Consider the following 288,358-nt stretch of genomic DNA (forward strand, 5'->3'; position numbering starts at 1 on the left):
TAAGCAATTATAATTTTTAAAATTTAAAAATTAAAAGTTGAGGCAGCTGTTTGTGCTCCAGGACTACACAACCTGTTAGAGAGTCCTGCATGTGTGATGAAGTTGTGTTTCTATGTCTCAGTGAACAAACAGGAATAATTAGACTTTGGTCACTTTCACTTAGTTCAATGCTACTTCAGTGTTGTGGTGAACTTGAGGCTAACAGGTGGATAACTGCTACAAGTTGAGAGCAAAACCTGAACTGCAGTATTACAACATGCTTTATTGTGTATCTATGTAATTTTTAATCCTCTTTACAAGTATTTCCACAGCTCCATAAAGAATACTCGGTTGTTTTTACTGTACACTGGCAACAGAAGTTCAGCTTCATAGTTCACTCTTGACTTCAGAAATATTTGCCAAAAACCAGAATCATCTTCCTCTTTCTGGCATTGTTTCTTGATTCAAAAGGTCAACAGAAATGTAATGTACAAAACTAATGGGTTCCATCAATTTTAACCCCTCCTCCACTCTCTGTCTGCACTGCCCTTTACAGCACTTATTGTGCTGATAGGTGCTGGATCACAAGTGTGCATTTCAAAAAGTCAAATGATATCAGACCCTGGGTTAAGGGGGAATCGCTGGCAGTCTTTCTGTATCATTTCTTTGTGGTCCAGGACACTCTGGAGTTGTCTCTCCTCTTCTTTCCTGCTGTTTACTCTTCCTCCCTCCCCCTCATCTCCTCCTCGTTCTCTCGGCTCGTGTGGAGCCTGTGAGTCGTTCAGCCTGTGATCGTGGCACTGGTCCACAACTCAGCAGACAGGCAGCCAATGACATCATACTTCACCGTGGACATGTGTGTGGAGGGGGGGGCAGACATAAAGTGACACCTCTGGTCAGTGTGACACACCAGCTCACCCAAGTTCACGGCCTGAGTCTGATTTAATTGTGCTTGTGATGGTGTGTTTTACCCGTAATCCAAATATCTGTAACAACTTTATCTTTCCTCGGCTCATTCGTGAGTACAAGGCTCACTCTGTTACACAGAACAAATGAAATTACAAACTCAATTGAATGCCACATGGAAAAAGTAAAAAATATTATTATTATTATTATACTACTATTATTATAAGCAAAAGCTAGTTCTAAGAACAGTTTATACATTTAAAAAAAACAAAATCATTTTTGGCATTTTATTTCATTTATTAGCAGAGTGTGCATATTTAGAATGTTTGATATTTAGAAAAATTTCCAATTAACTGCTGTGATTTAAACAGAGTAAATCCACAGACAGCGCTGTGTGCACACACTGAACACTGTGACCGTACACAGTGTGATCATCAGAAGATATGGGAGCATTTTGTGTCTTAAAGCTGTCTGTGCTGTCATGAAATAAAGTCCTGTTGGATGTTAAAGCTCAAACAACAATGTTGGGCTCTCATAAAGTGTGTGGACTAAGAAAGGACGTGTAACTGATCAGAAGCTTTGTTCTCTCTCGTGCTGCTGCTTTTACCATTTACAGTACACCAGCAGGTAATGGATTTTGATTTAGACAAAATATGTTTTTGTGAATTTGACAGTCACATGAAGGTTTTTTGTTCATGCATTGATTTTTGTGCTTTCAGACTTTTCAGACAAATTAATATGACTTATTGTTTTCAGAGTTATTATTGTGAGGTACACTTTACTGCCAAAACCATTCACTCATCTGCCGTCACACACATGAACCTGAGTACCATCTTAATCCAGAGGGTTTAATATGATGTGGGCCCACCCTCTGCAGCTCTAACAGCTTCAACTCTTCTGGGAAGGCTTTCCGCAGGTTTAGGAGTGTTTATGGGAATTTCTGACCATTCTTCCAGAAGAACATCTGTGAGGTCAGACACTGATGTTGGAGAGAAGGCCTGGCTCACAGTCTCCGCTCTAATCCATCCCAAAGGTGTTCTATCAGGCTGAGGTCAGGACTCTGTGCAGGCCAGTCAAGTTCTTCCACACCAAACTGGCTCATCCATGTCTTTATGGAGCTGCTTTGTGCACTGGTGTGCAGTCATGTTGGAACAGGAAGGGGCCATCCCCAAACTGTTCCCACAGAGTTGGGAGCATCAAACTGTCCCATGGGGACTGAGCCCAGCTCCTGAAAAACACCCCCACACCATAACCCCCCCTCCACCAAACTTTACACTTGGCACAATGCAGTCAGACAGGTACTGTTCCCCTGGCAACCACCAAACCCAGACTCCTCCCTCAGATTGGCAGATGGAGAAGTGTGATTCATCCCTCCAGAGAACATGTCTCCACTGCTCTAGAGTCCAGTGGCGGCGTGCTTTACACCACTGCATCCGACACTTTACACCACTGCATCCGACACTTTACACCACTGCATCCGACACTTTACACCACTGCATCTGACACTTTACACCACTGCATCCGACACTTTACACCACTGCATCCGACTCTTTACACCACTGCATCCGACACTTTACACTACTGCATCTGACACTTTACACCACTGCATCAACACTGTGCATTGAGCTTGGTGATGGAAGGCTTGGATGCAGCTGCCATGGAAACCCATTCATGAAGCTCTCTACACACTGTTCTTGAGCTGGAATTCACTGAGCTGCTGAGAACGACCCATTCTTTCACTGATGTTTGTAGAAGCAGTCTGCATGCCGAGGTGCTGGTTTATACACCTGTGGAAGTGACTGGAGCACCTGAACTCAGTGATTTGATTGGGTGAATACTTCCAGCAATATAGTGTAATAGTTATTGTAGCACCTCCAATAAATTATAGTAAATGACAAATTTTGACCTATGTGAAGAACAAGTTTGATAAATGAAGCTCAAAAAAAAAGTCTTGATCATGTCTAAGCAAGTTTTTTTTTCTCCTCACAACAAATGTGTTACTGTCACAAAGTATTTGTTTGTCATATTTCAGCTCATTCCAAGGAAAAGACTAAAGAAACACAATAAGGAAAGGAAAATACAATAATTTTAGAAAATATCCCTGTAGTTTGACAAGCTTGGCTAACTTGGACTGCAGCTTCAGCTCACACTTTCCAGTGTTTTGTTTTCTTTGCATCCACCTGTATTCAATAATCATGTCCTCTGCACTTTAGAAATGAAAACAATGAGAAACACAAACCAAATTTTGGATTGTATCTTACCTACAATACTGTACCTAATACATTAACTTTGGAAAACACAAAAATAATAGTTGCAATTACTAATATGGAAGCAAAGTCAAAGGCACTTAATTCTAATCACAACAAGCTTTGTTGCATTGTATATTAAACACAATGGTCCTTTCCACTATGGAAGATTACTGAATAAAATACAGTGGCACATACACTTTGGAAACTTACCAATGAAGAAAAAAACATACCTGATTTAAATTTAGCTCATATCCCTTTCAATATCATCTTCCCATACAGCTCTTGGCCACTTCCAGCACTGATGGTATTTTTAAATCACTTTCTGGAAGTCCCATTACAACAGCTTGCACTGAGTGCGCTGCAATTTTAGGTTGTTGAGGGATGTACTGAAATTAGTCAGCATCTCATCAGTTTCCAGGACTTAAAGGAAGTGCAGTTAAACATCTTGATGCCCAACACCACGGAGCACCTTCAGAGGTCATTTGGTCCCTTTGGACAGATCAGCAGCATTATTAGCCAAGAATGGTCATAATATTTGAGCCCATCAGTGTAAAGTATTTCATGTGTCTGATCTTTATCAGTATGTAAATGGTAAAGACTGCACATGTTGCACTCTATTTATATAAAATTTTCTAGTCTTTGCGTCCACTTAAAGTCCTTTGACACTAAAAAGGACATGTTCACTAAATCCTGTAGATATTCACACAGATTTGTGTTCATTTATTTCTTTTTTGGCCATGTCACACACATGCATCAATGCTTTTGTGTTACGTATCTTGTCCAATGGCACTTCAACAAGCATCTTGGATGAGTTGGAGATTGAAGCCCAACCTTTCCAAACGATCTACCTCATGAATGAGCTACCTACAGCTTTCCAAGGGGAAGTTACCATACATCCTCACTTCCACTGTGTTGAGCTTGCTGATTCTCAAGATCTGAAACTAGACAGCAAATGTCTATACTGCACTCTTATTATAATATACATGACATTTAATTCCAAAAAGATAGCTGGCTAAAATATCTAAGACTGAAAAAAAAAGAAAACTGTGCTTGTATCCTGCTATCAGTGAGTTTGTCTCCTCCATTTCCTCCAAGGTCCTCAGTGTAGACCGACCACAGCATCCAAACCCAGGCTACCTTTAGGGCATGAAAATTGCTGTTACCAATGAGGTAAAGGCTGTTGTTCTCCACATTTCCCAATCCTGACAGCTGAATCGGTAGCATCCGCTATCCTATTACTCTCAATCACGACAGTTTCCAAACCCGCAGAGCCTGGAAAGGTGTGCTGGGGTTAACACACACAAACACACCACAGAACAGGAAGAAAAGGCAACAAAAAAAACACACACACGTAGCCCCTTTCAGAACCCTAGAACAACATTTGATCATGACCCACTGAGGGTCCCTGGGGTGTTAAAAGCAAGCACGGCCATGTAGCTGTTGGTGCCCCTTTGTTGATTCAGCTTTTGGAATTGGGCACGAAAGAAAGGGAGGTTTGTCTGAGCGAATCACCTATCGCAGGAAAAAAAATAATAAAAAAAGCCAATGTAGCGAATCAATGGGTTAGCATGACGATAGCATAATTTCTTACTGACATGTCACATAAGTCAGGCCTTTCAGCATCCCACAGAGTGGAGATAGCACATGCAGCCGTGTGTTTGGTTTGAATGCCGAATGGCAGAAAATGTCACTCCTGATGAATTCTCCGTGGTGCTGATAAGGCGAACCCCTCCTCCGGGGGAACATGCACACATGTGACACGTGCGCACACAGGCAGATAAACAGACACACGGAGATGTAGTCCTCTATAAATAAGTCTTTGGTCCTGGAGGGTCAAGTGGAGTCCAGGCCAGCAGATACCAGCTCTGTACCCAGGGATCAACCCCTCTGTCTGCTGTCTGTCTGTCAGCCACCTCAAATGCTGTTCCCAGATCAGATTACACAGCAGTTGAACTTCAGTGAGTCCGGTTTTTTTTTGGTTCAAGTACACAAATGCGACATGGTATCAGCATTTGGAGTGGAATGTTTTACTCTGTCAAACAGACATCAGTGGGGGGAGGGAGGGAAGAATGGCGGGGTTGTGAGGAGGACTGGGCGATTGGGGTGGGGTCATACCAACAAAAACAAGGCTCCGGTTGGTCCTCACTGAGAGAAAGAATGTGCTGGCTGACAGGTCGTTTCAGCCAGGCCATTTAGGAAGTGCTGGAGCAGCTCGGGAGATCCAGATAGCTAAATATTTGCACTGCTGGGTCTTTTCTGTCTATGAGTTTCTACGAGCTCTGTAATGGTTCTGTGGTGGGTCTGCATCACTGTCTCCCTGTCAGAATCGGGTGATGGAGGTGTGCAACACATGGATGCTATTTTCAGAATATGTGAATATATGCAGTACCAGTGAAAAGTATGGACACACTCACCCATTCATTTGAATGGGTGAGTGTGTCTTTTATTGTGACTCTCACTATTTTATTTTCTCAAATGCATTAGTCTCAAAATGTTTTACTGTTTAAACCCCACTCTGCATTTAATCATTAGTTATTATTAATCTGTCTCTCTTCCACAGTGTGTCTTTTGTCCTGTCTCTCTCCCCTCAGCCCCCCCTCAGCAGATGACCCCCCCTCCCTGAGCCTGGTTCTGCTGGAGGTTTCTTCCTGTTAAAGGGAGTTTTTCCTTCCCACTGTTGTGTCCAAACTTTTGACTGGTACTGTATAAATACACTGGGGACTGGAAGTCACCCCACAGCCCGAGCATACAGCAGTATAACTGAGGGGTGCTCAGCCTGCCACCTGTAAGATAACACAGAAGGTGCTATACAAATTAAGTTTGATTGATCTGATTGATGGCTGTGGTCAACACAGCTGATCATCTCTCCACCGTACGCTGTGACAAAACGGTTCGTCCTGGAATTATTTCAGCTAAAAATCAAACGTGCTGCTTCATCTTCACAAATTTTTACCTAATAGGTTTCTCCTTATGGCTCCGTCAAGCATGATGAAAGACATTTGCTCGGCATACATGGTAGTTCCTCTTGATGTGCCTTTGATCTGGCCCGTTAGTCACAGACACACGCATTAACAACAACAAAGTAGACTTTGAGTTATTAAATTTCTGATAGTGAAGTTTTGGGAATACCACATAAAGCCAGCACATAGCCCTTGGTAATAGGCAGGAGTTAGAGTTAAGCTGTAGTGATGCAGGCCCGTCTCTGTGCTGAAGCCTCACAGACAGACACACACACCCCCCACCCCCTCTGCCTATGCTGCTGTGGCCACATGCCAGCGCCTGCAGACTACAGCGGAGGCAAAGTCAATTGCTGAAATATAAACAGACACAGAAAACACAAAACAGTATGTCCCCTCTGTGTTTTCAGTTTTTTATATAATGTGGAGAAAGTTCATTTCCCTCACTCTGTTGTTGTATTTTGGGATTCCATTCAGATTGGTTGCAGCGCCAGCGTCTCTCATACATGTTGATATTTTCAACCTGGCGGCAGACGTACGCCGCTCGGACCCCGTGAGGCCCGAGGAGAGAACACAGAGTGAAGGTGACCAAGCCACAGACCAGATAAAGATGGAGAGAGAGCAGACAGGAGGGATGTGAAGGGAGGCAGGAGGGGAGGCTGCTGGCTCAGCCTCATCTTTCTGTCGCTTCTGGTTTTGGGTTTAGTTTGCTCTGACTGGAACTTCTTCTTTATAAACCACAGCTCAGAGGCAGAGGGGAAACACTGAACCTGACTCCTCGTCGGGCCAAGTCCACATCTTGCTCTCTCGTTCCCAGCCTCCTTCACCTCTTTTCCTCCCCTCTCTCTATATTTCTGTCTTCTCCAATCTCACTCTTTACTTCATGCCTTTTCCTCTTATACTCTTTATATTTCACCCAGTCTGTTTGCGTTCCACAATCATCTCTTTTTTCAGCCCTCTTTTTCTTTTTTGTTGGCCTGCTTATGTCGTGAGAAATGCCTCAGTTTTCTGATAAGGCTGATTGGGTGCTGATAAAGGACTGAATCAGTCTCAGGACTCTGTTAACTTATCCAGCTGCCATCATCTAACCTTGTATCAACCCACTGGCCTTCTAATGTTTTTATACTGGCGCTAAATGATAAATTATATATAGATAGCATGCCAGTTACGTAGAAATGCTAATGTTATGTTAATTAATAAGAGTAAGGAAGACATCACTGTGCTGGTATCAGAAGCACGAGGAACAGCAGGAGCCCCCGGGTGTAAATAATGACACACCACAGTAAACTCGGCACAAGAATGTGTATTTACACAGCTGTAATTACGACACAAAATATCCCCAAAACCTCAAACTAAAATAACAAAACACGTGCAGGAAAGAAAATGTGCCTGTTAGTCAAGTGTGTAAACGAGTGTCTGATCCTTGGGGCCCAACTTGTGTTGGTTTAGTTGTCCTTCCTCCCACACCCCGACGTGGAAATGGACATCTGGGGTCGTGCAGGTATCTGTCCCACCTCGGAATGGGAACGAAGCTCAGTCTACAGAGAAGTCTGGACAATCTCACCAAACTCGTAGGTCGGCTCGTCATCCAGTTAACTGGAACCGTGGAATCTCTGCTCTTTCTTTGGACTGGGTTCATCCATCAATCTGTTGTTTTACCAGATATAAAAAAAACCTCTAAACAGTTGTGAAACAGTCACGCTCGATTCTGACATTCAGTATGAGCAATGAGTACCAGTGTAACCCTTAGTTTTGTACAACAAGATAAATCCCTCTAATATCATATTATACTAAGTGAACTATGATCCCATCAACCTGAAGGACAATGTTCACAAGAAACAAACACCTTAGATTTTACTTGCATTCAGCAGCTCACTGTAGCTCCCCGACTGTAGTTACACTGGTTTCATACCACAGCAGCCGAGAGCTTAAAGAAAAATAAATGAACATACAGCAACTTGCTTACTGGTCAAATTAATTTTACACATATACATAATTTACCCAAAGCAGTATCCAGTAAATATAGAATTAGCTTACACAGTTTTAAAACACACACACACACACACACACACACACACACACACACACACACACACACACACACACACACACACACACACACACACACACACACACACACACTAATGCTGCAAGCATGGATCTATAGCATTTTTTTAAATTAGATGACTGAACTTTTCTTGAGCTGAGCAGGTGAATTCAGTTCAGTTCAATTCAGTTTTATTTAAATAGCAGTCACAGTCGCCTCAGTGCATTATAGTGTAAATGTCCCTACACATATATAGATGTAGCTAAGCCCTATCAGTGTTACCATCTCTGTGTCTTGAAACCAGCTGTGATGACAGATTGATGGAGCTGACTGTGAATCTGCACGCTCACAAGTTAATCCTGAATCTTTCTGACTTTTAGAATGACAGAAATTTAGAAAATGGATGTTTTTAATTCATTTGACCCAAAATGAGTGACTGAACTCATAAACTGTATGAGGCCAGAGGTCAGGACCGAGTGCCATTTTCCCATTGACTTCTATAGGACCCCCGATGGCCATCATAAAGAATGCAGGTTTAAGGCACTTTGACGCTGGCCGAGACACAACATGAAAAACATACTTTTTGTGGAGTCCCAAGCATCTGCTTGTTGAAATGGATTTGGGGTTTTTTGTTTAATGTTGTGTATGTTGGAGTCTGAGTTAAATTATAGTTGGGAGGAGCAAAGCCAAAATAACAGTCACAAAGAATTATAACCAAGATAACCTAACCAGAAGAAACCAACCAAAACACAGCTTACATCCTTATCTCACGTGATCAGGAGAAAAGCATGTCAAAATTAATAGCAGCTTAACCCTACAAACTCCTTCAGACTAACAAGTAAATCACATGGACAAGACTTCAGGTGGAAACAGGTGTGGTTAGTTGGAACGGGAGGAAATAAATGGATCCTGTTTATGTCTGATAGAGTTTTATGATTCCTCATGAGCCCGTACATTTGGTGCCCTGCCACCTATTAATAGACACAATTGACAAACAGACTTCATGTAATACAAGCTGTGAAATGTTTTCTCCACAACTGTGTGTGGGACTTAAATCTGTTTGGCTGCATGAGCACAGGACTTTGTTTCTCTCTGCACCATCTTGGCTGGTTATTGAAATGACAGTGTTTACCTGAGAGCCAACCACCACAGAGATAGTGGACTGAGAGCTGCTGTCTGAGGCAGAGCAGCATGAAGGCGCTTGCACTGACAGGACACAGCTGTTGCCACCGAGGCCGCAGAGGGTTGCTCCTTACCAAACCTCCACACACACAAAATGTACCCCCACACCCATATCCTGTGCTCTCCTGACCAGACACCCTCATCTCTTATTGTCGTGTTCTATCAATTCTGTTATCTCCCATCCTCCTCCTCTTCCAATGAGATGCCCTTCCTTAATCCTGCCCCCATCCAACCACATACATCACACATGTATCCAAATCCCCACCAGCTCTCAGGTCCATACTTTTTGTCTAATACATTTGAAGTACCAGCAAAATTCTTTCCTCAAGCTGTCAAATTTCTATGGATGAAAGTTGGAGCACCACCTCTGAGACTGTGCTGGGAGAAAGGCAAAGTATTCTGGCAATGGCACACATTGAAGTGCCATCCTGGTGGAACTGGACTACCTGTGCAACCTCTGTAGGGTCCAGGTATCATCCAGGTATGGGGTCAGTGTCACTACTGTTAACAGCAGTGACTCTGACCCTAGCCAAATGCAAGACTAGTGGAAAAACTGTCAGAAAAGATGAGGTGGGGAAAATGTGAGTGTCCTCCACCTGTGAAACCATTCCTGTTTGGGGGGGGGGGGTCTCATTGTTGCCCCTCTAGTGCACCTGTTGGTAATTTGATGAACACCAAAGCAGCTGAGACTGATGAACACCCCCTCTGATACTTACTGACCACATCGATATCACAGAGGTTTAACTGACTTGATGCAATACTATTAAAAAGTGTTTCTTACATTTTTTGAGCAGTATATATAACATACAGTCACACGGATAAGATGGAATGGAATCTTCGTCCATCTGTTAGTAGATTTTATTTTATTAAGTTTAGTTTTGTAATTCAATAATGCTGACTGTTAGGAGTTAACTATATTGTAAGTTACTGTATTTCCAATAAAATGGCATGCATTCCTGAGTGTATGTACACAAAAAGGTGGAAAAATGCTTTCTTAAATACATTTTTTTATTACACATAATTTTAGATCATAAATAACAACAAAACAATCAACTGTCTCCCATCCTGTGGATACGTTAACGGGATGGGCCAGCAGTAACTGGTCAAGCGAACTTTCAAAATAACAGAGAGGAGATTCTCTAGTAGGAAATCAATCACATCTGTACACAGATAAAATACATAAATAACACATATAGATGTTACTTGGGTGGCTCGCCTTTATGTGGGAATTGCTAATTTTCTACACAGCATTTAAAAATGTCTCACATGGGTCGACAGAATAATGCAGGAAAACAAACTGCATGAGCTTTTTAACAACTTGGCCAATTCAATGATAAAACAGGAGATGTACTGATTGTGAAATTCTAGGCTGATATCAGTGTTAAAATGAAATATTGGGCAATTTATTTATTGTGCTAATTTGTTTTGCTGTTATTTATTAATATAAAAATAAATAAATAAATGATTCATAGCTTCTTCTTTTTTTAACATTTTAAGAAGTGCAATTTCATGTGATACAAAAGTAAAAAAAAAACTGACAGCAGATACTTTTTTATTGGCTGTTATATTAATATCTGCCAACAAGGCCAAATAGTTGTCATGGTCCTGGGCCTGTGGCCCAGTGTCTAGAGTTTCCTTTTGTATAGCTCTGTTCTATTGTATTTTTCGGGTTGTGTTTCTTAGTGTTCCTTATAATTTAGTTCCTCAGTTTGTTATGGTTAGGTGTTCTGTTATTTAGTTTTTTGTATGATTTTCTGGTCTGCCCTCTGTTCCTGTGTGTTTTGTCGCTGTGTTCTGACCCTTTTCGTGTTTAGTCTCCCTTCCAGTGGTTCCTTGTGTGGTGTTTAGGTTCCCTCTGTGTTTTCTAGTCCTCGTGTTCTGTTAAGTCTGCGTGTGCATCGTGGTGAGTCACTTCCTGTTTTATTTTGACAGTCTCGTGCTCCCTGTGCTTTGTGTTTAGTTTTGCGTCCCCTGTGTCATTAGGTTCATTTGTTTCACCTGTTGTTCCCTGTTGTTTTCGCTCTCCCTGATTTCCTTGTGTGTATTTAAACCCTCAGTTTTTCCTCTGTTCTTTGTTGCGGTGTCACCAGTGTTACCCCCTGGCTGTGTGTTCACTGTCTAGTGTTTTGTCCCTCTTAGTATTTCTCCCAGGCTTCCTGTTTGATTCTGTCATGGTTGAGATTTTGGGTGTTTGTGTTTTTGAATTATCTAAGCCACCTGCAAATAAAGCAGTTTTAGTTTAATTCTGTCTCCTGCGTTTAGGTTCACCCCTTCCTGCACACAGCCCTAACTGTGACAATATTCATTACATCAGGTTATATTAGTTCAACAATAAACTGCATACCAAAAGCCTATGTAATATATTGGTGCCAAAAGCTCACAACATTCACTAACATGGCATTAGCAACAATCAAGGCAACCTTAAACCTTGCTAGCAGAAAAGAAGCAGTGAGATATGTTTAACTTTACCTTCAAAAATGCTAATTTAAAGCAGCTAAATAGAAAGTAAAATATTGAAATAATATCTAAATTAAATAATTTACTTACCACCACTGGAAATCCCCCACTCACTGCTGAAAATTAGTTTATGTAAATTTGAAATTTAATTCAATTTTATTTATGTAGCGCCAAATCACAATCAAGGTGCTTTATATTGTAGGTAAAGACCCTACAATAATTATTGAGAAAGGAGCAGTTACCTGCTGGGACCGGCTGGGGCTGAGGGAAGAGAGCCAGAGATTAATATCAATTAATGATTAAATGCAGAGTGGAGTATAAACAAAGTAAATGAGGTGAATGAAAAGAAACAGTGCATTATGTGAACCCCCCAGCAGACTAGGCCTATAGCAGCATAACTAAGGGAGGGTTCAGGATCACCTGATCCAGCCCTAACTATAAGCTTTATCATAAAGGAAAGTTTTAAGCCTAATCTTAAAAATAGAGAGGGTGTCTGTCTCCTGAATCCAAGCTGGAAGCTGGTTCCACAGAAGAGGGGCCTGAAAGCTGAAGGCTCTGCCTCCCATTCTACTCTTAAGTATCCTAGGAACCACAAGTAAGCCAGCAGTCTGAGAGAGAAGTGCTCTGTTGGGGTGATATGGTACTATGAGGTCTTTGAGATAAGATGGGGCCTGATTATTCAAGACCTTGTAGGTGAGGAGAAGGATTTTAAATTCTATTCTAGATTTAACAGGGAGCCAATGAAGAGAAGCCAATATGGGAGAAATCTGCTCTCTCTTTCTAGTCCCTGTCAGTACTCTAGCTGCAGCATTTTGGATCAGCTGAAGGCTTTTCAGGGAGCTTTTAGGACAGCCTGATAATAATGAATTACAATAGTCCAGCCTAGAAGTAATAAATGCATGAATTAGCTTTTTAGCATCACTCTGAGAAAGGATGTTTCTAATTTTAGAAATATTGCACAAATACAAGAAAACAGTCCTACATATTTGTTTAATATGTGCATTGAAGGACATATCCTGGTCAAAAATGACTCCAAGATTTCTCACAGTGTTACTGGAGGCCAAAGTAATGCCATCCAGAGTAAGTATCTGGTTAGACACCATGTTTCTAAGATTTGTGGGGCCGAGTACAAGAATTTCAGTTTTATCTGAATTTAGAAGCAGGAAATTAGAGGTCATCCAGTCCTTAATATCTTTAAGACATTCCTGCAGTTTCATTAATTGATGTGCGTCATCTGGCTTCATTGATAGATAAAGCTGAGTATCATCTGCATAACAATGAAAATTGATGCAGTGCTTTCTAATAATACTGCCTAAGGGAAGCATGTATAATGTAAATAGAATTGGTCCTAGCACAGAACCCTGTGGAACTCCATAATTAACCTTAGTGTGTGAAGAAGACTCCCCATTTACATGAACAAATTGGAGTCTATGAGATAAATATGATTCAAACCACTGCAGTGCAGTACCTTTAATACCTATAGTATGCTCTAATCTCTGTAATAAAATGTTATGGTCAACAGTAACAAAGCTGCACTGAGGTCCAACAGGACAAGTACAGAGATGAGTCCACTGTCAGAGGCTGTAAGAAGATCATTTGTAACCTTCACTAATGCTGTTTCTGCACTGTGATGGATTCTGAAACCTGACTGAAACTCTTCAAATAAACCGTTCCTCTGCAGATGATCAGTTAGCTGTTTTACAACTACTCTTTCAAGAATCTTTGAGAGAAAAGGAAGGTTGGAGATTGGCCTATAATTAGCTAAGACAGCTGGGTCAGTGATGGCTTTTTAAGCAGAGGTTTAATTACAGCCACCTTGAAGGTCTGTGGTACATAGCCAACTAATAAAGACTGATTGATCATTTTTAAGATTGAAGCTTCAATAATTGGAAAGACTTCTTTGAACAGTCTAGTAGGAATGGGATCTAACAAACATGTTGCTGGTTTGGAGGAAGTAACTATTGAAGTTAACTCTGAAAGATCAACTGGAGCCAAAGAGTCTAAACAAATACCAGCAGTGCTGAAAGCAGCTGAACATGAAGAATAATCTTTGAGATGGTTATGAATAATTTTTTCTCTAATGTCTAAAATTTTATTTGTAAAGAAATCCATGAAGTCACTACTAGTTAAAGTGAAAGGAATACTCGGCTCTACAGAGCTCTGACTCTTTGTCAGCCTGGCTACAGTGCTGAAAACAAACCTGGGGTTGTTCTTATTTTCTTCAATTAATGATGAATAGTAAGATGTCCTAGCTTTACGGAGGGCTTTTTTATAGAGCAACAAACTCTTTTTCCAGGCTAAATGAGCATCTTCTAATTTAGTGAGACGCCATTCCCTCTCCAGCTTACAGGTTATCTGCTTTAAACTGTGCGTTTGTGAATTATACCAGTGATATAAGGATGAGGAGACGGGATGGTTGAATATAAACGGATGAAGGAGATAAGTTTTCCTCTCAAGTCATGTCATATAACAGCTGCTACATGCTCTACAGGGCAGCCCACACAATGTCTGGCACATGTTCCATTCACACTGGACAGTGCATTCTAGTACACTTCCTCCTGTGACATTCTGTCAGGCAAATGGCTGCAGGACAGCTGGATTCCACAGATGGCATTTGACAGGAGATATTCCAACCACTTAAAATACGACATGACTGTTCCTATCAGCAGCGAGGGCTCCTACATACCACTGATTCATCATTTACTGGAACTGATGGAAAAGACAATGTGATGATGTTGTTAAAAACTATCCAGACACATTGTATGTAATAACTGTTTGTACTGGACGTAATTTTTATGATATTTTGTCCAGTTTGGCCATTTTTGCGGGTCACATCTGCTTTATCTACAACACAAGAAATCACCCAAAACACTAACAGTCATTTTTTTGATCTAGATGTCTGCACACTTGGCCAATAAACACATTCTCTTGCTTTACGGTCCAGGCAAAGATATTTGAGTAATTGCATCAGAGAAGCATAGTTAAAATATGCATCAGAGCAAAGAGAAAACGTAGTCTGACCATCAGCAGACACTCTGTTATATGCTTATTGTATATAATGTACAAAACGTGCACTCAGAACTGTCTAATGGGTATCTGAGTGTGATCATCTGCTGTTTTAGTTTTTTTCTTTTTTTTTTAAATCACACACACACTCAAACACACACGTGTGGTTCCAGACAGTTCAGATGAGACTTGTCACATCCGCTGACATAGGGCCCAATTAAAGGGGAGGATTAAGCCAGGGCTGGGTGACCTCCTCAGGAATCTGTCTGAGACACTGTGTGTACACTGTCAAACCCTCTGACAGAACTTCCCTTTAAGCACTTTCACCTGCTAATTAAGACAGGACCGGTTTGAGTGTGCGTGTCGGTGTCGGTGTGTGCGCACCTGCGCTCATTCGATGCACACACAAGACGAATGTACCTGCGAATGTCAGGGACAGATTTACAGCCTGTGGAGCGTCTATGTAAATATTTGACTTGAGAATTGCATGGGCTTTTGGGAGCTCGCTCCAGCACACGTCAGGCACATGGGCTAACAGCAAACAGATAGAGCGTATCATTTGTTACATTAAATTATTGCATGTTTTGGTGTGCGCATCTCTCTGGTGTGTGCAGAGGCTCTTCGGCAACAAAAACCAAGCAGTGTTTATGGTGTGAAGAGATTAAAATGGATAGTGGCGAGGCAGAAGCAGTGAGCTGTTGCTGGAAAAAGCTTTCAGTGACTGATTAGCGCTCTTTCGCTGCGGTTTTTACACAGTGTGGAGAAAAGGCCTGTAGTAATCACACACTTCTCTTTGGTATTCTTTGTATTTAGCAAACTGAAAAGTGGCAGGGTGGGAAATTAGTGGAAAAATAACTTCCAAGCCAAAGTTTAGGTGGTGATGGGCCTATAAATAGGAAAATACAAATTAGAAAAGGTCAAAGGGGGAGAGCTCCAAAAAAATCTAATTCTCTAAAGTTAACATTTTACAAGAGAGATTGACGTCCTAACAAAATAATATGGCAATAGGATAATGAGCTGTTTCAAAGATGGGAAATATAAATCCAGTGAAAGTTTTGTTGGCTGGCAGTTGTTGGAAGTGACAGGATCACTTTCTGTAGGTTCATCATTCTGTGTTCTGTTTCCATTGCTTATTTTAAACATCGATTGGTGCAGCTTTAAAAAGTAAAGAGGATAGCTCTCTCTCAGTCAGCGTAAGACAGCCGAGCATCCTGCAGATCAGACTTCAGCTCCAGTTAAAGAAAAGACCAGTTAGTAAAAACGGTCTTGCTGTTGCTACATATGCTTATAAATGATTAACAATAAAAGCCCTGTTAAGAAATGAAAGATGATCTTAAAATGTCATGGACTTCTGGACCCTTGCACACTGTCACATCAGGAGCCACATAATGAATTTCACTGTTTGCCCTCCCTTCGTTCTCAGTTGTAACCACTGAACTGGGTTTAGAGACAGCAGTGGACATCGCAGACTGTGACCCTTGCTGTGCATTCCCACACAGTTTTTCACTATGTCACATTCTTAGGCTGCTCCTGCTGTTTTTCTTTTCATGCTTTGCCTCACGTTCCATATAACTTTTCAATCTAACTCGGATAAACAGCGAGAGTGGAAACCTCGATGTGTGCAGCTGAGGTCCGGCGCTGACAGAGGTTTAGGAGGCTCTGCACCTCATAGCAGCAGCAGCAGCAGTTGGCGAAGGCTGCCCTCAGAGGAGAACAGGCAGAGCTCAGCTCCGACAAATGTATGGTATGTGGTGGGGATCCCATGTTGAGTGCAGGAGAATAATATAAACTGCCTGATTTTCAACTGACTGAGCAAACTCAGTAATCACTGATTGTACACAAAGTCCACAAAGGTTTATTTAAAATGCTGGACAGCTTCAGTTGTCATCAGGGTTGTGGTTGTCAGAAGCAAACATAAGTTAAACTAAGATTAAGTCACTTTGGCTTTTTGCAGTCTACGGTACACCAGCTTTTAAAATAGTCAAGAAAATATATTTTTATGATGACACTTTTTCTGAGAACCTTTCTCAGGCAGTGTTTATTGCATTATATATTGGTCATATTAGAAAAGAATTAAGAAATCTGTTATATCCCATTTGTCCTTTTCTTCAAAGGATGGCAAACAGTCGAACATTTAGAAGATGAAGACGAAGATTCGAGTTCATTTGTAGAAATCTCCCTTTTTTCTGTTTTGGTTTATATCGACTCCTGAGCAGCTAAATGCTCTGCTATCTTCACTAGCACGTCACTAACTGTGTGATGGGCAGGTAGTGTTAAGTTGGAAAATTAACCTAAATATAAAGCTATAAAATTAATCATTTTAGTCAAAATATGTTTAAATCATCTACAAAGAGAACTACTACCTTTTGTTACTATAAATGTCCCATTTCTCATTACAGTGATATTATTTAAAAAGATATTAGCAGTGTGGTACTTTTGCCTCCCCCTTTGGCAATAAGAATAATTGCACAATTGTGAGGCATACATGTGACATACAGTACATCTCTAATGATGAAGCCACACCATTGTTAATCCTTGTGAGTCCACAGTGTGTCTTCTGTCCTGTCTCTCCCCCCACAGCAGATGACCCCCCCTCCCTGAGCCTGGTTCTGCTGGAGGTTTCTTCCTGTTAAAGGGAGTTTTTCCTTCCTAATGTCACCAAGTGCTGCTCATAGGGGGTCGTTTTGACTGCTGGGTTTTCTCTGTAATTATTGTAGGGTCTTTATTGTTCTATGTTTATATAAAACCTGAGTTAAACTGCACCGCTCCAGATGCCCATGAGCAGGGACAAAAAGCTTGTCGTCCATTTCTGATTTTCAGCGGCATCGTGACAGTTCAGCCTATGGGAGAGTCTCAGCTGAGGGGCTTTTGTGACCCAGCATTAAGCTGATTTTTCACAGAAGTTGAAATATATGCAACTCATGCACAAAAACAATTTTGCTTCATATTTGTATGACTTTTTATGTAACTGCACTGTGCTTTGAGTTTGGGGTAAACACACTAAACTGTCATCCAACCTCTGAGGAACAAACATAAGGGACTTACTGTATCTTGAACTCTGCATAGATTTTTCACCACACTTTTTAGTTGCCGTTCACTGTTCAGTTCCTCCTTCTGGCAAATCAATCATCACTGCTGGGCATGAAATGTGTTGCTACTGCTCCGTCTGTACTTGGTTAAGCTAATTAGCACTGTGTGAACTCGTTTGGTAAGAGCTTGAATGTGACTTGGATGTATTCAGTTGAAGGCCAGGATCTCTGATATACAGTTGTGATCAAAAGTTTGCATACACTCATCATGGCCATGAAATGCAGTGAGGCGATTGTTGCTCCATTATCTTCAATTCATTTGTGTTTTATTTACCTTCGTGTTAGCTGAGTGAGGCTGTGACACCACGTGTGCAGTGGTGATGGAGGTGTGCAGAGTGAGTCTGTGTTTCATGTACAATTATAAAGAGACTCTTAAGTGACTTTATCCTTTTGTCTTATGAGTAGCTCACTGATTGCACATTAACTCAAAATGAAGTTCAGTGAGGCTTGGTACAAAAACTTTACAGTTTACTCTGAGCAAACAGGGACTTCCTCTACCACAAACTCATTTCAGCGTCCTACTGTCTGCAGTCGAGGTGAATAAGAGTTTGATCACTGTGAGGAAATAAGTGATTATGTTATCAGGAAATATAAGTTCAAAGTAAACAAGTGGCATCCATTAATATGCTACATTACCACATTGTGTGTGTGTGTGTGTGTGTGTGTGTGTGTGTGTGTGTGTGTGTGTGTGTGTGTGTGTGTGTGTGTGTGTGTGTGTGTGTGTGTGTGTGTCTGTCTTCTAGTGTAATGTGTGTTTCCAGTCTGATTGTACTACTACGTTCGTATCCCAAGTTAGTGAATATTACTTTTATGCATTCTGTTTATTACAGCAGGAATTCACTACAGAGGCAAGAAGTGAAACTTGTTGCCAGTTCTGCTCTTTTCGCTTTCTTCCTCCTGGCTGTACTGCTACTCCACTATCTGCTTCTCTATCTTGATATTTCCCTCCCCATTCAACTCCCCCTCTCTCCTCTCTAATGACAGTCAGCAAGGCTGATAGGCTGATATATTTACACTGGTGGCAAGGGAGGAAGAAATCATCAGCCAAACCCTGTCCTGCCCCTGGGCCCTGACGGGCGGGGCTTGGAGGAAACCCTGGCCGGTTAGCCACTCCCAGAGCAGGGCATATCTCACTGTGCTGTCCCTAGCCCTGCTCAGATCTCGCAGCTAGATGGGACCAAAGCCTCATCAGGCCCGCAGACTCAGACACACTCCCACATCAGCTACTGGGGGGAGAAAGAGCAGAGAAAGCAGCAGACCGAGTGGAGGGCTGCTGCTGGTGTGCACACTGGCTGAGAGACTTACAGGAAAGCCAGTGTTTGTGGGGTTTTTTTTATTTTTCTGTGCCACTTTTCTTCTAGAGCTGTTGATGAGGCAGGCTGGGTTAGCTCCCTCTCATCTCACTGTGGGGTTCAGAGGTCGGGGTCAGAGTGTTACTGCTCCTTGAGTGTGCGTGGCTGTTTTGCAACTTTTGAACACTGGAACTGTACTGTAAGCATTATGACTCTTCTGGGCTCTGAACACTCCATACTAATACGAAGCAAGTTTAGATCAGGTAAGTCCAGCGATGACTGACACACAACTTTTATTGCTTCTCCTTCACAGTTTATGAAGGTTTTCTGCGTACAGCTGTGTTTACTCTCTGAAGGTTATCTGCCGACAGCTGGCATTTAAGGACAATTCTCTGTATGTCATTCATCTGTCCTCAACGATGAGTTGTGTTGATACTTAAAATGTGCTCCTCGGTAACAGCAGCCAAATGACAGGTGTGTAATATAAAGTGCTTCTGGTATGTGATGGCACGAGGCGCAGCAGAGGGAGGTCAGCGTGTGTCACCCTGTCGCAGTGTGATGGATTTACCGGTGGGGCGTTCACTTCGATGTCCGTCCACCCCCCTGTAAAAGCTTGACATGTGAGGGTGATGTTTCAGGCAGGTTAGCGCACTTGTTCCGTGCCAGCCGCTGACCCTCTGCTGCTGCTGAGGGGAGCCAGTCAGACTCTGCCGTTCTCAGGCTCTGATAAAGACAGATTGCACGCTGAAGAGAGGTCAAAGGTTATCTAAATATGGCTATATTGGAAGCTGTGTGTGTACCTGGGCATATCAAAGTGGGAGGAAGGGTATGGACTACAGCACTGACTTAAATCCCCCTTTAATACACATCAGATGTTGGGGATTTGTATCCATCTGTCTCTTTCACATACACACGCTCCGTAATTCCCTCACGTTCTCATTCACACACACACTTTCCTTAGTTTGAAGATACTTTGTGTACGCTGGCACGTGTGTGTTTTCAGTGTGTGTAGTCTGAGCAACACTGCCACCTCCCTGAGGAAAGTGTAACTGATGGTGGCTGTGAAGCTGCTCCTACACTCTGAAAGCAGCAGCTCGCACACCGCTCTCAGCTAACACAGCGGCTCTGGTTCTTACTTCCAGTCTGCCTGTGAGCTGTAATTGCGTTCCAGAAATGGCAGGCTAAATGATGCTTTTCCTTTGATTTGTTTAGAGCACATCAGCGGGGTGGGAAATGACCCCCGGTGCTCTGGGGAACGTGAGAGGCTGGATTTACTGCGTTCAAAAGAATCATGAGGCTTTTTCACGAAGGTGGCTTAGGGCGTGTGTTGCTCTAACCCTCCTGCTGTAGCTGGTTAATGTGGCGCAGATGTAGAGATATTGTCTTCATGGTGAAATCTGCTTGATATCACAGTCGCAGGGGTTAATGCCGGGCGATACAAGTTACTGCTTGAGCTAATTTATGAGCGCATGAGTGAAATGTTGTGCGTAAGTGAAGTAAAATTTCCCGTAAATGTCTCTGTGATAACTGCTGATGACAGGGGACGTCGCAGACCATCTGCTGTCCAGGATTTACAGTTTCTTAAAGCGAAGCAGCTCAAGTTACATTTGTCACTCCTGTGCACCACACTTAAACTACAGGGAAACTAATGAAAGCCATGGGAACCTCTGCCGCATGGTTGAAGCTAAAAGGAAAGATAAAGATCTCATTTAAGTGCTCCCCACAGAGCACCGAATCCGTCTGAGTGTGTGAGGTACTGACTAGTTCTCATGCTGATTTGATTTAGAGCTCAAATGTCCACAGTCCATGCTCTTAAGCTCACTGCTCTTACATAATAATATGACAGAGATGTTGAATATGATACCAAATATGACCACATGTAATTCACGCCTGAAACCAAATGTGTAGATCATACTCACGCTGGCTGTTTTCACCTGAGCCGCTGAGAAAAACTCAATAACAAAACAGGAAACTTATTTTGATGCTTTATAATGTCGAAGCATCCAAAAAATAATAATTTCTGAGTTGGTTAATGAACATTTGACGTGGTGTTTGTCACATCAGAAACACGATCTGTGACTTAATTATATGCAGTAGCAAAAATGAGCCTTTCCTTCCACCATCTCCATCTGATCCTCAGCAAAACAACACAGATCCAAAAAACTGTTATTAACTTTGCTCAAACAAAACATGAGAAACTAGCAGCCCGCGCTAAATGGATAAACATACCAAGTAGGCAGTCATATGAGGAAATGTGGGGGGTTTCTAACAGGCACGTTCCTGAACAGAGTCCGCTGTTTAGGAACGTGGCTGTTAGAAAAGTCCTCATTGAAGAATGTACTGCTGAACTCCTCTGGGTACTTATTACAGCAGTTACTTTGAAGCATTATTAAAAATAACTTTAATTTTGGTGACTGCATGTTTAGAATCACCAGTCAAATGTTATAAAAACACTTGAAAAGTCACTGACATGACCCCAAAATAATATTTAAAAACCCTCTTTTACTTTTTTTTGGATAAACACAAAATCTTGATTCAGGACTTCAGTGTCATGTTTCTCTATTTTATGTCCTTCACTATCATAACATTTATTACCATCACTTTGACACTAGATGAGCTGCTTTTCTCCCTCGCTCTCATTTATAATAATAATGCCCTGCTTGCTATAATTTAATGAATAAAAAAGCTTTTGAGACCAGGGAAAATTATGGCAGGTTCCATATCTCTAATAATAATTCTGACGGTATAATATGAGAGACGTACCCCCGACACCCTCCACTGACAATGATTTGCACTCTGGCAACACATAAAAAAGCACTTAACTGTGTTTTTGAACACACATTCAAATCACTGATATCTGTTCACTGTAACTCACTGTCAGTGGAGCGGCTCCAGAAACTCTACCTTAGCCCCAGAGCACTAACGTCAGGGCATTTTCACCCATGCGATTTTCATTGTGTTGCTGCTGTGAGCGGCTGCATGAGGGCAGCCGGTCATTTTTGTTTCTCTCTCCCACAGCTATGAGGGATGCAGGGAGACTGTGCCTTCACTGAGCAAGGCTCACAGGTCCCAGGAATGGGTGCACCAAAGGTTCCCAGTTCCATTATTATTTTATTTAGGAATTTTTTCATTAATGATTTTTCACTCATTTTAGGGCTTTTTTATAATGCCCCTGTTTTTAATTTCAGGGGGAATAAAAGAAGAGTACATCAGTTTGCCGTGTATTGTTGTATTTTGATATATTTTGATAGGAAGTATGTTTTATTGGGTATATTATATCAGGTAAAATATACCCGACATTAGTGACAGTGTTACAAAGCTGCATGTTAGTGTTCTCGGGTTAACGGTGGAGCGCTGGCTCTCCACACAGGTTCTGGCTCATATTCACAAATCTGAGTCTCACTGTCCAAGACCATAGAAATAAAATATGTGAGCTGTGTTTTAAGGTGGATTTTCACTTTATGCAGACTAAAATAAACCTAATACTTCATTTAGGAATACCTGTTTATTACAAGTTATACAGTTACACCCATACATCTGTCGCAAACACATTCCTGATTGCACCAAGGGAAAGTTCAGGAGAATTCACACAGCAAATGCAACCAGTTGTTGGAGTGTAAAAGCAAGGTATTACCTTTTTTTCTTTTCTTCAGTGTGGTGACTGTGAATGTGTGAGGCGCAGAACAATAAATCACAGTATCACTCCATTGGCTTGTGCAATTGTCAGCACTTCACTGGTGCAAACCAAGCCAAATGACAATTTATTTACACTATAAATCTGAAAACATTGGTTTGTATGTCCTTTATTGTCATGAAAGCCCAAGTTAAAACAAGTGTCTTCAGTTTCAAAGTCAACACTGAGAGAGGCAGAGTATGGTTCAGTGATCTGTGATTACAGAGCTTGGCTCTGGACCATTTTCTATAACATATATACTCTGCAATCAGGAGAAGCAAGCCTTTGGTCTTAGCAAAGCTTTTGGGGAGAAAGAGCAGATTACATGGCAGCCGCGGAGCTTTTCCAAGCAGAATTATTGATAACCTGTCAGTAAACATAATAGAGAGCAGCTGATATTTCACCTGGCTTTTTCCAAGAAAATTAAAGGCTAAATTTGCATGTATGGCCAGATTAAGGCCATAGCTGACTGTCACGTTGCCTGTAAAGCCTGGTATCATGAAAAGGTGTATGGATAACACACTGATTTCCTACAGTCATTTTATATGTTCAGATACATGCTTTTAGGACACCTAATTGTGTTGTGCATCAGTGCGGTAAAATGAAACAAGTCTGGCTTGTCATAATAGCGTGCCGGCTGTGATGCTAGTCTTAAAGCAGAGTTTTTGAATACGTGTGCTCGGTCAGGTGTTCAGAGCTAGCAGGCCAATCAGGTGAAAAGCATATATCAACAAGATGTGATCAGTGTATTTGATTGATTGATGTGTGCCATGGACCAAATAATCAGGAGCCTACTACACACAGTGTGTCTTTTGAGCAAGAGGCGGGGTACACCCCGGACAGGTCGCCAGCCTTTGTTAAAGCTGTGACAGTTTTTTAGAGTTGGGCTACATCCTGTTAATTAGGCTTAACACATGTAATGTTTCATGTCCACTTTAGGCGTCACTGTTACGTTAGCTTGTCACATTGGCTTGCTGGCACTGCTGAATTTTAAAAGAAAAATGTTGCTCTTACAACACAGGATTGGCTACGTGGGTATTGCTGAAACTAAAGAGCGTTACCTGAGTATTTTTTTCAGTAAACGGAGCAGCAAGGAGCTGCCACTTAGTTAATTCTGTAGAGCAGAGGTGATTTAACTTAACAGTTACATTCCATTTGTCACCTGCTCCTTTCCAAAAATGAAGAGACAGCATTTGCATGCAGGAAGATGCTCATTTTTCCTTGTCAGAACTTGTATCAGTTACATGTTTTGGTAAGCTTCCAATCAGCAACTAATGCCTGCATTTGCTCTTCGGGATGTTGCGACCAGCAGGTCACGACCCTCTCTCTGTAAACTAAAGCAGATGTCAGATGAAGGGAAGGGCCTGGTGTTACATAATGGAGGTGCTCTCCCATGGGAGAGCTGTGATGTGGCGCCTGAGCTCGCAGACATGCAGTCAAACTGTTCAGAAAGTTGTTACATCAAAGCTGGAAGATTGGAAGAAATTCATAAAATGTATGATTGCAGCCAGAGCCGCGCGAATATGAACCACCTGAGTGAGATAATTAACAATAGTTGAGACAAGCAGAAAGTGATTAGGGCCATGTAGGAAAAAAGGAACATTTCATACTTGTGTGTCAGATCCGGGATCAGACCAGGAGACCTTCAGATAACACAGGGGAGGAAAAACACACCGAGACAAAGGAAGAAAAAGAAAGCAACAGTCACAGATGCAGTCGACCAACAGACACTGAGGAGGCTCTATGTTTATGACCTTAAACTCCCACCTAGACCGCTTCTCCCAACACACACACACACATACACACACACACACACACACACACACACACACACGTGCGCGCTGTGGACCACACACTGCTGAGCAGATCTGTTTAAAAGCCGGGAGCTGTTTATCATTCCCTACATCCTGCTCACAGAAATATTTGCGAACAAGCTGCGCTGTCTTGTGTGTGTTTTCTGTATGCATATGTGTACACAGGTATGTGTGCGTGTGCATCTGCTGAATCACTACAAACTGACGTCGATGGACTTTTTTTCATTCCATCAAAGTAAAACTAAAACTGTGCTAATGCAAACTTCAGTTAGGATTTTACAGTGGCCTGTATTCTCAGCCTCTTCCTGCTTTTTCTCTGTCCCTCTCCTGTCTCTCCGTCTCTTTCTCATCTTCATCCTTTTTGTTACTCATCTGCCCCCCCCCCCCCCTCCCCCCCAACTTCAGTCCTACAGTTAAGACTTCAGCAGAGGAGGACACGAGAGCAGCTGGCAGACCAAGGCATCATGCCTCGTGAGTAACACCTTCCGACATGGAGCTGCTGCACATCCAAACACACACACACACACACACACCTGCTTTCAGACAGTCAGAGGCAGTAAGTGTGAGGAACTCAAACATGCCAACTTATCACACTTGTCCCAATTAGCAGTAAGATATAGAGGTGAAAGGTCAGTTCCCTCAAGTATCTAGCTGTTAAAATAATGTAGGTTTTATCTGTCCAGGAGATAAATGAGTGTTCTGCTTCCACACAAACACAATGAAAGTAAATGGAATTTAGTTCCTGGTTCAGAATCACTGAAAACTTACACATCAGTAATGCAGTAAGTACTTATTTGATGTGCTGGCATGCAGATTATTAACAGTATTGTAGGTTCAGGAAAGAGACCCTGCAGCAGAAATGAAAACGTGGAGAAGTGGAGAAGACATTTTTATAATTTGAGTGATAAAACACATTAATCCTATTTGTGGCTTGTGGTGTGTGTGTGTGTGTGTGTGTGTGTGTGTGTGTGTGTGTGTGTGTGTGTGTGTGTGTTTTTTGTTTTTTAAAAAAAGAAAAAAAAGCTCATATTATAGCCTCCTTTTAGCTCTGTTTTGCTCTCCTGAGCTCTTAAATGTGCCACTATATCCACCCACTTCTAGATATTTTTGTCTAGCACTGGGTAAATTGTGTGTGTGTGTGTGAGTGGGGGGGGGGACTCATTTAGAGCAGTTGTGATGTGCTTTGTCCGGGGGCGTGTGGTGGATAGTTCTGTTCAGTGTGGGAAATATGAGCAGTTGCTGCATTTTTCAGATTTGCCTCAGGTCTCTTTGACTCAGTCAGTATTATTTTGAAAATCCAGGAATGCGGTTGTGAGAAGTACCAACTAGTCGACTTTCACATGCATCAGATCCTTGAGTCTAACACACTGCTGGATATTTAAAGAGAAATCTGGGGGGGGGGGGGGGGGGGGGGGGGGGGGGGTTAGATGTAGATGAAAAAAGATGTGCCGAGAGAAGGCGATCCACAGCCGGCAGTTTTTCATGAAGCATCGCGGCGTATATGCTGCTGACACACTTCTTCTTGCTGTAAAATGGTGCAACTTGAATCCAACTGTGTTATGGAATAAAAGCAAATTAAATACAGGTGGAAAGAAACAGGTAGGAAGAAAAAAAACAGGGGGTGTAGATCCAGAATGTGGAGATGAATAAATCCAGAGGTGGATGTAGGGGAGCAGGTGGTTGTGCTGCAGACAGAGCAGTGAGTGACTGCTGAGGAATGCTCTCGCGCTGGAAGAGGACGTTCGGGTTCAGCAGAAACGGCTCTGGCCAGATTCACAGGAGACTGCACCTGTTTGCAGCACGGCACCCCAAACACACACTGAGAGCGTGGGCTGCATTTATAAGACGGAGGCTTTGTACTTTTAAAGCCACATAAGTCACAGTGATGAGAACACAGAGCTGACTGCACCGAGCAGCTTCTTTACTCCTCACCGCTGCTGCCGTTGATGTTCCCTCCTTTTCCTCAGGTCATGGTAGCTGCGTGTTCACAGCTATTTGGTTCAGCTGTGACTGCCAACATGACACACAAGAGATCCATTTTAAACATTCACCAGAAAGTAGTTTGTTTAGTGTGCGACATTACATGGCAGACAGCCGCTCATGAGTTGAGATTTTTATCTGTTCCTGTTACTTTAAAGGAACTCTGGGTCATCTTGGCAAACATGGAATTAGTGAGCCATGCAAGCAAGCTGGTTTTGTTTTCCCTGATCCCTGCCTGTAGAAACAACAAGGGGACCGGGTGACCTGGGCTCCAGGCTGGGGATTTGTTGAATGATATCTCTGGCACCGTTCACCATTTCACAGAGGCTCCAGCCTCCAGATAAACCTCTGGTAAGTGTGCGGGGGAACGGAATCCAGAGGCCCGGCGAGCTCCTATCAGTTTCTAGGAGTCTGTCACAGATAAGGCAGCAACGAGAAATGCAATTGGCCAGCGGGGCTCCAAGCACTCCTTTAAAAAAGAAATTTCAATTGGCTGTTTATCTCTTGCTCGCAGGCGGTGGTGCAGATCTGGGAGAGGTTGTGAGGACTTGTATTTGTGTTTGGCAAACACCCCCACACTAGATGTCTTATCGCTCCTCAAAACATCATCTGTCCTCCTCCAAAATAAAATCCAACATTTCTGAGGGGGCACAACATCCTGCTCCTCCTGTGGCTGCCGCTCCTGCTGCTGTCGGCGTGATCCCTCAGATGCAGGTTGGCTCTGCCTGGCTGTGTTATTCCTGCTGGGGGAGATGGACACGGCACAGGGTCTGTGTATATATTACCCAGGGAACATCTGGTGTTTATTAGACTATTCAAGAATCCACCGCGGCCTCTCAGGCCTGGCTGGCGTGTGGCCTGCATGGGAGCACACACTGTCTGCCTGCTGGCCACAGGTCTGACTTGACACACACATACGATCTAATATTTCCTCATAAAGATAGCAGGCCTGTAGCTGCAGGTTTACTGTGCTCTTTGCTGCTTTAAAACGTTCACTTCCACAGCAGCAGCACTTTAATCCTCAGTGGATGGAACCACAAAAGGAATCAATCCAGCTAATGCAGCGTAGCTCCGTGTGGTGTTTACACGTGACAGTCAGCAGGTAAATGTACCGCGGCAGGTTTAAAGGGCGCCGTGTGTTTAAAAGTGAGCTTCAGACTCATGTTACATTGTAGCAGCGCGGTCACATCGGGCCAAGTTCTAAACAGATGATGGTGTCGACGCTGCCGCGACAGCAGCTGATGCTTCTCCACTCTCCCTCTGAGGGAGGGCACATGCTGCTGCCATACCCACCTCCCTCCATCTGTGTGGCCTTCACCACGTCCTTCGTCTTCACCTTCCTCACATTGTTCTCCCTCTGCCCCCCCAATCCCAGTATCTTCCTTTAAGCTTTCCATCATCTGTGTCTCTGCTGGAATTGAATACTTCTTGTTTTCATTCTCATATGAAGTTTGATGTCAGCCCTCTAACTTTCTTCCTCTCCTCCTGCTTTCATTTTTGATTTCAGAATTCTTCTTTGTTCAATATCTTTCTTTCTTATATTTTCTCCTCTTTTTCTTTTTGCCCTGCTTGCTGCTCCTGTTACTGGCATGCATTTCAAATTCACACTCATGATCATTTTAAATCAGCTTTTTTCTCATCCTATCTTTATTTTTTCATACTTTCCTCGTGCTTCCTTCTGTTTTACCGTCTTTCATTTGTTCTCCTAATATTGCTCCGTCCTTTTTTCTGTATTTTTCTCTCTCATTCATCCTGAGAAATGTCTGCCGCTTTCTTTTTTTTTGTCAGAGAGTGATAGATGTCTATTTTGAGTGAGATATTTAGCATAATATTTGTTTTATCTAAAGTTTAAAAATGCTTAATATTGACCATTAATCTTGATTTTGATGAAAGCCATTTTTCTCCTGAAGCGTTACGTTTCAGATCCGTTTTTCATCAGGCTGTAATACTCTTTCTAAGTTGTCCAGCACAAAGCTCAATATCATCCATTTCTTTTCTGGCTCTGGATCCTATGTCTTCCCTCTGAAATATCCCACTAAAATTATATTTGACCAAATAAGTGCTGTTGCTCTTTCTTGGGCGCAGATAATCAAACTGATCTGTGTGCTCTCCGCACTGCCTGATAATCAGTCCTGCGAGTGCTGCAGACAGATTGTAGGCCAAGCCAGGTTAGCTCAGGCCCTGATTATTTATCCAGGATTTAACAGAGATAGATTGTAGCAGGTCAAAAATCTCACCCACTGCAACCCTTTAATTACAGCCTCTCCATTTATTTTTCCAGTACTCAGACGGTACTAGGAGTAAGAGCAGCTGGACAGATATTACAGCTGATCCAAAGCATAAATATTGATTATTGAAGGATAAAAGAAGTGGGGGAGATAACAGTCAAACGCAGAAGTGTGTAGATTAATAATGATATGATATAAAACGAAGGGGATTTCAAATGGAAGAACGACCGAAACAGCTCGAGACAGAATAGAAGTTAAAACCATGGTTGTTATATCAGATTTTCACTTCAAAATTACTGTAGCTGTAGTAAAAAATAAATAAATAATGATCACAATATTGAAAACATTATATCAATTATCTTCCAAGGTCCTGGTGCCAACATGTCCCTCTCACTGGGGGATCCTAAAGTATTATCAGGCTAGATGAAATTTATAATCTTGGGAAAAGAGAGTCTTCATTGGACTCTGTGCATTCCTGTGAAAGAGTAAGAACACTTTAACTGCTGCATGAAGAGGGGAAGTAGCAGCCAGGTGCTGCTAATCAAATGTGCTTGATCAACTGATCATCAGCAAGTGTGAGCACCTCTATAAAAGCAGACATTTGTGCGGTTTGCTGGTCTGGAGCATTCAGGTGTGTGTGGACTTCTGGAGCAGTGTCCTTTGGACAGATGAGACCATAGTGGAGATGTTTGGCCATAATGCATACAGCTTGCAGTTACTGAGTCAACCATGAACTCCTCTGTATACCAAAGTATTCAGATGTGAGGCCGTCTATCCAACAGCTAAAGCATGGCCCCAGTTGGGTCCTGCAGCAGGACAGTGAACCGAAGCACAGCAGCAAGTCCACAGCAGAATGGCTCAGTCAGAGTCCAGACCTCAACCTGATTGAAATGCTGCGGGGCCTTAAGAGAGCTGTGCGGAAGCCTGCAAATCTCAATGAAGTGAAGCAACTCTGTAAAGAAGAGTGCACCACAATGATGTGAGAGACTGAGGAAGTCATACAGGTCATAAAGGAGGTTGTACGAGCTGTTGAATCATAGTGTGTACTTAATAAACTCCTTTTGGATGTCTGAGCTCCTCGTCCTGTCTCTGAGGCTGAGCCCGGGCATTATGCAGATCTCCTGAGCAAAGGTGAGGGCTGCAATGTCGATGGATTCGTAGAAGCTTTGCTTTTTGGCTGAGCTGTCCTCACAATCACAGTCCAGTGCAGTCTGCTGCTCTACATCACGCTACGATAGCATTAGAAAATCTGAGCAATGATGCTGCTGCTAACATTCATCTGCAACTTTGGTTATTGTGTGTTGTCTTTACAGCACACAATAACTGTATGTGTCTTCTTTCAAGTGAGGCAGTGGAAGCGCATCAGGTTAAGCTCCAGGTGGTGCTCTCTCACAGCGTCTTTTAAGACATGTAAGGTGGAGAGGAGGATTAGGATTATATAAAAATGAACAAAAAGCATCAGTCTGTGCATGCAGGTATTGGTAGTTTTGAGTTGTTGCATACTGGATTACAAGAAGTGCCAGTTGTGAGGTCCTCAAATTTTATTGGTCCCATTCACTCGTCCACATCCACATGAACACAGTTTGAGACACACAGAATAGACTTAGTGAAATCCAACATGAGTTTGTGACGTGCAAATATGAAACAAGTTACACAGAGTTAACCTATTATCTTCCTAACTTGTTCATCTTCAGACTGTCTGAAGTTCATAATTTAGACACTGTTGTGTGTAATGAAGAGAAGAGGGTCCTTTTATAAACTTGGACTGGTACTTCTGTAGTGTATTTCTACTCTAACGGAGCACTCAAAGCACTTTTTACTACAAGCCGCAGTCACACACTCACACACACTTTATATATATATATAAATAATGTATAATATAGTGCTTTCTTCTGTGTCATTCTGCTTTAAGCCTTCAGCAAACACACATTCATACTCAGACAGACGCGTCAGGGACGATCTGGTACTCAGTTTCTTGGCCGAGGACACTTCAACATGCAGACTGGAGGAGCTGACGATCAAACCGTCGACCTTATCATTGATTGGCAGCCTGCTCTACCTACTGAGCCCATCATCATTAGTTGCCAAGATGAACTGCAGAACATTATCTCACTTACTAGCTGACAGATGACATCATTAGATAATGAACAACAGCAAAAACGTGTTACATGAATCCTCTAAGAAATGAGCACAGTAACTGTGTTTAAGGGTCAGGATGCTCACTGGATACTTGTTACAGATGCTTTATGTAACAGATGGATGGACTCTACCGTAGTTCTTTATGCTTTGTATGGTCAACATATACAATCTTTTTAAATCTTTAACAATAATAATCGCTGTTGTCGAGTAAATGTGTTGGAATTAAGATAACTGTGATCGAGTAGAAATGTAACGAGCATTAAATCAAAGGTATGCTTTTAAGTATGTACTTGATTACCTTCCACTATGTCAGTGTAGTGCATTTCCCTGGTGTGTCCCGTGTTGTTGATATTGTGGTCCTGCTCTGTGTTATCCAGACCCAGCCTCAGACAGCTCCGGTCTGGAAGCCCAGATGAGGCTAAAGCGAGCCCGGCTCGCCGAGGACTTGAATAAGAAGTTGGCTCTGAGGCCAGGGCCCCTGGAGCTGGTGCAAAAGAATATCATTCCTCTAGACTCCACCAGCACGAGGACAGGTATCAGTGCCATGTGGTGTAACTCACCTCTAACACCTGCTGGACCTCAGCCTGTGTGTCTCCACGCTCGTGTGTTTGGCACTAAAGCTCAGGTTTAGAGTTTGTTTTAACTAAAAGCAGAGCCCTCCTGACTGACTGTGTGTGTGTTCATTAATGAAGCAGGACAAAGTAGTTTTTCAGAGATTGTAATCTACTCAAACAAGCACTGCACTTTAGTGACTGCACTGTTGGACCTCCATCACATCATTTAGTCGTCTAAAAGGAGATTGCTTATTGTAGGATGAATTAGATTGTTCTAATTTACAAGTCTGTACCTTCAAAGGCTCAGAACATGTGAGTGTCTGTGAAGCATCAAAACCTCTTTGTTTTTCTCTCCTGCTGGAGAGTCACGAGCAAAATCGAGTTTGTTTGCAGGGAAAAAACAATGAATGATAATTCTGTTGGTTTCAGCCTAGTGTATTACTCATTAATGTTGCTATTCTGTATCTAAGCTAACGTGCACCCTCCACCTCCACTGTAGAGCTTTTTTGTTGTTTTTTTTACTTACAATGATAATATTTACAGAACAATCAAAGAACCAGAAATTTGTTCGGCTTCTTAAAATGACCAGATTTTGTTTCATGAATCTGTTCATATGAAACAAGACACAGATGATCAGACACCAACTGTGTTACCGCCTCATTCCCTCAACTAAAACTTGGTGGGCTGGAACATAATGGTACAACTTTCTTATATCCAAATGTTTCTTTGCTCAATTAACAGCTACTAATCACTTCACTAAAACTAATACAATTAATGACTAGAATTATAAGCCATAAATGGGAGGACATTTTGGTCAGGGTAACATGTATTTGATTGGGGGCCCGTTAAGCTTTTATTTTCTGTCTCATATATACTGTTCCAGTGGTGGATGCTCATATTAAACATGACTTTTTTAGTGAATCCTACTCTCCAAAATCAGCGTTCACAAATGTCCGTTGTGGACTGGAGTGTTCGAGGCGCTCTCTTTGGCCCGGCGTGTATGTTTCAGCACTGTGTGATGCTCCGGGCCTGAGCTGCCCCGCTCTGATCTCACTGTTTGGGTCCGCTCTCTCTATATATCGCTCTTGGCAGTGCAGCCAGTGTTCTTTAGGCTCTGGTGTTTTATGTTTGCCTCCTTAAGCCTCCAGTAAACATGTTGCACAGAGGAACCAGCAGGCTGCGGTCAGCTGGTGTACACTCTGCAGGAGGAGGGGATCTCCGTTTATCGAGATGAGCAGCAGCTGTATTTGGGGTCCACCCTTTTTCTTTGGAAGTCTGCGGTGTGTTTGAGCTTGAGTCCATCCTTTGCTGTATATGTGGGTGTACCTGTGTGTATGCTTGGCCCCATCTTCTCCTCCTCCTCCTCCGTCTGTGCTCTGACCGGCTCCAGTCAGCCACCTACAAAACGATGTGACAGAACCAGGCTGTTGTGAGCCCCCCACCCCCCTCGCCTGCAGCATTAACCTCTCACCTCAAAGCTCTATATCTCCCTGCATAACACTCGCAGTGATTGTTTCAACCTCTGTCCGGTAATTCTGAAAACTGCCTGACCCGCCTGACTTCTAAACCAGCCACTTGAAAAGGGGAAGTGTACGTGGTGCGCAGATTTCCTGTAATTCTGCCAACTCAATCTCCCGGTGACAACAGATTATTTTAAAGAGTCCCGGACTGTGTGCAGCAGAGGGGAAAATGCACCAAGCCGAGCAAATTCACACACACACACTGTGTTGGTGTGTTTTTCCCTCCAGAGAGTTAAACATGAACAGGTGGGAGGAAATGGCATTTAGGACAATGCTGTTTACTAAGCTGTGTGGTAAGCTCTGCGAGTGTGTGTGTGTGTGTGTGTGTGTGTGTGTACTGCAAGGTCATGGAGCTGCACAGAACGGCCCCGGTACTGTGATTGAAACCAGGATCTGTTCCTGGTTGTCACATGTTTGGATACAAAAAGAGAATCTTATACGTCTGCACACACACACACACACACACACACACACACACACACACCAACACCAACCTCTACCACCTCCTGCCCTGGCTCTGTCCCTTCAGCTCCATTTGATAGCTGCTCTTAACGACCCCAATCAAAGCTGTGTTTCCTATCGGGCCAGCCAATCAGGAGCACGCTGACAGTAAAGTGGCTGTGTGAGTGTCTTACCCGCACAGCGTAACACCTCCAAGCTGAGTGTCGTACTAGGTGTGAGTGACAGGCAGTGTGTGAATAGCTCTGCTCACATATATTGTGCAACATTCAGTATGCATCCAGTCAGCCAAGGAACAAATCCATGCAAACACACACACACACACACACACACACACACACACTCCAACAAAAATTAAAGGAAAACTTGTGTTTTTTTCAACCAGGACCAAATGAATCCACTATGATGCCCCAGAGTTGTTCTTAAAGTGCATCATATACACACAATAAAAATGATTTAAAATAAATGTGAAATGTTAAAAACTTAGTCCTGTTGGATAATTACACACCAAACATGGTTCAAAGTGTTGTCTGAGTACTGTTTTAAAGGCTTCTCAGTTTTATACACGGTGATACTAAATTGGCCATAAATGTGGATGTTACTGAATCTCTGTGTCGCTGTATGTTGGCCCTTAGAGCCATGTCATTGTTGGAGGATGGATGGATGGAAAGTTCATTGAGTTATTTCATGAAACACTAACAAATACAGCTCATGTCATGTGACACTGTGCCATCAGTTAAAAAAAAAGCTCCCTGACATTCAGTCACCAAAACCTTGAAAACTTTGAGCTGTAAAGATGGCATTTCCATTATTTCTTTTAAGGCCTTTCCTCATTATATTTAGCTTCTTTTGAGAATACATCAGATGATCAGTATTTCTAAGATAATGCTACATGTTCTCAAGATTAGGTTGTCACGTCATTTTCTTTATATAGTAAATATAAAATTTTCCTTTAATTCTTCTGTCCTGCCCTGGGGGGCCCTGGGGGGGCAGTGCTACTTGCTGAAATGGTGGAGGCTTTTGTTGCAGTTTCTGGGTTGAAGTAAATGCTTTCTCGTTGTGCGGCGGGCTTTGGAAGACATTTGCTCTCATTTGGTGTATGAAGTGTTACCCTGTCAGCAGCACAATGAATAAAGCTTTCTATATTTAAAGATAGGGCGCACAGAAAGAATGAGCTTTCATACATTCAGTGCTTTGGTCACATAACTGAGAAAAACAAACACTCTGCTGCACGTTGATGAGGTTGAACACCGCTCTGATAGTCAAGCCTTGAACTTGTGACTTGTAACTGCCATTTTGCACATGAAGTGTTTTTTTGGTAAGTCCAGTGTACAGTCTGGTCATCAGCTGGCTGGAGGTGCCTGAATGTGTAATTGTACGATCTCAGCCTTAAACAGCTGGAGCGATTGTGTGAATGCATGCTCTGTTATGTGTCCTCATTTTCTTAGTTATGTCCTGTTTTTTATTTCTTCCTGGTATTAAAATGTGTTCATAGTGTCTTGAATTACAGGTCTCATGATGGCCATCACAGTTTTATGCTGGTTTTGCCTTTAGTTATGTTTAGACTCTTGCACTTTAATTCATCTACCTGCTTTCCCCCCCCAAAAAAAATTCCTTATAATATTGTGATACTTAAATTATCTGGAATTGTCTGGGCGTTGTAATCATGAAGGGCAATATTGTGACAGCCCTAATTTGAATCTCAGTCTTGGTCCAGGCCATGTCACTCAGTTAGGAGTTTGGTGATCGTTCGAGTTGCCGGGTGGAACGTTTCCTTCAGGTTGTGGTCACAGTGTACAGATTTCTGCTACGATCAGGTCACAGTGCAAGCCTGACAGATCCAAGATGATCCTAATGCGTTCTGTGTGCACTTACAGCCTGCATTACATTTGTTTCTAGGTGTAAATGAGGTCTAGATATTACACCACTGACACCCCCACCTATCTCTGATCTTGTTCTGCTTGCAGTAAACCATGGGACGCTTCCTAAGCAAGAGGACTCGTATGCATTTGAGGAGGACAGCAGCAGTGAGAGTCTGTCTCCAGAGCAGCATCACAGTGATGAGTCGCAGGGCTCGGCCTGCCCTTCATCTGAGGCTGTCGGCAGTACGGCCTCCTCCTCATCCTCACCTGCCCTCACCAGCCCACGACAGGTTAAAAACACACACACACACACACACACACACACACACACACACACACACACACACACACACACACACACACACACACACACACACACACCTCCTCAGTGTGCATTGTTCCATTCATTTCTTTCACTCTGACTTCGTCGCACTTTGAGCAGCTGTTGTCACCGACTTGCTTCTGCTGCCCTCCGGTGGTAGCAGCGTGAACTGCACCATCCTCCTCTGTTTTCCACCGTCTGTTGGACTGAGTTGACCTAGGCAGGTGTCACATTCCTGCATGCTGAGCCGTTTAGCTGCCTTTATGTCCTCGCTGCTTACCTTTCACTCACAGTGACCTCATTCCAGCGGTCCCTTGATTGAAATTCATGCCAAAGCACATTTGTTTACATGTGTGAGACCTGTGCCTCTTAAATGTTCCAACTGAATCATCATCTCTCTCTGCATCTTGTCAGTCTCAAAGGTTTGTTTAAAGCTTTTTGGAATACTTTTGCGGAGGAAACATCAATACATGAGCATTTTTGAGGATAATTATTCTATTTGGATTATAAACTGTCGAGCAGTCTGCCTGCCTCTTCAGTTTACCTTTATAATCATGAAGGAGAAATGAGGAGAAAACAGATAGTCAGACCAAAATGCATGAAATCTAAGGTAACAATAGCAACAAAAAAGAAAAAATGCCAGACTATAAAATAGTCAAGTAAATACAGTCGTTCACTTTTATTACATCCTGGCATGTGCTCGTTCAGTATTGTTTGGAACCAGATGTCTGTCAGTAGAATGGATGCTATAAAACAGCTCCGAGGCTAAAGCTGTCTGAGTGAAACCGAGCTCAGCAGACCAGTTTATCCAATCAAGCACGAAGGACACGATTCTGTGTATCTGACTGAGGCACAAAGTACTTTAGTGAAGTACTATACACCATCAAATCTGATACAGGTTCAGAAGTCATATGAATCCTAGTGACTCTGTGGGTCCCTTCACTTTTAATTCCCAGCTCAGGTTGGCACTGTTTGGGGTACATTTCATACCTCACAGAACATCAGACTATCTGTGAAACTGCTTCTAACCCTCTAAGGTCTGAGTCATCATCAGTGACAACCACAACCCCGAATCTTAACCGGAGCCCCATGTTTTAGAGAATGATTAAGATTTTTTTTTGTTCCCCAACTGCCAAGACTTGGGCAAACATGTAAAACTAGACTACGCAATATCTGGAGAACTTGCTGGGATTGTTGCTGGGATTGTTGCTGGGATTGTTGCTGGGATTGTGGCTGGGATTGTTGCTACTGCTGCTCTCGGTCTTGCTGAATCTGCAGAATGCCAAAAATAAGAAACAGCAGTTTGGTCCATCCAGCAGGACTATAACTGAAGATGCTAGTTTTATTACTATTGAGGGGCTGGGCAAAATGAATAACACACTCTATAGATATAATAAATCCTTTTATTTCATAACAAGGCCAGTGTGAAAACAGCATTTCCCCTCGTTCTTATTTGTTGGTAGGGTGGTGTAAGCAGAGACCCCCCTGATCAAAGCCAGGATGAGGTGCTTTCTGGATCTAACAACAGCCAGGCCACTCCTCCAATACCTGTTCCTGCTATAGTCAAGGTCAGTGTGTCCTTAAGCGTACTACCGTCTGTGCTTCAACTTTAACAAATTAAAATCAGACCATCTGAAGTCATCCTCTCTGCCCCCCCACAGTCTAAATCTTCAGACAAGAACCGTCACAAGAAGCCCAAAGATGTGAAGCCTAAAGTGAAAAAGCTCAAGTACCACCAGTACATTCCTCCAGACCAGAAGGCAGAGAAGTCCCCTCCACCCATGGACTCGGCCTACGCCCGACTCCTCCAGCAGCAGCAGCTCTTCCTGCAGCTGCAGATTCTCAGCCAGCAGAAACACACTCACGCACATTCGCAGACGCAGCAGGCACAACAGCAGCACGCACACACTCCGCAGATGCAGGCCCAGCCTCAGGCTCAGGCTCAGCAGAGGCAGCCCACCTTCAGCTATCAGCCCCACACCCCGGCTCACACCCAGAAGTAAGTCACATGTGATGAACTCTCCTTAATCAAAGGAAATTAAGTGCTGCTGTTAACAAGATAAAGGTAGTATATTAATATGAAGGCCTTTGTTCATGGTTAATATTTGATCCAGTAATGCAAAGATTTATCAGCTTATTAGAAAGTTGGACTTGTGCCACTTTATCAATAACTATAACAAATCTGTAGTGATGATGAAGTAAAGGTCCACCTTCTAGATTGTTCTAGAGCTTCTGAACGTATCACATCTGTCAGAGAAATGATACTTTACCTTCTTTATTCTGAACAATTGAACACTGTCACAAAGTCATCACATCTAGTTAGGAAGTTATAAATAAAAGATCACTTTCTTCTATTACAAGTCTATAGCAGTGGATCATTAATATTTACCACTGGGTATCTAATTTTTTGACAAATTTGCAGTGATATCTATGAAGAATAAAGCATCAAACCTTCTAATGGGTTACAAATTTGCAAATATCCCTTTATGTCATTAATAAAAGCAATATCCCACTCTCTTATTAGACATAACTAGTAGGTTATCTGTGATGCTTGTTAGTCTTTAATATAGTTTATTTAATCAATCACTGATTGATTAACAAGTTTGTTGGCCACTTGATGGCAATGAAAACAAGCAATAAACACAACATGATTTATCTGATTGATAGGTACTTTATTGATCCCACAAGGGAAAGTCATGTGCAGATTTTAGTGTGAGAGGCCGTGTCTCACACTCAGCTGTGAACCAGAGCAGTAAAGCTGAAGCCAAAACACCAAAAGAATGAGCTGAAAGGCTGTAAAATGAGAAGAAATGAGTTATGTAATAATATTCTGTCGGTTTGAGCAGAGTGGTAATATCAAAACAATATTAAAGTCCTCACATCTGCATCAGTAAATACGAGATCCAACCGTCCACAGACCCTGACATGAATGATTTGGCTCATCTATGTATATTTTAGCTGTAAGACACTGATTCTCTTCCATTGCCCGTTCCAGAGGAGTCAGTGAGCAGCTCTCAGCGTGTAGTTCCAGCGCTCCGTCCAGCACAGCCAACAGTAACTCGTCTTCTCCGGTCAAGAACACGTTCCCCAACCAAAGCAGCATCTCACCAGTCAAACCCGGGCCCCTGCCGTCTAATCTGGATGACCTAAAAGTAGGTGTTACCAGAGATTAAAATTCTGACAGTCTTTCCTAATTAACATACATATGTAATCCTAATCCTGCTCTGCCAGGTTTCAGAGCTTAGGCAGCACCTGCGTATTCGTGGCATGCCTGTCTCAGGCACCAAGACTGCCCTCATCGAGCGACTCCGGCCCTTCAAAGACTCCAACACAGGCTCCTCACCTTCAGGATCCTCTGACATCACCACTGCGACCTTTCCTGTCACACCCACGGGCTCCTTGTCCTCCTACCAGTCCCCGTCCTCCTCCAGCGCTCTGTCCCAGGGAGGCTATTACCCTTACCCCAGCACCTCCTCCACCCCGCCCATCTCGCCGGCCTCCTCTGAGCTATCCCTCAGCGGCTCGCTCCCCGACAGCTTCAGCGACGTGCCCATGTCTTCGCCAACACAGTTTACCCTGCAGCCATCCCCAGCCCAGCTTGGGGTGGAAGATGGCCTTGGAGGAGGAGGAGGAGGTGGCAGCATGGGTGGGGTAGGGCAGAGGATGGGGGAGGCTGGAGGTATGGATGGCCTGGAAGCTGAAAAAGACAAGATGCTGGTGGAAAAACAGAAGGTGATCGAGGAGCTGACGTGGAAGCTGCACCAGGAACAGAGACAGGTGGGGCACTATCTGAGTGTTTGCCTTGATTTCCACTTTTTCATGCACTCAACAGCCACTTTGTTAGGTGCACATTGCTAGTGTGGGGTTGGGCCCCCTTTTGCTTTCACGGTTGCGTTAGTTTCTCAGAGATTTTGCTCCATACTGACATGATGGCATCACACAGCTGCTGCAGGTTTGTGTTGTAACTTGACTGTTTTATCTCTGTGATCCTGCTTGTTAGGTTGAAGAGCTGAAGATGCAGCTCCACAAGAGAAAACGATGCTATGGAGCAACACAGGATGCCGCCCCTCCTCCATCTCACCCTTCCATGCACCACCAGCAGCACCAGACTCCAGCCATGATGGGGCAGCATTTCTTTGGGGTGACAATCAAGCAGGAGCCCTTGTCTTTGTCCTCCAGCTGCCCTCTGTCCTCCCCTAAACAGCCTAAGTGCCCTCCTGGAAGCTGCATAGAGGATATGGGACGCTGCAGTTCCTCCATCGTCAATATGGGGGGGCCGGGTGGGCCACAGTGTATGGATACAGGTCCTTCCTCTGGCAGCCCCACCACTATGTCCACTTTCCTCAGCCCACAGTCCTCACCACATAACTCTCCTATCAGAAAATCTTCCAGCAGCCCACAGCCTTCATCTCCTAACAACCCCTACCTGCTGTCTCCTCAGCTGGGAAGGGATGGCTGCAGCCACCCCCACACCCAGGGCAACAGCAGAGCATGCAGCATGCAGGTATGATGCTCTTATGTTTAGAAGAACCATTTTTACTATTCTATTGAGACTTTCAGCAGGTCACCTTATATCACTAAAATAATATGTAAAATTATTGATGTTTGAAATAAGAAGTGATTTAACTGTTTTTATTGATGTCATGAAGACTGTTTTTAACACAGTTCTGCAAAGTAAACGGAGCAGTTCTTATATAGTGCTTTTCTACTCTGAGTGCTCAAAGCACCCATTCACTTCCATATGTAACTAAGCTAAGTGCTTTTATTGTCTAACATTCACACTCCAACACTTGCGTCGGAGAGCGACTTAGGGTTCAGTATCCTGCCCAAGGATACTTGGCCCAGAATCGAACCGCCAGCCTTCCAATTAGTAGGTGACCTGCTCTACCTCCTGAGCTACAGCCACCAGTATGATTAGGTGTTTTGTATCAATATAATGTAAAATATCATAGCAAAAAACAGTTGTGTACGTGTTCTTTTTGTATGCTTTCCTGCATTTGTTACTGTCTCAACACCTCTGTGCACTTGTACTGAGTTATTCACAGTTTACATTAATTTGACTAACTGCATTATTTGCATTTTTTTTCTATATATAATCTGATAATTTATTTTTAATTAATTTATTTTTTAAACCATTCCTGCATTCCCCCAAATAGAATTGTTACAAACAGCACAGGTTTGTGGTGTTTTCCCAGGAAGATGCCAGTAGTTTGTTGTTTACCTCTGCTGTCTAGTTTTTTGTTTGTTTTACAGTTTATTTATTTATATATCATAAATGAAACATCTTTTTTTTTTTTTAACTCTGATATATTTAAGTCTAATTTTGGTCACAACGTTAAAAACCAAATGTTGTTAAGCAGACTTTGTTGTTTGTTTGTTTATGCCGGTGGTCTCACTGCTCAAAACATTAAAGGAACAGTTTTTAATCAGAGTTCAGCATCAGTCAGTAAACCTCTGTGATACTGATGTGATCAGTAAGTTTCAGGGGGGGGTGTTCATCAGTTTCAGCTGCTTTGGTGTTCATCAAAATACCAACAGGTGCACTAGAGGGGCAACAATGAGACCCCCCCCAAACAGGAATGGTATACAGGTGGAGGACACTCACATTTTTCCCTCCTCATCTTTTCTGACTGGTTTTCACTAGTTCTGCATTTGGCTAGGGTCAGAGTCACTGCTGGTAGCATGAGGTCATACCTGGACCCTACAGAGGCTGCACAGGTAGTCCAGCTCCTCCAGGATGGCACATCAATGCGTGCCATTGGCAGAAGGTTTGCTGTGTCTCCCAGCACAGTCTCAGAGCATGGAGGAGACTCCAGGAGACAGACAGTTACTGTAGGAGAGCTGGACAGGGCCAGAGAAGGTCTTTAACCCATCAGCAGGACCGGGATCTGCTCCTTTGTGCAGGAGGAACAGGATGAGCACTGCAGAGCTACAGAATGACCTCCAGCAGCCTCTGGTGTGAATGTCTCTGAGCAAACAATCAGAAACAGACTTCATGAGGGCGGCCTGAGGGCCCAACGTCCTCTAGTGGGCGCTGTGCTCACTACCCGGCACCGTGGAGCCTGACTGGCATTTGCCATAGAATAGCAGAACTGGCAGGTCCAGCACTGCTTTTCATAGATGAGAGCAGGTCCACCCTGAGCACATGTGACAGATGTGAAAGGGTCTGGAGAAGCCATGGAGAACATTATGCTGCCTGTAACATCGTTCAGCATGAACATTTTGTTGGTGGGTCAGTGATGGTCTGGGAGGCATATCCATGGAGGGACACACAGACCTCTACAAGCTAGGCAACAACACCCTGACTGCCATCAGGTATCAGGATGAAATCCTTGGACCTGTTAGGCCCCATGCTGGTGCAGTGGGTCCTGGGTTCTTCCTGGTGCACAACAATGCCCAGCCTCATGTGGAGAGAGTATGCAGGCAGGATGAAGGAGTTGATAGCGTTGGCTGGCCCCCATGCTCAACTGAACTAAATCCAATAGAACACCTCTGGGACATTGTGTTTTGGTCCATCCGACATCACCAGGCTGCACCTCTGACTGTCCAGGAGCTCAGTGACACCCTGCTCCAGATCTAGTAGGAGATCCCCCAGGACACCGTCTGTTATCTCATTATGAGCATGCCTTGACATTGTTGGCACGTGGGGGCCACACAACCTACTGAGAACCATTTTGAGTTGCTGCAGTAAAAATGTTATAACCTGCTGCATCATTTTTTCAGGGTGTCTTTGACCTCTGTAGGTCGATCATTTTCATTTCCATCAAACGATGAGACATCCTTTCAGTCCTCACACATTACCCAGTCCATATCAGTGTACAGATTCTGCGTGATTTTTTTCCCATTGAGATCTGATGTGTTTTCAGTTTTTCCTTTTATTTTTTGATCAATGCATTTGTTGAAATAGTTACATGTAGGTTAGCCACCAGCTAGCAGATAAACGTGTCTAACTAGCATTCGCTTCAACACTTTCTCCCCTTCTACGTCTGTGGAAACATGTTTAAAACATCCATCCATCCATCCATCCTCATCCACTTATCCTTTTCCAGATGCAGCAAAAGAGCGGTGGCCCGCCACTAAACTGTTCTTATCCTTCTGACCAAAGAGGTCTTCAGGGAGTCTATCCCAGCTCAGCTGACTGTGGCCTGAACAGCAGCAGCAGCCACGCCAAGGCCGAGAGCCAGAATATGCAACCAAAGGTGAATACTGTATAAAATGACGAGCGTTTGGCAGCATCGCGTACGTCACCTGAATCATCTCACATTCACGTTACTGTTTTCCTTCCTTCTGTTCATGTGTGACCTGTCTCTGTGTATTGTTGTCTTTTGTTGTGAACTTCATTGTGTTATAACTCCGTGTCAGTTTTCATCATACATTCCTTCACGTCAGTAACAAGGTCACAACGCCAGATCAGTTTTTAGAGTAAAGTTTTCAATGTGATGAGGGCCTGATTTGGGTAAACTCCCCTATAATATACTAATGTAACTTTTCACCTATTTCTCATATAGATGTCAGTATTGCCAAAGTGCCAGGTCTCTTCCCCTGCCTTCAGTAGCTCAGATTCAGATGCATCTGACTTAAGACAGCCCCCATGCTATGAGGATGCAGTCAAACAGGTAACCTCAAACCCATGCTGAGATTCAGCAGAGATGGCTGGCCAACACTTTGTGGCGTTGCTCTAATTCCACTTTTCCTCCGTCCTCTTTTTTCTTCCTTCTGTTTCTTTTTGTACGTGTTGTTCTGCTCGTTTTCATCCATCGCTTTGTTCTATGGATACTGTGATAATACCATTACAGTGTGGTTCCTTTAAACTGTTCTGTGTAGTTAAAATCTGATATTGTGACTGCAACTAAAGATTCATTGTAATCTGACATTATAATAATTTTCTTAATCACTTTGGTGTACAGTATACCAAACTGCCCTCTAGTTTTTCTATAAAAATGTAGTAGACCAGAAAAGCCGAATTAAAAAACTTATAACCAAGTACATCTATAAGAAAAAACGTTACCATGACCCCATTCTTAATTAGATTGCTTGAAAAGCTTAAATATTTTCTATAGAAATTTTTGGTTAATTTTTTAAGTGTTAAAATGTTATCAGCTGATTTAAAAAAAAACACTCTTTATCACTGTTACAGCAACTGACCCGAAGTCAGCAGATGGATGAGCTTTTGGATGTGCTTATAGAGAGTGGAGGTAAGGTTTCATTCTACAAATAATCTGTCGATCGCAGTCTTACCTGACCTGCTGGACCCGCTGTGACCCTCCCTCCTCTCCTCTTTCTCTTTAAGAGATGCCAGCTAACGCCAGAGAAGAGAGGGAGAGGTCCTCTGTAACCAAAGTTATGCCTCACATTACTGTCCCCCCAGGGTGTCCCGGCCTCCTCATCCCATGGTTTCACCGACACTACGAACACCTCTCCCCCAACCAGCTCCCTTACGACCACACGGCCAATCACATCACCGAGAGCCACCCAGACACTCTGCTCGGCAGTCCCATCAGCCGCAGAGGGGAGGTGGCGCTTCTTAATATGGCTGCAGAGGATGGGGGCCAGGAAGATGAAGGGAAGCGCGAGGGTGACCGGTACAGCAGCCCCCAGAGCCACCATCACCCCCATCATCCTCAGCAGGACAAACTTCTGACCAACAGAGATCTGATGGACACGCCTCTCTCGACTATCGGCAGCAAGGCGCTCGCCAACCCCGAGGTGCAGGGAATGGTCAGCATGACCTTTAGCGAGACACCGTGGGAGACAATGGAGTGGCTGGACCTGACCCCACCCAGTTCTGCCACTGCCTTCAGCATTGCTCCGCCCAGTGCGCCCAGCATTTTCAATGCAGAGTTCCTGGATGTAACAGACATTAACTTGAACTCTGCCACGGACCTCCACCTGGAGCAGTGGTAAAAACAGCACTGCCCCCAAAGTGCTGGTTAGCAGCACACCAGCCATCAAACTCAAGACACCAGCTTGCAACTAGCTGCACGGACCTCTGATATTAGCTATGACAGTACCAAAGACCTATTGAATTCTTTCCTTAACAGCTTGTGTCACATGTTGCTCTTTGCTATAATACAGGTGAATGTTACATCGAGTAAACCAGTACCCAAAGACTGAAGGCGAAGCCAGAAATTGACCTGTTGAGTTACGTACTGACCTTCCCACTTCGCTAAAATGTGGTTCTCATGTTGTTGTCATACTCCAAAACTAAAGACCTGGTGCTTCCTGGCATGATCTTCGTTCTTTTTGGATAACGATGCGCACAACTCCCAACTGCTTATAACAGTGGACACATGAAGGAGTGTTTATGTAACTTATAAACGTGATTACAGTACTTTATGCCAACATTTAATGCAGTATCAGTGTTACACCACCTAGACTTGAAGACACACTTTGACAATCATTGTATACTTTGAGTTATATATTTGTACTGGAAAAAAACAACAACCCTGAGAGGACTCACCAGGTGAATTGGATCGCTTATTAATGGCCATATTGTAAATATCACAACTGACAGAGACAAGCTGCTGTCTGCATATTTTGTCAGTCGTGTGGGAGAACATACAAACAACAAATCAAGTGCTTTAAGTAATCAGTTCAACATTTGATGTAAATATGATTTTTTTTTTTAAACTCACTGAGCACCTTTAGCTTAATAAACACTTGTCACAGTTTGCTTGAGCTTAGAATATGTGTGTAGGTTAGGTCATACATTTGAAGGAATTTTTTATACACTTTTATCCACAGAATGACACCATAGAAAGAAGTTAACGCCTTTAAAAAAAATATCTTATCAGTTTATATCAGCAGCCAAGTCGTGCCTTATTTGCAACAGATTTTTATTCTCTAATTTGAATATCAGTTTCCCCTTTTACCATTTTATATCAAATGACTGTTCCCTGGGAGCTGAACTAATACAGTTTAGAAGGTTCCAACCAAAGTAAGTTATTCTTTAGTTGTAAAAATCTGATACATTCTATTTAAAAACAAAAACCCTCTTTTTTTTTGTCATTAAAAATGTCAGCATTTCTGTTCCCGGGCCAATCACCTTATTTATTTGTGCTTTTGTATTTATGTTTGATCCTGTATTTATACTGACATTCCTTTCAGACAGAACGGGGCTCTTTATGATTTATCAGACTTTATCGACCAGACATTTCTTCATTATCAGTTCTCTTGTGATACAAAGTGAAGGAAACACTTTGAAAAGCCATGTTTTCCTAACTTGCCTTTCTTTAAAAAAAAAAGACAATTCTTAGCACTTGTGAATAGGATAATGTAATATATTCCAATTTTTACTGTGAATACTGGATATTAATGAAGAATACACTTTCACCAAAGCCAGCGTAGATTCACCTGCAGTACACAGCAGTTAGCCAAAGGTGAGGACGTCAGACTCAGAAACCTTTAAGGTTTCAGCTTTGATTAGTAATTTTCTGTATTTTTATGCATTTAAGAACAATTAAAAGTTAAGGAAATGGCTATAGTTACTTTCTTGCCAAGACTTGCATACATTTCTCATATCTGCTCACTGTAGTGGTAAAGCTAGCAGCCTGTTAGCCTGTACTGCATGAAGACAGAGCAGGTGTCAGTCATCCTGCCAGCACTTCTACTTTGCTCCCAGTTAAACCTCTTTATCCTCAGAAAGCTTCATTCAGCATCTTTTTCCAAGTTTACATTATCTCAGTGGGCTCATTTGTTAAACTTAATAATTAGTTTAATCCACATAAACTCTTTGTATTTAATGCAAGTATCAGACTTAATACAATTTTAATCAAGAAAATATAAAAAGAAAAAAATATATTTTGTAATTTTTGACCATATTTTTTTCATGTTCCATGCTTGAGTCAATGAAATCCCAGTCAAAATATTTTAACTGTTTTAAAATTGACATTTTAATTATTTTACAGAAACAAATATTTCTCATGATAATTCAATACACCAAAATAACAGAGACCACAACATGCTGTGAGACTGTTGAAGCAGAGGTGCTGGTAGGTTAAACACCGTCTACCTTACTCCAGTGTTTCTGCAGAGGTCACAATCTGACTGGCTATTCTGTGAACACATATGTAGGTTTGATCTTAGAAAAGTAGATACCTTATTTCCAGTAATATCAAATTATGCCTTCAGTGCATTAGCTGATAAATCACTTACATTTAGTTATGTTGTCTGTAAAAATGGGTCCCATGTTGTTTTGACCAAATTTTGATTTTTTCTTTTTCTTCTTCCTATTTCTTATGAAGTGTTGCACTTGTTGAATGGCTTCTCTGGTTACATGTTAGCCATTACCCTTTTTGAGTACATGTCAGGGCTAATACTTTACTTCCTGTCTTCTGTTGTCAGAATAATTACCGTATTCTTCTTAATTATTTTGGGTTCATTCTTAAATATTTCTCCCTAATCAAGAAAAAGTAATCTGACAAGATTCCATGTTGCTCGGCCATTGACTTGCTTAAATCGTGTAAAAAAAATAAATAAAAACAAAAAACAGTATTTTGCCTGCATCCCTGTATACTACAAAAAGGGCAGCAATAAACTTATCACATCAAAATTATTTTGGCAGTTACTCTTTGTTCATGTCCCAATTACAAGAAACACACAACACATGTTTTCAGTCTTTTCCATGGAAACTTTATTTGTAACCATCGATAAAGATACAATAGAATATTCATTGCCCTTAATATTATCTTATAATCTAATATGAACATTCTAGTAAATTGCAATTTATACAACATGTACCCTGGAGAGTCACCAGCATCAAGTTAGCTTCCTGGAAACACATGACAGAATAAACAGATCTAGAGACAGCTTGCAGCTAAACAGCGCCATCTGTGGGCTTTCTCAGGGGTTTGCACCATTTTGCGTCACAAATAGAAATGAGAGGAGAGCGCTGACTGACCTCTCAGTGAGAGAATCGTGGCCAGTCTACGACGTATCGCCACCTAATTGGTTGTAATGTGTTGCCCTCCCAAATAGGCCAAAAGTATTTCACTTTTTAAACAACCCACCCCAACAATGGTGGCTAGTTTCCAATATACAGAACACCTGTGAATCTCTACAGTGTCCCAGACTTAGAGGACCACCATCCATCCAGTTTGGTTAAGTAGCTAACAAGTAGTGTGATATTTGTCCTTCCATTCTGCAGGTAACTGGCCCCGCCTGGTAGACATGGCTTTCTGAGAAGGAATGATGACGGGTGCATCTCAATAGTCTCAAAATTGTGGCCTCTCGTTGACCTTCTCCTGCTACACTAGTGTGTTAAACTCCAGCATATTAGGACTGATGAAAGAAGACGAGTGAGACGCGTATTCTCAATTATGGAGATGCATCCGAGTTTATTACGTGGTTTGGCGTGGAAACATTCTATCATCAGTGCAAGCCAGAAAGATATGCTGAGTCATGGAGAAACATGCTGAGTCCATGGTGAAGGGTCAAAAAGCAGTAACTGTGAGGAGTGAGCTGCCTCCTCTCCTCACGGTTCTGTACTTTGTATGGAAGTCGATAATTTGTGATTTAGCAGCATTTACAGTTTTTATTTGTTTGTTTTTTGATAAAACTCCCATGCCTAGACTTTTAAACATGTAGTTACTGCTACTAGCACGGTGGATCTGTGATCAGTGTGGATGAGAAGTTTAACTGTACAGTGCTGACAGGCTACCAGGTGGGATTAAAGCTCATTCCCAAACTGAGACATTGTTGCACCCTGGACCCATCTTGGTGCTTGCTTTGACCATCTGTGTTTAGGAAGGAGCCTTAACTGTTGAGCAGAACCTGCCAGAATCAGCAGATTAGATGTGCTATATACAGACACATTTACATAAGCAGACATAACGTCCTAAACTAACTTTACACCAGGCTATAGGACATCTTCCACTACAGGAACTACAGAGTGGCCTCTTTGCATGTTGCAGCTGCACAAACTAATGCTGTAGGAACTGAAACAAAGATGCCTACTCTGGGAGACTTCTGGTTGGCTCTGAAAAACTGACAAGTTTGCCTTAATGCAGACTGGTTACATTTAAACTGCAGGTGAAACTGTTAAAAAATTATTATTATTATTACATATATTTTTCTTAAGTCAGATTCTGCAAAAACAAAAAAAGTAATAATAATAAAATGCAAAAAAAAAAAAAAAAAAATCAAAGGGCCAACCAGAAGACTGTAAACGCATGGGTCATCTCCCACCTGCCCCCAGGTTCCTGCAGTGGAATAAGCTAATTTAGCATTGGATTAGCTCCACTTGATGCCTCGTGTTATCATTTGGCCAACGTCACAAAGTTAAGCATCCATTTTTTTATAAGTTATTCTCTGACAATGCCTAACCAAGAGCACCACTGAGCGAATGCTAACGCTCGACTGTTTTGGATTTGTAACGGGTAAAGTCAGTGAACAAGTGTGTGAAGTCTGATGGGTCTAGCTTGAACAGTATGTATCTATAGTTCTGAATTTGAACATCAGGTCACATCATCCTTGAGTTATTGCGTTCAGGTTTTCAGAAATCTCAACCTCTGACCTTTAGCTTAAGGTCAAGGTCGCCGCAATTTGAACTCTGAGATTTTCAGTAGATACATGTATGGTGTGAATTTGAACATTCTAAGTGAGCTCGCTCGAGTTATGACCAATGCGAAAGTTTTTAATGGGACAGACGCCAATGACGCCAAGGCTATAGTTCGACTTTTTCTTCGAAACAGCTGAGCTAAAAATCTCAAAAACCCTCTTTCAATAACGTCAATGTTTTGAGGGAACTTTTCAGTGTTCTAACATCTGAATGAAAAATTATTTTATGTGAAGTATAAAAAAAACAAAAAAAAACAAAAGATTTTTAGCTCACCTCAAAAAAGATCTACCATTAGCCAAACAAATACAACTTGTTTTATACAATATGAACCAAATGTTTTTATAAGTCAAGTTTTATTATACATACACATTTAGATTTATACATCACAAAACACATCTTATTTTTGTGATGTATAAATAAAATTCATTGGTCATATTGTCGCTCTGCTTCCTACTTAGCTAAGCTGCGATGCTAACAAATGCTTCATCTTACATTTGACCTTACCAGAAACAAAGATACGTTGAAAAAAAATAAAATAATTTTTAAATAAATTTTTGTAACAGGCTTCTCGTTTTTATCTAGTGGTAACTGTGCATCTCAATCAGTACTTTAACTTCAAAATTATTTAAAAAATATTTTTACCTTACCCGTTAGCTAGAGGCTATGTTTAAACTACATAATGTACAAAAGGTTTAGAATACCAGGTATTCTCATTTTTATACACATTTACATTCAAGTGAGTTGTACAAAAAGAAGCAATTTTATATATTTTTCTGCTTTGTTAGCATATTATATTCTGCAAGTCTTTGATGTTAGTGTATGTTTTTACACAATACTTTACCTTGTTTTGCTAATATCAAAAATCTTTTACCACATATTTAGCTAGCAGGTTTTCAGTGAACACCAAAAAAATTAAATATACTGTTAGATGTGAATTTATTTATTAAATAGAAATTTTAATATTTTTTTAGACATTTGACTAGAACTACATCATTTTTTCTATTTAACTAGTATACCTTATACTGCTAATCTTTTAACTTTTTTTAGCTAGCAGGCTTCCCATTTTAGCTAACATTTACTACGATGGCAATTTGAATCAAAATATATTAACTGCAGCATGATAAAAAGGCATTTTTGCAGTATCGTAGTGTAGCTATAGCTGACACATTTGTTCAATTTGTATATTTTGGACCAAAGTTTTAGGAGTTTAATTATTCTTCTATATTTTTGTATCGTACAAAACAAATAATGTTTTATCATTTTAGCCTTCTGTTGTTCTACTGCAGTTTAACAAGACTAAAAGGGGAAATTCTCAATGAGAAAATAAGATGCTTAGCTTTGTGACTCAACACAATGATAACCAAAAAGAGACAAACTGAGGCCAGTACGTGAGAAATGTCAGCAGTCCTAATCTTCTATCAAGACAACTTCTCACAGATTGCATATCGGGGGGGGGGAAAGATAAAGCCACACTACCGAATCCATGAGCTTTCCAGAAAGAAACACTCTTGCATACTCAACCATTTACTATGAGTGAAGGTGCTCAGAACAAACTGCATGAGTTTAGAGTAGGTCTGTCTGCATACATCTGTACATGCCAACAGTTCAGAGATGAAACGCATATGCATACACACAGTCCACGAGGTACAATCCATTAGGTGGCTATTTTTTGTTCATACATCATGAGCGTCACTGTTCAACATTTTATTTGGTAAATTCTGTATTCGTGTACGAGTTCAAGTATATATATTCCATATATGTATACTCTATTCCTTTTTCCTCACATACACAGATGCATTGCATTTTACTAAGACAATATTCTCTCTTCAAGTTTTTCTGGCTGAAGATGAATGACAACGTTTCAGAATGAGGTGACGGGAAAGGTTTGCTGAGGGATATTCGTCTCGTTGCATGGAGCAATTTGGACTTAGTTCCTTTGTTCTTTGGAACATGTGAATAAAACAATGATCCTAAATAACTCTGAGGGCTAAGATGTCAAGCTTCGCATCACAAATCTTAGTGTCCAACCCACTACACGTCGGGTGACGATCCCTCACCCCACCCTGCCTCGACTAACTCTGTCAGTCAACATACATAGGAGAGATGGGAGAGGCGGGGATCTGATCCAGGATGCGACACACGTAACTGGCGACATCCACAAAACGCTCCTCATACATCAGGATGAAGGGGTGTTTCTATGGGTGAGATATACACAGATCAGCCTGTGCGAGCTGGCTAATTTAAAGGTGGCTTTAGCCTAAATGCTCAAATATTCCAGGGCTAAGGGTTAGGGTAAAATTTGATTTATCACTAAAAATGATTACAAATTAAAAAATATTATTTAAAAATGTATTTTGAAATTTACAGAAACAACAACAACAAAGGAAAATATCAATTTTAAGATAATTAGTATTGCAACTCACCAGAAGCTCCTTATACTTTGGCCTTTTTGATTCATCCTTTGTAAGGCTGGACAGAAAAATACAACAACAAATTATTCCAGTGTGTAGTATTCGAATCACAGGCACTGTAGCAAACACAGAAACGGTGCAGCAGCGTTCTTAACTGCAGTCCAGTTTCATGTGATCATGCTTACCATAGGTTAACAAAGTTGATGAACTTGGGGGAGAACTGCCTCTCCTCTGAGTTGCTGAGCTGGGGCGGCTCGCCTTTCACCACCTGTGTCAGCTGATCGAAAACACTATTCCACTTTGGGTAGGGAAATCTTCCTGTGGCCAGCTCATACTGATAACAAACAGAAAGGGACTCATGATGCTCTAACAGTGGATTTTTCCACATCACAACAGCTTAGCTTAATGAAAGGTTCGGTCTTACCAGGGTGATTCCCAAACTCCACACATCAGACCGGACATCGTAGCCTTGTCTGGAAGCACTGGGGTCTATCCTTTCAGGCTAAAAAAAAAAAACACACACAAATGGAAATATGCTGTGATACACCAATAATTCAATGATCCCCACAGGACAGTTTTTCACAATAGCAAACAAAAGCATAATACGCATCTATTTCACACTGACATGAGAAGTGAACATGTTAACATGCAAAGTTCTGCTGAGAAATGCTGGGTCGTGGCATTTCTATGGAGTCACTGATTTCTACCATCCAGCTAAGCACTGTTAAAAACCGTGCATACACTCCCTCCCCACTGCAGCGCCCTCCTCCAGCAGGACAAGGAACTGCGCTGTGCAGAAAAAAGTTTAAGGCAGGAGTGACTTGAGGAAGATGACAAACAGCTTAAGGCAGGAGTGAGCAATTCCCTTTCCCAAAGGGCCACATGAGAAACTGGGACTGTTGTGGAGGGCCACGTCAATAAGCTGAACTCAGTTCTGTTCAGTAATAATTTTAAGCAGTCCTCCCAGTCCCAGGTTCTACCTTTGGGAAAATGAATTGCCCATCTCTGGATTAATGTACTCAATCCGTCTCCAACCGCCCTTCAACAAGCCTGATTTATGAAACTCCATTCCCTACACCCCAAAGGATCAGCTGCCAAACTGCTGCTGCTAGACACCACAGGACACCCGAGGTCTAGAGTTCATGCCCCCGTGGGTCAGAAGGGTAACCTACACAATATCAAACAGGTGATTATGGCTGACTGAGGTGCACTCTACACGGTGTGACCAACTAAAATGAAGGTTCTTAAAGGAATAAATACGATAGCATCAGCCCTTTGAACACCTTTACTGACTGCATATTTCTCAGTCACTGCTGTTGATTACTTACTGCCATGTAAGGCCTGCAGCCGGCATCTCTGGTCTTGGCTATGGAGTCCACCAGCTGACCGCTGATGCCAAAATCACACAGTTTGATATTCCCCTTTCGGTCCATAAGAATGTTGGAAGGTTTGATGTCTGCAGAGAAAGTAAAGGACAGCTGAACAACAATGCAACTGCTGCAAGAATTAATAACTAACACTAACAAAATAAAAACTTACCTCTGTGAATTATTTTCAAGTTTTCTTTTAAGTGGTTCAGTGCTTTAACGGTCTGTTGAAGAGAAAATAAAACCGTTGGGTCATTTTCTGATGCCGTGCATGCTGTTACAGGCAAAACAATCATGAGAATATGAAATAGTTGCTTACTGCTAATGTTATTTTCCCTAATATTTCCTCTGGAATGACATCATCTAATGCACAATATACATATTTGTAGAATTTGTCTAATGAGGTAGACATAAGTTCCATACATATCCAACAGTCCCCCTGAAACAAAGAGCAAAAGGTTAGTGAATGATCTGGGTATATTTAGATTCCACAACATTTTAAAAAAAGCCAAAAAACACCAAAAACAGGACAGCGAGTTTATCAGACCTCTCTGAAGAGGGCGCCGTAGAACTGAACAATGTAGGGACAGTCACTGCTCCTCATCACCACGTCAAGATCCATCAGCAGCTGCTTCTGCTCCTTCTCATCCACAGTGGAGCGAATCCTCTGAGGAACACGTCACAGAACAGACATGTTTCAGCCTCACACGTTATCACTTCAAATTTTAGCAGCATTAACAAGAGCAATTATTTACCTTGGAGCAGAAAACAGCATTTCTGAGAGTGTAAGGACATGAGTCTGGCAAGTTTACAGACTATCACTCTGTGTGTGTGTGTGTGCGCGTGTGTGTGTGTGTTGGGTTCGATAAAAACAATGCATGTTAATTTTGGTTTCACTCAGGCCAGTCACATCTGCTTATCAGTGGGACATTTGGCCTGCTGAGCACTGAGGGTAACATCAGAGCTCCATTTTGACCTTTATTTTAGTGCAAACGAAGCCCTTCCATCCAAAAATGCATCAGCAAAACCAATTCCAACACGGCTCTCATTATTCAAAATTCAACCATGAATTCATCCCAAAATCAGCACAACGACATATAAGCACCTGACCCCGAGCAGTGCACAGCTGTAGTCCATCCAGGTGTGTGGCCTTCCCTAGCTTGCACAGCTAATCACTAAACATCACTCAGAGTATAGCAGTAGTTACAGTAGTGGATTAGCTCATTTGAGTTTAATCAGCAATGAAATTAGCAGGTAGGCACACCCCAGCATTTTTACATAATGCTACAAGCATCTGCCATCTTTTGCAGCTCACTGAACGCCGCTGTCTGTTGACCAGTAGAGACTGGCCTCTGGTGGCATTTTCATGCAGTACACTACAGTATATGACCTCAATACAGCATCTCCACATCAGTTTATTGGAAAACAGAGTTGCAGCGAGAGATCGGCCATGCACCGGAACTGGTTGATTTCCAGCTTTCTCGACCCAGACCGATCACTGGCCAGTCAGCCTCCCATTTGTCCAATTATAAGCCGGTCCATTACATGCATGTGCAAAGCACACACAGCAGCGTGTGCACGCTCACAGCCATATGCTCACAAAACAGTTTGTGAGCATATGGCAGCAGTGTCCATAAGAGCAGTCAAATAAAATTATGGAGACAAGTGAAAAGAGAAAAGGTCAATGTCCTGTTATCTGGTGAAAGTATAAACATACCAAAAATGATGTAATTAACTGACATCTAAAGCACCATACAGATAACCGCACAACAATTAAACTCCTCCAGATTAGTGTTAGTCTATCAGCGGCCTACCTTCACAGCCATGATCTGGCCCGTGGGCTTGTGGACCATCTTGTTGACGGAGCCGTACGCCCCGCGGCCGATCTCACCGAGGTCTCTCAGATCCTCTGCAGTGAAGTCACAGTGCTGCTCAGCGGAGATCTTCAGCTTCCCGGACGACTCAATACTGTGCGTCCGTAGGCGCTCTCTGAACAATGAGGGAGGAGGACAGCACAGAACGAGGAGGAAGATACAGAGCAGGACAGTGTAGAAAGATGAGCATATGCATTAGAGGTAAATAGTTATATAGTTATATGCAGATATTTAATCAGCAATTAAGGCTATGTGAATTGTAAAGTTTCCATGAACTGGATTTATAATCTGAGCTGTCTTGTGTGACTAAACTGGCTGGTAAAATATGGACATAGTATCTGTATTATTTTTATTATATTATCTCCTGATAATTAAAGGTACTGGTAGTGCTATGAAGCAGTGTTTTTAAGGCTTTGATTTCACCTTGTGCAAACACACAGAAACGTGCACATGTGCTGGAATACACAGGTGTGTTGATCAGGAAACACAGCAATGTGTCAACTAAAGCCAAAAGGACTACTAGCAAGCTAAAGTGGATAGCATAAAGGTGTTCAAAAATCAGCTCTATGCAAATGTTTTATACAGATGGAAATCTTTTCACTACATTTCTTTGGTCACATTAACCTGGAGCTGGTTTGGAAAATAGCTAACAAAGAAACTTCACACAGAGCTTCGGTTGAAGGCAGCCATAACTGCACAACAACGAAACACCCGTACTTAAAGAAAAAAAATCTCATTGGTGGAAAATCCATTGACTATATATAAAAGAGTGGCGCAGCTACTGGTTGAAGAAGTTCTGTGGTGAAGCTTAAAGCTGAGTACTCCAGCATCATCTTGGTGTTTTGGAACGAAACGTGACGAGCACGGGGAGAATCTGACTAATTGCTTATTGGCCAGCAATTTGTCAGTGACAAGGTAAAGTATATGCTGCATTCTCCTCCTTTGTGACTCCAACAGGAACCACAATTTACTGAATGACTTGAAACTTACACACAGCAAATGAGTCGAGGGTTGTTTGAATTCACTTTACTGTTGTTAGGTCCAGAAACTATGTCCATCTTCTACATACAGTCTGTTATCTAAAGTAAAGCAAAAGGGCAGCGGCGTTCCCGTGGCATCATGTCCCAACTCTCTCTCTACTCACATGTGAGGATTCTGGAAAGAGGGAGCAGTTGGATTGAGCGGGAGCCTGGATGCCGGTTTCACTGGAGGGTTGGCAAAATTCAGTTTCAGAGCTTTGCGTTTACCTGACAGGACAAAGAGAGAAACAGATCCAGAGTGCTACCAACACGCACACCACACTGTGGGTTCAGCCAGCTGGTGAAGACAGAGGATACACACGCTGTGATGAAATGCTTTTTGCTTTTCCTACTTCAGTATTGTCTTTTTACACTTGAGATAAGTCTCATTATGCCACAGCAACTTTATAAGATCCAAGTATAAACACCTTATTGTGCATTATTAAATTCAATTTTACAACAGCTGTGGCATGAGGTTTTGGAGTTATCTCAAGCTTCTTAAGCTTAGAGAAAGCAAAAAAAATTTGAACACAAGGAAACTGCTAACAGGTACAGGGGTTCCCAGTGTTCAGATAGGTGTACCGCACAAGCTCTTTTAGCTTTATCCTTCTGAACAAATGGCATGCAGCATGTGTGCAAGTTATCAAGCTAGTATGCTGTGCATTAAGCAGGGTGCTGACATTGGGAATCCCTGTTCAAAACACTTCCATCAATAACCTTTATCAAAATGTGCGTTTCAAATCTAAAACAGTTCCCTTAACGTGTGAAAGTGACCCAACACTCAGACAGCACTTCATTCAGATTAAAGGCCTGATTAAGACTGAATTAACTGTTAGAGCTTAATAGGCTCAGATGCATGTGAGCATATGGATGTATGGTCATTTGTAAGTTTTAGGCACTGCTGAAAGTGCTGAGTTCAAGTGTTAAGTTGTCTTTGCCATGCCCTGTCCAACCAGCTCCTGAGTGCAAACAGATCCCTTACCCCTTTAAGCCCCAGTGCAAATGAATCTTTCTTGGCAATAATTGAAGTTGTGACAATTAACAGCGGTGAACAGTGGACAGACTCCCCCACTACCAGAGCACCACACAGGCTGATTCAGTAGTATACAGTGGCATCCTCTCACCCGTTTTATCTCATTGCACACATGTATGTATAGATAATAGAAATCACAAAGCAAGACTGAAGCTCAGACCCACGAGGCAGGAATGCACCCAGTCTTGACATAAGTTAAATGAACTGAGGGAAGGAAGCTACTTTACACTACTGAGGTGTACCCACGAAGAGTAGAGGTCGTGTGCTTTGTGTGCAAGTCTAATGCTTACTTTGGGGTATTCCAGACAGGCTTATTTGAAACCCTGAAGTAAAGGAAAAAAACATTTTACTACATTTTCTTGAAGCTTGCTTGTAAAGTTTAAATGGGCCGTGTTTGACAAGTGTCATCCCGGAAAGATTCACTGCTGAAAGTGGAAAACAGGTCAGGTTACTGAGAACGTGCTTTAGATGGTAAAAGATGGGCCATATTTTGGAGGGTCTTACTCGGTGCACTGCCATGTAACTGAAAACTTATGTGGGGTTTACTGTATTACTGGCAGAATAGTTCCATTTAAGCACCATTTTACATTTAACAACACAATCAAGTAAAGTCAAGACTGGAAACCAGTAGTCTGCCAGGCTTGTTTTATGTGGAATACTACTACTTTCTACTGTTCCACTGGCAGATACTACACAGATACTAGCAGAGAGTAATAATCCTCCTTGATCAGCCCCAACCGGTCACAGCAGATGACTGCTGCCCCCCCGAGCCTGGTTCTGCTGGAGGTTTCTTCCTGTTAAAGGGAGTTTTTCCTTCCCACTGTCACCAAGTGCTGCTCACAGGGGGTTGTCTGATTGGTGGGTTTTTTCTGTATTATTGTAGGGTCTTTACCTTACAATATGAAACGCCTTGAGGTGACTTGTTGTGATTTGGTGCTATATAAATAAAATAAAATTTTATTTAACTGAATTATGTGTATATCAACTGCTGTTGGCTTTTGCAATACTTCCTGAGGTCATAGGAAGTACTATAATACTTCCTATGACCTCAAGTATTAACAGTAACTTAGCATATAAGCTAAGTTAGCTGGCTGCTAGCTTCTTGGTAGCCTCTATTTATCTAACAAACTTTATGCAAGAAAGCAAATTCTTCCATTTTTGCATATTGCCATGATTCTTCTTCAAGTTGGACAGTATGATCATCTTTTACTACAGAAGAATACATGGATGACATAACAAATGACTGTATTGTTTGTTACTGTTAGCTTACTGTTAGCCCTTATTGTTAAATTATTTATAACACTACAAACCCACAACGCAGTGTATTACACGCTCAGTCTCACTGTACCTTAAAATGGAATATGTAAAATAATATCTTCAAAATATGTATTTTTGTGAAAAAAAAAAAAAAAAAACATTAAAAAAAAAAGGAGCGGGTGCACTTTGGCTAGTAAAAGTTAGCTGGTAAAATAGCCTTAGCAAAACAAAGATTTTCTTCTTTTCCCCCACATATTGCATTTACAAAAATACATTTTCATGCTGCTAATTCTCGGTAATAAAGTGAATTGCATAGAAAAAATTTTTAAACAGGTGAACTGAATCACAATGAGGCGGGATACCAGATAAAACTAATACTAAAAGCTGTTTATAGGTTTATAGACAGACAGCAGTGACATGCTATAAACGTACATATAGCACGCTAGAGATAACTAGTATATGCCAGTGGAACATGTTCTGTTTCTGTAGGCACAGCAGAAGGACAGCAGAGCACCACAGGTTCACAGTGGCCTGATGTGCCACTTAAACAGCCACATTTTAGTACAGCTTTCCCGCAGAGGAAAACACCGTAACGGTGTCTCATCAAAAGGGGTCTGTCTACTGTGTCTACATCAGGTTGTGCTAACATGGAAACTTAATTGAAAACATGCAGAAAAAAAAGGATAAAATTTCAGGTGTATAAAAAAAATGGGAAAAAGGAAAAAACAACAACAACAACAACAACAACAACAACAACGTTGTACCAGTAACAAAAGATCAACAGAGGGAGGCCATGGAGACATTTCAATAAATTTATTTGCCAAGATTTGGCCTAAATTAATTCAATTAAAAAAACAAACCAAAAAAAAAAAAAAAAAGTCTCTACAAAAAAGAATAATAATAATAAATAAATCTTCAAAAAGCAAACTAAAACCTTATAAAATATGGTTGAATACCTGTTTCATTTTGACATCTCCAGCAGGTGTTGGTTTCTGCAAGGTTTAGATAAAACATTTGATACTGCCACAGAGCAAAAGATTACAAGTCAGATATGTTGACCACTGGATACATGGCTGTTGAGCTGATAATTACATTTTTATAGTAAAACACACAGTAAAGCTCTCCCATTATCCAGCGACTGCCATGAACACATCCACTATCAGACACAAGCCTGCCTGACCTGCTCTGCAGGCATTTTCCAGTGAAATGACATGGAACAACTCACAGAACAAACACAGCTAACTGTATATGAAGCACTTTACATACAATATGTGTAATCAGGGTTTCTGAGTAACAGTACAAATTACCTTTAATCAGCCAAGACACCTCTCAGTTGTCACTAGATGGCTCACTGCTTTTCTTAGGTTTGTATAACCAGTTTGTACTGTAGTTGAGAACTCTGACTCTGTACTTCAGGATTCATAGGGGAAGCTCACAAGATAGTCCTTGGAAATAAATGGGGTCTGATGGAGCCCCAAAATGTACATTTTTGGATGTAAATATTTGTCTTCTTGTGTATAATTATCTCCACTTTACTCCTGACAGCAGTCAACCAGCTGCTTCTTATACACATGGAAGTTTCTGTTGTGATTTAACTTTGCTTCTAACATCGAATTCTACATTTGTAAAGAGAATCAAGACAGTGGATTCTACATTTGCAAAAACTAAAATAATATATTGTCTTTTTTTTTAAATCTAGAAGCAGTGTTAATAATTATTTTATTGTTTCACTCCTATTCATTGAGGACCATCTTGCGGGTGCTCCCTCCTGCATCCCCAGCTGAACTGAAGCCAATTTCTGTACAATAAGACTCTAAGGAAGTAGAATGCCTCTCCTACATCAGCTCTGGTATCGTGTATTATTTGTCAGTAGACGTTTTTGTACCTCATAGCACATTATCGACCCGTGTGACGTCATTAAGTACAGGTTTTGGTCACGAGAACGTTTGGCTTCCCGTCCCACTATAGACGTCAATGTGAGCCCAGAGGCTTGAAATAGCTAGAAATGAACACGTTAACAAACAATATTAAGCAGTCTTTCAGTATATTTTGCAAACCTGGGTGATTTATGCCAACACGTTATGAAACCGACGACAGGGCTACCGTTAGCAACATAACCGCCATAACGCTTTGTGCGGTCTGGAGTCAGCGGCATTTAATGCTGACACTGAGTAAAATTATGAGCCCCAGCTTGAACTTTATTAACTGCGTCGTTTCTTTGTCACAAACAACCGTGTACTGAAACAGTGGCCCGACTGCGGGCAGAAATACACTTCAGTGTAGGCCTTGAAGCTACTTGTAGCAACCTTGTGCTAACAACAAAGGCGAAAAGTTTCAAAAACACTTATTTGACGCGTCTTTACAACATAACACTTTGAGGGTAAAGTCGAAATGTGCGATTGAACCTTCGGGACTGAAAACACTTGACCGTGCCACTACAGGCCAGTTGGTACACTAGCTCTGCTGGAGCTTCTGCATCAGGGTTAGCCTGGTAGCAGTGCAGTTTCGGGGAGATCCGTGAAGCTAAGCGCAGGACGACAGAGTTGGCGGAAACCTCACCGATCAGGTGTCAAAATAAAAGCGCCGTTTGTCAACAGACTACTCCTGAGATCCGGTATCAAAGCCTTTGATTACTTTAAGCTAATTAACCATGAGGCGTGAACATGTTAAAATTTTATTTAACATGTCAGCATTGAAGTGTGTGACACTAGTCTCCAACTACTAAGCCGAGTTTCAGTTTAATTATGATTAACCTTAGAGGAGCACAGAATGACCTTATTCAAAGAAAAGGCGGCGTTCTGCTACCGTCATGGCTAGTTTTGGTAGAAGTATGCACTTTGCATTCACATAAGCACAGAATCTAAAAAAGATGCCTTAAACTGGTCATGTTTCCAGACATGGGACGCGTTGCATATTTTATTTTGAAAGTTTTGACCGAAAGGACGTACTTACTGGGTTTCTGTTGACTACAGCGTTTCTGCTTTTAGGAAGCTACTAGCTACCTTTTCCTACCAACTCCAGTATCCCCAGTTTCAATAGTAAACAGTGAACTAGAGGCAGCACTCGCCTACCTTGCATGCTGCTGCTCTGTGTCTGCTGGTGGAGTTGATGCGACGTGGATCCTACGATGTTGCTGCTGTTGCTGGAGCTAGTGGAGTTGCTGTTAGGACTGGGAGTCGCCATTGTTGTGTTGAATTCCAGCAGCAGCGCTCAGGCTGCAATGCAGAGTGAAACTTCGCCCTCTCTGCCTCCAGACGGGACACTGCGCCACTTGAACGCAACAGCCGCAACGACGGCCACGTCTGTACCGCTGCTGCCTTTAAGGGCTGTCGGAAACAGCAAATCACGACCTGACAGTTCAACGTTTGACTTAGTTAATAGTAAATGCAGGCAACGTGTTGTACGTATTATACCTTCGTCTCCATATCATCGTATCGACGACAATTCTTTACTTTTATTTTATATTCTAAGCGATTTAACAAAGTACAGTGAACAAAAGACAACCTAATTTACTCTCCAGACTTCTTTTATGTTTGTAGTTATGCTGCAATAGGCCTTGGCTGCTTAGGCCAATAGGCCTTTGACCCCACTCTGCATTTAATCATGTTTTTATTAATCTCTGGCTGTCGTCCACAGTGTGTCCTGGTTCTGCTGAAGGTTTCTTCATGTCAAAAAGAGAGTTTTTCCTTCCCACTGTCGCCACTGTGTTTCTACATTGTAGCTTCAATCCATCTTCATCCATCCATCTTCTTCTGCTTATCCTGTTCAGTTGGGGGGGGGGGGGGGGGGGGGCTGACTACCCATTAACTGTGATTGCATGTGTTGCTTTCTCCTTTGGTGACGGTTGGCAACACAAATACAGAATATTAAATATTGTTTAGTTTAGTTCGATTTTCTTATTGAACTAATTATTTTTTTAGGCATTCTGCGTGACTACATTTATAAAATGAGAAATAATAATAGTCCTTATGTACCCCCTTTTAAGAAACATTAAATTAGTATCTATTTGTACATGATAACATTTTTAGAGAAATATGAGGGCAAAATACTGAATAGTTACATAAGGGGTGGGGTATCCTGGATAGGTCTGTGGCAGAGTTAACATTAAAAGAGGCAGCTGTTCATGCTCATATTCATACCTACTGCCAATTTAGAATCACAACTTAACCCAACAAGCATGTCAGAGAGAGGCCGCACAAACTCAGGCAAACTCCACACAGAAGGGTCCCTGTGGTTCCTGCTGTGACGTGGCAGCGCTAACGACTGTCCCCCATAAATAAAGTTTAATGTCAGTGGTCACAGGACATAAAAACTGCATATGTAGAACCAGAAGCCAAATCAAAAACTACTTAAAAACTTTGCTTTACAATAAAATAGTTTATTTGACCTCTCTATGGAAGTTTTGTTTTTAATTCTCCCATAGGTGGCGCCGTGGTTCCACCATCAGCCTCTTCAGACTTTTTGCAGAAAGAGATGTTAAATACTAATATAATGGTTGCCATATATGGTATTCTTATATACAGCATCAGTGCATATGAGAATACCACATATAGCAACCTATCGCATCTTCATATTTACATAGCCTTTAGAATAGAATAGAATAGAATGCCTTTATTGTCATTATACAGGATGTACAATGAGATTGGAGGGCCACTCCTGTTCAGTGCCATGTAACAAAAAATCAAACTCTCTAAATTATTATAAAAATATTATAATCTAGTATAATCAATATGATCAAGAGATATACAGAAAATAAACAATGTGTAAAATATACAAAAAATAGAATGTATAAAAATATATACATACATACATTGGTGCATCTTATGTTATTTCCCACTAACCTGAACACATCACACAATGAAAGAAACTAACATGTATCTACTGGGCATAGACACATTTTTATTTTATTTATTTACAGCATCAATTAAACACTTTCAAGTACATTTTGCTTATGATATCAGCATTCTGCAATATGCAAAAAAAGTGATAATTTTAATATTTGCATATAAATAGGCATGTGCTGTCATTTAACCAGACTGAAATACAATTGCTGTGATATTCACATTTTGTCATAAATTTAAAAAGGTAAGTTCAATACAGAAGTGCAAAACATCTGAGGTAATGTATTTGTAAACTACTCCACTGCTTTAATATGAGAATCCCTTAAATAGTTCTAATTTGTGTTTTTCTGTCTGAAACAAACTTAAAAAGCTCAGAGTGGAGAGCAGCAATAACTCATAATATTCCCCGTCTTCTTCAGAGAAACATCCTCCAAGTTTCCAGCCTGAAGTATGTCACAGCATCACATCACAGCTTCAGCTATCATTGAAGGACAAATTAAAAAAATATACTATGTGATGAATGTTCAATTACTCCTGCTGGTCATTGTGACTGTTAAATAATCTCTGTCCAAGTGAAAGTGGGGACAAAATCCACAGCTCTAGTTCTGTGACAGTAAGTTCCAAACTTCAGATTTCATTTTACTCTCACCTGTGTTCCTCTTGAAAAATCCCCCCACAGGATTTTACATTTGTCTGACTTTGATGACAATTTGGTGCCCGAGGAGAAACATTTCGTTTAGCAGATGTGGCTTAGATTGGATTTTGTCCTCTATTATTTCCACTGGACTCACAAGACTGAAACCTGATTGGTCAGTATGGACAGGAAGTAAACGCTGTTCTAACATTCGTTCTTTTTCAAGATAGGAGTGATCAATCTGTGACTCTTTAATTAGAGTCATTTTGGCTGCCTGGAAACAGAAACACTCGATCTCTGATACTCCCACAGCCTTTCAGCACCATCCTGTCCCTGTAGACAGACACTGTGGCGAATGCGTTGCTGTCCGGTGGAGTCTCAATCACCCCATCGACTGTCAGGTGATGCACTCCTGTATCTTCGTCTCGGCAGTATCCACCGTCATGGGCGTGTCCCGCCATGTAACACACCACGCTGCTGTGGGAGCGTATGACGGCCAGGAGCTCATCAAAGTTCCACGCGAGGCAAACGTTATCTGTGCAGTCCGGGTGGACGGGCACGTGACCTGGATGGGAGGAGGAGACATGCTGAAGCAGTGGGATATAAATGGGTGAATAAGACCCTGCACTACCTGAGCAGAAGCTAATGTTATAACTGTGATTCACAGCTATTTAATAAAAAGGTGGGTAAAGTTCAGCATTTCAGACCTACAGTTTTTAAAATGTGTTCCTTTAACCTGAAATGAATTTAAGTGAATTTAAGATACAAAATTGTGCAGCGTTCTGGTCGTGAATCTGTCCAGTCTAACTGTTTGGCCCACCACTTTGACTGAAAGAGCAAATTATATGATTTACATGACGTACACTCACCGGACATCTTTGTTAGGTACACCTGTTCATCTGCTTGTTAACACAATCAGCCAATCACATGGCAGCAACTCAATGCATTTAGGCATGTAGACATGGTCAAGATGACCTGTGAGGTTCAAACCGAGCGGCAGAACGTGGAAGAAAGGTGATTTTAGTGACTGACATGGCATGGTGACAGGCTGGTTGTTGTTTTTGGTTTTGTTTTTTAATGTAATGCATTATATTACTTAATTACTTTCTAGACAAGGTCACTTGTTACACTACTGGTTACATTACTTTTGCAGTACTCGGTAACATGTTCTGAAATGCACCGTTTAGGTTTGAACACAAAACCGACAAAGCTGAAAACCACCCCAGAGAGACTGAAGGTGCAGGTAGACATGGAGGCTACGATGCTACAGAGCCTCACTACTCATCACTGCTTCTGTTACTTGTTGAAGATCGAGCTCTGGTTGCTGGGCTGGGGTCGGCACACGCTCACTTTGGGTTCTTATGTCAGCATGTTGTCTGTGCAGATGCTTGCAAAGAACTGCTGTTGTGTTAGCAGTATAACGCTGTTGTTTCTGTCCTGAGTGCAGTTTACACTTTACCATTGTGATACTGTCCTTTCATGCACCACAAATAAAAGTAGTGTCCATCTCTCCACTCCTCAAAAGCTGTAGACTGCTGCCATCTTCCTCCTCCCTGCACACAAACTGAGATAAACTGACTGCAGCATCAGTGCGCGGGAGGAAAAAGGCTTGTTTGATGGTTTTTTCCTTTCTATCCACACACTGTCCAGATAATCGGAAGACCTTTGTAAAGGTTACACCCACCACTGTTGATGCTAGAGGTCTGAGAAGAATGGCCAGACTGCTTCATTGTGATATGAAGGCAATAACAACTCAAACCGCAATTTGTTACAACCAAGATGTGCAGAAGAGCATCTCTGAACGCACAACACGCCAAACGAAGCAAATCAGCTACAGCAGCAGAAGACCACACTGGGTACCGCTCCTATGTGCTATAAAGAGGAACCTGAGGCTACAGTTTGCATGGCCTCACCAACATTGGACAACAGAAGACTGGAAAAATGTTGCATCGTCTGACGAGTCGATTTCTGCTGTGACATTCAGGTGGTAAGGTCAGAGCAGCATGGATCCATGCTGCTTTGGCCCAACCTGGTGGTGCTGTGTAAAGGTGTGGGGGATATTTCCTTAACACACTTTGGGCCCCTCAGTACCAGCTGAGCACTGTTTAAACACCACAGTCTACCTGAGTATTGTTGCTGATCATGTCCATCCCTTTATGACCAGTGTACCAATCTTCTGATAGCTGCTTCCAGCAAGATAACGTGCCATATCACAAAGCTCAAATAATCTCAAACTAGTTTCTTGAACATTACAGTGAGTTTACTGAACTCAGATAGCCTCCGCAGTAATCAGATCTTAATCCAGCAGAACTTTGAAATGTGGAGGAACAGGAGATTCATGTTACAGACATGCAGCTGATGCTATCACGTCAATTTGGACTGAAATCTCTGAGGAATGTTTCCAGCACCTATGCCACGAGCAATAAAGGCATTTCTGAAGGCAAAAGGAGGTCCAACCTAGTGGACTTACTAAAGATGTACCTAATAAAGTGTCCAGTGAATGTACATACCAGTTCTACTTACTGACAATAGTGACTCTTTCTTGTTTCTCATCAGCTGACGACAGAACAGAGTCTAACCAGTCCAGCTGGTCCTTACTGAACCCACCATTGAACATCGTGAACCTGCTCGTGGGGCTGCCGAAGGCTGAAACAGAAAAAGCATAACCGACTTAGCTAGTTAGACTTAAGTCTGTGAAGCTGCTGCAGTGTAAAGCCACAAACTACATAGTTTGGTCAATAACTGGGGTAAATTCCCAGACTGTAATGGTGGGTACAACCTCCTCTCTGACAGTGTGTGATAAAGAATATCACACATCCTGTACACAACCGTCTATGGTTTTATATTTCTCTACTCCACATCTGACAAGTCTGAGAAGTCACAGAAGTAGCTGAGATCTTCTCTGTCTAATGCCGGGTGGAACCTAACGAGGCTTAATCCAGGCTGGAGCTTTACTTTGAAAGCCAACATGGGAGTGTTTTCAGGAAGTGTTGGCTTCCTGTTTTGGTTATATTGTACAAGCAGAAAATTTGTTTTGGTTATATATTTTTTTAATATTGTGCAAGCAGAAAAAGGTGGTTTTAATATGTGCAAGCAAAGTTCCTTTGATCAGCCGACTCGGCAGTGATACGCTACATCTTAATCAGCTGTTTGTGGCTAGTAAGGGCAGGAAACTGGCGCTTCAGCAGCGATCGCCTGGCGTTAAAGGATTAATGCCATAGCCATAGCCATGCAAATTTAAAATATATCAAGCAGGCAACCTGCACAGGCATATATGAATTATTCATCCATCGGTGCAATTAGAAGAACAAAACAGGGCAGGTCATATCGGGTAGTAGAAACATGATCAACTCCTCAAAGGCCCTTGGATTTTCTGAGTTCCAATCTTTTGTTTTAGAATTTGTATTTGGAGCACTCTATTATATGTTGAATATATAAAGAAACGTTTGATATAGACCTAATGTGCGTTTTTACATTAGTAATTCATTTTACACTTTTTTAAAATTAAAATCTGAGGAGCCACTTGGGAGCCGAAAGAGCCGGCTCTTCTTTGGGAGCCGAGCCTAAAGAGCCGGCTCTTCTTTGGGAGCCGAAAGAGCCGGCTCTTCTTTGGGAGCCGAGCCTAAAGAGCCGGCTCTTCTTTGGGAGCCGAGCCTAAAGAGCCGGCTCTTCTTTGGGAGCCGAAAGAGCCGGCTCTTCTTTGGGAGCCGAGCCTAAAGAGCCGGCTCTTCTTTGGGAGCCGAGCCTAAAGAGCCGGCTCTCTGAAAAGAGACGGAATTCCCATCACTGTGAAGTAACAGCTCTTCTTCTTCTTGATTTTAATGGTGGTTGGCAAACAAAGAAATGGTGCATTACCGCCAACAACTGGTGTAGCAGGGTCCATGCTCACAGGTGCTGCTAATCGGGGACAAGGCACCTGATTGTCAGCACCTGGGATACCAGAAGCTCAAAACAAGACAGTAGCAGAAGAAGCTGTTTGGCATTAGCAGAGAATATTTGGCAAGTTTTTCTTGGCGTGACCCACATTTTTCTTACAGATATGGGACCATTCAGGAGGAAATAACAGGTTTTCCGAGATTTTTTATAAGATTTATTACCAAGAAGCATTGTTACGAAAAAGATAAACACATTTCCTTACTTTTTGTGTTAGGTTTATATTGTTATGGGTTATAGGTAGAATAAAATTGTAATTATCAACAAAGCATACCTGGAGGACAGTTGAGGTCTTCGTTTTTGTTATACAGCTTTATCAGGTTCATAGCATTGATGTACTGCTCACAGGACTTCTCTCTGCCCAGCAGGCTCACATCATAGGCATCCAGGACGACGAACGTAAACCCGGGGAAGGGGCTGAAACGGTAGGCATATATGTCCGAGCCGCCCGGTGCTGCGTTCGGGCTCCTGTCTGCGTGGGCCGCGCTGTTGAGCTTTGAACGCAGCAGCGCGCTCCTGCTGAAGTTATAAAACTCGTGGTTTCCCCACACATGATGGACCTCCGCGGGGCAGGAACTGAACTCTCTCAGCACGGTGTCCAGTGCCCGCTCCGATGCGTCCCTGGGCTTGTTGAAGCCGTCGATAACATCTCCCAGCTGCAGAATAAATGCTGGCTTGACAGCTGATTCTGACCAACTTTTCCGAGCATTTCGCAGCAGCTGGAGACTGCTCCGGTAGTATCGCCTGCGCGTTAGGCTGTAATTGTAACCGTCGTCCATATCTGCGTACTGAATGTCAGCGATCACACCGAATGTAAACAGCGGCGTTTGCTGACGGCAGTCGTCCATCCTCGGTGTTGTCTCCGGATTAGCTTGCCCGCATGCCTTATATCTTATATATACCGAGGAAGACGAAGACGCTAACTCGATACAGTTTTGCTCTACACCCTCATGATGACAGCCAGCCGGAATTTCCTCGTTGCTCAGAATGACAGCGGAGCAGAGGGCAGAACCGAACCTGATCACAATAAAACAACTTCCGCTATCCTTCAAAATAATGCTGCGAGCGAAACTGACTAATCACTGCGCACCGGCAGTCAAAATGTAACAACTTTTTTTTTTTTTTTAAATCAGACATAAATTATATATTTTAGTACACAGGTGAGTCATTCTTGTTTTTTTTTTTTCTTTTTTGCTTCATTGTATATGATCTTTCTTGTGTGTGCGTATGTATGGATATGAACTGCAAAGATGCAGTTTTAGTGTTTCATGGACAATACAGAATAACATCACTTAGAGACATTTAAAGACAACAGTATTAATTCTGTGGTGAATATAGAGAACTGTTGATTCACCTGTGCTACTTTTGCAACAAACAAAGAGCTCTATATATATTAAAGAATATATTGTTTGAATTCACAGCATGTTTAAAATCTGCTCCGTTTACATTCATAAATCAAAAACTTCAAAATAAAGTAATTTGTAAAGTATTTCCAAACAGCAGATGATGATCCGCTTTGAGGGACGAGCTCTGAACATGCCAAAAAATGTAAATTTGTTGTAGGTCTGTCTTTTAACATAATGTTGCTCATCTGGAGTCTATCCTCATCCGGTCTAGTCCAGGAAACATAAGGGTCCAGGGAACAGCTGTGACTGGCCCATGCATACGGTCAGGCGCTGATTTAGGGGGGCCTGATTTACTTTTTAACTGACGAAGCACGCAATCAATCACGTTCATTTCAATGTGGGAAGCAAAAATTGTGATAAAGATTAAAATTTGATTAACTGTGCATCCCTAATAGATAACCATTATATATAAAATGTAACCCTCCACTCAATATTTTTAACAGATTTTAATAAAATTTTCAAAATTTCAAATTCAAAAATCTCATTGGTGGCTCGGCAAATATTTCTCAGGTGGGTGGGGTTCTGTTGTGAGACAGCAGTCCCATAATCCTGTCTGTGAGCTTGCACATCACTGCTGAAGTTCCCCTGAAGTCTCTCTCCCAGGAGTTCCCGATGTCAGGCCGGTGACACACTTGGGCATCCACTTGAGGGCAGCGGCAGAGGCCAGCTCATCCCACTCACCCTCAGCTCTGTCCTGCAAAGACTGGAGAGAGGATATGATAAATCCTAAAGATATAAAATGCTCTGATACAGATAGTTCCAACACACTTTGGCATGCACTTCAGTTATGCAGACACATTTCTGTTTAGATGTTTCCATAAATAGCAGCATGAATATCTGTGGAGTGAGCTGTGTGTGAAAACATCTTCAAACAAACTGCATCAAACAGCTGCTCAAGACCATCATGCACTTTAAGTCAAATGCTCACTGGAGTAAGTTAAAAGATCTGCACCTGATGACCTGAGAGGTCTGCCTGTGTTATACATGCTGAGCAAGTCAGAGATGTACTGGGGGGTAAAACCACTGTGCACTTTATGAACTAACAGAAGGATTTTAAAGGGAATTAATTAAACTGGGAGCCATGAAGTGACTTCAGTAATGGGCTACGTGTAAGGACTCTGGCTGCTGCATCCTGAGCTGGTATTTGTTTTGACACATGGACAAAATACTTCTGAAAATATGCAATAATGATCAGAGATGGCTACATCTGACATCATTTTGAAAAAAATTAGATCAAGTGTGTGACCTTTAATATGGGTAGGTCCAGTCACATGCTGCTTAAAAACATTCTAATAAACTGATGAATTGTTGCTGTTGTCAGTGTAAAAACTGAAATCACCTGGAGTAATAATACGGTCAAATTTGTTGTGATTGTGGAAAGAAATTCACCAATTTCTTCCAGGAAACCATGTCTGAGTTTAGGGGATGATACATGGTGTAGAGCAATACATAGAATTAATTACTAAACTGAAATATTTAGTAAACTTGGATACTTGTTAAATGACAGAGATTTAAAATTAAAGATGGTTTTATAACTTAAATCACAGCGATCCCACCACCCCTCCTGTTTGAACGAGTGCAGTATTCAAACCTGGGTGATGTTTCCATCAGCTCTGTGTCACCAGTATTATCAGCCCAAGTTTCAGTAAGAAGTTTTCTGCTAGGAATGATGTTAATAAGTCTCATTTTCTAATGATCGGACATTAAGAAGTGTGAGTTTTAAATTGCAGGGAGTGATGTGACAACAGCAGATTGAGACAAGGTGGTTTTAATATGTACGAGAACAGCAGGTCTTTGAGGTCTGCTTACTGGCTCACTGCTGGTCTGTTATTAATTATTGCCTTAATATGAGAAAATGGTTTGGGAAGGTTATATAGTGATACATTAGTAACTGTAACCAGTGAGGAGTTCAAGAGAACAAAACTAATTGGTTCTTTGTTTTAAAATGAAGAGCTTCCAATATGAGAATTCATGATGCTGTGAGTAATCTGTGACACCGATAAGATGTGCACAGAAGCAGTGGCAGCACGTCCTCTCCTCTTGAGGCCCCTAAATTGAGAGAACCCTCCCTGGAGCTCCGGTAGAGAAACTTTGGAGCTTTTTCATTTTCACGGTGATGCTCGGCGTCAACCGGCTGGAGGTTTTAACGTTGGCGCAGTTATGCTGTGTGTCGGTGCTCTGTGTCTGTGTCATTATACATTCATTCTCACGAAGTTCAGACTGTCCACATTACCTGCTGCCACCGACAGAAAAGCAAATTCTCAGTTTTTCTCAGTGTTTGTGTCATGATGGCACCAAAACATAAACAGTGCTGAGAGGGAGGATTTGCCCCTTCTTGATTTATGTTTTTGCATATTTGTCACACTTAAAAGTTTCAGATCACACAAATTTTAATGTTAGACAAAGACAACCTGAGTAGTTAAAAAAGGCCTTTAATCACTAGTTTATTTATTTACTTACATTTTTTGGTTTATTTACACTCTTTGTACAGCATCCTTGGGTTTCTTGTAAGGTGCTATATAAATCTAAGTTATCATTAAAAAAGGTTTGCAAACATGCCTGGCCCCACGTGAAAAAGTAAATGCCCCTAAACCTAATAATGGGTTGTGCCACCCTTGACAGCAACGACTGCAGGTAAGCATTTGTGAAAACTGGAGTCTTTCACATCTCTGGAGGAATTTTGTCCGTCTCTATTTCTGCAGAATTGTTTTTATTCAGCCACACTGGAGGGTTAGAGCATGAACGGCCTGTTTAAGGTCATGACAAAGCATCTCAGTCAGATTACTTTTTTAATAGGACCAGGTAGGTTTCAATAGATGTTTTCCCTTGATAAATGAAGTCATCATTGAATAAACTGTATTTACCTCGGGTCATCTTTGTCTAATGTAAGTGTGACAAATTACAAAAAAACATAAATCAGGAAGGGGGAAAATACTTCTTCACAGCACTGTATGTATAGTTCATTTAGCTGTATGGAGTCAATCATGTGGATGGTGGATTACCTTCTCTTCTTTCTGGTACTCTCCGTGTTGCTCGCAGCCGCTGTCAAACACGTACTTCCCCGGCCCAACCGGCTACAAAATGAAACTGAAGATAATGAGGAACAGAAATACTTCTTTGTGTAACAATGGCACCGCTCACAATGATATGGGAACTGACAATTGTTTCTATTGAGTATAACACCAATGTAACGATGGGATTTTGGAACAGCAGCAGGGCGTATACAAGCCAAGAATGGAGCTAAATGAGCAAATTATTTCTTTGGGGTTAAAAATAGAAAATTGAGTTTTAAAATGGAAAATTTGGCTAGTAATTTTATCATTACCCTTTGTTTTTTCTTTAAAATAATTGTTTATGACCTTTCTGAACTTTTGATTATTCCTATATGTCTCATTGTATTAGATTTAATTTTAGCAATGTTCCTTATTGTAAACAGGTTAAAATAATCTATCATATTAAATTAAATTGAACTTAATTTATATAGCACCAAATCACAATACATAAATCTCTTATACATAAGTCGGACAAAATTCCAATGGCCATTTGAATCCCACTTAAGCAATTTCTACTATATATATATATATATATATATATATATATATATAATCACCTACCTCACAGTTTTTATGAAGGTCAAAACTATTAATAAATAAATTTTTTTATACAGGGATGTAAACATGTTTGTTATGCTGTTTAGTTGGCATTTTAACACATTTTAAGCCTTAAGTGGCCGTTAGAGGAACTGCGGGCTTCATTTTTCACCTCGATTAAACCCTGTACTTCTCTGGCAGCAATGTAAGGCTGCACACTTAATTAAATGTTCATTTCAATCTCACTTCTGGCTTCTCACAAGTAACTGATTCTAATCAATATCAGCAATATTGAAAATGCAAAAGCAAATCAAGCTCTCTCTAAATCACTGCCTGACGCGTGCATAACAGGAATGTAGCATAACGTAAAGGTGAAAGCACCGCCTTGTTGACTTCATTCTGTGTTTGGTCTACTTTTTATTATTCATGTCTTTATTTTCAGATGATGTGGAAACTTCTGCCGACATGACAGTTTTGTCACTAAAACCAATGAATAATCATGACAATCATGATCGCAATATTGATCAAAATAACAATAATCATTGTGGCCATTGTCACTTTTCATACCACGCACATTAAAACATGTTCAATAATCTGATTAATCCCTGACCATTTATTGAAAATCTTATGAAACTTACATAGCTGTTGACAAAGTTGCCCGTGTATCTGTGGTTAGTATAGAGGTACTCTCCCGCTGACTCCATCTTGCCGTTCACCCATGTGCCCTTGTACTTTGAGCGTGTTTGGTGGTAGTGGTAAACGCCCTGTCCGTGCCTGGAAGTCAACAGCAAGGATTCCAGCAGCTTGATCACATCTTGTACCTCGTTAGAAGTGAATTTGCAGCTTGATTGTTAAAGCATACTGAATAGACTTTAAAGATGTGGCTTACATATGGTATTTCTGGGACTACATTTCAACATGTAATAAAGTCCTGCTTTCTACAATATTAATGCTGCTGAAGCAAAATACATAATCTAAACTAAATCTATAAAAGCTAATATAAATCTAATAATAACAATAATAATGCTATAAGTAAAGGTCACCTCTGGGCTTGCAAAGCTTGTTATATACCTCAAATGACGCAGCCACTCTCCATCATAGGTGTCTTTGTTGGGGTAGGTGTAGACACCGTGACCTTGTCTCAGGTCCTCAACCCACGACCCTGACAGTCAGGAGAGGCAAAGGTAAGAGTTTTGGTTTCTGAACCCAGCATCAGGACTTCAGCAGGTCCGTGGTGATCCACTGGGTTCAAAAAGGAGTGCAAAAATACATCTTGGTTGGCAGAAGTTGGCAACAAGCTCATGTAAAGCAGATTTGTTATACCTTCATATTTGGACCCATCTGGATAGTAGAAGATGCCCTGACCATGTTTCATATTTTGGTGGTAGTTCCCCACATATCTCGCCCCATTCTTGAAGCGATATGTCCCCTAATGGAGAAAGCAGTTATATTTAAATATACATTAGTCATATATGATACCATACCTGATCAGTGTGTTCTCTGTTTTGGACTGGGAGTTTCCAGCTCTAACTTCCTACCTGTCCGTGCCTTTTCCCGTTCTGATATTCTCCCTGATAAATGTCTCCGTTGGGAAGAACAGCTTTCCCGAATCCGTGTCTTTCCCCAGCTTCGTTTCTGCCCCCTTCATATTCCTGCTCGGGTCAAACAAAAGAGGAATAGTCTGGAAACTCTCCAAGGCCGTAAACACAAACTGACTAATGCTGCCGTTAGCTTCAGTTCAGCAAACACGGCTAACGCGATAATTATATTCTCTCACCCCGAGTTTGCTTTGTTCCTCAAACTCATCAGATCCGATGTCCGACATGGTTCTGCTGCTTTCTAGAAGACTGCGCTGGACTTTTAGTTTGAAAGGAAGCGTCGAAAACGCGAAGGATGCTGAACAAACTATTAGCGTCCTAGTTTACGGTTGCCGTGACAACCGCCAGACACGCGAGCTCAAGAATCAGGTGCGCGCGCCTGGAAGCGGAAAAAAAGGACTGCGCTTCAGGAAGGCTGAACTATTCCCGAAGTCTGCTTAAGGAAGTTACCGGAGTTCAGGCAGTGATGAGGAATAAAGGTGGTCACACCAAAGACGGACGTTCAAGCTCATTAGAGTGACGTAAACCTGGTTTCTGACTGATTTACTATGTTTCCATTTCTGCTCCGATTCCCCATTTTCCAGCTAAATATAAAGAAACGAGGGGGGACTCCAGACTTTTGCACAGTAATATTTTACACATCTTACTATAATGATCGTATGTTTATGTCTGCTCCCGAACTCCTCCTACACGCAAATCCTTACAAATGATATTGTGTATTACAGATTGTCTCAAACCGAACGGCGACTTTGCGTGTGGCACTTTGGGGTCACTGGAATGTGTTGTCATGCATGTCTGTAAATAAGTGTTCATCAAACAGTGACGCCTGTAATTGAGGACTTTGTCTTATATAACCTGCAAAGAAGAAGAAATCTATTTATTATTCATTTGTTTGGTGTTTATGAACAGCTGTTTTTTTGTCATCTGATTATATACAGAGATATAATGAAGATATAAAGAATAACATGATAACAAAATAATAATAATAAGCACATTTGACTGTGGCTGCTCATCAAGGAGCATCCATAGCAGGAATTTTGGCTTTGTATAATATTAAAAATGAATGTTATACTACTGCAACATAAAAGCTGCTTCACAGACAGTATGTCAGTGTGTTAATGCCTCTGCTCATTATAGCTGTCATCATTATTACAGGAGAACAAACATGAAATAGAGTGCAAGTTGTTTGCATCCCAACAATTTTAACACACCCCTTTGCAAACCTGTCTGTAATACATAAACTCACAGACATCTGCACCTGTACATTCATCATTAATAAAAGTAGTGCAATTAATGAATCTCAGTGTAACAAAATAAAAGAAACGAGCTTTCCTCTAAATCTACTTACATTAGAAAGAGGATGCTGCAATAAAACTGCAGGTGCATTTTGTTCCACCTGATGGGTATAAATCTGAGGTCTTTAAGAGAATAATAAAGAACGTGTGGGTTCTCAGCGGTGATGGTAGAAGGTGCTGTGGTTTACCTTTCACTGACAGGGAAAACAACATTCCTTATAAGCCCACTTCAGTGTTAGCTCAGCGTGTCCACCAGCATAACAGACTGAGTGACCTCTCCTTTATTTAGACAACTTGAACTTGTTTTGACATTAACTCATAAGCCCTGAGATTTTGCCATCTGTTGCATTCAGCTGTTCCTTCTGGGACTCAAGAGGAGGTGCTGTTCAAACTTTCTGAAGCAGGTATTCATGTTATAATAAAGACAAATGAAAGGCAGTTTGTGGCCGAGGTGATAATCTGCACGCCATCGTCGACCCTTTGAGGACTGTCCCTAAGAGGCAGATAATGCATGGGTTCATTGGCTGCTTGTTCGAGATTTAGCACCTTACTTGTCAATTTATATCCTTCTAATCTCCCTCTCATGACACTGACGGCGGTTTTTAAAATAAGTGACAGTTTGATGACCTCTGTTGACCCTATTATCCACTTATTTTGATGACCTGTTTCCTTGGAAGATTTGGTGCCGTCTGCCTGCATCTAGAAACATTTTGCCAAAATCATTATGAGGGACTTTTAATGAGGTCATGCTTGCTCCTTTTTTAATAATGTCTAAATAATGTTAAATAATCATATGTAATTTGTGTTTGCATCACCAAAGATGAGCACACTGATTTATAACAGATCCAGTTTGAGGCATTTTGCTGCAGTTTTTTAAGCTGCACCAAAACTGTTTCTTTACATCCTGATGCTACGTTAGGCTCTGACTCCAGCCCTGAGTCATGACACTGATATACTGGATGTCCTCTGACCTCACCCAGAAAGGAACCGAATGGGCATATTTTCCATGAGATTTTTTTTAATGGTTCTTAATCATTTTTACATTCTTTGTGTCACTGTCAAGGTTCAACAAGAACATTTCTAAATTAAGGCAACCTCTTTTTGTACCAGAGTGACTTCTTTGTTCATCTGTCCTCAAGTGTCCCTCAGAGATGATGCTTTGGGATAGGATGGTGGGAGGAAAAAGAGGTCTCCAAATCTCAACCATGAGCATTAGTCCACTGTAATCTCTAAAGCCGTCCCAGGACGATCCTGGAGGAATTTCTATTGAGGGCTTCATCAGCTTTGCCTTTATTTATAAGCCTGTCAAGGCTATCACAAGTGTCACCATGCACCCTTAATGGTACGTTTCAAAACAATAAGCCTGTTCCATCTAAATATGGTTTTATGGAGATAAAAATCCTTGCCATGACATACAAAATGAATTCAGCATCTGATTTATAAAATATGAATGCAAGTGTCTACATCAGGACGTGACATAAAACACACTTTTTAGTATTTGTTATGTCATCACATTATTTGTGAGAATTAGAAGAGACTGATAAAAACACTCATCTTCATATGAATTGGCTAATAAAAAAATATATACACATAGACACTGTATACTAGCTAGAGAAATGCATTAGAGGTGGCTGCAGCTCAGGAGGCAGAGCAGGTCATCTACTAACAGGATGGTCAGTGGTTCAATTCCTGGCTGCTCCAGTCTGCATTCCAAAGTATCCTTGGGCAAGATCCTGAACCCAAAGTTGTTCCCTGATGTGTTGATTGGAGTGTGAATGTTAGTTAGAAAGCACTTAGGTGTATAAAGTATTTTGAGGGCTCAGAGTAGAAAAGCACTAGAATCAGTCCATTTGGCTTTGATGCTGCAGCAGCCAAAGAGTAGAAAATAACAGATTCTTCCATTGCTTATATGTTTTAATGAACAGTGTCGAGCTCATGCAGGGGATAACATTTCACAAGCAAAAAGTTACCTTACAATATTTTACTCTTATTGTATTGAATTTACTCTTAATATTAATATTACTCTGAATATTAATGTCTTTTAGTTATTGTAAGTAATGCTTCACATAAAGTGATGATATAGTCAATACTACATCATCATGGTAAAAAAAGTACAGCCTCTTTAAATTCTAAGGTTTTACTTATCAGTACATAGTAAAAATCATCTTAAAATTACATAAGTATTACAGAACAAAGTCATTGCTATAAGACCATTTTCACACAATTTGAAATCCATCATTTAAACAGTGAGATGGATTATTCACAAGTGGAAAACATTCAAGACAGTTACTAATCTTTATAATAACGAACATCCCAGCAAATACACCCCAAGGTCAAACTGTGCAGCGCTCAGAGATATCACTCAGACTCTTTAGGCCTCAGTTAACATGTTACATGTTCAGGGATGATGGTTCAGACACATGTCTTGTATAGCAAAAGCATAATTCTCATAACTTTCAGGTTAAACTACAGCAGTGAGACCTTCTGTGTTTAAGAACTTTGGCTTCCAAATGCATTCCTTGAGCTTAAAATGTTCAATAGCTGCTTTTAAGTCTAGACGCATCCTTAATGTTAAGTCTGGTTATAATCGCGGAGCTCAGTGCCCAAGATAATAAACAGTGTTGGCATCTGTATCTTTAGAAAGTTTATCATCTAGCTGTATCCCTGGCAAAGGTCACCCTCCTTTGGCATTCATTCTTTTCTTGAGCTGCAGTTGCTCCACACCACGGATTTATAACAAAAGCTCAGCACCATCCCCATGACATCACATGCCAAACTAATCACTTTTCTCCACCCACGTTCACTGGGGGGATTTGACCTAAATATAGATGTTTGTTGTCTGTCCTAATGCATCTTATAAAAGCAGTAAGGGTCAGCTCTTTCCACGTTTTTCTGCTTCATTGTCGTGTGCCTGTGACAGACACTGGCTTAGCCAGCAGGAGCTCTGATTCTGATTCAGGTGTGTCTAGGAGGAGCCGTACGCAGATCTTCTGAGGTAGGAGCTGATCGGGATGTCTGATATAGTTTCTAGCATTAATAGATCACCATTCTAACAGGTACCCTGGATCTTTTCGTCCTCTCTGGGGATTAAACTGCAGAGATGAGTTCAGACGCTGACATGACTGTTTTTGGGGAGGCTGCCCCATTTCTGAGGAGACCTGAACGAGAGAGGATTGAAGTTCAGAACAGGCCCTTTGATGCCAAAACTGCAGTGTTTGTGGCGGATCCAAAGGAGCTCTTTGTCAAAGGGACGCTGCAAAGCAAAGAGGGCGGCAAAGCCACTGTTAAAACTCAGGCGGGACAGGTACATCAGCTCTAAAACTCTTTATATACTGCAGATTTACAGGGCGCACTGTCAATGTACTTCACATTACAGTAGTAATACACAGAGATGGCGCTCACTTCACTGATTTCTTAATGAAGCTCTCTCTCCTGAACATTCAGGTTGTAACAGTGAAGGATGATGAAATCTTCCCCATGAACCCGCCCAAGTTTGACAAGATCGAGGACATGGCCATGATGACGCACCTGAATGAGGCGGCTGTGCTGTATAACCTCAAAGAGCGTTACGCAGCATGGATGATCTATGTGAGTACTCCCCACACAATGTCAGATAAGCTGCTGCTCATCAGGATCATGCAGACCAAAGACAGGGGTGCAGTCAGCTGGTGCTTTACATTCTGCTTCATCTTTTTAATTTGCTATGAATATAGCTACTTTTGTTGCAGCTTAGCGGTTAAAGAACAAGTCTCTGGAAGTGTATCCCTAAATCTATCTTGAGCCTATTCTCCAGATGATACCCAATCCAGACTGCTGCTGCTCATAGAAATAGCTCAGGAAGTGTTAGAAATGACAGTAAGTATTCAAAAGTATCCAGATGTACTTCAATATGTCACAAACTGTCAACACAAAGAATTTAACCTCAAAAAGCTCAAAAACACAAAGTTAGGCCAGAAACACAAGTGAAACCACCTTTATAGCAGTTTTAGCCTAATGTTGTCCAACACTCACTGGTATTAATGCTGAAAATCCAGGTAAAGAAAAATGTATGCATTAATATAAAGTGACATGACTCAGATGAAGCAATAAAGGATGACAAATGGGTGTATGAATCAGCACATCAGATGATCTAAAAACTATCCAGTGCTCTTCACTGAAAAAAGGAAAACAATAAACTGGAATAATAAACAGAACGAAACAAAAAGAGTACTGATATAGCAAATATGATGCTGGTAGTTTCTGATTGTTTAAGCTGTGCTTAAATATTAAATACTCTACTTATACCCTCTGAGCTACTCTTAAATTTCCACCCAAAAAACATCACTTTTCAGTCAACAGCAGCTGAGCTTAACTGTGAGGCCAAAATGGTAAATGGACTAGTTCTTATATAGCGCTTTTCTACTCAGAGTCAGAGCACTCAAAGCGCTTATACAACATGTTTTTACATTCACCCATGCACTCCCATTCATACAAGCACTTCCATGTTTTACTAAGCTAAGTGCTTTTAATTAGCTAACATTCACACACATTCACACTCCGACAGGACGGTCGGAGAGCAACTTGGGGTTAAGTATCTTGCCCAAGGATACATTGGCATGTAGCCTGGAGTAGCCAGGAATCGAACCGCTGACCTTCCGATCAGTAGGTGACCTGCTCTACCTACTGAGCTACAGCCACCACTGTCAGAGTTATGAAATACAGTCTCCTTATTTCCATCACCAAGCCAGGGTGAAGTATAAATGAGAAATTAGAGCATAAATGACAGTCTTATAAGTGAGTGTAATGATACTGATGTTGTCAGACCTGTTCTAAAGGCTCTCAGCTGCAGCTCTGCCAAAGAGGATGCATCAAAGATAAGGTTATATCTATTTTAGGCATAGTAGTGCCAGCAGGCTTCTTCACTGCATGTTGTTTTTTAATAACAGATATGGCCTAGTCTTAGTCCAGAGACTTCTGTCGTGCAAAAGTTTAATATATTTTCATCTCAGTTTGTTTAACAGCAGTCCTGCTGGGGGGCCACCGCAGCTCAGCTGGTTGCGAAAGTTACTCCATATGCCAAAAGCTTGCAGGGGCCTGGTCACAGCTGACTATAGGGCTGTGCTACAGCACTGATTTCACCAAGATAAAGCTAATAAGCTCATATTGACTGTAAGGGATTTGAATGATTATTATAACCACACTGTCACACGATTATAACTATGTTTACTAGCTAATGTAAAGGTTAGAATTACACTTTATGAACCTGCTTCACCTACCTGACATTTGCTTTCTAGGCTGACCAGCTGCTAGTTTGGTTAGACCCAGGTAAGTGCTGGATGGGAGAGGCTACTCTTTTGGTCAGTTGAGGTAGTTAGCCTAAAGAAGTTTGGGGTAGCTCTCAGGGAGGGCAACTAATTCAGTTAGTGGGCAACTGAAAGCATCCCCTGGCATCACCTCTGCAAACTGTTAATCAGCCATTAAGCATGTAAATCACTGGATTACCTTACTTGGAACCAACTTACTTGGAACCAACTAACTATTAGAAGTTGCTTTGGGTTGCAGACCTACTCTGGGCTGTTCTGTGTCACTGTGAACCCCTACAAGTGGCTCCCAGTGTACAACCAGGAAGTGGTGATAGCCTACAGGGGTAAAAAGCGCCAGGAGGCTCCACCACACATCTTCTCCATCTCTGACAACGCCTATCAGTCAATGCTTACTGGTAAGCTTTAAAAGTTACATTAGTGCAATGAGTTTTATGCTCCTTTTTGGTGTAATACAGTGCACCTCTCTAATATTTATATCTTTTTTTTTTTTTAGATAGAGAAAACCAGTCCATCCTCATCACGTAAGCCACATCTCAAAGATGCAACAGCCTGTTTGTTACTTGGTGAGAGAAAGAAAGAGATTTCTCATTGTGCTCTGATGTGCTGTAGTGGAGAATCCGGTGCAGGAAAGACTGTCAACACCAAGCGAGTCATCCAGTACTTTGCAACAATTGCAGGCTCTGGGGACAGGAAAAAAGATGTTGCTGTCACTGGGAAATTACAGGTACTATATAAATACATGTCAACTATGAACCTGTCTGTATTGTTAATATTTTACATTGTTCATTGTCTTACCTCAGGGGAACCTGGAGGACCAAATCATCTCTGCTAACCCCTTGTTAGAAGCCTTTGGAAACGCCAAGACTGTCAGAAATGATAACTCATCACGTTTTGTGAGTGAAGAAATGGATTGATTTGCTTTTGTGTTTACTGATTAATTTTTTTGTTTGGTCTACACAGTCCCGTCACCAGATCTCAGTTTAAGGGGGGCTTATGAAATCCAATGGGGGGGGGACCACTATTATTAGCTTGATTAGTGATCTGGCTTGGGTGGGCGGGCCAGGGCGGGCCCAAGGGTATCAGTGGGTGGGCACGGCCCCCTAGGGCCCGCCCATAGAGATGGGTATGGGTCTACATAGGTAAAATTTTTGTTCCCCTTTCAGGGGAAGTTCATCAGGATCCACTTTGGAACCACAGGAAAACTGGCTTCTGCTGATATTGAGACTTGTGGGTATTAATAAGTTAGAATAATTTCTGGATTTGTTGCATTCTTTATTTAAGCGGATTTTGTGTGGTTTTGGTAGATTTGCTGGAAAAATCCAGGGTAACGTTTCAGCTGGCCGCAGAGAGGAGCTACCATATTTTCTACCAGATAATGTCCAACAAGAAGCCTGAGCTCATAGGTAACTCAAGGACACGGTTACAGCACAGTGTGTGTGCTGCAAAGTGCTAAATTGAAGGCTTGTTATTTTCCTTTCAGAAACTCTCCTCATCACCACCAACCCCTATGACTACCCGTTTGTCAGCCAGGGGGAGATCAGTGTGGCGAGTATTGATGACAGTGAAGAACTGATAGCCACTGATGTAAGTCAGATTAACAGTCTCTGCTTGTCCATTACTGCTACCTTTTTTCTTACATCAGATCTGTTTTGACGCGCATTCAGAGCGCTATCGACATCCTGGGCTTCACTGGAGAGGAGAAGATTGGCATCTACAAGCTGACAGGTGCTGTGATGCATTATGGGAATATGAAGTTCAAGCAGAAGCCGAGAGAGGAGCAGGCAGAGCCAGACGGCACAGAGGGTAATTGTTATTCATAATGTTATGCCTTAATGTGTTTATTTTTATCTTTTATGGTGATTGTCTTTTGTTTTTGGTGTGTGCAAATGTAGACTTTAATATTTTTAAACATTAGAATCTCGACCTTTTTTATTATCACACTCTGCCTCAAGTCTTTTCTTTTTTCTTTGCTAAGTGGCCGACAAAGCAGCTTACCTGATGGGTCTGAACTCTGCAGACCTGCTGAAAGCACTGTGCTATCCACGAGTAAAGGTTGGGAATGAATATGTGACCAAAAGCCAGACTGTTCAGCAGGTACATTTGTGTTGGAAAAGTTCGTATCAGGTGCAGGTGGAAAAATCTTGAGAACCTCACATCTGTGTCACTTCTTCAGTGATTTAATATTTTCCGTGTTTGCCTTGATACAGATATCTGTATGGAAAAGACTTGGAAAAAGTTAACTGGCAAAACTGCTTTCCTCCTCAATGTCTTTGAATCCATCACTTGTGTTGTGCCTAGCAGCACGATGTTGGAATTACCAAGAAACCGTAATCGTTAGAACCCTTGTGAGAACCCTAACCTTAGCCTCTAATCCTGTGCTTTGGGAAAACTGACTTTCTTGGAAAACTGTAACTGTAGTCAGCAAACAAAATACTTATTTGTTTTTTCTGTAAGCACGAAGTACCACAGCAATTTCCTAATGCTGTGAACCTGTTCACCCATATGGCAATAAAAAACCTTCTGATTCAAATGGCCAGTGAAATAAGCCGAACATCTACAGAGGCATATAGTTTAATCAAATCAACAGTTATCTTGCTCTGTGTATGGATGTTGTTTACTAGTATGTGAAGGCCTTATTTTCTCGTTTCTTGTTGAAATCTCACTACAACATGTCGTTGAGCATAGGTCTACAACTCTATTGGTGCTTTGGCCAAATCGGTCTATGAGAAGATGTTTCTGTGGATGGTCCTCCGCATTAATCAGATGCTGGACACTAAGCAGCCCAGGCAGTTCTTCATCGGAGTCCTGGACATTGCTGGGTTTGAAATTTTTGATGTAAGCTTTCTTTCCGCACTCTATCTATGATTATTTGTAGAAAATATTGTGCTCTACAATAAGTAAAATGCCTGTTTTGCAGTATAACAGTCTGGAACAGCTCTGTATCAATTTCACAAATGAGAAACTGCAACAGTTTTTCAACCATCACATGTTTGTGCTGGAGCAAGAGGAGTATAAGAAGGAAGGCATTGAGTGGGAGTTCATTGACTTTGGGATGGACCTGGCTGCCTGTATCGAGCTCATTGAGAAGGTTTGTTTATGCAGATATGGTATGATTTTGGGCAAAGTTCCAGAAACAAATCCCTGGGATATAGCAGGATTTTCTGACTCACTATCTTCAACAGCCAATGGGAATCTTTTCCATCCTTGAAGAGGAGTGTATGTTCCCTAAGGCTTCAGACACCACCTTCAAAAACAAGTTGTATGACCAACATCTTGGGAAATCCAGCAACTTTCAGAAGCCCAAGTCTGTCAAAGGCAAGGCTGAGGCTCATTTCTCTTTGGTGCACTATGCTGGCACTGTGGACTACAGCATTACAGGCTGGTTAGACAAAAACAAGGACCCACTGAATGAGACTGTTGTCCAGCTCTACCAGAAAGCCAGCCTGAAACTACTGGCATTCCTCTATTCCAACTATGCTTCGTCTGTGGGTAGGAGTATGGGATTCCTAACATTTTATTTTTTGTTCAAATGGCCTTCTTTAAAATATTCTAAATAGCCAAAAACTGTCATTATTTTAAAGAGAACCCAGGTGGAAGTGGTGCTGCTAAGAAGGCAGCAAAGAAGAAGGGCGCGTCGTTCCAGACTGTGTCAGCCCTCTTTCGGGTAACTACATACTTAAAATCTGATTATCATAATTCTGAAAAAAAATGTTTTGATGGAAACAATAAATCATTGCAACAGTGGTATTGACAATGATCATCTTTAACAGGAGAACCTGGGAAAGCTAATGACAAACCTGAGGAGCACCCATCCTCACTTTGTTAGGTGCCTGATTCCAAACGAAACTAAAACTCCAGGTATTCCTTTTCAGACCATTTGAATTGTACTGTATGTCTGGCAGCCTGATTACAGTTTGGCTCTGCCTGACTTTTAGGGATTATGGAACACCATCTGGTTATCCATCAGCTGAGATGTAACGGTGTGTTAGAAGGAATCAGGATCTGCAGGAAAGGCTTTCCCAGCCGGATCCTGTACGGAGATTTCAAGCAAAGGTAATAAACAAAAGTTTGTTTCTCTGAGAATGTTTTAAAAATTTTGTGTAATGAGATTTTCTTTTTGTAGGTACAAAGTGCTGAATGCTAGTGTGATCCCTGAAGGACAATTCATTGACAACAAGAAAGCCTCTGAGAAGCTCTTAGGCTCAATCGATGTGGATCACACACAGTATAAGTTTGGACATACCAAGGTAATTTAATTTAAATCTAAGTGTCAGCATATCTGAAATGAGGTGCTTGTGAGAAACTGAAGCTCACTGTTTGAAGTCATCATGGAGGCCGTGTTTGCCACAAACCGACATTTCTTAGAAGTGGACAATCCCCCTACTCTTATTTTCAAGGTTCAGTCATGGCTATCTTGCTAGCCTGGCTGCTCCCGTCACCTGTTCCACAGTTAAACTCCATCTTCTTCAGCTACAATTAGTAACAATAATTCATGTACTAGTAAAGAACGGGGTCAGGTGGCTAGCTCACTGAGGTTGCAGAACAAGGACTACCATTGCCAAGTGCAGTTCATGACAGTGGAGCTGAACTGGGCGAGGAACTCTCCAGAGAGGCAGCTGATAATTGCTCTGTTGTTTATTGTGACAAAGCATAATTAGTATTTAGACAGCGTGGCTTTCTTGATTTTCTTGAGGCCAGAAAAAGTATTGAGAGCCATTTGCAACAAATATAAACACTTTTGCTAATATGTTTGAATTTGAACTTTTTTATCCAGCCATTCTGTTATAATAGGTATAAAATTTGGTTTGGCATTGGTTTCTGAAATAAGTAAAACCTTCCCTGAAAAACTGCTTTTTCAGGAAGCAGCACAAGTTGCTACAAAATCCAGCATATTGCATTAATAGAGCTTTCATATATGTGCAGTTGCCCTTGCCAGTAATTCTTTTGGACATAGCTTTGTTGCTTCTTCCATAGGTGTTCTTCAAAGCAGGACTCTTGGGTCTGCTGGAAGAGATGAGAGATGAAAAACTTGCATCACTCATCACAATAACTCAAGCTTTGTGCCGTGGCTTTCTCAGAAGGAAGGAGTTTCAGAAAATGATGGAAAGACGGTAATCAAAACGAAGCCAGAGAAAACTCAAGATCATTGGTCAGTACATCAAATACAGTGTGTTCTTTTTGCTCCATCACTTTCCAGAGAGTCCATTTATATCGTTCAGTACAACATTCGCTCCTTCATGAATGTGAAACACTGGCCATGGATGAAGCTCTACTTTAAGATCAAGCCTCTCTTGAGGAGTGCTGAGACTGAGAAGGAGATGGCCATGATGAAAGTTGAATTTGCCAAGTGTAAGGAGGATTTAGGCAAAGCTGAGGCTAAGAGGAAGGAGCTGGAAGCCAAAATGGTTTCTCTACTTCAGGAAAAGAATGACTTGTGTCTGCAAATTCAAGCTGTGAGGAGAGAAAATATGCATTTTGCAGTACATAGGTCAGTCATAAAATAATACAAGTGCATTCTACATAAATGTAAAATGGGATTTTTGCTAAACAGGAAAGTGAGAGTTTGGCAGATGCAGAGGAGCGATGTGAGGGCCTGATAAAGAACAAGATCTTGCTGGAGACCAAAGCCAAAGAATTCAGTGAGAGACTGGAGGATGAGGAAGAGCTGAATGCCGAACTGACCGCCAAGAAGAGGAAGCTAGAGGATGAATGCTCTGAGCTGAAGAAGGACATTGATGACTTGGAGCTCACTTTGGCTAAAGTTGAGAAAGAAAAGCATGCCACTGAAAACAAGGTGTGTTGATGGCTGCTCTGACTGAAGCATTTATTAACCTCTGAGATCTAAGTAATGACAGGTGATAACCAGGGTTAATTTCATTGATGAAACATAGGGTTAGGGTGGGGTTAGGGTTATCACCAGTGTTAATTTCATTGACGAAATATTTTCGTCATAGGTTTTGTCAGCCACCCTTTTTTTCATGACGAAAACGAGACGATAACTAAATTAAAGGATAAAAACGATGACGAAATTAATTGACACTTTAGTCTTGAAGAAAGTGTCAATTAATTTCGTAAGAAAATTGACACTTTCGAAAAGGGTTTTTTTCTTGAGGATTCATCATCAATTTTAATCTTTTAAGTGGTTTTAATTTAGTTATTGTCTTGCTTTCGTCACAAAAAAAAGGGTCGTTGACAAAACCTATGACGAAAATATTTCGTCAATGAAATTAACACTGGTGATAACCCTAACCCTATGTTTTTGAAAAAGGCAAATATATAAGTAGTTTTTGATGTGTGTGTCAGTTTTCTTTGTTCCCTGATTGCAAAGACTTGGGAGAACGAGTCAGTAAAAACAAATGGCATTCTGGTTGCTTAGGGTTAGAGTTAAGTTTAGGGTTAGGGTCATCAATGATGACAACTTAGACCTCAGAGGGTTAAGACATTTCATCTTACACATTCAGGTGAAGAATTTGACAGAAGAAATGTCATGCCTTGATGACACTATTGCCAAGTTATCCAAGGAGAAGTTGGCTCTCCAAGAGGCCCACCAGCAGACACTGGATGATCTGCAGGCAGAGGAAGACAAAGTCAACTCTCTGACCAAAGCTAAGATCAAGCTGGAGCAACAAGTTGATGATGTAAGCCTATAGCCAGACATTTTCTTGAACTCACAGCATATATTATGTACTAATTTAATGATAATATGCCCATGTGCTAGCTTGAGGGCTCTCTGGAACAAGAAAAGAAGGTTCGAATGGATGTCGAGAGGGCCAAAAGGAAACTTGAAGGAGATCTGAAACTAGCACAGGAATCCATAATGGATTTGGAAAATAACAATCAGCAACTACAGGAATGCCTCAAAAAGTATGTATGGGTATATCAGCATCTAGGTATAAATAAAAGCTTCTAACACTTGCTTATATTAACTGATGTGATTTTGCACAACAGGAAAGACTTTGAGTTAAGCCAGCTTGTATCAAAAATTGAGGATGAGCAAAGCGTGGCTGTACAATGTCAGAAGAGGATCAAGGAGCTTCAGGTACCTACAGTAAAAACCTGGTGAGTCTGCTGAAAGATTTACTGAAGTCAGTGAATGATCTCGGTTTTTTGTTGCTTTATACAGGCATGCAAGGAAGAGCTAGAGGAGGAGCTTGAAGTGGAGCGTATTGCTAGGGCCAAGGTGGAAAAGCAAAGGTCTGATCTTTCCAGGGAGCTCGAGGAGATCAGCGAGAGGCTGGAGGAGGCTGGTGGAGCCACCGCCGCTCAGGTAGAATTGAACAAGAAGCGAGAGGCCGAGTTTCAGAAACTGAGACGAGACCTCGAAGAATCAACACTCCACCACGAGACTATCACTGCAGCTTTAAGAAAGAAACACGCCGACAGTGTGGCTGAGCTGGGACAGCAGATTGACAACCTGCAGAGAATCAAGCAGAAGCTGGAGAAGGAAAAGAGTGAGTACAAGATGGAGATTGATGACCTTTCGAGCAACATAGAGGTCACGGTAAAGGCAAAGGTAAGATAAGCTAAATAAAGATACATAATTAACTAAATGAAAATATTCACACTGATGAGCCAAAGCATTAGTAGTTAGTACTGCAAAAACAGCTCTGATGTACCTTGGCATGGACTCTACACACTGTGTGGTTTCCATGTGCAATCTGGAACAAATATATAAGCAGCAGATCATTTAACCCTTTGAGGTCTAAGTGGTCATAACCCTAAATCTAAACATACATTTTTGGTCAGAAGTTTACATCCACTCATCCTGGGCATGAACGTCATGGTAATTTTGGGCTTTTAATTTCTTTGAACTGTTGTTTTTCTAAGGTGGAATGATTTTCAGATCACATCTTTAGTGACTTTAAAATAACAAGAATCGGATGCACATGTTTGAATTTATTTTGGATTTTCTCCAAGCCACACAGGGTCAAAAGTATACATACAGGCTCAAATATCTACATATATTCACATAAATCTTTAATAAGTGACGCTATTAGGCCAAGGCCTATTAGTTTCTCAACTGAAATTTGCAGCTGCCCACATGGACAAGCCAAACACCTTCTGGAGAAATGTTTTATGGTCAGTCCAGACAGAAATTGAGCTGTCTGGCCACAATGATGAGGTAAATTTGGAGGAGTAAAAGTGCGGCTTTCCAACCTAAGAACACTGCACCAACTATCAAACATGGTGGTGGTAGTAGCATCATGCTCTGGGGCCTTTTTGCTACCAGTGGTACTGGTGCATTGCATAAAGTGGATGGAATAATGAAGAAGGAGGACTATCTTCATCTTCATCTTCATCCTCAAATCAACAGCTAGAAACTGAAACTTGGATAGAATTTGCTGTTTGAACCAATTCCAAAAAATCTGGAATAAATTCAAAGTTGGCTTTTAGACTCATTAAAGGTGTATCCTGTCCAATCATTCCACCATGGGAAAAAAAAACAGTTCAAAGAAATCATTAAAAGCCCAAAGTTATTGTGACATTTATGTATGTAAACATGCCCACAACTGTAAACACTCAAAATATGTAATTTTTGTTTTCATTAAATTGTTCTGTCAGGTCTTGGCACATAGAGAACCAAGAAAATAATTTTAATTGAAACATATCTAATTTTTTTTTCTCGAAAAAGTCAGTTTGCCATTCCTCCAAAACAGGGTCAGGGTAGGGTTAGGCTTATTATCTATGATAACTCAGACCTCAGAGGATGGACCAGAGTTCGTCAAAGCCCCCAACTCAGTCATCTGGACATAACTATTTAACCTTTAGCTGCTCTTTACATCTGCCCATTTTGCCCACATCCAACATATTGACTCCTAATCAGTTCACTTACTGGCTAATATATCCTAATCAATATTCTGTTTTGTCACATTGGTATATACAAAGATACAGTATTTGGTTAAATAAAATAATAAAGTTTGGCTACTGAAAGTAAAGTGGGGAGACTGCATTCAAAATAATCAGCAATTAGTGTCGTATTCTTCCCTGATGGTAATAAGAAGCAAAATATCTGAAGGGCCTGAAAAACAGTGTTCATTAATTCATTTTATCACTATTGTCAGATTAATTATGAAAAGCTGTGCCACTCCCTGGAAGACCAACTGAGCGAATACAAAACAAAACACGATGAGAACACTCATCTGATCACTGAATTAAATGCTCAAAGGGCAAGACTTCAGAATGAAAACGGTAAGCAGCTGATTAAAAGGTTTCTGGAATCAAAGTGCTCTCGCTTTTCTCACCTCATCTTCTGAAACCTCTTGAACAGGTGAGCTCTCTCGTCTCCTTGAGGAGAAAGAAGCGATACTGTCTCAGATGTCGAGGGCCAAGCTTGCCTTCACTCAGCAACTCGAGGAACTGAAGAGGCAGGTCGAGGAAGAAATAAAGGTTTGTTTCCTCAGTGCTGGTCAAGTTAGTGCTTAAAGTTAATAAGCTATAGCTTAGCTTAGCTTAAATTAGAAGGTTAGCAAGGCAAAGACGTTTATCTGGCTGCCTTAAGTTGGCTCAGTTATAATTTTTAACTCCAGATGGTTTTCTGTGAAGAACAGGTCCTTCTACAATGGCAGGGTTTTAAAGGAATAGTCAGACTATTTGGTGAACATGTTTTTTCACCAGTGGACCCATAGCATCAGACTGGAACCGCGCCTGTGTCCAGAGTTGCTCACATAATTATGTGCCAGGTCTAAATGTAGCTAGCCAGGCCTAAAGGTAACTGGTCCAGGAGCAATACAACTCAAAAAGGTGTCGTTTTCATCCTTCAGCTTCTAGTCTTTATATAATTAAACTTCCTGCTTGCTTTAGCTTTACTGCACATATATTTCCATCTAAGCCTCCAATAAGGAAACTTTCTATTAAAAAATGATGAACTTCTCAATGTTCACAATGACAGGGTTATTTGGCCCTTCAATTATTGTATACTTTCATAAATAAAAATCCAAATCCGTCTCTGTGTCAGGCCAAGAATGCTCTTTCCCATGCTCTTCAATCTGCCCGCCATGACTGTGATTTGCTGAGGGAGCAGTATGAGGAGGAACAAGAGGCCAAGGCTGAGCTCCAGAGAGCAATGTCCAAGGCCAACAGTGAGGTGGCCCAGTGGAGAACCAAGTATGAGACTGATGCCATCCAGCGCAATGATGAACTGGAAGAGGCAAAGTGAGACTTCTTCTCAAACTCATAAATATTTAGATTTTTAAAAGATATATTTGCAGTGTAAGAAAAATGATGCCTAACTTTCTCAGGAAAAAGCTCGCCCAGCGTTTGCAGGAAGCTGAGGAGGCAATCGAAGCTGTGAATGCCAAGTGTTCGTCTTTGGAGAAGACGAAACAGAGGCTGCAGGGAGAGGTGGAGGACCTCATGGCTGACATGGAAAGAGCAAATGCTCACGCAGCTGGCCTGGATAAAAAGCAGAGGAGCTTTGATAAGGTAATTAAAGCACCCTGTAACCCACTGATGCTAACAATCAAAGTAATGTAACTCAGTGCTACTGACTGTGATCTGTTGTGTTGTCTGTAGATTCTTTCTGAGTGGAAGCAGAAATACGAGGAGAGTCAGGCTGAACTGGATGGCTTACAGAAAGAGTCTCGCTCCCTCAGCACCGAACTCTTCAAAATGAAGAATTCTTACGAGGAAGCTTTGGAGCAGCTCGAAGTCCTCAAACGAGAGAATAAAAACCTGCAACGTATGTTGATCAAACTATCTTAAAGACTCTTCATCACAGACATTCATCAGGTTGTGATGACTTTTAATAATGTGACTGTGACGTTTATAAAGCATGTCTAAAAAGCTGACCATATTCACAATATCTTAAAGTGGACCTATTATACTTTTCCTTATTTTCTGTTTTATCTGTACTGTTACAACAGCGGTTACCCATATTAAACATGGCCAACGTTCCAGAGATCAGAATATCTGCAAATAATCCATCCATCCATCTTCTTAATCACTTGTCCAATTCAGGGTCATGGAGGAGCCTTTCCTTCCTGTCACAGGGTGAAAGGCAGACTATGCCCTGGACAGTTCACCAGTCCACTGCAGGGCCTCCAAGTAGTCCCTGTGAACCAAACATTTCTCAGATCAGCTGTGCTCACCTGTTGTTCAAACCTTCTGTTTGCAGGAGGCAGCTAATCAGAAAAAAGTTGGCTTAAAGAGAGGATATCCTTAAACGCAGAGGTGCTAAAATGTTTCAGAGAGACGATGAACTGAGGGGCTGCACCAAGACCCAGTATAAAATAAATAAACATTAGTTTGGACTGAAATGCAAAGTTACTCCAATAGAGTCCAAGAATAAAAATACTGAGCTGGAAATGAGCATAATAGGTCCCCTTTTAGAAAACAATGTATTCTTTTTCATGTGATCATTAAGTGTTATGTATTATTTTACATTTATAGAGGAAATTTCTGATCTGACTGAACAACTTGGAGAGAATGGCAAAGCCATTCATGAGCTGGAGAAGATTAAGAGACAAACTGAAACCGAGAAGACAGAGATTCAGACTGCTCTGGAAGAAGCTGAGGTGACCCAATGTGAAAAACAAAGATGTATATAAGATTTGTGTGAATATTCATTTTTTCCTTCAGTGTAATCTTTTAGCCTTTTTCACTCTAGGCTTCTCTGGAACACGAGGAATCCAAAATTCTGCGTATCCAGTTGGAGCTCACTCAAGTCAAAGGGGAGATCGATCGCCGGCTGGCAGAGAAGGACGAGGAGATCGAGCAGATGAAACGCAACCACCAGCGTGTTTTGGAGACGATGCAGTCAGCTCTAGATGCTGAGATACGCAGCAAGAATGATGCCATTCGAATTAGGAAGAAGATGGAGACTGACCTCAACGAGATGGAGATCCACCTCAGTCATGCCAATCGGCAGGCTGCTGAGGCGCAGAAGCAGCTGAAGAACATGCAAAGCCACCTCAAAGTAGAATATCAATTACCACCTTAAGTACAAGGTTCCTTGGTTGTTAAGCTCTTACTGTGGGAAAATTATAATTATGCTCTCTCTTTGCAGGAACAAACTATTCACCTGGATGAAGCTCTGCGGAGCCAGGAGGACCTAAAAGAGCAGATGGCCTTGGTGGAGCGCAGGAGCAGCCTGCTACAGGCAGAAGTGGAGGAGCTCCGGGCTGCTCTGGAACAGTCAGAAAGAAGCCGAAAATTAGCTGAAGGGGAATTGGCTGATGCCTGTGAGCGAGTCGGGCTGCTACACTCTCAGGTGACTCTGAGGCACCTTTGCACAGTCTGCAGCTTGGGTCCTGTCAGCTATGGCAGACTCCTGCCTCGATGTATCTGATGCTTAGGGCCTGTTCTTGTGCTGCCGCGATCAGACCCTCTGTACTGTCCTTTACGCCGACCTTTTCTAACCACTGATAGGGATTCTTAATGTCAGCCACTTCCTCTTTCTGTCGATGGTAGCAGGGGTTTGGTCTCCACTTGCTCCCGAGGCACTCTTGGAGCCGCCCGTCTTGGGGGGGGTTACTGATGTATTCATTTTTACTGTTTCCTCCTGGACTGGGGCTCACACACTCATTAATCCTTGCCCGCCCTCTTTTTGTTGCTCGTAGAGCCTCAGGGTGCTGGACTTTGGGTGGAGACCTCTGTGCAAAGTGAGGAGTTTTCATGTCTTGACACGAGTGGTTCAGTACCAGTCAAAGGTTAAATGAATGAGTAAGTGTATCCAAACTTTTGATTGGTACTGTATCAATGTCCTGTTTACTTTTTGGTGCAGTTGAGGATGTTACATTATTTTTTTATGCTTAAATTGTTTTTGCTGACTTTTAATTTGTTTGTTGGTGGTCTGGGAGCAGACACCATCACTATGGTGATGGGAGTTTGGAGGGATGACAGGAGGAGAGAAGCTGCAGAGAGGTGTGTGAGGCTGCAGCTGCTTCCTGGTCCCAACAGCTGGAGTTGCCAAGACCAAAACAGAGCTGAAAAAAAAAACAATATTGGAGTGTACTAAAGCATCTCCACTTTTTGCATCTTTCATATGGGAGAGAGATGAAGTAGGGCATGATTGCACGTGTGTCAAAGTCAAAATGAAGATGGGTGTGGTCCGCCCCACGAGTGGGTTCAGTATGCAGGATACAGTCACTTAACAGATGTGGGGTTGAGGTTGAAATCAAGGCCAGTTAGGATGATGGTTGTGGTCAAAGGCCTGACAATGAAGGATGCCTATAAAAGTAAAAAGCTACAGCATTGTGTCAAGCTGAAAATGTTGTCAGCGCACTGGACATTTGTCTTGTACAAAGAGCAATAAGTAGATTTTTGTTGGACTTATGAGTTGTTAGGATATGTTCACTTAACTGTCATTTGGCTGCAGAACACCAGTCTGCTCAACTCTAAGAGGAAGCTGGATGCAGATCTCAGCCAGCTGCAGGGTGAGGTGGAGGACGCCATCCAAGAGGCTCGTAATGCAGAGGAAAAAGCCAAAAAGGCCATCACTGATGTAAATGTTTTATCCTTAATTCTATCCAGCAATTCCAGTTTCATATTAGTAACTTGACAAATGATGAGAATATTCCTTCTGCTGGTCCAGGTTGATTGTGATCATTCATTTCCTATTTGTCAAAGACAAAGTACACTTTAAACATCAGCTTAACTTGCTGTGCAAACGTAGGCAGCAATGATGGCGGAGGAACTGAAGAAAGAACAGGACACAAGCAGCCACCTGGAGAGGATGAAGAAGAACCTGGAGACCTCTGTGAAGGATCTGCAACACCGTCTGGATGAAGCTGAGAACCTGGCTCTAAAGGGGGGCAAAAAGCAGCTTCAGAAACTAGAAGCACGGGTATCAAAGCCATTCATATACCTGAGCAGTGTTACTCAGAAGAGTGACTACAGCTTGATGTTGAATTTGTTGGGTTTTGACTTTAGGTGCGAGAACTGGAGGGTGAAGTGGAGCTTGAACAGAAAAGAGCCGCTGATGCCATAAAAGGAGTCCGTAAATACGAGAGGAGACTGAAGGAGCTCACGTACCAGACTGAGGAGGACAAGAAGACCGTTCTGAGACTGCAGGACCTCGTCGACAAACTGCAGCTCAAAGTCAAGGCCTACAAACGACAAAATGAAGAAGCAGTAAGATCTTCTCATCAAGTGAGAAATTTTGTCATCATGATTGTCTGATAGCTCAAGGTCAGACTCTTCTATAGGAGGGGCAGGCCGGTGCTCATCTTGCTAAGCTGAGGAAGGTGCAGCATGAGCTGGAGGAGGCCCAGGAGCGTGCAGACATCGCTGAATCCCAGGTTAACAAGATGAGAGCTAAAAGCAGAGAGTTTGGAAAGGTAAGGTTTGAAGCCTGAACAGTGAATCTTCCTTACAAAAAAATAAATGACACACCTTAATGCATTTGTTTTCTCCTGCAGTCATTCACATTTATATTATTAAGCAGTGTCTCAACCACCAGTTTTGCACCAAAAGTTTACTTGTCACCTACGTGTGTCCTGACATGGATGGAAACACTAGGAGTGGACAGTGGCTGAAGACAGTGATACAGGAAATTAAAAAAAAAAAAAAAGTGTGAATTGTCATTGAGTTATTTTATATTTTTACTTATATACTTCCTTTTCTCTTCTTTTTTTTTATCTTCCCCCCCGCTCGTCTCAGGCTGCAGAATCAGAGTAAAGCTTCCAGCGATGACACAACTTCTTAGCACAAATAGAAATGAACAAACCTTTGTTGCTTTGCTGTGAAACCGTAGCACAATAAAGTGATTTAAGCATAACTTTGCTTGTTTTTTCTTCTGCTTTCAACATCAGCCATCACCATCTGAGTGGAACGTTCCAGCAGCCCACACAGTAATCACCATCTTTCTGAACATCAGCAGAAACAAGTGGAAACTGTTCCTTAATGTCTGCGTGAACTATGTGTAACTCTTTGTAGTGCTAATTAGCCAGCTAGCAGCAGCACTAACAGATAATCAGTTTCATAGAAGGAGTGAGAGGTTTATATATAAACTCACATCTATGTGGGCAGTTAGCATCTAATTAGAGCAACTGTTTGCAGGGATTAGGGCGAGGCCCGCTGACATTTACTTTCTGTGTTAAAATAGCCGTCCTCTTCAGTGTCAGTCATCTGCGTCTACTTAATCCCAGCATGAGAGCACTGGATTAAGTTTATAGGACCAGCGTAATAAAAAATGCGCGTGTTGACTAACAGGCTCCAGAGGATAATTTTAAGATGGACTATCTATAAAGTCACTCCATCCTCCACAATACAGGGGCTGTGTTTATATTCCTTTTCCTTATGTTCAGGGTTTAACTTTGAGGTGAGTGCTTGATGCAACTGTCATTGAGTTTGAAGAAAACAGGTGGGTGACAATATGAGGGTCTGATAACTGTTACAGCAGTGATCCCCTAAATATGGCTCGTGGCCCACCAGTGTGTCATTAAGGCACTGCAGGTGGGCCAGAGAATTCATTTAAAATACATTAAATATGTAGTTGCATTTACAGGATTTTTAAAAATTCAATTAACTAAAATTCCTAACTCTTGTTAGTTTTTTTAAATTTATATAGATTATAGGTTTAATTCTTATAACTCCTTTCTTATAACACGTGTGTGTGTATATATATATACACACACACGTGTGTGTGTATATATATATATATATATATATATACACACACATTATACATACACACATATACATACACATATATACATACATACACACACACATATATATATATATATATATATACACACATCTATATAGATACACACACCTACATGTGTACATACATACAAATACATATTTGTGGAACTATGTGATGAGCTAGAGATGAAGCTGCCTGTGAAACTGAAGGACACGAGGTTCGGCTCGCCCCGGAGCGTGCCCAGATTTATTCTCCTCTCCGACTCTAATTTACAAAATGAACCTCGTGCTGTATTCAGGTAAGATTTGAAACTAGCGACTGAGACTATAAACTCAGTAGTGTTTACTGAGGGCACAGATCAAAGGAATGTTGGGGCGCTGTCCCATACTCACCTGGACTTAAACCATTAAAAGAATTCACATAGGCCTCGTTTTTCAGACCCAGAAGTCTTTTATATACAGCCACATCAACAGGAAATAAACCAGGTTCTAACGAGATCAATTCTACCCCAAAGGCTTTACTCAGAAAATGCCACCTTTGCTCGGTACCTCTCTTCCTAACAGCTTTGTGAGGCATCTCTCCTCTTGAATTTCCTCCTGGAGCTCCTGCTCCAGCCGAGTTAGACAGAGTTGCCTTGCAGAGACCCAGGCCTGTGCACCAGTCAGCACACAGAAGGAATATTTTACATTTCTGGAATTCTTTAGTATCTGTTAAGCACCATGCAAACGGATGATAAGCTTAGAAGAGACGGTACCAGTCCATCAACATTAAAGCCTTCCTTTGTATATGCCTTCTTATAAGTTATAGCTATTGCTTTCATTAATTGTTAATATACTGATGCAATATAGAGCAGCTATAAACTGTTAAATTGAGCTACTTGTAGGTTGAAATACCTTCCTTCAGTTAAATATTCAGGTATATTTGCATACCAGCGAGTTTTCTCATGTCCAGCCCTTTTGCTGTTTCCTGGAGCCTTTCAATAAGAGACAGGAAGATGTTTGTTGTAATTCATGTTGTCTAGATTTTTTATGTTTGTACATGTAATTCAATTCAATTCAATTTTTTTTATATAGCGCCAAATCACAACAAACTGTTGCCTCAGAGAAAACCCAGCAGTCAAAACGACCCCCTATGAGCAGCACTTGGGGAAGTGCATATACATGCTGCCTAAGGGAAGCATGTATATGCTATCTTGCCTCTGGTTGTTAATTTGTTATTTTTGAAGCAATTTAAAAAATTAATTTGAATTTCAGTGGTCACCACAGCATAAGAACTATTCACAGGAAAATGTCAACTCTGATCCCAAAAGAAGTTTATATAAATAAATTAAAAGAAGGCTTTAAAATTATTTTCTCTTGAAAATTATACTTATACCACCAGCTTTACTGCTGTGGAACTCTCCCACAAACTTCAATTTGAAATTCTCTGCATGGCGTCTTTCTCCTTTTATTTGGAATCAGCAATAGAAATTCAATTTGAAATTACTCATAAGTATGCATAAGTATTCACATATTTATATAAATGCATTTATTTATATAAAAAGTTAATTAAAACAGGTAATAGATTTCAGAGGTCACTGCATACACGGAATCTGTCAGATCTGATGAAAACTGCTTAAAAGGAAATTTAGGCCCAGAATAAGACTCAAATTTAATTCAAAAATGTAAGCTTTCATATATTCTATATTCATTACATGTAAAGTGAAATATTTTAAGCCTTTTTGTTGTTGTTGTTTTTATTTGGATGGTTTTGGCTTATAGCTCATGAAAATCAGAAATCCAGTGTCTGAAATGAATTAGAATTGGTCCTGAGAAAGATTTTAAAGCACAGAAAAATCCCACTTTTAAAAAGTGTGTTTATTTATACACTCACTATTTGGTTGGGGGCTGCTTTGCCACAAGTTACTGCACAACACATTAATCTTTTTGTTTAATTAGTTGTTAAAATATACCACACAACACTCAGGTTGGTATATAAAGTTCCAGTTCAGGGTCACAGTGGGGCTGAAGAGGCGAGAGGCAGGCTGCCACTTTGTTGTGGAGTTGGCATTTAAAGATAGACTGTGGGAGGAAGTCAGAGCACAACTCACACAGGCACAGGGAGAACATACAGACTGCACACAGAAAGGATTTGAACCCAGGACCCACTTACTGTGAGGCAACAGTACTAACCTCTGCACCGCTGTGTCACTAATGCATGAATATAAATGTGCTAAAGTCAAATAGACTTGGATCAAAGCACTGATCGTACTCACTGACCAGACTAAACATTTAGCTCTGAGTTTGGAGTCTCCTTTTTCCAAGCTGGTTTGTTACAGTCATTTTCTTTCCTCTGCCTCCTTCTCAGCAGATTCAATGAGCCGTAGCATTCAGAGCAGTCTGAAACCTTCCAGAGGCCCTGAACACCATGTGCTATTTGTGCTTACATCCTTCATCAGTTTCAAAGTTTACAGACAGTTCTTTCAGTTTATATTGAGCTGTTATCATGTGCAGTGTGGTGACTGTAGTTTCTTTCATACGCGACTGATTATTGTGTGATTAAATATGACAAATGGGCATCACTTCAAGTTTACTATTAGATTAGTACAAAACCTTTAAGAGGTTTCTACAAACATGCAAATTGTTGCCTTTAATGATCTGTTTATCATTTAATCAATCTATCCATGGTATTTGGTTATCAGGACATCAGTCCCATTCAGCTTATTACTGTCCTGCAGTCTGTTTCATGTCATTTAGTTCCTGCTGCGCTCCATAAACTCTTCTGCACTTCTGCTCAGCGACCAGCAGTCTGCAGCAGAGAGCCTCTGATTTCTGGCTGCATCATCACTCATGACTCCTCAGTGATTTGTTTCTGCTCTGCATGTGTTTATTTTAAGAGAACACTCTGCTAATTTTAATCATCAAAATCTGTTAGCTAGTCATCATGCAGCTGGAAAAGGCCCTGCATTTTAACAGGCAGGAAGTCAAACAAAAGACGCTACTGAGGAGCTTTATACGAGGCAAATTATTTATTACTGTGTTTATTTTTGTAGTTTGAACAGCAGTACATTGAAAGCCTGCTTTAACTTTAAATCTGACCCTTACAAGTCCTCAGCTTCATGGAAGGATAGTAGTAAATTGCTGCAATATATAGCGATATAGCTCTAGTAACTAAATCATAGTCAGTGCTCTCCTGGGAGCTTTTATTACACATGCTTCCAGCTCTATGCTAATGATTGTAATGACTGCTGTGGTGCCAACCAACTTCCCTCATGCAGCCGAAGGATTGCAAAACTCCTCTTACACAAATAATAAACTCACAAAAAGATAATGGACTCAGACAAATAAATAGATGAATAAACAGCCAAAGTATTTTTTAGCAATAAAAGCCATAAACCAAAACAAATAAAATAAAATAAAATAAAACCATAAAAGTGAACCAAAACATTAAAGTGGTAAGCAAACAGTGACTCATCTTCCTCATTTCAATGAAATGGAGTAAAAGCGGAGATACAGCCCTGATCAGAGTAAAGTTAGCCTTGATAAAAGTTTTCCGGTTAAGCCTTTCAAAGTAAAACGTGAAAATGATCACGTGTATTTACTGTACACATACAGTAGGTTTCTATGTGGAGCAAGCAAATATCAGAAAAAACACACGAAAACATGGCCAATTCTTTCACGTAACACAGTGAAGTCAGGGACTGTGAGCTGTGAGCACAGAAACTGAAACCCCATCTAACTGGCTTAAAGGGAGGTGGAAAGGACTGTTTCACAATGAGAACAAACCCGCTCATAAATAACATGATCAACTTTTGCGCTTGCTTGATCAAACTTCATCTTTTCAAGAAAACGGCAGCTACAGTCAAACGTTTGGTGACAACTGAAATATAAGTTTTTATAACAAATAGAAACATACAAATGCTCTTTATATATTTGGTTTAATTAAAGCTAAAGAAAAGAACAAAAACTTTGTGCTTTTATTTTGAAGGCAGACCTAACCATCTTCCGCTCTCCCCGTGTCTCGCTCTTTCTGCCTTCGTTTAAAGGCGCTTCAGAGACGGCGTGCAGGCTGGTAGGCACACTGGAGGAGCAGCGCTGAGGGGCGTCCTCGCAGCAGCAGCAGCAGGAGGACAACAACCTGTTCAGCAACTTCTCCCTAGTTTCACTGCGCTCCTCTGCACATCTAAATAACAAACTCCAGCTCCATTTTAAAAAGTTTGTTCTTTCCTCTGAGGGTGGCGGACATCATCATCATCATCATCATCGCCTCCTGAGCGAGAAGGTTTTTGTGCTGATCATGTCTGGATCGTACTGCAAAAGTTTGTACCCGTTCAGCGGGGAGCAGCACCAGCAGGGACTGAGCTTCGAGGCCGGGGACATTATTAAGGTGGTCCAGGCTCTGCCCGGAGGCTGGTGGGAGGGAGAGAAGGATGGAGCCAGGGGTTGGTTCCCCTCCAGTTATGTCCAGGTCCTGGAGGTAAGGCTGTAGAATTTCTTGTTTTGACTTTTTAGGACTGTACTGGATGCAAATTTGCTCAAGCACATTGATCTTAATGGGCTTTAATTTGGATGAAAACAAACACAAAAGTGTATTTTCTAATGCCTCTCTGACTCACACACACACACAGGAACAGCTTGGTTTGAACCACACACGCACACTTGAAGATAAAGACAGCATTGAGTGATGCTCTAGTAAATAGTTTTCCCGTGCCGTGCTTATCAGATTAATGCGAACCTTCCCAGCAGTCACCTCTCTGCCTGGCTGGCGCACTTCCTCATTCCACACGCATTCCAACGGAGCGCTCAGGTCTCCTCTCTGTGCGCCTGAATGCTCTTCATGGTCAAACCCCTCACCCAGCCTCACCCAGCCTCCCCCCTCTGCAACTTTAACGTCAGCGTGTGTGGCTCTGTGAGGAGTAGTTAGTTTTTTGACACCACCCAGTGTTGTGATAATTGGTTACAGTGAGGGTTTGGGGGTGGGCGGGCATGAAGCCCTGCATTTTTATCTTATCCAGATTGCATATGCAGAAACATGGTTAGTGACAACACTATGGTCTGAGGGGGGGGGGGGGGGGGGGGGGGGAGCATTCACAGGGGGAGGAAGACAAAAGCAGAGCTGATGGGTGGGGCAGCAGGGTGGTGCAGGTAGTTTCATCAAGCATCACAATGACCTCGGAGGTAAAATGAGCTTTAAAGGTGCAACAGCCCGGGGGGGGGGGGGCTTCTCATGATGTTCACATATTAGTGTTTTAATCCTGACCAAGTCAACCAGGCTACCTTACTGTTACACCTGCAGGGCTTAAATGTAGGGGCATGGCTGCTTTGACTGACAGCTAACGCTGATAGCAGTCTGCTGGCCATCAGCTCTGCGAGTCGGCATCACCACGTCCACTTCACGCTTTGCCTCCCGTAGGTGTGAAATGTACACGGCTGCTGAATTCGCAGTAACTTGCAGTACCACCAAGGTGCGATATTTCCAGCCGACTACTTTCTGCTACCTTTCTATTGATTTTCAGCCACTTAAATGATACAACATTATGAATATTGTTTAACAACAACAAAAGATGGCACAGTAGGTGTATGGAGGGCAAATTTACATCATTATCAGCCATCGAGCTTGTTGGCTGTAAATAAAATATCACACCCTGGTGGTACCGCAGATTACTGCAGTCAGCCTGCGTTTCCATTTCACGCGTAGGACACGCAAAGTGTGACATCCACTTGATTTCCTGGAGTGGATAGGTGACTCTATTACACGCTTTGCCATGACACCGGGTTGATCCCAGCAGTCATAGTTTTGAGAGGCAGGGTACACCTGTACAGGTCTCCAGCCTGTCACAGGGCTAACACAGAGAGACAGACAACCGTTCACACCTATGGGCAATTTAGAATCACCAATCAACCTAACACCAGTGGGTGCATGTCTTTGGACTGTGGGAGGAAACCAGAGTACCTGGAGAAAACCCACGCAGACATGAACATGCAAACTCCACACAGAAAGGCCTGGCTGAGGTGGGTTCGAACCTTCTTGCTGTGAGGCAGCAGTGCTAACCACCGTGCTACCTAACAATAATGATAATAATGTAAAATATTACAGCTTCTACAGCTGTAATATTACAGTCAAAAATGATTGATTTCAGCTTTAAGCTTTGACACTTTTAAGTGATCATTTGGAGCTCCCTCTGATCAAAATCAGAGCTCAGATTTCTGTAAGAACTTTGGATGCTGAATAAACTCCTAATGAGTCACTGAGGCGCGCGCGTGTATGTGTGTGTCATCAAGGGAAAATGTGGTCCTGGAAACACCTTCTGTAGCAAGAACGACCACAAGCGTGGTTTTGTGTACTCTGGCAGGTGTGTGTGTGTGTGTGTGTGTGTGTGTGTGTGTGTGTGTGTGTGTGTGGACTGATTTTGTCAGCATGATTGCATCACAAACTTTCCAAGATGCAGTTACAAAACTTTAGGTGTGTAGCAAAAGGGTGCATTTGTCCAAAGACCAAGTGTATTTCTTTTTATGTTGGGATGAGATTTTATCTCATTTATATTTTTTGTGACTGTGTGTTTGTGTCTCTTGTGTTTTTTGTGTCTTTGAACTCATAGTTATCAGTTTCTGGTTCTCATTGTGTCTCTTTGCTCTTTTTTATTACTATTTTATGATTCTTTTGTGTCTTTTTGCTCGCTCTGTGTCTTATTGAAGTTGTTGTTACTCTTTTTAGGATTATTTTGCATCTCTTTGTAATGATTTTTGTCTGACTTTGAACCTTTTGTCTCTCTTCGTGATAACACACCAGTCCTTTTAAGCATCGTGGAAACCAAACACTCCCAGGTTCATTTCCAGTGTAATCTCTATTTTACTGTCTTCTTATGAAAGCTGAAATCTGTTTCCGTCAGGGCTGAACTGAATTAATTATATGTTGCACATATTGGGCTAATAGATAAGAAGAAATTACTTTATAGAAACACAAGCTGACGTATACACTGCTTGTAAGTCGGCCAACAATCACCTTTGAAATGCAGTTAAAATCTCTGGTGCAGCCTTTATGGTAAGAATACTGAAGAGATGACAGAGTCTATCATTTTGTAGAAGTGGCCCGGCTCCTCAGCTGGCTGCACGGACACGTTTTCATAAATCTCTGATGCAATGCTGGGAAAGCGCTCGGCCCTCGGTTGCATTTGGAAACAACAGCTTGCTTATCTGATTTGAGGTGTGACAAAAACACAACACAAAATTTCTCCTCAGTTTCATGTGAGCACACACAACTCTGCGGTCTGCAGATCATCTTCGATATACCCGGTGTTGTGGGTACAACCGCCAGAAGTAACCACATTTCCTGTCTGTGCTCTGGAGTGGAGTCGTGTAAAGATAAGCTGTGAAGATGAGAGAAACGAGACAGTAAAGTGGGGAAAGTACTGCGGGGGTTCATCAGATAGCTCTGCTGGTTCAGTGTTGAACTGTTACGGTTTTTCCTGCTCTCTATCCACATGAGTCAGTGGAGGACAGTGGTTCTTTTAGAAACATAGACATGAAATATAGATTGTTTTAATTTTCTAAAATAAAGCAGTTAATGGTGGTGCCACAGTCCAAAAACATGCACAGGGTTGTGTTACTCGGTGATTCTAAAAATGAGTGTGAAAGGTCGTCTGCCTCTGTGTGTTACAGCAGATCGGTGACCTGTCCAGGGTGTACCCTGCCTCTCACCTTCTACCTGCTGGCATAGGCTTCAGCCCTTGTCTTTGAGATTAGTTTAAAGAAATCAGAAACTAGGTATACCTCTGTGAACATGTGCTCTGCTCTCAGGATTACAGGATTAATCTGGAATGAAGAGACTGACTTCATGTAGGCTAAATTACACACACTGAAACTGGAGGTTTCACACTCAGTGTGTCATCTGTGCTGTAGGTTGATCAGACATGTTGTGAAGGTTGTAGGATGGCACATTGAAATGACTAATGGTGAAACAAAAAAGCCACTTCTGTATTTTCCTCATTCAGTTAATTCATTCTAAGCTCTGTAAGAAAATCCCCTTTCAGGCTGCTGCTCAGGAACTCCGCTGCCTTGTTTTCATAAGTGACCATAAATGCAGGCCGATGTGCATTAATCACCTGGACCAGGACTTGTGTAGCTGGCACAGTGAACAGTGGCGCTGTGATCGGGCTCTGTTGTCATCGTTAGCATTGTTGCTTTGTTCTACAAACAGCTTCATTCTTCTGAGCACAATGAAACATTCACGTTCCCGTTCTGCTGTTTCTACCAGACCGACGCTTGTTGCTGCTTTAAAGATGGACCGTTATTCAGAAGAAACAATGTGTCCTCCTCCTTAAAGACCAAAAGTTGAACTCTTCTTAGTAAAACACATTTATGTTTGTGTTTTCAGATTTATCAATATCCAATAATTGTCTCTCATGGCCACACAACTTACATAATCTAATTTTAAAACTAATTACATCAGTTACTACAACGTGGATCTGTTTGTAGTGTGTAGTAGTACATGTCATTAGTTACTGTAACATTGTACTCCCCAAAGTTATTGCAACAATGTTGCGACACGACTGTAACAGAGTCCAAGAGACAAGCAGTCAGAAAATGGTACAGGTTATAAATAAGCTAACAGGCTTTGCTCTCCCAAAGTGTTGATAATAATTAGAGTCCAGCTGAGATTTGGTGGTTTTTCCTGGTTTTCTTGTTTTATTTTTTTCCCCACACACAAAACAAATCAGATTTCTCTAACATTTGTTAGGCATAGTTATTTATTGACTGACTGCTCACATTAGTTGTTGTTTGTGGCCTTCCAAACATGTTGCCAACATGGGCGTTCCAGAGTGGCAGGCAAACTATCGAACATGAACGCTGATGACATGGATGGAGGGGGTTTCTCCCATCTCTTCTTTACTTTTTGAATTTTCATTTATCGACTGTTATAAACACCGATACCAATAGATCAGCAAATAGTTGATGCTCTCTGATAATATCAGTACCGTTTTAATGAGTCTGAAAGTCAGTATTTGGTATGGTCACCTTTATCTTCAGCACAGCCGGAGCTCTTTTAAGTCGTGTCTTTAATCAGTGTTCAGGAACAGTTCTCCAGGCTTCCTGAAGGACAGTCAAAGCTCGTCTTTGGATGTTTCTGCCTTTTGTTCTGTTCTCTGTCAGGATGATCCCACACTGCTTCAGTAATGTAGCGGCCCGGGCTCTGGGGAGACCTTTTCATGACTGATAGTGTTCCATTGTGTGTTTTTCTTTTCATGTTTTTATTCCATTGGCATTGGGATAATTGTTGTGCTGAGACATGGAGCAGTTATCAGTCATCTGCTGTCCAGCGCAGTGGATCAACATGTAACAGTTACTTCCTGCATTCATATTTCCAGACAAGACTCCGAACCCCACCAGACTATGATAGAGCCTCCACTGTGTTTCACAGATGGCTGGAGACCCTCACTGCTGTGACACTCTCCTGACCTCCATATACATGTCGATGGCCATTTGAACCAAAAATTCAAAGTTTAGCAATTATTGTGCAGATCGCCTCATGATCATGTTTTATTTATAAAGTGTTGATGACCTCTCATATTTGTCTTGCAAAATTAACTTTTAAGAGATTGTGACTGATAAGGATGTTAAAAAAAAAAAACTCAAAACAGTGGTATGACTCATCATCACATCCTTATTTGTCTGATTATTGAATAGCTACTAAAAAAGAACTGAAAAGAGTTACAAAAATAATTAACTTATTTCTATTCGTGTGTGTGTGTGTGTGTGTGTGTGTGTGTGTGTGTGTGTGTGTGGCGGCTCAGTGACATGACCCTGTACAGTTTAGATGTGGGAGGAGCTTTCGTCAGTAAATTCATGCACTTAATTATTCAGTCAGCCTGCTAACGTGAAAGTCATTTCTCAGGCAGCGGGGTTTTGGAGCTGTCATCACTGTTTCCAGGTAAAAGTCCTGTGACGCTCTTTATAACTGGCCCTGGGTCTGTTTTCTTGTTTGTCTGTCATTCCATAAAGCAGGGGTGCTCAAACTTGTGGCGCTTCCAGCCTTGCCCCCTTCTGGTCCGCAAACGCCCTCCAATTAAGAGGGTTAAGCGAAATGTCAAAAAAGTAACTTAAAGGATCCAAATTGTATGTTATTTTACACATCAATTTGCAGACCAGAATGGGCCGGGGCCGAAAGCGGCCCGCGGGCTGCAAGTTTGGGCACCCCTACCATAGAGTAATGTTGGATATCAACTATGAAATGATGTCAGTGGGTGAAGCAGCAAAACGAGAGAATGGCAGAAATGCTCCCTGACTGCCATCTGGTTGCTGCAGTTCTCGAGGTTAACAGGAGCAGGTTTCTGCCTCACGCTGCAATCAGATCCTGACTGAATCCAAAATGTGCATAAAGATTTCAGTTGATAAGGGTTTTATCTTTTCTGGAGAGAGGTGTTTAGGTTTATTATATGGAAGCCTAAAAGTTCGAAATAATAACAATATTTAAAAAGAAAAAAGTAACTTGAAATTCGTCCACCATGAATACAAAGTACCAGTCAGTGACATCACTTCCAAGCTGACTGCATTCTAGTAGTAGTAGTAGTAGTAGTAGTAGTAGTAGTAGTAGTAGTAGTAGTAAAAATAAGAAAAAATGGGTGTTTGTTTTGCTCCCTAACAATTCATCCATCAATCCGATGCAGTGTCTTTTTGTTGCACTTAATACCTCTACAGTATCTACAGTACTAAGAAACAAGCATCTTCACATTTTTGGTGTAAAAAGGTAACGTAAACATTTCAGGTGTCGTCCTGAAGTAGCATTCTTTTGTTTTTTCTAACTTCTTCTTTTATAATGGCACTGAGATTTGCTGTTTTACTTTTTAAACTTGTTTTTTTTTATCTTTTCATTTAAAAAAAAAACATTTATATTTTCTTTTTGTTAAAGTATTTCCTTTTTTTTTTTTGTTAAATTAGAAGCTGTTTATAGTACACTGGAACAATGGTCTTCAGCTTCTTGCTCCTTTCAGGGTTGTCACAGAGGAACATCTGCCTCCATCTCACCCCATCCCCATCCTCTTCTGTCACACCAGCCCTCTACATATTCTTCTTCACTACATCCATGAATGTTGATTGTGGTCTTCCTCTTTTCCCCCTGCCTGACAGATTCATATTCAACAGCCTTTGTCCTCCCTCCTCTGCACATGTGCAGACCAGCTCAGTCTTGCCTCTGTAACTAAGCTGCTCTTCTCTGTGCTCATTTCTGATCTTGTCCATTCTGGTCACTCCCAGTGAAAATCTTAACTCCCTCACTGACTTTGAGTCCTCTTCTCTCCAGAGCACACCTCCACCTCTTCAGGCTCTCTTCTACCTGCTCTCTACTCTCACTGAAAACAAACCTCACATGCAAACAACATAGTCCACAGAGACTCCTGCCTGACCTCATCTGTCAACCTGTCCATCCCCACTGCGAACAAAAGGGGCTCAGAGCCGGTCCCTGATGTAATCCCAACCCCCCACCTTGAACCTATGTGTCACTCCTACTGCATGTCTCACCACTGTCTCACTGAGGGCAGCGAGACAGTGGTGAGACACGTCCTGAACCCCCCTCACATGCTTCTCTGCCACTCCTGACTTCCTCACACAGTCCCACAGTTCCTCTCTTGGCTCCCTGTCGTTTGCTATCTGTAGATCTCCAGAGACACAGTGCAGCTCCTTCTGACCTTCTCCATCAGCACTCTCAAAGCACACATTGCATCTGCATGGGCATGAAGTCTTACTGCTGCTTACTGATTATCACCTCTGTCCTTAACCCAGCTTTGTAGTTACTACAGCTCTGTACATCACTCTTCTTCTTGAAAATTGGTACCAGTACACTTTTATTCATTCCTCAGGCACCTTTTTACTCTCCAGGATTTTTTAAAATAAATTCCTGGAGAGTGAGATTGTGAAACTCCACTGCCTTCTCTCCTGGACATCTCCCTATCTCCACAGGGATGTCATGTGGACCAGGTGCCTTTCCACTCTTCGTCCTCTTCATAGCTGCCCTCACTTCCTCCCTACTAATCCTCTGCACCTCATGATTCACAAACTTTCCTCCATCTGTCCTCCACCCTCTTTATTCTTGAGCTCCTCAGAATGTTCTTTCCATCTTCTCAACACTCTCCTCATTTGTTAGTACATTTCCATCTCTGTCCTTAATCACTAACCTGCTACACATCCTTTCCAGCTTGATCTCTCTGCCTAGCCAGTTGATACAAGTCCTTTTCTCCTTCCTTAGTCACACACAACTCACTATGTGCCTTTTCTTTGCTTTTGCCATCTCTCTTTGTTGTACAGCTAACCTTCCAGTACTCCCGTCTACTTTCTTCATCTCCCCGACTATCCCACATTTTCTTTGCTAACCTCTTCCTTTGATTACCTGTACTTCCTCATTCCACCATTAAGTGTTCTGGTCCACGTTGTCAGTCTTGACAGAGAGGCTACGATGTAACCTGATGTAACCTCCCGAGAAACGTAACTGCACGTCGGGCCGATGCAGCTCAGAAGGATTGTGATTACCGTGTAGGGTTCAGAGGGGATTTCCTGTTACATACGTAGGCTCTGCAAAGACCCGACGCAGAAGCATAATTATTTTCTGGTCTTCTAGTTTTCTATGAATTTTTTTTTTTAAGTGTTGGTTTGGCAAAGAAAGTGACTGGAATTTTGTACCATGCTAAACTGTGATGGGCGTTTTTGCCAGTTGTTACACCAGTAGAATTCATACATTCAAATAACCTGGCAGGTTAACTGATGATGAAATCATTTATAGTTGCAGCCCTGGCTTCCATATAAACAGATAGAAACCAGGCTGTGCTGAGGGGCCTCTTGTAAAACGAGTTTAATTCATTGATTTGTTGACACTCAGTGGGTCATAGCGCTTAACAACTGGGCAGAGGGCACTCATACTCTTGTTACTGAGACTGTATATGACATTTCCATAACAAATCAGGACTCCTGGAGAAGTGTTACACTATCAGCATGGGCATTTAACATGTAACTGAAGCCTTGCAGCTGGGGGCTGCATGAGGCCATCTGGAGGGAGACTCCCCACCCCCTCAGCTCCTTCATATAGATAAAATATGCTTAGTGTAGGTTTCCGTGTAGCTTACAGTTAAGTGTGAGTTTTCTTCCACTTGAAGAGTTAAATGGAAAATGATGTAATGCTAATTTATGTATTGTTTCTCCTCCATCTGAAATACTGTGTCATTAAGTCTCCTTGTAACCAGGGGAACTACTGTAAGCAATGTGCAACAAGCTGAAAATGATGACGAACCACTTTGCCTCCCTAATGCTTCTCCCGGTAGAGAGTCAGCTGTGTTTATTGTGAAACTGGAGAGCTGAGAGCAATTTGGGGGGGCTTCTAGTAGAGGCTTTTGGACGGTGATTTAGCCTGGCATAATCCCTGTAGTGGAATGCCGGGGGTCAGACCACTGCTGTCAAGTCTCCAGCACACAGCCAGGTGTTTCCCCTGCGTGCTGGAAAAGTAACACCACCCCTCCTGTGCTAATGTCATTCTGAAATACAGTCATTTGTTGTCATGGAACATATTTTGTGAAATATCAACTGGATGACTGTGAAGCACTCACTGTGGCACCTCTAAAAAGCACCCCATCAATCACAGTCTGTTGTTTGTTTTGACACTGAAGATTAGTTGTGTGGTTTTTATGCATCTACTGAAATAATAACTCAGTGCGCTGGAACAGGCAAAGCGAGGTAGAATGCCATTAAACAGACTGGCTTTGTCTCCCCAGAATTACATCGGAGTATCTGTGGGAATTATTTCCAGCCTTCATTTCTTTGGTTCTAGTGTCCTCAAGTGCAGCTATTTTAAGTTCTAGCTTGAAAAACATTAGCTCAGTTAAAGTATAATTATAGTTACTTCTAACTTGAACCTCATTTTTCCACTTTTCACTTAACATACCAAAGAAATTCAGCTGAAATCAGTGGACATATTACTCCGAAGAGCTGTGTAAATCTGTGTGCTGGGAAAACTCTAAATGAATAAATTGTTGTTTAAATTTGACGCTCTCGCCCATGTGTATTCAGCTTTGTTGGGCTGAGTTGAGCTGAGGATAGTTCTCTGAGTATTTACCAGCACACAGGATCTGAGCCATGCCTGCTAATTAGGGAGAGCGCCCACATGGAAGCTTGGCTTGGGTGGTGTTGGCGAGTTTATATATCAAGTGTTTTTGATGGTGGGATTATAGATATGTTCTTACAAATTATATGTTCATATATATATATATATATATATATATATATATATATATATATATATATATATATATATATATATATATATATATATATATATATATATATATATATATATATATATATATATATATATTTATTTTTTCCATGTTGTGGTATTACCAGTTTAAGCAAGCTGGACAAAGCAACCAAGCACCTGACCATTTTCTGAAGAGTGTCAGGCGTCAGGCTAGGGTAGTGCTCAAAACCAAGTAAGCCTACAACAAACATCTATAGGCAAAAATACAAATACCTGTTGTTAATGGGTGTAAAATTAATTAATTTTCAGATATTTAGCCATGTACGTTTACGTAAACTACAACTTGCTATTTGCTGTGTGGTGAGATTCTATTGGTAGCAACAACTGCTAAAAAAAAGAACCCAATTATAATTCCTTTCTGACCATGACATCGCAATCGCTGCAAGAAGCAGGGGTGCTTGTCAGCTTGTTAGTTTCCAGAAGGTGTTGGAAGGAGCTGTTTTGGACGATGTTCAACAATGTAATAATGAGCACAGTATTTAAAGCATACATGTACCACTCAGGTCAGTGCGGACACCATGCAAAGGAAATGCATTTTCTCTTATTTAAAGCCACCATCTCATTATTTTTGTCTGTATCCAAAGTTCATGGTTATAGTTAAGAGTTGGAAAATGTGTTGATGGTCGGCTCTCTTTTCCATACCAACTGTCCAGTGGATTGTTGAGTTTTGACAGTTTTTAATCCACCAACTTTGTAGGAATTATGGAGTAATGACTTTAAGATGGAGGTCTTCACAGGTCCATCCATCCATCCATCTTCCGCTGTTCAGGGTTGCCTTGAAAAACCCAAACCCAATGGCTTAGGATCCATTGGATTTATGGATCCTAAGCCCCAATAGACCTGAGCATAAAAGACCTGATCCAAAACTCTGCTGACCCAGAGACCCAAACCTTCTGGTATTTTGCATATTAAACACATTGAAACAAAGACCAGAGACCTGCAGCAGCAGGCTCTAAACAACCCAATTAAACTGACTAGGATTTAGACAGGGTTAGGGTAAGGTTCTATGGATTAGGTCCGGATGGGGCAGTTTGAGGAAAAATCCAGTTCAGGTGGGAAACACCAGATCAGGAGTGAGACTGCATGTGTTTAAAATATTTTGGAGGATGACATGATGAAGCTGAACTGATTCATATGGATGCAACAAAGATGGCTGACGTTACCAAAGTGAAACTCTCAGTCTTTAGTGTCGTCCCGCAACTATCAGCTATCAGCTGTTCACAGCAAAAAAAAAAAAAAAAAAAAAGCATTAGTTCCTGTGGAGAGCTCAGTGAGTTTAGTAGTCAACAGTGGATTGACATCCCACCATATCTGATCTGGAAATAAGCACGACTGTGCAGATAAGATCTGCACACTGGGGAGCACGCTCCTTCACATGCAGTGCACAGTACAGCAGGACGTTATTTGTATGGCTTTAAGAGTCACAGGGCATGTGAAATTCACATAAACTTGGAGGGGGCAGGATATAACAGAACAGGCTTTGTTTGCTGTAGTGAAGCACAATCATACGCACACATGCATGTGCTCAATGATGAGGCATTGAACAGACAATGACGGTTTGTGGGAGCATATGCACAATATCTCTATGTGACTGAGTGCATGTTTAAACAAGCATGTGAATCCCTCCTCCTCCTCCTCGAGTGTCTGAAGTGTCTCTACATCTGGGAATGTGGCTTTGCTTCAGGCTCCCACATCTGCCCGAACCAAAACAATGTCTCCCAAATAAAGATATGGTCCACAGACCCTGTCACTCTATTTCCCTCTCCCTCTGACTGCACCTCCCCTCCTCCATTCACTCTAGCTGTATCTTGGCACTTTTTTCTCCGTAGGTCTAGTAGGTGGTGGCCCAACATGCATGTGAGAAATTTTTTCCTCCACAGAGTGATCCTGAGGTCAGTGTTGCAGTCTCCTCTGAGGCCTATTCATAATACAGGCATTAAGATAGAACAACAGTGGTATGTGAGTCTAAACTGATAAAAAACTTCAGCTGGTCTCCATTATGAAGAAAAAAAGTTTAGTTTTTAGTGGTTTCAGTGTTGGTTTATTTCATGTGTTATTTGTCAGGGGAAATTGATCATATTTGTGACTGTCTCACATTTTATAGTGAGACCTGGCTCGATCATCATCAGATCATTGGGTCCTGGGTGAGAGTGTTGATGGGGCATCTGCTTCCCGTTTCACACAGACATTAGCGTCAGCATTTTGTGTGTGAACCCAGGATGTGCAGACATGACAGTGTTGCCCTAGAAAGGGAATGTGGAGGTATTTATGAGTGCATAATAGGAAACAGACGCTTCCACTTGCTGTTACACCTTTGTTCCCATGCTTCTGTGATATGTGGCAGTAGGGGCATCGCAGCATGCAGCGCCACTGCAGGCCTCACTGCGATTTCTGCAGAAACTCCAGACTAGAGATGGCCCCACTCTCAGTCTACATCTCAGCATGAAGCAGGCTTTGTGTATATGGCTTGTGCTCACTGGTGGCTGTTTACAGCTCTGCTCCAGTATGAGTGCAGATGGAATTTGTTTGGTTTCTCTTCAAGACGTGCCTGACTGTATACAGTATGAAATTTCTGAACTCTGGTGCAAACTACAGGCTATTTTGGTTTCGAAGGTCTAATTAGAGAGAAGATCAGCACTTCTTGTAATTATCTTTAGTTATTATCTTTGGTATTAACTAAAACAGACATGGAACAACCAAACCAACAGATTACAAGCACAGAAAGAATTAATATTTAACTCTCTGTGGTTATCATAGCTGGTAACACTAACCTCGACCCTATAGAACTAACTTAGTTAAAATGCTTATTTTCTTTGTATTCTAATTGGCAAAATTTGGAAGAACAATTTAATAAAAGCAAAAATTATCTGTTTTGATTGCCTAGGGTTAGCGTTATTGATGAGGTTGAGATTGGGGACGTCACTAATGATGACTTAATTGCTTAAATGTTTAAATTAAGGTACAGCATTTATTTGTTTGTAAGTATTTGCCTTCGTGGGGCCTGCAGAGACGATTTTCAGCCGACACAAACATGCTTTCATGCAGTCCAGCAAAACCCAACAGCACTTAGCTCGATGTGGATGATGCTGTGTGGAGGTTGAATGCTGATTGGTTGAAAAGTAGGCTGGAGCAGGGAAGGGGGTGACACAGTGCTGTTCACTACAAATGGGAGAAATGTGAAAAACTTCAGTTTGTGGCTGCAGTGGACGTCTTTCATTGTTTTGAAACTCTTGGTTTCATTTCAGCTCTTTGTGGTTTGTAACTTTGTTCTTCTCTGCAGCTGGAAAGGACCAACAACAGCACAAGGAAGAGTCTCGCACAGACCGGCTGTTTGTGACAGTAAATGGCTACAACAATGGTCTATAACACTGTGGTAAGACCACCACAGAAGCCTATAGGAGCCCTTAGATCTCAGAAGGTTAACACCTTATTCTAATCATACTTAAAGATGGTTTTAAAATGTTTTATCTTAAAGGGCACCTATTCTGCTAATTTTCAGCTCCTTACTGTTATTCTTGCTCTTTACTAGAGAACTAGCTTGATTCACAGGTCTTGGTGAAGCCCCTCAGTTCACTCATCGCTGTTTTAGCTCTCTTCCCTCACCCTTTAAGCAGCTTTCTTCTGATTGGCTACCTGTCACAGACAGAAGGGTTGAACAGCAGATGGGTGGGACTTAAGTTTTCATAGTATATGTGCCTGAATTAACCATATTGAGGATATTAACTCTCACTGACATCATAAAGTGCCAAGAGCGGAAAGGGAGGGCTTAGTTCTTTATATTGCAGTTTTTTGAGTACTTGACTATGTGAGGCAGTGGCTCTCAAACCTTTTCTGTCATGCCCCGCTTCACCGGATGTAATCCTTTCACGCCCCAAGCGAAGCGAGGTCACTAGCCTCTGTGCTAACGTACCTGCTAACATTTTCTTTTTCCGCCGTGAGAATTAATCCGATGTTCACCTGTCGTGACCCTGCGCCCCACCAGTGGTGCACGCCCCACAGTTTGAGAAACTCTTTGTTAGGCCATTGTAGTCTTGAGACAAAAATGCAGAACAGACTATACACTGCACGTGTTCCGTGACTTGCTTGATGTAGATATTTGATTAACGTGAAAATACCAGGGACGACCAATGTGACAGCACCAGCAGCATTCCTGCTGCAGCACTGATGCAGAGACGAGCTACAGAACAGGAAACAGTACAGCTGACCTGCTGCTGACTGTACCTGCTGCTGTAAAACCACATGCAATACCTGCCGACATCACAGTACCTGCAAACAAAAAACAAATATGGTGATTTGTATTGTATCCTGTCCTCATCTGTGTCATATTAATCTACCACACGCATTCCTAATCAGCCAGTCTCCTCAGTGCCTCCGCAGTTTGTAAGTAGTGTCACTCGTGTTGAGTCACTCTTACATTTGCTAAAGGGTTGGAGAGAAATACAACAGCAAGCTTCGGAAAACCGGAACTCTAATCTGGATCTTCTGCGATTTAAGCTGATATCAGATGATGTTCAGTTTCAGTTTCATCCACTTTCCTTCATCTTCCACTCGTCTGTTGTCTTCTTTCTTGTTCTTTAATTTACAACTAAAAGCGCAGAATTTTCACAAAAGTCCTTTTATTTTTTTTATTGCTGAGACAGTGCTGAATCCCACTCATTCATGGAAGTGCTGGTATTGTGTCCATACTGTGTCCATATGTTAGTGGAGTAAAAGTATGTAGGAAGAGGGTGTAGGGGATTGGAATTCAGCCTATATATAGCACCAGTTGTCCACTGCCTGCCTGCTGGATCATCTTTGAAATTACAGTCATCCAGCTTCCTCTAGTTTTCTCTCATTTTCCCTCATGTGTTCCCCGTTGATCTCATTGTGTGTGATCTTTTGAACTATTTCATGGAATTTGCTTTTTGCCTGCTTCTCACCTGGTGGGCCTACCTGTGTATGAGCACTGCTTGTTTAGGAATTAAGATGTGGACATTTTTCCTGGTTTCCTGTGTCCTGTGTTTGGGTCCTGGGGATTGTTGCACTCTCAAAATTAATGTTATAAAAGGCTGAAAAAATGCAGGTGCTAAAAGCACAATTACCTCTTTTTAAAATAAGATAAAGAGAGAGGAAAATATTTGAGTAAAGATCTACTTACTGTCCTTCAGGCTGGAACCTCTGTGGCAGACAGCACTCTTGTAGCATAATTCCCCGCTGTGTCACGATTTTCTTTATTGGTGCGTTTCTGTTCTCTTCTGGGGCTCTGGAGCTCCAGCAGAGTCTGTACATTTTAGGATAAGTTTGGATGATTGTGCAGAAAAACTGCAGTTTATGTTCAGTGACATTTTTTGCAGTGTATTATCAGCTGAAATCCCTGGATTGTCTTTGCACAGGGCTGTTTCCAGTACTAAAACATTTGAGGTTGGCTGAATGAAAGAAATAAGTTTTTTAAAAAAAGGATAAATGTTCGATACAGATTCTGTGATCTTACATGAGCTCTCAGAGGTGCTGTGGAGCCATCGACCACATTCTTACTTTCTGCTTCACTACATAAAGTTTAAGGTCAAGATTAAAGACAGGAAGAGCGAGGCTTTCTGTATCTGATGGCCTGACCCCCACAGAGAGCTGGGCTGGGGGTTACTTGAAGAGAAAATATGTGGCAAGTTCTCTTTAACATATCTGCCAAGGAGCTTGAAAAATGTACAGGGCGGTGTTTCTGCAGAGCTAATATTGAGTTGGTTTAGAAGTTTTCTCCTTAACAAACTATTTATTACATTATTGTTGAAAGCATCTTATTATTAGTGTAAAACCTTTGCATGAAGGTTCCTATAGTGACTCTGGGAATACTGTGTAAAACTGTGTAAAGGCCTTTTTTATACGTAACCCCTGGTTGTGTAGTGCAGGATCATCAATTACAGCTTACATATGAAATATGAACACTGAAGATTCTCTGATTCTGCATCCCTCTGGCTGTAAACCGAACAGCTGCTCTGACAGCCCCTCCTCTTGGACATCCATATGCTTTCATAGGGTCACTAGAGGTCAGCTTCCAATCACGGCAGCGATGTAAGAGTAAAAAAATCCTCTTTTTTTCACACATCCTGTCACGAATCAGGAGGGACTGAGTCACTCAGGCATGTTTGAGGGCAGCTAAGCAGTAGTCCTGTCCACTAATCTGCTGAAACTCTGGATCACTAAAGCTGCACGTCGGTCCTCCTCCACACAGCCAGTGTGTGGGTGACCAGCATTTCTCAAACCATGTGATCTCAGTGAGTGACAGTTGCATGTGATGACTCACCTTTGGCGGACAGTCGATGTCTGTGTTGTGAGGATGCTAACCCGCTGAAAGCTTGCAGATGGATTTGTCACTCAGACTGTTGCTCAATGGTGGAAACTGCTCATCATCCAAACAGAAATAATTGTTTCCTGACGTCAGCAGAAGACACGAGGTTGTTCTGTACATTCAAGTTGCTCGAGTGAGCAAATCTCAGGGATTTCTTTAATAGCGTCTTGATGAATTGCTGCTTTTCTCACTGGTTGAAGTGTACCTCACTTTCCCTGGAAGTTCTATCACGACCAGAGTTTGAACTTCCTTTAAATGTTTTTAATATTCCCTGTGGTGCTCAGCTGAGACTGTTAAAGGGCGAAGGGCTAACTACCAAGTTTACTAGGCTGTTTTTCTCTCACTGACCTCAGTGTGAGACAGCTATTTATTTAAAGGCATTTTCCGAGGGAATTTAACAAATTATTCTCGGTTTTCCAGGCAGGAAGCCAGTGTCACTGAAATGGAGAGACCATGAGGTATTTTGTTTTCCATAATAAGAGATGCTGCCTGTGTTTGGGGATTTGTGGGAAATGTCTGTAATGGGGGGGAAGAAAATGCAGGGATCTGTTTATGATAGCAGTACAATCAGGGAAGTATCCCATGGCTTCCTTTGGAACATCATTCCTGTTAAATTTCCTCTTCTGAAGCCACGTTAAAGGATTTAAAAAGTCCAAATATCAAATAAAGGCTGTTACAGATGTTACAGTTAATTATAAAACAGCTGTGTTACATTTTAGAATGATGAAGCTAATTTCACCATTTCACACTGCACGAAAAGAGGGATTTTCGACCCCGTATACTGACGCGGGCGCCGCTAGTACACGGCAGCTTTCGACAGCTTACGGGGCAGTGCATTTGCGTTCGCCCGAGTCGGAAGTTGATCAACTTTTATTTTATTCAAATTACTTTTTTTTCAGGCCATGTAAGAACAGCACAGGCTATCGAATAAGCAAAACGTCTCTATTTTCCATTTTATTGGTTTGTAAGCTAGCTGTTTGTGGCATGCTAGCATTCGGTTACACATCCAACAGGCAGAGCGTGCTTTGGAAGACGTATTTGTGTGAAGTCGTGCTCTCTCTGCCTTGGTTTATATCAACACCTGCTGGTTATATTCTGTTGTGTTTGTGAACTAGTCATTAACGTTATTAGTTGTTAGCTAGTTGCTAACTTTGTCTTTGCCATTTGGTGCTGGACAGATGGAGTGAAGTGGGTGCTTTGGTTTATTTCTCTGAAAATAAACCCAAAACTCTGTCAGTAAAGCCACTAAACAATGCTACAGAACTGGCTAATAGTCTTTTAACTAGGAAAAATAAATATTTTAGCAACTGCATTAGTGAAAAACCTCAAACTCCTCAGAACATAGAGCAGCTTCAGTTGGGATTCAGCTGCAAATAATGCAGTTTGTCAGCAATAACTTGAACATTAAATTTAAAAATGCATCATCACTCTGTCTCTTGTTTTAAAGTCTGTCCCACGCTGTTGTAGCTAAAAGCTGTCAGACCAGATCAGATTGTGTACGATATGTAAGCATGGTCATTTTCAGTCTTTGCATCCAATCGCTGCCAGTTGTATCACTTGTGTGTTTGTCAAGATAAATAAATGGCTTTATCAGAAGTTGGCTTTATTTTATAAACTTGATTGATCCACTTCCTGCTGTAGGTTTTACAGACAGGTGCACAGTATGCAGGTATAATTGCCGGCGAGTGACCGTGCTGTTTTGATACAAGAACATGTAATCTATGTTATCTAGGACTGGGATCCTTAGAGATCCTGGACTTTTGGTTTTTCAGCATCGGTTCTTTAGCTTTACATATCCAAAGGGCTTTCCCAGATCCATATCTCTCTGAGTTCATGGAGACGTCCCCAAAAACAGGTAATGGTTATTCCTCAACTCAAAGTGATGATCTTGGAAGACCATGTGTGTGTGTTGGTTGTTTTAAACAGCATCCTTCAGAAACTCATCGTGGTGTACGCTGTACTGTGTGTCTGGAGAATATGCTTGTGTATGTTTTCTACTATGGAGCTCAGATCAGGTACGCTCCCTCTGGACGGCCAGTCTTAAGGTTATTGTGCAAGCTGCTAAAACCTTTGTGTTTAAGGTGTGTCTCAAGCTTAAGAAGAATCCCATAAACAGTATGTGAACAAAAGCATTAGGACCTTCCTTACCCCTCATTCTGTTTTCACGTTTTTTGCCCGGCTCTCTGATCGAATACTAAATAACGGTAAAAATGCCAACTAGTGTTAAAAAAAAAAGGTCATGCTTGTAGATAGTCAAAATGATAACCTGGAAAAGATGAAACCGACTTTAAAAAGTAAACATATTGGTCATATTTTGAACCTGATAGTGACATTTTATTGAAACTATATTTCACCCGTTCAATTTATTGCTAAAACTAACATTTCTCTGATCGTCAAGATTCTCCAATGTCATCTGAAATGACTCATGCATGTTCAATTAAAAGCTCATCTTTTAGACTGGAGTCTGCAGAGCCCACAGAGTGCTGAAGTGTTTATTGCGGTTGCCCGTCAGTCATCACAGGCCTGGATGAGTCCTTATATTCTCTACCAGGGGCAATTCTGGCAAGCCATGAATGTGGAGCCAAAGGCAGTCTGGGGCTTAGAAGGTTAACCATCTGGAATGGTGCATTATTTAAAGTTGCATATGCCTATGCAAGCTGGCTCTCAGATTCTTCATACTTCCCACTGCCAAGGTGTTCCCGTTCTCTCACTCTGATTTATTCGTCCTCCACAGTGTGACAGGACAGTCAGATCGGTCACAAAGGAGAGTTTTAGCTTCGGTCAAAACTTTGCAATTTGTTGATATTTGAAGAGACTGAAACTTAACACTCAGACTCAGAGATGCTCTTTTTAAAATGTTTCTTAATTGTCGTGCTAAAATCGAACCATGTCAACAACCTGAAATGTCTACATGTCCAAGAGTTTTTGCATATTATGTGTCCTTCTGAGCTCGAGCAGCCCACTCCCATCTGTCTTTGCCTGCTTCTAACAGCCATATCTAGTTAGCTCAGAGAACAACAATACTGTGTTATCATTTCGCTGATAACAAACATGTGACCTGACAGCAGAAAGACGCCAGCAAGAAAGTAGTGAGGAAATGCAGGGAAGACTCCAGGAGTCTTTTGTTAGTGTAGTCCTGGATATGTGTAATCCTGAAAGATCACATAGGCTCCAGTGATATGATATTCTTCTTCCTTTGACAAGAAGAATTACTCTGATTAAAAAAACAAACACAATCTGGTGCCAAAAGGTCAAACAGGGAGCAAACATTCCTGGATGTGCATAAAAAAAAAAACACTTTTGCACAAGGACGATTTGTCTGCTGAAAGTGGCTGAACATTTCCCAAATTCAGTGTTAAAGTTGAGTGTTTATATAAAATGCAGTGTAGGAAAAAGGGGAATAATTCCCTCTGAACTGTAAGATTACAGTACATACACACCAAGTGAGCTGAAAAATGAAACAAACACAGGAGTGAGAAAAGCTGCAGTTCAAACTGCCTCCTCAGGCTCTCTCCAGAAGTGCGTCAGTGCCAACAGACTGTTGTGTTTGGTCAGTGAAATTCTAATATTTTGTTAGTATTATTGGTACTAATTAGCAGGTATCTGAGTGTTGCACCCATGTAGCTTATGGATGCAGCTTGCTAACTGAGCTTGCTCCCTCTCAGCTAAACACGGTCACTTCTTGCTCTAAAAAGCAACACGGTAAAAGCCATGAAGTCTAAAAGGCTTCAAAAAGTGAGTCCACAAACCCGTAGGTGGCGCTATGGTGGCTACATCATCATCATATACAGTCTGTGTACAAATGCAGTAACAGTACATGATTAAATGTCCCTAAATTGAAGCCAAGAGTATTTTGTGGCAAATAAAATGTACATTATGTGATTAAAGGGTTTTTAGTTTTGCTGCCTCTCAGGTTGGTTGGCAGTATTTTTGGCAACCTCTAAATGGCAAAAGCAAATCAGCAAAAGACTGACAGAGGTGTTTTTAATCTATTCCAAATTATGTAAAATGTTTCTAAAAAAGTCTAACATTGGTAAATATATCCTTCTGATTTTGGGTTCTTAAACGTGGATTAATCCCAGCCTTAGTTTATAAATTATTATCAGTATTCTGGAGCTGGGCTTAACCCACATCTGGAAAACACGCTGTTTATATCTGAGTGTGGAATACAAAGATTATTTTATAAATTAGATATTCTTGATGTTAGTTTAATCTATTTTTCATCCATAACTGCTCATATATATTTTTGGTTTTATAAAAGTTAAAAAGTATCCTCCATATAAATGTAATTGTTTGAATTTGAACACCCTACAGAGATGGAAACAAATATGCATGTATTTGTATGCATGTCTTCTGCTGCTTTTATGAAGCTGTCTTTTCCTTTGCTGCTGTGGAAACAGTTTTCAGTTCAGGCTTCTTTGAGTGCCGTGTCTCCATCTGCTAATGTGTCTGCCCTGGATTAGTTACTGGGTTTCAGCAGACAGGCCCTTTCACCGAGAACACGATTATCATCTAGACACCCAGACCGAAGGCAGATTTACTGTGCTGCAAAGACTAAATAAGAATGCATGATGATAAGAGCCCTGAGCTGGCTGCTGTATTTCCAGTCTGCCAGCTTATATGTTTCACTGTCAAAACCTGCTGTTAAAGGTGAAAGCAAAGTAACACAAATAAACCTGACAAACTGTAGTATTAGTATTTAGTCGATACTGAATGTATACAAGACGTTACGTCAGGCCTTGCTTATGTCCTCGGCCTACTCTTGTCTGGTTTTCACAGTTCTGCTCTAAAACTGTGAAAACATATTTGCAGAAGCACATGTTGTTTGACTGAGGAACATGTGTGAAGTAAATGAAGGTTGTCTTCGCACTGCAGTCACAATCACATACTGCAGCACTAAGCTCTGCTGTAACGGTATCTGTGGTTTGACTTTTATTCCCCTTCCTTTCTTTTTCACTACATAAACCGTGCTGTACTAGAACGCTGCTGTGAAACGGCTCCCATTTTCTTTCGTGGCACGCTGTTCATCCATCGTTACTTCTGCGACCGCTTTTCATTTCTGTGAGAAATTAGCGGGCGATTTTTCAAAGACTCAGTAGGACAAGTACAAAAGTGACCACTGAGACCATCAAAGAGAAAACATAGCTGAGATGCTGTCGGAGAGTGTGTAATTACACAGTCATAAGTCTCCCGGGGTTGAGGTCCTGTGGGACCAGAGAGGTCTGGGTTTTATCCTCTGGCTCTTTCACTGAGGGCAGCAGTTACTTGTAATAACTTCCTTCTTCAGGGACAGTTTGGGCTTTAATAGCTACTGACCACCACAAAAAAATGGGTAATGAGAGTTTCCATTAAGAAATGTGTTGTCTGTCCTCATCCCAGGTGCCTCTAACGATAATGAAGTGCATTCCTGTTTCCTGGATCCCAAATATCATCCTGGACAGTCAGTTTCACTGATTACTGCTTTCCCCAGTATTTCCTGTTATCCTTTTCCTGCATAACAACACCTGAACTGACCCAGAGCCTGTTAGTGTGCTTAGATACAAAGAGCATGCTTTTTAACCACCCTGGAAATGTCTCATTTGAAGCACAAAAGCAGGAGTTTTTTAAAAAACAGGTCAAAAAAATGACCCTCCATGCCTAAATGATGATGTTACTTCTTCTCCTTAAATCTAAGGAGTGTTCAGAGATGGAGTTTACTGCGTGGTCTGTAAGTGCTCCAGCCGCTCGTCCTGCTCTTTCCATATTCCTTTAATGACATATCTATTTACCTCCAGTGATTGGATCAAGTGTCTTTGCTGTTCCTAAAACAAACCTCCTCATGCCAGACTTTCTGTTGAGAACTAGAGCTGGAATTTTATTTGGCTTTCTCGAGTCTCCAGACAGCTTCCCTGCAATGTGTTACAGTGGTCTCAGCCCATTGTTTTCCTGCTAATCAGTAGCAGATGTGTGTAGTTTGCCTGCATGCTCTCCCTCTCTCCCTCGTGTTCCTCAGCTGTGTGCTGTGTGTGCTCATGTGCTGACTCTGGAGCTCTCAGTCCAACCTCAGGGCCATGCCAGTTTCTTGTTCTTTGTGTGGCAGCGGCAGCAGTTCAGCCCGCTCCGCTATGATGTCATTGATTGCTGGTTGTGAAATGCTTGAGGAAATGAGAACCTCGTTGAACCCAGGCTGTACATTTCTTCTGCACCAGTGGTATATACTTCACTACTTTTGTTTTATTTTATCTTCTTCCCCCAAAAATGATGCCAGTTATTAGGAGAAACAGTTGGGAAGCTAATTTTTGTCTTGCTGCTGGTGAAAACTTTTTGTCATTATTGACTTTTCTTGCTTTTCTGTTTTGACAGAGGACAGCATCTCTGAGTCAGATTCCTGTCGAGGATCTCAAAGATCCCCTGCCTCCTCACTGGAAATGCTATATGTCTCCACAAGGGCGGCGATACTACGTCAACACCACAAACAACGGTAAGAGAAAATGTATCCTCCTGGTTTGGGCTGCATATTTTGAAGGCTCAATATTTGTATTTTTATCTAGTTTTGACCTGCTTCTAGAATCAGCCTGAAGTGGCTACTTTAGTTTTTGGCACTTTTTTACTGCAAGCCTCATTCACTCAGGAACTCGGGGTTCAGTATCTTGCCTAAGGATACTTTGACGTGCAGACCCGAGGAGCTAGAGATCGAACCACTGACCCTCCAATTGGTAGACAACCCACTTTAATTGCTGAGGCACAGCCATGCAGTAGTAGCCTATTTTGTTTGTTGCTCGTTGCTAACCGAGTGTTATGCTTTGTTGTGCAAGTTGCAGTTGCAAGACTGTGAATTATAGTTTTTAGGACATTTAAAAAGTTTGTTCTAGACTTTTGACAAATGTTGGATTAATTCTTTTCATTTTTTTAAAATCTTTTTTTACATCTTGCTGCCTAATTGCAGCTTGTTAGCTTGTTTCTTGCCACTGTCCCATTAACGTTACATAAGAACTGTGAAAATGCACCTGTCTAAGAATAACTTAAAATAATTAATGCTGATGCAATAAATAATGTTTGCTATTTTTCATTTTTTTGGGATTTGTGTAGTAAAGAGTCTGATAGTTATTTAAGAAACATTTTAATACTTATTTATTAATAAATAGCTTTGAAGTTTTGAAGCCTTCAGGGCAGCCCTACAAAAAAGCCCATCAACAGCTCATCGCTGTTTCATTTAGAAAATGCGTTGCTTAAACTGTACAAGGAAACAGATGTAAAAGTAATTTACTGAGTCTGACTAAATTTGAGTGTCGTGTTAGCTCTGGCAGGCTATGGAGTACAGCTAATCTCAGTGCCAGCAGACACTCCTCTGCACATCAGTTTTTTTTGGGTTTTTTAGCCTGTCATGTCTGGCAGTTTTCACAATCGGAACGATGATCCGAATGCTCTGGTGTACCAAACATTTGCTTTTACAAGAACAGCTCTATAAGTTTTCTTTAGGCTACTCTTGTTGATGTTTGTATTTTAATTTTTATTTAACTCATTTATGCCAGGCCTGACAGGCAGGAAGGAAGGGGTAAGAAAAAGGGATAAAGAGAAAGAGAGGAAAAAAAAAAAGAAAAACAAAGGGGAGAAAAAAAATAATTGAAGAAGGGTAGATATACATACATACATACACATATTAACACATCTATACACATGCATATACATATACACACATACACACAATCTTGCTGTGGTTTGCAGTAATGTGTGTACGTGCCTCTGTCATGGAATGTACTCACTGATGAGGGTAAGAAACTGCAACCACGCCCTCCGTGATCCAGAGGCAAACAGGGAAGGACCCAGGGGACCCGGGCCATCCACAGCCCACTAGGCGCTCAGAAGACCCGAGGCCACACATCCTGATGGCATCTGTGTGCACACCCCAGAGGGGGAAGGAGGGAGACCCCAGACGGGCCCCCACAGCCAAAGGGCAAGAGTCCAGAGAGCCAGAGGCAATGAGCAGCCCACCCCCCCGTAGGTCAGCACCCCCAGCACAAGCCGAGAACACGGCCCCAAGGCCCCAGGCACCCGAGAACCGCCCAACACCCAGCAGAGCCCTCCTCCACGTCAAAGAGGCCCGAGCCACCCCCAGGCCACAACCACCAATGGAGCGGGTCAAGAGCCACGCCAAGACATCCAGCCATGCACCACGGGACCCACGGGCACCCACACCCCAGGGGCGGTAGTTACGATCAGTGGGGAGCAGCGGGAAGCAGTAGGGAGCGATAGGGAGGGGTGACTCCCACCGTCCAGGACCGTGTCCCACAGGTGCCAAGGCTCAGCGAGCCACAGACCCAGGCCCTGCTGTCCACACACACACACACACACACACACACACACACACACACACACACACACACACACACAGGTTATATACTCATACACACACATATGACCGTCACACGCTCATGCACACACACACAGAACTCACATGGACACCAAGTGTGGGCGAGTGGGTACCAGCACAGAGCCAGCGGCACCCCAGGGAAGCAGCCAACCCGGCCCCAAACTACTAGCCAGTCCCTACCCCAGGCAGGGTGCATGAAACTGGGGTGTGGGAAGACCCGCCCTCCCCCTCCTTCCACTTAGCGTGTTTGGGGTGATGTGTTGGGTGTATGTGAGTGTATGTAGTGGGAAGAATGTGTATGGCTGTGTGAAAGCTACAGTGCTATTAAATTGGAGGGACAGATGTAATATGAGCACTGAGCAACAGCGCCCATCCACACCACCCCCCAAGGCCCTGAATGTCCAGGATGTAAATAAAATTGAGGAGCAGGCAGCAGTTAACAGAGATGTGGGGCCACCTCAGCAGCTCCACCCACTAAACACTGTGTGATATACCTGCCCCCCAAGGCCCTGTGTGTACTATGACGTTTTGTGAGCTGTATGATGTAATTAAAAAGGAGTGGGACATCACGCAGCACAGCGAGCAGAGCCGAAGAAGGACTCACTGCAGCACGAGCCCCCCTCCCCCAAGACCCTACGTGTGTGTGATGTGATGTTTGACTGAGTGAGAGGAGGGGAAGGGTCAGGATATATATGACCGAGAGGCAGAGGACTACCCCCGGAGGGAGAGAGCCAGCTAACTACTGGCTCACTAAACACCCCAGTTCCCTACACCAACCGCAGTACAGGGAAGGCAGGTCCAGGGCCTGAAGTGGCCACACCCCCAGGACACCACCATGCTCAAGGCCGGCACCTACCACCCACACCACAGACAAGCACGACGCTGTGCACATCAGTTTAACAACAGAGCACACTATTTAAGCTGCTTTATTTGTTGCACATCTTCAAGCCACTTTGTAACCCACCTCCTCTTCTTTTGTTGTTGTGTCAGACCAATCGCTGTCCTCTCTGTTGTCACTGATTTGCTCTGTTCTGAGTTCTGAGAGAAATATTTTTTACCAAGTGGTATTATTAGCTTTAAAAAGGTCATTTTCTTTGGACACAATAAAGCTAGCTGGCTCCCTCTGCTTTCAGGCTATATGCTATGCTAGACTAATCACCTGTAACCATACTTAACACAGTGTTGGTAGGGCAGAAGGTGCTGCATGTCACTCATATCTAGTTATATTTGTACCCACATGCATCAGAATGCATCAGGCTAAAACATTTACACTTTGCCCTTCTTCCTCAAAAAATGCGACAGCCACACACTTCCTTCCACTTCTACACTCAACATTGTCAAACTGCCAAAGATTCATTGTCACTTTTTATGCTAGGCACGATGGTCACTGCTAAAAGTATGCTGAATTAGCTGTTAGCACTTCCTGTTTGGAATTTACCCCTGAACATACTAACAACTACATTTATAATCAGAGACTTTGATGCTAGAAAAACCTTAAAGGCAAGCTGCATAGTTATAATGATCATCTTTTTATTTATTTATTCAGTGATGGAGTAGGTGAGTTATGTGTGGTCATGTTTGATGGATATTAGAAGAGAGAAAGCGTATATATTCCCGTAGATGACCCACTGACCACCAGTGTTCTCCAAGTTGATCTTTAAGACGTAGATTGTTGAATTCAGATGAATCAGCGTGTTCTTTCTTGTAGGCTCACTTGTTTATCAATTCATGAAATGGGAACATTGTTGCAGATATTACATTTTCACTCTTCACCTTTTTTGCAGATTACAAGTCACAAATGACTCTCCTGCTGTCTGTTGGAGCTTCTGTGTGAATAGTTGTTTCTAAAAGACATGCTTAAAAACATTCATTTCCCAATTTTAATTTGTCAGATGGCATTAAAAGATTTCCTGCTTTGCCTGCAGACCTCCCTTTGAATTTTCAATAAAGCATTTTTATGAAACACAAAGCTACCAGAGCTCCATTTTAGCTTTAAAATGATACCTGAGTGATTTCATGTGACTGTAATCCGGCTAAATGTTCGCTCAGTGTCTGTAGCTGTGACGGTACCAGAGGGAGACGGCATCCATCAGGGCCTGCGGATGGTGCCTTGTTTCTGTCAGCACAATCACCACTCAGTGTCTCCCTGATTAGAGACGCACACTCACACTGACACAGAGACAGCTTAATGCCCCCCCCCGCTTTATTGCACACATATAGCATAGCTTGCTTTTACTATCCCAGAGTGAAGCTGCTATAAAACTTGACTGATGATATTAACATCTTACAACTCATGTGCCTTTGACTTGATGATATAATAAAGTTTGGTTTTGTTTTTTACACGCAGTGATCAGCAATCACACAACAATCGCTTTCTTAAAGCTACAGAAACAATGGGCCTCATTCACAAACAGCAGGTACGCACAAATCTGTGTGTAAATCTTGCGTACAATCGTTTCATGCACGACTCGGTGCTTCATCAGTATTTTCGTCCCTGAATTTATTCCTGTTCTGTGGATACATTTATTCATGCTTCATGCGTATGAACAGGAGGCCTGTCTGTAGTTTAAATGTATCTAAATGAATCTTTTCTTGCAGTTTACAGTTTTGTCCTCCAGCTGCTACTGAAGATATTTACACACTTGTGTTGTTAATACATGCCTGTACAATTATTTGTCCCACTTGTGTCACCAGGAAGTTTTTTATGTGCGTTGCACTTGATAAGCCTGCAGCAAATACGCAGGGGCGATGATGCTACATGATCTAATGTGAAGAATTTGAGTGGAATTATGGAAAACCAATAGCTTTGGTTTGTCTTTGCAGAGTAAAAGGTTGAGCTTTTCACAGTCACTCTGTGGAATACATTTACACCAGTCACAGTACGGGCATTTTCCAATACAAATCTGACTGACTTGGATCCTAAAGCCCTCTGCATGCACCTTTAAATCCACATGGGTTATCTAGAGACAGAGATTGTGATTGATTGCTTATTAAATGTCCAATAACTGCTTCACCTTTGCCACCTGGTAGGCACCACAAATTCTTTCCTGCTATTGATGCCATATAACAGGGTTAACACAGAGTCATTCTAGTGGCCAGTAAAGGGGATTATCCAGGGTATGCGTATTGGCTAATGACTTGTGATTGACAAGTGTTTTGGAACCAGCCTCGAGTGGCTAGTAGAGGAACTGCAGTCTTTATCACTCCTGTGACGTCTTTGTTGTTTAGCCCTGGAGGCTGTGACTCGGTAACCTGATGTCCACAGAGAGACGATTACATCACATCAAACCTCCTGCTCTATATGCTGTGAACCTTTACCTTCGGGCGAAAACCTGCAAAATCCAGACATCACTGAACAAAAACATTCCTGATTTCCTCCTGGAGACAAAAAACAAACTATTTTTATCCTGTAAATGTTTGTTGTAACTCAGTCTGAAGACAGTTGTCTGGTGGCTCTCCTGTCCTGCCCTGCTTTCAGACAGACAGCTGCTCTCAAGACTGGAGTTTGGAACAAATGCTCACTTTTTCAGTGTGAGTTCCTACGAAAACTCATAGGCACTTGTCAGTAATAAGACCTGACTGGAAGGAACCTCAGAACAGTTAGAAAAATTATCCATACTTGGCCTTGTGCCATGAATCTGTTTCACATGTGCACCTGGCTCCTTCATATAACGGGGGGGCGCCGCCCGGCAGCCACCGAAGAGCGAAACCAGCTTCACATCATGTCCTCTGATCGCGGCTGCGGCGGTCAAGCTGTGGTGATTAGCAGGGAGCTAAACTTAGCTGAGGTCTCCACCCAGGCACGAGGCCGGGAGTTTCTCCTTCTGTTCTTTCAGGATGCAGTGAGGTGCTCAAATGCTGCTGTCTGAAGGCTGGACCCAGCCTGCTGTTGGATATCGTTATACGGCCGAGGTCTCGTTTTTGTGTGTTTGGCGTGCTGGCACAAAAGGAGTCCCACAGTATTTCCTCAGAGAAAAAATGATTAATTTTTCATAACTTTTTTTTTAACACATCAGCAGCATCTGTATCCTGGCTCATAAAGAAAGCAATATTGTTGCTATGGTGTTGTGAAACTGACCTCAGAGGGCACGGAAAAACCTGCAGGACTTATTTTCTGCGTCTTAACTGCACGATGACTAAAAGCTTAGAGAATACACACACACACACACACACACACACACAGTATTACAGGTCCTGTGGTTCTTTTCATTTCACCACCACAGCAGCTGTTTCCAAACAAACCCATTTGATAAAATTTTTTGGGTATTTATAGCATCTCTGCTGTTTTCTTTGGACTTCCCTTTGGTTACACTAAAGTTCAGCTAGATTAGATACACTCTGTGTGTGCATGTGTGTGTGTGCGCATTTGTGTTCCTGTGTCACCATAGTAACAGAGCGGAGTGCGTGGGTGAGGGCTGCATGTCCTTGTGTTGGGGATTGTTTTTTTTTTCTAGGTTTTCCTTCCTGTGTTGCTGGGTGCAGCAGAGCTGTGGTGCTGGGTGGTGTGGCTCATACCCGTCTAAGATTCTCTGCTCATCCCAGCGAACCGGTGCGCTGCTGAATAAACATACTAAGCCAAAGGCGTCACAGTTGCAGCACACATACTGTAGATCCAGTTCCAGTATTTTTCATTATTTTTATTTTTTTAATGAATAAATTCAGAGAACAAATAAAATTTCTCTGAAGTTAAATCTGCCCTGTAATAGCCCCCCCCCCTTTTTTTCTTATATATTCAGCATGTTTTACACACACTTTACTACCAACAGTATTCACTCGTCTGCCTTCACACACATGAACCTGAGTAACATCTTAATCCAGAGGGTTTAATATGATGTGGGCCCACCCTCTGCAGCTATAACAGCTTCAGCTCTTCTGGGAAGTCTTTCCACAGGTTTAGGAGTGTTTATGGGAATTTCTGACCATTCTTCCAGAAGCACATCAATGAGGTCAGACACTGATGTTGGAGAGAAGGCCTGGCTCACAGTCTCCTCTCTAATCCATCCCAAAGGTGTTCTATCAGGCTGAGGTCAGGACTCTGTGCAGGCCAGTCAAGTTCTTCCACACCAAACTGGCTCATCCATGTCTTTATGGAGCTGCTTTGTGCTCTGGTGTGCAGTCATGTTGGAACAGGAAGGGACTGCTGTTTTTTTACATTTTTATGGTGACAGGTCAGTAATGTCCAACCATCTATTTTTCTTAACCATTTCATTCAGGGTCACAGGGAAGCCTGAGCCCATCCCAGCTATCACTGAGTGATATATCAAAGACAGGTTCAACAAGTCACACTCACATTCACACCTACAGTGAATTTAGAGTCACCCGTTAGCCTAACAAGCATGTCTGTGGACTGTTGGAGGAAGCCGGTATATCTGCAAACTCCACACAAAAGGTCCCCAGCCAGCCGGCAGGTTTGAACCAGGAACCTTCTTGCTGATGAGGTGACAGTGCTAGCCACTGTTTCACCATGCCACCATATATATAACATATATCACATCCAAATGATTTATTCTCTAAATTAGACAAGAAATATCAACATGATTGTTTTTGTTTGTATTTGAGGTAAAGTTGAAGGTTTGGAAAACCCTTTAAAATGTAAATAATATAACAAAATCCTTACAGTTCATCCAATTCAGAGTCAAAGGTGGGACTCTGTCATAGAGAGAGGCTCCCTGGACCGGTCATTAGTTTATATATAACAGAATTCATAACATTTTTTTTGTGAAATTTTTAAAATGGATACCTGTGTCCATCCTTATTCATCAACATGCATTTTTGTACCATGTTTCATTGTTTTCTCTAATTTGCAAAAATTCTCTAGCAACCTTCTGACAGTGACTTCTCTTTTTTTTTCCTGCTGTGTCAGAGACATTATGGGATGGAGACGGTGCACTCAAAGAATTCAGAATTAAAAGAACGACTTCCAGGAGAAAAAAAAAAAGAAAGCTTTTAAAATCTTTATTAGGTTCAACTGTTGATTCTGTACATGCAATTTTACATGTCCCAGTAATCAGTGAAATTAAAGATAAAACAGATAATGCCCTAAATTATCCACTCAAAGAAGTGCCTGAACATGTTGCCAAGATGGTTACATAGTGGTGAGATTTGCTTCTAAAGGACTTCACTCGAGTGTGACAAAAATGACCGTGACCTTGTAGAAGTTGTTAAATTCATATAAACTAAATAGAGGGTATATGATATTTATGTTCAGCCTTTTTGATGTGTCTGCTATCTGGGGATAACGCACTGAATGAACGGGGTGCTCCGACTGATAAAAACCAGATACAGGAGGTAGCTAATGCATCAGGGACCTGTGTCATATGGTTATGAATAAAATATAGCAGCAGTGTCAAAGCTAACTAGGCCATTCTCCTTCTCCCTGTTGAGAATCAGGGCTGTCTCACATCACTCGGTGTGGCTGGCATCGTGGACAATAAGCTGATGCGGGGTTATTTTTGCTATTAGGCCTGCTGTTGACTAGTTTGATTCCTGCAGTTTTCACTCTCTTCCGTTGTCGGTCACACTATGCAAAATAAAAACATGGTGAAGTTTGTGGAATCGGGAAAGAAATGAATGCTTTTATGTTCCATAAATGAGCCCCGTGCCGATGCAGCTTGGATCATTAGGTGCTTCATCCTGTTATTGATTTCATGAATTCGCTTCATTAAGACTCATGTGAAACCTCAGAAAGAGGCAGATGGAAAAGGGAGTAAACTGTGCAGCCTCGGGTCTTTATTCTGTAATTCAGACTGTCAAAGTAATTTAGGATGATTGACACCTTTTTAGACTTCATCTCATCTGTGACAAGGCAGGCTGATGAAAATCGCTCCTGCTGCTGCTACATATGTATCACTGTTTCCGAACGAGTGAGTGTGGCAAGTGTGAAGACGGATGTGTGTGAAAAAACAAAACGCAGTAAAACAAAAAAATCTGATGATCAGAGCCTGGAAACTCAGCCTGTTCTACTCTGGGGTTAAACACATAGTAAATCTGTGGGCTTTTGCACCTTTTAAATACACGTACAGCAGCTATTTCATTGGAAAGAATATTTAAGCACAATTCAAATTGAAAATACTAACAATAACCTTACTTTGCAACTCTAGTTTAAATCTGACAAACGGGGTTTTATGAAATTGTGTTTTTAATGATGTTTTGACTGCAATTCCTCTAGCGAGACATAATAACAAGCAATTTCCCCCCAGCTAATAAGGTTATACAGTCATTTTCTGCATTAATATCCCATTTTTCTTACTGTATCGATTTGTTTATGACAGCCTAACAGAAAGGAATGGTTACATTTATGGGCAGTGAATGCAGGCTCTGCCCTGTGTTGTACATCAAACATGAAGACACAGCTTCTCTCCACGAGCCCGCTGCCAGTTATCCCCTCCATGCGTGTCATTTGAGCTGATGGGCTTGGCTCAGTTGTCTCCTCTGTTGAGCTTCGCCAAATAGGGCAGGGCCAGCCAAAAAAGACCCGAATGAATTTGAGAGCTCTTTACACATTTGCGCCTCTTCTATCTGTGATCATAGCAAATGGCTAATTGGGCTCATCGCTGCAGCTAGAATGGACATAAGGGAGTAAATCTTCTAATATGAGGGCCCGTGTTGGATATGCTTTTGCTATCTTTGTTCGTCACCAACTTTTCCAGAAGGAGAGAAATGGGGACAGATGATGGGAAAGTGTCGTGCCTGTGTGAAGCTCAGTTAAATCTCTGATATTTATCAAAAGAAATGTTTGAAACATCGTAGATGTTTTTTGTTTTTTTATGTCTGGACCTGTCGTACTCAGCTGAACCAGGATATGAGAGTAATGGTTGATAAAAGATGCTGCCTTTGTTTTTAATATAACTGAAAAGGTGTTTTTAATTCCACACAATTCATAGAAAATTGAAGAACAACGTACATATACTTTGTTGCAAGCATGTAGCAGACAGAATGATTAACTGTCATTGGAGGAGAGAACTTTAAGTGGTCCTACAAAGGCTACTGCTGGTTTGACCTTCAACTGCCACGTGACTTCAGCCTGGAGAGTATTTTAGTGCTGTCAGCATTACACAGTTCAGTTAGTCTGTGTCAGTACTGCAGTCCAAATAACATTTACTTCTGTGGACTCTCTATTATTGACGTTACAGTCTGTAAAATCTCACCACTAGATGTCAGTAGATTGCAGTCTGCCGAGTTCTGTTTTGTGCAGTGGACAAGCCTATCTACGGTAGCTGCTGCAGGACAAACAAGTCGGGCCGCTGTTCCTCTGAAGTGAGTGTAGGCTGTCAGTCCACTGTTTACCTCAGCTGGTGTCCAAGTCTGCTTACTCTGGAGGAGGCTGTAAAACTTTATGACAGGAGTCAGCGAAGCTCACATGTGTCCGCTTACAGCGATACTGAGGCGAGCTGGTTTTTCCTCTGTTATTGAGCACTGCTGTTTTTGCTGCTGTTAGCCACTGTTAGCTGAATTTTCTTTGAAGAGGATGTAACATTGTTACAACGTTAGCTGGCATAATGTTAGCTTATAACCAGCTGTTGCTGTTTAGCCGGCTCGTTGTCAGCTGTGCTGATAATCGGTAATCGTGACAGTATCCGGAATAAATAAGCATGTTGGTCTCCAGCCACATACATAAAAATGCGATTAGGCAGAATGGGGACGTCCATCTCGGCCACTCTGTTCAAGATGGTGGAAACATGGCAGCTTCCATAAACCAGCGCCTGCTATTATGTGTTTTTAATTAAATAATTTGAAGGTTTTTTTGTGCATCAGTTTTTTTGGAAGACGTAATTTCAAACATACACTGATTAGTGTGTAATTACGTCTTCCAAAAAAACTACATGGCAGTGTTAGAAAAAGTAACTCCGCCATGTAGAAACTGTCGCCACCAGAGGGCAGCGTTTCCTCAGTGGGTGTGTTAAAATGTTTTCATATATTTGCTGCTGTTTAGCTTTTCATATTTCTTTGCAGCTACCCTGACGTTTTTTAGGTTACATTTTACAGAAAAGGCAAATATAATATGGTTTATAAACATAATATTTGCCTGTAAAAAGACAAATATTATATTTATATACACTACTATATATCTATCTGCATCTGGAGGAATGTGAACAGCAGTAAGAAACACACTGGCCTGAATCTTTACAGTAAAAACACTCTCCATCCACTTTGGCTGTGTTTGAGGTCAGAGCATCACTGCTGTAAACACAGAGTCTGTCCCTCTCCTTCCCCCAGAGTCTTGGGTTCTGTACGCTTGGAGAACGTTCCTCCTGTGCAGCGCAGCAGTTTGATCCAGAAGGTTGTGATGGAGCCAGGTTTCTGTAAAGATGCAGCTACAATGCAACAGTTTCTGATTTCCTGTTGCTAAGTGATCCTGACTCTTATTTCACTCTTACTATTTTTTTTTTTTTTTATCTTCCTGCAGAAGTAGGCTGGGTAGTGGAATATAATTGGGCCATCTTGGCCTAACTAACTCTTATCCCGGCTTTCTAGTGGCTGTGGCAGGGCAGAAGGTCGGTGGTTCGAGCTCTGGTTCCTCCAGTCTGCACATCTCAGTATCTTTGGGCTAGATACTTGGCCCCACATTCCCCTTGATGTAGCCATATAGTGAATCTAAGACAGCACTTAAAGGCACAGAATAAGAGCTATATGAATGTGTGTGTGAATGGGTGAATGTGGCTTGTAGTAGACGTGTGGCATATAAGTCCATTTGAATGCTGACAAAATAATAATAATAATAAAGTTATTAGGTTTTGGTCGTTAGGTCATTAGCTGCACATGAAGAATAACCCACATTAGCCACTAAAACAGTGACAGGCTTAGTTAAATTTGACACAGCTGCAAAGATTTTGGTCAAATTGAAGTGGACACACATCATGTTAGTATTTGAGTATTTTATGGGATCCTAGAAACTACTTCCACTACTCTCGTGCTGTCAACAATGACTTTATTTACTACTTGACAAACAAAACAGGCCCCGCATTAAAATATGTACACAGTAAATCAAAATGAACAAAGTGAAACATCGAACTGCGGTTTAGATATGACTTTTTCTACTTTAACTGCTGACTATGACAAGAGCTAAATCCCATCTGTGGATCACTTCTTCTTATGGTTTCCCAAAGTTGTTTCCAGAATTGTCAGCAGAATAACAAAAGAATGTGGCAACTCGTATTACTTTCTTAATGTCATTGTTTTTCTTCCCCTTCTCCCAAACGCCATTAGAGACGACATGGGAGAGACCGTCGAGCGCACCGGGGACCCCAAAGACCTCCTTCCGACACAAGAACTCCCTGCCAGCAGGTACTGAATATCTGTTCCTCCATCTCAGTTTCTTTCACTTCAACTTCCTCCAGTTATAATGCCACAGGGCTGTGAATTCTCTTAAGATTCCACAGTGGCACAAAGCGCCCACTCAAACACACCACACACAGACACTTCCTGTAACTAACTTAATCTGTAGCCTCAACTAAAGAACTAAGGCCTTCAGTGTCCCTCTTTTGGCCCAGCTTCTAAAAGAAGACAAGCAGAAAGAACCAGTAAGGTTTGTTAGGTTGTTTCACACTCTAAGAAGTGGGGAAACACAGGAAGCTGCTTTCATTCATTTATTTCACTTCAGTTTGAAATGACGGGGGGTGGGAATTCCACTCTGAGTGTTCATCAGCTGGAGATTAACTCAATAAAACCATCAACTGATTCTTTAAAAACGTCATTTCATGTGTCTCTTAATTTTGCAGATGTTTAAGTGTTTGGTTTGCAGTAACATTAGTAACTTTTCTGGGAATTCCATAATCCATGACTCAGTTGCTGTTTCTGTAATCATCAGTTACTTAACAGACATTTAGTCATATTAAACTCTACTAGACTGCTACTTTAATACTTTAAGCTAATAATGTTAAACCCACAGACAATATAAAAGATGGACGAAGCGTTTTGAAGCCTTAACATGAGCCTTTCCATTATTGCCATCATGGTTGCAAAAAAAAAATGACATCACGAGAAGGTGAAGACTTTGAAACCGCACTCTCATTGGCTGCTGACTTGTGAAAGTTAGCCAATTAGCATGCAGTTTTATTTTCACAGATAATCAACTACTTTTTAAAATATAAACGATCAAGTTTTTCAAAGAAGGCTTAACTTTTTACTTAATGTGACCCAAAATGAGGACTGAGAACATAAACTCAGTGTGAAAATATTTAAAGGTCGAGTCAAGAGGCCATTTTTTTGTTTTTTTTAAATAGGACCAGAAGTGGGGGGTTTTTCAACTACAGCTATCGCCACCTAGTGGCCTTGAGATAAATCGCAGGGCTTCATTTTTCGACCCAGAACCTACGTCCATATTTTTTTACTGTTAGTGGTAAAACCAAATGACCAATTAAAGCTGGTTAAGCTAGTTTAATTAGAAATATTTACACTAAAATTGGAAATTTACCACTCATGTAAATTTTAAACTAAATAAATACTTCTCACGTTTTAGCTCATGTAGAGAAAAATAAGCTTTGACACATTTAAAAACAGTCACATGGATCATTAAAAATAAAGCACTGCTAATTTTTCCTTTTTCTCTCACATCACGAACAGTTTCCTTAAGCAAATGAACATTTACTGGGGATCATTTTCATGCTAATATTAGTTTATAGGCTAAACGTATTGGCTAATTAGCTGCTGTAGTTGTATCTTCCTGCAGGCTAGTTGCTAATCTTGTAGCTGTTATTCTAAAGCTGAAAACATCAGACATGTCAGTGACTTATTGTTAGACTAAGATTTTTACATGTACAATAGTTTTATTAAATGTGTGTAAGACATTTCCCATGTAACTTGGTGATGTATTTACCTATACCTATAGCTAGTGTAATATAGCCAGCTTATCATGTGTGTTTGCTCCATTAAAGGCATTTTCAAGCTACACAAACAAACTAATTAAGTTCAACTCCGGCTTGGTTTTAGCTCTTAAAGATAAGTAGCAAACTCCCTGTTGATGAGGACGAGTTTCCACCTCATCCTCAGAACCCAGGATGTCTTTCCTTCTGCCTGTCTTTATCTGTCCTGCTGTCTCTCATTTGTTTTTCCAGTGAATGGATTTCACTCAGGTGGTAGTCCCTTGCATCATGTGGAACATTCGCACAACAGTCTGGTTAGGAAGAGCAGTACAGAGCCCCAGGTAAAGCTGCCTGATTTTTATTCTTTTTAGTCCTTGACTACGTCATGCATGTGATGTGTTAATAGAAAGCATGGATGGGAAAGAAGTGGATATTTAGCTGGCAGGACTTGTTCAACAGGGACAATGTTTCTGACTGCATTAGAGGAAAAAGTGTGTTACTGTTTTCTGAGCTTTACTTATAGAGACTCATAAGTGACTACTTTACACCATTTTTCTTTCTCGTGTGAGTCCCCTGGATTTATGGCAGTGCAGCACAAAATTAGTGAAATGTCACACTGATTAAAACGAGTCTAAAATTGGTGGTGTCAAGGTTTGGGACTACTTACCTCACCGCTGTGTGCTCTAAAGCATTCCCCATCCTGTCAGGCTTTTCTCAGGCGTGACATTTAAACAATCTGTTTGGACTGCTGTTTGTTCCCCACCACACGAAGATAACTGCTTATTTTAAGAACGCAGGCAGTATGACTCAGTTTTGTCACATAGTGGATCAGTTTAAAGCACACGAGAATAAGACGCTACAGAGATTTTTCCCATAGTGCATCACTTATTATGAGTAGCCTCACAGGTGCAGCACAACTAACAAAAGTACTTTGGGGATGGCACTGGAACAAGCAACAACTTTTAGATTAGTCAGAGCGCGACCAGTCCAGGATATTTAAGGTTGATACCGATATTTGGTGATTTAAAAAATCTGATATTGTCCGATATTTTTTGTTGTGTTTGTGGTGTTCATAGACATTATAAAAGATGGACATAGCTACCGTGACATCATCCATTTGTTTCTGAAGTCCTGTTTTGAAGCCCCGAGATGAAAGTTTCTGCCATCCCTTTGTGGCAAGAAGGGGGAAAGTCTGTGAAACCGCACGCTTGTTGGCTAACATCTTGTTAGCCAATGTGCTAGTTGTGACTGACATTTCAAAACAGACTATAAACAAGATTTGCAAAATATGTCCAATTTTTTTTCTTTTTCTTTTTTTTTTTTTATTCCACATCACCCAAAATAAGTGAGTGAGCCCATAAACTCAGCAGGAAAGGGTTTCATTTTCCCACTGACTTCCATAGGCCTGGAAGTCTTTGTTCAAGCACAGCCATCAGCATCTGGTGGCTTTGGGACAGAATGCAGGTTTAAGTCACTTCTTTGTCAAAAGCTGTGTCCATGTTTTGTCTGTGCTGGTGTTCCAAACACATGTTGCCAACAGGAAAGTTGCAGAATTCCTTGTGGACAAACAATGCAATGTCGAACAGTGTTTCGATCATCTCTGCTGTACTCATTGAATTTTGATTTACTGGCAATTTTATAAACCAATCTAAGTGAAAACAGCAATCACAGACATTTTGGCTAACATCTTGTTCTATTTCAAAGTTTTTAAAGCTGCAGTTTTTGGTTATTGGTTAAAAACAGGAAGTAAAACAGTCACACATCTGCCTTTGTGTTATAGCTAACGTGTTAGCAAGCTAATCTGATTGGACACAGTTCGATGTGCCACATTCGTTTACAGTTATTCTGAGAGCAGCTCCGCAGAAGTTTGTGCTCTTTACCTGTTAAACACTCCACTGTGTTTTTAGCTTATTGTTAGCTGCAGTTTGGTGTAAGGAAAGTAGCTTAATGTTATAGTACATAATAATACAGTCATAATACAGTTTTTACAGTGGGCCAAAAGCAAAAAAAAGTATGCTGAAAGGTATTAAAACTGCAGTTTAAAGTGATAATTTCTTTGGTCAATACAGATGTTAACTTTGAATTATACATAAAGTAATTTCTTGCACTATAACTACAAAAATATTGATTTATGCACCTTTTGTTGTAAATACAGCATGCTTTCTAAAGGGAGAATGTTGCATGAGGTGCTTTTCCATAATGAGTCTGTTTGCTATAGTAGACGGCAGCTTGCATTGCCCTAATTTAAGGAGGCACACAGGGGCACGAGCGTGGCAGGTAATTAATACACTGCTCTAGTTTAAAACAGTGGAAGACTTCGACGTTTCCAATCTGCAGCTGCAGCCTTTGGTTTAACTAACAGCAGGCGGTGCGTTAAAATACCAAAGTTAACACAAACTGACTAACAGCATTTTGGCAGAACATTACTATTGGTCAGTACTTGCCTTGTTGACTGATATCAGGATATTGTGTATGTTATTGTGTTTTAGGTTTACTCGTTTAAATGAAACGGTTGCAGCTGTAACAATAGTAATTTCCCTTTGGGATCAATAAAGTATTCTGACTGACTGACTGACTGACTGATTGGCTAATGAGATTATCAGTGTCAGTGGCCGATATTTATCTCATCAGTTTGACATTGGCTGAATGGTCAAATATAGCACTAGAGCACTAAAGAAGAGCAGCAGCATAAAGTTAAAGTTGTTTTTTTTAAAGGTTATTGTGACTTGCTGTCTTTGCACTTTTAGCAAATACAAAATTGATCTGATGGGGAAACACTGAACAGCGGTAAATGTCATCTTATTGGTATCGGGCAGTATATTAGTATATCCATAAATTTTTTTAAGTGGGTTTTTTTCAAGTTGCTAAAATACATTTTGCTACCAGCTCTGCCCACAGCGTTCCACTGCTTAGCTTCCCTTCTGTTACGCCTAGTGGCATCGCTGACTGCCAGTCGCCGTAGGTAACACCCTGACTTTGGATAATTGCCTTATACAATCCCACATTAAATAATCCACACTATCCTCTTAACTCTTAAGCAATATAATAACTTCAGCTAAATAAACACCAAATTTCTGACGCAACAACTCACTCCATATTTTATCTTTTCGCTGAATTATCGATGTAATGATGTACATATATACAGCTACTGTATAATGATGATATGTGATGCCATCTTTCCACATTTCACATGATCAGACATCCTCTCTCTTCCCCGTCTCAGTATTAACGGAGCAGCTGATGGCAGTTTGAGCACATTAATCCCTCCTCCAGTATCTGCTCCCTTGATCGTAATTAACCAGGCACTCAGGGTGCAATTATCCAGGATCCACCCACCACTTTTTCACTTGCTGTCACCTCGCTTTTCTCCTTTTCTGCATCACACACTCGTGCACACAAACCGAGTCATTCAAACAACTATAAACACACACATGATACTGATGATTCAAGGTCCTGTTCCCTTTTCTGTCTTTATTTATTCTGTAGGAAATGAGCTGGTTAATTCCCTACACTTTTCATCTAGTTTTATTTATTAATTTTTTTGGTTTTTCATGCACTGCTGGTTTATCCCAGAGCACTGGAAATGACTCTGTTTGGAGCTTAAGTGTTAAAAAATCACACACGCATACATCCACAGTCACACAAAGAGAGAAAGCAAACCATGCTTTGCTTTGCTCTGCAGAACTATCCTCCCTACTCTGCACAGCAACACACACAAACACACACTGGCAGCAGCAGCAGCAGCAGCAGCACAGAGAGCGCCAGACAGACGCTAAGAGCGCTCGCCTGGAAAACAACTGTGTTTGCGTGCATGTGCGGGTGACGGTGTGTGTACGTTGAGCAGTCATGTCCGACACAGAGGATGGAGGTTTTGACGGAGCGTCCTTCTTCTCTCTGCAGTGCCCAGGATCGACGTCGCCCACGAGGAAGCAGAACAAGGAGACCACGGTCACGGTGAGTGGGACAACTAATGGGAACTCTTAACTAACCGTGAACTCACCCCAGAGCACTACGATGGTCCCAGAGGGTCAGGTTTGAACACGAGCAGGGGAGAACTGAAGTCTATTTTTTCCCTCAACTTAGGAGCTGAGAAAACCATTTCCAATGCAGATGTCTTAGTGTACTTTATTTATCCGACTCCATGATTGCTGCATCATTTCAAATACATCAGTGCATATACTAACTAAACAAACTCTAACTGGACTGCGGCTGTAAATGTGCTTCTTTTCCTCTTCAGTGTTGTGTTCTTTGTTGTTGCTGTCCACTCCTGTGAGAAGTGTTTGGTGCTTGTTTTCAGTTGCTAGTGTACAGATACACAGTGACATCATCCTGTTCAGCATCCAGATGATTTCTCCTCTGCTGTCAGGTCATTACTTCCAGTTTGGACTCATACTAGGGTAAATAGCACAAGTCCTGCTCCTGGGAGGTCATGAATTAAGCTCAGGCTTTTGGCTTCCAAAGAAACCAGAGTTATGCTATTGATAAGCAGATAGTTATAACAGGAAACGTGAGTGAGAGAAAAGGTGAGGATACCAACACTTGGTAACAAGTAGCTGCTGCTGAAGGTGAAAGTTGCTTTTCATTCTTGCACTGACCGTGTGCACTCTGCGGTGGGAAAGGGCTGTTGTTTAAATTCTTGAACGCCAAATTTAATTTACATTAGAAAAAAAATGTTTTTGCATTAGTTTGACTCAAACAAAACGAGGCGTCTCCTTTTAAAGCAGGCGCAGGAAACTGCTGTCTGATATGAAAATAGAACAGCTTTTAAATCGGTCTCTAGCAGGTTTACTAATGATCTCCTGATGCCTGAAAGACAAAAAAACGGGACTCTAATTTGGCGTTAGCCTCGAAGTGCAGGGATGAGCCCCTGGGGCCATTCAGCCAGTGAAATTTGCCCCCCCGTAGTGATGCTGGCAGCTTTACAGTTTTTTTTTTCCTGTGGCGATAATGCTGTGCAGATTCTGCTCCATTTAAACCTTGTGGAGTTTTTATCAGAAGTTTATTCTTTTATGAACATGCTACAAGTTATTATTATTTATTTGCATTGTTACCAAACCATAATATTCAGACACAATAACAGACACAGTGTGACGTCTTCAATGAATGCAAACAAACTAAGTCTTTCATTTAGAATTCGTTGGACGTCGCCGTGCCCTCATGTTTGCCAAAGGAAGTGGGGGTCAGTTTAAAGCCCTGCTAGCTGTCAGCCTCTGGGTCTCTGCAGTTAAATAGGAAGCCATTGCTTCAAACAAATTATAAGCTTCAGAAGCCAAGAGAAAGGTTGAATTAGAGGCTTTTTCTTCTAATTCCTGCCATTTCAGGCAGAATATTGGGTCTGGAAAAGACATCAGCACAGCCAGATTTGTTGAGTTCCCCTGAAAGGCATGGCTTTGGTATCAGACAAGAGCGCCACTGAAGTTTTTTTAAATAGAAACTGCGTATCATCGCTGCCGGCTGATTACCTCCCGAGGTTAATGGGAAGGAATACGCCTGCTGTTCGCCCTGAAGTGAAACCTTATGTCTACCCGTATCTCTTTATTGTGAAGAAATGTGTCTGTTTTCTTTTTTGAAATGTCGTCTCTGTCTTTTCTACTTCCTGAGAACTTGACTTGGCGGCGAACGAATCTGCAGAGCGAGTTGTAGATTTTCAAAGTAGAGTTTTTGTTCTGCTAAACCTCGAAGTGATGAATTGTCAAAGCAGCTCTGACATGTGAGAATCTTATTATGCGGTGTGAGTGCACTCCTCGAAGCGGTGAGGTTAGCGGTGGTTGTCTGCTACCTTCCCTGCCAGCGTACAAGTTTAAAGAGCGTACCGGAGCGTCGTCAGCTGCGTGCCGTCCCTATGCTTCTGAGTGCTTCGCAGCAGGTAGACTTGTAGCCAGCACACTTAGGAACGCTGCCGCTGACAGTTTACTACACCAAGATAATTAAAGGCAATCTTTGGGAATCCATTCCACTGATTGCTCTGGGCCACAGTAGAGTGAAGAGTGTTGTGCTGTAGAGCAGAACAATGTATCCTTAAAAAAGCTAAGAACCACAATGGCTGTGTTGACAGTGCTGTCCCTGAGGACGGCGAGCATTGAAACAAAATAAACGAACAATACCAGGTTGATTGGAAATTTTTTTTACATCAGCATCTTCTCATAGCTGCAGAGATGAGAGTGTTGCCAAAGCAACAGAGCACACACTACCTTGAATACTAGTGCAGAGGCCTGTGTGTGTGTGTGTGTGTGTGTGTGAGTGTGAACTGCCTGTCAACAGAAGGAGCACTAACAGGTGCGTCAGAGCAGAGTTATTGGTCGTGATCCTGTGAGCGGCCCTCACTGTGGCGTTGAGCAGCTCTCTCCCGCTCTCTCTCCTGCAGATTAACTGTGTGACGTTCCCATCACCGGCCTGCATGCCTGAGCAACAGCTACTCAAACCAAATGAGTGGAGCTACTGTGACTACTTTTGGGTAAGTTCACCTCAATATTAAGATGATATGAATTGTTTTCTGTATCTTTTTCATTTCTTAAGCGATGGCTCAAGAGCAGGAACTTAATCTTTAAGTTGCAGATTAAGACGCACAGAATTCATGGTTTGATGTCTGACTTCAGTGCGTTTTTGTCACTGGAGAAAACCTCCTGGGGTTTTTGTGCCGAGCTTGTAATCCTTAATCACAGGAGAGAGAAAAGCAGTGTTGATATCATACATGTGACAGGGCCGTGGCAGATCCTTGGCTGGTCTGTGATCACAATGAGATTGGTATCTTATCGTTGGATGTAGGACAGGGGTCTCAAACTCGTGGGCCACATCCGGCCCCACCCCCTACTTCCCTACATTTCGCCAACTCCTCTTAATTGGAGGGGAAAGCGAAATGTCAAAAAAGTAACTTAAAGGGCCAATTCGTATGTTATTTTTGACATCAAATCGCGGACCTGAAGTAGGGGGCGGGGCCGGATGCAGCCCGCGAGCCGCGAGTTTGATGTAGGATGATAATTTTTGCTTTTCTTGTTGTTTAGGCGTTGCACATCATTAGCAGTGAAACTTTTCTCTTTTTTTTTAATGATCTGGTACGCAATCATCCTTTTTCCTGGAGACAAGAAACAATCCCACATCTCTGCCCGTCTGTACAACTGTTTCTTCGTGAATCCAGTATTTTCTTAATGATCTTTAATAAAATCAATCACAGATTTGTCTGATTTTTAAATTACTGTTAAAATCCTGTTTTTTAAAATTATGCCACCAAGAGTATATTAATAAAATAAAATATAAAACTGGTGATGATCTAAGGTGTATGCCTGAGGCTCCTTTCTTGAAAACACCAGATTATCACTCTTGTTAATTTGGTGCAAATCCATGACAGCATGGAGTCAAAAATCTACTTTAATCCGACAATGAGTGGGAAAAGCTTCAGTTTATGAAATTCCTTTGGGAGCCTTGATGCCATTTTATTCATGGCATCAAGGCTCCCACTCCTCAATCTAGGAGCATGGGGTTGCTCTTAGTTTGAGCAGTGCACTCAGTCCTGTCTCACATTTACACACACACACACACACACACACACACACACACACAAACCATAATTTACCACTGCAACAGGTAAATAAAGACTTTGAATCCACTGGAGCTGAAAATGTTACACGCACCAGTGAAATGCATCCTAAAAACCATTCATTAAGTTAACACTGGCCTAATACATCTTAATTTGCACAGTTCACTGGTTATACAGTACAGCACAGAAACATTGATCCACCCCTTATTTCTTTGTTTACTTGAAAAGCAATTTATTGAAAAATGTGCAAACATATGCGTTACTACAGTATAAAAGGCAAAAGCAGAGTTTGTACAGTCTGATGGGTTTGAAAGTTCAGGATGAGCACCTTCATTCTTCAGCACGGTGGTCTTCAGGAATAAGGAATCGCTCTCCAGGCTTCTTGAAGGACTTCTCAAAGCTCTTCTTTGCATGTTCGCTGCCATTTGTTTCATTTTCAGTCGAGATGATTCCACTCTGCTTCATTAATGATGCGGTCTGGGCTCAGTGGAGCCAATCCACAGCTGAGCTTCACTGTGTGTTTTTCTGTCCAGGGATGCTTTCACTGCACTGGCAGTGTGGGATCATTGCTAGGCTGAAAAATAAAGCTGTTACCAATCACTTGCTTTCTAGATGGTATTGCTTGAAAAATCTGATGGTACTTTTCTGTGTTTATAATTCCATTGATTTTGGCAAGATTCCCAACACCACCGGCTGAACTGCAGCTCCAGACCATGACTGAACTGGTGTCAAACCGGACTTCATCTGGATCCGATCCAGATTCTGGATTTGCGGGCTACTTGAATTCAACATGGGAAACTCCATTTAATGAATATTTTTGGCTGCATCTCAGCTGAAAAAGACACATCATGGTTTCAATAAGAATCCTATCACTGTTGTCCATAGAAATGTAACATTTGATGGGGATATGATCTGGATAGAATAGAATAGAATGCCTTTATTGTCATTATACAGGATGTACAATGAGATTGGAGGACCACTCCTGTTCAGTGCCATGTAACAGAAAATCAAACTCTCTAAAATAAAAATATTATGAAAATATTATAATCTAGTATGATCAATATAATCAAGAGATATACAGATACGGATACGTGACTATATGACACAACTTCTGACTCTCAGTCCGATCACTCAGTTCCCTTGTTATCACCAACCCGACAAATCGCATATTTTTAGAGAAAATGAAAATGACCATGAAAGGAAAGTTATACCTTGGAAAAATCAGGGCATGAACAGTAGAGCCTGTTATCTCAGTGAGTCAGTGTTTGGAGAGGGACGACGTTAAATCCGCTGAAACGTCTGCCGGGGGCGGGGCTTGTTGTGCCTGTCACCACTTTTTTTTTTCTATTTTTCAGTTTCTTTTTTATTTAATTACTTATTGAATTAGGTTGAAATGAAGGAAGGAAGGATGTTTGCTTGGGATCGTTTTGTTTATTTGAGGCACAAACTGTAAAACTTTGTCTCGTTTACATTTTCAAAACTTGATCAACGGCTTGTAGTGACTATATTTTAGTAGGTAAAAAAACATTAAGTATCAAAGTTGTCAAAACAGCCTGAAACTACATAAGTTGATGATTTTGTGAAGAAAGTGCCGCCTCTCGGTGACTCTACACCCGGGGGGCGACTCGTAGCGGCAGTTCTGTATCTGTATGAATTGTGCTTTGGCAGATATTGGTAAGCAACAACAACAACAAAAAGTCAAATTCCTTCATTTACTAATGAATACATAACAGCAATTTTTAACCAGGGTTCAACCTTATAAAAAAAACAGCTGTTCAGGCCTCTGGTCACCTCCACCTGCCTGAAAAAAAAAAAAAGCTATAAGTTATATATTATCTCTGCCATAATTCTGTTATGTTTTCTAAGTTCTACCAAGTCCAAAGCAGGATACAGACACACATCTCACTGCTGTGGGCACAATCTGAGCAGCCTCCGTCTCACGTGCCCCATTCTCTGATAGAAACGGGTGATAATTAAATCACATTTAAAATTAGAAATTAGTTTTTATATAGAAACATTTTGCAGTTCTGTTAAATAATCTGTGTAAGCTTCAGAGAGTTGAATCATTAATAAACATGCTCTGTGTGTCACTTTCTGCTTTCTGGCTCAAAGTGGTGGATTTCTTTAAAAAAATATTTGAAAACAGAGGTAGAAAAGTACTCAGAGGAAATATGAAAGGGGAAAAAATACATTTTAAATGAGAAATAAGTTGTCATCAAGAAAGAAATCCACTGGGCTTGACACTGCTGCTCTTCCCAGTAAATTATCAAATGAACATCCTCGTGAGTCCATGCAAACAAAAACACCACCAGATCCTTCTCATCTTTCAAAATGATTCCATATTTATCGCTGGCCCAACAATCAGGATTGGCTTTAATAAGATCCAAGACATGGCGCAGTAGGAAAATACAGTACATGTAACTGGCTGGACCACAGCGAGGCCAGCTGGCCTCAGCTGCTCTGTTTGGACATTTCCCACCCCTGCAGTGTAATTTCTACCAGGTGCAGTTTGTGTGGTAACACACTGTAGTCACACACAGAGGTGACAATGCAGTAGAAAGGAGAGAGTGGGGAAAGTGGATGTCAGAGTCAGGGAATGGCTGTGTTTCTGTAAACGCTCTCCAAACTCAGAATACTTATGAGCCTCAGGTAGTTTCAGGTAGTTTCAGTTATAGCCTGTATATAAAGATGTACGAATTATCACCACCTCCATAGAAATGGCTGCCATTCATACACAATCATTTATAACAACAGTCTGCATAGGAGTGAAGTAGTGAAGCTCTTGAACTTCTCATCGCTCACCCACCACAATCTTGACTGTATTAGACTGTTGTAGTGCATTTTCTACATAAAACATTAGCAGTGTCTGCTAGCAAATTATCTATCAATGGTCATTTCCCCATGTTGTCCTCTTAGGCTGTTTCATTATTTAAACACAGTCATGCACTGGACTCAAAGAAGCATTTTCGTTGAATTTGGACCATTAGCAACAACAAAGTAATCTTTCTAATTGACCCACATTAAAATCTTCAAATTTCCTCCCAGAAATTACTTTTCACTTGTCTCTAAAACAGTGGTAGTCACTGAAGATGACCTCAGAGGTTGATGTCAATTGATTTCGCAGGCTACAGAAATCAAAATGTCAACCGGCGTGAATGCCAGGAGAAGTAAGAGGAAAAACGAAGAGCAAATGAAAATTTCAGGCATGATTTAAGATGAGTGGATCATCGCTGACAAGTTTTTTCCTCGCCTCCATTGTTCTGTGCTGTGAGTGTGCGTGTGTGGCTCCGCGCGCGCATGTTTTGCTCGCTGTGCAGAGAATGTCAGCTGTTATTTTTTTTTCTTTACGTCAGCTGGAGCCAGGGGCGTAGGAATAAGTTTCCTATTGGGGGGGACACATATCGGAAACCTGACAGATCCATAAATACTCTGAGAAAAGCATTTAAAAAAATGCTATTTGATCTTTTACTTTATTAGTTTTCAAATGTTTCTTGGAAAAATAGTGTTGTGTACACTTATATGATTGCATGTATAATTTACATATGTATATGTTTTATAATCGTAGGACGTGGGCAAACTGGCTTGATCACAGATAAATGTTACCAGTGCATAGATAATTGTTACCAGTGCACAGATAATTGTTACCAGTGCACAGATAAATGTTACCAGTGCATAGTTACCAATGCACAGATAAATGTTACCAGTGCACAGATAAATGTTACCAGTGCACAGATAAATGTTACCAGTGCACAGATAATTGTTACCAGCGCAGAGATAATTGTTACCAGTGCACAGATAAATGTTACCAGCGCACAGATAATTGTTACCAGTGCACAGATAATTGTTACCAGCGCACAGATAATTGTTACCAGCGCACAGATAAATGTTACCAGCGCACAGATAAATGTTACCAGCGCACAGATAAATGTTACCAGCGCACAGATAAATGTTACCAGCGCACAGATAATTGTTACCAGCGCACAGATAAATGTTACCAGTGCACAGATAATTGTTACCAGTGCACAGATAATTGTTACCAGTGCACGGATAAATGTTACCAGTGCACGGATAAATGTTACCAGTGCACTGATAAATGTTACCAGTGCACGGATAAATGTTACCAGTGCACGGATAATTGTTACCAGTGCACGGATAAATGTTACCAGTGCACGGATAATTGTTACCAGTGCACGGATAAATGTTACCAGCGCACAGATAAATGTTACCAGCGCCGAGATAAATGTTACCAGCGCACAGATAATTGTTACCAGAGCACAGATAAATGTTACCAGTGCACAGATAATTGTTACCAGTGCACAGATAAATGTTACCAGTGCATAGTTACCAATGCACAGATAATTGTTACCAGTGCACAGATAATTGTTACCAGTGCATAGTTACCAATGCACAGATAGTTGTTACCAGTGCACAGATAATTGTTACCAGTGCACAGATAATTGTTACCAGTGCACAGATAAATGTTACCAGTGCATAGTTACCAATGCACAGATAATTATCTGCTATCTATTATAGCAGAATGATTTTAATTAAAGATCCAAGTTTAAAAAATCTACCTTTTAAGTGGGATGAGTTTTTATTTGGATTTTTGTACTCAGTGGACATGGACTCAGAATGTAAATGTTTATTCAGAATTTTAAAGAATGCTTTTTCAGGTAGATTGCAGCTTGTAAAATTTAAAAAGATCTAGGCTAAATGGGGAAAAAAACATTGCAGTAAATTATCCAGAATTTGTTTGACTCTCTGCACAAATTTTATTGAAATTTGGGTTTGTTTATATGTCAAAGTATACGCCTCCTAAATTTATATCAAATGTTTATTTTGTTCTATTTATTTATTATAAATTTTATTTTTACTTGTTGGTTTTCATATAATTATATGTTGAGTTATCTTAAGAAAACTTTGGAAAAATAAAGGATGGGAAAAAAGAGGGCTCAGTCTGCCAACATGAGTTTAATGAAAAGTTTGATTTTTTTTTTTTTTTAATTGTACAATTTTAAAATTGTGTAATAGATGTTGTGCAGCAAGGCGGCATGGTGGTTAACACTACTGCCTCACAGCTAGATTGACATCTAGGTCTGGGTTCAATTCCACCTTGTCCCGGGTCTCTCTGTGTGGAGTTTGCATGTTTTCCCCGTGTCTGTGTGGGTTTCCTCCCACAGTCCAAAGCCACGCAGTTACTGGGGTTAGGTTAGTTGGTCACTCTGAATTGCCCACAGGTGTGAATGGTTGTCTGTCTCTCTGTGTTAGCCCTGCGACAGGCTGGCGACCTATACAGGGTGTACTGTGCTTCTCACCCTATGTCAGCTGTGATAGGCTGACACTCTATTATATCAATAATTTTATGGTTTAAGTCTTACTATAAGTTAACTATTTTTCATTCCTTGAAAATCAGTAGTAGTTATCACATTTTGCAGACAGAACTTTATAATTCCAAACAAAAAAGGAGTTTTTGGAATTAGAAGGTTCTATCTGCATTATACTTGTTCAAAAAAAAAAAAAAAAAAAGCCCATTTGCACATTTAATAGGATTTTGATATTACTGATTTAGAATACATATAGGGTGTGTTTCATAATCATGTATGAACAAGACTTATTCAATGTGTAATTTTTGCTATACAGAGTGCAAAAATGTTAAAGCTCAATATCTCAAAACTGGTCAGAACGTAGATAGAACCTTATATTTCTAAGGGGACAAAATGTTACCAGTGCACAGATAAATGTTACCAGTGCATAAATAAATGTTACCAGTGCATAGATAAATGTTACAAATGTATAGATAAATGTTACCAGTGCACTAGCATAAAGTTTAATTACAAATGTATGTGAGCTTGGGGGCCCCCTGGTGGTGGTAGCCGCATATGTCGCCTATGCCTCAGTCCGGCTCTGTTCATGGCAACGATCCCGACAGACTTGTTTTACCTCATTCAAGAGTTTCTGACTCCTGCCGCTGTCTCCCACCTCCCAAACAGAAGAAGGGGGGGGAGTGCATGTTGTGCCTTCAAAATAAAAGCACATGAGTTAAAGATTTCAAAATCAAGTATTTTTCTCCTCTGGTGTGTAATTTTTGGTTAGGACAAATGCACCTGTCTCCAGTATTGGAGGGGACACGTCCCCTCCATCCCCCCTGGTTCCTACGCCTATGGCTGTAGCCACCAGAACAATCACCACAGTTTGCTAGCGGGGGCTGTCATAGCATTAGCGATCATTTGGTGCCCCCCCCCCCCCCATCGAGGGGCTCCGTCAGAATATTTTTTATGCTTTAATCCCTGATTAGCGAATAAAATTAGAGCTGCAGTAGAAATGTGATTTGGAGGATGCTTGCGAATAAAAAGCATTACAGCCTTAAGCTCATGCAGCCCCCAGTTTTTCAACAAAAACACAGCAGCAGCTGTTTTACCTGTCTGCACAGCAAGCGCAAAGAGGCGGAGCTGTTACTGAGACGGTGCGCTCAGGTGGAGCGAAAGACGTCCAAAGCAGCAGCGCTTGCTCCTGTAACCACCTTAAAACCTTTACTGGGAAACAGCTGGAGGTCCTTCATCAACCACCTGCAACATGAAGAACAGAGAACTTTGTAGCTGCTCCATCCACCCTGTTTGTTTCACTGCAGTGAAACTGCAGTACGGAAGTTAAAATGTGCATATGAATTGTTAATACGAAAAATTATTTCTTATCAGATTGCTTGATTAATTGATGGAGTAATCGATAGAATACTCGATTACTAAAATAATTGATAGTTGCACCCCTACTTGTATTCAGAAAGCCATAGTCAAACATTAGTTTTCAGCACCAGTGGAGCTGTGAAAGGCTTCAAGAAAAAAACTACAGTTCCCAGCAAGATGATGTCACTTCCTGTTGTTACATAAAAATCGTGATAATTTCTGCTCACAACATGGTGACCCATATTCAAACGTAGTAAATGGTTCACAAAGACTGTGATTAGGCTTCAGAGGTGCTTTGTGGTTACATATGTAGGCCCCATCACTCCATTAACAAGTGGGAGCAGCATTAGCATTCACTTGCTAATTAGCATTTGAAAAATTTTGAGATGCCACTGGGCCGAAGACCCCTACTTACATTATTTCTTGAGACTTAACTCTAAATATGCTACCAATTGAACTAAATCATAAAAATAAATAAAAGAATTCACAATAAAGGCTTTATACTGCATCATTCATTGATGAGCAAAATAATTCAAGTGCATTGCAAATTTTAACATTTGGCCCAAACCTTGACTAGAATATTTTTAACAAGGCAAATTTCACCACACATATGTTTAATTAAAAAAAACAAAACAATGTAATAATGACAACCTTTTGCAACAGTAAAGTCTTCTGTAACATTTTATATGTATTTGCAAAAGTGCATTTGTTGAACTAGAACAGCCAACTGAGGCAGTGCATTAAATATTTCAACAAAAGAAACTGCACCAAGTGAACACTTAATAACTGTAAAATTAAAGCTTCTTCTGCATATTCAAAGTAATGCAGACTTAATGAGTTCAGTCTTAGAGTCTTTGGGGTAAAATAAACACATTTATCAGTCCAAGCAGGGTTAAAACGGCGATTTTCATTGTCAATTTTACGTTTTTGACCTGTCAGTGACATATTTTCACGGTTGTCGTACTTGGAGAGAGTATTCTGGGCTGGCGTTGCTACGATACTGGAAGCGGTGCGTTCAAGTACAAGAGGAAGGGCGGGAATTTTTAAAACTCTCACAGCAAATATGATTTAATTGCATTTTTGCAGCTAACGTTGAGTCAGTTCGGGGGGTGGGCCAGTCAAAGGGGGTCTGCGGGCCGGATGTGGCCCCCGGGCCACTAATTGAATAGCCCTGCTGTATGCTGTCCTCCTCTACATTTTTTTCTGGTTTGGTCTTAACCAATGATTAAGAAACACATGACTTGTATTTTAAGATGCTGTATGCTGCAATAAGTATATTTATCACTGAGTTGCTAATCGTTAGCATAGAGTGAACCTTGTGACATTTGAAAAAACAAACAGCTGCTGAGCACACATTGATAACATACTTGAGACTAAACCAAAAATAGTATAGCTGTAGGAAGTGAAACTAAAACAGGAAGCTGAAAGCTGTTTGAATTTTTTTTGCAGAGAATATTTTGAGTTTAGTGCTCGGCGGGTAATATCCGAGCAGTTTGGGAAACACATCCAGCAGAAAAGAACTCTGAGTTCTTTTCTCCAACAAAGGCTGCTGGACGTCAGGATGGAGAGCTCTGATAAAGCATTATAGCAATAATAATGGGAAACCAGTGGCTGGAGACCACGGTACGATCAGAATTATTCCAACTTTGTGCAGAGAATTTGTGACCGCTCACAGTCAGCTGTTGTCTTCAAACCAATTGCCTAATTGCCTAGATCAGGGGTCGGCAGCCTTTAACACTCAAAGAGCCATTTGAACCCAGTTTTCATGGAAAAGGAAACACTGAGAGCCGCAAATACTACAGCCGGCAGCGGCTACTGTGAGTGATGCATATATTGAAAAATGAAAATAAATAAAATGATTTTAATTTTAATATTTCAAGATCACAATAATGTTCCAGTTTAGAACTACAACAAAAAATAAACTGACAAAAATAAAATGCACTTCAACTGGATACTTATAATTTACTTCTGCAAGCCGCACAGAGCCGCAGCAAAAGCCTGGAAGAGCCGCATGCGGCTCCGCAGCCACGAGTTGCCGACCCCTGGCCTAAACGTTGAGCAGGTTGAATGCTCAACTTCTAGCAACCAGCTGATCACTGCAACTACTTGCAACTGGTTGCAAATGCAAAATATTTCAGTCCAATCACCAACCAGTGCTTTTACCTGGCCCCAGGAGGGTTTGTATTTTACTGTAGTGTGACGGAGCCATGAATACAAACTGAGTAGAAAACATCTAAAATCTCCTCTGAAGCTTAAGATTTGTCACAAAAAGCAAGCTCTTTACATCATGCAGTTATTATATGCATCGCTGACATAAGAATATTGCTCATTGCAGATTAGCTGAGGACGGGTGGGGGTGGGGGAGATAATGCTTCTTTTAATTTTATCTGATGTCATCTCTCTGAGGGAGCATGAAGCTTGTGGTTTATTTTTCTTGTTGAGGTGATATGTTCTCGTGTTTGTTGCTAAGCGTTTGTTTGTTCAGCGTTTCTCGTGTGTTTGCTGTGTTTATCTCGTTAGGCTGATAAGAAGGATACCCAGGGCAACGGCTGCATCACAGGATTTGAGGTTTTGCTGCAGAAACAGCTGAAGGGGAAACAGATGCAGAAAGAGATGGCCGAGTTCATACGAGAAAGGTATCTGCTGTGTTTAAAGTTTTCATGCTCAATCTTGCTCACACTTTATTCTCTGGTTACCATGAAAACCATACAACTGCCATCAAAAACAAACCATTTCTCCTTTTTTGTGTGTGTTTGCTCTTTCATGTACATCAGTGCATTACACAATACAGGAAATGTACATGGAAACAGTTAGTGTTGCGTAAACACCGTGTGGTAATCGACCTCTACTTCCCTCTCAGGATAAAGATAGAAGAGGAGTACGCCAAGAATCTCTCCAAGCTTTCCCAGATCCCGCTAGCGGGCCAGGAAGAAGGGTGAGTGGCTGTGAAGAAGAAAGACACACAACCTGCCCCCATCGCAGAGCAGCCTGTCACACATGAATCAGTATATTTAAAAAAAATAAAGGTGCATGTCAGCATTTGAAAAGCAGTCTGCCAGCCTTCACAGAGCCGCCGTGGAGTTGTGAAGGCTGTAAATGCAGTGTTTTAGGCTCCTTCCTTCACAGTATATTCTGTAATAGCAGTGCAGCACTTCATTGCACTATGGAGGCTATATTTCTTCTCAGGGAGGTCAGACGTCAGGCTCAGCTACAGAGCTGGTTTAAATTAAGTGACTGAAAACCTGCGTGAGTAACTAAAAACAGTGGTTATATTTCTTATACATGAAAAACTTTTACCTTTACTTAGAGGTAAAACTAAGGTAGAATGTGTTGAAAAAAGTCTTCTTTTTAGAAATGTTGAATATAATAAGCATAAATATCTGCCAGCTTGGGTAACGTTCTTTTGGCAGTTGTGATTTGGCTGATCTGTGCTCATGTGTTACAGGTCATCTCAGACCAGGTCAGCCTGTCACAGCAAAATCAGAGTGTGCAAAAATACACAAGTGTGTTTTACATCTATTTTGTAATTTAGTTACACAGTCAAGCTTTAATGTCTGCCATGAGTGAGTTTGCTAGGTGTAAATTAACACTAATGCCTAATTAGTCGGCCAATTAGATAGTCCAGCAGACAGCTCCTCAGTGAGCGGGCCAGTCAAGCAGCCAATCAGGCGAGACATCCAGGTGTGAGTCTGAATCTGGAGGTCCTGCCGGTGAACCTGCGAGGCAGTGTGGCCTTTCTGTAAACCACTTTGATCTCCATCCTGCAGCACATTCCTGCTATTAAAAGAGAGCACAGGAGAGGAGACACAGACACATGTGAGGAGACGAGGTGTGTTGGGAAATAAATGGAGGGGATGGTGGGAAGCTCTGCTGGGAGGAAGAGAGTTTGCAGCCTCTCCTCTTTTCTCCTGTTTGGCAACACACAGGATATCACGCTGAGGCGAGAGCAGCCCTTTGATTCACCAAGGACACACAGGAACATGCATCTGTTAACCTCTGATTCTGTGGAGGCTCAGGGATCAACTCAAGTTCAAATGCTGGTTATTTGACTAAATGTTGGTAGTAGAATCACTCGCTAATGAAAAAAACAAAGCAAAAGTATAATCAGAAGGTCACTGCTGCATCACTGGCTGCAATGCATTAGATACAATTTACCTGCCAATCAAAGCTTTGACTTTGTTTTAGCAAAGCAAAGTTAGGGAGAGCGCACTTTGGCTAACTGAAGCAATAGCTAGCTGTAGTTCTACTAGTTGGGCTTTATAAAAATAATTTAAAGTGATTAAATCAGCAGCATAGCTAATATGGGATGCCAAATGGTCTTAAAATATAAAAGGAAAAGGAGCCTAAACCCCTTCCTGACATGTGTGCGGTTTCACAGTCAGAACCACATTTGTTTCTAGCATCCGGTTTCAAAACACCAAGATGGTGACGGCAAAAACACTCAAGGTTTCAAAACAGGAATTCAGAAGCCAGTGGGTGACATCACAGTAGTTAAGGCCATCTTTTATACTTTCTATGGGTGTAGTCTTATATAATGATCATAACATGTACAGCTATGTGTGAAAACTTACCACGAAAAAAATGTGCTCGGTCGATTATTTCTTTGTTGTTTTGGGTCATAAATGTCATACTGTAGGAAAGTCTGTTTATTTAGGGTTGATTATTGCAGGGTCTTTACAGTACGAAGCAGCTTGAGGTGATTTGGTGCTATATAAATGGAATTGAATTGATTGCTTTTGGTGGTTAATATTAACTAGTGTTAGCTAGCAAACAGAGGGAGGGTTTGCTGACTCTTTCAGACCTGAGCTGCTGTATTCTGCATTCAGCAAGATTTACACAGGCTGAGAAAATATTGTACACTTTGTTTCACATTCTAAACATTTATATCACACACAGGAAGAAGGCCAGCTGTAAATGAGAGCGGGTGTAAGGAAGGTTTAGCTAAGCTCACCCTCCCTTGCACTGTTTACAAGCACATAAGATGACCCCTCTTCATACTGTGATGCTAACACAGTGGGATGGAATTGTCCCATATAGAATCCAGATTATGCCAGCCTGCTCAGTCTGCCCACACCCACAAAAGTGCAACACAATGCTTCCATTATACTGTCCCTAAGGCTGGCTCTGTTGTCAGACAGGACAATCGCTGTTTTGTTGGTTGGTTCCTACCGTCCGAGCAGCCGCAGCCCAGAACCAGCCATGTATTTATTCCTGAATTTGCTATTTGTTTGGTAGAGATGTGAGGCATGTGACTACTTGAATGGCAAGAGATTAATTTTTTCCTGAGATGCAGTATTTTATTGGCGAGTGACTGTCTGTCACTTGGGAATGCAGGACTGCAGGCACATGGCAGATATAATTTATTGAGTGTGAATAACGTTTGGAGCGGCGCAGCTTTAAGATCCAGATTCCTCTTGGTTTCAGGTTTGTATTGTGTCTGGTGTGGTTTTAAGGTGGAACCATACTCCACCTGGATGAGCTTGCAGTCTGCATGCTGAAAAGGCTGAATTAAACTCGTTTGGGTGGGAAAACCCACAGTGTGGGGAAAATGTGAAACACAAAAATATTCAATCAAAAGCTGTTTGATTTTTTTATTGGTGCCATAGCACAGTCTGGCAGTTATTTAAAGATTTAAGACTATTTTCCATTGATTACTTCCAGGATGAGATCATTCCCAAAAATTCATTGTTTTCTGGAAAGTTTTTTTGTTTTTTTTGTGACAGCTCAGAACTACAACGTTCCAGCCATCCAGTGTTCTCAAATTCATATTTCTACACACAAACAAAAAATGACACCAGATTTATAAGGTGAAAATGTAGTATTTCGATAGTTGAGTCAGTTTAGTCCGTTTTTAGGCATGCGTGCCAAACAGGTGATGGCTCCAGATTCTGAGAATTTCCTGCTTTTCTTAAACTCAAATGCCAATTAAACAGTTGTTTATTTTAAATTGAAGAAACAGAAGCAGAACTTAAACTGACCACGATACGTGTCGTGAGTGCATGAGTGAAGAAATCGTATATGCAATGTTGTCAAGTGCAAGAAGCCAAGCCGAAGAAGTGTCTCAAGGAGGAGAGCCCCCCCCATCAACTGAGAACTTCTAGAGCACTGGCACACATTGGGCCCAGGTGTTGCCAGTGTCACTGATCGGCAAACGAGCCACGCCTGCCCCCTAATGCTCGCAGGAGTCGTGCTACACAAGCAGGCCAAAAGGAAGGTGGGGCAGAGTGGGTCGTCACAGTGGCTCACTGGTGAGGGAGATGATGTGGGTAACATTAGACAGGTAGCTTTGGTATTATTGTCCACTACAGCTGATCTTATGGGTTGTTCGTAAAAGGCAAAATAAAAAGCAGAAGATTGCTAGAAAGGTTTCAGAGCGGCATGTGGAAGGAAATGTCTTCAGTACAGTGGTCAGACCTCGACCGTATACACGGTACATTTCTGTGAGTAACACTGAGCGTAAACAGACGTTTTGCTTATTTATAGGCCGATTCTGCTGGTGGGGCTGTTTTCTTTGTTCAGCCATGGTGGCTGAATCTTTAGGGCTTACAACTTTCAACCAAACCACCGTCGTGAAACATAAACACATCTGTCTGCATTTGTAAGCAATGTATGGAGTGATAAAAGGGTCACTTCGTGTAATCTCCAACCTTGCAGTTGTAAATCTCCTCTCTGACTGTTTGTGGACTTGTTTTAGCAGAACATACAAAAGAAAGAAAGAAACAAACAAATAAATATAGTGAACAGATAATTCCAGTTGTTAAGGTTTAGATTTTCAGGAGAGCAGCGACCAACAGTCAAATCTGAAGATATCAAAAAGCATGTTTTTATGCTGACACATGCGCACAGTTTGAACTGTGCACTGGCAGGGAAAACCTACAGGTTATCATAGCAAAGAAGCAGGTCGGGGTGGTGATCGTTTTTCTTGGTTTACTGTATCCATAATATGAGTTAGTGTTGCATCTTTGCAGTGCTGAGGCTGCAGGAGACAGAGATGTTGATAATGTCAAAGCTCTTGATAAATGAAGCTGCAAAATGTTTGAACTTTTCCCATAAACAAACTTTTTAAGTGTTTGTTTTCCTTCAGATCTGACGTGATTCTGTACGCGCCGTTTTTCTGTTTCACTGACCACTGAAATTAAATCGATGTGTTCGTTTAGACAGAAGCTTTAAAATAACAGTCCAAATGAGGCCCTGAAGGTGTTACCAAGATGGCTGTCGAGTGGCACGACTTGCTTCTACAAGGACTTTTATGATGACGTTCAAATTCACACCATAGATGCATCTACTAAAAATATCAGATGCGTTTGAATCTCAGCGACCTTGACCTAAAGGTAAAGGTCAGAGGTCAAGTTTTCTGAAACTCTTGTGAGCGTGATAACTTGAATGATATCACCAAGGATGTTCAAATCCACACTGTAGATGTGTATCGTTCAAGGTGGACTCATCAAACTTCACACACTTGTTCACTGACTTTATGATAACAGCACTTTGACACAAATGAGCTGGTGTGTGTGTGTGTGTGTGTTGGGTGCCTGTGTCCATCTTTTATGTACAGTGTATGCTATTACATTCATATTGTTACACTTTTGGACACAAAGTTTTCAGTATGTTTTGTAGTGGGTTTACTGTAAGCAAAACATGAACATGAATGAATACATTTAGCTTATGAATAAAGTTATAAATGTCTTTTTTTTTAGTTTAAAGCACTAACTGTATTTCTGAGTTAACTTATTAAGCATTTATTAGGCACAAAACTCCTTCTACAGAAATGTGTTCTGAACACTAACTGGACTGTAAAACAGCCTTCGTGGTATTTTCTTTCCTTCCCACTGACGGTCAGCAGCTGTGAGCTTTAAGACGATCTGTATTATCTGTGATTTGAAAGACTCAGAATGGTTTAGATGGTGCAGGGTTGGAGGTGCCAGACTTCGCTCCGACAGTGTTAGGAATGTTATGGATGTCAGTGTGAGGGAATTCCACTCGTCTTCCATTCAGAGCGATGCTTTGAAGTGGCCCACTGACCCATGAAGGTCCCGGACCTAAAGCCTTGTGTCTGCGACTGTCTCCCTCCTGATTGATTTAAAGTCCCCGTCTGCCACATGAAACAGGCTCTCTGTCATAAACCGTTCTCTGTAAATCAAAACCAATGTCTGTCCTATTAAAAAGACAAGTTGCGTGTGATTATTATGTAATGTGCATCAGCTAACGTAATTTGAATGCTCATCATCAAAACAAGTCTTCTCAGTTTTACTGCCCCCAGCTGTGTTGAAAAGCTGCGCTTGAAGCTGAGAGAATAAGTGGATCCATATCTCATGTCCCACATGTCCTAATCATCTGTTGAACTGGCTGTGGACCTCAGCTCAGCTCTGCAGATTTACCCGTTATTTGTGTGTCCGTGAACTTTTGCACTGACCACTCATGAACCTCAACTCTGTGTGTGTGTGTGTGTGTGTGTGTGTGTGTGTGTGTGTGTGTGTGACAGGATTCATCCTGCTCCCCCAACTCCATCTCACCCCCCCCCAGTTTCCTTGGCAGCTTCCCTGCCCTCCCTGTATGTCTTCCTAAAAGTATGTGTGGTCTTTTATTGTGTAAGGTATTAACCGCACACACACTCTCCCTCGTTTTTATCTGCTCTCAGCACTCTGGGGGAGGCTTGGGCCCAGCTGAAGAAGAGCCTGGCAGATGAAGCTGAAGTTCACCTAAAGTTCTCCTCAAAGGTAATTCATCACACTGTATGATCCGGTTAATGAGATCTGAAGCTAAATATTAACTCAACATACTTTCATAGTGTTCACATGAATCTGACTGCCTGGTTACTGTCCTCATACGCAGCCATAGCCGTCTGTGTCTTGAAGCACAAAAGGGCATAAGAGGCATACAGGAAGAGCTTAGCAGCAATGTGGCAACCAGAGACCGTGGAATGTCTCAGGCCAAATTACCAGTGGCAACGTGGAGTGGGCGGATAGCAATAAACAAAAAGCTAGCATCACTATATTATACTTGCAAGATATGTGTCCCGTGCAGCTGAAATTAAATTGTCCTGTGCTTGTTTTGTATACAAAATACTGAATGGTTGAACGATTCCTCCCCCTCACACCACAGTCAGTTTAGACAAAACCAGAATTAGCTTCAGCAGGCAGCATTGTTTTCCTTGGGCCAGATAATTTTCACAATAAGAGCTTCACAGCTCATTAAATGTTAGTCATGGTAAGAAGAAAGTACCCTCTGTCATTTCAGGAAATAATAACAATAATCTGATCCTTTGCAGGTGGTAAAATTTGGTAAATACAAACTGAGATGAACAGCAAAACATGACAATACACCGTGCCATTATTTATTTAACAAAAGCTGAGCTAAAGTGCAGAAGCAGGGTGTGAAAAACTAAGTCGACTCTTACTGCTTCCATAGGAGTTAAAAGGGAAAGTAGCAACCAGGTGCTGATAATCAAACACACTTAACTGATGCGAGCAGCTCTGTAAAAGCAGAAGTTTTGGCAGTTTGCTGGGCTGGAACATTCAGCTGTGTGTTAACACAATGCCAAGGAGGAAGGACATCAGAAATGATGTTAGAGAAGCAATTGTTACTGCCTCTGGGAAGGGTTATAAGGCCGTTCTACAGTTAGGAAGATTATTCACAGGTGGATGACATCCAAGACAGCTGCCCATCTGACAGTCAGGCCGTGCAACGCTCTGAGGACGTGCTAAAAAACCCAGGAGCTGCAGATCAGACTCTGCAGGCCTCAGTTAGCGTGCTAAATGCTAAACTCAGAAAGCAGCTGAGCGAGTACGGCTCGTTTCAAAGGGTTGTGAGGGGAAAGCCTCCCCTGTCTGAAAAGGACCCGGCAGCAGCTGAAATGTTGATTCTTATTTTTCTTGAAACACTTTACATTGATGGAAAAAACACACACGCACAGTGAACTGCACACACAGTGAACACGCACAGTGAACTGCACGCACAGTAAACACGCACAGTGAACTGCACACACAGGGCACGCAGCATTTTTCGAGCAGGTTCAATTCGTAGTTTTCATGCTTGATCACATGCTCATCAGGCTGCCCAAGTGGAGGCCAAAACAAAGCTGTCTTCGTCCACAGCTGCTTGCAGACTGTGTGGAGTATGGCACTGAATGAGAACACTTCTCCCAAGCTTTCTATTAAAGCACGGTGGCCAAAGCCCAGCAGTGCTTCCTTTTCCCCAGGCACCGAGGTTTTTTAGTGTGGGGCATTTAAGCCTACACTGACAGTCATAAGATGTGATCTAAACTAGTTCTTAGTGGTAACTTCAGTGACTCTTATCAACATGGATGGACCTCCCAAATAGCAGTTTTATTGACTCATCCAAATCAAAAATACATGTAACTGTTTGTGTTTTAAGCATCACCACAGTGGAGCTGTGTGTGGATCTCTGTCGCCCTGGAGTGTCGGCTGCATGTTGGAACAACGTTTCAGCCTCTGTGTCTTCAAACCAGTGACTGGAAACTATGAATAAACTCGGTGTTTACTGAGTCTTTTTATGACTTTTCAAAAAAGTTATAGTATAACCAGGAAGTAAAGATATTTTTAGTGGAGTTTTTCAAATGTCACTGTGGCCCTGTGACATGAACAAGGAGACTTACTGTAACTCAAAAGTCTTTGCAAGTGTCTCTCATTCATAGAGCCGACGCTGCTGTTTGGCCCTGCAGTATTACAGCAGCACTGAAAACCATAAATCAATGTGCAGACCCAAAAAACCCACAAAAAAAAAAAAAAAGATATTTCCACTTTTTTTTTTAGTTTTTAGCTGCATTTGTATTAGTATGCAGAGCATTACTTATTTCCAATAAGTCTCCACATCTAATAAGCACTCACACATTATACCGCTGAGTCAAAGCAACCATGCTACTGATTTTAAGTGTTACCATATCAAGCATGTGTGCGACACAGAGGCTTTAAATAATTTTATATTTTGAAGTAGAAAGTCTGTGGGACTGATCCTGGCTGATTTTTGAGCAAGACGTCTTCTGTTATAAGAAAAGTCTTCGAGGGGCAGCTAGTGCTCTTCATTCTCTGGTCGCGTTCGATGGGGGTGGACGTCGAAGCCAAGAGGGGGAGACAAAAAGACAGAGACCAGGATTGCAGCTGGAGCGATGGAGGAAATGGAGCCGGTGATGTTATCATCCAGAGATGCACAGATGTGCGGCACTCTTCCAGGTTCTTGAAGGAGAAGGAAGGATTTAAGTGGAAATGAATTTAGAATGATGGGTTTCAGTGTGATTGCAGGAAGGAGCTCCACATCTCATTCATCTCCGACAGCTGGGGCAGGACACCACGTTGCATATTAACAGTGACGGCTTAACTAATACGGCCTTGTCAGACTCTTGGATCTGGAAGTCGTGCTGTTAATTTTAAAAGCAACTTTACCTACAGGGATCAGGAAAAGGAAGCAAAGCAGTGTTGATGACTAATATTCTGGCTTTTGTTTGGCTCATTCATATCAAAGCATTTGTTATCTAAAGTAGCTCAGTGTGAGAAGATGATGACATAATATATGGAATACAACCAGAGGGAGTGGAGCTAATTAATGTTATGCATAATTAAATCTGATATACAGAGAAGTGATTAAAGGGTGACCCTTTTTGATTGATTACATTGCAGATTGATAGCATTTCTGCAATATAAACTGTATAAACCTGAATTATTAGGAGAGCCAGTAACGCTATTTCAGTGTCTCTGTATTTGCTCTTATAGAGGTGCTCACGCTTGCTCAACCTTTTTAAGCCTTTATTATAAGATTTTCTCAGTGATTTAATTTAATGACACAGAAAAGTAGGCAGATGGATGCAGAGTGGCTGATTTCGGTGGCGTGGTGTTAGCACTGCTGCCTCACAGTTAAAATACCATCTGGAAGGCCTGGGTTCGATTCCACCTTGGCCCGGGCCCCTCTCTCTCTCTGTGTGGAGTTTGCATGTTCTCCCTGTGTCTGCGTGGGTTTCCTCCCACAGTCCAAAGACATGCACTTTCTGGGGTTAGGGTAATTGGCCACTCTAAATTGCCCATAGGTGTGAATGGTAGTCTGTTTCTCTGTGTTAGGCTGGTGACCTGTTCAGGGTGTACCCTGCCTCTCGCCCTTTGACAGCTGGGAAAAGGCCACTTTTATGAATTTGAATCATAAATGTAATCACGAGTTGACTGCTCACCATAGGAAATAAAACTTCACCACAGAGTCCCATCTAACTACATGTTAGCAGACAGCCTTTCTGGAGCAACATTATATTTTAGCTTCTGAATTCACAAGTACACCTTTTATTTTATTCTTCAGGTTATGTAACAGAATGGGGAAAATGTCTAAAGTTTGCATCAGCTGACTGAGCGCAGAAATGCTAGCTCATTTTTGGGTTTGATGCTAACTAGCTGATAGTGAGAAAAAATGAGCTAAGTGGTAAAAATAACTTTTGGCTAGCTTCACCTTTTATTTAACATAGTAACTGAGAAACAAAATTCTGAACTGTAAGTGCACCGAAGCACAACAAGTGATGTCTCCATGTCTCGATTTCTGTCAGCGTATGAAAGCTGTTGTCGTTGTGGGAGGTCGTGTTTTACCAACAGATGCCTGCCTGAAATTAGCCGTTGGTTCTTTTTCTGCTGCTCAGTGTTGAATTCAGTGTTTGCTGTTTTCTGTGAGCAGCTCCAGAGTGAGGTGGAGAAGCCTTTGCTGACCTTCAGGGAGAACTTCAAGAAGGACATGAAGCGCTTCGACCACCACATCGCCGACCTGCGGAAGCAGCTGGTTGGTCGTTATGCAGCTGTGGAGAAGGTAGACAGACGCATACAAACATAGGAACAGCACAGCACCTCTCTCTAATGGCTGTAGCTCAGTAGGTAGAGCAGGTCACCTACTGATCAGAAGGTCAGCGGTTCAATTCCTGGCTACTCCAGGCTGCATGCCAGTGTATCCTTGGGCAAGATACTGAACCCCAAGTTGCTCTCTGACACAACCGTTGGAGTGTTAATGTTAGACAATTGAAGCACTTAGCTAAGTTAATCATGGAAGTGCTTGTATGAATGGGTAAATGTAAACATGCTGTATAAGCGCTCAGACTGAGTAGAAAAGCGCTGTGTAAGAACTAGTCCATTTAGCATTTAATGTATGCTGTGTTATTTCATATGGCAGCAGAAGGATTTAGGGAATCATCTCGCTGCTGATTAAAATTCCACATTTCTTCCATAAGCAGACAGCTGTCTGTGGAATGTTTCCTGCTTTTTGTATATGTACAATCAAAAGCAATCGGCTGAAGCCTGAAGGCAACTGCAGATCTGTCTCACATCATCTGTTGCTGGCTTCATGCTGAGAAAGGACACAACAGTTTCTCAGATAAGTTCATCTGCTGTACTTAAAGCAGGATGGGAAACAAGATCCTGGCATTGTTGGCTGTCAGAGAGCTTTAACACTGAATGAATCAAGCAGACAGCATTATAACTGTGATGAATTGAAGCAGACTGTAACATTATTTTAGCTGCAGACTTTCATCACGTTAATTATGGTGATGTTTGTTTCTAAAATGCTGCACGTAGTCTAAAGAAAAACTCTGCTGCCTGATTGTTTTGTGAAAGAGCGTCTCTGACTTCAGGGTTTCATCTCTGGCAGGCTCGTAAAGCTCTGGCTGACCGACAGAAAGAGCTGGAGCTAAAGACTCAGCAGCTGGAGATCAAACTCAGCAACAAGATTGAAGAGGACATCAAAAAGGCCCGCAGGAAATCCACACAAGCAGGTCAGAGCCACAGGGCAAAGGTCGGGTCTTTATAGGGTCATCCTTTCACTGAGGCATTACTTGCTGTTTTAGGTAGGAGCGAGCACTGCACTCTGTGAAACATTCACTATTGATTATACATAAAACTGAGAATTCCTGGGTTTAAAAATATGGTAGCTTATCATTATGGTAGTATGGTATCAATGACTTTGGTAGACACAGACACACTTTTATGAAATACTAATTTGTACCAGGCAAGATCATAAGTCCCTTCAAAAGGGGTCCAGGCCAGTTGGGCGCTCATTTGTGCTGCCATGTTTCCTGGATGTCTGCCACAGCATTGGTATTGTGCCTATGTCTCCCAGGTCTCCCAGTATTGCTGCTCTGTTATTGATTATAACTCAGATTGTGGGGATAATGAAATTTCCCCCCTGACCTGTTGTCTTGGCTCCCCCTTGCCGTAGCAACATCCAGTATGGCTTCAGTCAATCCTTGGTCAGGATTCGAACCCCCGACCTCCTGCTCCAAAGACCGTAATGTTACCACTATGCCATTCCAGCTGCTATGAGATATATTTTTCAGAATTTTAAATGATGTGATCCAAAACCTCTGGCTTCAGTTTTTTCTACTCGTCGCTCTCTGTACTAAATCAGTGAGAGGATATCTCGAATATGATCATCTTGGGCACACAGCTCATGATGTGAGCACAGAAGCTCCACCCACCTGGTGTTTAAATCTTCTGCTCACAATGGGCAGCCAATCAGAAGAAAGCTCTTTCAGACAGTACTGAGAACTGAGGGGCTGCACCACGGACCAGCGTAACGTCAGTAATGAGTGTTTTGAACTGTGAATCATGCAGAGCTATTATATAAAACTAGAAATGAGCATTATATGTGATAGAATGACTTTATATAATTATATAATTTGACAAAGACAATAAAGTTTTGGACATAAAATCAGCCCCACAACATATTTTATCTGAACCACATGAGCTGTAGTTTGTGGTGGTGCTGTCCTCATTGTCTGTGCATGTGAACAAATATTTAGATTTTATTCATACCAGTAAATTAAGCAGGTCAGCCACGAATTCTGAACCAGGACTTTTTGAGTATTTGAGGCAAGTAGCTGCTGGAAATGAAGGTGCACCAAAGTCGATGGCTGTTATTTTCACTGTGTAAATACATATTCTGTCAACATTTCATATCTTCTGCTGCTGTGAATATATTTCTCTTCACTCTGCATGTCGAGCATCTTTGGCACAGAAATTTGATGATTGACTTCAGTCTTATCTCATTCCTTAGTTCACAGCCACAGGTTGGAGCATAAATAGATTCAGAAACAGTGTTAATAGAATTCAGATTAAATAAGTGAATCTAATAATGGATTCCAGTCAGATAGCATGCTAATTCCAAAAGGAATAATTAGTAGACTTATGCAGTTTGGAAAGGGTTGCATTAGTCAAGCCCAAGGCATTTCCTCTTTGGCATAAGGATCCTTTCAAATGTATTAAAATGTACAGTGAAGGCACATGTGCATGTTTAAAGAGCCGGAGCGGAAAGTAGCAGCAGCAGATGTCTGGTTGATTTATAAAATCTTTGCTACCTGAGGAAAGTGACTGACAGCAAACCGATGTAAACGCTCCACCAGAGTGTGATGTCATGAGCCAACGAGGCACGACCGCACGTGTTTGGTTGGCTCGGACACAGGTTTGATTCCTTCCTCCTCTGTGTTTCTTATGCAACCAGGTTAAAAAAAAAAAAAAGCAGCAGTTGTTGACAGTGCTCGTGGTGTCTGGCAGTCAGTGATGATGACTGCAGCGTGAGGGAAGCAGAAAGGAGTCTGATGCCAAAACAAATAAAGCATGGCATCTGTCTGCTCATAACAAAGTCTCATTATCGCTCTCACCGCATTGGCTTGCACACAGCACTGGTACCAAGGATTATCTTACAGTTCAGATCAACCATCTAAACCTGTGATCACTCTTTTATGGAGCTCATTACTTTTTTTCTTTTTAAACATATTTTCACTTAGATTTTTTATTTTATTTTATTTTGGGGGATTATGTGCATGTGCTTCTCATTTTCCCCTCACCGTTTATTTATAGAAGCCAGCGTGAGCCGACCTGAGAGAAAACCCTGTTTACTGTAAATTCTGCCTCATCGGCGAGAACCGTTCTGAAGTGCTAGAACATTTAAAGATCCTTTAATGTGACTCCATTGTATACAAGTATTAAAGGAGCAGTTTAACCCAGAAATCTTAATGACCTGTATTTCTTTTCATCCATCAAGCCAAGCCAATTTATTTATAAAGCACTTTACACTTAACATGGAAAAATAAAACACAACAATAGACAAAGGTAAGAGTCAACACCCAAAATAAGAGCATCAATAAAATATAAAAATCAAATACACAATCAATTAAGAGTCAGGATAAAATTAGACTAAAAAAAATAAGAAATAAATACACAACAATACAAATGTCTCAAGCCTGGTCAAATGCCAGGTGAAAAAGGTGGGTCTTGAGAGAAGATTTAAATATGGCTAGCAAAGAGGCCTGTTTAATGAGCACAGGCAGTGAGTTCCACAACCTGGGAGCTGCCACAGCAAAGGCTCTGGCCCCCCTGAGTCTCTGCTTAGTCCTCGCTACGACCAAAAGCAGTTGGTCAGCAGATCTGAGCGAGCGGGAAGGGGAGTGTAGGTGCAGCAGCTCCACAAGGTAGGGTGGTGCAAGGCCATTTAAGGACTTAAAAACAAATAAAAGAATTTTAAAATGAACTCTAAAATAAACAGGAAGCCAGTGCAGAGAAGATAAAACCAGAGTGATGTGTTCCTTCTTACATGTTCCAGTCAATAGCCGTGCAGCAGCATTTTGTAGCAGCTGAAGACGAGACAGTGAGGACTGGTTAACGCCAAAATACAAAGAATTACAGTAATCCAGCCTGGTTGTAACAAAGGCGTGGATCACTGTATTAAAGTGATCTTTCGACAAGATACCTAGATTAATTAGATTAACATAGATCTAGATTATGTTTTGTGAGTTGTCCAGTTTTGGAGATATCAGCTGTACAAATGTCCACCAGAAAGTCTGATGATATATAATGAAACTCAAAGCACCAAAAACTTTAATGTTTAATCTGGGAACTGTTTTATTTCACTAGTTTTGCATTTGGCGAGGTTCTTCCTCTGTCTGAAACAGGCGGTTTCATCCTGGACTGAGGCTCTGACACTGACTAATTCTTGCCTTCCCTCGTTCTGTTGCTCAGAGCTTCATGGTGCTGGACTTTGGGTGAAGACCTCTGTGAATTGTGATGAGTTTTCAGGTCTTGATATCAGTGGCGCCTATGTCCTCCTGTGGTCAGCTTATTCCAGCTGGGTAGCCAATGACCACTAGGGAGTTTGTATTGATGACTTGGATTTTATTGCTGCCAGTGAGCTGACTTCTCAGCACCTGTCTTACCTTCTGGAGGTGTTTGGCTGTGGCTGACCTCCTTGCATCTTTACCATGGTTCCCATTGGCCTGTGGGATACCCAGGTACTTGTTGTCCTGTGTGTCTGCCATTTTGCCTTCTGGTAGCTCCACCCCTCAGTCCGGATCGCCTTCCCTCTCTTTTCGGCCACACTTATCCAGTCCGAATGACATCCTGATATCCTCACTGGAGATCCTGGTGAAGTGGATCAGTGTGTCAATGTCTTGCTCACTCTTGGTGTACAGCTTGATGTCATCAAGGTTGCTGATGGCCACTCCACTCCTGAATCTATTTTGGTATCTACTCTGGTATCTAAGCTGGCTTAGGGGGTTGAGGCCTATGCAGAACAGCAGTGGGGACAGTGAATCATTTGGTATATTCAGCATTCGATGGTGACTTATGCAATTCCCTTGGAGTTGGCCTCCAGTGTTGTCTTCCACAGTTCCACTGAGTTCCTGATGAACTTTATTAGTGCACTATTAGCCTTGTACAGTGTCAAGCACTCCAGTATCCATGTGTGGGTCATTGAGTTATGGGCTCCCTTGTAGTAAATCCAGGTGGTACTCAGGTTGGTCTGCCTTGTCTTGAGTCCTGGTGTACTGGTCTATCAACCATTAGCTGATGCTTTGACCCTCTGGTGTTGTTTCCAATGGTCTTCTGAGCTGCTCTCATGTATTGACTGACGTGCCTACTCAGCTTGGTTACTATGGTGCCTGAGAGGAGCTTCCATGTTGCTGGTAAACATCCGGTAGTTTGATGGTGCCGTACCCCCATGGGGATCCTTTGTGATCAGGATTGTTCTGCCCTGTGTCTGACAGTCTGAGTACCTGTTGTTAGCAGCCCTCTTATTTCTGCTGCCAGATGTTCATGGAATACCGTTCTTCAGGCAGTAGGTGTGGATCATCATGTCAGGTGCTGGTGCTATCCACCTCTTCATTCCAGAGACTTGTTGGATGTCTGCCTTGGTGATGTTGGCTGTTTTTTCTGGGGGGTTGCTCAAGTCTGCTCTTAGGTCCACCGGCCACTTGGTGTTGTGTGACACCTCTTTCTCCCAGATGTTCTTCCAGTATTGTTCAGTCTCAGCTCTGGGTGGGTTTGCCCTCGTATTATTGTTCCCTTGTAGATGAGAACATACACTGGATGGATCTTTGGAGAACAGTCCATTTATTCTCTTGGCCTCTGCTTCTCTGGTGTATCTCTTCAGCTGAGTAGCCAGAGCTGTGAGTCTTTATTTGGCAGTTTCTAGAGCCTCACATACAGACAACTTATTCATCGAGGTCCTGTCTCTCATGATGTCCTTCTGTATCTCACTTTGCCGACTAACATCCTTCCAGGCTTCCCCTTTCTCTTCAAGCATCCTTGATCTTATACCCAACTGTTTCTATAATTACTGTGGCAGTGGCACATATCAGCTCACTGGTTTCAGTGACAGTGGTAGTGGGGGTGATGCACACAGCTGTGTTCACATCTGCAAGCTTCTCCTCTGATGGGACTTTGTCAGTAAGATGGGAGCGTCGTTGCATAGAGCCTCTCTATGGAAGCTTGTTTCCACCATTAAAAATAAAAAATTTGCCATCCATAACTCGAAATTTCAAGTTGTTTTCTCGAAATTTCAACTTAGTAACTCGAAATTTTGAGAGAAGTCAAAATTTCCTGTTACAGATCTCAAATTTTCACATTAATAACTCGAAATTTCGACTTAGCGCTGCCAGTTGGGAAGCTCTGTGACGGTACATCATCTCCTTGCTAACCAGAAGCAGGAAGCTGAAGGCATCAGCTGTCCAACAGATTGACACGAAAACATTGATTCCTCACCTTTTATGCAGCTGTTTTTCATTACAAGGCATTTTGACTGCTGACGATCAAAAAGATGAAACAATTTGTTCACGTTTGCTAGACGCTGCTAGCTCACCGATACTGTGGCTACCCCATTTTGAGCGTGCATGCGTTGGCGGCATCTGCTAACAAGGAAATGACCAATTTTTCTGAGCTTCCTGATTGGCAATGCTAAGCCGAAATTTCGAGTTATTAATGTGAAAACTCAAAATTTGGGGTTATTTCTCGTAATTTCGGGTCATTCACGAAATTTTGGGGGTTTTTTTGTTCTTTTTTTATTTCGAGTTACAGATGGCACTTTTTGTGTTTTTGTTTTTCTTTTCTTCCATACCTCTCTCATTGAGTTGGCTGGCATAGTAACATCCCATCTCATTCCATGTTCTCTGTCCGTGCCCACCTCTCATCAGTGTGTCCTGGTTCCCCATCACCTGGTGCAGGTCTTGTTAAGCCCAGTGAAATCTGAGCCACTATGGCTTTAGTTATGTGTCCCTTGCTCATGTTCTGAGGTAGATTTAGGTACCTTTACTGACTGCATGCCCTGACCGACATTCAAATCCAGACCTGTTGCTCCAATATAACAGAAAATAAGGGAAATCAAATTAGGTCTTCTGAATATATATATATATATATATATATATATATAAATAAAAATGTATCTATTGAGTAGCTATCAAGTGGTCTGAGGATTGCCAAACCATGACCTTACATCATCGTGCTGACAGGGCACCTTCAGAGGTTAGGCTTAAAGGGTCAAAGCCATTTTTAATGTTCTTCAGCACATTAAGCATTCTTTGGCTTGTCATATCTGCTCCATAGCTGAATGACTGAGAACATTCAACTTTAGCTAAAACTGGAGTGATTGAACCCCCTTAATTACCTCTTTTTGTCCCTGGGCTCCACTTTAAGAAATACTGCTCTACACTAGCTATGCTGTGAGCTATTTAGCAGCCAGATTTAAAAGAAGAATAAGACATTAATATGAACATAATGTAGCAGATATATGAGCAGATGATGACTGCAGAAGACTGAAGAACAGAATGATCAGCATCATTTCCTCGCTGATCTAATCTCCTACATGATTAGTGTTTGTTTGGTTGTCAGCAGGATGCAGGCAGACACATTAATGAAATAACAGATTACCCTTCCCTTCTCTCATGGTATCATAATGAAATGTGTTATCAGTCTAGATCATCTGTACTGCTTTGGAATAATTGTATCAGCTGAATAACTGAGGACCCAACCCTGTACATGTGGATTTTGTTTGGAAGTCCTAGCTGAGGGATTATTTGGGTTGCAGCACCATCTGCTGTATAAACTGTGTACTACATTTCTGCTGATGTAATTCAGCACTCTCAGAACCAAATTAAATACTTAGTTGAGTCTCTTTGCTGTTGTAGCCAAATTAGTGCCTATATTTTCAGAATAAGAGCTGCTAATTGTCTTGTTTTTCCTCTTTGACAGGTGATGATCTGATGCGCTGTGTCGACCTTTATAATCAGTCACAGTCCAAATGGTTTGAGGAGATGGTCACCACAAGCCTGGTGAGAGCACACGAGTTTTACATGTTGCATAATTCAGCCAAAGTAACTGTAAATGATTTTGCTGTCAGTGTCTGTACGTTGATGCTTTTTGGAGTTACGCTCTGCAGAATCCAACTAAAACTTTCACCACCAAGGGGGAAATTTACCATTTTACTGTTTAACTCTATTTTTAAATGGAAGTCTTAGACTGGCCTAATCAATCTCTATATCCCTATAGAGTATTTTACCCACTACTGAGGAAACCAAAGAGGACCAGTTTTATTTACACTATACATGCTTCCCTTAGGCAGTATTATCAGAAAGTATTTTCATTGTTATGCAGATGATACACAGCTTTATGAAGCCACATGACACACTAGTTGCAGGAATGTCTTAAAGACATAAAGGCCTGGATGACCTCTAATTTCCTGCTTCTAAATTCAGATCAAACTGTTCTTGTACTCAGACCCACAAATCTTAGAAACATGGTGTCTAACCAGATACTTACTCTGGATGGCATTACTTTGGCCTCCAGAAACACTGAGAAATCTTGGAGTCATTTTTGACCAGGATATGTCCTTCAATGCACATATTAAACAAATATGTAGGACCGATTTTTTGCATTTGTGCAATATTTCTAAAATTAGGAACATCTCATTTCAACTTTATGCTGGAAAGCTAATATGCCAATTGACAGGCTTCCATTAGCATGGTTAAAGATTACACTGAGAGAAAAGGGCTTCCACAATCCAAATATTTTTAAAAACTCGGAGCCTGCACACCAGCGAAAGCTCCTGAATGATTTTTTTAATACTGTAATGTTATACAGACCCCAGGAAGGGCAGCTGTGCCTGAAGTTTCCTCATTAGTGAAGTCACTGTGGAGCCTGTTCTGGTGACTTCTTTGTGACTCAGCTGTTACAAACTGTTTTTTTCAGGAGCTGGAACGACTGGAGGTTGAGCGGGTGGAGATGATCAGACAGCATCTTTGCCAGTACACCACCCTTCGACACGAGACCGACATGTTCAACCAAAGTGTAAGTGCAACGTCTGCTCTCTTTTGCAGGCAACAGCTAGTGCACACCAAGCCCTCATTCATATGGGACTTCTCATATGAGAGATGGACTCATTTTAATAGTACCAGCCCTGCTCTGTGACCCACAGGCCTCTCAAATGATAACTGGTTTGATGCTTGGGGCCTCTGTTGGGCTTGTTCCAGCATATCCTTACAGATGCTCAGTAGGACTAAGACCTGGAGTTTGGAGGCCAGGTCAACATATTGGACTCTTCCTCAAATCATTCCTGAGCAGTTTTTGCACTGTGCTGCTGGATCATCCCAGCTTAACTGAGATGATCAATGTTATTCATCTAACCTGGTAGTAATGGTGTGGCTCAGTGTTACTGTATGGTATTTAAATAAAAAAAGAATCTGACAAACTGTTTTAATTTAAAGTTAGTGTGTAAAATCTCAAACTGGAGCCTGCTCTTATGTATTTTTGATGGATTCATTCTTTATAGTTTGAGACTGCATCAGTTCTTCAATGTGCAATAAACTCAATTTATTAAATAAACTCAAAAATCGACTGATTTAAAGGAGTGCAGTATCTCACATCTGATTGTATAGTTACCTCATCAACACCAGCAGAGGGAGCCAAAGAGCCTCTTTCTAAGTCCTATGAGTGACGTAAGAAGATGATGGTGAAGAACGGTCTCTAAAAACCTTGTTTGTTCTTCCAGACCATGGAGCCGGTGGATCAGCTCCTGCAGTGTGTGGACCCGACCAAAGACAGAGAAATGTGGGTACGGGAGAATAAAACTGGAGAAATCCGGCCAGTGGACGTAGAGATCTGATGTTGACGCTGTCTGGATGAACTCACACCCAGACACAGCAAGCCAGCGATTGGAAAATGACGTTTGTGCTGGGATCATCCCCCTCCCGCACACGCACACACTGATCTGTATGTGATTCCTAACAGACTGAGGGATGAGCAGTTCGAGCTCAGCCATTCTCTGCGTCCTGGCAGCCGCCTGCTGAGGATGAGGCCAGTGTCTGGGGGAGTTTTTGTGAGGGAGGATGTGACTGGTCATAGTTTTGTGTCACACGAGCTGTTGCTTGGCACAGGAAAATGGAAGTTTGTGTGTATACTCTTTGCTAAAGGACGCTCAGGTGAGGCGAATGATCGAGGAGCACCGATGGCGAACGTGTAAATGCTGAATAGCTTTATGTCAGGCAGAAGTGTAATGCTAATACTCCAGAACTGCAGTGATTTAACAGATGCTGCTAAGAAAACTGCATTCAGGCTCTTACTGTGTACCAGAATAAGAATGAAGTACTTTAATGTCTACAGCGTGCACATGTTGACCTTTGCTAAGCTCTGCCCTTCAGCTACTGTTACTACACCTCATTTTAATTAACAAAATGCAGCTGATTATAAGTGTGGCAGACTTCCTGTTTGAAATTTAAAGATGATATTTTTCTCTAATAGTGGGTCTTAAGTTTCACCCTAAAGCTTCTTTTCTTTGACTTCATCCACATTCTGCAGAAAATCAATCCGCCAGAATCAGCTGATTATTTTTGTACAATAACTAATAATAACCAGGCAACGTTTTACTTCATGCCAACAATTTAACTAAGTAATATGAATCCTATAAAAGATCCAAACACAATTAATGCCTGTAGATGCTAACTGATCATCACACTTGGGGAAAAGCCTGCGGTCAGCTGCAGAGCACTAAAATCCCAAATCTGGCAACACTTTTCCTACTTTTTTATTTCTAATAAGACTCTAAAATCAGCCAGTTGCACTTTATATCCAAATGATTTTTTAATAAATAGTCTGTAAATTGCTGTTCATATGAAAAGATCTCTAGAGAAGTTGCTACACACTTGTTTTGGTTATGTTCATGAAGCATAACTGTGACATATATATATGTAAATATGCTCGACCTGTGATTTGCTCTGAAAGGGGGATGGTAGTGGGAAGAATGTAAAATAAAATAGATTTATATAGAAAGAATATGATAGACATTTGTTACTGATATCAAACATAAAGTGCTTTAAATCCAATAAAACATCTGACAGAGTTTTGGGACATGAATCAGTGGATTTGGTGACCGTGCTGCAGGAGCTAAAATGTTCTCGTCCAGTGTTACTGCCTGACTGCTGACAGAAGCTTACTGAGATGGTTTTGTACATTAACAGTGACAGGTTGGCATTTTTCATTAATAAAATGGAAACATGTATCTCACGTCCCCAAATGCTGCTTTCTGGTTTGTTTGTTCGCCACAAAAACGCAGGAAAGCAAACGCAGGGATTTTATTTCCTTAAAAACACGTTTTCACATTCAACAGCAGATTTGGTCTCATTACAGGTTTAGGCACTGATAATAAAGGTACATTTCAAAATATACTGAAATTAATGACCTACAATAACCCACGTACAGTAACACTTTATGATAGTGACTGCAGTCATTTATGAGGCATAAGTTAGTCATGAAAATCTGAAATCTTTGATATTTATGTCGCTTATGTACAAAGTTACTGACCGACTCCAAATCGTCTGAACCTGTGTGATTGTACATGGATAATATTGTATCTGACCAGATTTATCTAAGAGGTTCTCAGATTTTGCTCAAAGGTAGAAAATATTGACTCCAAACAGTGTTTACAGTGCTGTCAAAAAGTTGTTTTTTTTTAGGTTTTTGCATATTTGTCACACTTTCAAATCATTAAACAAATTTTAATTAGAAAAAGGTGACCTGAGTAAATAGAAACTGCAGTTTTGAAAAGGATGAGCAGAAGAGAGTGGATGGATTTATTAAAGGAAAAAAGATACTGAAGGGCTCTGTGGCTTTGTTACATCATGATCTGACTCTGATTAAGCACTGCAGCTCAGTTTCATCAGCCACACTCAGACCTGATCACTGCCACACCTGTTGACTCAAAAAAAAAAAAAAAAAAAAATCACCTGAATAAAACCTGTCAAGGTGAAGCAGCCTAAAAGAAGAGGTCAGAGTTCATGATTCAACAATAAGAAAGAGACGAGGCAAAAATGGCCTCCATGGGAGAGCTCGTAGGAGAAAACCACAGCTGACCAACAAGAACACAAAGGCTCGTCTCACATCTGCCAACAAACATCTGGATGAGCCCCAAAACTCTGGGAAACAGAAAAAAATGTGGCGGAATTAAAATAATCCAGTTAATAATAATCCAGTCCAGTTCTCACTGCACGGTGTGACCCAACCAGTTATCAGGTTTAGGGGCAGTTACTTTTTCGGGCAAACTGGCGACAGGCCGGGATGCAAACCCGCGCCTCCTGCACCGCAACGCGGCATATGCACGTGGTCGCCGGCCTCACCACTAAGCCACCCAGGCGCCCTAATGTGTGCCATCTTTGATAACCTGAAACCTGTAATTGTGACAAATATGCAAAAAACAAATACATCAGGACGGGCTAATGCTTGTTCATGGCACTGAAGCAGGAAAGCATTATGATCTTGAGACTGTAGGTGTGGCCAGTGTGACATCACCCACTGGTTTTAGACCCTTCGATGATGTCACCATGTTTGTTTTTTGGAACCAAAAGTGACCATATTTTATTAATGCTAGCAAGCTGCATCCAACACAAAGACACATATCTGCGAATTAGCTGTACCAGGCTGTGTAAAACGGTACCACTCTAACAGACACTAACAGGACTGACTTTTACAGCCGGCCTTCTGTGGCCATTAGAGGAACTGCAGTTACTGGCATCCATCCATTTTCTTCCACTTACCCTTTTCAGGGTCGTGGGGGTGCGGGAGCCTGTCCCAGCTGTCACAGGGTGAGAGGCTGGGTACACCCTGGACAGGTCACCAGCCTGTCGCAGGGCTAACACAGAGAGACAGACAACAACTCAGGCCAATTTAGACTCACCAGTTACCCTAACCCCACTGACTGCATGTCTCTGGACTGTGGGAGGACCACAGAGAACCCACACAAACACAGAGAACCACGCCGCTGTGCTGCCCCAGCTTCTGGCAGCTGACACTTGGTCTTATTTGTATTAAACACATAGAAAATGTCATAAAATGGCAAAAATATTGTATGTTCCAGAGTGAGAACACAGCTGAGAATTTGATTTTAATTTTATGGCAGATTTTATGGATGGATAATTAACTGATGGTCTAATAAAAGATATATATGCACATTGTAATAAAGTGTTACTTAAGTGAGAATCTGGAACATTTGTGACTTTTTACATACAAATATTACAGTAAAAATGGATATAGATTGTGGGCTATAAAGCTGTGTCAGAGCTACACTGAGAGGAAGCCACAAGTATGTTGTAGAAAATTCAGCATGAATGTAGAGCATACACAAACGGGTCTGAATGACCTGAACACACTGAAGCCACCCACAGACCCTTTTGGATGTTTCAAACTTCATACTGTACTTTGCTTCACTTCTGGAGGATGATGGTGGGACTAAAGCCAGGTTCCTAATCAATCATGAGCTTCTTGAGGGAGTTGAGATAGGCCGGGATGAGGGAGCTGACCGATTCCTCGTCATCGTTGAGGATCTTCTCTCCTCTGCCCTCCGAGCCCGCTGAGCTGGGTGACCGGACCCGGCCTGGGTATGGAGTGCTATAACCCTGTGAGGGCGCACACAAGCCTTGGAGTCAGCACGAGGAACAAGTAGTTAGTAGAACAGGCTAATGTGGGGTTAGCAGCACAGAAAGTATCACACGTGGCAGCCCTCACTACTGTGTATTTAATAAGCCTGGTCATAATATGCTGTTCCAGAGGACACTTACAGACGAGTACCCCTTGCCGAAGCTGCCTCTGTTCTTGGTCCTGATCTTGGTGAGTGCTGACTCAGCGATGTCCGCCCTCTCTTCAGCATCATCCAGCTCGTGGACGGTCTTCCTGTACTTCGCCAGGTTCATGTTAGCTTGTTCCTCCTGCAGTGACAGCAGTGTGAGTTATTTTAAAAGGAGCCTGCACATATGCTGGGAAATGTGCTCAGAGTAAAGAGGGCGACATGACGTACGGCCTCCTCTACTTGTCTCTTGTAAGCCTTCATCTTGTTCTGCAGCCTCTCCACCAGCTCCTGCATCCTCTGCTGGTTCTTCTGGTCCTCCTCTGACTGGAACAGCAGCTCCTTCAGCCGTCGCTCGTGCTTCCGCAGCGTCTTCACCGTCTCAGCGTGTCGCTTTTGCTCCGAGTCCAGCTCCAGCTCCAGCTCCTTCACCTGCATGTGGACAGAAGGCTTATTATGTATCCACACAGTGTTTACTAAGTCTTTATGGTAATAACTGTTTCTGCATGACAGCATAGGTATTCTGATAGCTCTGGATGACTTAGACTGTGCAGGTTTACAAGCATTAACACAGAAAGAGTCCAGGAGGAGGAAGATGCTCCAGAAGCCAGAGGCTCGAGCTGGTGCGTCATTCATAGCTGTCGCACCACACCACCAACCAGTGGTAGGCCGTACTCTGACCTGACCTGTTTCTGCGTAGACGCTCATAGCGTGGGATACTCGTGCCCATGTGACCACGCTCACAGAGGCTCGTATCTCAGAGCATTTACTCCAGAGCTCCTCAGCTGTTTGTGTCTGTGCACCTTGCCCTCCAGCTTCTGGATAATCTTCTTTCCTCCTTTCAGAGCCATCTGCTCGGCCTCCTCCAGCCTGCTGCTCATCTCTTTGATCTGGGCTTCCAGACCTTTCTTCACTCTCTCCAGGTGCAGCGTGTGCTCCTGCTCCAGACGCAGCTCCTCCCCAACTCGTGCCAGCTGACAGAAGAGAACATCAATTTCAAACATTAGTTACTTCGCCTGCATTAATCTGCACTGCAACATGGAGTCAGCTCATGTGTTATACCTCACAGGTGGCCTTCTTAGCTTTGTCTGTGCATCCTCTCGTCTCTGCCTGCAGCTCCTCGTGCTCCTGCTGCAGAGTCTGGAAATCCATCTCCAGCTTCCTCCTCCCGCTCAGAGCCGCCTGGAACTGAACGCACATCAGGAAAGTCTGAGTGTCACTGGGTCTTGTTAGAATGAATGAAATAAAAGCAGAGGCACTGTGTGACACCTGGTTGTTGAGGTCGCTGTATTTCTCAGCGGCCTCCTGCAGCTCTATCTCCAGAGCCTTTCGGGCCCTCTCTGCGCTCTCCAGGGCTGCGTGGGTCTCCTCACCCTCGCTGACCAGCAGAGAGCAGCGTCGCTCCATGGCTGCCTGCTCCTCCCTGCTCTCCTCGTGGCTCCTCACTTCCTCCTCCAGCTGAGCCTGAAGCTCCTGTGACAGACACGTGATCTGTCAGCAGGGTTGTGAAGAAAACACTTACTGTACTTGCTGTATGTGGTGAGCAGACCTTCATCTGCTGCTGCATCTTCTTGCTGTTCTTGCTGAGCTCTGTGTTGCTCTTGGTGAGCAGGTCCACCTGTAGTTCCAGCTCATTGATGTCAGCCTCCAGTTTCTTCTTCAGCTTCAGCCCCTCTGCTCTCCCCTTCACCTCTACATCCAGACTGGCCTGCAGGGACTCGAGCGCCCTCTGGTGGCTTTTTCTATCATCAGGCGACAGGGAGAGGAGGAGAAAGAATAAATAGATGAAAAACTGTTTTAGACAAGCAGCAAAGTCCAGGATTATAAAACACACAGCTGGGTAGCTCAGGAGGTAGAGCAGGTCATTTGGTAAATGAGTGAAGAGCACATCTTTGAGAGGGTCTTGGTGTGGTTGCTTTGGTCTGCACCAGCTTAAAACAGACTAAACAGCACAATCATATGTTCCAGTGTCAGGGTGACTGTGTATTATCTGCAAGCTATAAAAAGAGACATGATGGTGGCAGATGATACTGGAGAAGAGCAGAGTAAATGGAAACATGAAGGAGGAGAGGAAGCTGAGGTACCTTGCAGCTTCAGCCTCTTCCTCCTTCTCCTGCAGTCTGCGCTCCAGGTCCGCTTTCGCCTGAGACACCTCCAGCTGCAGCCTCAGCACCTTGGTCTCCTCAGCCTGCCAAAACAGCAAGAAGAAGAAACACACCACTGACACACAATGAGCTTCAAATATGACAGCAGATCCAGACTTGACAAAAAAACACACCTCCAGTGCAGCCTCAGATTCCTCCAGTGAGGCCTGGAGCTCTTCTTTCTCCATCTCAATCTTCTTTTTTGCTTTCTGGAGCTCATGGACGCTCTTCCCTCCATCTGACAGCTGCTCTGTCAGGTCTGTTATCTCCTCTGTGGGACAGAGAAAAAGCTGCTTATGAGAACAAACTAAGCTGTATAGTAAATTCAGTGCACGCCGTCATACCCTGGTAGGCCTTGTTCTCCCTACGCAGAGCCTCCAGCTGTTCCAGAGTCTCTTCGTGAGCAGTCTTGAGTTTAAAGAGCTCGCTGGCGTGTTGCCTGCTCTCCTTCTGGCAGCCCTCCACCTCAGCCACCAGCTCCTCACACTTCTGTTTCCAGTCTCCAAGCTGCTTCTCCAGGACCTTCTGCTTCTTATCCAGAGCCTGTCCACAGCTGCTGGCCTGAGGCAGGAAACACACACTGCTAACTACAAACTATGAAGCCTGATGGTACAGCTGCAGGCATCAACTATTATAGTGAGCCAGTCTGTGTACCTTCTCCAGGTCCATGCAGAGCTCCTCCACCTCTCCCTGCAGCCTCTGTTTGGTTTTCTCCAGTGAGGAACATTTCATCTGGGTGGCCTCCACGGCCTCCTCAGCCTCCTGAAGCCTGCTTGCCAGCTTCTTCCTGTGACACACATGATTTGGACTTCTGAGACAGGTGACAGGATCTGTTTCAGGCATTACATCATCAAATGAACACATCAGCTGCCGGCATCAACACCACGCACTTGGTCTCCTCCAGCTCGTCAGCGTGCTGGATGGCGTCCGCCTCGTGTTTGGTCCTCCAGTGCGTCACCTCGCTGTTGAGTTTGGAGACGAGGCGCTGCATCTCCTGCTTGCTCTCCTGCTCCTCCTCCAGCTGCTCCCTCAGCACCTCGCACTCCTGCCGCACTGAGCTCAGAGTGCTGCTGACCCCCTGCTTACACTGGCAAACAGCAGCACAGAGACACACTGTACACCCCCGAGATTTAACACAAATCTGTGCTAACTCAGTGACACCGCAGCTGCCATTCTACTCAGTCTGGATTACTACAATAAACATAACGTGACAAACACAGAACAACTTATGATTCAGCATAAAAGTCAAACTAAGCCTGAACTCTGCAGACACGAAAATATGAATGAAGCAGAATTCAGTCAGTTTGACTTTTCATGATCATACTCAGTTTGATCTATGATTTAATGCGTAGTGCTCTTCTTAGACTGACAGGACTCAAACCGACACCAAACCCACTGAATCTGACAGAAACACACGTTTACACTGAAACAATGAGTACAGTGAGTTTATACTTTTAAGTGGTGCTCACACTTAATCCACAAAATCATTCAAGTTCATCCAATAATTTTTTCTTCTTCTTTCAGTTGCTCCCTTTAGGGGTTGAGACGGTGGATCATCCCCCTCCATCTCATCCTGTCCCTTGCAGCCTCTTCTGCCACACCTCTGCAACCCCCCCCACCCCATCCGAACCATCTCAATGATGCCTCTAACTTTGTCTCCAAGCCATTCAACCTGAGCTCTGTCTCTGATACTCGTTAATAATCTCATCTAATCCATCCTGGTCACCCCCAGCTCAGCCTCCCGTCTCTTGGTTAGTGCCGTCGTCCATCTAAACCAGGGCTCTTCAACTCCAGGCCTCGAGGGCCGGTGTCCTGCAGGTTTTAGATGTGTCCCTGATCCAGCACACCTGAATCAAATGGCTGAATTACCTCCTCAGTATGCAGTCAAGTTCTCCAGAGTCCTGCTGATGACTTCTATATTTGAGTCAGGTGTGTTGAAGCAGAGACACATCTAAAACCTGCAGGACACCGGCTCTCGAGGCCTGGAGTTGAAGAGCCCTGATCTACACTTTCTCTTTCACTCTTGCTGCTCTGCTTCTGCCACAAATCACCCCCGACACTCGTCTCCACCCTGCCTGCAGCTTCACCTCTCATGTATGCTGTCTGCTGCTTTGAATGGTTGCCCCCAGGTATTTAAACTCATCCACCTTCACTACCTGCCTCCCTCTCATTCACACACATATATTCTGTCTGGTTTCTGCTGATTTTCACTCCTCTTCTCTCCAGAGCATACCTCCACCTCTCCAGGCTTCCACCTGCTTCCTACTCTTACCAAAAATAATCAGTTGAATTACCTCACAAAGGTATCCACATTCACAGAATACTCTGAATATTTTAGTTAGTAGAACTTTTTTAAATACTAAGTTTGTGCAGTTTAATTTATTTAGCCAAATTTAAACAGAAAAAGGGGCAAAATGTGTAAATCTTTGGCTTTGCACTCAAAACACTGACCTTGACCTCCTCATCCAGCTGTTTCTTCAGCTCTTCCACTTGTGACTGGAGGAGAGTCTTGGATCGGGTCAGCTGGCTCACTCTGCTCTCCGCCTCCTCCATCTGCCGACTCACGTCGGCGTTATCAGCTGACAGAGCAGACAGGAGCACGGTTAATGACACACTGTAGCATGCAGCAAAACCGAAGCACCAAATACATAAAAAACAAGCAGTGTGATTATTTAGTTACAAGAGGCGGCGGTGCAGTTTAGGTCAGAACAGAAAGGAGAAAGACACGTTTATTCAGATTAATTCAGTGTTTGAAACAAAGTATTTCTGAACATGGGAGGAATGCAAAAAGAGCTGAGTCATGTTTTAGTGCAGCAGCGTCAAAAATAGCGTCAAAGAAAGACCACTTCACATTTCCCAGATCAAAGATGTGACCATGTTGCATTATGGGACATGTATCCAGTTGTTATTGTCCTTCACTCTTACTTGGGATTTGCACTGATTTAGGTTGATTTTGTTTCTTGCTTTGCCAAATTTTTTAAAAATAAAATAAGAGACTTACCTGACCTGGCCAAGAGGGCAGCAAAAATTACAACACGTAACAATATAACAAGTTAAGGAACAGGTACAGCTGATATTCATTACCAAAGCAGCATTAAAACAGCTACAGTGGCCAAAAGAGCTGCATGCATAGTTATTATTATCCTACTTCTACAGGAGGAGAACCTGAAAGAACTTTTCTGGTTCGATGAGTAATTGAGACAGCTGACAGATCATCAACACGTCATGTAGCAGCAGGTGAACCATCATCTCTGCTGCTTTCAGAAGGTTTCTCAGAGGTCTCAATCCTTAACTAGTTGTCATCAAAATACATGAATCTTAAACACTAACAGAACAAAGTACAGAAGCTGCAGCACATTACTGGCTGGGAGCCAGTCTTAGTGACTTAACATCCCTCAGATCATAATTTTAACGTTAATATATATATGCAGACAATTTTGCCTTCTTGTAAGACAGAAAGAAACTGATTAAGAAAGATGGGACAGGTGGGCGTTTGAATGGTAACATGGTTGAACCTGTGAGTCTGTTCTTGGCCACGCTGAGCTCAGTGAGGGTCCTCTGCAGGTCGTCTCCTCTCCTGTTGGCCTCAGACAGCTGCTCCTCCAGCTTCTTCATCTGGCTGTCAGAGGACATCTGCAGCACAGTCACATCACTGCACATCAGGCCAAACTCAAGTCACTCACATACGTCTGTGACATTACTGTCACAGTACAATTAAGGTCCATGTGTTCTCAGAGCCTGACCTTGGCTTTCTGTAGACTGTCCAGTGAAGCAGCCAGGTCATCCACCTCCATCCTCAGGTTCTGCTTCTCCTTCTCCAGCTTGGCTCTGGTCCTCTGCAGAGCTTCACACTGCTCAGTGAGCTCTGCCATGGCATCGCTGTGCCGCTTCCTCAGAGATGCAGCCAGAGCTTCAGACTGGGCAGAGGACTCCTCCAAGTCTCGTCTCAGGCGCTGCAGCTCTGCCTCTCGCTTCTTGTTCACCTCCATCTTTTTGACATACGCAGGCAGTAGGTAAAGTTCAGTAACACTTCATCTGGTATTAACTATGAGTGAAATTATGCAGTCTAGTCGTGTGCAGCTGAACAATGTTACTCAGTGTGCTCATAGTTAACCTGTGAGGCAGTGACCCCGCCTGCCTCTTCAAGGCGGTCTGTGAGATCATCCAGCTCTCTGGTGAGATCTGCTCTCTGCTTCTCCACCTGCCACAAACACAACAGTTAAAGAATGATGATTCAATATAATGCAATAGTAAACAGACTCCATCTGTTCTGCCCTGAAACAGTCCCACTGATAGGACAGGATATGTAACCACGAGGGGACCGATATGATTGACAGCCCACAAAAGGAAGAGACCTTTCCTGAGATCAGAGGTTACTGGAGTGTGGTTATGTTGGTCGCACCCAAGCTGATCCCACAAGTGTTCAGTGGGGTTGAGGTCAGGTCTGCAGGCAGGCTTCTCCATCCTCTCCGCTCCTAAATTCTGGAGGTGGTCTCTGATAAACCCCGCTCTGTGGGGGTGAGCGATGTCATCTTGGAGGATAGAGTTCAGTCCCAGACTGTGGTGATGTGGGATTGCCACTAGTTGCAGGATCTCATCTCAATTTTTGCTTTACGTGGGTTTGGTTTTGTGTTATGTATCAGCTACCGAATGTTCCCGATGTTCACCACCTAGTTACTAACTTTGTTTGCTTGTTGGTGCAATTTATAAAATACTGTTTAAGAACAGATAGATAAATAAATAGAATACATGAACAGATAGATAAAAAAATTCTGGTTCCACTAGTAGAACAAAACTTATTATATATCAGTTAATACATGCAATAAAAGTTAACCTACATCAAAAGTGACACAAAGTACATTTGTTGTATTAAAACTGAGTAAAATATTCAGAGCTGCAAAAATGTTGATATACTGAAGATAAAGTCCTCCATGAGGTCATCACACAGGCTCAAACATGCCACAGCACACATGGAGAGAGTTTATCATGCTGGCCCATTACATGCACAAACAACAACTAGTGCTCTGCACTTGTTTTATGCACGTTTTACAGGCAGCTTAAAGGCAGCTGTAGATGTTGAGACTGATCCACAAAAGCTGGAGTCTTGGACCCCCCTGATAGAAGCAATGAGCCACAGCCATCAGCACACCTCAGCCAGAAAATAGATGGCTCTCACTGGGGGCCTCCTCTTCTACCCCCTACTCCTCCAGCTTAAACAGCCCCCCCCCCCCCCCCCCCTCAGCCCAGTCCCTTGTGTCTACGTGCCGGCTCTGTGCCGAGGGTTAACCCTGAGTGCCCGGCTCACTCATCACTCTCCTCCGCACTGCTGACTGAGTCAACAGTTCCTCCTGATCAGCACCACCCGACACCACTCGCTGCCATTCACGGACTAATGGGAGGTCAGTGCTCCCAAAGTGCCCTGCTGTTGGAGATAGGAGATTTATCTTCATTTGCACAAGAGCATGAAGGAGTAGGAGTGTGTCTCTGTGCAGTCTGCATACTTCCCAATTTGTGTTTGCATAAATGATCTCTAGTGTTCATCCATGTCCTCGGCCTCCAAAGCCTGTGTCTTCTCCTGAAAATCTCTCAAAACATCCAAACACAGTTTTTTTGCTACTTGTGGCAGTACCAACCCCCACACCACTGAGCCATCCTAACAAAAGAGACCAACAGGTATTAACTGTCTGGAAGCTTATATACATACAGTGAAGGAAATAATTATTTGATCCCCTGCTGAATTTATAAATTTGCTCACTTCCAAAGAAATGAACAATTTTTATTAGACCTGCACAAGGCTGCAATGGGCTACAAGACTACCAGCAAGAAGCTTGGTGAGAAGGTGAGAACCACTGGTGAAATTATTCAGAAATATAAGTAATATAAAATGACCATCAACCACCCTCAGTCTGGAGCTCCATGTGAGATCTTGCCTCAGGGTTTGAGGATGATCATAACTTGACCTGCCGAGTTTTGAGGTAGAGAGATGCTGAGTATGACCCAAAGATCATCATCCCCACAGCCAAGCATGGAGGTGGAGACATCGTGCTCTGGGGCTGTTTTTCTGCTAAGGGTACAGGATGACGTCACCACACTGAGGAGCCAACAGACGGGGCCATGAGAACCTCCCTCCCTCAGCCAGAACACTGAAGATGGGTCGTGGATGGGTCTTCCAGCATGACAATGACCTAAAACATACCGCCAAGGCTGAAGAAGCAGCACATTAATATCAGGAAGTGGCCTGGCCAGTCTCCAGACCTCAGTCCTACAGAAAATCTGTGGAGCTGAAGCTTCAAGTTTCCAAGCAGCAGCTAAGAAACCTGAAGGATTCAGAGAGTTTCTGTAAAGAGGAATCAGCCAGAATCCATCCTGAGATACAAACCTGGTGAAAAGTCTTACCGCTGTGCTCGTCTACAAGGGTTTCTCCACCAACTACTAAGTCATGTTTTTGGGCTTCAAGCTGAGAAAGAGCAGTACAGACACGATGCTTGTTTTGAGAGAGTGGATGAAGAAGTATAGAAGGAGATGCACTGTGTGTTTGTAGATAAGGTGCCAAGAGAGGAACTGTGATACAGCATGAGGAAGTCAGGGGTGATCTATGTGAGGGTGGTGCAGGACATGTATGAGGACAGCGGGACTGTGTTGAGGTGTGCAGTAGGAGTGACAGGTGGGTTCAAGGTGGGGGTGGGATTACATCAGGGATTGGCTCTGAGGGAGACAGGTAGTGAAGGCAGAGGAGTTTAAATACCTGAGCTCAACCATCCAATGCAACGGACACAAGAAAGGTGAAGAGGAGAGCGCAGGCAGGGTGGAGGGGGTGGAAACGAGTGCCAGGGTTGGTTTTTGATAAGAATGAGAAGCAAAGTGAAAGGTAAGATTTACAAGGTGTAGGAGACCTGCTGAGAGGCTGGGCTGAAGTTAAGATTTTTATTGGGCAGAATGGATAATATTAGAGATGAGAACATTAGAGGGACAGCTCAGGATGAGTAGTTTGGAGACAAAGAGACACAAGAGTGAGATGGTTTGGACATATGCAGAGGAGGGATCGTGGATATACTGAACAAAGGATGTTGAATATGGGTGTAGAGATGGAGGATATGCAGAGGGTTGGTGTGACAGGGGAGGATGCTAGGATAGAGGGAGATGGAGACAGATGATCTGCTGTGGGAGCAGCCGAAAGAAGGAGAAGAAAAAAAAATTACTATGTTGGCTCAACCTCAGCTGTGATCTGATCAGATCTGAGCTTAGTAAGTACCTGTATCTAACAAGAATGTTTGACAGTACCTGAACTGGATAATTTGGGGTCCTGCAGCAAGCAAGAAACACAGCTGATCAGTGCGGGGTCATACTTCTGCATTTTAACTCCTGACGGCATCAAAATGATCAAGTTTTGTTTAGTAAACTCAAAACAAAGAAGATAAACGACTCCTAAGGATCTGGATAATAACAGAGCTAATTTATAGTCTCATAGTGATCTGACCCTTTATATAAAAATAATGATTAGAGGAGCTTTAAAGTTGATTTTTCTTGTTTATATTTCAAAGGAGAATCAGGGATTCCCAGTTTGAAGATGAAGTATCTGTCTTAAATACTGTAAAATAATTGAATGGTATGCTGTGTATGCTGTGTTTTTTATACTTATACAGTGTATGTATGTGTGTGTGTGTGTGTGTGTAACCACATGGCATTCAGACAGAGGAGGATCCCAGAGAAAACAGTGCTGTCTGTCAGCCTCTATCTCCTGATTCTATCTCCCCTGTGCGACCTGAGGAGCAGAGCCCAACAATAGTGAACCTGTCTGCAGCAGAGGTATGCTGCATTTGAGCTGCTCTGAAGACAGAGGAACAGATAAAGACCTTGCATGCCTCTGCTTGCCTCTGCACTGCTCTACGGCTTCAGAGGCAGAAGAAGTCCCAGCCAGCACCATTAAGAATACCACCCAGAGTGGGGAAAAACACGCCCTGGGGCCAGCTGTCACTCCGTTCAGCACATGGGGTGAAATATATGCCTTTGCATTTCTGCCTTTACCTACTGTAACTGCAGTGAGGTCTTAAGTGGGCTTTGTGGTGTTAACACACACTATAAGACCTTCCTGTCTGAAACAACAAGCACTTAAAGTGGCCACCTTAGTGGATCAGCTTCATATGAAGCAGACATTAGAAAGCTGATGTCTGGGACACTTTATTGCAGTGAAATGGAAGGTGGAAATAATGTAATGTTCCTGACTTGCTTCGAGGAGCTTACACAAGGTGCACTGATGTGTGTGTGAGGCTAGAGAAAGATCTGGGGAAATAAGAGTAAAAAGGATGTTGGGGCTCCATCTACTCCTCTGTGTTTCCCTCGATGTTAATCAGAAACACAAGGTCACTTATTATCACAGGTGCAGATAGTTTGGGGTGACCAGGGGCAAAGCACCAACACATGTACCCCACCTGCTGCCAGCACATCAGCACTGTTTTTACTTTTCTTCTTTTTTTCTCATTTACTGCTGCCTTCACTCTTTAAACTACTCTTAGCACCACAGGCCTGAACGGCAGAGCCAGCCTGCTTGGGTTCCTCTTGTCTACCCCAAGGCCTGGCAGACAGATTTAAGACGCATCTGCTCTTTATTTCATTTACACAAAGTGGAGATGCCACACAGTGCCTCACAGTTGTGTAGATGTACAGTACCTTGGCTCTCATGGTCCTCTCTGCTTCCAGCTCCTCCTCCAGCTCTTCAATGCGAGCCTAAAGAGAGATGTTGAAATGCATTAAGGTGCATAATGATAAAAAACTATCACTAAACTATAAAATATGGTTAGGATATCGCCCTCTGCTTTCACAGTGCCTGTATCATACTGACAGAGAACAATGGGGCGTCACCTCCACAGACTGTTTGCTATTTCAGGGCAGCACTTGTGTATGTGGTGAGGCCGTCTCATGCGCTCCACTTTCTTTAGGGATTTGGCACTCCGCTGGCTTTTTCCCTCAGGTAGCAATTTAGAGCAAGAATGTCCCGTAGGCACCGTCATTATCTGTATTTTGACCCCAGGCTGGGTGTGCTGTGTCCGGTCTGCGAGACCAAAAATCATCACTGCTGCCATTTCCATGACATTCGAGGAATTTGTGTTGTGTGTTTTTTCTCTCTCGCTCTTGGTGTTTTGGTGCCGGCTGGAAGTCAGTGATGCATCAAGGTCTAAATATGTGTGGTGTAATCAGTCAAAATGATTGGCAGGTCTTTGGTATATCATAATGTTCTTTCACTCCATGTGCTGCTGCCAGGACAAAGAGTAGCTGTATTTAATGCTAATTTACTTCTCGTGTAAACATGGCATCACCACTGGGAACGGCTAAAGCCAAAGAGCACAGCTGTACATTCAATACACAAGCATAAGTTACTTAATTGACCTTCAATATACAGTGATTAAAGTAGACGATTAACTGCACGTGTTTCCAAGAGTGCTCAAACATTTAAATCTACATGATCTGTGAATGTCCATGGTGCTCTCATTTGTAACGCAGCACTTGTAATCATTTTAATTTGCATAACTGTAGCTTCAAAAAACTAGACTATAGGAGTGGTGGGGTGTCCTTCAGCAACAAAACAAACAAACAACACAAACAAAAACCTTCCCAAATATAAATTCATTCTATTTAATGACAATGACCATCCATCATGATATATTGATCATGCTATTTTTTAGCGTTTTTGTTACAAATGTAGGAAAAATTACACAAACGGGTGTTTTTCGTTGTTTTTAGAACGCCCAGCTGCTTCATCACAGACGATATTTTTGACTCTGGGTTTTCTAAAGGCATCGTTATGCACAACAGTGACACTCATGCATGTTCATGCAATATTTGGCACAGTCTGGTCACTAATGAGGATCTCGATCTGCACCAACCTTCATGCATTTGCTTTGGTTAGATGTTCTGTTCCAGCTTTTCTGAGTGACGTTTGTGTACATATATATGGAGCCAGAAAGATGAAATATGCAACTTTGGGTTTAAGTAAAAAAGTTTTATCGAGTTTTATTTGCTCATTTCCAACATGTAAAGAATAAATTAATAAAAAAATATATATTTGGCTGCTATGACACATCATTTCAGCAGCAAGAAGGTCTTGAATTTTAATCCAGCAGAGTTTGCATGTTCTCCCTTTGCCTGTATGGTCCGAGTACGCCGGCTTCCTCCCACAGCTAAACTGACTGTATGTGAATATGAGCGTAAACGGCTGCCTGTCGCTCTGTGTTCGCCCTGTGACAGGATCGGCGACCTGTCCACGATATACACCGCCTGTACTGCTCACCACTTTATTACAGTTTTATAATCCATGTATTAGCTATTTCTGCAAGCCGAAACAAATGTACACACAACATACGATGATACATTAAATTATGCATTCTATTATATTACTTTGCATAACAAAACTGCAGCACTAACATTATTATGAATGTATGTGAAATGCATGTGAATTATATGATGTATAAATATTTTAATTAAATGTGACTGTACATAGCTACTGTCACATTCAGTCAATTTTAGAAGCTCCTCAATGGGCTTTATATTGTAAAGTCAAACCCTAAAATATAACAGGGAAAGCCCCAATAATCAGACAATCCTTTACGAGTAAGAACTTGGTGACAGTAGGAAGGAAGAACTTCCTTTAGACAGGAAGTAACCTCCTCAGGGAGGGGCAGTCATCTGGGAGTGAGGGGAAAGAGACGAAAAAAGGAAGGACAGGACACACACTCGTCTCATCAAATATGAATTATCCACACAAGCTAACTGCACTAAAATGCTACTTATAGATGAACGAATCATTTAGCACTGTACATTATAAAGTTTTTTTTAAGTACTTGTTCTTTTGAACTTTAAATGCTTACATAGGCTTACTTGCTCCTCATAAAGCACTGCTGCTTCTACAGAGAGCCCTCTGTGTGCACCAAAGGTTTGAGTGCTTTGAATATTATTTTACTGGATTCTGCTCATATGGTCAAAATAATCAGAATGATCAAACATCCACACATTTCTGTTCCACTGATGCCAAAATTGCTTTTTTACTACTAATAAAAATGTATATCTAGCTGCATCCTACCAACATGAGTCACGTTCTTCACCATCTACAGTTTCTCTGTTTCAGTGTCAGGAAGTGTGTCTGCCATGGTGGGCAGCCCAGGGCCACTCAAAGCAACAACACCTCCACCTCACTGATGTGGTGAAAGCCACGGCACTAAAGCTCCTCAAACAAAAAACGATCACAAACTTAATGCAAACTAAACACAACACAAACAGCAGCCGGAGAGCTCTCCTGCACTTGTGTTTTAAATGCCTCAAATAACACACAGAGATGTTAACTTATGCTCCTCATCACTGTTTTATAAGTTTAAGCAGGAAAACAGAAATAATAACTCACATGCCAGCGGAGCACCTCTGCAGAGAGAACAGCCATGGTGAGGCAGCAGCAGCCCAACTGAATGACTGAGTGTCACACACACACACACACACACACACACACACACACACACACACACACACACACACACACACCCTCACTGTTGATCCCCTCCGGCACTTTACTGTCCACACCCCCTTGTGCATGCACAGCCTCCTTTTCTCTCACTGACAGCTCCCACTCACAGATCTGTTTCTTGTTAAATTCCTCTTTTCCACAGCCTCAAACCGCCCTCAAAGTAAACACTGTGGCTCAAATACAATTGTAGAGAACACATAATGCACTAACAGCGTTAAGCAGTCTGAGCCAGCCTGCATGGGTGAATGCTATTTGGACTGCGTCTCTATGGCAGGAAGGATGCATGCGCTGATTTAAACGACTTTCACTCGATTCTAAAAGAACCAACAAAGATGTCTCCAGTCTTGGAGCAGTGTGGGGGAAATAACTGAATCAGGCCATCGTTGCTGAGAATGGTTGCAGGGTTTGATCTCCATAATTGCTTCTGCTTACGGTTTTCATTTTTTTCCGCTTCACTCTGAAACCATAATAACTGTCCATAAATTACAATCAGATGTGACCTCAGCGCTGATGTCTCCTCAGCTGTGTCAGAGGGGATGTTCAGCAGCGTGGGCAACCATATCCTGTGAGACCCCCCCCCCAGTCAAAACAATGGGAAGCCCTGCCCCGCACCAAAAATGAAGCATTTTAGACCCCCCTGTTGATGCTGGTCCACTATACTGTTCCCATAAACTAGCATAATTCAGGCCACTGCACCGGTGCAAGAATCTGCATGCTTTGTTCTTTTAAATGCCAGCAGATGGCTGCCTGCAGACTACACAAGTAATAGTTCTGATATGTGATGAAAGGTCGCGTCCAAGTATTTTTTTGTAGGTAAAGACACAGATCAATTTATTAGTATTATGCATAATGTAACACTTGTTCAGCACAGGTGCACATTTGTCAAGACATTTGACTGAGAAACACCTCATAGTATTAGTACATACCACTCATGTTTTTTCATGTTTTTAGTAAGTAAAGGTCACTGTCTACAAATAATGATATGATATGGTTTCGTATGGTACGGTACAGCACCATAAGATACAATGTCACACATTAGAAAACAACAGAACTACATGATCAGTTTACACTAAGATTCATTTTGTGTTCTCCATTAATGTCTGGAAATTATTTGTGGTCTGGACTTTGATTGGGCCATTGTAACATCTTGATTGTTTTCTTTTTCACCTATATAATACATCAACATCTGAACACACAAGACAAACCTGTGTAGCTATGAGGCAGAGGGAAATAGGAAACATGAGGAGTGTAAGCCTCTCCTCACCTGTGTGGCCCAATCTGATGCGACACCTCCAGCAAAACATCTGCTGCAGACCAAACAAAGAGCCAAAGTGATCCTTGTCTTCACAGATTGTGATAACCCTCAGATTGTGAGTTGGGTGTAAACTTTTTTTACAACCCTAAATAAAATCACTAAAGAGGGTTAGTTTGTTTTAAGAAGCCGAGGCTGCAGGGCTGCACTCTCTTCAGGCCAACTGCTTTGAATTACTGAGAGGGAGAGGCGGCTTCATCATCCCCGACAGACAAAGCTGCCTCTTTGATTCTGCTGCAGCTTGTGTGGATATATTCACGCAACCTTTACGTCAAAAGAAGACCTAAGTGGGCGATGAACAGCTGGCCTGCCCGTCCACCTGCATCTTTATCAGTAGGAGGAGTTTACATATAATAGCCTCATTGTGAGATAAGGAGGATGCCGAAGCTACAGTAAACGCGAAAACATGTGCACACGGATCGTCTTTCACTCCTCGAATTAGATACAAAGGAGCTCTTTATTTTCTCTGCTGACAGACCTCTGGAGGAAGCAGCCGGCTCCCAGAGGGACCGGCACAGCAAAGAAGCACCACCTGAACTCAGAACTCGCTCCCTCTGAACTCAGCGACAGACAAAACACATTATCTGCAACACGCACCACCGACACAGATAAAAGCTCTCAGACTGGATTTTATCTGGATGGCACAGTGAGATTCAGCAGAAAAGCATCAGTATAAACTCCACAGACAGGCACAGTTCTAACTTTATTTCTACAGTGACTGTGATTTAAATGGCACCATCTTTCGTGGTACAGCATACGCTCATCGCTGTGGTCATTTTCCACTGCGCTCACCAAAGATTACTTATTAATAACCAGGATGGCTTTTTCCCCTCAGCTTTGTTCAAACTCAGTTAGGTGGCACTCTGTGGTTTTAGTCCATATACGGTTCACAGTCACTGAAAGCTCCATGAATTTCAGATTTCTTTGTAATTAGAGCTGAGAGTAATACTCAGTGTGGAAAAAATTTTTTTTTTTTAAACCAAAAACAGACGAGCCAAGGGGTCTGTCTGCTCTATCATAACCTGCTAACTTTATCATGCTCAGCTAACTCGTTACAGTTAGCTGGGCATGGTAAAAGTTTACATCCACTCATGGGGACGAATATCTCGGTAATTTGGGGCTTTTAATGATTTCTTTGAATTGCTCTTTTTCTAGAATGGATTGATTGTACAGTTGACATTTTTAAATCACTTTAAAAAACAGGAACTGGAGGCACAAGTTTAAATTTACTTTGGATTTTCTCTGATCCACACAGGGGGGAAAAAATTAAACTTAAAAATAACTTACACTCACTTAAATCTTTCAATAAGTGGTGCTGAAGTTTCTCGACAAGGCCAAGGCCTATTAACATCTGGTTGGTGACTACACCTGGTAGTTTCTCTTTGCCAGCATAAAAAAGATTTGTTTGATGGCACTCACTGGATTGACCGATACTCAGAGCAATGGTGAAGTCCAAGGAACTCAGGGAAGATCTAAGAAGGAAAATTGTGGATTTACATAAATTAGGAAGGTCTCTTGGAGCCATTTCTAAACAACTGCACAGTCCAAGATCATCACGTCTAACAACTGTACATGAGTTCAAGTTATTTGGTTGTCACTACGTTGCCAAGGTCTCGAAGAAGACCCAAACTGTTGCTATCAGATGAGAGAAAATTGGTTAGAATTATCGGGAACAAGTCAAGTTTGACTTTATTTTGGATTTTCTTTAATCCATATGAACTGGAAAGTGCTTGAGCACCAGAGTCAGTGTCCACAGTAAAGCAAGTTTTATGTCGCCATGGGGTGAGAGGGTGCCAACCAAAAAAGAAGTCCCTGCTCCAAAATGGACACCTTCAAGCTGTGAAAGTGAGACTTTCAAACCTAAGAACACTGCAAGCATGGTGATGGTAGCATCATGTTCTGGGGCTGGTTTTCTGCCAGTGGTACTGGTACATTGCACACAGTGGATAGAATAATGAAGAAGGAGGACTCCCACCAAATTCTTCAATTTCACTAAATCAACAGGTAGATGGTTGAAACAATGATCTCAAACACATATCAGAACTGGTTTTGGAACGGATAAAGCAGGCTAACATTAAGCTTCTGGAATCCCAATCCCTTCCCAAAGCCCCAACCTCAGCCTTATTAAAAATTTGTGGACTAAAAGCCATGTCCTTTCTAGGAAACCAGCCAAGTTAAAAGAACTCTACCAATTCTGTCAAGAAAAGTGGTCAAATATCCATCCAGATTTATGCCAGAAGCTTGTTGATGGCTACCAAAAGTGTCCAGTTGAGGTAAAACCTGCTAGGGGACTTAAGCAAATATTAGTGAGGGGGTGTGTGTATATAATTGAGCCTATATCTATAATTTTAACCTTGCGTGGAGTAGAAAATTTTTTCGAACTTGGGTACCTAATTGTTTTTTTTTTTAAAGTCATTGAAGATGCATGCTGTACATTTTGCCACCCTGGAAAAAAAAAAAAAAAAAAAACAATTCAAAGAAGCAGCATAAAATTACCACGACATTCACGCCTGTGATGAGTGTAAGTAAATATCTGATGACAACTCTACAGATTCCACACAGTGATTTGTACAATTTCTGCCACCACTGTGAAGTACTGGAGGGCTGATATGTTTTCTAGGCCAACCTGGAAGTTAGAATTGTCCTTGTTCACTTGACAAAGAGGCCAAAGGGGTTTTTCCATAGGCTCTGTTGGATTAATGTAAAAAGAAATCCCTAAAAGAAAACATTTTTGATATTTACATGTTTTGTTTTGCAAAATAATCTCCACAATCTGATGACACCTTTATGATTTTTGAATTGTAAATGTGATCCACAGAAATTTAGAGATAACATAATACTTGCAGGCAAGTAGTGTCTATAGTCCGATAACTCCTTTGGGACACATATTTGCTTCAAAATTAGTAAGTAGTGTGTTTGCTTATAATTTTAATTTATGTGTGATGCAGAACAAAGATTTGTCTTTAGTCTTTGCTGAAAACATGATTTCAGGCATCTAAACCAAAAACCCATTTTAAAAAAAAAAGTTATTCTAAAAGAAGGAAACCAGTTTACTAAAATAAAATCAACATATCTACACAAAGACTAAAAGTCAAACTGAATCAAAATCAGGCATCAAAATGATCATAATGTCAAGAATTTGTCTTTCATACTTGAATCAAAAGTATAATCAGTTCGTGATACTTGCAACCTTACTTGGAAAGGTCTGAACAAGAAATATAAAAAACATTTCCACAGTTAAACTATTCCACACTGACTTGTCAAACACAATGTGTAACTAACACCAGTAATTACGACTTCCATTCAGATGTTTCCCTGACGGTGTACTGGTATGTCGGCTGGCATGTTTTACTGGAACATTTAAATCCATCGATAATCTTACTTGCTGCACCTGTGTTTCTCCTGCTGTAACAAGTCCAAATGTCTGCAGTGAGAAAGATTTACATCTGAATAAGTTTACAGTGTGATAACGCAGCAGTCTTATTACCTGTCAAAGGGTAAATGGAGTGTAACACTATCTTTATTTGAGAAATACTGTTGTGAATATTAAGCAACAAAGCATAAATCAAATGTAGGGCTTCATTTCTTGTACAGCAGCAAAACTTCCAAAACAGAATGACTGCTCTGTGGTTTTATGCCTCTGCCAACTACTCAAGTCACATATATATGTAATAAGAACAATCAAAGATTAGTATCACCAATTCAGTATCAAATGTGAAATATGTAACAATCTGTCCTTTTTCTGATTTGCGGTGTTGAATAATGGTTTTTTAAAAGTGTTTAGCAAAACTATATGCTGTTACAGGGAGTATGAATTCATGAAATGTCATCACATCTCTAGTTTATCCTATTAGTTATTAGGTTTTTGTGTGTTAGCAATTTCTTTAGTTTGAGGTCAGGCAAGGGCAAGCATAAGCAGCAAGAAAAGGCAAGGAAAGGGCAAGCATACAGCAGTGCTTGCCCAGTGACAACTAAAACTAGACATGAAATTAAACAGTACCAAAATGAAAATTATCTCTCTCCTTACATCTCAAATAATATTCTGTCACTTAGGGGATCTCATATTGCCCATTTGCTTCCATTACTGTAAATCACTACAATCTTGTGGCTGCAGTTATTGTCTCTAGAAAGTAGTTTGAATCAGAGCCACCAGAATATAGTGTTTTTGTCATTTTTATGGGTGTGTCCATGTCCTATACTTATTTGTTTGCTCATGCGAATTGTGGATACACTTGCGGTCTTGGCTGGGACACAGACAGGAAACTAGAGTGCTATAGAAATGCCCCAGGCTTCGTTTTCACCGCTCTGAGATCACCTATGATCTGTGTGATATTATAGACAAGAGCAGGTGAGTGTAAAAACAGAGGCAACATTACCATGTAAATGAGCAAATTACTTGTGATTTATCATCTTAACAGGTATGTTTTCTCTTACTGATCAGCTTGGATATCATTTGAGATGTAAAAGAGTTCGAGTGAAGTTTTAAGAAACGTTTAATAACTCCATTAGGACGTTAGCAATGAGTATATAGGCCTGTTTCAGAACTTATTAAAAGCTGTATATTAGAGATGTGTTGACATGATTGGCAGGCTTGCTACAAATTTATGATTTTATGGAATATGACGGATTATTGTAGATTAAACAGAATATATACAACCTTAAACATCTGCAGCAGTAACATTAATCCATGTAACACTGATGAGAACATTTTACCATGCATTAAGTACTTTTACTTTTGATACTTCAAATGAAATTTGTTGATAAAACATAGTAGTGAGGAGTTTTCATAGTGTTGCATTGATGTCCTCATTGTCAGCCACATGCTTCATGTATGTGATCATTTTTGCTCCCAGGTCTATTTTCAGCAAACTTTGTAACATTTTGCTTCTGTCAACTCGGCAACTGTGAAAACATTTTAATGATATTTTGAGTTCTTTTATCAAAAAGCACAATAAATGACAAAGCCTGCGATCTTCATTCATTGATGGCTGGGTGAGTCCATATTTGGAGGACCCTATTATGAATAAATTATTCAAATTTCCTCTCCAGTAGTAGAAAATATGCACAATTACATCATTTTAAAAAGTCCAATTTACCTTGGTGGAAAATGATGTTAATGTCTGCCTTCTTACTTTGTCAATCGTTGCCTCTAACCATGCACACTGTTCCATCATTTCCTAGTTAGAAATTATGAAGCCAACAAAATGTCTGAGGAAAATGTCAGAGATATCATGACCTACATGTGGCATTAAGCCATTTGAAGACACTGAATAATACAAGCAGTGGCACTGTACAGTAATCAAGCATTAAGTCATTATTGTATCGATTTATACCTGCTGTGTCATAAATATGAAGAGAGCACAAAGTCTGAAATGTATTAAAGAGGCAGGAGGCTGTTGAAGACTTAAACTGAAACCTTAGTCACATCAGGGGGGAATCTAAAGATGGTTATCAGTCTGGATGTGGGCGGTGTGTTTTAACCATCTCCTGACAGGAGCTGTGAAGTGACGGCTCCAATCACATGGCAGAACCCAGCAGCTCTGCTAAAGGCAGGAATGCTTTTCCCTGCTGTGCTGTAAGCTACAGCTGAGCTCAGTTTGTCTTTGTAAAACAACTGCATCCAAGAACTGTTATAAAGGTAGGAGGCACCTTAAAAAAATACAACAGATTTTACAGCCTAAGAATGAAACTAGAAGACCTTTTTTTGTGTTGATTAGAGATAATTCAGTTTGAAAGCCAAACGTACTCACACTGCATATGTAGCTTTACAGCTCTGTGAACATTTTCACCGCGTCTCTGAAATTAAAGGTTGCAGATGAAAGGCACATACCAGCCCTGCTGCCTGGCTGATGACTATCAAACAAAAGGGCAAGGACTCCACATGTCCCTCAAGCAGTGCTCTGCATGAGCTCAGGTTTTCAGTGAACCGTCAACTGAGCTACCAGTATTTGCAGCTAAGGAACGTGCTGTGAGAAAACAGCGTTTTTGCAAGAACGAACAGGTGCTGCGAACCGTGTGATGGACGGTAAACACCAATCCAGCTGAATGAAGAATGAGGGGAAGTTTTTGACATCAAAAGTCTCACACATTGAAGTCAGAAAGTCAGTCATCAGCAACAAATCTGAAGCACTGAGCTGAAGCATCCGGCCTGTTCTGGGAAAAATCTGACTGATGATAACAAGAAATCAGCAGAAAAGGGTGAGACCACCTGGTTTAAACACCTTAAGTGGTAAAACACACACTTGAATGCTTTTTCTTGGACATGTAAATGAAGAGTAAAAACAAATGAGCCCATTTTTGATACTGGAAACAGTTAATTATGAAATATGAAGCTAAGCTAGTTAATTTGAATCTGCGTGAAATAAGCTGCAACCAGAGAAAGAGCCCAAAAAAAAACCAAAAAAAAAAAAAAAACAGCATTTTCTCCAGTGGCCACTTGAGACTGGCTCATAAGTGAGTCAATCCCTTGAGACTCACTTTACAGCATAAAAAAAAAGCATATTTACAGCCTGGTCCAAGAAATGGTTTTGGTCTCTAGGAATAGTTACCCCTTTTATATCAACTGTATAGGATGGGGCAGGGGCGTGGGGGCTCCCCATAACTTGCCCATTTGGATTTTGTTAAGGCTTACGATTGGTGGCATGGCTACCTGGATTGGCAGGTGTGCCAACACAGGCAGCTGTAGCCTGCAGCTGTCAGCTTGGGTGTCACTCTGTGGTTGTTAACCAAGCTAGCTAGTGTTGGCCGATGCCTTAGAACTGCAATGGCTTAGAAACATACAGTCTATTCTGACTCAGAAAAATCAGCATGGCCAAACTGCCAGAAACCAGTGATGCCACGATGGTTACATCAACCTTTTATATACCATCCATGGTGTGAAGTGAAATTTGACTAAGTTCACTTCACACTAACCAGACTAACTGGAACAACATGGACAACAACAGAACTGCTGCCTATAAGCTATTCCATTATTAATTCAATTAGTTTAAGATAAACTTTATTATTTGTTGCAAATAATAAAATCTATTTTAAGCTTTGGAATGAGGAAAAGGGTCTAGAGGTTAAATAATTTATTAAGTGTTGCCTACACACAAAAAATTGTTGGATTTTTTAGAGTTTGTGTGGATACTGCTCTAACTACAGATGAAACTATACTGAATATCTATGATTTTAAACTGATTAACAAATGAGATAAATTCATTTTTGCAACATTATAAAATATGGAAAAAACAATGAAGACCTCCAACCACAGATCACCTGGGCACAGTACAGTCTGCACATGATTTCAGTCATCATGCAGACTGACTGGTTCTTATATAGTGCTTTTCTACTCTACATGAGCACTCAAAGCACTTTAAACAGCATGTCTCATTCACACACACTCATTCATTCATTCTTTCATTCAAGAACTTTCTACATACAAGTGCTTGCTAACATTCACACACGCAGTCACACTCAGGGCCCACGGACACTTTGGCATACAGAATTATCTCCAACCTTCTGATTAGTAGATGGCCTGCTTTACCTCCAGAGCCACAGCCACCCCTAAATATCATGCAGTTCATATTCAAGTAATGCGAAGTGCATACTTTGCATTAGCAGTAGCAGAGTGGCAAACTGAAGTCCAACACTACTAACTGACACCTGCTAATTAACACTTAGTGCAGCTCTCAAATGTACCTCAGTCTTTGTAGACTGCTCTGTATTAAAAAAGGCCACACTGGCTTTTCCAGCACATCAAACCGCAGAACTTACCTGTAGCTCATTTGTCTTCCTCTGCAATCCAAAGTTGAGGGCCTCCTCTTCTTCAAGTTTGGAGCTGGTATTGCTGATCTCCAGCTCCTTCCTTTCAAGAGACAGAGAATATGAAATTAAAATGAATTCAACCACTGGAATAAACAGATCTAGCCAGCTTATGAATGCAAATGCTCGAAATTTAAGCTAGAACAACAAATTAAGCTGGGCTGGAGTGATTGGGAACAGCACTCCAGCACTTTCAGGCAAAAACTGCCAAACAAGTGGCAAATCCCACTTTAACCACCACTGACTACAACCATCTTTACTGTAAGAGATACAGAGAACTGAAAAAGTCAAGACTCCATTCAGAGTTTGCTGCCAGTCAAAAATGAGTAACCAAGGAAGAAGCCTATCCGAGCCGCCATGGTTCTCTCAACGATCATTTAAAGGAGACCATCACAGAGATGTTATGTAAAGCGTGCCACGCTGCATGAAAAATGGTGCGTTAAAGGCTGGGCTGTCGCCAACAGCAAAAACAAAGGGCTTTCTGTCAGTCAGTATTGAAAAGGTTCCTCCATCTGATCACTTTCGTGAGGTGCATGTCTGAAAGAGGCCAACCATAAAACGAGTCATGTTTTACTGTGTGTCATGCCAGTGAAGCTTCACTGGACTGAAGGCTATGTTAAATTGAATGGCAGATTTAATAACTCTCACAATGAGTACTGCTTAAAAAACCCTAGTATCTTAGCAACAAGGTGAGTCAGTCACTGTTAATGTTGAAGAAGGTCACGCAGATATTAGTGCCAAAGAGAACAAGTTTTAACTTTGTTACAGAGACAATATCGTAGGCGCGTACTGTACTTTAGTTTCCTGACAGCAGGCTTTCGCCTTCAGTAGATTGTTGCTGCAGGGTAGAGTACAGTTAATGATTCCATTTGTTTTCATGTCACTGAGGGCAGATAACAACATGCTGGGATCTTAGTGAACCCCTGGGGGCACGCACACTTTAAAGGGGATGTAACAGGACTGCGGAGCAGGTACAGAGCAGTCTGACAGTCCGAGCTCCGCTGCCTCAGGATATGAGAAGCACATCAGAGTGAGAGATCTTCTGAAGATAGACGGCTGTAGATAAGACCTGTTGTCACTTGCATATGGTCTAAGGGGGGGGGGGGGTGGGGGGGGTCACCATGTGTTTCTGCCTCACATAAGATGATATAAATGTTGTGGAGACAGATTTACCATCAAACATGACAGCTGGCAAAAATACTTTCTCAAAAGATTACATTTAATATGCAACTTTTTTATGACTGTAGTTATGACCTTTCTTTGGCCACTTTTTGGCTGATTTAACATTATAGACAGAAAAAATCATCTGTGACTATGATACTGACTTTAATAGGCGGTGCTTTAAGATAAAATGCTAGCACTGCTAACACTATGGATGCCTTGTGCTGAACGGACTGTCAGCAGAAACCTGAGTGTGGATGAACAGAGGCTTTTTTAGCAGATGCAGTTCTGATTCTGGACACTGACAGTAAGCAAAAACATAATAGAACAACACTAGCATGCTAACCTTTGCTAATTAGCAATAACCAGATGTACTGCTGAGAATGATGGGGATGACCATTTGCCATAAATCAACAATTATTTGTAGCCATTTTACTTTATAAGCCAAACTTTTGACCTGCTGGTAACATCAGCAATAAAGCAAGAGGATTTATCTTCTGGGATGAGAGTCTGCACAAACATTGATGGCAGTCTGCTCAGTAATTAGCAGCGTGATGTCAACCTCAAGGTTGCACCAGAGGAAACGTCAGAAGATCATCAAATGGTAAACGGACTGGTTCTTATAGAGCGCTTTTCTACTCAACTCTGAGCACTCAAAGCACTTTGTACAGCATGCCTCACACACCCATTCACACAAGTGCTTCTTTCTATGGCTGAGTGCTTTCTATCTAACATTCACACACATTCATACTACGACAGCTGCATTGGAGAGCAACTTGGGCTTCAGTATCTTGCCCAAGCATACTTTGGCATGCAGACTGGAGCAGCCAGGGATTGAACCACCAACCTTCCGATTAGTAGGTGACCTGCTCTACCTCCTGAGCCACAGCCACCTGGATTTATTCTCTGGAAACTCTGAAAGTCTGAACAGAATTTCATGGTCCTCATTCCAGTTAGGATATTCCTGATGGGTTTAAGAGTTTGGAATAACCAACCAATCCACTGATAATGTTGCAATGTTGCTAGCATTTAGAATGTAACTGTAGTCTCAGATTTTTGCTGCCAGGCACAAACAACACTTTGGCTCAATGACTCTGCTCTTACGTTGCCCCATTTTGTTACACAGGCCTATAAAAAGACTGATTTCCCCCCCCCCCCCACTTACTATAAAAGTTTTGAATACACATACGCAGTGCACCTTTGACTGACCTTTTAATGAGGTCTTCCAGTCCACTCCTCATCTTCTCCATTTCTCCCAGACTGTCCTGAGAAGATCTGCTGTCACCCTCCAGCCTCCTCCTGCTCTTCTCCAGCTCAGCACGCTGATGGCGCTCCTGTTCCAGCTGGTACTCCAACTGAGCATGAGCAAAGTTACAGGATAAGAAATGCAGTCCTTTTGTGCAAACCATACTTTCTAATAGGGTTCAACAGAAAGTGCTTTCAAGGCTAAAACTGGCACCAATATTTTTTGACTGTAATTGCAAATATTGAAATACTTTGTGCCACTTATTAATATCTTTCACAATCATCATTTATTACATTTGACCATTTTTATGTGTGAAATTACATGTTTCAGTGTTTCTCCACTTCTGCCAAGCTGCATTGGCTAACAGGGTTACAATTAAGTTAAATAACCGTGAGTTTCCATTCCTCATTTTACTGTCGAATAGTTGGTTCATAAGCTTAATATTACTTTTAATGTGTACAACATGTGTATTTCTGTTGGATGCAAATATTAGACCAGTGTAATGCTACTGACCTTATATTTAAAATAAGTTATGATGGAGTCTCAAGTTAATCTCTAGTATAGTTAATCCCATATAATTTTAAAATAGTTTAATCAGTTGCTTATATATTATAGAACAGAGTAAAACTACAGCATTTTTGCTGCAGGTGAATCAAACTGTCAGAAAAGGAGATTCAATCAGTACTCAGAGGTGTACCTGACAAACTGGCTGGTGAGTGTATAACTTTCCATCCAGCACCAAATGACAGGAACACAAAATTAGTGACTAGCTGTTGAGAATTTAAAAGAGCTGGTTACGAAGGAAGTGGTTGGTCAGGGCTTCATCCTGCAGTAGATAATGATCCAAAAGATTCAAAGAAATTAAGTAGATGGGCCGTTTGAAATGATGGGGGAGCAGCCTAGTCTACAATTAAAGCCAGACGGGCGGATGTAGGATGAACCGGACAGAACACCGGCTGTGTGGTGTGTATGGGATGAACTATACGGTAAATTTGGAGAATGTGTACATACATCTTCAGCGTGCATCTGCAGCTTGGTTTTCTCTTTGGTCAGCAGGTTGACTTTCTCCTCTTCACTCTGCAGGTCCTCGATGGCCTGCTGTTGGGGGTGATACAAGATATCTGAGCCTGGACTGCACATGTCCCCAAACGTCTGATCTCACACTCATCTGTCTGCCATATTGGTACTTTGGAAAAATACAGTTTGTTTATTTGCTTTACCAGGAAAATGTCAGAAATCATCTCCAGTCTGATCTTATAGATGAGAGATTTTTATATCTGTCGTTCCATCAACGTGGAGCAAACGCAGCAGAGCATCAAACAGGAAGACTAAACTGAAAGAGCAGTCTTTGTGTTATAGTATTTCCCACAGGCTTCTCCTTGTATTCCAGACTAAATCCATAATCTGAGACATGTTCAACTAACAGTAGGAACGTAATGAGGCCTAATGCTAAGTTTGTCCACACAGATTAAACAATGACTGCTACTGCTGGTTGAAGCATCTGGGAGGAATTATCAATCAGGGCCTCTTATGGCTGCCATAGAGTACGATGGGGTTGTTGAGGGTTATGACTTCTTTAGATCTCTCTCTTTGTAAGTAGAGTGTCTGTGTCTGGTGCAGAGCACATTTATCATAAGTGCCATTTTTGGCAGGTCCACAGGCCATGTGGTTCCATTTTCCTAAACGTATGATTTATTCTGAGTCAAACACCAAGTGGTGTATCTCTGTATGCTTCTGAGACAGCTACATTTAAACTTACGATTTAAATGTTTTTCTGCAAAAAAGCAAACATACATATTTTAGTCAGAAAATTCGCTTGAACTGCAAAAGATAATCTGTTCATGTCAAAGTTTATGGGGCTGTTGTAACCGTAAACTGTGAATAAAGATAGAAATGATAGGAGCTCAGCGTGGCAGGAGGCTGAACAATGAAGCTAAGATTAAAGTGCCAAAAGCTGCAGTTCCTGTAATGGCCACAACACTGGCTCCAAAACTGAGTCATCCCCATAGGCTCCATAAACACAACATGCTCACAGGCTGGTACAAAAAATGTTTTTAGTCTCCATTAATTATTACCCTCTTTATAAAAGCTGCATAGGTGATGAATTTAATTCATCTGTTTGCATTTTGTTAAGGCTTAAATCTGGGGCGTGGTTTAACACAGGTAACTGCAGCGGTTTGCTATTGGCTAGGCTTCACTTCTGCTTGTTCCAGAACACTGGACGCTAGTGAACTAGTGAATTTGATCTGTCAAATACGCTGGCACGGCTTTGAAAATGTTAAAGAAACTACAGCAGGCATTGCCTAAGTCGGAGTCGCACTAATTGGATTTTCGCTCTAGTGGGGTGGCTTCTGCGTGTCCTGATTTTTCCAGTTAATTCCAGTAAAAATCATCTCCTAAATCGGATCGTAAAAGTCGGATTTTTGCCTACCTCGGATGAAAAATCTGGTCCCATTGGAATACGTTTCCAATTAAATGTGATCGCATATGTCAGATGAGTTTAGCACTAAAGCCGTCCTCAGCTCCCGTCTGCCCACTTCCAATATCTACGATCTACGCTAACTCCATGCCTCGGCTCGTTCACACACTAACACCTGGAGATCGCTTTAGTGTCTATGCAGTCACGTGATGTCTGGATTGGCTGCACTATGCAAAACAGTTCATTTCACCGGAGACAATCGTGGCAAGCAGGAGTCAAGCGTAAGCTACAAACTTGCTCTTAAGAGCAGAAATACAAGATTATAAAATTTGCAGAAGCAAACCGAGGGATGAAGCAGAAAGCCGTAGGATTCAATTTTTACGGAGCTTGACTAATAATAGAAACTAGTCAGGATATTTTGGTTCCCCTTGAGTCAAACTTTAGATTTTTTTATGTAAGTGCAGCACTGCACATCAATATTGTACACCTAACAGCATACCTGGCTGAGCTCCACCAGGTGTTCTTTCTCCTTCTGCAGCTTCTGCACCACCTCGTCCTTCTGAAAAAGCTGCTCTGACAGCCTCCTTACCTCACTGTGCGATAACTATAAAGACAGAGACAAGCCACAACTTAATAAGCATTTTTAACATCTGGGACTTCATGTATCAGACAATATGTTGTTCATTCAAAAAATTGCAAAGCCAAGCAAGATTCCTCTGCACATACTTGGACTTAGTTCTTATCTAACGCTGCTAAAGCCTCTCTCTCTGTGGTTACTGCTGTTTGCTCGGGCTTGCAGTCATGATCGCACGTGAATGCAGCAGTTTGAGTCTGCAGGCTCTGACTCTACAGCCACACTATAAAACAATTATCTGCTTTCATGACTGAAATATGTGGACACAAATATGTTTTACAATGAATTTCATAGCGGACAGGTGAGTCAAATCTTTTTACTCAGATCATGTCCAGCTAAAAGATTATTATGACATCAGAGGTGGTCGCATCATTTCTGTTTTCAAAGCTTTGTGCTATCAAACCAGTCTGGTCTTGTTCCGTTCTCTACGGCGTCACTGAGCCCCCTCACATTTCTCTCTTACAGTATCTTTACCAAAAAGCAAAGAAAACCATCCCATAAACAGCTCTTACCATCATGGACCTGATCAAAATGATATCTAACTCGACACTACTTTGCTACACTGAGAACTCGTTTCACTGTCACACACGGTGTTGTGAGTGCAGCACATTCTTGTGGCATTCCTGAACAAAGATAGCATCCTAATCCTTTAATACACCTCAGTGAAATAGATAAAGGGGTTTGGTGGGGGCTGTAATGGAGGTGTCTGCACGGAGGAGATGGTGCTTCAAGCAAAGTGTGAAAAAAATTTGTCAACTAAATTAGTACAAACAGGGCTGAGCGGGCGGACGTTTTAACTGTGACCTGGACAGAAATATGTAAGCCTGTGGCAGTCTATATAATATGATTCAGTATGATCAGTGTTGTATTTGTGTTTCCATGCTTCAGACTGCAGAAGTTTCATCAAAAACAATCTGCATCATGTTAATTTAAGACAAATTAATTCATATTTAAACACTTTTGAAAAGGTACTTTTTGGGACTGTAATCATGTCATGGTTTGTTATTCTTTATTTTTTAGTTATATCCTGTTTTATTTTGGAATCAGTGATTGTGTGTATTCCTGTCAGTTTTATTTCCTCTTTGTTCATTTTTGCTCCCTTATGATGATCTTACCTGTCTTTAGTCACCTTCCACTTACAAAATTTTTGTAAGGAATATGTTGCTTTCACTGACCAACTACCTGTGCATGACTCTTGCCTGTTATGGATTATGGGCATAACTATCTGCCTATGCTGTCCTCTTCTTCATATGATGAAGATCCAAAGTGCCCCACCTGTTTATCCTCCTCAGACACAGTCAGAGCGCTCTCCAGTTCTTCCAGGTCTCGTCTGAGGCTGCTGCACTCGGCCTCCAGCCTGTCTCTGTGAAGGGCCAGCTGCGCCGCGCAGACCTCCTCCTCCTCCAGACGGTCTGAGAGGCCTGACAGCTGCCGCTCCAGCTCACGCCGGGCCTTCTCCAGTTGGGCACAGCGGTGCTCAGATGCCTGAACACTCTCCTGCTCCTGGGGTTCAAGAGTTAGATGAGACTGAATTATTGAATGCATCTATTCATCTATTATGTGTATTATGCAGATTTTACATTGGATTTAATTTTGTGCCAGACATATTATGAATCATTTTGATTGTCCTGTTTCACTGTTTTGTTTTTTTTGCACAGTCCTTGGACCTTGTTTACCAACTTCTGAGTCTAGTTACACTATATTACTGAATGTATTCACTCAGCCATCCAAATCACTGAATTCAGGTGTTCCAGTCACTTTCGTGACCACAGGTGTATAAACCAGCACCTCGGCATGCAGACTGCTTCTACAATCATCAGTGAAAGAATGGGTCGCTCTCAGGAGCTCAGTGAGTTCCAGCATGGTACCGTGATAGGATGATACCTGTGCAACAAGTCCAGTCGGGTCATGGTGCACAGAGGTCACCAACTTTCTGCAGAGTCAGTCACTACAGACCTCCAACCTTCACGTGGCCTTCAGATCAGCTCAAGAACAGTGAGAGCTTCATGGATGGGTTTCCATGGCAGCTGCATCCAAACCTTACATCACCAAGCTCAATGAAAGGAACTCTTAATGCTTCAGCATACGAAGACATTTGGGACAATTTGATGCTCCAACTCTGTGGAACAGTTTGGGGATGGCCTCTTCCTGTTCCAACATGACTGCACACCAGTGCACAAAGCAGCTCCATAAAGACATGGATGAGCCAGTTTGGTGTGGAAGAACTTGACTGGCCTGCACAGAGTCCTGACCTCAGCCTGATAGAACACCTTTGGGATGGATTAGAGCAGAGACTGTGAGCCAGGCCTTCTCTCCAACATCAGTGTCTGACCTCACAGATGTGCTTCTGGAAGAATGGTCAGAAATTCCCATAAACACTCCTAAACCTGTGGAAAGACTTCCCAGAAGAGTTGAAGCTGTTATAGCTGCAGAGGGTGGGCCCACATCATATTAAACCCTCTGGATTAAGAATGGATGTTACTCAGGTTCATGTGTGTGAAGGCAGATGAGTGAATACCTTTGGTAATATTAGTGTGTGCGTAAATGATCTAAGTTAATTCATGCAACAACATAACAGTTTAATCAAACTCCTAAATAAATAGCGTCACTTCAGTGAGCAGATTAACGAGTTAAAAGAAGGGAAAGACGAGGTAAGAAAAATCTGACACCATTAGTAAAAGGAGACGTGTGTGATATAAAGTGATTGGATGAATAAAAGAAGGTGAAGCAAACCTCAAGATAACTGGTTCATGCAAAGGCAATCTTACCGCAGGAAATGGCACAAGATGAAATTTATCCTCTTTCAAGTCACAAGGAACCTTCTCTCTGTTAGTTTGCACTCGTCTTAATATAGTACAGCTAAGAAGCGACGCGGTGACGTGCAGCACCAACCAGATAAGCAAGTTCTGCCAAACAGCAGATCACTGAATCAGCTGCTATAACAGGAGTGAAAGGACCATATTGTGAGAGCTATGCTTTGGTTACAGTTACTTATAGGCCAGTCATCATGGGCAAGGCATTTGGAACGAGCAAGTAGCATACCCAAATATCTGGGCATCTGTGAAATGATCAGGCAACCACATTTCCATCTGCATTTATTTCCATAAAAGTACTTGGTTAGAGGAGTTTCTGTGTTTTTAAACCTCTCCACGAGTCTCTGTGCACAGCTGTTTGCACCTTTAACACTTTTACCTCATCACTACCAAACAGGTATTACCAGGTATCAATGGAATACAAGCCCATTTAACACACAAAGGGCATGTGCACAAAACTTTGCACATGCTCATACACATAAACCAGCATTTTTCTATAGAAGTGAGATATGCATTACACAGAACTGCAGAAAGCCTGTCAACCTTTTCTTTTGTAACTGATACAGGCTGCATTGTCCTGCACCATCATTCTGTCCTCCAGTTTCATAACACATGGTATTTTATACTAGAGAAAGTTGTGTAGCAAACTTCCTGTTAAGCCTCAGATTAATTATGCACTGAACCAGGTCCCCAAATTACTTGGTCCTTAAAATTAATGTTAGTGCTGGAACTTGAAAACTGGCTTATTAATACTCAGATCCACACAGGTGGAACAACCTGCAGAAGCTTGTAAGATTAATAAGCTTTCTCTTTGAATCAGTTTAAAGTCCTCCTGACAGAAACCAAGTAATATGACTGCATGTGTCTTCTTTAAATTGGCTTTATCCCTGAAGTTCATGGATCACGAGTGTGATTTCATTGTATTTATTTGGACTGTTATTAGGATGTAATTGTAAAAGAGAGCTTATGCTCAATGGCCTTCCTTATTAAAATTAGGTTAATATAAGCTATAACCAATGCAAAAGTACTGGCACTGTACAAACATCTATCTAACACTACTGTATATCGAATACTGTAACAAGATATCTATATAGATATGTCGGATTTTCTTTTCTTCAGATGTATCCCTTGGTGATCTGTTAATGTGTTATTTTGATCCGATTTTTAACTGATTAATACATTTTTAATTAATTTCACGAGTCATCAAGTTCATGATAGTTTAGTAAAGTTTAAACTCAGGCTGCTACCATCTGCAGGCAGAGCCATGTATCCATTACACCTGGGTGTAACCATTTTAACCATTTCCTATTTCTAAACTTTATTTCAGCTATTTAAAACTTGCTGCCTATAGTGAATACTATTATTTACAATTATTTATCAATGACTATTAGTAATTTAGATAAACACATTTGTCCAATATTTAGCCATAGAATTCAAATAATTACAATTCCTGGGCCTCCCAGGCACCACAGTTACAGCTGAGTATTAAAGAGTATTAATTTTCAGATATTAGCTTATCTCCTAAGTTGTGTAGGCAGTCATATGCCACAAAGCTGAATATAGCAGCCAGGGATCGGTTTCCTGTCGTCCCTCATTCTTTTCCTCTCTGTCTTTACTGTATTATTTAATAAAGGTAAAACATTTTTTAAAAATGCTACCTTCTCTTACCTCTTCCACCACTTGGTATACACTCTCAGTAGCCACAGTAACATATCTCACTGCTATTTTTTTAACCTGTTATTTATATTTCAATGCAAATTCTTCACTGTGTCACTATTGTGACACAAAGGTTTACACCATAAAATGAGTATAAAGGCAGGTAAATGGCCTTTTACCATTTGCCTGCCTTAGTTTGTGGTGCTGTCACATTGCCACAGCTTTACTGGGGCACTTGTATGGAACATAACCATAGTTACAGAGTAACACATGTGAAAACACATCTTTTGAAAGGGACTTCTGCTTTTTAACAATAACTCTCCAAGGACAATATCTACTCCATAATCAGACATACATACTGGATGATTTACCCACAGCGGCTAATCTGTGCTCCAGTGTGGTGCTATAGCCATCCCAATCCAGTTCCTCAGGTTCTGGTTCCGGTCCATTATCTGCATGATTCCCATTGGCTTCCTCAGAGTCATCAAAGAGGGAGGAGCAACACTGACTTTGTCTCCCAGACATCATCTTGGTGGTACTTCCTTTAGCAATGCAGAAACTTGCCCGACAGTCTTTCCGTGCCACTGCTAGGCGTACCTGAGTCTTCTTCCCTTCCTTTGACTGGGTGCACAGCTGTTCTGGCTGCTCCAGGTGGGTTTGAACAGGAGTGACAGTAGTAATTCCCTCGCTAGAGGTACTCTAGTCTATACTCAGGCTGCAGATCTCCTCCCTCACACACTTGCAGCTCTGCTCACCTTTCTTTTCCTTCCTTAATCTATCAGCACTGTCTTTCTCCTTTGTTTTTTTTTTTTCCTCGCTCTTTCACTCCCGCTCAACCAACCATTCATCTGGGTGTGCTGGTATAAGCTGCTGGAATCCAAACATTCCACTGTACTACAAACCCACTGAAAGTAGCTACTGTTCAGTCCACTCTGAAGGCTGTTTCACCACAAAGACCACCCCACTGTAGTCCTCCAGAAACAGGTGGCTCTCCATAGTTTCTGGGATGGCGATCCAAAGGTGTCCCACAGGGATGGTGACTGGTGTAGGATGTCAGGTCCAAAGAAAAGCCTGCAAGGTTTTGCCTCACTACCACAGAAAATCAGCCCTCAGCTGTGCCTTCAAAGCCCAAGCAGAGAATAGAAAAACAAGGGCAGTAATCCAAAGTCAGAACGCCTTTTCTCCTCTCAGTTATAATTGACATAAATGTCTTGTGTGCCCACGCCCACATGGTCCCCCACAATGCCACAGCATTCATCTTAGCAAGAACAAGGAGGCGTATTGTTCTTTAGATTCAAGTGTTCAGAGGGTTTTTTGAATGAAGTAAGTATGAGCCACAAAGACTAAACTAAGCATTTCCTTACTTGAGCTAACATTAATAAGGAAGACAACATGGGATTGTGATTTAGACAATAAAGCAGAGGGATTACATTCAATAATCTTCACACCTACTTTTTTTGGAGCCTGGAAACCCCTGGAAACCCATGATTTTTTTTTCCAGGCTGCTTCTTTGACCTCCCTTCATGACCTTAAAAGGCAATTTGTGAGAACTGGGAACAGCCTAACAAACAGTACAGACTGTAATCAATAATAATTAGAAAGCATCTGCAATATATCTGAGAACATTAACAAAACTTTTAGGCATTGTTTGCAGAGAAATGTCCTCCAGTTCAAATGAATGGGCCTACAGATGTCTGCACTGTACAGTGTCTCAGTGGATACCATCGAGATGTACTTTTTCATGTGAGCGTGTCCACGCTGTGCAGGTCTGGGGACTGATGACAGTTATTCACCTTAACAGGAACTGCAGACCGTTTGTGGTAACAACTGCGATCCTCATTCAAGTGAACATCAGAACAGATGGAAGTATGAGAGAAACCAAATGATGCACTGTACATGAATTCCTCCCCTCTGAACCACAGAGTGTGGAGCTAAAAATCACACATGACCTTTCTAACTTAGTTAGAATAACACTGAATTTAAAACTGTCCAACAGTGGACAGAGTCACGTGAGACAGGATGATCCAATGACATCGTGGAAGATACCCAACCACAAAAAAAGAACAAAGACAACAACAACAAAAAAAAAGCAAGACAAGCACAGGCTTTCTGAGAATTCATGCCGTTTTATTTTGACAGTGTGGTCGGGGTGGCAGCACAGAGAGTTCTGTTCATGTTACTCCCACTTCAGCCGGAGAAGCCTGAGACTCTGAGCTCGCCCAGCCTGCCCCTCCAGGCACCACTCATGTCCAACACCAACACACATATCTGACAAGCAGTCTACCAGAGACTGAGACCATTCAAAACCATATCAGATATTCATTATGCCAACTCTATGAAGTCACACTATGAAGAACAGCAAATTTCCTGTTTACACTACAGTCTTACTCCTTCAGCCCTTCATCCAGAGATCTAAATTACAGTTGATTGTGATTACAGAGTTATAAGGTAATGTAAGGACAAGATACTAGATGAAAGCCTAACAGGAAAGCCCCCTGGTTACATGTCTTTGGCTGTGTTGGTTTTCCCTGTGCCAAATGCAGCCATAGTTGTATATTTCTCAGGCAGTATTTCATGCTCGAAATATTGCCTCCACAAGGTCGGAAGCCTGGTATTTAATTGCCGGCTGCCATTTACCATCATCAAGGTGAGATGAGTGACAAGACCAGAGGGAACAGGAGGTTGTGGGTTCATATGGCAGATGTTTTTGCCTAAGAGATCTAACGTGGAGTCTAAGAAATGCTCACACTGCTATGAAGTGGTGCTTTGACCGAATTTGATTCAACATTTGATTACAGGAATGTCAATGTGCTCACATTAAGCAGGTTTCTTTACAATGATCGTGATCTTTTACTTGCAAATTAGCATGCAAATTAGCATGCTATATATGTTTTAGGTAGGTCATGAAGAGGGCAGAAGAAATGTCTCAAATTTATGAAAATTTGCACAATATTTCTAAAATTAGAAATATCCTTTCTCAGAGTGATGCTGAAAAGCTCATTCATGCATTTATTACTTCTAGGCTGGACTATTGTAATTCATTATTATCAGGCTGTCCTAAAAGCTCCCTGAAAAGCCTTCAGCTGATCCAAAATGCTGCAGCTAGAGTACTGACAGGGACTAGAAAGAGAGAGCAGATTTCTCCCATATTGGCTTCTCTTCATTGGCTCTCTGTTAAATCTAGAATAGAATTTAAAATTCTTCTCCTCACCTACAAGGTCTTGAATAATCAGGCCCCATCTTATCTCAAAGACCTCATAGTCCCATATCACCCCAACAGAGCACTTTGCTCTCAGACTGCTGGCTTACTTGTGGTTCCTAGGATACTTCAGAGTAGAATGGGAGGCAGAGCCTTCAGCTTTCAGGCCCCTCTTCTGTGGAACCAGCTCCCAGCTTGGATTCAGGAGACAGTCACCCTCTGAAGTTAGCTTCAAAGAGGACGGGGCTGTGGCTATTTGTAGGATTGAAATCCCATTACATAACATCTTTAAGGATTATCAGTGGGAAACAACCATCCATTTTTATGACTGTTAAACTAACTTCGGGTGAAATTGAGGCTGGAGTCCATCCCAGCTAACATAGGGTGAATGACAGGGTACAAGCTAGACAGGTTTCCAGTCCAGTGCAGGGATAACTCAGGGACAGACGACACACTCCTATCACATCCACATGTATGGTCAATTTATAATCCCTAACTAATCTGTTATTTTTTTATTTATTTTTTTGGATGGGAGGAGAAGGTGGAATACCTGGAAGAATCCCAGAAGCAACCTGGGCCTGGAATGTCCACTCGCAATAAACTGTCAGTCATGATACGCAGTTACTAATAACTTCACATGGTTGGGCTCAAAGCTAACAGACCATTATTCAGCTCACCAGGAAAGCTTTAAATAAAGCTACTTTCCCTCGTGCCACGTAGCAGCGAGCTTTTCCTTTCAGCTACCTTTTTATAAAATCAGTCTAACTTCCAGTTGAACCCATGTGAGAAATGTTTGTGTAATTGTCTAAGTCACACTGAGTAAAGGGTTTGCAAGTGTCCTGCCACCTTAATGCTCAACTCAGGCAATACTTTTGCTTAAACCAGATGGAGTATTTCTGGTCATTAGCAGGTCTGACTAGCTCCTGCTCTGTCTTCATGTAAGAAAGGGCAACTACACAAAATATCTCCACAGTGTTGTCCCAACATTGTCTGCCGTTCTTGTGTCAGGTACTTTTTGCTGTGCCATTTTTTTCCCCAAAGGGGTCACTGCACACAGATCCACAGATAGATTTGCATGTTTGGCACAGATTTGATGTCAGATGCCCTTCCTGATGCAAGCCTCCCATTTATCTGGGCTCGGGATCTAATAGCACACTACCTTGTGACTCCCTGAGGCTGGGTTTGTGTCTTCTCCCAGACTCAAAGCAGGCATCTTTTGCATGCAAGGTAAATGTGTCTGGAGCAGAGTAAAGGAGAAACTATAAAAACCTAGAAACAAAAAAAACTTGAAATATCTTCCAACTACCCAAGTAATCCATCTCTACCATTATTTCTCAGGCTAAAGTTCCAGCTCCTGTCAAAATTTATCACTCCTCACCAATTTGTTCTTCCATTCATTTGCTCCCTCCCCCTTGCCCTTGAACATCAAGTCAATCTTGTATTCCCTAGCTTCTCTTCACCCTCATCTCTCCTCTCCTTTACACTGCTCATTAATCTCTCCCTGCCAGTCTTTTGTCCCACAGTTTGCCTCGGGCCCCAGAAACTCTAAAATCTGTCCAGGCTGAAAGTTTTTCCACATGCAGAACTGGGGCATCTGGATAGCTCTGCAGGAACACACATTTATTTCCCATTAGCAGTAGTTGAGAAGTAAACAGTAGAGTTTTCTCTTTTTATATCTATTTGTACCAAAGTTAGAAGAAAGGAAACCTCTTTTTCACTCTTTATCTTGCAGTGGCAGTCCTCAAGTTCCTCATTTAGGTTTACTATCTGTGCTTTTCTGGTTTTGCACTGCATCTTTTTTGTAGCCACATTAACAGGAATAGAAAATTTACTGACTAATTTGGTTTAAAATATTTCACTTTTTGAAAGGACTGCTGTTAAATTATGTATTGGCATTCAAAATCTCTGGAATAGGAATCATATTAATATGCTAGATATTAATATTAATATCCTAGTACTTGTCCTGTGGCAACTTCTGGCTGAAAAAAATAAACCCAAGGCAGAAGTTCAAAAAAACTGCAGCACAAGTGGCCACCTGATTTTAGTCAGTCAGTCGCCATACACGCTCCACCGCCAAGAGTATTCACTCGTCTGCCTTCACACACATGAACCTGAGTAACATCTTAATCCAGAGGGTTTAATATGATGTGGGCCCACCCTTTGCAGCTATAACAGCTTCAACTCTTCTGGGAAGTCTTTCCACAGGTTTAGGAGTGTTTATGGGAATTTCTGACCATTCTTCCAGAAGCACATCTGTGAGGTCAGACACTGATGTTGGAGAGAAGGCCTGGCTCGCAGTCTCCGCTCTAATCCATCCCAAAGGTGTTCTATCAGGCTGAGGTCAGGACTCTGTGCAGGCCAGTCAAGTTCTTCCACACCAAACTGGCTCATCCATGTCTTTATGGAGCTGCTTTGTGCACTGGTGTGCAGTCATGTTGGAACAGGAAGGGGCCATCCCCAAACTGTTCCACAGAGTTGGGAGCATCAAATTGTCCCAAATGTCTTGGTATGCTGAAGCATTAAGAGTTCCTTTCACTGGAACTAAGGGGCCGAGCCCAACTCCTGAAAAACACCCCCACACCATAACCCCCCCTCCACCAAACTTTACACTTGGCACAATGCAATCAGACAGGTACCGTTCCTCTGGCAACCACCAAACCCAGACTCCTCCCTCAGATTGTCAGATGGAGAAGTGTGATTCATCCCTCCAGAGAACACGTCTCCACTGCTCTAGAGTCCAGTGGCGGCGTGCTTTACACCACTGCATCAACACTTTACACCACTGCATCGACGCTTTGCATTGAGCTTGGTGATGTAAGGCTTGGATGCAGCTGCCATGGAAACCCATTCATGAAGCTCTCTACACACTGTTCTTGAGCTGATCTGAAGGTCACTTGAAGGTTGGAGGTCTGTAGTGATTGACTCTGCAGAAAGTTGGTGACCTCTGTGCACTATGACCCTCAGCATCCACTGACCCCACTCTGTGATTTTACATGGCCTACCAGTGCATGGCTGGACTTGTTGCACAGGTATCATCCTATCACAGTACCACGCTGGAATTCACTGGGCTCCTGAGAGCGACCCATTCTTTCACTAATGTTTGTAGAAGCAGTCTGCATGCCTATGTGCTTGGTTTCATTTGGATGAGTGAGTGAATACTTTAGGCAATACTGTGTACGTCCATGTTAAAACTTTATGTATACTGTCGTTTCCCCCTTCATAACAAATGTACAGTGTTTAACCTTTTCTATAACTCATTCATCTGTATACTGGAGTTAGGGCTACTTTTACTGACAAGTGTTCTGACAAGAGGAACAGCAGCTCATCTATTGGCTTCACTCCCACTTACTAATAGTAAGTGATAGTAGAAAAATAGCACAAAAAAACCACCACAGCATAACAAAGACGCTGGCTCCCTTTTCCGTAGGGGTCAAAAAGTTGTTCCTTTTCATTTGTCACCTGTCTGTCCACAACACCAGCTGTTCAGTAAAAAGAAAAGTTAGTATAATATTAGAAACCCAAAGCAACGAAATGGAAAATGTTCATCTTTTTTGTTGAGTTGGTAGTCTGATAGAAATAAATGACTCTTTATGCATAACAGTAAGCCAACAGAATGTCAGTCTGTCAGAACAGGGCAGATTTGCATTAAGGTTTATTAACAAGGAGGAATTTATCATACCCCAAATAACAGATGTGTGTTCCTCCAGCTTCAACAAACAATGGGGGTAATGAATTCTGGGACAAAACTCCCTTGGAAAACTGGAAGTCTTCCTTGGCATTAAATAACTCTGACAAGAGGTCATATTTCTCACTGCAGTCAAATCAGGAGGTCTCCAAGATATGAATTCTGCTGGCTGATCTGTCTCTTCCCCAGATTAACTTCATTATTTATGGGTGGCTAATCTAAGGAATGAAGAAAAGGTGGGCACTGCTGGGAGAACTTTGTCTCTGCTGAACTAACTTTATCAAAAAGTATGTGGAAGAATGCCAGTTATAAAGGAAAAACTTTAAACCCAGTTTATAGACTTGCTGGTTGTATCAATAAGGGACGGAGGATCAACTGCAAGTCATCAAATAAAGTGACTATGCAGATGAAATCTTCTGAAGGTCACTGCAATTAGAAAAACGATGATCCAGACGGTAGTAAAACACAGTGACAGCAGCTGTGGTCCAGCTCCTTGAAAGTGTTTATTATGTATTCTGTCCAAGCCATGTGAAGAGTCTGCTAAGGCACTCAGCACCAATAATGACCAAATCCCATGGGCACCTCTGGAGTGTTTTCAACAGCAGTGCCGCTGTACACTCTTTCCTAAATCCTTTGGCTCAAGGACGGTTTTACTTTCTCACAACTAAGAAGTCATCCTGAAGCACCGAAATCTTCCTCCAATTCAAAGGAACACAGAAAGCTGTTATTTTAAACTTAAGCTCATAAGTTCTACATCTTCCTGAGAATGCACCCAGCATCATTAACAGCAGGATTTCTGTCCATCAAAATATTTTCAGTATGCAGAGGTCTGTGTGCAGTTCCATGTTAATATTTCAATTCTAGACTTAAGTTAAACTTTTAAATAATGTTCTATGGACAAATCTGGAGAAGTACAAGAAGTCAACAAGTTGCCTGTACTACGGCTGTACTAACTTAGCATAGCTAAAATGCAACAGACCCTAATCTTAGCCCTATTGCTAAATGGTTCACCAGTGAGCAGGTGGATTTGGAGGTTAAATTTGATGCAACACTACACAACTGACAAAACTAAAGTGACACAAACCTTTACTCCATGAAGCGTGCCCCTCTCACACAGAGGTTTCCCGGTCATTCAGGAGACTGAGACTGTAACCGGTAACGTCACTAAGTCAACCCTGAACGGCCTTTAGGGAGTGAGCCAAAATCACTGCCTCAAAGGGGACGATGGCCAAATGGACAGAGCTCATTTTATCTTTCACATGTTCATTTTGTAGAGAACTTTGTTCAGTATCTGAACCAGAATGGGAAAACCATCAAGTCCCCTAACATTTTATGACAGTTCATCACATATTTATGTCACACATTTACACTGTAGTTCATATTTTAAGCAGGTGGCGTATTAATCTAAAACAGCTGGGTACTCTAAACGTAGTGCTTTTACACCTCATCATCATCATAGGTGGTAACTTTAACTCCAACCCTGTATTTTGAAGAACGCCCAAACAGATCTTTTGTTTAAATGCAAATATTTTGATGTAAAATTGTTGAAGAGAACAATTTAATAAAAACAAAAATGACACATTCTGGTTGACCATGGTTAGAGTAAGGGTTAGGGTTAAGGGTTAGGGTCATGACCAATGAAGACCTCAGTGGGTTAAAAGCTGGATTCATACTTTTGGCAGAACCATACTGTTCTTTGTAATTTTGCCTGTGGGCCCTGAATAACATTTTCTTTGCTTTTTCAACCTAGCTGCTAAATTTTTGTGTCAGCCAGTTTGTGACGGGCTGGTTGTGTACGGGTTTGTACAACTTTTGTGTTTAAAAACTGCTGCCTGTCAAGACTAGAAAGGGAAAATCAACTGAATCTCTGCTACTGTGGGTCGCAAAAAAAAAACACTGAGCTGAAAGACTAAAAAAGCTGAGCGAAACAGCTCTTTGCAGTTGACCTCAATATTTTCAGGGCAATCAGCTCAAATGTGCTTCATTTATGGACTGACAAGAATATGGTAGTGCTATTTCTCACTATAAAGCTTGTGGTAACACTTCCTCCTAATAGGAGGAGATGTGCCACTCAAACACTCCTCCTTGGAATAAACCAGTCATGTAGTAAGTCCAGGGAGGAGGAACAGTATGGTGCCACACAGCACTGTCACAGCAGTCTTTGTACTTCCTCACTCCATAAAATAATCAGCTGGAAAATAGTCAACACAGCAGGAAAAGGAAAATCCACATTTAATGTGACTGCCATAGTGACTCCATCTCTCTCCTTTCTGCCTCTCTCTCTGCAGAGGTATCATTATCCACTTAATTTCATCCACGAGGGGTTCATATAATGACCACGTTCAAAATCCCTTATCGAGCAGAATTTGAGACTTAATCACAAATTATGCGAGTTCCAAAGTATCAAGTTAGTGAAACAAAAGAAGAATGACTTGTTTAAAGGGGAAAAGAAAGAATAAAGCTGAGTCAAAGAGGGGAAAGCAGCAGAGACTTACAGCTCGGTATTTAGTGGCCACCTCATTCTTTTCCTTGTGAAGCTGGGTGTTCTGCTCCTCTAGCTCACGGACCTTGGAAAGGAGCCGGTCACTCTGCTCTATGGCTCTCCTGAGCTCCTCTCTCTCCCTCATCCCTGCTTTTTCTGTGTGAACAAACTGCAGCAGCTGGGAGCTGACCCGCACCAGCACTCACACATGCATACAGAAGCCTTGATATTTCAGCTTGGCTGTCTGGCTCTCTGACTGAGCCTCTCTCACTTTTGCACACTTCTGTCTGGCCTACCCCACTCCCCAACTCCTCCACATCTGACACACACACAAGCCCACACTCCACAGAGTTTTGCCCTGAAAAAGACATCCATGAGCACATCACCACAAGCCCACATTTTCTCCATTTATGCCTTTCCCTTTGACCTAACTGGTCTCCCGCTGGTCTGCACTGCAACAATAAAAACTGATAACTGTGCTGCTAGAATTAAGTAAGAAATAAAGCAAGAGGCCAGCACTCTGACATTAAACTAATACTTAAAGTGACTGGTAACTCTGCTTCTCCTGCTGGTGGGGGTTTTTGGTAATAGAAGGTCATCTCAAAATTCAGGCCACAGTTTTGATTGATGTACTCAACAATTCAAGATGTCCTTAAAGTTGAAAAATAAGGATTTGAATCAGTACATGCCAAAGACCACAGCAGAGCTGGAGGAGTCAGAAAAAATGCTGAAGCCAGGAAATTATTTAGCCGCTGATAAAGACAGTGATGATAGTCTGAGTCCAGAGAGGGGCACGGTGAGGTTGGCAGGTGAATGATTTCCAGCAGGCTTTCCTGTCCACTTCCAGCACACAGCTCTCAATCTTCACTCCCAAATAACACTTTCCTCTAGTACATGACAGCAAGGCTAGGTGCTTAATTTTATGCAAATGTGTTAATGCAACTGAAAACACCTGAGTGTTTACAGTGTACTGTGGGTTTATCAGACTTTTTCCTGAAAACTGCCTGCTCCAGCAAAAAGTGAGACAGAAGAGAATGCTGACAATAACCCAAACCAATAAAGTTCAGTTATAAAACCAGTACAATCAGCTGACAGATGCTAGAGGAGACTGTAGAACTGAGGGAAATGACAGATCTGGCTAATAAAACTTGTGGGTGCATCACCACAAGCAATGACTTTCATTCTATTTTTCCTATGAATATATAGGTTTGTGCAGTCACTCAGTGCATCATGGGAACCCCCCCAGCCTAGGCCTATAGCAGCATAACTAAGGGAGGGTTCAGGGTCACCTGATCCAGCCCTAACTATAAGCTTTATCATAAAGGAAAGTTTTAAGCCTAATCTTAAAAATAGAGAGGGTGTCTGTCTCCTGAATCCAAGCTGGAAGCTGGTTCCACAGAAGAGGGGCCTGAAAGCTGAAGGCTCTGCCTCCCATTCTACTCTTAAGTATCCTAGGAACCACAAGTAAGCCAGCAGTCTGAGAGAGAAGTGCTCTGTTGGGGTGATATGGTACTATGAGGTCTTTGAGATAAGATGGTGCCTGATTATTCAAGACCTTGTATGTGAGGAGAAGGATTTTAAATTCTATTCTAGATTTAACAGGGAGCCAATGAAGAGAAGCCAATATGGGAGAAATCTGCTCTCTCTTTCTAGTCCCTGTCAGTACTCTAGCTGCAGCATTTTGGATCAGCTGAAGGCTTTTCAGGGAGCTTTTAGGACAGCCTGATAATAACGAATTACAATAGTCCAGCCTAGAAGTAATAAATGCATGAATGAGCTTTTCAGCATCAGTCTGAGAAAGGATGTTTCTAATTTTAGAAATATTGCACAAATGCAAAAAAGCGGTCCTACATATTTGTTTAATATGTGCATTGAAGGACATATCCTGGTCAAAAATGACTCCAAGATTTCTCACAGTGTTACTGGAGGCCAAAGTAATGCCATCCAGAGTAAGTATCTGGTTAGACACCATGTTTCTAAGAATTGTGGGGCCGAGAACAAGAACTTCAGTTTGATCTGAATTTAAAAGCAGGAAATTAGAGGTCATCCAGGCCTTAATGTCTTTAAGATATTCCTGCAGTTTAACTAATTGATGTGTGTCATCTGGCTTCATTGATAGGTAAAGCTGAGTATCATCTGCATAACAATGAAAATTGATGCAATGCTTTCTAATAAAAGATTTAAAAGCAATGAAATCATTTACAGCATTTTGCAGTCTGTTTGTTTTTATATCAGATTGCTGTTGACCATTTTATGCCATAGGTATTAAAGTTACTGCACTGCAGTGGTTTGAATCATATTTATCTAATAGACTCCAATTTGTTCATGTAAATGGGGAGTCTTCTTCACACACTAAGATTAATTATGGAGTTCCACAGGGTTCTGTGCTAGGACCAATTTTGTTTACATTATACATGCTTCCCTTACTTTTAAATCTTTTTGCCCATCACCAGAAGCTTTTAGCAGGAAACCTGTAGGTTTTCTCTAGTGGGCCAATCTTTGTGCCATAAAATGCAGTCAGACAGTGGAACATCTCATTGTACATCCTGTATAATGACAATAAAGGCATTCTATTCTATCTAATTATAAAATTATTTATATAGAACCAAATCCCAACAGTCACCTCAAGATGCTTTATATTGTAAGGTAAAGAGCCTGCAATAATACAGAGAAAACCCAAGAAATAGATGACCCCCCCCTATGAGCAGCACTTGGTGACAGTGGGAAGGAAAAACTCCCTTTAACAGGAAGAAACCTCCAGCAGAACCAGGCTCAGGGAGGGGGGGTCATCTGCTGAGGGGGGAGAGAGACAGGACAAAAGACACACTGTGGAAGAGAGACAGAGATTAATAATAACGTTCCTTCTGTGAAGTGAGATGAATACTTAAGTGTCTTAAACTGGCTTTTTTTTTCCTCTAATGACCAGCAGGGGTGACCCTGTGGCTGCAAAAAAAAAAAAAAAAAAAAAAAAAAAAAAAAAATCCAACTGGATAGAAATTTATGGGATTAAAGTATTAGGTATTCAGCTACCAAGATCTATGACTACAGTAAACATCAGACCCTCATTCTCATGATACTTAGCAATCACTTCTAACCAGCCGGGGAATTCTCCTTTTTCCCTCGTGACCGGTGGTTGCTAGATGGTTGACGACTGGGCTGCCTTATGTCACAGTGCCTTAATACATCATTTATAAACAGTTTATTATGTGCCTTCCACACTTATTGTGTATGTCTGGTGACATTTCCAAAATAAAGAAAAAGATGGTGAGAAAGACAGAACAGGATACTTTTTAGCTTAACAATATCCTGCACTTGGACTTGAATTTTATTTCATGCTTGAGAATATATTTATTATTTTTCTTGTTTTTTCTGTTGCAGTAACTGTGACCTTGACACGGAACCATGGAATTTGTGAACCATTACACCTCTGACCAACAATGGTATTTATATATACTGTGAACAGAAATGTTAGCTATTGCATTGCAGGAAATGTCTTCAACTTCACACTAAATGAGGTTTCCAAAGCAACAGACCGACTGTCTGCTGCATGCATTTAAACTTTGTGCCAGAGTCAATCTGTCTTCTTTTATTTTCTCTCCACACCTAACAAGAAGCGGCAAGTGGCTCTGGAAAAAAACAATGTGATTTTCCACAGTTTTATAGAAGAAGATGTTAAAGGGGGAATGCACACACACACACACACACACAAACCTGTTGCTGCTTGAGTGCTGGTATCTGAGAAAGAGCTGTCATTAGTTCAGCTCTCAGAGCTCTGACAACCATTTCACGCCTCACACCTGACAAACTGTAGAGCACGTCAGCGGGGAAAGCAGACAGGGAAATGCGTTATCATCTTTCTTAAAGTGTGTGCCGGTAATTACCATGTTGTCCAAACACGATTTAGCACATATGTGTATCACCTGACACACCTGAACTTCCTTTGCCTGTAGTCAGTTTGAACACACAATACCTTCACCTGTCAGTGCAGGATTTACCTTTGCACTCAGCATCAATCTGCACGCCGATGCCAAGAAAAGTAGAGGAAGATAAATGCGACACATCAATGCTTCACCTTTAGCATGATCACAGGGTTTAACCTCTTATGCTAAGCGCTATTGTTGATACTGCACAGATTAAATGCTCTCTTTGTCACAGTGCATTCCCTCTTTGTGTGAAGACTGGGGATTACACTTGGGCACAGTTTTCATGTTTTGACTTGAAGCTCTGAGGCGTTTCTGTGCCTCTTGTCCCGGTAAAACAAACTTCCCAAGTGTCCATCTGATTCACAGCTCTGTAAAAACGGTTTGCAATCCCTCTTTTTCCAGTTCCTGAATATACTCTGAAGGCAACTGAGATATGAAACAGGACTTGTCCTCCTCATTTCCAGCTCTACATTTTTATTCTTGGACTCAACTGGAGTGGATTTGTATCACAGTTCAAAACAATCCTTATTTAGCTTATACAGTTATTTAGCTCTCTCCCCACTCCCTTTGACTGAACTTTCTTTTGATTGGCTGCCCTTTGTAAACAGAAGATTGCAGGTGGGTGGGGCTAATGTTCTTACTGACATCATAACATCCAAAAGAAGGAAAAAAAAAAAGTCAGAAACTGAGCATTTAGAGCAGTGTGAAGCCTGATCTTTTGACTACAGGGATAACTTGTATACATATGCTGACCTCCATTTTTAAAACTATGTTTAACATTTGTAACAATATTTATACTGTATGACAGAGAATGAGGACAGTCATAATAATTTCTCTTTAATCCCAAAACCCTCTCAGTGTTTCACATACTGCAGCCTGTGCATCATTCCAGTTAATGTCCACATTACTCAAGCAGACAAGAGCCAAATTATTTCAGGAAAAAAAGAAATAAAAACATTATGTAAACTCTGTATGCCACTTCAAAGCCTTGAACAATTAAAACATAGTTTTAATCTAACACTTTTTCAGAAGCAGGTCCTAAGTGCACAGAGAAATCCTGTTATCTGAAGCATTTAGAGTCAAAGACTAACAGGTTTTCTAGTGTGTGTCAGCTTGGACAGCAGAGAGCAAATAATGACCAAAAAAAACAGCCTTTGGAAAAGCCTAGCACCCAGTTTGGGGCAAAGTTGGTTTATGTAGGTCATTTTGATGTTTTTTTAATATTAAAACCTTAGCATAGATGTGAACCTTCTCTGTTGTTTTAGTGCATCACTAATAGTCATAAAAAATAAGGAAATTATTGTTTTTATATTTGCATATTGACTATAACATTTCAAGTGCTGTTTTGTAGATGCAAAACCAAACTTTGCCAATTATTACTCTTATTTCGAGGCTCTAAAATGCAGAGTCCAAAACCAGTGGGTGACATCACTATTGCTACAGCCATCTTTGATATACAGTCGATGAGTATTCCTTGTTATTACACAAGGAACTAACGTTACTATTATCCCAATAACAACAGATTGTGAAGACAGAAATTAGGGACCCTACAGTGCTGAATTTATCCATTTAATTTGAACAAATACTGTATATAAACCTCTCACTTCATATTCATGATAACCATCATCTCTCCAAGTTAGAACAGCTGCAATTTTACTGCAACAGCCACAGCAAGTGTGTATATTCTTCCTGCATACAGGTAGGACCGTCACTGTAGACCCAGTATTTAAGGGAGCTGTCCAGCTCAGTGATTCTGAGTGAACATCTACTCTATCTGGGTTCTTCTTATCAGTTGTGGCGTGTGTCCTCCTTGCATCTGTTAACTTATTGCTGCAAAGGAGCAGTTGTGTAATGTAAAAAAAATCCTCAGCATCCAAAGTGCTCACAGATGAACGGACCGCAGAGTGAAGCCTGGCCTCTGGGTGAACTCTGGATCCAGGTTGTGGAGGGAGGCACAGCAAGCCTTTGATCAGCGAAGCACCTCACAGCTCACTTACACTCATGTGGTCGACTGACTGCAGGTCAGGTCCAATAATACCAGCTTATAAATTATATCAGTGACATGATTGTTTTTCGTGTAGTTACACTGGAGGGCTGTCGATGTTATAAGTGCAGCACAGAGTTTCTGCTAGTTTCACTGTAAGTTATTGTCCTGATTGGGTTGATTTGAAATACCTGACTTATTGGATGGCAACACAGATGGGCGAATTATAGACAACACTGACTGCAGTTACCTTTAAGTGTGTAGACCTAAACATAACATTATCTGAAGATCAGTGGGATTTCTTTCAATTTAGCTCCATTTAGGAGGAAACACACTCAAAGGTACAAAGTATCCTCTCTGAGCCTCATGACCCACATGCAGCATCATCAAAGAAGAAAACCACAGAGCTTTTTGGGCCTTTGTTGGCAGACCCAGCTGCAGCTGCTACATGTGAGCCAGTAAGAAGCTACACACTGAGGCAGGGACAAGCATTTATCAGAGCTGTATATCATCAGTGATGGGCAAGCTACATGAAAATGGTAATCATTTAATTATTCTACAATAACTATGAGCAAAAGTTCAGCATTACTTGGTATGCGATTTTCATTACTCAGCTTAGCACATCCTAATTCATATGATGCAGGTTTTTATTTAGAGTAAAAAAGAAAGATACTGTAGTTTAACATGCAGGCGGTTTAGAGGGGTTTACTGACCATCCAGCAGCAGCTAGCATAGACTCACTGAGACTCACCGACAGTATAAAACATGCACACAGCTTCCAGCTCAACAAATAAAACCACTGCAGAAATGCCTTAACCTGAAGTCCTATAGAAGTCTATGGGACAACTGCTCTCTGTATTGACCTTTGTAAACATTTTCTTGCAGAGTTTATGGGCTCAGTCACTCATTTTGGGTCATACTGAATAATAAATTGAGTCTGTTTTGTAAATCTTGGTCATATAATGGAGAACTATCTATGGAATCCTCATTGGCACTTGAAATTGACAAGTCATTAGCCAATGGATGATGGATGTTCATGGGCACAGTCAGGTGGTTATATACCAGCTGAAAAATCAGATAAATTTGTGGAAGTGTAGGGCGCCTGGGTGGCTTAGTGGTGAAGCCGGCGACCACATATATATACACTGCGTGTCGGTGCGGGTTCGAGTCCCAGCCCGTCGCCAATTTGTCCGCGTATATTTCCCCCATTTCCTGTCTCTCTACTGTCAATAAAAGCCACTGTGGCCAAAAATGCGCAAAAACAAAAAAAAAACTGCAGTTCCCTGAGTGGCTGTTTGAAGCCGTCTCTGAAAGTCACCTACTGCCATTAATTTGTGGATGAACTGGATGTCTCGACTATATTGGTGCTGTTGGTACCTTTTGGAGAACAAAATATGACTGGCTGGGAGGGATTCACTGCTCTGGGTTCTAATTATTAATTAACAATTATTATATGTTTAGGTGTGTTGTACCGCTACAGTTTATCAGCTTGCTATGCTAGCCTTAGCTGATAACTTAGCACTCTAGCCGCTTGTCTAAATATGGCCACACAAAAAAACAAAAAAAACAAACCTAAGTCCAGCGCGGCAGTAGCCAAAATGTTAAGGTGCAGATCCATAATCCCTCTAACTCTAAATAAAACCGGGTGCCTTTTGAATGTGCGTCTAGCTAATGTTAGCATCTCACATCAGCACGAGCAGCCAGTAAGAAGGGCACTGATCAACTATGGTTGCTACAGTCAAGTAGTACAGCCTATTGTTTTGTCTGGTAGTCATGAAAGAATTAATTAACATGTTTTTAGATTTTGATTAATTTATGTCTGAATACCTGTTTACGTCCTAGGTTAGAGGCGCCAGCTGAATTAGTCCTTCTGCTTTTGACAACTAAACTTAAAACATATTCATATATTTTAACAGCCACACACACACACACACACACACACACACACACCATAGGCAGTATCCAGAAATATAAAAGGTGCACAATATGACAGCTCCCCAAAAACGAGGCAAAGATTTTGCATTGCTGCAGTACAGCTCTCTAACCATGCTTGCTCTGTCACATTTAATACTTTGTATTACTGTTTTTTGACTATTAATACAAATTTATTCAATCAAATATTAATAAAGATGGTGTTATTAAAGTCTGTGAGCTTCAGGGGGAGTTTTGGCTCCAGCTCAGCAGATGGGAGTGTTACTAATCACCTTATTAAACTCTCACCAATACATCAAATGTTGCTTTAAACCTTCACAGCCAATTTTTCCTGAGTGCTTGTAGTTGCTCTTTGAGCAGTACCTGTCAGTGAGCAGGCAAATGAAGCTCCCCGTTTTAGTGTCCTCAGGCTTTCTGATGCTTGTCTGTGTTTGCATTCCATTGAAATGCATGTGTTTGAGTGAGCCTGTCACATATTTAGAGCTGTTTTAATCTCATTTGTTAACAGCTTGAACTTTAAGAATTATACTAATCCTGAAACATGGAAAATCTGAAGCTAAATTAATAAACTTTAAAAAGCACGTGTGTCACAAATGATGCTACACACTCTGATGCCCCCTGCTGAAGGAATGACCCCTCTTTAGATGTGTGGGCCTAGAGCGAGGAAGAGCCCTGCATTGTGGTGGAAAGCACAGTGCCAGGCAGAAAACAAGCCCACAGAGGGACGGATTAAATCACAGAGTCTGAGAAAAATGAAAAAGCAAAGATTAAGTGAAGAAGAGGCATATTTCTTACATGTGCCAGGGGTCTGCTGTGCAGAGCAATGGTGGGTCTGTACTGGTGGAAGTCAGTCTGGATCACACACACTCTCTTCTCCATCCTCACAGCTCACGGCCGCACATGCTGTCTTCACCAAAGCGAGCTCTGGGCAGATAGTGAAGCAAGTGTGTGTGTTCTCCTGAAACTGTGGGAGTGTGTGTGAGTGTGCGCTACGCCTGCTACCTGACCCTGAGGGAAGGAGGGAGGGAGGGAAGGAGGGAGGGAGGTGACGAGCAAACAGAAAACAAGCTTGAACACCCCCACGCCGCTCCAAACCCCAATTCCACGCATTCACACACACACTTCACTGCCTGAAGCTACGCCACCTTCTGACAACAGCACAACAAAAGGAGACAGACTCGCAGCCTTCACCACAACAATAGACCGCGTAATACCTCAAATTAAAAGCACACTCCTGTGCAGCAAAGTGGCTAATTTGCAACCAAATTATGTGAGATCATTATTTAAAATATCCAAACCCACTTCAGGCAAATATTAAACTTTAGTGGAGGAAAAAGCATTCACATTATAAAAGTTGCAACACCACCATGTAAAACGAGCCACGAGTCAAAGCTGAGACACAGTTAAAGGAACGCATGGATGATGCTTTCTGTGGGCCAGCTTGGTTAGCATCACCGTGGGCCAGTGGGCTTTTCTACAGCCTCTTAGATTATAACAGAGCAAAAAGGTAAGTAAAGGTTTCTGGTATTTACATATTTTTATTAAGGCAATCTTCACAAACTTAGCATCTTCTGTGAGTTTTGTAGTGTAAATTCAAGTGGGAGAAATAAATCTCCGATGTTAGGCTGTAAATGAACTCCACCACAGGCGACTGGACTTTCTCTCTTATCTAAGAGGCTTCTTCAGTCCTGTAACCAAAAGGTGGAGAGTCCCAGGTATTTAAACCCTGGTGTCCCCTTTGGAGGTGGTTGTTGACACACTATTGATCATGTGCGTTATCGCATGAGCCAAAGAGGCCGTTTATGTCCACTGTGAACAACCAGCACTGAACAGAGGTGGTGGCAGCCACCTACAATGCAGACTTGAGATCCCTTCCCAGGCGCTTCAGCCCCCACTCACACCTCCTTCAGGTGACCTCAGTAGGCTACATGACAATGTGGAGCAAGGTCTCAAAGCGATGTCACCTGAAAACCCCTGGTTGTAATGACCCACACCTTCTTTCACACCGTGGCTCATACTTCTGAATGGGTTCCCCTCATCGGTCCTCTGACTTACAGTAAGTTGTATATTTGTTGGAGGTGAAATGATCTACAAGAAGCAGAGTAAATACCACTCTTTATTCAACCTTTTTAATCCATGTTTCAGGTTCCCGGCTGCGTTAATGCGTAACACTCCCACCTTGTTACACTTATTTACAGTATAAACTGATATTTTTTGTAATTTTGATCATACGATTGATAAACATGTTAAAAATTCCTTCTGTATTCTTCATGTGCCAGCCTGTTCATCGCATGAATATAAGCACAAAATCTCAACATTGTTACTGCACATTAAAGTTTTAAAACAGCTATTATTAAAATTAGCAAGAATTTTGTCAATAAACTGATGTCATGTGACTTTTATTATGAGGTAAAAACAGTGAAAACTTGAATTGTTAAACAAGACTTCTTTCAGATGAAATGATAAAATCATGGAAAATGTAACATTTTTTAATCCATGAAATCGTAGGAATGACCTAACAAGGTGTTACCTCAAAATCACTCGCTAAGCTACTTAGTGTTAGCTGATAGCTTAGCATGTCCACAAATGGCCATTTCTGGCTCCGCAAACTAAAACTCCACAGTTCCTATGTCCATCCTTTTTATACAGTTTATGGTAAAAAAGAAAATCTGAGGTTGAATCATTCATGTGGAGTTAGAATATTCAGAAAAATTATTGGGTTCTTAGTAAGAAAGATTTGATTTATCGTGGAAAGTAATGCTTTCCTTTTATACATATTTACATTTAATAAAATTAAACTGCTATCACACAAACTCTATAAAAAAAAGAAATAGGAGGATACAGTTATTGTTTGCATTTCAGTGATTAAGGTATTTTGGAAAATCATATCAAATTATTCATGTGGAATTAGCAGGTCTAAAATGGTTCTTCCAATAATGAGCTGCCTTTTTAATTTAATTTTTTTGCTCGTTTGCCTGCATCATGCGTCAGTGTGTCAGTCATCAGCTGGCTGGAGGCCGGAGGAAATCATGCGCAAAATGAAATGTTTACCTGGCAAAAGAAGCAAAATGTCAGCAGAGGGTAAATTATCTCGCTTCATCTTGTAGGTATGAAAGCAACAGATCACTGAAATTTTTAATCAGGCTGGCAGTGGAAACTTTTCAGAGGCTTATTGTCTCAAGGGATCAGATGACAGTTCAGCTTCTGGCTTGAATTTTGCAGTGAAGCAGATGTCGGCATTCATGCAAAGCTCAAGAAACTGACCTAATGCTCTTTATGTCAATTTGTTTTTTACCTTAATATAGAGTAAACATGGGTCATAGTATTTTAGTTTGCATTTACATTCACACCAGTGAATTAAGTTCCTTTATCTTCAACACAAAATCTACAGTAAAATGCAACAAACAAGAGAGCAATGCTGCAGAAAACAGGTCATTCTGTGAATTCATTATCATTGCAAATGCAACGTATATTAATATGTTAAATACATAATATAAATTGTCCTCATGACTGCCCATCTCCTAGATTAAAAAAAAACAAAAAAAACACTACTTTTAAGAAGTCTTGTTTATTCAACAAGATCATGTTTCACCTCGAGCTGGCACAAAGAGGAAAAACTGTGAGGCAGAAACGCTCGTTTTTACCGTGCCTGAATGTGCACAGCTGAATATTAGTCTTACTGTATCATAGCAATTCTGGGTATTCATGCAAACATATTCAAGAAACAAAGTTAACAAACTTTAAAAACTCATTGCTTGTCCACAACTACGCCGCTAGTTAGCTTTGACACTTTAAACACTTACAAAAACTCCATCAGCTCTAACCCTATTTTTAACCAACATTTTTAAAAAATTTAAAAATGGGTGGAAAATTTGTGTCCCATTTTGAACAGGCATGTTTTTGCAATGCCAAAATGTGATAAATGTGTTTGAGGTTTAGCTAGTTGTACAGTACTGCCTCCTAGTGGCAAGGGAAGAGATTGGTGCAGTTACAAGTTGCAGCTGCACCGATCTCATTATTTCCTTAGTCTGGGTCTGAGTGAAAATGTTCAGTGTGCAGCTGAATGCTGTTCCATGAGCTTTTCTTTTCTGTCAACAGTTTGTTAAATATTGTTAAATAACACTTATTAATTAATATTCACTTTCCGCTGAATGTTTGCAAAAAACTGCTTTGGATTTTAAGAATTTCAGTCCAAACCCTCACTCTCTAAAATAAACATTATGAGTATCAATACTGGAAAAATAGTAACTATTTTAGAAAACATGACATGGACCAATTCACACATTTTGTCCCCCAAACAGCCCATAGCTTCATAGCTTCCCAGCTAATATCAATTGTGCCATTTTTTTCCTGAACTTTTAGCTGAACACCTGTTTATGTGACAGATTTACAGACTTGAGAGCAACTTCGGTGTTGTTGAGCTGATCTTTGGTAGAGATTTAAGAGATTTACTCTGGCGGGACGCCATGAGTCTCAGAGAAAGCTAAGTACTGTTTCTGAGACATGCAGCAAGGTGCTCACCCCAAAGGCCAGAGACTACGACCTGAACCCATCACTGCATCAAAAAATATGGTAAATCCGTGCTGCCATACTGAAAGAGTTGCACTCAGCATCTTTACTTACATTTGCCAAGATAATTATGGGATGTAATCTGACTCATCTGCCTTACTCTGGGCTAAACTCATAAATAAATAAAACAAACAGTTACTTGTGTTTGAACATAAAAGCAAACAAATGTGATTCAGTCATAAAATGTAGTGAAAAATACTTTTCCATGAAACAGGATAATCACTGGCTTTACCTGTTAACTGCAGTAATCCAGCTACTGTCTATCTCATGTAATTATAGTTTGATTTATTCTGCATCTTCCCACTTGCTGTAAAACAAGTTCTTATTTCAGGCTTTCTGGCAGATCTCAGATCAGCTGGAGCTTACTGGAATCCAGAAAAGAGAGGAAGTACAAAAAGCTGAATCTGATCTGGAATCAGAGTGAAGAGGTGGTACCTCTGCTCTTGATGTCTTGCTCTGGCTTGTTTGTGGCAGGTCGTCTGCCTGTGCATGACACATGTTTATGGAATTTGATTAATTAAAGGTCTGAGTCGGCAGCTGAATCCTGACATAAAGATTACAAGTCTGGCAGGAAAACAAGAAGAGGCCCCTTGTTTTAAACTGTGTGTGTTCATCCAGTGACATTTCACATATTTGTGATCTCAATTCACAAAGGCAAGAAGTTATTAAAGTCCCTGTGTTTAAATGTGTAGTAAATATGGCTCCATCCAAAGCCTCTAAAACTGAATAACAGAGATACACAACTTCCAAAGGATGTATTGTTACTAGGGATGTTCCTGGTGACTAATTTCTTAGTCGAATAAACAAGGAAAAAAATTAGACTGACTAGTCTAAAACTAAGAAACACTCCGATATCAAATTCAATTTTATGCCTGTTTAATGGACAATGTCAAAGCTGTCTAAACAAAGGCCATGAAGCCATTGATCTCGTTCTGCTATGATGAATCGCACTTTAAATGCTGCTTAACTGTGCAGCACCGAACATCGCGCATTATGAACACTGTATGTTACACTCAAAAGAAGAAGAATAAAAACTTAAAATCAACTGATATAAATATGTGAAAACGCGTTACTGCAAATGATGTTCAGGCATCACTGAATATGAGAAAACAACATCTGAAAAACGAATAAACTATGACTTAAAAGTGTGGCGCATTGTGCCGCGCATTATCAACGATGCTCGTTGCTCTACTATTTATGACACGCATCAAAACAATACAAACATCCATCCACTTCTTCCACTTATCTGGGGCGGCATCAGTGGAGCCCAGACCTCCCTCTCATCCAGCCTCCTCCTCCAGCTTACCCCTGATTCAGCTGCTATGACGTAAGTGGCCGATGTTGTTGCCAGCATTTATACCTGTGCAGGTGCATTAGTGTTCGGTCGTGTCCAGGTGTTTTACATGCAGTGTTGGCCGACAGAAACAAAATGTTGGGACTGTTTGCCCTCCTGAGTCCTACTCTTTTCTGTGGTCAGTTTTTTAAGGAGCAAACACGTCTGTCCCTCTAGTTTTTTCGCTTCTTTGTGCAAACATGGAGGAAGTAGCCGGAAACGCAGGGTAGGAAGAGTGTTACGTACGCAGGTTACGTTATGGCATTTTTCTATAATGATGTGCAGCTCCATCAGGTGGCAGATGGCTGCATAACATTTAGGACAAACATTTACCAGCACTGGGTTAATTAAAACCTTAATAATTAGGCTAACCGACTAGTAACAAAAACAACGATTAGTCATCTAGTCGAGTAATCGCGCACATACCTAATTGTTACTGTCACTTGTTTCAGTATTTTGAAGCGTACACCTACATAAAAGGTGGATACAGTCACAGGACATCTTCAGTATTAGCATTGTGGCCACCACCATGTTGTTTTCTGGAGCATTACTGTAGGGTCTTTACCTACAATATAAAGCGCCTTGAGGCGACTGTGTTGTGATTTGATGCTATATAAATAAAACTGAACTGAATGGAATAGAAGGAAGCATTTTTGAACACAGGCGGGTTTGTAGAGACTACTTTGCTTCCTGGATCTTAGTGTGAAAACCTGAGATTAGATGTTTATGTTTTTATAAATATGTTGTTCATGAGACTTGCTAGAAGAAAACTGGTCTGATGTAATTATAGCTCAGCAGATAATGCAATAGATAAGAGGAAATTATTATTCTTTTACTGTTTTTTAGTCACTTTACATCTTAGACCTGTTTCTGCTTTGCAGGCCACACAGATGAAAACTGTTAAGACATCTTGGACTGCCCTGAGTCTGCAAGTTGCTTCAGTGATTGTTGTAATCAGTGTTGTGATATTTGAAACAGATTTAAGTGCAGCCTCCACAGCAGGACAAAAATGTCTCAGACAGCTTTAAAACTCTGAGTCTCCAGATGCTCTGGCTAGTGGTGAGTTCAAGATACAGAACGCAACCAAAACAAAACATAATACAACCGTGTTGTTTACATTTGAGCAATATTGCTGAGCAGTAGGTATAGCTTTAATTTGCTCAATGATGAGTCCCAGTCTGGTCATCCCTGACCAACATGAGAGACAATGTTCAGCCAATTAGAAGCTGGCATCATAGGCTAATCAATCAGGCTGCAGCCTAGAACTGGTGTTAGTATAAATCAGGGGTCATCAACTGTATTTGTCCCAAAAAAATGTTACATGAAACCAACAAGTTTATCTCTGCACAATCTACTTTTCAGTAGTGTTATTTTTTTTTTTTTTTTACATGAATATAGAAACATGAAGAGCTCAGATGTAAAACCTTCTAAATCTGCCTGGACACTTTTCTTTTAAAAGAGTATTTTTATTTATTTATTTATTTTTTTGATCTGGATCTTATGGTAAATTTTAGTGATTTCATTTTACAGCCAATGGTGCGGTGCCTTTTTCAAAAATGTAAAATATACACTGCTCAAAAAAAAAATAAAGGGAACACTCAAATAACACATCCTAGATCTGAATGAATGAAATATTCTCATTGAATACTTCATGTACAAAGTTGAATGTGCTGACAACAAAATCACACAAAAATCATCAATGGAAATCAAATTTATTAGCCAATGGAGGCCTGGATTTGGAGTCACACACAAAATTAAAGTGTAAAAACACACTACAGGCTGATCCAACTTGGATGTAATGTCCTTAAAACAAGTCAAAATGAGGCTCAGTATTGTGTGTGGCCTCCACGTGCCTGTATGACCTCCCTACAACACCTGGGCATGCTTCTGATGAGGTGGCGGATGGTCTCCTGAGGGATCTCCTCCCAGACCTGGACTAAAGCATCCACCAACTCCTGGACAGTCTGTGGTGCAACGTGACATTGGTGGATGGAGCGGGACATGATGTCCCAGATGTGCTCAATGGGATTCAGGTCTGGGGAACCGCCGGGCCAGTCCATATCTTCAATGCCTTCATCTTGCAGGAACTGCTGACACACTCCAGCCACATGAGGTCTAGCATTGTCCTGCATTAGGAGGAACCCAGGGCCAACCGCACCTCATATGGTCTCACAAGGGGTCTGAGGATCTCATCTCGGTACCTGATGGCAGTCATGCTACCTCTGGCAAGCACATGGAGGGCTGTGCGGCCCTCCAAAGAAATGCCACCCCACACCATTACTGACCCACTGCCAAACCGGTCATGCTGAAGGATGTTGGAGGCAGCAGATCGCTCTCCACGGCGTCTCCAGACTCTGTCACATGTGCTCAGTGTGAACCTGCTTTCATCTGTGAAGAGCACAAGGCGCCAGTGGCACATTTGCCAATCCTGGTGTTCTCTGGCAAATGCCAAGCGTCCTGCACGGTGTTGGGCTGTGAGCACAACCCCCATCTGTGGACGTCGGGCCCTCATACCATCCTCATGGAGTCAGTTTCTAACCATTTGCGCAGACACATGCACATTTGTGGCCTGCTGGAGGTCATTTTGCAGGGCTCTGGCAGTGCTCCTCCTGTTCCTCCTTGCACAAAGGCGGAGGTAGCGGTCCTGCTGCTGGGTTGTTGCCCTCCTACGGCCTCCTCCACGTCTCCTGGTAGCGCCTCCAGCCTCTGGACACTACGCTGACAGACACAGCAAACCTTCTTGCCACAGCTCGCATCGATGTGCCATCCTGGATGAGCTGCACTACCTGAGCCACTTGTGTGGGTTGTAGAGTCCGTCTCATGCTACCACGAGTGTGAAAGCACCACCAACATTCAAAAGTGACCAAAACATCAGCCAGAAAGCATAGGTACTGAGAAGTGGTCTGTGGTCCCCACCTGCAGAACCACTCCTTTATTGAGTGTGTCTTGCTAATTGCCAATAATTTCCACCTGTTGTCTGTTCCATTTGCACAACAGCATGTGAAAGTGATTGTCAATCAGTGTTGCTTCCTAAGTGGACAGTTTGATTTCACAGAAGTTTGATTTACTTGGAGTTATATTGTGTTGTTTAAGTGTTCCCTTTATTTTTTTGAGCAGTGTAGTAATTTACCTTCTTTTTAATAAATAATATGTTTTGAGGCTAAGCCAGTAAAATCTTCAGTCCATCCTCTGATCTGGGTGAATGAAGGCAAAAGGCCCAAATATCAGACTATGATAAAAAGATTTCGACATAGATTCTTCACACAGTACAACCGCAATGGCACAAAATGGCAGCACATTAACATTTAACAATAGTAGATACTAGGCCGCGGGGTTCATGACAACCGAGGGACGGACACATACGAGGGCTGTGACCGCATGCGGCTACATGCCGAGCCGCCTACCCCTCCGGTCCCGCGCGAGCAGACCGTGTGAGAGACCCTCAGAGGAAAGGAGACGGAGCCCCCCCGAGTACGCTCGGCAGCCAGTAACGATCCTTCCACAGGTTCACCGACGGAAATCTCGTTACAACTTTTACTTCTGTTATTTAGACAAATTTCGGTTAATATTGTTTCTACACAAAACACGGTCAGACTCACCTTCCGCTGCGTTTACAATCTGATCACCACCAACAAAGGCCGGCTCCTCAGTGCCGCCAGAAAATGCTTGAAGTCACATGGTCCGATCTTGCATTCTGATTGGTTCTACAGACATGAAGGCATTTACGGGCACTGGGAAGTGGCGTTTGGAGGCTGTTGATAATTCAGACTAGTCAGAGACGGTATTTAACGGGTTATGACGCGACTTGATTGATTGGCGTGTAGTACCTGTGGCGGTACTATTCGGGGGTGCTGGATGGAAAGCTCTGGCGGGCTGGATGTGGCCTGCGGGCCGCCGGTTGACGTTCCCTGGTCTAAACTGTGACTCCGGCTGTGAAACAAGCTGTAAAAATCAAACATGGCATTACTGTAAAGTAAAATGATCAGCAGAGGCAGTGTACCTGAAGCGTGTTGTTGAGAAGTTTAATCTTCTTCTGTTGCCTTTTCAGGCTTTCTGCCCTCAGTGTATCTATGTATTAACTTTCTGGCCTTATTTGTTTCACCTGTTCCTTTTGTGTGACACCCCATTTCATGTTTTTGGAAACTAGGAAAAACCTGAGCACTCGGAGTGAAACCTGGCAAAACAGGGAAACATGAGAACTCCTCATACAAAGAGGCCGAGTCTGTAAAATTTGCCATAATCTGTCCTCCTGTGAGGCCCACACAGATGATTTCATTTATAGATTTTTGGACTCCAATTCAGAAGAGCGCTGGCTTCTCTGGGCCCTGCACAAATTCAGTAAATTGCATAGAACTGATTATATTTTCATTTCAAATTGTTTTAGAATCCAACTATATTGGAAACAAGGACATAAATTCATGTCTTTTTAGAAATGCCTGATACAGCAGTGCTGCATGTCAGCTTTACTTTATGAAGCTTTACTTCAAACAAACTTTTTCTCTGTGGTTTATTTACCTTGAAATATTCACGGTTCAGGACTTGAGTGGTAGTCTTCCTCACAGCAGATGCCATGGCAGACAAGCTTCTCCTCATGATCCTGCCCTTTGGCTTCTTTAGTGGTGATCTGTTCTCCAGGAAAATTGCAGGAGGGGTTGATAAGATATATATTATTCATCCCAGATTTGAGAATTCTTTTGTTACAGCAATTTTAAATCACTAAGTTAAACACAACACATATATAACAATCTCACTGAGAGGATAAACTTTGTTGAAGAAAAATGCTTAATGCTGGTGTCTTGGTTTTTTGGGGAATATGAACCAACATCTTCCTAAGAAACTCAGAGGGGAAGATGTTTTCTCCCAATGCTGACTCCTCTATCTTTTCTAGCACTCAAAAGCCCATTGAGGAGTCTGACCTATTAATCTCCTCAACATCATCAAAATCTGGTTCAGTGTGTCCAGTTGAAGACATCCTGACACCCTGGGGGCAAAGACTGGTGGGACACATCATGCAGACACACGATAGCAACCATCTTAAAGCCTGGAGGTCAGTCTGGCTGACTGCACCTCAGCTGTTTGAGCTCATCAGATGGAGTCTAGAAAGAAAAGACAGTAAAGTTTTAACAATCCTTCTTCTTCTTCTGCACACCAGCAAAAAATCCTCCCTGTTAATAGTTCGGCTGCTTGAAGCTACGATTCACCAACCAAAACCCTGAAAGCTCTCTGCATCCAAACAATACATAAAAACATGAAGAATTTCAATTATACAGTTAAAATCTGCAACTGTTGTAACAACATGATTGATTTAATAATCCAGTGCAAATTTCCCTGCTTAGAGTCAGAGCCCTTAAGGAACCTGGTGGCTGTGGAGCAGCTCATTACTGACACCAAGTGGTTCAAATGACAACAAGTTTGGACTGTCAATGATATTTATTAGCCGGTCTAAGAAAAGGCCCAGCTTAAAAAAATCATTAAATGATTTAATTAAATCATTTCAAAAACTTTCTGCACATTTATGAAACAAAAATCTCTCTTTAGGGATGATGTTTGGGACTCATGTACGTCTCAGTTATGTTATTAAGGCTGACTGAAAACAACAAGTGCAGACAACATGGTCTCAATCTGTAGTCTGTTTTTCAGACTTGTGTGTGCAAAGTGCTGGAAAAGAGATGCTGTAAATCTAGTGACTACAATCACAACATTGTGTGTACAGTATATGGATGTGCATGTTTGGCTGTGATAAAACAGTGAAAACAGACGGAGAAAATCATTCATGCCTGCAGCCAATTTAGAATCACCGCAGTGGTTAGTGCTGCTGCCTCACAGCAAGAAGGTCTGGGTTCGATTCCACCGGGCCTTTCTGTGTGGAGTTTGCGTGTTCACCCCATGTCCGTGTGGGTTCTCTCCGAGTACTCCAGTTTCCTCCCACAGTCCAACAACATGCAGTTATGGGGTTAGGTTAATTGGTGTTTCTAAATTGGCCATAGGTGTGAATATGACTGGTTGTCTGGACTGTGTTAGCCCTGTGACAGGCTGGCGACCTGTACAGGGTGTACCCTGCCTCTGGCCCTATGACGGCTGCGGATAAGCAGAAGAGGATGGATGGATGAATACTCCATAGATTCTCTGTGGGGTGGCTGTGGCTCAGGAGTTAGAGGTCGGACACCAATCAGAAAATGGATGTGGGATCGATTCCCCGGCTACTCCGGCCTGATACCAAAGTATCCCAGGGCCAGATAGTCAGCCCTGCCCCCGATACATCTACTGCAGTGTGAAAAAAGTGCTTGTGTGAATGTGTTTCTGTTAGGCTGGACACTGAATTATTATTAATATCTACACCATCATAATGACAGCAAGAAACATTGCATCAAAGCACAGGTAAAACTCAGATTAAATTTTATTAATCCCTTTAGGAAGATTCGGTCAGAGAAATTAAAGTTCCAGTGGCACCTTTTACAAATTAAAAGGGACACAAACACAGCAGCAGTCACAAATAAACAAACATGTGAATAAATAAATAATAAAACAGACAGCAAGACAGAAAGGTGGATATAAAATGTCTAACAATATAAGTGAGCATATCAGAGAATGCTGATATGCAGCCACCACATGAAGGCTTACAGACACACATACTCACTCATTCACTAGCACACTTGAACACACACACACACACGCAAAAAAAGCACATACACATGAATGCACACCAGATCTACCTAATCCAGGAGATACAACACTGTCACAACTCTTTTTGCCTCCTGCTAATGTAAGAAGGTCTTCCAAGTAAACCGCGTAAAGGATATTTCATTTTATGCCAAATTTTAGATTGTATGTATACCTTATTTATTTTTGCATTCAAGAAAATGTTTTGTTCAAAAATCTGGTTTTATTATGGCACATAAACACAATAAAAGGGTTTAGCTCTTTTGGCAGATATTGCAGTTAAATTATTAAAATATTGCAATTTCTAAAATGGAAACCAGTGAACAGTTCGTTTTAAAAGACCTGCTTTTCTCTTTTGAATATTTACTGTTGCTCATTAATAAGACAAAAGTATTTCTTATCTGATTACTCGATGAAATAATCTATAGAATACTGCGCTTTGAGTGCACAGTTAGAGAAGAAGAGCACGATACAAGTACCAGACCATTTAGTGGCAGTGATCTTACGCAGGTCAAAGAGGTCTTAAAAATAACATAATGTCCATACAGAAATGCATTTAGGTCAGTTTATTCTCCATTACGAAGCAAACTTACAGCCATAAACGCAAAAAAGTAAACCCAAATTTACCAAAAAGAAAAATAAACCATAAACTTAACCTTAGCAAAAATAAACTCAACACTTTAATTCAAAAGGCAAAATAACCCACAAATAGCTCCAACAAAAGGTATTTTCATTTTTCCCCACCAGAACAGTTCTGGTCCTCAAACCAGTTCCATTCTGCAGCTGTGCAGCTGCTGCTAGTTTGAAGCAGAATCATGGTTTTCAGTCCAACATAGTCATGAGAGGCAGATGTCCGAGGATGCAGCGCAGATATTTGGTATTTACCTGGTCACTCCAGTGTAACTTTACAAACAAGAATGCAATTGGTTGTGTAAAAAATGAGGGACAAAGGCTTTTATATGCCAATTATCATCTGGATCGAATGTAGCAAATACCTGAAGAAAGTAGGCTGTGTACCTGGATAAGAGAAGAAGGGTGGCTCATAACAGGCAGTTCAAACAGCACACTGAGAAAGAACACCAAGTTATAGTGCAGCTATAACTTGGTGTGTATTACACATACACTATATTGCCCAAAATATTCACTTGTCTACTTCACATGTATATGAACTTGAGTAACATCCCATTCTGAATCCAGAGGGTTTAATATGATGTGGGCCCATCTTTGGAGCAATAACAGCTTTGACTCTTCTGTGAAGGTTTCCACAGGTTTAGGAGTGTTTATGGGACCCATAAACAACCCAGACTCCAGAGAACACGTCTCCACTGCTCTAGAGTCCAGTGGCAGCGTGGTTTACACCACTGCATCTGACACTTAGTGATGTACAGCTTGGATGCAGCTGCTCACCATGGAAACCCATTCCATGAATCTCTGTTCTTGAAATGGGATTCTCTGAGCTCCTGAGAGCGACCCATTCTTTCACTGATGTTTGTAGAAGCAGTCTGCCTGCTGTAGGTGCTTGGTTTATACACCTGTGGCTGTGGAAGTGACTGGAACACCTGAACTCAGTGATTTGTATGGTGATACTTTTGGCAACATAATGTATGTAAATATCAGAATGTGGTAATTACAGCAAATATAATCATACTATATAAACTGTTAAATAAAGTAACAAAATGAGCTGTATGATTTTATTCCACTAGATGTCAGTGTTTGACTCACTAAGCACCTACAGTATCCATGCAGTCTGCCTTTCCAAACATTTCTGAAAGAACGAGCTTACTAATGGTTACTAGTGTATTTAAAATTAGAGGCAGAGCCTTCACTCCTGGCTGTCAACTCACCAAGTTAACCCGGGTATGAGCACGTTCACTGGCATTGGCAACATTTGACCAGTCACATTGATTAGTTTACCAGCAGTTTTACAAAGGAAGAATAAAACATAATATTAGAAAAATATTTTACACATAATACAGAATGCAAGAAATACAGCTGCACAAGTACAAATAGGTGTACCAGTTTAGATATGGTTAAAGAACAAAACTGTTGTAAAATTGTTTGCAGTCAAATTGTTAAACAAATAAATCAAGGAATAAAGTTGCATATAAGAATCTGTATTTATTACTGATACGTTTAAGAAACACAAAGACTTCAGACCCTCCTGCTATCAGGTGATCTTTTTTCTGGAGATCTGGTTGATCATCAGGTGGTGATTTCATACTTGTTGATCTAATTTGGAACATAACCTGCTCCGGAGCCGGTTACAGAAAAACCAGGGTTAACCCTGAAGTTACCCGGATAAGACGGATGGGGAGTTTGGGCTCTGCTTTCCCAAACTGTCAAACTTATTTCTGTTATCCCTCTGGCCAATCAGCCTCTGTTCCATGTGATTTAAATCTCAGTGCTCTTCTGTCATTCTGCCTTTCACACTTATTTATATGACCCACATCCTCCCACCTCCCCATCTCAGTCTGGACAGACAGAGAACCTCACTGTATTCCTGTCATCCCAGAGGTCAAACATCCCCTCATGTAAACCACGTCTAACATACTGTAACAACCTCCATGCTTTAGGGTTGATTTCTCCCAAAATGCTGGATCATTGGTCTAAATAGGATTCTCTTTACAAGAATAAACATGGATGCATCTATGAAATCTTTGGTATGCATGAGTAACAATAACGTCTCAGGGAATTTATTTCTAAGTCAGTCTGAATAACCAGAGTGAAGGCAGTAAACATCTGAGCTCAGTAAATATAAATTAATGGCACTTTAGGGCTACTAAACCAAACACCACTCCTACTCTCCTCGATATATGACCACATTCTTGTCAGTCTCATGAATCTTGATCTCATAGAGGAGGCCGGGCGGGAGAACCTTCACCATGTTGTCCCAGATGTAAACAGCCACGTTCTCCGTTGTGCTAAATGGGCAGACGAGGAGGAAGTTGGAGTGAAAACAAAAACATGTCTTCAGTCTGCAGTAAGATTTGTGACAATAATTTGAAAGGGTACACACCTGACAACAGAGGCAAAATATGGAACGTCCTTATCGAGGTTTTTATGGTCCAGTGGAATCATAATGGCTTCCTGCAGGGAAAATAAATCAACCAAAGTCAATAATTTATTGATTTCACACCACTTTAAAGCTGCAATTAATATTTTCATCCATCCATCCTCTTCCGCATCAGTGCTAACCACCACACTAATATTTTGAATATTAAAAAAATCAGGTCAGTCCAACCATCACAATTTAATGATCTTTTTAAAGTATGCCAAGTGTTTTAGCTTCTTTTGGATCACAGTTTGATTGATTGATTTTTTTTTTTTTTGATTGATTTTAAGATCAGCAGCGTTTCTATTCTGATTGAGTCCATCGGCTCTCATGAACCCCTTTTCAGCCACAGCTAGCCGGCGCCATTTTTAGCTCAAAATGCTCTCATAGATATACTGTACACTAACAGGCTGCTTAGCAGATAGCTGCTAGCTTCAAAGTTAGCAACCAGCTACCGTGCTAGGTGTTCTGTGTAAAATAATGAAACAAATAAATGCTAATGTTAGTCTGATTATTGAAGAAGTGTTAATTTTATAACTTTCAAAAAAGTTCAATGAGTCATCCATCTGGTTAAAAGAATATCTAGAAAAGTTCATGCTTCAGAATACAAAATATTAACAGGTTTAATTAACAAGCAGTCATTTAGTATCAAAGACAAATGGGAGATTGAAAGAAATGTAGCATGAAATTTATAATCAATTCATCTTAGCATCCAAAATAACCTTTACTAAGCCAAAGCCACAGAATCTGCCAGCAGCTTGTTCTTTGCAGAAACAGTAGCTCCCATTCTCTTTTTTAATGAGAAACATTTAGGTCATGGTTAAAATGTTACCTCAATACATTTCTTCAAGTCAGTCAGATTCATGACCATGCCAGTTTTAGGATCAATCTGAAACATACACAGAAATTACACTTAGGCCTGAAACACATCTTCAGTTTTCTTAGTTTTTCAAGATGCAGCATTTATGACACAAATTCTTCATAAAAATGTTTCAGATACCTTTCCACGCACGACCACCTCCACTGTGGAGAGAAATGAGAGCAATGAATGAACAGCTTTATATGTCTAATATATTACACATGAATGAAGGAGTGACAAACCTTTGTAGTTGTGTCCGTGACCGTTGGGATTGTTGCACTTTCCATATACCTCTTTATTCTCCTCATCACTCAGCTGAATGCTGAAAGAGATTTGATCCAACAGTCAGGAAAGCCTTTGCACTGCTTGGCCACATGGTTGTAAATGTCAAAACAAGGGAAAGTAGCCAATATATGTAATTTTTCTGGGGAAAAAATTGATTGAATGGATTGAGACAATGGACTTAGTTCCATTAACAGATTTTTTGGACAGTTTTTGGTTGTAGTAAAGTATCTATGAGCAAATTTACACCATCTGCTGTTTTAATTTCAGCCATGAAGCAGCAGCAGCCTCCTGATAGCCTCATCTTCAATCATCACATCCTGCTGGGTTTCTGATGTAGTTTAGCTATTCTTCTAACAGCTGCTCCTTAAAGGCACAGGAAGAAATTTTTTAAGATAATTTAATAGGAAAAAATAATACTGCACTAATGAATATGCATTGATTAGTGTGTAGTTACATCTTCCAACTAATTCATGCCTTCTCATAAACTTGTTACAGCTGACAAAGAGCTGTCTAAAACAACAACAGGTTATAAGCTAACAATATGCCAGCTAATGATAGGCTCGCCCCCTGGTTTATGTGAACCAAAAGCCAGGGGGCGCCTGCGGACACAGAACGGGTCGTATACTAATCAGAAGGTCAGTGGTTCAATCCCTGGCTTCTCTAATCTGCATTTCCAAGTATTCTTGGGAAAGGTACTGAACCATTGGAATGTGTGACTAATAAAGTTATATTGAACGAATGTGTGTGAATTGGTGACTGATTCTTGTAGTATGAAAGCACTTTGACTGCTCACATGGTGTAGAAAAGCTCTGTACAACTGGCAGTGTTTTATTTCCATTCGGACACCGTATAAATGCCTATTTGACCCAGCTGGCTCCCTTTAATTCATGTGCACCCTCTGCTGCACGCTTGTCTGAACTGCAATTCTCCAATTTCTGTACAGTGAGATGAACGGGAAGAGGAATGACTCTCTTAGATCACCTCTGGCAAAACAAACAGTACAGTAGAAGGCGTTTATTAGCACAGCATGAATTATGGGAGGGTAAACTGTAAACAACAGACGACTTAGACCTGATTAAGTTGTCTCCATCTTCTTTTTGAAAAAGCTCTTGTTTTCGACAGCGCTGCCTGCACGTGAAGGCAGCACTGAGTGCATATGCAGCGAATCTTTTCTGAAGCTTTAAAAACCTCCAAGTTTCAGGAGAGTGACGCGAACACCGTAAGTTTAAATCCGCTGAAGAGCAGGAACAGATTTAATTTATTATTTATATAGTAACTGCGCTTCAGGGCACCACGAGCCTCCATGAATTTACCGCAGACTGCACTCGTTTCCACTCACCCTTTGCAACAACAATAATAATAATAATAATAATAATACTGTAGCACGTGTCTTATGCAAACCCTCCACTACCAGGTGAAAGCTTCAATGCCCGTCGTCTAAGAAGGTGTTAGAAATAAACGCGCTTTGGTCACGACTCTCCTGCAGCCCGCTTCCTCACAGACGGCGGACGGACGGAGGGGTGATGGAGGTACCTGTGGAGCCGGTGGCAGGCGCTGAAGCTCTCAGTTCTGCTGATGTATCCGATGCGCTCCGCGGCGGTTTTCTGCACAGATGACCCTGCCATGATGTCACCTCAGACACAGAGAGGAGGTGGCTTATATCGACTGAGAAACCGGAAGGAGAAGGGATGAAGCAGGCTGCAGCCAGAGCCGCGGTGACTCAAGCTGTAAGGTTATTGGCGTAAATCAGGGGCGTTAATATAAGTCACATGATCTGCATACGCAACAAAAGCCTTCAGGTAAAACTGTAAAAATGAACAGTTTCAACAGTTATTGCATTAGAAAAAAGTGCAAAGAAACTGACATGGAGACATAAAAACAAACCTGCTGTTAGATATGTCAAACTTCCAAACTTCCTCACAGCTGTAGGACCCAGTCTCATATTTTCCCACACAAACAGGCTCTTTGCCCCACATTTAGCTGCTGGCATCCAGTCACCCTACTAGGGGCATAGCAAGGTCAGCAAAGTTAATAAAGTCGTAGTAAAGTCCCACAGCCCCAAACCCAAAACAAATAAGCCCTCGTTCACAGAGCCCCACCCCACCAATGTTGACCTCTGGTGTCAGCAGTGACCAACAGGAAGCAGCCAACAATACCTGAGATACAGGAAAAGTGGAAGCAGGGTCACCATGAGTGCAGCAGGGGTAAGACTCTCACCACCTATAAGGAAAAAACATGCTGCAAAGTGTTCTTTGCATGATTTGTTGTATGATGTTTGTTCTTAATACATTTAGGCTGCATACAGTGACTGGGCACTGGTTCACTGAATGCTAATATGAAAAATATTGATGATTTATTGGCAAAGGCTGCATGCAGAGACGACCAGTTATTTACAAAACCAGCGATGATCTGACAACAAGCATGCGACGCATACACTTTATGACAGCAGCTGTGCTGTTCTGAAAGCCACGTTTAGAAAAGCATAAAGTCATCCATGCTTCCTGTTATACTCTTAGGTGCACACACAGAGACAAACAAGGATTCACACTCTCACATGCACCGTGCATGTCTTTGGACTCTGTGAGCAAACTAGTGAATGAGCTATATGGTCAACACCAATGATGGAAACTGAATTAAGAACTTGTCCTAATAATTATTATGCAGTTATTTTACAGCAGCTCATGGCTTTAGCATCTGTGTGACTCTCATTAGGTTAATTGTGAAATAACATGTCTCTTAGAAGACTTCTAAATGCTTCTTTTGTTTCCTTCATTTGGACTGATTCAGTAGGGGATGCTGTTTAAATTGCATACTGCAGAGTAATGCTGTGTTTGGTTTCCTCCTGGAGTGGGATCACTCTGATATTAGCGTGTGTAGCTGCATCACTCTGAGTGTAAGATGAAGCCCTGTGATTCTTTCATTGCAATGCAATGATCCTGAATGGTTAAATGAGACACCGTTTCCTGCTTATCCTGCCTAATCCAGGAAATAAATAATCAGCAGAAACAGGAAGTAAAATGACCTGTTTCTGCTGGAATATTCTATTTTGGTGGAGTCATCAGAGTGGATTTAAAAATCATAATAATGAGTTTTAGAGACATCTTTTTTGGTTCATACTGTATGTTTTAAAGTGAGCAGCACCCTGTGGTGGCCTGTATGATAGCTTCACGGGGGCTGAGTATGATTTTTATACCAAACTTGTAGTATATTTAATGAAGGTATGGATAATTTGCCTCATCAATAACAGAAATGAAATTTTGGCTTCACATTGTCACAGTGGGTATAAAATTGAAGTTATGAGGCCTCTGTGCTAGAAAAAAGAAAACGCAGGGTAAGGTACATGTATGTAATCAAACTGGCTTTGGTCAAGGATCTCAGAATTTAAGCACATATGCTTCCTGTCAACGATGTGGCCGTTCCCGCCCTCACCTCAACGTAGGGCTGTCACGTTGTCTAACAACCGTGACAGCGTAAAGCACAGCTGTGGAAATGAAGCTGTTAAAATGGAGCCTGGACTTCTGCTCATTTCTTTAGTTTATTTAATGTCAACTTTAGTTCAAAATAAGCTGTTAAAACAAGTATTTCTACATCAAGGACCAAAGATGAGTGAATGATTCATTTCCAGATATACTGACAGCTCTCCAGTCAGACATCAAAGTTAAATAAAACTATCCAGTTATGAAGATTAACTTTAATCTCAGCCAAACCGATTTGTTCAGGAACAAATAAAACAAACACAAACTGTTAGATGTAATCTGAGTGAGTTATATCTGTGTTTGACTTCCACTCAGTGATGAAGCCAGCGGGGGTTTTGAAAACAGTGTGCGGGAGTCTGGCGTTCTCTGCAGGTATAGTGAGCCTCGACCGCCCAGTCAGCTGGCAGCGGGTGAGTCGAGCCAGTTGTTAGACCAGCAGGAACGGATATCTCCGAAAACACTGGAGCACTTTTGTAGTTAAGCAAAATCTTGATAAATCAAACAGATATTTGAGGTTTACACGTCTTATTTTGTGTTACATAAACAGTAATATTTCAAACTCTTTGGCCGCTCTCCTCTGCCATTTCCACTTTTGTTTGAAAATTTCCAGCAGAGGTTTCGGCCTGTGATCGATCGTGGGTAAGTAAACGTAGATAAGGATGCAGCCCCTGAATTTGGGCATGTTTTCAAAATCCACAGCATTTCAATATAATTTCCTGATCAACTATATATCTGTGACTTTTCAACTCTAAAGCTACGGCATATCAATATAGTACTGTAGTGTCCCTCCAACAGAACACAGTGAACAGCTGGTATTCCATTTACTTGCTGTTCAGTTAGAACCATACACAGGCTATGTGTCTGTGTGTATGTCTGTGTATGTCTGTGTGTATGTCTGTGTGTATGTCTGTGTATATGTCTGTGTATATGTCTGTGTGTATGTCTGTGTATGTCTGTGTGTATGTCTGTGTGTATGTCTGTGTGTATGTCTGTTTATGTCTGTGTGTATGTCTGTGTATATGTCTGTGTATATGTCTGTGTGTATGTCTGTGTATATGTCTGTGTGTATGTCTGTGTGTATGCCTGTGTATATGTCTGTGTATATGTCTGTGTGTATGTCTGTGTATATGTCTGTGTGTATGTCTGTGTGTATGTCTGTGTATGTCTGTGTGTATGTCTGTGTATATGTCTGTGTGTATGTCTGTGTATGTCTGTGTATATGTCTGTGTATATGTCTGTGTGTATGTCTGTGTATGTCTGTGTTTATGTCTGTGTATGTCTGTGTGTATGTCTGTGTGTGTGTCTGTGTGTATGTCTGTGTGTATGTCTGTGTATATGTCTGTGTGTATGTCTGTGTGTGTGTCTGTGTGTATGTCTGTGTGTGTGTCTGTGTATGTCTGTGTGTGTGTCTGTGTATGTCTGTGTAGGTCATTGCCGTCTCTGGAGCTTGAAAAAGGTTACTGGACTTCTTTAAGGCCCCGTTTACACGAGAACGTTTTCAGTGGAAACGGTGTCATTTTCCCATTTTCGTTTTCAATAATTAGCGCGTTCAGACAGAAACGTTTCTAAAACAATCTCTGTTTACACGGAAACACAAGACGTTGTAGTTCCTACTGCCAGGCCACAAGTTGGCGGTGTGGATATAGGAGTGTGCGTGTGCCAGTACCCCCATTTTCAAAAAGTAGCGTTTTCGCCCGTTTACATGGAAATGGCGACCGGAGCGTTTCGAAATCCCTCCACTCTGGAACCTGGTTTCAAAGAGTATAGTTGTCACACCGTTCTCGTGTAAACAGGAGGCCGAAACGCATCCAAACTTTATCGTTTTCATCTGATAACTTTCTTGTGTAAACGGGGCCTAAGTCTCTTGAAAATGTTTCACCTCTCATCTGAAGGGATCAGTCCTAAAACCAAATGGTGAAGAGATCCAGGTGTTTGAACCCTAGTGGGCGTAGTCCCCTGGAGGTGGCGGTGACCCACTACTGTTCATGTGCATAATCACATGAGCCAAAGTGTGAAAAAAGGTGTGGGTCATTACAATCAGTGGTTTCGGGTGAAACTAATGTGGGACTTCCCCCCAACTCTATCACATGGCCCACTGAGGTCACCTGAAGAAACGTGGGAGTGGGGGTTGAAGTGTCTGGGAAGGGAGCGCAGGACTGCATTGTAGATGGTGCAAGCCAGCACCTCTGATCAGTGGGCACAGATGACCAAAATGTGAACATTGGCATCCCAGAAAGAGTGTCCTTTATCCTTTCAGTGGAGAAGCTCATGTTTGGAGGAGAATTACACCTAATCTAAACTTCATCTAGACCCCATGTTCCTAATGTTAGCATGTGTATTATGGAAGACCAAAATGAGCAGCTGAACACACATTATAGCAGGAATGGGCATCTAATTCTAAAGTTATATCACAAAGTTTTATAAACCCCTTCCTACACTGTGTTTAGATAAGGAGAGACATTAAGTCTACGAGCAGCTTTCCTGGGGTGTCCTTGTGGCCCACTGTAGAGCCATAATACCCAGCAACATATGTAGAAAGGTCATCATAGACTCCACTGAGACTAGCCAAATAGATGCAACAACATTACAATAATAGCAAAAGAGAAATAATTAGCCCTTTAAAGTATTCTGTGCTAATGGCTATTTGTGGTATACTGTCAGTACAGAAATGTTGCTGAGAGACATCATAACAGGAGCACCTGCTGTATGCCATGGTTGTTGCTGGGTCCTCTGTTATTTTAGAAGCTTTTTGTTAGTGCTCCTGATGTTCTCACATAAACACTCAGCCATGAACAGAAAGCTGTTTCTGCAGACATGTTTGTACTGCTTGTTTATGGGCTGATAAACTTTTGATGAACATGGTTCTGGCAGAGCCGTGCGCTAAGGAGGGTGATGCTGCAGGCAAACTGAGAAGGTGGAGATGATGGAGCACGGTCGTTCTTCATGATTAAAGGATCTGTGAGAAGTACAGATTCAGATAATACTGAAGGAAGAAACTGAAGTCAGTGAAATGCAGATGGGACAGAGCTGCTGCTCAGTGCTGGCTGTTGGATCACTGTTGGAGCAGAACTGTGAGACATTTGGTGCAAATTGGATTTTGTGCTGAGAGCAATGTAATTAACAGCTAGAACTACTAAAAGAAATGCTAATTATGTTGGTGGCCATCAACAAAATGCATTGGTTTCTAGAGGCATAAATCTGGGCTCAGTTCAAATATGATGGTATGTAAAAGAAAGGGGGGAGAAACAAAGAGAGAAAACAACACTTCTTTTGCTGAATTACTTGTGTAACTAGCGTCTATTCTCCCTTATAGTTAAACTTAGGTGTAACCGCCTGTCTGAGTTGGCTTCAGTATCAAAAATACTGAGATCCAAAATGCTTACAAAGTTCCAAAAATGTTGGGACACTGTATAAATTGTAAAAACAGAATCCAATGATCTTCATAATTCTCATAAACCCGTATTTATACAACATAGAAAACATGTCAAATGTCAAAGAAATATTATCTCACTTTGAATTTGACAGCAGCAACATGTGTGAGGAAAGTTGGGTGAAGGCCATGTTTACCCCTTTTCTTTTAACAGCAGTCTGTAAACTGCTGGTACCTGAGGAGAGCAGCTGCTGGACATTTGGGGGGGGGACGTCGTCCCATTGTTGTCAGGATCCTGGTTACTCAGCAGTCCCAGGTCTTCTTTGATGCATGAAGTGTTTCCATCTGGTGAAAGGTGTGGACTGCAGGCAGGCCAGTTCAGCACCCGGGCTGTTATAGAAGAAGCCGTGCTGTTGTAATAGCTGCAGTATGTGGTTTAGCATTGTCTTGCTTAAATATGCAAGGCCTTCCCTGAAAAAGATGTTGGGAGTGCATGTTGCTCTAAAACCTGTGCATACCTTTCAGTTCTGACGGTGCTTTTCCACATGTGCCAACAGCCAGTTCCACAGGCACTGATGCACCCCCACACCATCAGAGATGCAGGCTTTGGACCTGAGAGCTGATAAGAAGCCAGATGGTTCCTCTCCTCTCTGGTCTGGAGGATGTGGGAATTATGTTTTCGAAAAATGGAAACATGGAAATTTGTGTTTGATCAATGCTTTGCCACATCAGTGCAGCAAAAAGACCAGCTCAGTTCTGACTTGAGTCAGGACCATCGCACACAGGCCCACATATCAGCTGTTTCATATGAATTCAGTGACTTTGTCCCAAAGACATACTGGGGTTAGGTTAATTGATGATTTTAAATTACCCATAAGTGTGAATGGTTGTCTCTTTCTGTGTTAGTCCTGCGACAGGCTGGTGGCCTATCCAGGGTGTACCCCACCTCTCGCCCTATGTCAGCTGGAATAGGCTCCATTATTTCACATGACCCTCTGAGCACATGCAAAACACTCCATTTCAGTAATCCAACCACAGCTGAGTCTCTGTGGAACATTTAGCTGCAGTGACTCAGATCCAGATGGAAGGAGAGCAGAGTGACACTTTAACCACTGCTTTATTTCTGTATATTATTATAGTATCATTTTCTGTGAGTGTAAATGTACAAATCATGTGATATTTTTACCTGCACATCACCTTTGATACATTTAAGCTTCACAAGAATAGAAAACATGAAAAGCCTGTAAAATGTGCTGCACATATTCACATTAAGACAACAAATACATTGTATTTATATGCACATTTCAATCCAAATGTATCATATGGATACTTATAACTGGCCTGACATTTTACAATGTGATACATTTTACAGCATGAGAAATAAACGCTGCTGTTTGTGTACAGGATAACATTCACTGTGCGAGAACTAATATCAGGTGAACATTACAAGCCTGCAATTGTGTGCAATTCACTGAATTCATTTTCAGTACATAAGACTCAGATTGGTGCATTTATAGGTATGGATAAAGCTCAGATATTTGACTGCTTCTTTGGTGAATCTATAGTAAACACCTTTCATACTGGGAGGTGGTAACATGAACCCTGACTGAAAACGATTTATTTTACTGGGAACCATGCTCAGTGCATTAACCTATTAGAACCTCAATGCAAAAATGTTCTCCGAGGGTTCCTGTTCCCCTCCTCTCCATACATTCAAACCTCCTGCTCACTGTGCAGTTTGAATCCACCTTGTTGGCTGTGAGTTGCCATGATTCAGAGAAGGCCACTGCACTGGAAACATGACCTGGTTGGTAATCCAGTCAGAACTCACTCTCTTCCAGAATCTCTTCCATGGTCTCCCCGAGCGTCATCTCACCATCACTGCTGGACAGACTCTTCCTGGTGAGAAACTCAAGCCCCGTCACATCATAACCATTCAATGCTTGACCCTTAATTTCTCCTATTTCCCTGCCTCTTCCGTGGACGGCCACCCGAAGCAGGTGGGGGTGTGTCGCCGAAGTCCCGCCCTCGTCATAAGAGTCACTCTGTCGAGAGCACCGTGGGTGGCGTCCTCGAGTACATTTCCACAGGTGCTTTAGGGGCACCCCCTGAAAACAGGTCCTGACCTTAAAGTGGTTGGTGAACAAGAAAAGCTGCCAGCGCTTTTTTAGTTCAGCTTGCACCTAAAGATAGAAGCCCCCAGTTATTCTTACATATATGCACATATTGACATGTTGCTTCAATTTTTGTAATTTCTTAACTTTGTATTTAAAATTTAGTTTTCTTGCACAGATTTTTTACATTTTCACGTGTCTTTTATTTAACCTTATTTTTTTACTTGCTGAAAATTCAGTATACATAAAGTTATTTTGGTGAGTGAGTTAGTGCCAGGTGATAAATATATGTTTAATATTCACCCTCTTTTTAGACCTGATTCTGTCTTTAACGAGTCATGACAAAAAAAATGCAGTTTAGCAGTTACCTAAAAATGTTGTCTGCTGTTTGTCAGGAAGCACTCCTCTGATGGGCCTATGGTCTCAGTCACTGGTCTCAAGTCTTATTGAATACATCATCATGTTTATTATGTACATTATGGTCCCCATTGGAGTACAAAAGGAAGGACAGAGCAGGGAACTTTGAGACTGAGAAGTCGCTGCCATACGAGTGCAACTGTCCATCAGTTTCTCTCACTCATGACATTTGATGTCAAAAAGCAGCAACAAAGCTCAGTTCTCTGGGTGATGTAATGGTGGGTGCATCAAACAGTAGATGTGTGCATGTTGGGCTGCCTGTACATGTGCAGTAGCACATAACGCTTACAAATTCTCTTATTTTAAGACGTTTTAAGGTTCGGTTTGTGTTTGGGTCAGGTCAGATTTATGGTAAGTTAAGGTTGGTGTCAGATTAGGTTGGGGTTGGGGTACTACCTAGTTCATGGTCACCACTGTCTCCATTGTGAATGCCAATGTGCACCAAAAGTGGGTTCACAATTGCCGGTGCACGCTGCACTTTGGTGTCAGTTTGGCTTGTTGTGCACCTCTCGGTTTTTGTGATGATCATAGTCAGTCTTTACCTCTTCCAATCATTTATCATTACAGGAGCTCAGAGAACTACAGAGAGAGAGATGTTGCAACAGGCTGAGAAGATGTGACTTTCTGATCCATGTTCTCCTGTTGCTGTACCAGTGCTGATGCAGCTGGTACAGGAAGCCTGCTGTTCAGGAGAAGATTGCAGCGAGTCACTGTGGTGACTTCACAGTTGTCACATTTGATACATGTAACAACTACTGCAGTGACCATAAACTAAGCTTAAGGTCATGCTACTAGTTAATGTATCCTCTGGCTAATGTACCAGTAGCTACAGTAAGACGTGTCGTGTAGTAACGTAGGGGTAGTTTAACTGCAGACCCTTCTCGAGTCGTGACTGAAAGTATTAAAACTGAGTTCATTAGTGCAGATGTTAAAGTTTCAAGCAACAAAACAAGAAACAGCATGTATCTCATTTATTTGTTTCTGGATCTTAGTATACACTTTTCCTGATATCATAGGAAAGCAAGCTCTAATCTTATTACAGAGATTAGAGCATACTATAGGTATTAAAGGTACTGCACTGCAGTGGTTTGAATCATATTTATCTCATAGACTCCAATTTGTTCATGTAAATGGGGAGTCTTCTTCACACACTAAGGTTAATTATGGAGTTCCACAGGGTTCTGTGCTAGGACCAATTTTATTTACATTATACATGCTTCCCTTAGGCAGTATTATTAGAAAGCACTGCATCAATTTTCATTGTTATGCAGATGATACTCAGCTTTACCTATCAATGAAGCCAGATGACACACATCAATGAGTTAAACTGCAGGAATGTCTTAAAGATATTAAGGCCTGGATGACCTCTAATTTCCTGCTTCTAAATTCAGATAAAACTGAAGTTCTTGTTCTCGGCCCCACAAATCTTAGAAACATGGTGTCAAACCAGATACTTACTCTGGATGGCATTACTTTGGCCTCCAGGAACACTGTGAGAAATCTTGGAGTCATTTTTGACCAGGATATGTCCTTCAATGCACATATTAAACAAATATGCAGGACCGCTTTTTTGCATTTGTGCAATATTTCTAAAATTAGAAACATCCTTTCTCAGAGTGATGCTGAAAAGCTCATTCATGCATTTATTACTTCTAGGCTGGACTATTGTAATTCATTATTATCAGGCTGTCCTAAAAGCTCCCTGAAAAGCCTTCAGCTGATCCAAAATGCTGCAGCTAGAGTACTGACAGGGACTAGAAAGAGAGAGCAGATTTCTCCCATATTGGCTTCTCTTCATTGGCTCCCTGTTAAATCTAGAATAGAATTTAAAATTCTTCTCCTCACATACAAGGTCTTGAATAATCAGGCACCATCTTATCTCAAAGACCTCATAGTCCCATATCACCCCAACAGAGCACTTCTCTCTCAGACTGCTGCTTACTTGTGGTTCCTAGGATACTTAAGAGTAGAATGGGAGGCAGAGCCTTCAGCTTTCAGGCCCCTCTTCTGTGGAACCAGCTTCCAGCTTGGATTCGGGAGACAGACACCCTCTCTATTTTTAAGATTAGGCTTAAAACTTTCCTTTATGATAAAGCTTATAGTTAGGGCTGGATCAGGTGACCCTGAACCATCCCTTAGTTATGCTGCTATAGGCCTAGTCTGCTGGGGGGTTCACATAATGCACTGTTTCTCATTCACCTTATTTACTTTGTTTATACTCCACTCTGCATTTAATCATTAATTGATATTAATCTCTGGCTCTCTTCCACAGCATGTCTTTCTCTCCCCTCAGCCCAACCGGTCGCAGCAGATGACCCCCCCTCCCTGAGCCTGGTTCTGCTGGAGGTTTCTTCCTGTTAAAAGGGAGTTTTTCCTTCCCACTGTCACCAAGTGCTGCTCATAGGGGGTCGTTTTGACTGTTGGGTTTTCTCTGTATTATTGTAGCGTCTTTACCCACAATACAAAGCGCCTTGAGGCGACAGTTTGTTGTGATTTGGCGCTATATAAATAAAATTGAAATTGAATTGAATAACTGTACTTATTGTACACTGACAGAAGAAAAACATACCTCTCCATTAGCAAAGCAGTACAGAACAGCCACCAAGAATCCCTAAAATAAAAAGATTGTTTACAACAAATAGCAGTTGTGAACGATGAGTCATTATATCAGGTGTATGACTGTTATTATCAGTGTTACCTGGAAAGAGCTGAGGGTGAGGTTGACAAAGTTCCTGGCATAGCGGCTGCTCCCCTCCACACATTCATCTATCAGCACGGTGAAGACCACCTCGTGGATTCCAAGCAGGGGAATCAGCACCAGTGTTGCTCTGGCCAAGCTAAAGTTCAGAATGAGAATATTTACAGTGGAGATTTAGAAGGACAGAGTGGAGGAAAAAGAGAGATTCTATAACTCATGCATACATTTTTGTATACACGAGCCCCCCCCCCCCCCCCCCCCCCCCCCCCCCCCCCCCCCCCCAGTGTGACATTTATGGCCAGAGCTTTGGGGGTGACATTTGAATTTGTGCTGCACATGGTGAGTGATTAACATTTAAATGCTAAACCGGGAGCCTATTGTACCAGTTTATAGATGAGACTGGAAATAGATCTAAAGGTCGAGCTTGTATCCTGACATTTAGATGAGGAAGCAGTAACAATCTTAAATACCTGTATCTGTAGTCGGTAAATTTAACCTGATCTGCTTTCAGCTTGGACAGCAGCAACATCAGAATCTTGATAAAGATGAAGAAAATAACCTGTGATGTACAACAAAGGACGACTTAAACATATTATAAGCCTAAATGTCTTCTGTCAGTATGAATATCACATGCCAGCACGAGGCAGAAACCATTACATGGAGCATAAATCAGGGGAAAATTCACTTGAAGTCTAGCACCAAAGGAGCCACATGACACATCTGTAACTAATGAGACTGTGCTCTGGTTGTTTGACTGGTTAAGAAACTTCACTTACTAGCACTGATAATGTGATCGGACCCCTTATAATCCACCAGAACCCTCTGTTAACGATGGACCAGCATCTAAGCAATGAAAGTTTCCCAAGTCAAGCCACGATCTGTTAAACTGATCCATTTATTATGAAACATGTATTGAGACACTTACTCTTTGTTTTCATATAAAATCTTCACCACTGTCCACGGTGTCACAAACAAGACGGGAGTTCCTGAAAAGCATGAGATGCTAGCTGAAACTGTAGCATTAACAGATCAGACCTAAATATACACGAATCAAATTAAACATGAAAATGTGATCCATGTCTTTAAGAGCAGAACACACTGGGCCAGAATATTTCACCATTTTAAGCTCAGTAGGCTGTCAGTAGGTGTGCCTCCTAATGAGACGATGGATGGTGTCCTGTGGCATCTCTTTCCAGACCTGGCAGCTTCAAATGGACCGAAACATACTGTCTGTGCACCAGGAGGAACCCAGGACCCACTGCACCAGCGTAGGGTCTGACAGTGAGTCCAAGGATTTCATCCTGATACCTGATGGATAGGGTTGCTGCCCGTTCCGTAAAATACAAAATCGTCCCTTATTTGGCAGTAACTGCCAAATAAGGGACGATGGCAGTCAGGGTGCTGTTGCCCAGCCTGCAGAGGTCTGTGTGTCCCTCCATAGATATGCCTCCCCAGACCATCACTGACCCACCAAACCGGCTGAACGATGTTACAGGCAGCATAACATTCTCCACGGCTTCTCCAGACCCTTTCATGTCTGTCACATGTGCTCAGGGTGGACCTTGTTTTTCCCTGGGAAAAGTGGTGGACCTGCCAGTTGTGGTATTCTATGGCAGATGGACTCCACGGTGCCAGGCTGTGGGCACCTCAGGCCCTCAGGCCGCCCTCATGAAGTCTGTTTCTGATTGTTTGCTCAGAGACATTCACACCAGTGGCTGCAGGAGGTCATTTTGTAGCTCTGCAGTGCTCATCCTGCTCCTCCTGCACAAAGGAGCAGATCCTGGTCCTGCTGATGGGTTAAGGATCTTCTCCGGCCCTGTCCAGCTCTCCTAGAGTAACTGTCTGTCTCCTGGAGTCTCCTCCATGCTCTGAGACTGTGCTGGGAGACACAGCAAACCTTCTGCCAATTGCACGTATTGATGTGCCATCCTGGAGGAGCTGGACTACCTGTGCAGCCTCTGTAGGGTCCAGGTATGACCTCATGCTACCAGCAGTGACTCTGACCCTAGCCAAATGCACAACTAGTGAAAACCAGTCAGAAAAGATGAGGAGAGAAAAATGTGAGTGTCCTCCACCTGTAAACCATTCCTGTTTGGGGGTGGGGTGGGGGGGGGGGGGGGGGGGGGGGGGGTCTCATTGTTGCCCCTCTAGTGCACCTGTTGGTAATTTGATGAACACCAAAGCAGCTGAAACTGATTAATAACCCCCTCTGATACTTACTGACCTCATCAATATCACAGAGGTTTACTGACTGATGCTATGCGATTAAAAAGTTTTTCTTTAATTTTTTGAGCAGACACTTCAGATGCATAAATAGCTTATCTGTGACTCACCCCATCCTAGCAGCATATATTTCTTCAGCAGACACCTCTTGGTCAGCACAGCAGTGAAGAGCAGCGTATGGAGGAAAACGGCCTCCACCAAGAGCCAGAAGTAGTTACAGGCCACAAAGTACTCCATGCACACTTTGGACAATCTGCAGATTATCACGATCTGTTAAAGTGTAGGTTTCAGGTAGATTAGTCTCAAAACTGTATCCACCGAAAAGAACAACCAAATAAGGAGACCTTACTATTGGTCTTAGAAATAAGGCAGTGGCGAGTGTACCGTAGAGTTTGAGTAGGCGTTCCAGCCAGGGTCGTCCTTTGGTAAGTTGGAATACATGAGGTGCATTATGATCTCTTTAGAAATGATAGCTACAGCTCTCAGGATGAATGACACAAACAGATTCATATGGATGTAGTTCCGGGTACAGTGAAGCTTCCTGGTAAGCAAATACAGGAGCAACAAAAGCATTGATCCTTACTTGTTGTGCCCTCAGTAAAAGCATTACTGAGGGCACATGTCACAACATAAGTGGAAATGAAAAATGATCGAGGCTCACACAGCCACGTGGAAATGCTTGTGGTTTATAATGCCATTAACAATGAAGGCTCATTTCCATAGGCTTGTAAATATGTCCAGTTGGGAACTGCAGTTGGAGGGAATTAGTCTATAAACAGAATTACTTATAGAAGCTGTATCCTGCCAAGTGAAAATGGATGTAACATAAAATATTGGAGATGTTTATTAGGCCTCAAGGATATTTTCAGTTATCATCCAAATGTAGTGCCAAAATGTAACATCTGCAGTAAATTTCAAGTCTGAGTCGATCTGCTAAAAATGCAAATAGCAGAAAATGCCTTTACCCCCCCCCCAAAAAAAAATAAAAATAAAAATCTTCCATATATGGCAGCCAGTATCCCATCACAGTGACACTGTCTGTGGTTGGCAGTTAGATTTTATAAATGATCTTGCACAAATGACTACACTGTTATTATGTTACCATCTGCCAGATCTGATGACCTCAGGCCACCCTCATGAAGTCACAGTTCACACCAGCTACAAAGCTAACACCAAAGTCCTCATAAACCTTTATAAACTTCATTTTCATGAGCATTAAAAACCTCTCCCCCCCTGGCCACTAACCTCAGTACGCCCATTAGCAGAGTGGCCAGTGTGAGAGACACCAGGGACAAGGAGTATCCGATGACAGAGATGAGCCTGAGGGCCGTCTGACGCAGTATTTCATCCTCCTGGAAACACACAAATACAATAAAACTGACACAACACAATACAATACTTCTTTAGCACAACACATCTGATTATGGACAACCAAGAAAACAATTCCTGATGATCTTTCTAGGACTTTTATCCCTTTTAGAAACCACAAACTGTGAAATGGCTACCTCACTTTCATCCTTAAAACCTAAGGGGACCTGAATCTGTGTGATACACACCCGGTCCCTCACCTTGTCTTTAAAGTAATGGTGCTCCCAGCATTCTGAGACATCCCTCCAGGCCTCGGAGGAGTTCTCCATCGGCCGCCAGCTCCCGTTTTCCAAGCATTCTCTGTGTGCCCTCCTGGAAGTGTCTGGAGGGAATCGGAAGAAACATTGCCTGGCATTATTTCCTCTGACAGTTCAGTGAGAAGAAAGGCTGAGTAGCAGGGTGATCATCATTTTAGGTTTATTGTTTTACATTTATTTGGGGTAGGCAGGAAGAGTCTGTAAATAACATTAGCAAGATATCAGAAAAAAAAAAATTCTGATTTTTACAAAAAATGACTCATTTTGGCCCAAAATTCAAAGGTTAGGGAATCGGGGAGAATTCACTTATAGTTTTGTTGCTATGCCTGCTCTTATTGTGAAGTGCAAGTTTAACAGCTAAGAATATAATTATATCAAAATTTAACAGTGCATCATGTTTCACTACAACCATATTGTATCTTCAGTTGGGCAACACACTGCAGAGCAGTTGTAACAAGACTGTACACACAGTAAATGGTTGAACTGCCCCCAGCTCTGCTTTCACTGCTTCAAGATCAGTTATGATGGGAACATGATATACACATGCACCAGTAAGTGTGGAAACAACGATGGCAGCAGTGATTACTCTGATTTTTCATCTCAGCAGAGAAGTTGTCTCTTGATAATCTCGTTGGCTGATCTGTGTGATGTTAGAGTGCAGATTCAGGTCAACTCCTACAACATGTGAAGACTTCAACACACATTTTCATATTAACGTGTGTGATAAACCACTTAAACAGCTGATTTGATAATGCACCACATTCATTTTTAAATATCTGAACAGACACGATTTTATACAATATGATGCAACACTTTAGTTTAAACAGAATCTAAAATGCCTTAAACGACATGGAGCCTGTTTCTGTAGAATAATAAGAACTAACTACTCTCAGGTCACACTAACTATTGTGACTATTCTGATTGCTGTAGAAGTAATAGTCGCCCCCTCGGCTCCCGCAGTTTAAAACACCAACAAGACGAACTGCACGTGGTTCGATGAGCGTGACAGTGCTGACAGTCTCCTGCATCTTGCTGCACTCTGCCTGAGCTCTGAACTTTCTCTTTCCTAGTTACTCTTTCTGGAACAGTTTCCTTCATTTTAGGGTTAATGAACCCAGAGCTGTTTGCTAAACCTGCTTCCTGGAACGGGGCCCAGGTTGGAGTGGGAGCTGCACCTCATGCTATGTTCAGGTCAGCGATGTAACAATTTTGTGATACTGTCACGGCTCGGGACAACACTGTAATAGTTTGTCATAAATACATTGCAGTGATACTATGATACCTACAGTGTGGTGAATGTTTGTGAATGTTTTATTCTGGATTATTGCAACAGGGCACCAACCTGACCCAACTGAAAATGATGTGAAGGTCACTCAGTTACGGATCTGCAGCTTCACATTGAGAGTGTGACTGTGGAATCAGATATTTGGATTTTGACATTTAACGGCACTGTCGATCCTGTGACTTGTTTGTGATATTTTTGGTGCAGTCTTGTGATGAATGAATGAAGTGAAAGCTGGAGAAGCTTAAAGGGTGGTCTGTGTAATGAAGTTATTTTTAATTATTTGCTTCTGCAGTCATAGAGTGATAAAATGGAACCTTACCCTCACCGATCCACGGCAAGAACGAAGGACAGGGGATGGACACGTTCCCAGAATGGGAATGGGGCCAACACACAAACATGTCAAATTCTCCTTTGCAGTAGTTTCCTGCAATAAAAATAATGTTTGAGCCGTTCATAAAGATAGTAAAAATCTAAATCATTAACACACTGCAGGAGGCTTACCAGTTTTTGAGGGTGCGCTCACTACCAGAGTTTTATTGCAGTTCTTCGAGTACTCATTTCGCTTGGCTATCAGACTTTCCAGCAGTGACCCTGTGACCTTCAGTACACATGGAGAAAGAAGTGAGAGACGAGTTCAGCGTGATATCTGGAGAAGAATAGTCGAAGATGTTGGCATAAAAGAGAACCCTTAAAGATCCTGTGTGTGTAATGTTTTTTTCAATTAAATTTAATTCAAACAAATTAAATTAAATGTTGCCTTTTCCTTTTAGCCCTACCCTCAATTACTCACCCTTGTGTTCTTAATGACTTTCCTGACTGACTAACTGCACCATCTCATGGTACAAACTTGTGTTACATGAAAGTACAGATTGGTTCTGGTCCAACTTCAGGAAGACGGTGAGGGCAGAGCTGAAGATGGTAAGAAGTGACCAAAAATGAGTTCATCAGGGAGACGGCTCAGGTTTGGAGATAAGTCAGAGGTTAAGGGGTGTTGAATATGGAGGAAGACCTCAGATGAGAAGGAGGACATGCAGAGGGTTGTTGTGACAGAGGAGAATGCTGGGATGGGGTGAGATGGAGGCATCTAAAGCAGAACTGCAGAAATCAGTAATTCTGAGCTGGTTGGCTGCATTTTATCCTCTGCAGAGACACGTGAAAGGCATTCATCTTCTCTGAGCCCCAAGCAGCCACAGGAGCTGCTGCATGTGGTATTTGTCGATCAACAGGTCCGTGCCCTCAGGACCACAGCGCACCATCGATGTCAAAAAGCTGTGAAGGCAACAAATCTGGAGCAGAGACGTGATGCTGTCATGTTGACGTGAAGCAGAATCTCAGAGGAATGTTTCCAGCTCCTCGTTGAATCCACGCCACAGAGAAATGAAGGTATCAGCATAAAGTGGCTGATGAATGTATACACAGTATACTTTTCTCCATTCACCTTACGCATCATCATATGGGGCATTTTAAATAAAAATACTAATTAGTGCAGATTTAATATTAAACCCAAAATAGCACTGATCTGAATGAGTTCATCAGTGTTTCTGATGCAAACCTCACAGAATGAACTTCAAAAATAAACATTACTCAAAATGTCCCTCAGAAGGAATTTATGACAGTTTGATTTATTTATTTATTTTGCTCCCAAATAAGTGAAAATTCAATCAATTGTTAAATCATGTGAAAATTAAAATCATACATTGTTGATTTAATTACAGCCGTCATTCAGTTTAACTGTTTCTTCCATTTAATGACTGTAAGATTTAATCTCGTGCAGCATCTGCAGCCCACAGATCCTGTGTGCAGTAAATATTGCAGTATTCATATTTACCCACTTGGTGGGAGTATTTCATCGGGAGCAGCTTCTGTTACTGGGGGGAACATTTTCATCTGAGTGTGATCTGCAATTGATACGGGCAATTTATCAATCCAGCTCTCTGCATCAGTGCAGCAGTGCAAACACACCTCAGTGATATAAACAGTGTGTATGGGTGTGTCCTGCGCTCGGTCATAAATTATAATTCCTCCTTAATTTGCTCTCATTAGTGAGACATATTAGTATTTCCTGAGAACTGCTTTTACCACCCCCGTCTTTTATAGATGAGCATCAGGGCCGAGGACGGCGGCTCTCCTATCCGAGTCCCAGCCTTCACATCACGATGAGAGCAGCAGCTGAGCTCGGCAGCCACCTGCGGCTCTCAGACTCTCTCCTGTGAGCAGCTGATAGAGAGCGTTTGGATTCACTGAGGCTTGTCTTGTCAGGAACCCATCCAGAGCGATATAAGGCAAAGCCAAGAGCTGCTATCTCCCTGTCTGCTTGGATTTCTCCTCTGGGCCTGAACTCCCTTCAGCTCCACAAAAAAAAGAAAAAAATTATCCTTATCATGATGAAGATGAATATGAACTCTGATGTTTTTTTCCTTGTGCGTCAAAAACTTCTTTTTTTTGCTTTTAGTCCCTTGTGTAAAAAACTCCAAACATCTTCTCTTTTATGATTTCCAGCACAGGAAGTTGGTTGAGCATTTCACTAAAGGCAAGTAAATGCTACAGAAATACACAAGAGCCAGGGGGATCATATCAATGTATAAAAGTCAAAGTAGGATAAAAACAACCCACACTGTATTATATATCTGTCCTCAGTCAGCTGTCAGCAGGGCCGGTGTTTTACTGTGTTTCATGAGAAATACGAAATACAATCTTGCTTCATACCGCACTATAAAATGATCATTTTGGTCAAATTTAATAGGAAAGCCTAATGTGTGTGTGCAGGTACAGTTTACCTGATGGTTGTAGGTTATAAAGAGCAGTGAGAGCAGGAGGTTGGTCCTCTTGTGCCAGGCTGGCAGTGAAGTTGGCATGGTGCTGTGTTCACGTGGAAATCTATTGGTGTCTGGTCTCTGGACTTTCCTGCCACCTCATGCCTTCCCCTTGTGCTCGCCGGGCCTCTCACTCATCCTTGCTTTAGCTCCAGACTCCCACTTAGCACTGCTGTTCCAGCCCGACCGCGTCAAAGAGATGGATTTGAAATTGACCTCCTTCCAAGAAGCCCTGTAGGGAATTTGTTGGGATGACAGGAGGAAGATTTGCAAGAATTCTGATCAATGCTGGTCTCCCACCTGCACCAGTTATCCTTGTAATTCCTTAAAAAATTCCTGGATCCAACAATTGTTTCCACTCTACTTTATGGTTCTTTCAATGAACCCTTTGACCTGTTAATAACAGATTTCATGGAGCGTTAAGCTCGTCTGTTCATGAAGCGCTCTAAGGTTGAGGTGGAAGTGGATCTGCCTGTGCTCCCTGTGGACACAGAGCAGCTGAACGCGCCTGTGGATCCTCACCGACAGATCGCCTCTCCCACCCCGTCCTCTCCTAACCAATCAAGATAAGGCCCCGGGAGAAGCGGCCACATACGTGAACTAACTTTGTTGTCCAGGAAAACTGATCACACAGGAGCAAACGGGCACCCAGCATTAATTGGGATCTCATGCACTTATTCATTAAAAATATTAACACATGCAAACACAAGCAAATACCACCTTAACTTGCAGCAAAGAGGGAAGACACAGCTCCTCCCTTCTGTTTGAATAGCTCACATAGTAACTGGGCATCACCCAGCATTTCTGACACTAATGGGGGATCCAGTGTAAACTAACAGCCGCAGAAGCCAAACACAGACGAGCAAATTAGAGAGCAAAGAGCCAGAGTTGCTGCATTAAAAACCCATCTCAGTACATCATTAAGAATAAATAGCCTTGTGTAATTTATTTTTAATTGATAAACGCTAATTTCACAATCAGAAAGGAAGTCGTAACAATATTAGCTGATGAATTGATTCGTTACTTAAGCTGTAACTTGACTTTTTTGCAGAAACAGGAAACACTAAAAAGAAAAGAGATAATGTGTTTATATAACAGCAAGCCAAATAAAACCCTATAACTGATATTACATGAAGAACATGTATGTTTCTTAGTTTTTTGTGTATTTGTCACATTTAGTGATAATTAAGTAATTACATGATAATTACAGTAAGTGATAATTAGTAGAACTTACACTGTTTTATAGTGAAAAGCAAATAGAAACTGTAATATCTCCTTTACACATTAAACTCCATGATTGTGATTAAAGAAAGGAAGCAGAAATGAAGGGACGAACTCATCTGCTTTCAAACCCTCAATAATTCATTGTGAGGATGTGTTTTTGTTACATGTTCAGAAAGCTTTCAAATGTCTCTGTGATATGAATGTGACAGAATCCAGTGACCCTGATATGCACACTAACAGTGAAACTACCTTCTATAAGCATGGCAGCATAAAGCTGTGGCAGGATGTCCAGACTGTGCGCCTGCAGATCAGGTTTAGACCAGAGGGAAAATACATATATCAAATATGTGCAATGAAATTTGAAAGATTTAAATAGCAGTGAAGCAGTTTCGAGCAGCAGACTTATGGCCTGAGGGTTGTGGTGTGGAGGGATTCTCATTTATCGCTGGACACAGCAGGAAGGGAAGAGGCTGCTGAGGAGGTAATGTGAGAGTTCAAATGCGGCCATTTCAAAGCCGCTTAATGGCTGAAACCTCTCCCCTGGTTTATGCTCTGTTCAGGTTCCATTTATGAGAGCTTCACTAAACCTGAGAGCTGCTTTGAGTCTTTTACCATCATAATGATCAGGGGGCGGAGCAAAATGGCTAAAATAACTGGATAAATATCTGTTGTTTTATTTTAGTTTCAGCAAATATAATAATGATTATATACCCAAAATTGAAATGGGTAAAATGCATACAATACATAAATGTGATGCTGCATATATTAAACCATAAAACATAAAGTATGCTAATCTGTTAAGGATTTCTGACTGATTGCGACCGTTAAATAAAATAAACATTTACATGTGAATCAGAAGCCGTCAGATGTGCTCAGCACTGCCTGCTGTTGTCATGATTACAGACTCACATTCACACAACAGGTCAAAGTTTTGTTCTTAAATTCTGGGTTGAATAACAGAATACATATATATAAGTCAATATAACTGCATTTGGATTTGGAGGAGTTGGTAAGTCAGCTGAGGACATACAGTTTCTAGCTTGCTTCAGAAATTGAAGCTGGAAGTTACAGAGTTCAAAGTTCAAACTGAAATAAATCCATGAGATGAGGTTCCAGGGAGAGGAGACGAGAGCGTGGATCACACACAGAGCCTGAAATGATCACAGTGAGTGGAGGAAAAGCCGGTCCTTAAATATTGTGACCGATTAGGCAGCGATACAGGTGTGATGAGCCACTTGCTGCAGACCACACCTGGCTTGAAACCCCGATCACACCTGTGAGCAGGAGAGACCGAGATGGAGCAAAATCAGACGGGGGCTCCAGGTAACCATGACAGCTCTTAAAAAATATGAATTTAAAGAGAATAAGCTAAAACCCGGTTACCTCCTTATACAGTCATTACAGCTAAAATGCTAACAAAGACATTTTTCCACATTCAGAGGAAATTGTGTTCCAGCTCATTACATGAATGATATCCATCCTTCTTTAACTAATTAACAAACTGTAAAATACAAACACCAAAGTTGTAAAACCAACATAATAAAATTCACTCAACAGAGCCGAGGCTAACAGATTAAATGCTAATTCTCAGTGTTTTCTGCCTCTATCACAATCACATTTAATCAATTTAGCTTTAAATTTCTTTGTGTTACAATGTGTGATCATTTAAAGACAACATTCATGTGAAACTCCTGTCAAATGTACGTAGCAGTTCATTATGGTGAGTGTGCTGTGCACATGAACGTATGTGTGGAACAGTGCTGACATGAACTATGTTTAAAGAAGCTCAGACTTTCAGCAGGTTAATTACCATCAGTTTGTGCTCTTTACAGCATTCTCAGGATCACGTCTGTTACCTTAAACCTTATTAAGAACTTCACTGCTGGTGGTGAAGTAAAAAAAAAAGAAAGCCCCAGGATTCAATGTTACACTGACACGTTTTAGATTAATTTTACCTTCAGTCCCAAACGAGCAGTCATAAATTTAGGGAGAGAATTTCACGTGAAAGTTGAAAAGGTCAGGGAGGTGCTGACTACATCTCTCCACACCACCTCCTCAGAGTAGCTCCGTCTTTTAGACAGCGTAGTTTGGGGTGAGGTAGAGATGGGGGGCGGGTGTCATTCTTACATGTATTAGGCAAACACAGCCCTGCAAATGTTTACGCTCTCCTGCAAATGGTTTACCAGACAGGACAGGTGCTATGTGGAAGCTTAAACAGGTTGCAGTGCTGCCGCGTAAACTGTTTGGATCTCTGAGGCCCGGGCGCCTGCCCTGCTGCGCTCGGGAGTCGGAGCTTTGGTCGTTTTTCAGATAAAAAGTACAAACATTTCTCGGTAAGGAGGCGAGGTGGTGTGAAGATTCTGTTATTTAACAGCCCTGTGGCAGAACATGACAGATATATTTAATCTGTTAAGTCATGGGTTCATCAATAGAATATAACTACTGTGATATAGTTATTAACAAACTGCAGCAGCTGTGTTGATATTTTAATGCAGGTGATGTTTTAAAGATTACCTGCATTAAATATTATGTATTTGAAGTACTTGTGTACTCTGTACAGTGCAGTTTGTAAATACAGATAAATGCATATAGGGAACATGCACGTGCACATATCCTTTCGTTTATATTCTTGCTAATCCAGAGTGATGGCTGGGGCAGGGAGGGATAGAGGACGGGAGCAAACGGCAGCTCTCAGCCGGAAAAACAAACGGGCTGAGGCCGCAGCTAAAGAAGCCCGGGGACGCTCGGGAACATACTGTCCACGGGTTTGCCTGGGTCAACATCACTCACAGCTTCAGGCACCGCATCGTCTGGTAGCCAGATAACAACATTAGACCCGCATCAATGTAGCGGGCAACCCTGATGGTCAAGGCTGCAACAAGAAAATCAAAGTTTTAGATCCAATTCCAAGAACAGAAACACATCAAAATGACAACATGGTGAGTTTTCTGCATTTTGTTGCTGTTGGATAAATTATCAAAGGTTATTTGGTTGATGGTTCTGATGACTGAAGCAGAGCTACTGTTAATGTATCACCTGTACGTTTTCTACAAGTAAAAATGTCTGATGCAAAGAGGCTCACTGGGTGGTGCATTAGCTCTGGTTTCTGTATTTGTGAACAATATGAACACATGTATACTGACATGCAAGGATGCCGCATAAACAACATATACATAATAAAATGGGTGTTACTTCTGCTGGCCATTAGAAAGGTTTAATGCACTCCAGAAGTGAGTTACTAGCCACAGATTCTTCAAATGACCGACTTCACAGCATTAAAAACCAGTTTACAGCCTGGTAAGAAAAAAGGTTTCGGTCTCCATGGAAAGTCTCCCTCTTCGTTGTAACCTTGGGCTGGTGGGCGGTAAAACCCATCCATGTGGATACTGTAGTTTGGGGTGTGGCTGCTTTGATTGACAGGTGTTCTGACAGACAGCTGTTGCTTATTGGTATCTGCTAAACCCCACCCTCACTAACTGGAGTCACTGAGCTGGACCCCTCCCCTGTATTTGTGCTGTTGCAGCATTTTAGTTCAATTATTTTTCTACTAATCTAATTTCTAATAATTATCTTTCTGTTGTGTAGTACAGACCATGAATGAAGCTTGTGCTTCAGTTTTGGTGAATAAAATTCCAGTATTTTAGTCTGATACTTGGCACTCTTTGTGTGTCTGTCCAATACCCCGGTGCAGTTTATGATTACAGCTTTTAAGCAAACCTGCTAGCCAGGCTTAGCTGATGACGTAGAACTACAGCCTCTTGTTCACTTATGGCTCCAAAACACCAAAGTTGAGGCTCCAAACTGCAGAATACAGAATCAGTGGGTAATCTCATGCCATCACTTATAGTCTATAGGTGAAAAAAGCTGTACAGTACAGAAAATGTGATGCTTTTGTATGATGTCATTTTGAATTTAAAAAATGCTAACTTTTTCAGGAAGACACCTGAAATAAAATTATGAACATGTACATGAGAATTGCAGGACTCGGAACACAAGACGTAAACTCAAAAACCAGCTTCACTGATGAGCACTTACAAAATAAAAAAAAAAAAAAAAGCAGATTAGGAGCGAATATTTCAAAGCTAAGGCTCTTCTACATAAACACGTTAGAAGGAAGGACACAGCCATCAGGCAGCAAGAACAGAGGGAGACTCAGACAGGGAGATGGAAAAGACAGAGGAACACAGCTGAAACTCACTGGGGAAACAAGACAAAGGAGTCCAAACACACAAGAAAAGATACATTGCACTGTATTGTTGTCACATGAAAAACAAAGATTTAATAATTATGTGACCTTGACTTTTGACCTTGACCTCCAGGAGTTGATCTGTACTGATTTGGAGAATAATTGTGCAAGGTTTTTATCAAAATCCTTTAAACAATTTCTTAGATATGAAGTGGACATGAAAAAACCTTTTTAACCATATGATCTTGACCTTTGACCTTGACCCAGTGACCCCATATACAATCCCAATCATGCTTTGGTCAAAGGCTATCTACTGATGAAGTTTGGTAAGTGTAGGCCAAATGGTTCTTGAGTTATTGAGCAGACACAATCTTTCTATTTTTAGTGACAGCAACCTTTGACCTTGATCCAGTGACTCCCATATACAATCCCAACCTTGATCTGATGATAAGTTATTCACCCATGAAATTTGGTACAGTTCTCAAGTTAGTGAGCGGACTCTTCAGTGTATGTTGCCCAGACACCTGTCCGCCCGCCTGCCATGGGTGATCACACAATACGTCCCATCTTTCCACGAGCATATACAAACAGGGAGACCAGAGAGTTCAAAAAACAGACAGTTGTGGGGGTCGGCCCAACCATGGGACCAGGCAGTGGAGACAAAGCAGTTATGGGGACCAACCAGGCCTTGAGGCAAAACTTAGATGCTGAGGCCAGAAGTGAAATTCCTTCAGAGGCTGGCGTCTGCAGAGAAGGTGACAGGACACCTCAGGTGACTTGGCCAATGGCCGGTGTTGGCGGAAGAGTAGTGGCACAGAAACCACGCTCCCTTCCAAAGGAATACAATGTGTATCAGACTAAGACTCTTCTGGGTAAATACATTAGAAATAAGGAACAGCCATGCAGGAGCACACAACAAATCCACACACCAGGTAATTAGGGAGATAGAAAACACTGGGAAACACAGCTGAAACTCACTGGGGAAACTAGACAAAGGAAGCAAAACTAAACAGCGCACAAGAGATGGGACACGACCAAATAAGACAGGAAGAAAATAACACTGAGACACATAAACATCTGAACCTGACGCAAAGTCAGAACAGGAAACAAACACGGAGACAAGACTGACCTCACACAGGAGACACTAAGGACAAAATACAGAGACAAGACTAGGACAGACTGGACATAACATTATAAAACAAGGAACCGAGGACTCGAAGTACAGATAAACTCAGAAACACTAGGAAAGAAGATTACTCAAAGCACAACATATAGAACTAGAATATAAATCACATCTCAAATCCATAAAAATCCAGAAATCTGGGTCCAAGACTGAAGGGCCATGACACTTTAAATTATTAAACCTAGCTCTGTATAGCTGCACCCCGACACTGATATTAGTGACACAATGTTACACCTTAAAGTGTACTTGAAGATATTGCATTTGTGTCTTTTCGTCTCACTCGGCAGGGTTCTCGCCCTTTGTGCTTGTGTTTTGGGCCTAATATAGAAACATGCAGTGCACAGTTTCACCGGAATGAGCTGATGGAGACAAATGGCTAAGCTAACAGAGAAATCCTTGACTTGGGTAGTCATGACACCACATTTCCTGGTCTGACTCATTAACCTGTTACAGACGGGGTAGATGTAAAGCTGAGGATGCTGTAGGAGGAACAAGGGGGATCTAAATATACATCTCAAATCAGCTGGCACTTTTCCTACGCTAATGGAAACTGATGATATCTGTTTTTCTAGCGATGTCAGTTTGCTTTCGAGGTCTTGGAGAGATTTTTTTTTTTTCAAAGTAGCTGAAGGCGCTTTTCAATAGTAGCCAGGATCCTGTGGTAGGATGTAATATTGGCCATTGAAGCCATTAACAGGTCTGTGACACAGGACTCAACCCTCTAATTCCCTTTCAGCAGCTCAACATGTCCTTGAGCTGGCCAAATGAAAAATACCTCTTATTTCTTCATCTTCTTTGTAACACATGTTTTTATGGGAACCCCCCCTGCTGGAGATGGAAGGAGAGATGAGCTGGTGCAGGAAAGCAGAGAGGAGGAGGGTTTTGGGAATGTTGTCAGCTCTGCACTTCAAAGATTTATCATCCATTTCCATTTTCCCAAACACAGCTTCAGCACCAGAGTCTAAACAAGAAGCAAAGACTCCTAAATAACCTCACACAGCGACGTTCACAATAGAACTTTTCCACTATTAATTACTTTTGATGGCATGAATTAATACATACACTTGGGTATGTTTTTATGAGGAAGCCATTAAAAAATGTATTTGTAGATTAAAAACCTTTAATGATTATTTATTAGCAGAGATGAGATTGCAGTCAAACATGTTTATTCATGAGTGTAGTTTAGATTTAGAAGAGGGCTCATGAAAAGTTATAGACATGTTCATGTAGACAAGAGATAATCAGGATGTGTTCAAGCAGGTGAAAGTCTTAGATTGGATAAAAAAAAGGTCTCCTTGTGGAATATTACTTTGAAAATTACATAATCCTTGATACTGGAAGTCAGTTCTCTGCATTTTTTTTTGTGACTTATCTGTTTTGTTGCTTTGTGTATTTTCCAGAAAGTACGTCTCCTTCGCATGCTTTCGCACTCTTAGCCTGCATTCTGTTTTGCTCCAGCTGGCAGATAACGATCAAATAATTAATATTTCAAGCGTTTATCTGCTCCTCGTGGCAGTTTCGTGTACACACACTCGACAGCGCCGGACACTTCTTGGCCCGGCGTTTCGGCGCAGAAATGTTTCTGTTTTGTTTGTTCTGTAAGTCGAGGCCAGAGATACACTCATAACACTCAGAGCAGAGCTCGAGGATGCAGCTCAACGCTGCTTCAGGAGGACAAATGTCAAACACACGGAGCAAACAAGTCATTAAGGTGTAATTGATTCAGTGCTGCTGCAAGGTCACTGTGGTCAGATGTGAGCTATAATTATGCCTTATATTTCAACTTCTATGAATGCAGGTATTAATCTATTCGGGGCTGGATTTAAGTGCTGAGCAGAACTGGATCAAATGTGTGCTGTGGGGGTTTTGCACTTCTTGGTGTATTGCATGTTACGGCACTTGTGCACTTACTGGCAAATGCAAGCATGTGAGTCAGAGTCTAAGAATTATTTTGTTAAAAGAACAACAAAAAAACAGCAAAATGAAATTTTAAAACCTCCACAGTGTCGTCAGCTGTGACAGTGCAAAATAGACAAAGTAGACAAAAGACAATTATCTTTTTCAGGACAATCACTCAGTTTTTACAGTATAACAAGAGTTCCCAATGAAATTTAGGAGTTCAGTTCAGCCAAATACAGTCCTTCAGAGTCTGTCAGGGGGAAACCTCGACAGTTTGGGAGTGTCGTGGTCCTGCATCGTTGACCCAGCATTTCTGTTTTTGTACCTCCTTATTTTTGGTTTGAGGGTTCGGTTCTTGGTGTGTTTGATTGTATTCTATTCCTTGTTTCACCTTTCATGCTTCCTCTGAGTTCTCCATGTCTTCGTGTCCAGTCTCCACCTGTTAGTGATTTTGCTTTTAGTTACTTCCTGTTTTTATTTTGGTTGTCTTTTGTCTCATGTGTGCTGTGTTTAGTTTTGCTTCCCGTGTCTCGTTTCCCTGATATGTTCCAACTGTGTTCCTAGGTGTGTCCTCTTCCCCTAATCAACCACTAGTGTATTTATTGTCTCGTCTATCCTCTTCCTTTGTCAGATCGTCTGTTTTCCCTGCCCCTAGTGTTTCCCAGCCTTTGTGCTTCTCCTGGTAATTCCAGTAGCTTTTCCACTGTTTTTAGTTTTCAGGTTTCTCCAAAGTTTCTCCTTTTGGATTTCTGTTGTTTGTGTACTCTCCACCATCAGCCACATAAATGGTTTGCTTTTTGTTCAGCTTTGCCTGTTGCATGGGTCTGCATTTGGGTCCTACTCAAAATCCACAATGTACAGACCTGACAGGAAGTGCCGAAAACTGCTTGAGGCTGGCTCCAAAAGGGATTGTTTTCATAACCTTCTTGCTGTGAGGTGACAGTGCTAACCATCGCACCACAAGCAGGTGAAATGATAATCCTCCATAATGTGGCTGGGCATTAAAGCTGGGATGAGGAGCCCGGACATTCAGAGGGAGGTCGGAATTGAGCTGCTGCTGCTTTGCCTTGAATGGATTCAGGTAAGGTAATAATCTAATGACTCCTCCTGGAGTTTTCCTGGTATGCCCAGATGGGAGGAGACTCCAAGGGTGAGTATGGAATACAGTGCCACAGCGACCCAACTTTGGATAAGCAGAAAAAAACTAACTAACTAATGTAAATACACTGTAACTCTGATCTCACAAAACAAGCAAAGAATATTTCTGTTAGAGCCAATAAAAGTACCTGGCTTCAGAACTGAACATGGTGTGATCAAGATATAGCATTGCAGTAACATAAATATTCATGCTACTGTTCTTCTTCTGTGTATGCAGCAGTCCAACACTGGTATGTACACAGGCCCCTAGCAACAACATTAAAGCTAATAACCACCACCATCCTTTGCCTGCATGGCCAATGAACTCCAGAACGTGTCAACCATGATGGGTTTGGAGTGGACGGTGATGATGGAGTGTCAGCCTGGAGACCCTTTTAACAGTGAGAGAGACCAGAAGCTGTGTCAAACACAGGGATTAGGGGGGGGGGGGTTAACTGAAATGCTGACAGGAATGCATCCAAGCCTCAGATGCTGTTGTAAGGAGTAGGTAGTGGCTAATATTTGCTGTGACAAGTTTTTTTTTAATATTATTACCGTGGCAGTTGACAAAGGCTCAGACATTAAAGAGACATGAGGTAATTTCACATGGTCACATGGTATTTTTAAAGGATTCACTCCATTAGCATGGCTTATATAGATACTGTAGGTAAAGTAAAGGGTTTTTTCAAGTATCCTGTAAAGGTGGAAATGTTCAAGTCTCTAAGACATTGTTTGCAAATCCAAATTGTCTGAACAGAAAATAAAACATACACTTTTATATTTCTCTTGAATCCACCTTGGCTCGGGTCTTTCTGTGTGGAGTTTGCATGTTCTCCCTGTGTCTGTGTGGGGTTTCTCTGGGTACTCCAGTTTTCTCCCACAGTCCAAAGACCCGTACAGGGTGTACCCTGCCCCACGCTTATGACAGCTGGTATAGGCTCCAGGATAAGTGGGAAAAAAATGGATGTGGATGGATGGATGGATGATTAGAGAATTGTAACAACAAATGCGACACTGAATGCTTAAAAATATTTTAGTAAGTTTCTTAGAGCAACATTTTCTGTGGCTGTTGCTCTTTGTTTGTTGGCGTACTGAAAGTGCACATAAAACAGATGAATGGGAACGCACAGCCCAAATCACTTTGCTTGATTTCATTACAGCAAACACAAGAATGAAATTCTGCCCTGAGTACGATGAAGGCGAGTGGAATTTACTTTGTCCTACTGATGAAAGTGACAGGATGTGACTGCACCATGTTTCCTTCAGGACACAAGCTCCTGTCAGCAGTTTTGATTTTCTAATAGAAAGTAGTTCCAACAAAAACCTTTTACGGTGAGCTCTGTGGATCATCCAGGGGAACAAAGACATTTCTCTGGAAGGGCAAATGGAAGTCGAGTTAGGTGAATACAATTTTTCAGTCTTAGTCCCACAAACAGAATTCCACAAACCTCATTTGTTCTGGTGTGGAGACAGTAATTGTACAAAAACTCAAACTACTAGCATTAGTAGATGCTAGTAGATGCAAGCAGATGCAACTCAGTTTGTAATAGAAGAGATCATTGAAGTTTAGTGTCGGAATATTTGTTATGATTATATCTTTTTGGCCCCGATCCCTGTACCAAACATGAGACTCTCAAACCAGAGACTGGGGCTTACATCCAGACTCTGCTTCAAGTAACAAAACAATTTGTTATGCTTAAAGAAAGCTGATGGTTTTCATTAAATACTATTAAATGAGATGGACTACATTAACCCTTTGAGATCTGAGCCACCATTGGTGTCAACCCCAACCACGACTCCAACTCTAACCCTGAAGAATTAGAATGGGTAATTTTTGTTTTTATTAAACTCTTCTCCCAAGTCTTGGCAATTGGGGAACAGAAAATAATTATTGTGACATCAAAAACTATTCATGTTTTTTTCCAAATGTCAGTATTGACTTTGTTAGAAATACGGGGCCTGAAAATTCGAGTCCTTGTATGTGAGGAGAAGGGGTTAAAATTCAATTTTAGAATTAACAGGGAGCTGGTGGAGAGAAGCCAATATAGGGAAAATATGATCTCTTTTACAGTCCCTGTTAACACTCTCACTGCAGCATTAACTGAAGGCATTTCAGTTAATTTTTAGGACATGATAATAATGAATTACAATAGTCCAGCCCAGAAATAACAAATCCATGAACTGGTTCTTCAGCATCACTCAGACAGGATGTTTCTAATTTTAGAAATATTCTGCAGATGTCATGGTCCTGGGCCGTCTGCCCAGCATTTTGTGTTTAGTTCTGTCTTCCCTGAGTTTTGTTGTTTTTCAGTTGTTTTGATACGTTTGTTCCCCTCGTCCCTGTCTCCCCTGCTCCATGTTCTTGTCATGATGTCTTGTCCCTGACCTCCTGTGTTTTCATGTTGTTATTCCTAGTGTTGTGACTTGTCTGCGTCTCTGCCCCGTGTCTGTGTGCCAGTTCCCCGTATGTAGTCTGCGTGCACCTTGGTTAGTCACTTCCTGTATTATTTTGACAGTCTTGTGTTCCCTGTGCTTTGTGTCTAGTTTTGCTAACCCCTGTTATTAGTTTCATTTGCTTCACCTGTTGCTCCCTGCTGTTTCCTCTTGCCCTGATTACCTGCTGTGTATTTAAGCCCTCAGTGTTCATCTGTTTCTTGTCGCGTCGTCTTCAGTGTTCCCTCGCTGTGTGTCTCCCTGCTCCTCCTCAGGTTTTGGTTTAGTTCCTTCCCCGTATAGGTTGTTTTGTATTTTTCCAATAAATCCTGTTTTTTTGAGTCTGCATCCTGGGGTCCAATTCTGCCTGCCACACACACACGCCATGACAGAACGACGCGACCAAAATACGGACCTCGCGGACTCAAGCCAGCGGGGACGGCAGCGAGCCGTACGGGTTTTCCTGCAGGAAATAGAGAAGTGGTGTGCTCCGGAGGACGAGTCACGCTTTCTGGGCACTAGTCTCGCCCGAGGAGGACCCGGCTGGGGAAAGAGACCTCAGCTTCAGTACTCGCCACTCTCCCCACCTCTGAAACTGCAGCCGCGCTCGCCGGCAGTCTCCCCGCCTCCGCCCATGCCTCCGGGGATAAGGCTAGGCGGCTTCTCCGTGATGCCAGGCCCACCATCTCCTGCTTCGTTTCCTAGCGCCGCTCCCCTCTCTCATCCTACAGCGGGGGCGCGGAAGCGGAGCTCTCGGCGCCGGAGTAAAACTCAGTCAGCGAACTATGATACAACTCCTGTGTCAGCCATAGACAGTTTGATCATGAACTCAGTTACTGACATTTCACAAATCATAAAGAAGACAAATTGTTCCATAGATACTCTTGCCATGCCTGCCCATTCAAGACCTGTGGTTTCTGAAGCTGTTCCTCCCTCACCAGAATTGGGAAAGGAAATCTGTAGCTCTATGATGGACCTCTGTGAGCAATGGCTTAAATGCCCCAGTCAGGGGTATCGAGACGCCATGGCCCACAGTGCGCACAGATTGGAGTCCAGTTTTCCCTGGCTTTTGGACGCTTTGCCAGGTTCGAAGAGGGGCTTGGTCGAAAGTATGATCCACTCGGTGGTACCCATTTCTGTTCCACGGGTGGGGGCAGCCACAGAAGAACCTGCACCCGCACCCGTTTCTGTTCCACGGGTGGGAGCATCTAAGCCACAGTCACCCACGCCGCCTGCATTTCAGACTACAGCAGCTCTAGCCCCCATAGCTCCAGCCCCTGTTCAGCCTCAGCAACCCACGCCGCCTGCAGCAGCTCCTCCCCAGTTACTCCCGTCTCATTCGGCTGTAGCTCCAGCTCCTCCCCAGTTACTCCCGTCTCAGTCAGCTGTAGCTCCGGCCACCTCCCAGTCTCAGTCAGCTGTAGTTCCGGCCTCCGCTCAGTCTCAGTCAGCCTCTGCAGCTCTCCCCGCTTCAGCTCCCTCAGCCTCAGCTTTCCCTAGCTCTCAGTCAGTTTCCACGCAGTCAGCTCTCCCTAGCTCTCAGCCTGCTCGCCCTCAGTCAGCAGCAGCTCCAGCCGCTCTAGTTCACCCTGCCTCAGCTTTGCCCCCTTCAGTGGCGTCACTTCCCTTAAATCCCTTGGTCTCTCCAGTCAGTTTAGTTTCATCTTCAGTTCTAGTCGCAGTCTCCTCGGTTTCCTCCGTGCCCTCTGTCCCCGTAGTCCCTCAGGTCCCCGTAGTCCCTCAGGTCCCCGTAGTCCCTCAGGTCCCCGTAGTCCCTCACTCTACTTCCACTTCTGGTCCCTCAGTCCCTCAGGTCCCCGTAGTCCCTTACTCTACTTCCACTTCTGGTCCCTCAGTCTCTCAGGTCCCCGTAGTCCCTTACTCTACTTCCACTTCTGGTCCCTCAGTCCCTCAGGTCCCCGTAGTCCCTTACTCTACTTCCACTTCTGGTCCCTCAGTCCCTCAGGTCCCCGTAGTCCCTTACTCTACTTCCACTTCTGGTCCCTCAGTCCCTCAGGTCCCCGTAGTCCCTTCAGCTCTCCCTAGCGCCCGGCCTGCTTCCACGCAGCCGGCTCTCCCTAGCGCCCGGCCTGCTTCCACGCAGCCGGCTCTCCCTAGCGCCCGGCCTGCTTCCACGCAGCCGGCTCTCCCTAGCGCCCGGCCTGCTTCCACGCAGCCAGTCGTCTCCCGGCCTGCTTCCACGCAGCCAGTCGTCTCCCGGCCTGCTTCCACGCAGCCAGTCGTCTCCCGGCCTGCTTCCACGCAGCCAGTCGTCTCCCGGCCTGCTTCCACGCAGCCAGTCGTCTCCCGGCCTGCTTCCACGCAGCCAGTCGTCTCCCGGCCTGCTTCCACGCGGCCTCTAGTGCTAGTTCCCTTAGCTTCAGTCCCTTCAGTTTTGGTCCCTTTTGTTCCCTCCTCTGGTCCCTCAGCTCCTTTAGTTGTGGTTCCCCCTGCAGCCTCAGTCCCAGTCTCCTCTGTTCCTGCTCCCCCGACTCCAGTTTCCCCGCAGTTAGCTTCGGTCCCCTCACCTTTCCCGCAGTCAGCTTCCCCAGTGTCAGCTTCCCCATCCTCAGCTTCCACACTCCTAGCGCCCTCCATAGTGTCAGCTCCCTCGCCCTCCATAGTGTCAGCTCCCTCGCCCTCCATAGTGTCAGCTCCCTCGCCCTCCATAGTGTCAGCTCCCTCGCCCTCCATAGTGTCAGCTCCCTCGCCCTCCATAGTGTCAGCTCCCTCGCCCTCCCCAGTGTCAGCTTCCACGCACCCACCATCACATGCACCTGGTTCATCCCCCAAGCAGCCCCAGCTGCTCAGTAAAGTAGCTGTGTGCCCTACACCGCAGACCCAGCCTGCACATGCGGAGCCTCACCTTGTAGGCCCCGTTCAGCCCAAGGGTCCGGCTCAGTCGGAGCCGTGTTTGAAGCCCAAGGGTTACGCTCAGTTGGAGCGTCTGGCTCAGTTCGAGCCTCCTGCCTCGTCTCGCCGCCGCCGCCTGGAGCGCGGTCGGCCCTCAGTCTCGTCTCGCCGCCGCCGCCTGGAGCGCGGTCGGCCCTCAGTCTCGTCTCGCCGCCGCCGCCTGGAGCGCGGTCGGCCCTCAGTCTCGTCTCGCCGCCGCCGCCTGGAGCGCGGTCGGCCCTCAGTCTCGTCTCGTCGCCGCCGCCGCCTGGAGCGCGGTCGGCCCTCAGTCTCGTCTCGTCGCCGCCGCCGCCTGGAGCGCGGTCGGCCCTCAGTCTCGTCTCGCCGCCGCCGCCGCCTGGAGCGCGGTCGGCCCTCAGTCTCGTCTCCTCGCCGCCGCCGCTGGAGCCGCGGTCGGCCCCCAGTCTCGTCTCCTCGCCGCCGCCGCTGGCGCCGCGGTCGGCCCCCAGTCTCGTCTCCTCGCCGCCGCCGCTGGAGCCGCGGTCGACCCCAGTCTCGTCTCCTCGCCGCCGCCGCTGGAGCCGCGGTCGGCCCCCAGTCTCGTCTCCTCGCCGCCGCCGCTGGAGCCGCGCTCGGCCCCCAGTCTCGTCTCCTCGCCGCCGCCGCTGGAGCCGCGGTCGGCCCCCAGTCTCGTCTCCTCGCCGCCGCCGCTGGAGCCGCGGTCGGCCCCCTGCCACGTCTCCTCGCCGCCGCCGCTGGAGCCGCGGTCGGCCCCCAGTCTCGTCTCCTCGCCGCCGCCGCTGGAGCCGCGGTCGGCCCCCAGTCTCGTCTCCTCGCCGCCGCCGCTGGAGCCGCGGTCGACCCCAGTCTCGTCTCCTCGCCGCCGCCGCTGGAGCCGCGGTCGGCCCCCAGTCTCGTCTCCTCGCCGCCGCCGCTGGAGCCGCGATCGGCCCCCAGTCTCGTCTCCTCGCCGCCGCCGCTGGAGCCGCGGTCGGCCCCCAGTCTCGTCTCCTCGCCGCCGCCGCTGGAGCCGCGGTCGGCCCCCTGCCACGTCTCCTCGCCGCCGCCGCTGGAGCCGCGGTCGGCCCCCTGCCACGATTCCTCGTCGCCGCCGCTGGTGCCGCGGTCGGCCCCCTGCCACGACTCCTCGTCGCCGCCGCTGGTGCCGCGGTCGCCCGCCTGAGAGGTTTGGACTCTGCTTTTTGGCCCCTTGGCCTGGACGGCCCCCTGAACTATGGACTGTTTGTTCCCCCTGGCCGTTGCTCTTTTTGTTTCTGTTTTTGTCATAGCTCCTGAACTGTTCCTTGTTTTGACCCCCTGTTTTGGACATTGGAGCTCTCCGGCCTTGTGCCGTCGCTTTTTGTTTCATCCAGTTGTTTTTTTTTTTTCTCATCCCTGTGTTTTGTCCCTGTTTTTGGACTTTGTCCCGGCCTTGTGCCCCTGCTGTTTTTGTTCTGACATTGTGATTTTTGATGTTTTGCTCCCTGCCTTTGTTGCTCCCTGCCTGGTTTTGTTTTTGTTCCGGTCCCTCCGTCCTGGTCCCCCGCCTCCCTCCCTGGTCTGGTTTTGTTTCCTGTTTTGGCCGTCGGGTGCCGGCCTTTGAGGGGGGGGTGCTGTCATGGTCCTGGGCCGTCTGCCCAGCATTTTGTGTTTAGTTCTGTCTTCCCTGAGTTTTGTTGTTTTTCAGTTGTTTTGATACGTTTGTTCCCCTCGTCCCTGTCTCCCCTGCTCCATGTTCTTGTCATGATGTCTTGTCCCTGACCTCCTGTGTTTTCATGTTGTTATTCCTAGTGTTGTGACTTGTCTGCGTCTCTGCCCCGTGTCTGTGTGCCAGTTCCCCGTATGTAGTCTGCGTGCACCTTGGTTAGTCACTTCCTGTATTATTTTGACAGTCTTGTGTTCCCTGTGCTTTGTGTCTAGTTTTGCTAACCCCTGTTATTAGTTTCATTTGCTTCACCTGTTGCTCCCTGCTGTTTCCTCTTGCCCTGATTACCTGCTGTGTATTTAAGCCCTCAGTGTTCATCTGTTTCTTGTCGCGTCGTCTTCAGTGTTCCCTCGCTGTGTGTCTCCCTGCTCCTCCTCAGGTTTTGGTTTAGTTCCTTCCCCGTATAGGTTGTTTTGTATTTTTCCAATAAATCCTGTTTTTTTGAGTCTGCATCCTGGGGTCCAATTCTGCCTGCCACACACACACGCCATGACAGCAGATGAAAGAAAGCGATCCTACATATTTATTTAATGTGCACATTAAAGGACATATCCCAATCAAAAATGACTCCAAGAGTCCTCACAGTGCTGCCGGAGGCCAAGGTAATGCCGCCCAGAGTATCTTGTTAGACAGGTTAATGTTTTTAGGGCCAAGTACAATAAGTTCAATTTTGTCTGAATTTCACAGAAGAAAATTACACAACAGCCTGGCCTTTATGTCTTGTAACTAATGTAACATGTAACTAATTCTGTGTCGATGTATTTACAACCTGTTGTCATAAATGTACTGTAGAGGTGAGGGCCCAAATGACTCTCAGGTAGACGAAGATAACACAAGGCGAGATGTTTATTTTGACCGATGACAGCAGGTTCAAAAGGATACAGTAGCAGTCAAAAATACCCTTCCCTCATTCGCGCAATGAAAAATGCAGAAGAGTTGAATTTATGTCCATTCATCCATGGACCGACCTTATTCTGTGGCGAGTGGTCACTAATCTCCTTCCATCCACAGTTCACAAGATTTGGAATGGATGGGGAGGGGATTCATGCATTTATGTTTCTTTCTAAATACATTTTGCTGTAACCTTGTTTGTAATTTACAGTCCGGTGAAAAAGGATTTGCCCCTTCCCCCTTTGTTTTTATTTTAAAAAATTATATATGTGTTTTTTGCATATTTGTCACGCTTAAATGCTTCAGATCAGCAAACAAATTAGTCCAAGATAACCTGAATAAACGCAAAGTGCAGTTTTTAAACGATTCATCCATCCATTTTCTTCACTTATCCAATTCAGGGTCATGGGGGGCTGGAGCCTATCCCAGCTGCTATAGGGCGAGAGGCAAGGTACACCCTGGACTGGTCGCCAGCCTGTCGCAGGGCTGACACAGAGAGACAAACCTTTGAGCAATTTAGAATCACCAATTAACCTAACAGCATTAACAGCATCTCTACGTGAGGAAGCCGGAGAACCAGGAAAAAACCCATGCAGACTTGGGGAAAACATGCAAACTGCACACATAAAGGCTGTGGACAAATGGGGGATTTGAACCCAGCACCTTCTTAGTGTGAGGCAACAGTCACCACTGTGCTGCCCCAGTTCTTTTTTTTTTTTTTAAAGCCTGTCATGTCTGGCAGTTTTCGCAATAGGAATATGATCCAAATGCTCTGGTGTACCAAAGCTACAGTGCTATTAAAATTGGAGGGACAGATGTAATGAGCACTGAGCAACAGCGCCCATCCACACCACCCCCAAGGCCCTCAATGTCTAAGATGTAAATAAAATTGAGGAGCAGGCAGCAGTGAACAGAAGTGGGGCCACCTCAGCAGCTCCACACCCAGGTTCTTAAATGATGATTTAATTTATTAAGGGAAAAAATGGGCCAAACCCTCCTGGCCGTATGTGAAAAGTAACCCCCCCCCAAAAAAATCACAAATTAACTGTAATTAATCACATTCTTTGGGAGGCTGAGTTCAATGTCACTGGCCTACATTTGGGCCTGATTACTTGCAGACCCGTTGAATTAAGAAATCACTTAAAAAGAACCAGTTTGACAGATTTGTAAAAGCAACACGTCATCCACAACGTAAAGAAACAGCTGAAAACCAAAGTCAGTGAAGAAATATCAGTCTGCAAAGGGCTACAAAGCCATTTCTAAGGCTTTGGGACTCCAGCAAACTACAGTGAGAGCCATTATACACCAATGGAGAAAACTTGGAACAATGGTGAACCTTCCCTGGAGTGGTCACCCTACCAAACTTACCCCAAGAGCACATCGATGACTCTTCCAGAAGGTCACAAAACTGCAGGCCTCACTCGCCTCAGTTAAGTTCAGTGTTGATGATTCAACAATAAGAAAGAGACTGGGCAAAAATGGCATCCATAAGAGAGCTCCAAGGAGAAAACCACTGCTGACCAAAAAAGAACACAAAGGTTCATCTCATCTCAACAATGGCCAAAACTTTGGGGAAAATGTTCGATGGACTGATAAGACAAAAGCTGAACTCTTTGGAAGTTTTGCATCCCGTTATATCTGGCATAAAACATAAAACATCATACCAACAGTCAGACATGGTGGTGGTGTGATGATCTGGGGCTGCTTTGCTGCTTCAGGACCTGTAATTGACGGAACCATAAATTCTGCTCTCTACCAGAAAATCAGGAAGCTCATGGCTGGCCATCAGTTCGAACCCTGAAGCTCGCGTACACTTGGGTTATACAGCAGGATAATGAAGGTTTTTGATTGAGATGCTGTGCAGGTCGTTCGTGCTCAAAAACCCTCCAATGTGGCTGATTTTTTAAAAAATTCTGGAAATAAGAGTGGGCCACAGAAAGACTCATTGCCAGTTATTGCAGATCTATATATTTGAGCCTGTTTGTAATCTTTTTGACCCTGTGTGGATTAGAGAAAGTCCGAAACAAAGATGTATGCTATACAATCATTCCAATCTGGAAAAAGAACAATTCAAAGAAATCATTAAAAGCCCCAAATTATCATGATGTTCATGCCCATGTTGAGTATATATGTAAACGTCCAACCACAACTGTACATCTGTGAATGCCCCATTAATGCTAAACGGTATATTGGAGCAACATATGCTGCCATCCACACACTCTTTTTGACGCAAGGCCTTGTTTATGTCAGCAAAACATCGGCAAACCAAATTCTACTTATGTCCCCCCATGATCCAGATATGCATTTAATTCTTTTTAGCCAATTATTTGCTTGTTTTTTTCTTTTTAATTGGTCTGATACCAACACTTCATATGTTTTCCATTAACCTGCACTGAGATGCCTGCGAAAAATGCTTAATGTACAACATTGATAGAAATCAACACACATCCTACACGCCTTCAGAATTCCTCAACATAAACACCATCAGTTTTCTCTCTGTCCTCGGCCTGGGTCCAAACCCCATGCTCCAGATATGTTTGTATCATTTCTCTGATCCTGCCCAGATTTGGCCACAAGTGTCTTCCACTTACAAACAGGAAAACTGCTTCTTCTTTTTTTCTCTGCATCCCTCGCTAATCTCAGTTTGTCCCAGAACACGACCCCGACCACAGACGTGACTAAGGATGTGTCTACTCGTAGGAATCCCTCCATTTAGACTGGAAGGTGGAGCCTAGCTCTGCATTCTTTGTTCCAGAAGGATTACAGATCTTGTGAAGGGCTCCTTCCCATTACATAATGGCAGAAGATCCCACGCCAGCAGCCATGTTAACAGAGATGATGTGCAGACCTATATTGGTTTCAGATATCAGCCCCCCCAAATGCTCCCTTGCTGCTGCTGCTGCTGCTGCACTGAATTAGCCATGTCAGTTTAGCTAAGAGGAGTGTGGTCGGTCACCCTGCTTATTCTCCACGTTCCTGTTTTTCATATCTTACTGCTCGAGTGGAAAATCACTGTTTGCAAACAAAAGCTTTACAGGAAGCTGTGAAGACTTAACATCAACTGAGAGAATTCTCCCATGGCATCAGTTAAAGGTCAGACACACTCAGTTTGTTTATTTCATGCAGCTCTGAAACTCTCCATGATGACATCTGTTTTGGTTATATCAGGGGCCACAGTGCCCCCTAATGTACTGCAGATGAAACAGGATGCATTAAAAATGGTTTAAATTGGTTTAAATTAAATCCCAGTCCTCTGCTCAGATTCTGAACTCTCTGAGCACTTCATAAGATTCTCATATGACATCCGTTGTTATCATTTATGCATTAAGCGTTGGTACTCGATCATGCATATTTTAAAGAATGAATACAAAGGGCTGGTTCTTTGTGGACTCCTCCTCCAACCACAGTTTGCATATTTCACCAGTCATGCTTCTTTCATGCCTCGGGGGTAAAAACACTTCTACAGTGGAAACATCTGTGCATCCTTGATTATAGCTCTTCTTCCTCCTCCACATGCATTTTAGGAATTGAAATGATGAAATCCTGAGACTGATTTCTGGGTCACAGGAGGACAGACAAGACGAGGAAGTGTAAAACAGAGAAATGAGAAAAGTCCTATCTTTATGGTCTACGAAGGCTCCAGACCAACATTTCCCTGAACAAATAAGCAGTTTTAGCAAATGAATAGATGGATGGATAAAGGAGTAAATGAAATGAATGTTTCTCTCTGTTTTATCTCTTTTTCTATTTCTTCTTATTGCCCATTTAAAATGCAAGACCAACAAGTCAATGTGGGGAAAAATAAGTAAAAAGAAAAACTGACACAACTTAAACAGCCCCAATTTTCTTTAAATTAATTTATCTTTTTGTTTGGGAGGTGATGTGACCTGAAGGGGGCAGTGTTGCCCCAGCTATCTAAATCTGGACTGTAGGACTGCAGTGTGCGACATCCTCAAGTCTCTTGTGTGTCACCACCACATGTAACTGTCACCTCATCTGTCCTATAATAATAAAATGATTCATAACCCAGCCCTTATTTTTTGGCATTTAAATTGCCAACACTTGATTATGTCCTAATTATCCAGCTTAACGAGTAATTATACGCTGTTTCTGTTATCAAAGGTAACATCTTCAGCAGCACACACAGTCTGTGAGTTTACTGAAACCTTTCTCCCCTTGCTTTAATTGTAGTCATTACAATTAGCAGCTAAGCACAAATTTTAAGCACTCCTAAAATAGACTTGATGACTAAATAAACACACATACAGTAAAGCAAATACTAGATTAGAATGAGAGATATTACGTGTGTGTGTGTGTGTGTGTGTGTGTGTGTGTGTGTGTGTGTGTGTGTGTGTGTGTGTGTGTGTGTGTGTGTGTAAAGTAAATTATGCGAGATTCATTTGAGCATTTTGAATCTGAGGCCGTGCCCCCAGTACAAGGTTGAAGGCTGACACTTGATGAATAAACTGAGTTTCAGGTGTGATGTGCAGGGAGGGGTACTAACATGCTGCCCTGGGGGCATAATTACTTGGGCCCAGCGTGGTGGCAGGGATAGTGAAAGAAGTGTAACCAAAGTATTCTTCTGGTTTATCAGCATGAAAGAGCTCGCAGTTAATTATGACTTATTCTGAATCTGGAAGAGAGTCCAGCACACACTTCATCAATGCACAGAAATCAGTGCTGCTGTTGCTTCAAGATGGAAATTAAAATTCAGCACTTGAGAACTAAACTATTGTGAGAACTGATAAGTGAAGGTCAGGTGCAGAAGCACTGGAGAAAAGGCTGGAATCTTATTCCACCTGAGGAGGAGCTGCGGAAAGATCAAAGTCAGGTTAAGACCAACAAGGTGAACACACACAAATAAGTGAATTTTGGGGTGAATGGATCAATACATTTGATCCTCCCAAAAATGTGTGTTTACAGTAACACACGTTTTAGTTTCATCCTTCTTACTCAGATGGAATTTGATGGTGCTTGGCAAAGAAGACATTTCTCACAGGTGTAAATATTAACATGAATAACTGCTGAAATCCATTTTGCATTATATTTTTGTTTCATGTTGTCATAACCTGCAGAGACAGCTCTCTTTTTAATTTTATGCCTGCTCCTTCCCTCGCTCAGCTGAAGGTGAAGTCAGTGCAGAAGTGCTTTAAACCTGCATTCTTTCTCACAGCCCGATGGGTGACATCAACATGGCTACAGCTATCATTTATATCCACATGGTCCATTAAGTAAGTCGTAAACTAAGGTGTGTTTTCATGGTTTAAAACCCAAAGCTGGATTTTTGTCAGCTTTGTATCAAAGTAGCATAAACATCAGCGGCAAGACTCAAGGTTTCCGAGTAAATGACATGTTCACTTAGTCACATGACTGACTGGTGTATGTGAAACTTACTCACATTGTCAAATAGTCTTCATTCAAGGTCCACTTAGACTTTTTAAACATTGATACTGCAGCATTTATGAGTGACTGGAACAGGCTGAAGTACCACAACACGGTTCACAGTACATAGTATACAGTACCTTGTTCATTCACTTACTGTGTGAAGGACACAGTGGAAAGCTAGAAAAAAGAGCCAGTAAGGGGGCCTGATAATAAGGTCAATAAAATAAAATTCATGCATCTGTGTATAAAAGATATTAAAAGGTGCTCTAATCTGATCATTATTGCTAGTAGTTCAATTTCCTTTTAAACATCACCAATTCACAACAATTCTCTCAACACACTTTATATTGTGAGGTAAAGATGACAACATTAGAGAGGAAACCCCAACAATCAGACCATCCTCTATGAGCAAACACTTGGTGAGAGGGGCAAGGAAGAACTTCCTCTCAAGAGGAAGAGACCTGCAGCAGAACCAGGCTGAGGGAGGGGCCGCTGTGACCAGATACAGGGTCAAGGAAAAAACAGGTGGAGTTGTTGCATTTTAATTGAAGTGACAGAATTCCAACAGGTCTAATAATAATAATAATAATAATAATAATAATAATAATAATAATAATAATAACACTGCATTGAAGTACTGAAAACCACATTATTAACCACAGGCATTCAGCAGACAAATCACACTGCGCTGTGTTGGATGTCGAAAGACAACACTGTAAAAAATAAATCTGGATCTAAACGAAGCACTATAAAAATATACTGTATTCATATGAATATACTGATTTTTAATTAAATGGAAGTTGTGCTTTTTTTTTAATCTTAGCAAGATGTTTTTATGTAAATCCAACAAGTCTTTGTGTGTACAATTACATCCAAGAGTGCAGTATTTAGTCCGTAACACATTTTTTGTAATTTTGCCTCTGCACGCCACCGCAGTGAATCTGAAATCAAACAATCAAGATGTGATTGAAGTGCATGCTTTCAGCTTCAATTCGAGGTGTTTAATAAAAGGGTTACATTAACTGTTTAGGAATTAACACCATTTTGTACATAC

At 42.1% G+C, this 288,358-nt stretch overlaps 9 protein-coding genes across 15 annotated transcripts; 3 read left to right on the plus strand and 6 right to left on the minus strand.

Annotated features, from left to right (window-relative positions):
- Positions 1–19,067: 19,067 nt before the first annotated feature.
- On the plus strand, positions 19,068–47,250 carry myocd (myocardin). Of its 2 annotated transcripts, XM_030754285.1 has the most exons (13): positions 19,068–19,427; positions 25,057–25,122; positions 31,376–31,531; positions 35,499–35,683; positions 37,179–37,283; positions 37,377–37,714; positions 38,711–38,867; positions 38,947–39,492; positions 39,716–40,219; positions 42,765–42,914; positions 43,224–43,331; positions 43,853–43,910; positions 44,006–47,250. In XM_030754285.1, the coding sequence occupies exons 1-13, from the start codon at positions 19,373–19,375 to the stop codon at positions 44,617–44,619; spliced, it is 3,042 nt and encodes a 1,013-aa protein (XP_030610145.1). In that variant the 5' UTR covers positions 19,068–19,372; the 3' UTR covers positions 44,620–47,250. The 2 variants fall into 2 exon arrangements, with proteins under 2 accessions (XP_030610145.1, XP_030610146.1); XM_030754286.1 differs by lacking the exons at positions 25,057–25,122; positions 31,376–31,531.
- Positions 47,251–47,364: 114 nt separating this feature from the next.
- On the minus strand, positions 47,365–61,530 carry map2k4b (mitogen-activated protein kinase kinase 4b). Of its 4 annotated transcripts, none has more exons than XM_030754537.1 (13): positions 61,306–61,530; positions 59,191–59,226; positions 57,268–57,300; positions 56,070–56,130; positions 54,866–55,040; positions 53,599–53,718; positions 53,371–53,490; positions 53,224–53,275; positions 53,013–53,140; positions 52,109–52,186; positions 51,870–52,018; positions 51,697–51,742; positions 47,365–51,468 (listed from the first exon to the last, which is right to left on the minus strand). In XM_030754537.1, exons 1-13 carry the CDS (start codon positions 61,415–61,417, stop codon positions 51,355–51,357), a joined length of 1,224 nt encoding a protein of 407 aa, XP_030610397.1. In that variant the 5' UTR covers positions 61,418–61,530; the 3' UTR covers positions 47,365–51,354. The 4 variants fall into 4 exon arrangements, with proteins under 4 accessions (XP_030610397.1, XP_030610395.1, XP_030610396.1 ...); XM_030754535.1 differs by having other exon boundaries at positions 56,070–56,172; XM_030754536.1 differs by lacking the exon at positions 57,268–57,300 and having other exon boundaries at positions 56,070–56,172.
- A 1,463-nt stretch (positions 61,531–62,993) lies between these two features.
- adprm (ADP-ribose/CDP-alcohol diphosphatase, manganese-dependent) lies at positions 62,994–68,648 on the minus strand. Its single transcript, XM_030755106.1, has 3 exons — positions 67,917–68,648; positions 66,233–66,355; positions 62,994–64,274 (listed from the first exon to the last, which is right to left on the minus strand). Exons 1-3 carry the CDS (start codon positions 68,488–68,490, stop codon positions 63,961–63,963), a joined length of 1,011 nt encoding a protein of 336 aa, XP_030610966.1. The 5' UTR covers positions 68,491–68,648; the 3' UTR covers positions 62,994–63,960.
- Positions 68,649–69,533: 885 nt separating this feature from the next.
- rsph1 (radial spoke head component 1) lies at positions 69,534–74,589 on the minus strand. The gene is made up of 7 exons (XM_030755667.1): positions 74,416–74,589; positions 74,177–74,290; positions 73,962–74,067; positions 73,710–73,800; positions 73,277–73,412; positions 72,051–72,122; positions 69,534–69,751 (listed from the first exon to the last, which is right to left on the minus strand). Exons 1-7 carry the CDS (start codon positions 74,461–74,463, stop codon positions 69,617–69,619), a joined length of 702 nt encoding a protein of 233 aa, XP_030611527.1. The 5' UTR covers positions 74,464–74,589; the 3' UTR covers positions 69,534–69,616.
- A 4,042-nt stretch (positions 74,590–78,631) lies between these two features.
- On the plus strand, positions 78,632–98,557 carry LOC115797798 (myosin-1-like). The gene is made up of 38 exons (XM_030754304.1): positions 78,632–78,835; positions 78,976–79,119; positions 81,073–81,229; positions 81,328–81,355; positions 81,444–81,558; positions 81,635–81,727; positions 81,998–82,061; positions 82,139–82,237; positions 82,315–82,418; positions 82,499–82,637; positions 82,810–82,928; positions 83,520–83,669; positions 83,752–83,922; positions 84,017–84,323; positions 84,425–84,498; positions 84,605–84,692; positions 84,770–84,887; positions 84,958–85,081; positions 85,809–85,945; positions 86,032–86,287; positions 86,386–86,628; positions 87,296–87,472; positions 87,553–87,698; positions 87,783–87,873; positions 87,958–88,347; positions 89,897–90,023; positions 90,103–90,221; positions 90,790–90,986; positions 91,073–91,256; positions 91,347–91,512; positions 92,223–92,347; positions 92,440–92,748; positions 92,839–93,042; positions 94,150–94,275; positions 94,447–94,617; positions 94,704–94,904; positions 94,979–95,100; positions 98,536–98,557. Exons 1-38 carry the CDS (start codon positions 78,632–78,634, stop codon positions 98,555–98,557), a joined length of 5,811 nt encoding a protein of 1,936 aa, XP_030610164.1.
- Positions 98,558–100,483: 1,926 nt separating this feature from the next.
- On the plus strand, positions 100,484–175,122 carry gas7b (growth arrest-specific 7b). The gene is made up of 14 exons (XM_030754308.1): positions 100,484–100,878; positions 123,359–123,476; positions 135,573–135,650; positions 137,420–137,508; positions 141,068–141,121; positions 143,532–143,621; positions 153,902–154,017; positions 154,242–154,316; positions 160,020–160,098; positions 164,045–164,173; positions 165,005–165,128; positions 171,871–171,950; positions 172,867–172,965; positions 173,666–175,122. The coding sequence occupies exons 1-14, from the start codon at positions 100,699–100,701 to the stop codon at positions 173,777–173,779; spliced, it is 1,425 nt and encodes a 474-aa protein (XP_030610168.1). The 5' UTR covers positions 100,484–100,698; the 3' UTR covers positions 173,780–175,122.
- Positions 175,123–175,242: 120 nt separating this feature from the next.
- On the minus strand, positions 175,243–228,560 carry LOC115797799 (myosin-16). Of its 2 annotated transcripts, XM_030754305.1 has the most exons (23): positions 228,425–228,560; positions 207,231–207,458; positions 205,821–205,925; positions 203,914–204,000; positions 202,866–203,011; positions 200,448–200,538; positions 188,539–188,595; positions 183,986–184,072; positions 183,615–183,860; positions 183,387–183,504; positions 182,323–182,450; positions 180,762–180,958; positions 180,526–180,658; positions 180,216–180,432; positions 180,006–180,142; positions 179,812–179,915; positions 179,277–179,469; positions 178,997–179,200; positions 178,790–178,915; positions 178,531–178,701; positions 177,959–178,159; positions 177,723–177,869; positions 175,243–177,560 (listed from the first exon to the last, which is right to left on the minus strand). In XM_030754305.1, exons 1-23 carry the CDS (start codon positions 228,506–228,508, stop codon positions 177,408–177,410), a joined length of 3,360 nt encoding a protein of 1,119 aa, XP_030610165.1. In that variant the 5' UTR covers positions 228,509–228,560; the 3' UTR covers positions 175,243–177,407. The 2 variants fall into 2 exon arrangements, with proteins under 2 accessions (XP_030610165.1, XP_030610166.1); XM_030754306.1 differs by lacking the exons at positions 200,448–200,538; positions 202,866–203,011; positions 203,914–204,000; ... (1 more) ...; positions 207,231–207,458; positions 228,425–228,560 and adding an exon at positions 191,264–191,307 and having other exon boundaries at positions 175,247–177,560.
- A 12,232-nt stretch (positions 228,561–240,792) lies between these two features.
- On the minus strand, positions 240,793–246,397 carry pts (6-pyruvoyltetrahydropterin synthase). 2 transcript variants are annotated; one of them, XM_030754959.1, is made up of 7 exons: positions 246,272–246,397; positions 245,921–246,052; positions 244,345–244,424; positions 244,244–244,266; positions 244,076–244,132; positions 243,208–243,278; positions 240,793–243,112 (listed from the first exon to the last, which is right to left on the minus strand). In XM_030754959.1, the coding sequence occupies exons 2-7, from the start codon at positions 246,010–246,012 to the stop codon at positions 242,989–242,991; spliced, it is 447 nt and encodes a 148-aa protein (XP_030610819.1). In that variant the 5' UTR covers positions 246,013–246,052; positions 246,272–246,397; the 3' UTR covers positions 240,793–242,988. The 2 variants fall into 2 exon arrangements, with proteins under 2 accessions (XP_030610819.1, XP_030610820.1); XM_030754960.1 differs by lacking the exon at positions 246,272–246,397 and having other exon boundaries at positions 245,921–246,112.
- A 6,401-nt stretch (positions 246,398–252,798) lies between these two features.
- On the minus strand, positions 252,799–264,450 carry glp2r (glucagon-like peptide 2 receptor). The gene is made up of 13 exons (XM_030755654.1): positions 264,373–264,450; positions 262,097–262,193; positions 261,915–262,019; positions 260,254–260,375; positions 259,931–260,037; positions 259,070–259,226; positions 258,796–258,955; positions 257,388–257,448; positions 257,239–257,305; positions 256,933–257,021; positions 256,463–256,601; positions 256,334–256,375; positions 252,799–253,416 (listed from the first exon to the last, which is right to left on the minus strand). Exons 1-13 carry the CDS (start codon positions 264,448–264,450, stop codon positions 253,054–253,056), a joined length of 1,587 nt encoding a protein of 528 aa, XP_030611514.1. The 3' UTR covers positions 252,799–253,053.
- Positions 264,451–288,358: the final 23,908 nt, after the last annotated feature.

Source organism: Archocentrus centrarchus, chromosome 19, assembly GCF_007364275.1.
Source record: "Archocentrus centrarchus isolate MPI-CPG fArcCen1 chromosome 19, fArcCen1, whole genome shotgun sequence".
NCBI classification, from domain to species: domain Eukaryota; kingdom Metazoa; phylum Chordata; class Actinopteri; order Cichliformes; family Cichlidae; genus Archocentrus; species Archocentrus centrarchus.

Excerpts from the sequence above, each read along its gene's own strand:
- myocd (XM_030754285.1), top strand. The coding sequence starts at position 19,373 with ATGACTCTTCTGGGCTCTGAACACTCCATACTAATACGAAGCAAGTTT. Across the intron at positions 25,123-31,375 it reads AGACCAAGGCATCATGCCTC|ACCCAGCCTCAGACAGCTCC; the intron begins GTGAGTAACACC and ends TGTGTTATCCAG. Across the intron at positions 39,493-39,715 it reads TGCACCAGGAACAGAGACAG|GTTGAAGAGCTGAAGATGCA; the intron begins GTGGGGCACTAT and ends CCTGCTTGTTAG.
- rsph1 (XM_030755667.1), bottom strand. The coding sequence starts at position 74,463 with ATGTCGGACATCGGATCTGATGAGTTTGAGGAACAAAGCAAACTCGGG. Across the intron at positions 74,291-74,415 it reads AGGAACAAAGCAAACTCGGG|GAATATGAAGGGGGCAGAAA; the intron begins GTGAGAGAATAT and ends TGACCCGAGCAG. Across the intron at positions 72,123-73,276 it reads GCAACTTTGTCAACAGCTAT|CCGGTTGGGCCGGGGAAGTA; the intron begins GTAAGTTTCATA and ends TTCATTTTGTAG.
- map2k4b (XM_030754535.1), bottom strand. The coding sequence starts at position 61,417 with ATGGCGACTCCCAGTCCTAACAGCAACTCCACTAGCTCCAGCAACAGC. Across the intron at positions 53,276-53,370 it reads TAGGGAAAATAACATTAGCA|ACCGTTAAAGCACTGAACCA; the intron begins GTAAGCAACTAT and ends TCTCTTCAACAG. Across the intron at positions 52,019-52,108 it reads GGAGTTTGGGAATCACCCTG|TATGAGCTGGCCACAGGAAG; the intron begins GTAAGACCGAAC and ends GTTTGTTATCAG.
- LOC115797799 (XM_030754305.1), bottom strand. The coding sequence starts at position 228,508 with ATGGAGAAGAGAGTGTGTGTGATCCAGACTGACTTCCACCAGTACAGA. Across the intron at positions 183,861-183,985 it reads GCGGGGTCACTGCCTCACAG|ATGGAGGTGAACAAGAAGCG; the intron begins GTTAACTATGAG and ends TATGTCAAAAAG. Across the intron at positions 182,451-183,386 it reads GGCCAAGAACAGACTCACAG|CTGATAACGCCGACGTGAGT; the intron begins GTTCAACCATGT and ends CTGCTCTGTCAG.
- adprm (XM_030755106.1), bottom strand. The coding sequence starts at position 68,490 with ATGGACGACTGCCGTCAGCAAACGCCGCTGTTTACATTCGGTGTGATC. Across the intron at positions 66,356-67,916 it reads AGACCTCAACTGTCCTCCAG|CCTTCGGCAGCCCCACGAGC; the intron begins GTATGCTTTGTT and ends TTTCTGTTTCAG. Across the intron at positions 64,275-66,232 it reads AGAAAGAGTCACTATTGTCA|GTCACGTGCCCGTCCACCCG; the intron begins GTAAGTAGAACT and ends CCTCCCATCCAG.
- gas7b (XM_030754308.1), top strand. The coding sequence starts at position 100,699 with ATGTCTGGATCGTACTGCAAAAGTTTGTACCCGTTCAGCGGGGAGCAG. Across the intron at positions 123,477-135,572 it reads CGTCAACACCACAAACAACG|AGACGACATGGGAGAGACCG; the intron begins GTAAGAGAAAAT and ends AAACGCCATTAG. Across the intron at positions 143,622-153,901 it reads GCTACTGTGACTACTTTTGG|GCTGATAAGAAGGATACCCA; the intron begins GTAAGTTCACCT and ends TTATCTCGTTAG.
- pts (XM_030754959.1), bottom strand. The coding sequence starts at position 246,012 with ATGGCAGGGTCATCTGTGCAGAAAACCGCCGCGGAGCGCATCGGATAC. Across the intron at positions 244,425-245,920 it reads GCCTGCCACCGGCTCCACAG|CATTCAGCTGAGTGATGAGG; the intron begins GTACCTCCATCA and ends AATCTCTTTCAG. Across the intron at positions 243,279-244,075 it reads ACTTGAAGAAATGTATTGAG|GAAGCCATTATGATTCCACT; the intron begins GTAACATTTTAA and ends TTTTCCCTGCAG.
- LOC115797798 (XM_030754304.1), top strand. The coding sequence starts at position 78,632 with ATGAGTTCAGACGCTGACATGACTGTTTTTGGGGAGGCTGCCCCATTT. Across the intron at positions 82,929-83,519 it reads AAAGCCAGACTGTTCAGCAG|GTCTACAACTCTATTGGTGC; the intron begins GTACATTTGTGT and ends CGTTGAGCATAG. Across the intron at positions 86,629-87,295 it reads AGCATGCCACTGAAAACAAG|GTGAAGAATTTGACAGAAGA; the intron begins GTGTGTTGATGG and ends TTACACATTCAG.
- glp2r (XM_030755654.1), bottom strand. The coding sequence starts at position 264,450 with ATGCCAACTTCACTGCCAGCCTGGCACAAGAGGACCAACCTCCTGCTC. Across the intron at positions 257,306-257,387 it reads ATTTTATATGAAAACAAAGA|ATGCTGGTCCATCGTTAACA; the intron begins GTAAGTGTCTCA and ends TTCATTGCTTAG. Across the intron at positions 256,602-256,932 it reads TTTACCGACTACAGATACAG|CTTGGCCAGAGCAACACTGG; the intron begins GTATTTAAGATT and ends TCTGAACTTTAG.